The 272,942-nt window shown below is 40.6% G+C and overlaps 3 protein-coding genes across 3 annotated transcripts; 2 read left to right on the top strand and 1 right to left on the bottom strand.

The window, feature by feature from the left end:
* Positions 1-15,593: 15,593 nt before the first annotated feature.
* Positions 15,594-21,130, top strand: ARRDC5 (arrestin domain containing 5; the record flags this gene model as incomplete). Its single annotated transcript, XM_082014281.1, has 3 exons — positions 15,594-15,846; positions 19,980-20,188; positions 20,882-21,130. The coding sequence occupies 3 exons, from the start codon at positions 15,594-15,596 to the stop codon at positions 21,128-21,130; spliced, it is 711 nt and encodes a 236-aa protein (XP_081870407.1).
* A 12,547-nt stretch (positions 21,131-33,677) lies between these two features.
* TMEM117 (transmembrane protein 117) lies at positions 33,678-269,751 on the bottom strand (the record flags this gene model as incomplete). Its single annotated transcript, XM_082002533.1, has 7 exons — positions 269,274-269,751; positions 233,781-233,913; positions 162,425-162,524; positions 109,177-109,274; positions 75,876-76,035; positions 44,673-44,802; positions 33,678-34,318 (listed from the first exon to the last, which is right to left on the bottom strand). The coding sequence occupies exons 1-7, from the start codon at positions 269,548-269,550 to the stop codon at positions 33,678-33,680; spliced, it is 1,539 nt and encodes a 512-aa protein (XP_081858659.1). The 5' UTR covers positions 269,551-269,751.
* On the top strand, positions 238,764-246,385 carry LOC309408556 (P2Y purinoceptor 1-like; the record flags this gene model as incomplete). Its single annotated transcript, XM_082004429.1, has 2 exons — positions 238,764-238,833; positions 245,364-246,385. The coding sequence occupies 2 exons, from the start codon at positions 238,764-238,766 to the stop codon at positions 246,383-246,385; spliced, it is 1,092 nt and encodes a 363-aa protein (XP_081860555.1).
* Positions 269,752-272,942: the final 3,191 nt, after the last annotated feature.

Here is a 272,942-nt window from a genome sequence, read left to right as displayed (position 1 = left end):
CTAGGATGCCTAAAAGTGGGTATTTATGCAGGGAGTGCTGTAAAGCTGCCCTTCTTCAGTGCCAGCATAGGGTCTTGCCATTAACTGCTTCGGACTGTGGCAGATACACCCTGGGGCACCTCAGAGAAGCACAAGCTCGTGAGCCACAGACCCCAGATCTTGGATCCTGCTGACTTCAAATGCGGGATGCGTATGGGGCGTGTCTCCTCCTTCACGGACACGGTGACTGTCACCTTGAATGGGCCACCTGTGTCCCTGCTGTGGGGAAGTGCTCAGCTGTGGGGTAGGTTGCATGGGCCAGAGAGCACTTGTGGCTCTCCTCCAAAGTGGAGGAGACTCCCATTGCAGCACAGTGATGGTGCTGAGCTCCCACGGCCTCTCAACAGGCAGGGACTCCCTTGATGTCTCAGATAAAAATAGCAGCAGCTTTAAAGTAAGGCTCAGCTAGTTATTTTTTAATGCTGAAACTTACTTACAGGCTAATGCAGTTTAACTCATCCCCAAACCAGTTAATAATTTAAGTTAAAAATCACCAAATAGCTTTTGCCAACTATATAAAGAAAATTCAAGTAACAAGGCTAGAGCAGCTCTGGCATCTCCTGCATGGGTGGCCTCTGGAGAAGTATTTCTGCTGTCATGTCTTCTGCCCAAGTTACAGCCGTATTCGCCAAGTCACAAACCTGGCCATCTCTTCTGTTGCTATTTTAATTTCTAATTAAAAATTTTAAACTTCTTGTTGCTTTAGCATGGTGGCCAAATCTCTGTCCTGGGAGAAAAGACAAAGCATACCACTGGATTTTTGAGTAAGAAACAGTGTTTCAGAGAGGGTCTGAAAAGAAAAAGACAGTGTTGCAAACTCCAGTTCTCAGATCTCTGTGCCTTGGTAGTTCATCAGCCATGTGAATGGCCACTAACATGTCAGTGTATTTCCCTTTTTTGTTTTTGTCAGTACGGTTCTAATGCAAAATGATAAAAAAAAAATCAATTGTTAAAATCAATTACTCATCTAGGTCTGCACTAATCCGTATTTTCTTATTGCCAGAGTTTACACAGTCTGTAAAATGCCTTTGCAACCCTATATTCTACTAATCTGTTCATAGATTACTTCTATAACATGAAACTTAACTACTACAAACCATAATAATCTATTGATCACATAATATTTTATCCATAAGAGAGTCAAACTCAATTACTATGCTTCATCTTAAAATCCGTTTTTATCAGTAATCTCGTTTTACTCTTTTAGACTTCAAATGTAACTCCCAGGATGTCATTTATGTATCAGCAGTATCTCTTGGAAATGTAAAATAAAGTTGTTTAAGGGCTTATTTTAGGACTGAGTCATATTTGCAACCCAAAATAACTAGAACTGCATCACGACAGTGAAAGCATCCCCCTAAACAGAACAGCAGAAACAAAGTACTCACTCAAGTGCAATTTTGTGGTGGGGAGGGAAGGCAATTTCATTGAGGAGAGAGGGGAACAAAACAGAAAAGCAACCAGCAGTCCCACCTGTGCTAACTCAGTCCTCTCCCTGCTTTTAACAACCTCTGATCTGAGCAAGAGGAGGGATGCAGCCTTTTGCACGGCTACCTCATTTCTTATAAGAAGCTCCTCAGCTGATGCTGCTTTTGAATATTTCATTTGACTGAGCAGGCCAGAGCCCTTTCCTGTTTATTTTCTTAGCACCTTTGATAAAAATATAACAAATGTTTAGGATCATCACAACGCAAACAGTTTTTTCCCAAGGTTGGGTCTGGCCAACTTCGAAGCCAGGCAATGCATCACAGCCGGAGCATCCCACCCCAGGCAAGCGGTGGGCACCAGTCCTCTTTCAACCTTGCAAGGCAAAAACCTCCCCTTTCAGCTGCTGTACATGGATTTTGCAAGTCAAGTGGTTTGTCAGTGCAGAGGGATGCAGGGGTAGGACTGGGACCGTCCCAGGAGCTCCCATATCACCCCAGCACATGCAGCCCACAGCCCAGGAGCTAAGGTCTGCCTTCAGGTCAGGAACAAAAAGTTTTTATTGTCTGAAAAGTATTTTTCCCTGCGAAGAAGCAAGAAGCCAGGCCCTTTATTTGCTTTCAAGGCAAAAATCCTATGTTTGCCTCATTCACACCAGCCATGGATGAAACCTGAGTGCTCACAGACATCCCTCAAAGTGCAACCCTCCCACCGCTTTGGTCTTCCGTGGTCATATGGCTCTGCAGAAGTTACCCCAGCCAACTGAGACTGAGCCCCCTGCCATGGCCAGCTTTCCCTCCACAGGATCTTTTTGGGGAGATACCAATGGATGCCGCTTTGCAGATGGTGCCTGCATGGCCTGGACTGGGGAGCCCCTCTTCCCCTGCCCTGATGGGTTGGACTGGGGACAAATGGATGTCAAAGTCCAGCTAATGCACATGGTGTGAAAATTTGGCCTTGCAGACATTGCTGGTGGCAAGGTGAGGGGGTAATATTGATACTGCTTAAATGATGGTTTTTTAATTAGTTTGGTTTGGCTTTTAAAGTTTCCATTGGGTAATAATTACGTTTGATGGGCCCTGATGCTGTGAAGAACACAGCAGGTGAGGAAGAAATAATCCACTTCCCTCACTTGGTAAACTTGAGAGTCTGCTCAGCTGCTGCTGCCTTCAAAGGAAGGAGAGGTGCAACCCACAGAGCCCACAATCCCACCAAAATGAGCACAACTCAGCGGAAACACACATCACCCCTCGACCCTGTCCCTGCCTCTGCCTCAGCAGCAAGAGCTCTTGCTTTTAACATCCCTGTCACAACAAATTAACTCCTTCACCACAAAGCTATTGGGTTAGCTTCCTTTGGCTGGAATTAGAGTGGGGGAAGGACAACATTACCCCCTGCTTGGTATTTTATTCAGAAAATTATGTGCTGCTCCCACCTACGTTTCCTCTGTGGGCACCAATATCAGTACCTGGAAGATCCAGCGCTGCCTTATCTCAGCATGGCACTGATGGTTCCCACAAGAGATCATTTTATTCTGCCATGTCTTCAAACTTTCTTACACAGAATTTATCGCTCCTTGGGCTAGAGATCACTCCTGTTGCTTTAGAAGTTTCAGCCAGTGTTAGCCATCTCTTTACAAAACCTAAAATATGTACATTCCTACTGTGCATTTTATATGTTCCTAAGAAGCTGTACAATTAACGTCACTGGATTTAGATAAATTTGAAGTCACATTCTTACTTTAGTCCAAATTTTCACAGTGCAGACTCATCTGTAGTTCTTATTGCTTTGGGGCTTGAACCAGACTGAGAAAGCGGTTGCTGAAATCCTAATTATCTTTGGTTTTCTTCTGAATGAGGACTAAAGCAAACCAAGGATACAGGATGTTTTTTTATAACAGAAGTAGTTTCCAAAATCCGCAGCCCAGAAGGCCAATTTGCACCCCTGTCCTCACAGGTCTAAATTCTTGAATTACCTTACACTAAAACGTAAAATGCTTCATCAATTCACAGCAAAGTTATAGAAATTCAGACATTTACACAGCCCATTTAAGTGTTCTTTTTATTTCTTATGTAGCAAGTTTTTGTCATTTGTATAGCTTTCAAATGATTTTTGCATGCTTCATGTATTTGAATTGCTTCTTGTGCGTAATATCCTTCTGCACCTAAAGCTTCTCAGCTGTTGCATTTGGCTTACTTGAGTTATTAGCGTTTCACGTTCATAAATGAAATATATCCTTGTGTACACCTGGTCAGCAGAGGAAAATATTACAGAGAGCTGAATTTGGTGCATAACAGTGAAGCCAAACTTGTGTTTGATTTAATATTTGAAATAGTTTCTGTGTTTTATTGAGTTCTTCAACAGTGTTCCAGCAGTTTTTCATTAACCAAGTTTATAAGTATAAACCTGGATTTCTGAACAATCAGTCAGTACAAGATCCACTGCAGCCATTGCCTGCATGGTGCAACCCAAAACTTAAGAAACATGGACATTTGTAATAATATAGAGAAGCATAGATTTCACTGTAATCAAAATGCTTTTCATGTACAAAAAGAATATACAGAATGGTTTCAAGTGAATTAGGTAATACATTTTCCACAGGTTTAGTGAGAGCAAGATCAGAGGAAAGCTTAGATGTGAATTTATAGTGTATTTACTGAGTGCTGTACTGCTCTACAGCAGAAAATCCTGAGATGGCACCAAGTGAATAGTGCAGATATTGGTCAGCTGTTAGAAAACTTCCACAGGATGAAAACTTGTCCTGGACTGAAAAACATCTGGTGCTGAGCTTTAGACACATTGCACAACTCATTAAAGGCACCTGAGCAGGTGGTCAGATGATGATGGAGGAGCAGTTGAGGGATGCTGTCACCTCCTCTCTGCTGTGGTACAACTAAATCCTCCGTAGCTCTGCTTACAGCGGGTTAGGAGCACGCGTACGACAGCTACTGTGCTGTGGCTGAAGGTCTTCAGGAGGTGTTCCTGTCACTGCTTCTAGCTGTCTAGCCATACCCTTAGTACTGGTTCAGGTTAAATGCACCTAGTTTTGAAAGAAACCTCCTGTCATGGAGACCTCGCAGCAATAGGGGAGCTGGCAAAAAGGCTGCCAACCGTTAGCTTGCTGTCTTGAGAGGAGATGAACTCTGGCCAAGGAGACACCAAACAGACATCAGAGAGTGGATCCAAGGTCCAGGGTAGTCAGCAGAGATTTTCCCTCATCTTAGGACCTGGGCCATGGACTATTTATGCACATGCTAAATGAAAGAGTGCTATTAACCCATGGTTTTTGGTAGGGTTGGAGCACGCACTTACTCATCATAACTGGCACAGTGCAGACAAGCTCTTCCATCACTCTCTCTGCAGGGATGAAATTCAAAGAGGCTATAAATACATATGAACCTGAAAATTATGTTGACTAGAAATAAAGTTAGTCTATTTTGTTTGTGTGAGGCAAAAAGAAAAAAAGTCAAATCTGTTTTAAAGCTGTTCTGGTTTCTGAGAGGGAGCTGGGGTTGGTAACATCAGGAAGGCCCTGGCTGTGTCCCTTGAAGTGTCGCAAAGGAAAGGATCCATTCGATACAGGGCAGCTTTTCAAAGAGTGCAGAATTAGGGGCAGCGATGCAAAAAATTACAGACACAAAGAACCAGAAAGACTTGCAGACATGTGACTGAAACACCACAGCTGTGAAAAGAGGGGTCCGGTCTGTGCAATTGTGTGCCTTGGTGCCCCCAATTATAGATGCAACCTGTTGGCATATCTTCAATGGCTTAGCAAGAAGATTACTTTCACAGTGGTTCCCTGATAAATGTCTGCTTGCTCATTAACATAGCTGACATTTCCTAACTGTGCTCAGATTTGCAGCCTGAGCTAATCCGCATCCTATTTAGTTCATAGGCTAAAGTTCAAATGGAACAAATTTTTCATCCTATTTGTATGACTGTGTATAATTTCCCTCCCTCCTTTACGGTCAGAATAACAGCTTCAAATCCAGAAAAAAACCCAAAACCCTAAAGCAGCGGAAAGCTCATTTATATTTATTCTGGGACAAAAGTGCTTTTTAACTCTGAATACAAATTATTCTTCTTAATCACTTTCACCTTTATTTCTGCACAGTAGCGGTTCCTCAAATCTGTATTTCTTTCATACTTGGCCTATGCTATAGTTTTGCATATGTACCCCATTAAAGCAACAAACTTTTTTTGATGTATTTAATGAAAATATAGAAGTTCACTGGATAATGTGTATTGTTAGAATTGGCAATGTTTTTGATGTGGGATGATGGCATAATATGTCAAACCAAAGCCTGACTTTAAAGAACACCATTTATCATGGCCTGAATTTGTAAGGTATATATCAGAAAATGTTTAGCCTGTAGAAATGAATAGAACTTGAGAATTTTTTTGCTGAAATATTTGCTTCAACACTTTAAATTTTCAGGGAGCAGTAATGAATCCGGTGAATGTTTGATTTCAAGAGCTCCTTGGGACAAGCTAGAATTACTTGCATAAATAAAAGCTGTACGCAGCTGAGCAGTGGCACATCTCAGTGCTCTTCTGGAATGGAGAGGCCTGGAGTGTAAGTCAGTCCCTTCTCTGCTTCCTTCTTCACTTGCCCAGGAAGCAAGTGCCCAGCCATCACCCCCTGCACCCTTCCGGTCCCATCCCCACCTTTTCCTTATGTTTCTTTTTGAATGCCACTGAAAAAGCCATCTATCCTCCTAGCTGAGTGCTGTAGCCTTGAGCCTAGCCATGCTGTCTTTAGCGGGGTCTCTTTTTTGCCCAGGACACTTGCATTCCTGGATGTCCAGTTACCACAAGGCATGAGGTGGGTGAGAGGAAGGACCCACCATCAACATGCCCCCCAAGGCCTGCTCTTTGGGTTTTCAGATGTCCTTTCATGAGTGCCTCGTAGGAGACAGAAAGCTGAATGCTACAGACCAAGGGCCCAGTGATAACAGGTTGTCAGCACTCACAACCCACACAGATTTAGAGCTAATCAAATAACAGAATGACAGCTGATCATGAACTTGCCCATTTCATTTATGGACTGCTAAATCTTTTTGGAAATACTGTGATACAGGAAAATAGCTAGCATTTAATGACTGAATTTTAATAAAATAATTATCCACGTGGGATATAATTTCAGTGTAATTTTTAACTTACTAAGTAGCTTTTATTCACTGGACCGCGCAGTCTTTTGTTAACATCCAGGAAAATTCAAAAATGTCATATTAGTCACTGGAGAGCTTCCATTTTATTCCCCATCTACACTAGAAGCAAATACAGAATTACAAGGGAAGCATTAATAAAAAATTGACACTAAGAGCTGCAAGGACTGATGCAAAGTGTATTTCCTCATACGCATCAAGAACTAACAATATAAAAAATTCCATACAGTTCATGCTTAATATGCTGTGGTTTGATATTTCAAAAAGAACAACATATTTTACACTAGACCTAAAATTGTCTCCATAAATAATAAACCATTTGAAAGCATTAAAACAGTGCAGATGAGCAGAAACAGTGGCATCCTAGTGGCTTGTCTTATGGTACAGTAGGGTCCCTCCAATGTCTAGGTGGTAACAGATAGGTATGGAACCTGGTCCTCCGTTTCTGATCACAAGTAGGTGATTTACATTGACATGGGAGAATTAAAGTCACTGAACCCCGCAGAGGGCATGAACTCACACAGGCAGCACAAGTGACCAAGAAGGGAGCTGGTTCTGCACCACATTTAAACCAAAGGAACTTATTCCCTTTGCTTCTGTGTGAAGGACTTCTCGCCTTTCTTTGAGGGCCATTAGTGGGACAGAAAAACAAAACAAATGTTCAGTTTTGGCATTTTTCATCCTCCTTTTTCCTTGCTCTTGCTTTTCTGTGTTCCTGGGGTTTATCTGCTGAGGTTCCTGGCACTGTATGCACAATGACTTCACTCATTAGGCTTTCATTGCTTTCATATTCTCTGACCACTAAAACCAAACCTAACCAAACAAGACACTGAGGAATATCCAGCACGTCGGGAAAAGCCAACAGGGCTGTTAAAAGACAAATATATGGACTATGCATTGCATGAATGAGAGGCAATTTAGAAGAACAACCTCATGTCTTCATAAGCAAAAGTGGCTTGTTTTCCATGTAGTGGCATGCTTTTGGGCCTCTTTCTTGTCTCCCAATTACATGCTTGTCAAAGATAGAGCCAGAAGGTCACAACCACTTTACTCTCCTCACTATATAAATCAGCCAACGAAAACTACCAGTTCTTAGTGCCTTTCAATTATTTATGACCTCAAACCTAGTTGAACAAATACACTTCTAGGCCTGAATCTGAAAGCTAAAAGAGAAAAAACCATCATCACAAATCAATAGAAGTGGGCAACACTAGACTGGGGAATACAGCCTCCCTAAATAGCAAGAAATCTTCCTGGCACACTTTTGGTTGACCACAAGTCATGGGGGGTGTAAGGCATTTGGGTTTCTTTACATTGTTTGAAGTGTTCATTTGAAACTGTGCCATCCTGATACATTTTTTAATATGTTGTTTGGATGTACAGCTGAGACACATGCAAACACATATATACCTCCCAAACAAATAGACTGGGTTTAACTTGTGTCAGACTAGATGTGCTAGACAGCTCAGCACCTAGCTCCTGCTGAAGCCTTGATGGGACTCAAAACAAACATCTCATCAGTTATGTCTGACCTGATCTATAAGCTTGGAAAATGTTTTTGCCCAGTTCTCAAAAGCAAAGGCTGGAGTCAGTCCTCCCTGAAGTCCACAGACCCAGAGGGGAAGCCTGCTGCAGCTTCCTGCCCTGGACCATGCATCCAGGTACCCCACTCCCAGAGACAACCCCCCTTGGCCCTCAGGCCATGTGCCCCACTCGCCAGCTGTCCTAGCTTGGTGCTGGCCAGGGCCACGCACTGGCAGCACTCCCTCATCGTGCCCCGTGCTGGCACCACAGGCACATGGGACTCCCATCCCTGGTTCAGCCCTGGCACTCAGCCCCTCCATACAGACACGCACACAGCCCAGAGAGCCCTGCACCCAGGAAGATCTCTAGGCATGGAGTCGAAGCCGGGACTGACTGTATCCTGGCCAGTGCCTCTTTGCCCAGGACCAGGTCCTTTTCTCCCCTGCTCTGTGTTCCCATACTTGTTCCTCCTCAAACCACTGTGATCCCTCCCCTAAACATCCCATAATAATTCCTGTGCAGTCCCAAAATTCTCTTCCCTTGCACCCCAGAGCCAGCTCTGTACCCATGGGCAGTGCTTCCAGTTTGTGGAGTGACCCAGAGAGTCTCCCTGTTCAGTCCTGGTGGTGGGTGTCTCCCGGCCCACAGGGCTGGGAAAGCCCTGGGATGAGTGGGTTCTCCTGTTCTTTACTGGGGCATTGGAATGGATTGCATCCTCCCTGCCATCGTGCCTTCAAGGCTGTGGGGAGGAGCTCTTCATGGGCTGCTGGCTCCTGTGAGGACGAGGTGGGTAGCGGAATACTGGGGTTGCCCCAGCTGCATTGTTCTTTGGGAGGGCTGTGTGTGTGTGTGTGCAGTTTTTGTCATGTAACCCAACACTCCCTACCATCCCCTATCCAAGAGCACGCTAGGTGACTGTTGGCTCAGAGGGACTTCCAGTTGGATCTCACAGGGGCCATATGCTGCAGGGCATTTTAGAGCAAAGAGCTCTCATTGGAAGTCAATTGTAATAAACTCTATATTGGCAAGGAATGGCATTGAAAATTAGCCAGAGAAGACATTCTTATGTACCTCTCATTGATGTAATGAATATTTAAAGTGGAATGGAAATGCTTCAGTAGAAGGAAGAGGGTGTCAGGTCATGTGAAGCTTTCCATGACTGAACGGGTTGTAGCTAAACAGTTATACTCTCCTGAACAGCAAAACAGAGTAGAAGGGCTATTCATCAATGCAGCAAGTGTTTTGGACACAGTATTTCAGGTAAAAAACAGAGCAGCTCTATCCCTGTTTTCCTGGGAAAGCCCGCACTCCTCCTTGGCTTTGGCAGGAGGACCTACCTCCAAAAAAGAAAACCCAGCTGTGGAATTCAGCTAAGAGAGGTACCTCAGCATCCACGCCTGCCTGCGAACCACTGCTGAGATGAGTGGGTGTTCCCAGGGTGGTAAAGGCATGGGGAGCCCCCACCTGCCTTCATGGGGCACCAACCAAATCTGGACCTGTGGGGTCCAGCACGAAAAGGCGCTGGGTTTGAAGGGACAGCGGACTTTCTGCGACATCGCAGGGGAGGAGAGCTCTTTGCTTGATGTGCCCGGGTAGTACCAGACCCTTGATAGGCAGCATAGGCCCCCGGATGGGGTACAGAGCCCTGACCCAAAACCTTTGGGACACAGGGAAGAGGGTTGCACACACTCCACAGGCTCCAGCCTAGTGCTGGCCAGGGGCTGGACTCTGTCTTTTATGTTTTGCTCACATTAGATACCTGTAGAGATGATCAGGCTTGTTTCTTGTGCTTTTGTTACGAGGGTTGTTTATGTTAATTGCTGGGCTTGGGTTTTTCTTGCTTTGCCTCCTCCCATTACAATTGCAGAGTCAGGTTCACTCTGTGTTTCTGTTCACTTTTTTGGGGGAATACTGAGGAATGTTCCCACTTCTGAACTGGCTGACTTTGAAACAAACCCCGGAAAGATGCTCATCAGAAACAGTACCACATTCTTCTCTGTGCTCCTAACAAAGCCTCTTACAGCCTGCAGCCCTTGAGATGAAGCAGGTCTGTGGGCCTGAGGCATGGAGCTCCTCCTGCGCTCGTGCTTTTCGCTAGGGCCGTCCCACTGGTGTTTTGTCCATCTCACTGGTAACACTTTCCAAAATCAAAATAGTCCTATTTATCCCCTGGCTTATTTAAATGCAGACAGGCTAAGGCAGTGGCTATTTAAAGTAATGGCAGTCAACCGAACAGATGCTTAGGACTATCATTAAAAGACCTCCTATGGGAAACCGCAGCCCTCTGGGACTTTTTGGCTTATTAAGAAAGTTTTGAACTACTGTATCTCTCTAGCAAGGCCAAAATAAGCCAAACTTGCTGCTGATGCCAAATATTGTAGCTAGCTGCATGTCTGTCTTGTTCCCACTAACGTTTCTGGATCTTCAGACCTCTCTGTTTTGGCTCTTGTAGATAAGTGACTTTGAGTAGAAAGAATGAAATATTTTACATTGTTGTATACTGAGATCTTAATTTCTTGCAAGTACTTACAGGTACTCTTAACTTTACCTTGTCATTTATTAATTATAATATATGGCATTTTCCACTCTGATTTCCTCTTTCTTCTATTTTCTATAAAAGAGGTCATCCTGGGTGCTTACATTGATAATTTCAAGGATACAGAATGTATTTGGATGCACACATCTACTTGAAATGAGCAGCAACCAAGTTTCTAATTTAATGGAGTGGTTCTGAAAAATTGCAGATTTACAGCTTATTTTTAACAAAGGAATTATTTCCTTTTAGTGAACAAATCATCTGTAATATGGAAAGCTGCATCATGTAAGCCAGTTCCTAGATACATCAGTTCTCACCAGAAGCAAATTCTTCTATGTTTCTTTGGTTAATAATGTGAATTAAGTTGCATTTGGTAAATAGAAAGATGTGCGTCACAAAAGTTTTCCAACATCTCACTTAGAGTGTAATAAACTGCATGTTGTTTGCTAGCTTTGTGGCTCCTCTAAGTTTCTGATCGTATGGTATAAGAAAAATCAATACCTCATTTCTCACATCAGCCAGATGGATAGGCCAGGCAAAGGCTTCAGCCAAGGCTTTGTGCCATTCTGACAGGGAAAAAACATGTTTTCCCTATTTCAGGCTCTACTGTTTACAAGCAGCTATTGACAGCTTTGCAGTACTTTCTCCAGGTAAGATCTATCATGGTAGAGCTTTAAAGTCTTGCTGGCTCTGCTGTATTTCTTACACCGCCTCACTTGCCAAGTACAGTTATAAATTCTTAAAGTGGTTCTTACTTTTGCATGTGCTCACTAAATGTTGAGATTAACCAAGGAATAAAGAAGAGGTTCTAAATTTACAGTCAGCTTGACTTACGCTGATCCTCACAAAAAAAGGTGTCATGAGATTTTGGATTACAAAAACCTGGCAACAACACTTCCATGCCCTCTGATGAAATTAGTTTCCCTGTATGGCTGTATGGCACATATCTTTCTATCTGTTGCAGAACAAGTTGGTGGAGAATAAGCTGGCAGTAGAAACCATGTGTTTTTCTGCTCTGTGTACGTCATGGAACACATTAAAATAATAGGTAATTTTTAATACCAGGATTAGGGAGAATACTAATATTGGTATAAAAAAAAATCTTCAAAGTTAGAAGAGAGCTGAAAAAAGTTACATTTTGCAATGCACTCACTAATAAAAATAAAAACATTATTAGTGAAAGCATTGATTTTCTACTTGTATGCACAATATATCATAACCACATCCAAAAAAGAGTATTAAAAGATAATTGGACCTTGCGATTGCCAAGTGAATCACTCATTGTATGGGAATGCCAAATAAGAGTTATCCATTTAGCTCTGGTTGGCCATCCCACTCACAGTGCTTATTACATGTTATTTTTTTCCACGGAGAGACACTGCTTGGCAAAAAGCTACCGTATTCATTTGCCTGATTCATGCTCTCCTGTGAAACCTCTCTATTAACAGGGGCTGAGTGTACGAAGAGTCCTCGATGACAGTTTCTTCATAGCTATGTCACTGCCTATGAGATGGTTGTGAAGTTGGCTTCAAGAAAGCTAGTGCTAGCATTCAGTGCATCTAAAGCACTATCAGTACAGCCTAATTCCCCTGTAATACAAGAAATTTAAAATTCAAATGCAGGTGCTCCATTTTCCGCTTGTCACCATCAGGAGAGCTACAGAGGCAGCTCAACTCACACGGGGAATTTGTGTGCAAATGCAGGCCCCTCATATACTGGTGGAAAGCAGCAGAATACAAACGAGATCTGTGCAATATTTTTATATTAAATCCTCTTAAAGTGCAGACCAGTTCAAGTTCTGTGATGAACCCCAAAGCTCAGTCTGGGTCTTCCTTGTGCTTTGCCACACCCAGTTCCTTCAGACCTCAGCATCTCTGGGGAAGCCAGTCCTGGTGCAGACCCAGAGTGACAACAGCCACCCCTGCGCTGAGTTTGGTTACTCTGGGGCCTCATTGACACAACCCTACACAGTGTTTTATCACAGTGCAACTCTGTGAGCTCAAGGGCTTGGCTTTTCATTTCCCCTTGAGTTTTCAGGTTCAAATTTTTAAACTGAAACCAGGAGGCTCAAACCTAAGGCAACGCTCATGTGAGTCTCAGAGAATCAAACCAGGAACAAACAATGACAAAGTCTTCCCTGATGCCTGCACAAAACTATGAAACATAGTAGGAGTGCATAAAGATTCTTAAATGGCTGAGAGGAAGCTATGGAAGCCAGGTTTTGGTCTGCAAAATTAAATATAGTGAGGCATGGATCCACTTTCCTTCCATTCATAACTTCTGAAGTGTAGCTGATTCAGACAACAGGTTCTGTTTTGGCTGATATAAACTGAAAGTTCAAAATCAATGACAACACACATCGACACAGGCAAAGACAGAATATAATGTTTCCTACTGTACTTTTTGAAGCTTACTTTTCTTAAAAGTATACTGTACTGTTGTGGAAATGGAATATAAGGATCATTTTGTCACAGACATCACAAAGTGCAAAGAAACAACTCATTTTTAGCTGATCTATCTTCGTGACTGAATTTGGACTTAAGGAAAGAGCACAAACCATGACATAAAAGCAACGCTTCCTCCTTTTCTGGACAATTGCATGCTCAGATTGCACTTAAAATTCTCAGGGCATGTACAGATTGAGATGAAATATTGGTTTGGTATAATGGTAGCATGGAGATCATAGCTATAAGCTATTTTTGTAAAGCACAAATCAGTGCCTGAGCCCCAAACCATGGGAGTCTCGCATTCAATTCATATATTATCACTAATTATAATTTTTTACTTCACGATATATCATCACTCGTGCAAGTAGCTATAAGCTATTTTTTCCACCCGTAACCACACAACTTGTGTACAAGGCAATGACTGCTGAAAACTGCCAAGCATGAATAGAGATTTTTTGCTATTGGTAATTCTGTGCCCAGTCAAGAAACTGCTCCTTTTCACTACAACCTGGGGCATTGAACAGTTCTTTCCCAAAGAGTTTAATTTTTAACAAGACAAGGCAAGCAGAGGCTCAGAGAATGAGATGCAGCAGCCAAGAATTGAGACTGAGTGACAGTTTGCAGTCAGCATGTTAATTCAAGGCTTTTTTTTTCCCTTAAAAAAGAAACACCTGAAAACACTATAAGCAAGGCTGGGGTACAGAGGCTGTGAGGGAGAATCTTGACAGCCTTGGAACAAGTGACTAATTAGTATGGAGGAGGAAAAGCTTGAAGTTCAACCTGCTTCTGTGACTTGTTTCTTAAACTGTTGGACGTCTTGATCAGTTAATTCTCAGCATTTCTCAGCATGTGCCCTCATCCTCAACCTGCAGCTGAGAACATTGCCTCTGGAATTGGGTTCTGCAGAACAGGTGCCAGCGCTTTCACTCGGGGCTCACAACTCATCGGTGGCTCACAGATGTCTGCTGGCATCCGCTGCAGACGTGATCCTCACTGCAGCCCTTGCTGTAGCTGTCTTCATCGCTGCTCCCCTGGCTGAAGATGTCTTTGTAATCTCCCATGCTGCATCTTTTTTCTTCCTTTCCCACATCTATGTAGGTCAGAGCATGGCACACTCATTCGGTCTGAGTGTCCAACAGCAGATCAGCCTTACAGTGTTTTGGGTTCTTTTTTTTGGAAGGAGTATGTCTTTCTCCTTAATGTTATGATTGAGTTGCAGCAGCTCCAGCTAGCTGGAATTGCTCTGATACGACAAAGAGGAGCTCAGGAGACAAAATGGGCTGAGCTTCATCTCAGCCTCTTGCCTTTAGCCATGATCACCAAAGCCTCTAACATTACAATAAAATCTTGCCAGTCATCGTGCATTGGTGAACAAGACCCTGCTGGCTTCACCCAGACCTGCAAGACCTCGCTGCCCAGAGGGGTGGTGGGGTGGCTGCTCGCCTGCCCTGCTGTCCTCAGATCTCACTGGCACTTGCTGTAGTCTTCTGGCCACTGCTCTATGCTGGCAATATTAGCCACTGCTAGTAGTTTGGCTGTGGGGGATTTTGCACAGCTCCCTCTCGGTAACATGCCCAGATAGCAATAGCTAAAGTGGTAGTGAGGTGAGTGTGCACAGCAGGTGTGAGCACAAAACACAAAACTGTGCATTCTGGAAAGGTGATGGCCCAAAACTGGTAACACCATGAGGAATGGTGAAGTTTACTTGAGACAACCATCAGCTGAATTAAACAGTAGACAAGGGTTTACCCAGGAGATTTATGAGAGTACAAAGAGTCAGCCTGGAAAGAAATCTCAAGGAAGTGTGAGAAGTTGTGACCGGAGACAAGACCCGGGAGTGGGACAAGGGAAATTAGCAGCCACCAAAGCCAGATGGTGTGAGCTGCTGGATGGTGTGAGCAGCCTGCGTGCAGCCAGCACGCTGATGTTGATGGGGTGTAGCACTGCAGGGTGTGGGGGGGCCTGTGGGGTGCATTCTCATCGGTGGATGGAGTAGTGAGCAGGGTGCATGTACAGCACCCATGACTCTCCAAGGAGAGGTGCATGAGTTGGGGAACCAGCACCCCAGAGGAGAGGGGTGCACATAACCATGCATATGTGTGTGTGTACATGCTTAGAAGTTTTGGGGATTAGTCATGGAAGGGTGCTTAGTAATTTCTAGGTGTTTATCAACATTTGCCAAGTGTCTTGAATTGTAGTTTATCTGCTGTGTGGCAGACACTGATCTTAAATGTGTAGCTGGATGCTTGCCAGTTAGTTAGGTGCTGCTAATAATCAGATAAATGTCTCCTATCCCCTCTGACACAGCTGAAGAGCTGAGTTCTCTCCTTATAGGGCATCCTATATCTGTCCCCCATGCTGTGACCTCACAAACCTTGGAGTCATGGGGTGGGGTTGGAGAAGATGACCTCGCAATCCAACCTTCAGACCCTAGCAGCACCCAGCTCTTCCCTCATGTCCACAGTGAGAGCAATTAACCTGGTGCTGCCTGAAATTGAGGTTCATTTGGCCGGCTCCAGCATAGATGGACAACTCATTCTGAACCTCAGGACTACCCTGGTGGACCCTGTTGTGAAGGTGGAGCTTGTGGGAAGAGGCTTTCTGAGGTGGCTTGAGGAGGATAATCCTGAACTGGACTACCACAAGAGTACAGCTTGCACCAACCAGGCTATCTACATCTCCAAAGCTAAGAATTTCAACATAGAGGGTAAAACACTGGAACGAGTCACTGGTTAACTGAACAGCATCTTAGCATTGGGCTAGGGAAGGTGAAGTCAGACCTTTTCCAGTGGGGAGGAAGCCTTCCTTTTGCCAATGTCCATGTGCTCTGTTTCTGTTCCATGGCATACTCCTTTTCACTACATCGTATGGCAACCGGGGCTCTGTGATGATCAGTAGTGTTGTACATAAAGCAGTACTTGAGAGTGTGAGCAGTCTCCCATGAGTTGGTGACTGTATCTGTGAACATTTGTGGCACAGAATTCTATCACAACCTGTCTAGCAGCAGGTAGGAAACATTTAGTCACAAGCACATCACATCACTTTGGTTATCTAAAATGCTTGCCTTCAGTGTTCTTGTTGCCTTACGTGTCAGCAAGTATCCACTGGGCTTACGGGCTTTGTTATATTTGCAACTATAGTAAAGACATTATTAGAGTTACTGCTATGTCTTTACTGACAGAAGACAAGGAAAATGTGAGCCATATACTGAAAACACCTGCAAAAGTGTGGTTATTTCACTGAATCAGAGAATCACAGAATGGTGGAGGTTGGAAGGGAACTCTGGAGGTCATTTGGTCCAACTCCCCTGCTCAGGCAGGGCCACCTAGAGCCAGCTGCCCAGGATTATATCCATATGGCTTTTCAATTTCCCCAAGGAAGGAGACTCCACAACCTCCCTGGGCAACCTATTTCACAGTGAAAAAGTGTTTCCTGATGTTCAGAGAGAACCTTTTATATTTCAGTTTGTTCCTGTTGCCTCTTGTTTTGTCACTGAAAAGAGCCTGTCCCTATCTTTGTGTCTTCCTTTCAGATATTATACACCCCAACATGCACACACATAAACGCAGAGCTAACTATTAAAATGTACAGATATATTAAAAAGAGTAAAGTCGGTGGGATGTAATGACAACCTAAGACAGTGAATTATTCCAGGGGATGCTTAAAGCAAAGAGAAGCCTCCCAGGAGGTGCACTCCCCTTTCTCAGCTCCTCTTTCTTAGGGTCTGTTGGGAACCCTGAAAATTTATTCTATGGATCATAGGTGGTCACTGCATTAGATTAGTTTAGTACTGAAGTAAGACTGTGCCAATGTGTGGAAACTGTGCTTTTGAGCTACAACCTCCAGTGGTCAGGCTTCATTTCCTCTCAGACTTGAAGGCTCTACCTCACTCAAAGGTCATTTTCCCCTTACACATGTATTAGTGTCTTAGCCTTGATGTACTGCAGCATGCTGATGCTTCCTGCAGGCTACCAGATGTTACAGCTCTGACAGAAAAGAGGGAGAAAGGCTGAGTGTTGGAAAAATTATTTTTGCCATTATAAGAACAAGTACCTGTAAAGCTCCTCTATTCTGGATCTTTTTGGCTAAAGTTCAAATTGGTGTTGCTTAAAGACACACTTGAATCTGTATTCTGGCACCTACACATATATTCTTGTTTTCAAAAGAGTTGAGCACCCACATCCGTCAAGACTTGCCAGTGAGGTACAGTTTAATAATAGATTTTTATTACTGTAACTCGGTCTTTTTCCTCCTTTTCCAGCACTGATTACATCTCTGTAGAAGTGCTCTAACAAGTCCAAGAAAGCCATTTTAAGACATTAAAGAAGGTACCAACCTGACCCTTCTTAGCCGGGATGCTCTGTGCCCCCCACTGCTGTTGGCATACAAGGAATGTATGTTTGAACAGATTGCTGCCTGTGTCAGCTTTTAACACTCAGCTGCTAATATGCTCTTGATAGCATGTTACTATCTGGTATTTGATCTTACCACATGCCCTGCTTGGGTCACATCTGATGGCTCTGTAAGAAGTGTATATATATGGATGCAGGTGCCTGCTGACATATTTCTTTTTAACCCTCAGACAAGAAAATCAGTATTGTCTCTCTGTGAGATAAAGACTGCTGGAGGAACTGACTCCTGGCAGTCATTGAATATGACTGGTAACAGCTCTAGGATTATTAGATCCAGAAAAGAATGATGAGTTTCAGTGCTACCAGGGATAATCATCCTCCTCACCAGCAGAAACCTCCCAGTCAGAGCAAATCAGAGGCAGGAGCTCACAACACTACAGGCAGTTTGAAACTCTTCAAGCACTGCTGTGCACCATCTGCCACACCCCAGGAAATCCCTTGTGTCCTTCATAGACAGACCACCCCTCAAGTCACTGCTACAAGCAGCCTCTTTGCACTTTCCCCACAGCTGCAGCCATCATCTCCCTTGCTGGAAAATACAAGATGGAACTCTTTTAAAATTAGGTAACACAATAAATTATCTGAAATTGACTTAAATTTTCCAGTGTGACTGAAGTTCCAGGGTTCTGGTGAACATCAAGTGCATGGCATCCCCAGGTGCCTCTGGGGAGCTAACTGGTGGGAGCACACTCTCACCCCTGCAGTTGCTGGGAAACTTTCTACGGTGTAATTAATTCTGGTGTACGGTTTCAGGGGAATAAGGTTTTGGAACCCGTGTAGAGGGCCGGTGCCCCTGTGCAATGGGGCTCGCATCCAGCAGCTGTGGGGAGCCAGGGTAAGCAAGTGCACCTTTGCTTCCAGGGTGAATTCAGGGACACTGTTTAAGGCCACTGTCTTCTTGAGTCCAAGGGCCTGTGCAGAAAGTTAAACACAGCTTAGCAAGTAGGCACGATTCAAGTAAGTCTCCTTAGAAGTGTTGCAAAACAAGGCAGAGAAAGTGGGAGTCAAGCTGTACATAGAATGAAGTAAGTCTCTGCAAGTCTTTTTGGACCACAGGGACTACTTCAGCCCTGCACACAAAGCCAGGCTCTCAGGCCATACCTGCAGCAGGGACTTGAGAAGTTTGAACTCTTTCAGTAAATCCCCACACTGTGCTGGGGCTGCAGAACAGACCAGTCACACCAGGGTCCAGCTGCAGATCATTCCAGGAGGGGAACACTGATTTCTTTCAAGGTTAAATTGCAGATCTGCTCACAGTTCAGAGTCCTTCTTTCTACCAAAACACGAACATTGCCAAAACAACTTAAAGACTATGTTGTATGAGATAAGGCTCTGGGAATATCAGGTTTCTACAAACTTTCAGAATAGAGAACGTGATTTTCTTATATTGCAGTTATCTAAGAGGTTGATGAATTTCAGTTTCCTCCCTTTCAGATTGTTTTAGGCATTTTTTTCTTCAGAGCTACAACTCTGATTGATTGAAAATGCTGTTATACCATCTGGTAAATCTCCCATGCTGTGAGGAAACAGTATCCAGGCTCTTCTGCTAACAAGAATATCCAGTTTAGATTATTAAAACTCGAGGCATCATTGAATTCATCTACAAAAGGATGCAGTCAGCAGGACAAAACCCTAGCAGTTTTACATCCTCTAATATTGTTGTTCAAAGTAAAGTTTTGGCAAAAGCTACTAGGAGGTAGGAAAGCTTATGTCTGGATGATAAAGCTGCCAGCAGATACATGTGTTTAAAAGAAATAGGTCTTGGATGAAGAAAAGAGCCAAGAGCTGGTCGTATCTGGCCAGAAGAGGCTAAATATATCCTTGCATAGGTGGGATAGTCTTTCATTACAGGAAATGGGACCTCACCCACACAAAACTGAACTGAATTTAGAGGAAGTGGCACAGAAGCAAAGATATTTGAAGGAACAGATCATAATTTTCCTGTCTCACAGTTGTGCAGAGAAGGTGTCAAATTTTTTTTTTTGTGAGTGGGGTCTTTTGCACAGGTGAAACAAAAATTTCAGATCATATGTGTTGTAGACAATGATAAAAGAGGAGTGAGAGTTACTCCACCATTTTACTCCCAAAAAGCCTATTAGTGCTTATTTGAAGAGTTAAAAGTCAGGGGCACTCCATTTTGATAAGTGAAAATCCTAAACAGTTTGTGAGGAGCTGCAGGTTTGCTGACCTTGTGTTAAAATGAGGCAGATATTAGCAGTTCTCAAGTCTGCCAACTGGTAGGGGACAATACATCCAGCAGCTGACCTGCAGAGTCAATGCATGGTTCCCCCATACCATGCCTTTATGGCACTTTGGGTGCAAAGCCAGATGGTAAGGACACCTTGGATTCTGAAAGAAACATCAATGTTTCCATAAAGTACAAACATCCTAAAAGGCTTCTGATAGTAGCGTGTTCTTTGGCTTTCAGATGGCTGGCTGGATTCTGGGGTCCACAGCTTTGACTTCCAATTCAGCTTTCCTTCAGGTATTCCCTCCACATTCACCAGCAAAATTGGCTGCATCTCCTACTGTGTTCAAGGGACTTGCTACAGCCGCCAAATTGTCTTAGCTAAAGAGGAGAGATGTTTACTGTTGCAAGGAACTGCTGGTGACCGCAGAAAACACGTGAAAGACACGGTAAGGGGAAGAACCTATTCGAGTTGGAGGCACACAGGCCTACCCTGTTCTGATCCAGAGCTGTAACTGCTTACTACCGAGTGTCCATGACCTTTCAGCTCTGAGCTTTATCCTTTTAGTGTTCAAAGGACACCTCAGTATTTTCTGCCATCTTTGTCCCAGGGCTTGCACCAAGATGTTTCTTTTCTAGCATACAAGGTGCACTGTAAGACTTCAAGAGTGACATGTAGGGAGCGCTTTGAGATCCAGGATGAGGGAAAAGGGAGGTTATTCCCTTGCTTTGGAGTCTAAGCCTTGGGCAAGCATCACCAAAGAGGAGGTGCCTTTTTTACTGAACTCTGCCTATACTGGGACTGTCAGTCAAAGGTCATCAAGACAGCTAGAACAGGATGATTCTAATAATTTTGTGGCCTCCTTCTAAATTTGGGTACAGGTAGCTAAAGGTGACAGTGTTTACACGTGCACACATGAATTCTTTGCACAGATGCTCAGGAGGATTGTGATAATTCAGCCATGTCACATTCAATGCAGTGAGGAAGACTGTCCTCTGGGTTAACGGTGGGGCTTGTGGGGAGGGTTCAGCAGCCTCAGCTATTGCATTAGGAGTTTATGCATGTGGTGTTTGGCAATCATCCCGTATCCAGCAACAAGAGCTCACCATGCTTTGTCTTTCTACTCACCCTCTCCATGCAGGCCCCGGCGGTGGTGGAAGCTAGGAAAGATGTAGTTTACTTCTGCTGCTTCCGTCATGGCTCTGTGATCCTTCGGATTTCCCTGGAGAAAAGCGTATTTTGCCCTGGAGAAACCATTGTCTTCAAGACAGATATTGCCAACAGGACATGCAAATATGTTAGAAAGGTTGTTTTTGCTGTACACTGCATTGTCCTATATAGTGGCTTCAGCAGCAGGGGAGAACAGCGCTCCTTGGAAGACCGAAGCTAAGTGACAAGGTTGGAGTCCCGAACAGACATGGCCCCCTTTGAAGCTATGAGAGTCACCAGTGCACTGGTTCTGCCAAAACCCATGCCTGTCACCAGCAGTCTCATGGAAAATAAAATTATGGCATTCAGGTACGAGCTGGTAGGCACCTCTGAGCTTCCTTGTACCACATCCACCATCGTGGGCAGGGTTCCCATCATCATAGCAGCCACACCAGAGCATTTCTCTGTGGAGCAGAACACCATGACTCTGCATGAAAATGAAGGTGACATCTCAAAGGGGGTGAGCCTTCACAGAGATATTTCTGAGATTGACCCAGGTGCAACTGTCAGCATACCCATGGAATAAAAGATTTTTCTGCAAAATCCACGCACACCAGCTGTATGCTTTCACAGGAGGAGCCTGCTTTGCAGACATGTGCCGCTCATTCCCGAAACAAGAAGACTAAAGCTAGCCAAAGCCCAAGGTCAGGAAGGCACATAAGGGGAGCCCGCAATTCTGTTCAACTGACTCCTGATAACTGGAGAAGGAAGAGCAGGAGACTCAGCAGTAGCCTAGGCAGAGAGGGGACACTTTGCAGGCCCAGAGGATGGCCGTGCTCCCATCCATGGGAAAACAGCTCCATGTGGAGCACACCCTCAGCAAGCTGGCAGGCAGCGTGGTGCTGGAGGGAGGCCGAGACAGCAGGCGGCCATCCTGCCAAGCTGAGGGACCGGGGCAGGCTGGAGAAGCATCCGGTCCCGTGGACGTGATGTGCATGTACACGTCAGTGTGGGTGACCAGAAGGTTTTGGGGTTAGAAGGGTGTATTGGGTTTTTACTGGTGTTTATTAACACTTGCTTAGTGTCTAGTAATTCGGTTTATCTGCTGTACTGCTGACATCAAACCTGAATGTAAAGTCCACCGATGGCTGGTTAGTTAGGTGCTGTTGAATACATCACTCTCGCCTCTGTGACCTGAGCAGCCTTGCCCTGTGGCAGGCTGTCACTGTGGTTTGCCCCTGTGGGTGCCATGCAGGCAGGGCCACCCTGCCTGTGCCCCCTGCGGGCACCTGCCACATCCCCAGGCTCTCCGGGGGGCACGTGCAGGGCAGACGGGCTCCATTACCCCTTGGTACCACCTCAATCCCACAGCAGGACTCTTGGTGGGACTCAGCTACCCGCACAGCCATGGCCTCAACTAACACCCGCATGCAAGCAGCATCTCCTGTCCTGCATCCCTGCATCTCCACGTTTAGTTCCACAGGCAGGGCTGTGAGGAATGGGGAAGATAAGCTGAAGATCACTGGGTGCCCCTGATCCACCTTCCTTACCCAGAATGGGTGAAACCACCATTCACCCCTGCGGCTCAGCCCCGCTAAACACCTGCATGCATTTCAGTGCCACCCACCTCCAGCCCACCCCCTGTGCTTTTGCATCGTGGCCTTCTGCTGTGCCATCTTTGGCACCATCCAAAATCCCTTCCTGGCCTCCAGACCAAAACAGCCATCACTAGCCAGGCTGGCAGCAACAGCGCCGTGCCGGCATCCCACTCGCCCAGCACAGAGGGCCCGTGCCGGGGGACGCTGCGTCTCACCCACGCTGAAGTATGCGGACACCAGCATGAGACAGAGGTTTCACAGACGAAATGCACAGGCAAAAGAAAATTCTCGGTCTGGAGCAGCTGAGGGAACTGTTTAGTCTGGAGAAGAGGAGGCTGAGGGGAGACCTCATCGCTCTCTACAACTACCTGAAAGAGGGTCGTGGTGAGGTGGGTGTTGGTCCCTTCTCCCAAGTAACTAGGGATAGGATGAAAGGAAAAGGCCTCAAGTTGCACCAGGGGAGGTTTAGATAGGGTATTAGGAAAAATTTCTTTAGTGAGAGAGTGGTCAAACATTGGAACAGGCTGCCCAGGGAGGTGGTGGAGTCGCCATCTCTGGAAAGGTTCAAAAAATGTGTGGACGTGGCACTTCAGGACATGGTTTAGTGGGCAAGGTGGTGTTGGGTTGACGGTTGGACTTGATGATCTTAAAGGTCTTTTCCAACCTTAATGATTCTGTGATTCTGTGATCACCAGGCTGGGGCAGAGGCATGGGGTGATGCCACCTCTGCTGGTGCCGGGCGCTTACTGTAGGGAGAGATATGTCGCCGCTCCTTGACCAGGCCCTCAGCTCGCAGGGAGTCCCAGCTTTCCCCTGCCACCTCTGGAGACTGCTTAGAAATGAGATCACACCGACCAACGCTAATTTACAGCAGCAGCAGGTCTGTTAGTGGTGACTTCCCATGTGCTTTTGGCAGCAAATTGCCAGGCAGCCGCAGCCCAGGGCTTTGCACGACCGCAGCTATCTCCAACGCTTCCCAGGCGCGTGGCCGGTGTGGTGCGGCACGACATGCCGAGGGAGCGCAGCGTTTCGCCCGCTGCCTGCCGTTCCCCATTCCCTGTGTGTGCACAGATTGACCTTGATGGGCAAAACACCCCAGCATAGCACAGCACTCGTCACGTTCTGCTGCCCGCACACGCTCTCACCGGGCTAATGTCTCCCCTCATCTTCTCCCTAAAAATAGTATTTATCACACTGACACCGGCAGGGCCCTTTCACATTTCAGATGAGACTGTGTATCAGGATGCTACGTGCAGAATCCCACTACAGATAGATTGTTTTTTTACAGGTCTCCCTGTTTCATCATTCAAGCAAAAATTAAAGCACTCACAGTGTCCATGGCAGGAACATGTTACAAGAATATTTTTCACTGCTTGTCTTTTAAGCTTCCAGCATTGCTTCTCAGTGATACTTGATACAGCCGAAGGGAAAACAGAGTGCTGTATAAATTCTGAAGTTGCCATCACACATAAATACTGGTAGTTTTTGCATTTACTATGAAAAGGAATTTAACTACTTCCTTTTTGCAAAATATCATTTGCAAAGAAACAATAGGATGTCAACATTTGGGGGAATAAAAGAGCATCCTTGTAACTTCTTTTCACGTTACTTGCTGTGATATGAAGCACCATTGAAGTCTGTTTTCCAGAATCACCATGTCTGAACCCAGCCTGAGATCAGCAGACTCAGGGAGGCAGCTGAGGAAGAGGTGAGGTATTTCTACCTCTCATTACGGTCACCCTCCAGGCGTTTTCATGGCAGGAGACAATGGTGTCTGATGCTAGCAAAACTGCCTTCTGATTTCAAAAACTTCATTTCTCCAGATGGAATATATGCCAGGGTGAAATATGCCTAATACTGTTCCTGGGATGTTTCGTGCAGTGTCTGCGTGTGTGTGAATTTCATGAAGCAAATCAAACATTTGACAGCAACAAACTAGAAAGGCCAAAGTCCTAATAAAACAGACAAGCAGTGGGATGCCTGACCACTGGGAACTTAGGCAAGTGATTTCACATCTTAGCATTTTAATTTTACTTTCTACCTTTGCGTGCTTTTTGTATTGCAAATTCTTCAAGCAGTTCCTTTTCAATCTTTATAGTCTGCTTTGTCTAAGGTACTTACATGCTACTGTGGTATAAATAGTAACAAGAGCAATACGATGAGTGGGTGGTTTGAGTAAAGTACATTGTTCCAGCAGACCACGGAAGACGGAGCAGAGAGGTCTCTAGGAAAGGTCTTGTCAACTGCCTGGTTCACTTCTCCAAAGAGATGGTGGATATTTTTGTGATGTAAAGTTGGAGCGATCAAAACACCAGGAGGGACATTTGGGCTACCTGTGTTTATTCCTTCACGTGCTTTTTGCAAGGCACTAAAATACACCCAAATGAACTAGATGCCTTTGAAGTTTAGTCAGACCACTATTACACTGTGTCCTTGTAACACTCTTTAGAGGAACAAGGCTAACTGTTCAGGTGCCGTGATCTAAAATAGCCATATAGCTCACATGGACCTGAGCTTGTATCTTTGGATGGCCCTGCATGAATTTCAAGAACCTGTTAGCACAGATTGGTTGCTAACTATGGACCCACCAATATGTTCTCTTACGTGATATAGGTATTGCCTGGGCTTGAAAACTGACACTCCCCTCTTTAGGTGTAACAACACACATTTCTGTGGCGGTTTCATCAAATACTACACACTAAGCCTACCTGTAGCTGAGAATTTCGACAAATAATTGTATTGGCCCTCGTAGGCAGACTTGCTGTGAAAATGGAGCAGGGCCATCTACTTCTGCCGCATCTGCTCTAGCTGCTTTTATGTGAATAACAGACGCTTTAGACCTTGGAATCAATATTCTTTTTTCTTTTTAAATGAAAGATGCCTGAAGTCTCTCCAGGATCCCATAGGAAAGAGTTTGATCTCTGCCCACTTTGGGATTATTTCTGAGGAGTAGCTTTGCTGTGGAGCTGGTGGGATTTGTGCAGGTCAGAAATGATGGACAGGGTGGAAAGAGAGTAAAGAGATGGCACATATGAAGGGAAAATGGCTATATTGTCTGCTCCAAATTTAATTTTAACCTTGCAAAGATTTTGGAAAACATCCATTTTTGTATAGTTTCATGAAGCAAAACCAGAAATTTTTCTCTTTCCAGTAACCATAGAAACACAGAAACAATGACTACTGGAAATTATCTGTACTTGTGGGATCAGGTTTGTGCTATCGCTGGATGACACAGAAATTAAGGCACACATGTGTCCTCAGCAACGTTACTTGGCAAGGCTGCCACAGACGACTGGGAACAAACCTCACAGAGGTCCTTAAACATCTGGAACAGCTGGAGCTGCTGCAGTTCTGGAATATATTAATTCTAGTTGCTGTTGGCTCAAGCTATACTCGCTTTCAGCCAATGATTTTATGAACACTTAAATACTGAAAATGTGACCAAGTCTGAGTATATGTTTTGTAGCCCAAAAGACTTAGTAGCCACAAGCACATCAACTCCCTTTATGTCCCCTTAAATATCTCAGAGAAAAGGTCAGCAAGGCATGCAGTGTCTCAGAAGCAGTCACCATTGACATTCATCTCTATTTAAAGGGAGGGAGAGTCCGTCAATACTTTTTTTAAAAGCTGTTTTTTAATAAGATAGTCTTTTATTACCTAGTTCCTTTGCCTTTGTCTTTCCATCCTTTAAAATTACACAGGCTCTTCAGATAAGATACCGCTTTAAGACACAAATGTGGATTAAATGGTATTGATTTGTTTGATCTTTGTACATTCATCCTCTCCTTTACTGCTTTTCTGCAGAGTTGTCAGTCTCCCTTTCACATTTCTTTAGGTAATCTGCCACCTTCCTAGACAAAAACTTGAACGGGGCCAGCTTTCTTCTGATTGCCTCTGCTAGACTTGCTGGGAGGGAAAGGTTCTTCAGTGGCACTAGGAAAACCTTAATTAAAACAAAAAAAACCCCTGACCAGACCAGCCTTCAACCACATCACATACAAGCATTGGTTTCTAATCTGTTTTTACTTTTGGAAACCAGTTCTAACGCTCTTGTGTGTGCAGACGTACACAGTAATGGAAAGTCAATATGAATGGAAGTCCGAGAAGAAAGAAGTCTTTTTTTCAGTTAATCTAAATGATTTTTCAGTTAATAAAGATCACAGTATGGTTGTATAGATTAATGACTCAGGCAATGCAAAAGTTCAGTTATTCAATTTATTTCCTACTGACCACTCCAAACAGGGTTTCCAAAAATGTAATAATCTATTCTATTAATGGGTGTTACTGGTTCTTCTAGGTGAAATATAATAAAGTATGACTCTTTCATTAGTAATTTTAAACATTCACTGAGGGTAATTGATTACATGAGCCAAGGATTGCAAATTGAAGAGATAATTAAGTTCTTCAATATGCAAATACAGGCAATAAACAGATACCAGTTACATCAGTATGAAATATAATTACAATTAACTTCAGCATCACAAAGAAACTGTCTTGATTTTCTTCAATGCTTGCATGCCATTTTCTGCTTTCAGTTGTGCCTGTGTAGAATCTAGTGAGAGCTGGTGCGGATTGACTCCCACAGGGCAGAGTATACCTGAACAGAACCATGCTCACATCGATAGCTTTGGCTTCACACTGTGTCACTTGTCATGGTTAGCACATAGTTTGATCATTCCCACTTATTACTACTGAGAATCTCTTTTGGAGATTTCTACCAGTGGCAACATTTATACAGCAGTACTGAGAAGGTTTAGGAACAACTTGCTCGAGGAGGTTGTCCAGTCTCTGTCCTTGGATATTTTCAAGACCTGCAGAGATAAAGCCCTGAGCAACCTGATTTGAGGTCAGAGCTGACCTGGATTTGTGCAAGAGCTTGGCTCGAAACCCCTTCCAACCTGAATTATCCTATGAACCTATGAAAGTGAAGGTGAGGTAAGCAGAGAGGAAAGGAATAGCCCAAATGGAAACTGCAGAATGATTTTGAGGATGTTGAGAACCAAAGAGATTTAAATAGTGGGAAAAGGGAAGAAAGGATCCCATGGGAAAAAGAGGCAATGAAAAAAATTAGTTGATAGCAGAGGAAATGTTCTGATCCCTCTCAGACCACCTCTCTGAAAGATGGCAAAAAGGAGGGAACAAGCAGCCAGAACTGACTTTTTAGAAAGAAATATTGCATTCCAATTTTGACTACTATGACTCCTTTCTGCTTGTTTCTCCCATTTCACTGACAATAGGTAGGAGTTACACCATGATCAGCCACACTAACAGTACTTGTCTGTCTGAAGAGAGGAAAGGAACCTGTTCGTTCTTAAAATCCCCAGCCTTGAAGCTAGGAAAGACCCACTGGAGCTCTGTGCATGAGCAGGCTGAAAGCCCCTTTTCCCCAAGAACTGAAGAGCTAGAATGAAGGCAGTCTTGAGGAAAACATCTATTATGTTCATGTGGCTCATGTCTCCTCTGAATGTAGCTGAGAGCAAGGCAGGTTACTTGCAACAGGAGAGACAGGGATCTGGATATTTTAAAGAAGTTGCACAGTTATGTGTCTTGTTGAATACATAAATCAAATCATAAAAATAACTCTGCCTGTAAACAATCCTTCATAAAGCTCCTTGGAGGGACCTGGTTATAAGGACCCAAAACCTTTCTGGATGTACCATACAGTATTGCAATGAACCATGTTCGCACTTGGATCTGTCCCTAGATTGCGGCAGAGCCTTAGGAAAGGTACCTGTTGCTGCTTTGGCAGAATCTCCTTGGCTAGGCAGAGCCCATGCACAGATGGTACTGCATCAATAACAGCTATTATGGGCCTTTGGAGGGAGATTTGCGGTTTAGGTCACTAACAATAAAAATTTATTGGAAATAAAAACAGAAGAATGAAACAGACTTGGTGGGGGGGGGGAAGAAAAAAGGAAGCGAAGAAGGAATTCAATATGCAGAGGAGTGATCCAGATGTCACAAAGCAGCATGAGACCCAGGTCTATAACCTGCCTGCAGGAATCAGATAAGCTGCTCTTCCGCAGACCCCAATCGCTACACATCAAAGGAGAAGCATGAGAACAGAACTATCTTTGTGACTGTGCTGCTGCTGTAACATATCTTTCTGAAAGGATTTGGTGCTACTTCACTCCTCTTTGCAAAGCAGCTGGATTCATGCTTTTCCTCTCTCCAATAAGGAGTTTGCTGTGGAGAGTACCAGCCTCACGGGGTTTCTCCTTCATAAGTTTCTTCCCTACTTACCATTCAGAAAACTACCCCTTTCCCCCAAACAGTGAAAAGCCGCCATCCCCCATGCAGAGGAAGTGTTAAGAGGGAGATAAGACGGTGTTAAAACCTAGCCACCCAGAAGAGCTACTCAGCCAGAAGTCATCTTGAAGCTGAGAATTGTTTGTGAGCATTTGGGAACAGGGACTTGCTGCTTCTGGTTGAATGTCTGAAGGGGATGGAAAGGATTTCTAGTGATTATTGTCTCTCCATTTGTCTCCCTGTGTTCCTATGAAAGAGGACTTCCATTTATATTGATTTGCCTCTGAAATGGACATGTAAGCCATCCTTCTTCACCTCAAGGCTGTGGAACTCACAGACCAGACTTCCTCCTTTTACCTGTCCTTGGTTGTCCTACTTGGGAGTTTGTGTATTAGGCATTGCAATGACATGCCACAGCACATTCTGGGAGCCCAGGCTCCCCACAGGACAGTTTTGAGTGCACAGGGAAATGAACAACCCCTCATTTACGACTTAGAATGGATGGAGAGGAGAGAGACCGTATGGTAGAAGGGCTGGTCTGTCTGACGCTTGGAGTGGCATCTCTGTGATAAAGGGACTGCAACTGTTTGTTAATAAATACAGTTTGAATCTTTGCAAGTCACTGTCCATAATCCCAAGCACAGGGTCACTCTAACATCTGATAAATGTGTGTTTTGTCTATATCCTGCACCAGGCAGCTACAAGTGAATCAACTTTATGTTCTTATTCACAGTTTGGTCTAATTTTTATGGTTCTTGTAATCTGCTCAAAGTTTAAGCTGATTACTTTTAAACGCAAACTAAAAAGCTGAAACACTTCGCTTGCAGGACCATAACTACTTCAACTTTATGGCCCAAGATAAAAAGTCCTCTCCCACTGATTCCCTCCCAGGAGGTTGTTAAAATTGAGGGCAGGGTATTAAAAATCTGTTACATTTTCTACTAGTGAGTCATAACCTGTTCACTTGTGGGAAAATGAGCTTGCCAGTCTAGTATGTATCTGAATCGCTGCCTTTCCAGTCTTTGAGAGGTGTCTGCTCTTTGTTTCCAAGTGCTGTCATGATGGAAGCTGCTCACCACAGGAAAAGCAATAATCTGACACATACTGGAATACAGTGCAGTAGCCCAGAGTGTGATGACACTAGCTGGAGAGGACAGAAATCTTTTAAAACAGAACACATTTACTTTCTGCATATATCAGACAAAAAAGTAATTATGGAAGCAGATAGTGCAATTAAATGCTCTTTTTTTGGCTTTATATTTTCTAGGCAATAGAAGTGGTGGCAGACGAGATGAAGCAACCTGGCGTAACTAACTCATGGAGCAATGTAGAATAAAGAGGGCAGTAGAAATCGTCTGCTTCAGAGACTCAGCGGTTTCCCCCAGCAGAATCAACTAATCCCTAGGCTCCTAACATACATACACATGCACCTCTTATACAGCTGGATTTTAGACATACATATACACTTTCATAAGCATGAATATTATATTTAAGGTACTTTCTACAAACATTCTTACCTCCATGTCATTTCCATCTCAGCAAAGGTAATTGTTGAGGATGCTAAGGCAATTTATAGGCACCTGTGGGCTCATAAATCTTACGTGCTTAACCTAGAGATGTCTTTTCTATGTATGCTATTTTAGGCAGTATCTATCATCCATCAATGTACTGTGTATATACGGTAAAAAAAAGAACTGTTGTACCAAATCTGATCTCTGACAAAGCAGACACAGGCCAGCCCTTGTAGCGATGGCGACTGCTAGATGGTTTATTATAGAGGGCAGAATGGAGACTTGTGCACTGTGAAAAAATTGACACTTCCTCAAGTTTCTTCCCTTCTATGAATTCTTCAATTTCTTCAGGAAAAGAAAAAAATACTAAAAAATTTGTGTAATACTTAGGCTTTCAGGAAAAGCTCAACCATCCATATCAAGGTCCCAGTGATGGGTACTAGACTAGAAAGCATTTCAGAGTATTTTGAGTTAGCGAAGCATTTCAGAATATTAATAAGGAACAACAGTTGGAATCAATGAATGTGTTTAGAGGAGGAATAATTCCATTGCAGGTAACCAATTTTAGGCCTCCTACTTAGCCATCCAGTCTCCCGTGGACACTTCTACTGTTCGTGAAAGAAGACAAGTTGCTTCAGGAGAAGACCAAGGATGACTCTGCATTGGTAGCTCAGCTCAGGTATTCAGTGTAGGTTGTGCCCACTTACTCTACCCTAATTCAAATTGCATGGTCTCTGCACACGAATGAGATTCGTCCAAACTGTACTCCAGCCACTGTCATGCATTCAGTTTATAGGGACCAGACAAGAGCTAAACTGAAGTAAAACCCTGAGATGCACAAACTGTGGGCACTGGCTTCTCAGCACCAACTGTTTCCCTCCACAAACCCATTCCTGCTGAGTTGTGCTACTTACTAACACAGAGATAAAAGGCCAAGTTAGGTACTCAATCACCTTTAGGGTGTTCAGCTCCCAAGACTCTGCCTGCTTCAGATGGAGCTTAGAGTAAGCCTAGCCACCTAACTCAGGCTTCTCAAAATTAACACTGGAAGTGGAGAGTGGAAATACTCCTCTCTTCTCCCATCTGTGTCTGTGTTTACAAATGAGACTCCCACACAACTGAGGAGTCTTTCCTCCTTTAATTAAATTGATGAGTTGATCATGGTGAGTGGCTACACAGAATCTTTTAACTTCTTATGGATTCATGATATAAGCAGTCTCTCTGCTTGACCATTAATTTAAATACTCATGCAAAATCTAGGATTACTTGATGCTTTTCTCTCTTTCATGCAGGCTTGTAATGACCTTAAAAGCATTAACTCAATGTGAGGTCACGGAATTATTTTAGCTGCGCATCAGTTGCTTAATAACAGTTTTCTCAGAGTCATGTAATCATGCAGGCTGTAAGGCTCAAGTAATTATTTTATTTTATGCCTACCTATTAATGGATTTAACTACTCCTATGCACTAAAAGGAGAAATCAGGTAACAGGACATTTTCAGTACTTGGGTTTACAGTGTCCAAAGCATACAGAGAAGCATGTATCTGCAAAAGGAATCAGATATTTCTGTAACTACTTAAGAAATCAAATGCTGTTTGAAAGTCAAACATGAATATAGTCGCCTCCTATAGTACAAGCAGGACCTCACAGTGCTTTACCATTAGTAATTAATGGCTTGACTTTGACTATATCTTAAGTCAATTAAATAAGTTTATAGGCTGCGGTAGGCAAAAGCTAATAGATTTATTTTTAGTCATAATTTTTCATGGATAAAAATTTAGTCTGATTATAAAGTGAACTTTCTCCTGATGAAATATTAAATGTTCCATAAGAAAAATATTTGATTTTGACATTACTGTGATACTGCCTGTCTTTTTTAGTGTCACAAATATTTATGATTTTAAACAGGACAATGTGTGGGTAAAATGTTTAAAAAAATTGCAGAACTAACAGAATATGTTCCTGCCTCATAATAAACAATTGTTGAATGATGTTTATTAAAAGTGGCTCTCAAGTGACAGTTAATAAATGCATAGTTCTATTATGCATGCTAAATCCAGCATTCCGAAAACTTAAAAGCAGATAGATCAAAACAGCGGAGATAAAAAAGTCACAAAGACAAAATGCAGCAACACCAGTAAATGACAGGGAAATAATTCAGACTTAAAAATGACTTATTATTTAGTAACTTGTAACAACAATTTATAGAACTAAATTAGAGGCAAATCAGAGTCTTTCAGATGTTTAGTTATGCAATTTCTCTAGTGCATATAGTTTGATCATACAGCAGAGGAATTGACATTACAAAGTCCCCTTCAAAAAAGAAAAAAACCTCAGTTTCTCTGTGTTTCTGCTTCCAGGTTACACTTATTCAGGGATAATGAACGAAGGAAAAAAAAAACCAGTACAACGGAATTCAATTACTAATCTATTTTAATTAAAACCCCATACCATTTCTTCAGTATTTACAGAAGTTAGACTGTCTATATGTGGTGTGTTTTTATGTATGTTTCACATATGCCCAGACTATATTTGCATTGACCCACACAAACACTGGATTTAATGGGCTTCACGTCCTTTACTGTAATCACTCCATTGGCTCTTTGATGTTGCATAGGTTTGGTGTGATGATGGAAAGGGTTGCTTTGACCATGTATTTTCACCTCTGTTTTTAAAAGGTGAAGGGCAAAACTCTTCATCAAGGAGCAGTTTATCTTTAATTAGGAAAAATATAATTAGGCATTATCACCTAATTGCTATTACTGATGGAGAAAGTCATATTTTCACAAGTAGTGACCCATGCTGTATTATCACTCTGCTGTTTACCGCATAATGAATCTGTATTTGTGTTTGGCAGCTAGCCAGCAAAAATTAAAAGGTAATCAACATGCTTCTCTGCAGTCCGGTCATCAAAGTCACTGGCTTCACAGATGAGTAAATAACAAAGTCAAGTTGTGATGTCCTAACAGAAACCTTTTTTTAGGAATAATTATATTTATCTCCTCTGTCAAGACATCAAATGATACTTGAAATAACCATATACAAAAAGCTTTGCAAAATAGATTAGAAGAACTGTGCTATACATCTGGTGTTGAGTTAAAAAACAGTTTAATGTCTCAAGGCACCACCACGGTAGAATTTTATACCTGCAAGTAATCATCTAATACACTATTATACAGTTAAGGTAATGTATTAATAAATAGCTTGTGCAATTTTGGGAAGCAATCTATAAAGGAATGTTAGATATACAGTAGGCACGTACTATAATACAAATAAAAAACAAAATTCCTAGAAAAAAAGCATGCTGAGCACCTTTTGGTATAGGTTGAGTTTCTTATTCTAAACGCTATGTAAATCTTAACTTACAAAAGGTAAAACTGAAATCTTATAGTAACTGCTTATTTAAACTGATTTTCCTGGGTATTTGCCTCTATGTCACAGGATTACTCTTAGGGACAGAGGACTCTGGCACTGGTTGTAAAGGGCTATCTTGTTCATTCAGTTGTGCGTTCAAGTTTTCAGAAGTTAGGAGAGAAGAATTAAAAACTATTTCACTTAAGTCTGATTTTATGGATACGAGATGTGGTTCTTGAAAACTTAATGGTTCTTCTACTAACACCTGTGTATTTTCTCGTGTCATTCCCATATCTGACGGTGACTTTCGTTTCATTCTTGTGTATGATTTGTCTAAATTCTCCATGCCTTGGTCAGTTTTCTGAAATCGCCCAAAGAACCAGATGAAGAAACCAAACAAAGCAAAAGCCAGCAAACTTGGAATAAAAGCCAGGCATTTGACATCAAGGCTAGAGCCTGTGAATCTGCTGTGCAAGAACATGTCTCCTTCAGCATAGGTCCGGTTGGTCAGTGGGTTAGTGTTATTGGATCTCCACTCCCAAGACAACTTAGTTCTATTAAGGTCTTTCAAGCTTTCAGAGTCCTTCACTGTGTAGATCTTCTGTCCAGGACCGATGTATTGACCATATTCCTGAGGTTTGTAAAATATTTGGTTCTTCCACATATTCAGATCCAAGATTAAAACAAGGAAGATAATTCCATAGTTAAACCATTTGCCTGTTGGAAAAAGAAATGTCTGTCATCTGATACAACCATTTTAGAAGCAGTACAAATACATTCATATGTAAAAGCTACTCAGAGAAAAAAAAAATCCTTTTTTTATTAATCTGTAAAGCAAAGTCATAATAAAATGTCCAGCATAGTCAGATTTATGCTGAATATCCCCTAGTATTTCACAATTAGGTCTGGGCACATAATAAAATAATTTTGTAACACAAGCACAGCAGTATATCAATTGAATTCACACTGTGGTTTGCAGGTGACCTGCTGATTAGACCAATAGGTGATGAGGTACAGATCAATAAACCTAAAAAAGCATTAATTCCAGGGCTTAAAAAATATTCACACGTAAGTTTTCCATGAAAAGGCCACATTTGATAGAACTGTGCCAGGAATGACTGAAGGGACTGAAGTTTTGGGGTTGGTAACTGTGTAAATTTTAAGAATTTATACATATATTGTTTGATATACCAGCCATGGTGCACAGACATATTCAGGTGAGGGCAATCAGATAAACTGTGATTTAGAGATATTAAACCCTTGAGACACAGCAAGGGCTGACTGCAGTCTTGGGAGGCTAGTCAGCTTAGCTTTTCCTATAGTCTGTTTAGTGAGAAACTCCAAGGAGTGACTCATAGTCTAACATTAAGCTCCTGCAATACTGGAGGAAGAAACCTTTCTCCTTTTATTATTTAAAATTGCTCTTTTGCATGCTTCCTCCAAGCATCCAAAAGACATTAAAGATAAGTTTATGCAATTGCAAAGTTAGCCCTGATTAGAGTTAGGGTGTTGGAACAGATGAACTCCAGGTGTCCCTTATAACCTAAATTATTCTATGAATACGCAAAACAAAGCATACTATTTTCATAGTCAAAGCATCTCTTACATTCTAGCTGGACATATGTTAAAATCTTACCTGTGCAGTGATGACTGGCACCACCCAATAACCCAGCAAATCGACATGTCAGCATTATGTGAAAAGACATTCATGGAGGAATGTTCCTGCTGGTAAGGAATGATATTGGTCTATGCTAGAATCACACTTAAATATGTTTCAGGGTGAAAAAGAAAATGAGTATCAGAGTTATCTATCAAATGACTTATGCCATTGGCTTGTAAAGAATGAATGGATTCCAGTTCCTGAAAGTCTGTGTATTCAAATTGTATGACCAGAATGCTCCATGAGGGTGAGGAGGGTAACTCCTTGTATTTCAGCAATTGTGTTTAATAGCCCTCTTCAGTCTAGGTTATACTTAGAGTGAAAATGAACAAGAATGTTCATTCCGTTGTGTTATTGTCTCTATCCAGAAATCAAACTGCCTTGAAAAGACCCTGCAGCCAATCCTGTTCACATAATTCCTTGAATAACACCTCTATCTTTTTTCTTGGTTTTTATCAAAATTGTAATTGACCTGTTAAAGAAAATTATTGTTTTAGAAGATTATCACCACATGTTATAATAATTAAGTTTCTTAAATCAACACTAACACACTGAAAATGATACTAAAATATGAAATGCAGTAACAAGCAATACGATCTAACTTGACACTGCTTCCTGCAGATTTTTGCCCTGTATTTCACGTGTTTCTCTCCATCAGAATAACCCTAGCTTCGCCATCATGTATGAACTTTCAACAGACAGAGACAGAATATATCTTGCATAGTGTGTGTTGATGGTCTGGCTGGGACACACATATTCGCTGATAAATTGGCTGCTGTCAAACAGAATATTATGGCTGACTTCTCCCTGCTTTTTCCTCAGCTGGACACTAACTTAGATGATTCTCCTTTACCTAACCACCATTTCTCAGGACACAATGATAATGTCACTATTTTTCAGATTCCCACCCTCTGAAAAATGTTTTTGAAGCTGACTGTGAGTTCTGAGTTCTTTTGAACTGTGAGTTCAAAAGTTATTTTATGTTGAGTGTTGGATAGAGAGAGAGTGAGACCAACCCACACAGAGAACATTATCACATAATTCTCATTTCCTTAGGAAAACAGGCTAAACACAAATTCCAATGAAACAAATATTAGAGCCATTATCTGTTTATCTATGTCCAGTTTGAAAGAAAACATGATTTACTGCATTCTAAACTTCCTTTCTCTGTTATGGTTGTTCACTTGGACACTTTTTGAAATAATAATTTGTCATCAAATATTATTCTGTGTTTCAGCCAGAAAGCTGTTTCAACCAGAAAGCAACCCCTTCCTGCATTGCCCCAAAATTAATTCCTTAAGACATGTTCATTTCCCAGGAAAATGCACCATAAGCCCATCCAAAAAAAACCTTCCACTTTTGTTATTGCCTTCATCAAAATATTATCTGTGGTACTTTATTTCTGCAGAGCAAAGTCAGGTGACTTTCCAGAGGGATCTGCTAGACCTTAGGGATGGTAGGAAGGGGAAAGAACTCATGTAGGACCAGTATTGCTCTTTCCCTTCAGCTAGAAGTGGCAAGAGTGAAGATGTGTAGGGAGAAAACAGACAACTGAAAGATCAAAATCGGAAGCATAATGAAATGGGGACATTACTGAGACGGCCCTTACGAAGACCAAAATACACTGTTATGGTTTTCTTGATTTCAGGTTTCAGGTATAATGGACAAAGGAAACTTAGATACTGCAATGCTGAGCTATGACCTCCTCTTTGGTCATGATGGCACCCAGTGGATTTCACAGCAAGGACCTGTGTGACCACTTTGTCCTAAATGTCACACGTGTAGAGCAAGCCACCTAAGGAGTAAGACTTGAGATGGCAGCCTGGTGCTGGTGAAGAAGTTGATTAAGAAGCTAGCAAAAAACACTAAAAAAGCTGAAAAGAGGTAGCCAATTGCTTGATCTCAGGCTTCATGTAGCATCAAGTGGGATCGAGTGCACCCTCAGCAAATTTGCATATGACACCAAGCTGAGTGGTGCAGTTGACACGCCTGAGGGATGGGATGCCATCCAGGGGGACCTGGACAAGCTCAAGGAATGGGCCTGTGTGAACCTCATGAGGTTCAACAAAGCCAAGTGCAGAGTGCTGCACCTGGGCCGGGGCAACCCCCAGTATCAACACAGGCTGGGGGATGAAGGGATTGAGAGCAGCCCTGCCGAGAAGGACTTGGGGGTACTGGGGGATGAAAAGCTGGACGTCTTTTCCAACCTTAATAATTCTGTGACTCTGTGTGATTCTATGAGCCGGCAATGTGCACTTGCAGCCCAGAAGGCCAACCATATCCGGAGCTGCACCCAAAGCAGCGTGGCCAGCAGGTCGAGGGAAGTGATTCTGCCCCTCTACTCTGCTCTGGTGAGACCCCACCTGGAGTTCTGCGTCCAGCTCTGGAGCCCTCAGCACAGGAAAGACATGGACCTGTTGGAGAGGGTCCAGAGGAGGGACACAGAAATGATCAGAGGGATGGAACACCTCTCCTATGAGGACAGGCTGAGAGAGTTGGTGTTGTTCAGCGTGGAGAAAAGAAGCCTCTGGGGAGACATTATTGCAGCCTTCCAGTACTTCAAGGGGACTTTTAAGAAAGATGGGGACAGACTTCTAGCAGGGTCTGTCACGACAGGACAAGGGGTAATGGTTTTGAAGTAAAAGAGGGCAGATTTCAACTAGGTATAAGGAAGACATTTTTCACACTGAGGGTGGTGAAACACGGGCACAGGTTGCCCAGAGAGGTGGCAGATGCCCCATCCCTGGAAACATTCCAGGCCAGGTTGGACGGAGCTCTGAGCAACCTGATCTAGTTGGGGATGTCCCTGCTCATTGCAGAAGGAGTTGGACTAGATGGCCTTTAAAGGTCCTTTCCAACCCAAACTATTGTACGATTCTATGTTTCTATGATTCTATGGCTCTATGATTCATCTATCCTACACTGTGGTTTCATAACTGTGAATGTTTTCTAAGATGGATCTGCCTAAAAAAGGCTCCACCCTTCAGACCCTCTCTGATCTGAGATATGCATTTCAATTATTCCTATTTCATAAAAAGCATGAACTTGAAAATCCTTTCCTCAGCTCCTAGACAGAGTTAGGCAGGTGGGAACACAGCCCTAAGCTCCGCTGTTGGGATTGTTGGGTCAGTGTGGACTATAAAGTGTGCTTACACAAACAGCTTAGGTGCAGACAATCCAGTTAAGATGAATTGCAACCTGTATGTCCTAGTGGCAGCTAGTTGCCTGAGACCTGCCTCTGTGCTATACTGGATCTTCTCAAAACGCCTTAAATTTCTCATTTCTAAACAATTTTTCCATTCTCTTCATCACTGCTATGCTCTATGATTTTTCCTTTTCTTTTGAAAACTGCTCTCACCAGAACCAAACACTGTATATGCATAACAGTCTCAGTCCAACCATATATGAACACAATGACGTCTTCCTACTCCTACTCAGTATTCCCTGTAGCCAAGGGCTGTGTTAATCTCCTTAGGCACAAAATGACTGGGAGTTAGCGCTGCCTTGGTTATTTACAGAATGTATTTGCCTCTCTCTAGAATACAGTGTCCTCTGCTGTCTATCCCTCTTCCAAGACATGTACTTTACTGCTGTACTAGCAAGCGTGATAACCAAGTAAGTCCAATTTACCAAGCAATCCTTCTAGATGAGTGATAAATACGTTGAAGCAGACTGAACCAAGAGGCCTGGCAGTCGCCACTCACAAACATCTATTTGATCATAATTCCCTGTGACAAGTAATTTTTGAGACTTACACTGACCAACCTTTAACATTATACATGTGTATAATCTGTGTATATGTATATGTAGATGTATATGTATAATTTCAAATGATTGTCTATTGCAACTTAATTTTAGCATAATGCTTTTTATAGCAAATTTTAGGTCATATAGCAAGTTTATATAGGAAATAAGTTTGGTAAATCAGAAGTCACCTTGTGCATAAACAAGCTCAAGTTTGTAGTTTTTCAAATCATCAGAATAAATATATTATGAAGCTATAGATATTAATTTTCTTTAAAAATATATTTATAATTTCTTTTACAGTGCTTCCACGTTCATTTCAGATGAAAAATGGTACGGGAAAATGGAACCCCACACTATGAAGTCATTTAATTTGCTTCTTAACCCATTTCTGTAGGATCAGTACCACTATTGCTCTAGGGCTGGCTCTACTCCAGTGAGGTCTGTGTGGCCAAGAATACTGGCATACACCTGGCACCATTTAGCCCTTCTTGGAGCATGTGGATTTTTTCATAGACACTGGAAATGGAAGAATGTAGTAAAATCAGCTCTTAAGACTGAAAGGCTAGTTAATCGTTTCAGCAAACTGCAAAGAATTATAGCCAGATTCTTCAACGAAGTTACAATGAAGAAAATTAGGTGGTAAAATAGGCTGTGTCATTCAGCAATGCACTACCTAAAAAAAGACCTGGTTAATAACAGGCTTTCACAATGTTGACATCCTTACAGGCTACCCATGACGTTTGGATAGTCAGGAATATGGTTTGGTGTATTGGGAAACGTGGTGCAATATTGAAATTTGGTGCAATAAACCCCAAAAAGAAAAACTGGAGGGATGTAGAAGAGCATGCACTGGATGTCCTTGTGAGGCTACAGAGCAAAATGTGACACCCTTTTCTAGGCATTGTAGCCTACAACCACTGTTTGGCAATGAAAACTCAGTCCTTGTTTTCTGAGAAAGCGTGGCTGTTGAGGAGGATTGTATCCTCGTGGGTAGAGCACTCACCATAAGGGAAACCTTGACCCTGAACAATGACCATTTATGCCAGTTTGGACCTGCATCAGAGGACCATGCTCTGAACACCAGCCTATACAGGACTCTGCTTAGACACACTATTCCCTCCCTGCTGAAGCTGAACAACTGTGCACTGCACGTGAATGCCAGGGACCTTCTTACAGTGAGAGAGGTGTGGATTTTTCTTTTTCCAGAAAGGTACCCATTTTTACCAGCTGAACAAGATCTTTGGGCAGCGGTCATTTTTAAAGAGGCTGATAAGGTCTCTGAGAGGTTCAGTGACCAGTCCACAATCCCACAGGCAACTGATTTACTGGCCAATTGAGGCAGATCCCAAAGGTCCAAATATCCCAAACCAGCTGCTGATTCTGGAGCATTCTTATTTTTGTATGTCCACTCTGTAACAGAACAGTCATGTCCAAAAAAAGAGATCTCATGTAGAAACCAGTCCTCAGCATCCCGCCTGAGGTCAAGAGGAAATGTGAAAAGTCCACATATTAAGGCTAGACTCAAGCAGCTTCATGCTGTGCAACAGCAGCCAGAGGCTAGTGTAGGAAATGTTGACTTTAGACTCTTATCTCAACTGCAATTTGTTTTTAAAAACATTCAGGTACCTCTGTAAAACATTCAGGTATCTTTGAAATGTTCTTCATATCTTCTGTCACATTAGAGTTATTAGCTAGATACACGTACAGACCCACTCACAGCTGAACTAAGTCACAAATCCTCTGAGGTTTTTTCACATCTGTGTGCACAGACAGTTCTGGTTTTACCTATAACCTTTCTATTTTTGCCCACAGGCTCCCTCAGGCTTCCCTGTGTAGGTGATGCTTGGCCTGAATCTAGACACACATTGGTTTAACTCCACAAGCCAGCCATGCTAGCCACTTGCCAGCCATGAAGATGATGATTTCTCCTCGGGTGGAAGGGGATTCTGGCTAGATCAGCACTCAGAAACACATTTATAAACACACAGAAAAATTTCCCATCTGTTTTGATATCCAAACCTTAACATTTCCTATTTGAAACTTATCTGCATACTTGACAGCAGATGCTCTTGGATCCCCAGTGCTGCTATTAAAGGGTACCACCAGCCCCCCTAGTGCCTTTTAACCATGAAAGAATCTGAAGTAACAAAATTTACTTTTAAGTTTTACAAATTTCCCTGGGTATTATAGAAACTAGGATAGACTATGTATTTTCATAAACAGCAGCCCAAGAAGGAAAACATGCACTTTTCAAGGAACCATCTGTCAAGGGAAATCCAGATGAGTTATGAAGAAGCAGGAATTCAAGTTATTTTTTATGTTCATAGATAAAAGCAGCTATCAAAACAGGATAAAATTATTTAATACTGAGTAGATGCTTGATAGAGTTCCTAGATGCAAAGAAATTTGAGCAAAAAGAGGTATTCGGTTACCAGTAAAAATGAGATATGCTTTTGGTAGTAAATTTAAAATTACACTGAAGTGTATCAGCTACAGGCTGCCGATGTTGATTCAATATTACTGCCAACTTACAACATTCAAAAATCGCAAGTCAGGCCTAAGAAAGCATGTTACTAGTTTAAAGTAGCAAGATGGGTTAAAAATAATACACTTAGTACTGTTTTATTTATCTGCTTTTTTAGACATGGAGTTATGCAGAAACAACATTTCATTTTTTTCCCCTGCAATCATGAGCTTTATTTTATGAAAGCTGAAATTCTCATGCAGTCACTGAATTCAGGAGCTAAGACTTTAAGACAAAATAGCAAAAAAGAAAAAAAGAAAAAGAAAAGCAACTCTCTTAATGCGTGATAAAATCGGAAGAGTTGGCAACACAGAGCATGTAACTGTGAAATCCTTCATCTGTACAGAACTTGCGTGAAGCCATGAAGCACACACCGATGGAAAGGTGGTTTAAAGTCCTTTACTCCTCTGAATGTCCCTTTACTTAGAGCTGCTTCTTTGTAGGACTGTTGCTCATAAGAGCAATCCAGCACAGAATGGGGATGCTCAGGGGAGTCCTAGGGCTGCTGCTCTTATTTATATCAAACAACAGTGATCAAAACAGACTGTAAAAGAATGTATGAAGAATATTTCCAGTTTCTACAAATCAGGGCACAGGTCATAGATTCACAGCCTGACTTTATCCCTATGGCAAGTACTAAAATAAATGATATTCAGGCCTTAGTCTTCTTTTCCTGCTTGTTACTACAAAGAAGTCTTATGGTTAAATTTAACACTCTGGATCCCATGTATTAAACAGGACTTAAATACAGCAGGCTTGCTGCCAGTAGCAGTGTCCTACCCCCATGTCATCTGCTGCAGTTGCATTCATGTGCATCACTCTCTACCCTCATTTTAGATTGGATTACATTCATCTTGTGATATATATATTGAACTGGTTCTTTCTTTCTTTTATTAGCTCCTTGGTTTGAGTAGAAAATTACAAGTATCTACACATCCACACAATAACTAGAGCTTGAAAATGATCCAAGATGATACCCTAACCTAAGACAAGAACTGATGGCAAGAACAGATGGTTCAAGCAAAACTTACCCAAAGGGAGGTTCTTGTGCCATGTGTTATGGCTGTTTATTAGAACTCCTAAAGGGTGGTGTAGCACCGAGATAAAACAGGCACTCCGTAGACCGAGTACGTGACATGCAGTCAAATGGATTGATTTGTCTAGTGAATCTAATAAATGGATCTTGCTTATATTGAGACAGGAAAAATATTCCTCAGCTCCTATTAATTAGCTCATCCTTATTAAAAGAACACCTTCTCACCAGAAAATCAGAAAGGCCTCTAGTCCTCTCTGCAGAAGACTCTACAATGAATAAATATTGGTTTCTCTTGCTTGGTCTGTTTTCAAACAGCAGCACTGTTAGCAGTTGTATTTCTGATCCCTAATTTATGTTCTTTGCCATTGCTTATTTTTTGCTCTTCCCTGATTATCATCAATATCCCTGTCTCTTCTACAATGCAAAGCTGTTCTTTGCTGTTCAGTCCCTCTTCCCCCACCCACTGTTTTTCATCTACATTAATTATATCCTGAGTTTCTGTATCTGATGGCGCAGCCCACCCTATCATTCCTCGGTCACTGTACACGCTCCTCTGTGCACCCATTCCACTATTTCTCCTTATACAATGGAATAACTGCAGGGCATCTGGGAGCCTTGTGGGACTGAGCCTCTCCAAATTCATGCGCTAGTCTTGAGAAGTAGAAAAAAAATCTTTTTCACTAGCCCTGAATACCCTGCCTATACTTCAAATCAAATATTTGATGCTTATATTCTTTTTTTCTCTCTCCCTTTTTGCTCACTTGGGAGAGAAAAATGTGTTCATCATGTACACATCCCACCTTTTCTCACCCTACACCTTCTAGTCACTGATCATGAGATCATTTACTTCATCCTGTTCCATAAACCACTAGTAGCTCAAACGGTCTCACTCAGACATGCCCCAGCCCTTCTTCCCTCTTGCTGGCTGGCTGTTCTCTCTCAGTATTCCAGCAGGGCACCTACATCCAATTTTGAAAAACTTGCCATCCCTCCATCTGCACTTCATACTGGTCCACTTGCCTTCCCTCTTTCAGTAGCCAGCAGGGAACTTTTGCACTCATTTACTCTTCTTTTCTGGTTTTTAATCTGATCCCTCAGATTTCTGCCTTCTCTGCTGAAAGTGCCTTTTCTGAGGCCTCATTCAGCCTCTCTCGACTGAGTCTTGGGTTTGCCATCCTCTCCTCCTCAGCACATTTTCTTCCCTCGGCTTTTGCTGCCTGGTGAGCTTGTGACTCACCTGCTAGCTCTTGGCCTTATCTTTGTATCATCTCTGAATGCTCCTTTTGTCCCTGCTCTGCAGGAGTTTCACATGGCTGTGTCACTGGATGCCCTCATCTATCTTATTCCTGTACAGTATCATGTGCCGTGATTGTTTCTATTAGCACTTAAAGACCCCTGTTAATTCACACCTGCATTCTTCTGCTATCCATTATTATCCAATTCTTCCCAGTGTAGAGTGAGGAGCTGTGCTCCTTCTGCATAGCTTGAAGGTAAAATCAAAATATTTATCCCTATTTAACCTTCTTCTCTTTTTTGTTCCCTACTTTTATTAAAATACTGTCTCACAGTATGCAAGAATCAGATACTTTTTATCTATATGTACCACCCATTTGAATAACTGCAGTTCTATTTTATTTGAAGTTATTTAACTGTCTGCTTCTGGTTAGATGACTGATGGGAGTATGGTTATGAGTGGCCTTTGCCAGATGAGAATGACCAAAGTTATGAAAAGATATTAGCATAAATCATAGCAAAGGCATCTGAAAGCATAAGAGATTTGAAAATGAAATAAGCCACTAATTCCCCTAGAGAGTAATTTTAGATAAAAGATCTCTGAAGCTACATTAGGTATTACTTAGTGTCACAAGAAGTTGCTGAAATCCGTGGAAAAGAGCAGGTGTCTCTGATCTGTAAGATACAGATTCCTCATTTCCCTGAGAAGTTTATATATGGATGATATGGACATGGACAGATAAACAGATAGAAAAACAGTAATCTGGGACACACACACACAAAAGTATGTGGTTAAGAACATTTTAGCATACATTTATTACACAGAAGCAGTTCACTGTGTGACTATGTCAAAATCTGTAAGATTACATACCTGTTATATGGATGTGATATTCCTCTTTGAAGATCTTTTGGAAATAAGGTACTTTGAACTGCATGTGTGCAGATGGCAAGCCGGGAAGATTCACTTCAACATCACCCATAAAATGTGGAAACTCCCAGTCCTGTTAAAAAAAGAAAAGTAAGAGCCTAAATATAAGCTTTCATGGTATATTTTTGCCCTTTAAAAGGGCTGAAATTAATAGAAGGGAAATGTTCTATTTTTAAGCCTACCGTTATTGGATTTTCTTTATTTTAAAGTTTGACTGAACCACTTGAAATAGAACGCCTTGTTTATATTAGATATTACAAAATGATTTTTACTTCAACTCCGTGTGTTTAAAAGTTCACCTCAGAATGACAATATTGAAGCCACTGTACCAGCTGATAGTGCAAAATAGCCTAAGCATATGAATACCCACATAGAAACCTTGCAATACTAGTTACAACGTCTGTTACTAATTTGGCAAACAGTTTACAGGGAAGAAATTGGCAAAGAAGGCTTGACCCTTTCAAACATTTCATATATCTGATTTCTACTTGTTCAACTTACAGGGTGTTTTCTGTATTTGGTCTTAATATATTTAAATAAAGACTCCCTGCAAGTGCAGGCACTTCAGCATAATCAGTCCAAGCACAGTTTTCTCCGCTGACGTGTTCCAGCTGACCAGGTAATGCTGGAAATGTGGAACCTCTTACCTACCGTTGCGCGTATTTTGGTAGCATGTGGTAACCCAGCTGAGGAGGAGCTACATTTAAAGGAATTTTTCGCTTGGTTATCTGCACCCACCATCAGTCACTTGATATATAATAGCATGGCTCATTAGAGCCAAAACTGAAAGCCTGGCAATAGTGCTGGAATCACTGCAATTACTGTCAGAGTGGCTACTCCATGTGCTGCGGACTGCTGGTGATCTGCTGCTAAAAATGTACTGACCCTGTTCCCGTGCATACCCCTGGGTTTGTACACCACCACGGAGTGCAACAAGCCCCTGGATTACTAAAAGTAAGATAAAGGAATCTGAAAGGGGAAGAGCTCTGTGAGTGACTTGTGTTTCCTTCATATGAAAACCATTCCCGTGCAGCCACCTCCCCAAAAGGACGGTTTTTTTTCCCCAGTTTTCTAAGGCTGGAAACTTTCCTACCAGGGTAATGAAAAAAAAAATGATTCAAACCTAAAAATTATCTCTGAAAAATAAATCACTGTATATAACAACTTCCAAGAATTGCTAAGGGCTCCAACATTTTCTACAGTGGAAGGGAAACGGAAGGGTTTTATCAGCAGGGAGTAGCACGGCCCAAACACTAACAGCAGCTGATTTCTGCTAACTGCTTGTGATACTGAGTTAAATGGATTAAGAAGAGTAAAAGCAAGGAGAAAACCTGACCCTCTGCACCTGGTTCTCAATGTTCACAGCGGTACAGAAAGTGCCAACTTACAGATGCAGAAGATAAGAGAAATAAGGATGCTCTCCTTTTGCCTTATCACTAACGCAGCGCACGCACTCCTGGTCACGATGCACGGTGATGACTGCCCAGCTGCACAGCCCCTTACCCGCATCCGCAGCCATCCCCTTGCAGGCAGATAAACATTCAAAAAGATAAAAATTTGATGGGTGTACACTCTCAGTCCACAGTATCTAGTATACATCTCTGGACTGGTGTCTCATGTTAAGCAAGTGATACATACTCTCACCCAGCAATAAAAATATTACATATTCCTGAAGATAAATGAATGGAGAGCTGTGGACTCTGCATTAGAAATAAGTAAACATGGGACTATAAATCTGGCCTCCTCCTCTTACCTTGCCCCAATGCCTTTTGCCGATTTAGAGATGAAATTCCACCGTACAGAATTTTGCATTAGAGTGTGTCTTTGCATCTGAATTTTATAAAAAAGTTCATCATTTTTTCTCATCTGTATGAATATTACCTGATAATGAGTAACTAGAGTGCCAGCTCTATCAGATGTGCAATTTACTGTATTATTTGTTTCAGCAAACAGCTATTGAGACTGAAAAATATTTCATAAAACAAATCAAAACAGGGAGATCCAACCCCAACAGTGTGCTACCGTTTACATTATAACAGACAGGTGAGAGGAAAGCCCATTAGAAAAATACATATTTGACACCCCAAACCATGGCTGCCTTTCACATGTACATTATTTCACATTTTCTACATATATACCCCACACTGTATGAAGCATGCTTGAATTGTATCATGACCTCTGTTACCCCATAGCCCCGTAATATGCTACTGCCATTGCTAGAGAGACACGGGCACTGGAGACCTCACAGCTATAAACAACTCACCAGTGCTCAGCTAAAGAAATGCAGATCTGGGGCTGGGCAAAACTGCTTTTAGGGGTCACAAGGAGAACAAAAAAGCATCTAACACACGTAAAAAAAACAGCGAGGTCTGAAAGTATGTTAGCAAATGTCAGAATGCCCCCCAGTAGATCCTAGAGTGAGGAAAAAGAAACCATCCGGATGAACGTCATACCCTTCCCAGCAAAGGACTCCAGATGCCAATGACACGCTGTAATGTCCCCACCGACCCCCACAAGGCTGAAACTGCCCGTTTCAGGACCCGCAGGAGCAGGGTGAGGGTAGACGAAACACCGGGAAAAGTGGTAGAAACTCAGAAGTGTGTGTATAACAATGTTGACATTATTATTATTACCGAGACATTTTTCTGCATAGGAGTATTATTTTCTGTAATAATTAGATCTCAACTAATACTGATCCTTGGATTAGACTGTTAAAATTTAAATGATAGTAATAATAAATTCTTGGCTTTATACGGTGTTTCTTCTTTGCCCATAAATAACATTTTGAATGTAACACCTTTATCAGTATGGTTATAAAATCTGTTATTTAAGAACAGTCCCACAGGAAACACAGAAATAAAATAATAAAAAACAACAACAAAATAAAACAAAACACAATAAAATGTATTTTAAAGCAATATTAAAAGGAGGAAACTAAAATAATGAGTTAAACCTACTGACTTACATGCAAGTCACTACAGCCACAGCACTTAGGAAAATGAAGCTTCAGTTTAGGTGATTAAATAGCCTTTGGGGCTTCATTTGGCTCACAGTTTTGGTTAAAGTGTGAGCCTTTACTGTCCATGTAGTGACGTTATCACCTGTAGACACATAGCTGTAGTATTATTACTGTGCAGGAGAAGAGCAGATGACTATTAACTTTTTGGGCAAGTGCCAATATCAGGTTGTCAAATCCAAGCACAAAAATGTGGCTATTTTGCTAGCTAGATTCTAAGAAAGTGTTGTCCAAAATCTGTTGACTCTGTTACATTTTTTTTTCCTTACTGACAAGCAAAAGACAATTTAATTTCAGCAAAATCCAGAAAACCATTTTTCCAAGAAATTCAAGGTGCTAGAAGGAATAATCTACCTCATTTGTTAATAGGTACACTAATAGTGCAAGTGTACAAGCCCATACATCTAACCGCTCCCCTCGCGGGAACGCAGCTCAGGCCTGCGTCACACTTTCATACGCGGCGTTTTCTCTCCATGGTCTCCGACATCAGTCTGTGCTATTAGCCTGTGCTCCCCTCCGGGACATGAGTGACGTACGCTGTGTTCTCTAAGTCCTCAGCTCATCATTACACAAAGTTCACTTGATGAGCTTTAGTCCTTATTGCTGAGGTGCCTGTTCTCTGCCGTATCTGGGATCTCATTAGGAACTGGGACCAAAAGACCGTATTTAGAATGCATGTCTACTTGCAGAGTTTGAAAAATAAAGCCATACAACCGTACTGTTAGCTCGTATTTGTATCTCATACTATATGAACAGATTGTTTCTTCTTTAAACCCATCAGCATCAAATTTCTAATACTCATCTATGATTGTTTCTTCTTTAAACCCATCAGCATCAAATTTCTAATACTCACCTATTTCAGTGGCTTCCAAGCTGGGGAGCCTGCAGTATAATTCTATGCGGTTTATGAAGAAGAAACCAACCCAGAACCAGCAGGCTCAAATCAGCTGCACAGAGGTCTCTAACCTCACTGGCAAGTTTTGTGGGATGTGCAAATCAAATGAGGTTCTTGCCTCATTTCACTCTAGTCATGAGGAAAGGGCAGCCAGAGGATGAATTTAAGACCACCGAGGGGTTCATCCTAGTGTTCCAACGGGCAAAGGGAGCACCTCTGATTTCCATCAGCTACCTCATTAAACCCAGAAGCACAGACAAAACTGGACGCTGCAAAAGAGGCGATCATGGTATTTTGATTTTTTTCCTTTCGCTTCTAGTTCCCCACACCAAACAAATGCACACAGTCTGCTGCCGTGCCAGGTACTGATTTAAGACCCTGCAGTGGAGCTGGCAGCACTGATTTGGCACGTCTTTAAGTAAAGGTGTTTTTAGTAATGGTAACTAGATATTTTTAGTAATGGTAACTGAGCATCAAAGCCACACTTTCTGATATGATCCGGCCCTTCTCTGCAATCACATGAGGACAAGAGAAGGCGTTGCCTGGAGAAGCCCCGTCCTGACATCCGAGCCAGGATGCGCAGCTGCCCTGGGGCTCCCAGCTCCCAGCCAGGAGCTCCTTGATGGAGGTGCTCCTTGCTGCTTGGTGGTTTTCATTGCAGGCTCTGGGCCATTTCTCCCAGCCCCAGAGGACCAGGACCAGGTGCCAGCAGGATTCAGCAAGGATCTTAAGCTGTCTGGGAGGGCAACGCTAGCCCTCCGCAGACCGCATCCCACGCTTCGTGCACACACGACCCCACGTCCCTCAGCCACCAGCCCCTTTCCACCCAGGGAAAACTGCCACAGAGAAGATGGGACTGGGATTAAAAACCAGTAACAACTAATTTAAACAAATGTCCCATGCTTTCACCTCTCCTCCTGTCTGATTGTAGCTCATAGGGTGTTTGGTACACAGTAAATATGAAATAACCTTAAAAATAATATAAACACTGCTCAGATATAATCATGTAAGCAGACAAACGCACGCTGAATAGTTCTGCTTTAAGTAGTGATGATATATGCTATATTTAATGCTAGGAACACATTTGTACTTTAAACCCCTCGGAATAATAAATAAACAAAAATAGAGGGAAGGAACTGAGAAAATGCATACATGAATGTGTATACGTGTGCTTGTTCCAGAAACTGCCTATAGCAATTTTTGTTTAATTTATTAAAATTCTTTTAATTTATGAGGTAGAAGACTCTGTGTTTTCAGGTATCTTTGCACCTCTTAGGTCTGTTTCAACTCTCAGAACATGGCAGACAGGCAGACAGCTAGAGGAAATTTAATGAGAGGCAATGACTATATATTTTGGCAAGTGTTTGAAGTATAAAATGAACAGCTGGAATTAGAGACAAAGGCCTGATTCCTCTGCGGTTATCTCTAACTTCATTGCCATGCTACAACTTGCAGTGATCTCTGCAGCTGAGATTTCTGCAGCTGTGAGCTGCTAAAGTACAAACATCATTTCAATATTTCATTCAAACATACGTAAGAAGGGCAGTCAACAGCCATGACTATAACTCACTTTCATGCCTGTGAGATCAATTCTACTGCTCAGTTTCTGGCCTTCTGTTCTTTGCCAACACCTTGTTTAAATAGGAAGAAAGTTTAATAGACATTGCGGTTTTTAGCCCGCGGTAAATGAAAAATATACACCTACTCTTAACATTACCACCTGTATAATTGTATTGCTTCAGTGGGGCTACTTAGCTCCCACAGTGAAAGATGACACGTTATTCTTCAAAAGACCTCCTGCTTCATGTTGTTACTACCAGTGCTAATCTATCCATAGTTTTCAAGTCCAGAAAGTTTTATTTGATCTGCTCATCTGTTTTGGCTTCACCTGCTTGGATTGTTATCGGCAACAACGATCACAAAACCACATCAGGAACTGTGGCACAAAGTCCTTAATTGCAGACGTAGCTACACCTTTTATCTCTTAGTCTTGATTTAACGAATTCAAAATATGGACAATCCACTGTAACAGTGGAATAACTGCTTCAGCTGAGCTCCAACCTCCTGAGATAGAAGACTGATGACAGCTTCCAGGACCAGAGACGGGTATAGAAAGGCTATGCCTGCACTATATGGCAATGTAAAGCATGGACATACACACAACCTTGCTGTCGTTCTCCATCATCTTTGCACTCTTCTCCTCAGTCTTTGCTTAAGTTCTCCAAGCTCCTGGCCTTTCTCTAGAACCACCACTGCAAGTCTTGCTCATGTTCCCCCTTGAGAAACTGATGATGAGACAGCAATAGCTTCCTCCTTGAGAGTCAAAGCAGCAATACAGCCTATTTTTATGTGTGTGCTTTGCCTTGAATGACTCCTTCCATTAAAAAATCATTACAGAATCCTTTAGTCTATTATACGTTTCTGCTTATTTAAAGGCAACGATTCCCAGGCCACCCAGGTTGCAAACAAGCCCTGGGTCTCTGCACTTTGAAGTTACACATTAATGCATTTTGAGCCTAGACAAAGCTGTGTATGCACATGTCCTCAAAACAGTGATCCCGGTTACTGAAATGTCTGGATTGGTACTTAGCTTTTCCACAGCAAGCTCAAAGTAATCTCAAAATTTCAGACCAACTAAAATAAAAACACTTGCATTTCACTGAAAGACCCGTATCCATGCCTATACTCACTGGCAGATGCCTGATTTGTGATAGATGGCACTCCCTCTCTCTCCCTTGTGACTACAGCACGGGTGTTATCTTCGATCCACTCCTCACAAGCCGGTAGTGCCTTGATACTACAGATCTGTTCTGCATAATATATCACAGATATGACAATTCCTATCAATCCCCACAGCTGAAGTTTTTATCAAGGCTCCCATCATCTGCTGTTCAGTGACATCGGCATCTTTCCCTCTGGCCTTCACAAGTGCAGTTGTTCTTCACTGATACAGAAATGCTGCTGCAAAGACCATTCTCCTAGTCTGTTTCTTTGACCATGTCACCGTTCTTTGATCAAATAAAATATAGGCCACTTCTTTTCATATTCAAATCCCTTCAGATCTTTCACTACCCTAGGTACAGACTGTCTAAATGACAGCTGCTCCTTCAATCAGCCTATAAATTCAGACTATGAATCCTTTCTCTATTTAAAGAAACTTTCCCCTGTGCAGTTCCCTATCAGCTGCAGAGCCTTCTCCTTTCTCATTCTCCTTTATAATTCTGCTTTGCTATGAGAAAACATGCGGATGTCATGCATTGGGTATCCTGGACTACCTGCCATCCTGAGCAACAAAGCCACTATTGCTTATACCCACCTGACTAACCAGCCATAACTTTTGGCTTTTCTTTAGCAAAGGAATGCTCTAGGACTGGAGCGGTATTTTGGTTGTCTTTGAGCATCATCTAGCACAATACTGCCCCAGTCCTTAGTGACCATTGCTTGTTCCTTGATCGGACAAACATTGCTAGTAGTCTGAAGAATTAATGGCCATCCATTCTTTCTGTTACATTAGGAACAAATTGTGTTTGAAAACAAGCCAGTGCACAAGAAAAGACAAACTCTAGAAGGTCTCGCATCTTGAGATCTTTAGTGACCAAGAACAACAGTAATCACCATTTCCCGCTGAGGGCAAGTACTGCTCTTTCTTACAGATAGCCTTTAAGTTTTAGCTACTCATGAGAGTCAGAGAGGACCAAGGTGAAACAACTTTATCCATGCCAGAGGTGCAGCAGACATCACTAAGTACAGCCTATGTGCATACCCAGGATGTCCTAGGAGCAAATCCACCAGTTTTTCCACCAGGCAAATGTGAGGTCTCATATATCTCAGTAACACTGTGAGGTTCCTCTTTTTTGTAACTCACTCTCACCTCCTGATTAGCTATTCATAACTGCTGAAAATACAGATCAAAAGTAAATTTTCTTTGATTTTGTCTCTGTGTTTCTCCAATTTTTGTAAGCTTCTACTCTTGCTTTACTGTCTCACTCATGTCTGACCTTGGTTGAGCTAAATAGCTATCAGGTAATTCATCTGGATGAGAAACACCAGTGTGAGCTTTTCCAGTTCATTCTTGAGTCTGCTAAATAAAGTGGTAATGTTACAGTATTGCGTACCTGTAAGAGACAAAGAAATCAGCTCCTGCAAAGAAACTGCGTTTTGTTCCCTATGTGAAACTTCCCTAAACCACCAGCAAGTCAGTCGTAACGCTTTTTCTAACTACCTCTATGCCACACTTTATGAAAGCCATTTCTGTGGCGAATAGGAGAAATGAACATTCACTAATAATATGCAATACTTATATTTACAGATTTACTGAGACTACAGCTTACTGTCAAGGGAAATCACTTATGACAGAGCAGTCAATCTTTCTGGTACCCTAGAAGACCAAATATCTGACTATGATGTGGAGAATAAAAATAAATTTTAAATACATTGCTGTGTAATCATCTTCAACAATATGAGTACATACGCACTGATACACATAGCATTGCATTGTGGAAAATACACCCACATTGCAGCTGAACAGTAATATGAAATCTGGAGCATTTCAGGATTTGTAAAGACTGCTAATGCCATTTGTACCTATTTGAGATCAGTAAGCTCTACTTAGAGTTCTGAAGTCATTTTGCAATAAGGCAACTGTCTCCACCTAATTTTAGCTGCATTAAAAAGCATATTGCCTCTTTCTCTTTCCAAATACCCACATGCATGAATTTTCTTGCTGCATGTCTTGTTTTTTAGTGTTGCCTAAACCCAATAAGATAGATTTGCAGTAAAATACCTGAGCAGATATTTTCCTCGCTATGAGCTTTGTGACATAATAAAAATAGTGTTACAGAAACGAAGAGTATCTGGAGAAAGGGGATTACTGTATGTGGCTCACTGCAGATGAAAAGTAAACCAGCTGCCTCAGCGTTAGAAATGGATGACTGAGGAGCTGTTCTTTTCTGGACAAAATTCCTTCAGCTCATATGTGCTCTGAAGAGTTTTACCATCACTTGTTCTGAGAAAATTTGGGGCAGGTTACAAACAAAACTATAAACTTGCCCTTTGGTATTAAGCACAATCTGAAATGGCAGGTTTGGACCAATGGTCTCAATCTGAAACCTTCATCCAACTTGTTTTTGTTTAGCTGTAACTGTAAATTACACATGTGCTTCTGCAGGGTTCAGTTTGCTGTGATTAAGGTAGTGAAACAGTAATACTAATTTTCTGTTGAAGAAAAAAACAGGATTATATGCTGCATTTGACTGACACTGAGAAAATTAATAGACCTTAAGAAGACGACAGAAAGTAAAAACACCAGACGCATACGGAACACAAGGAGAAATGTGTCTCATAAATTTAAATGCGGGGTTTGCAAACAAGTCAGTGTAAACTTCATTTCCTTTAAGAACATCAGTAACAACTCTTTTCCAAAATTATTTTCCTCCTCATAACTTGTGCTAATTAATATACCAGTTTTAATATGCAAGGAAAGAAAAAGGAAACTGTGCGCAAATGCTGAAAGAAGAAAGGCTGGCTTCGCAAGATGTGTCTATCTGCACTTAAGTTTTTGTTTTGGGGACAACAGCAATATGGAATATATTTGGTCTTCCCAACTCCCTCTCTTGTTTTTTAGTTGAAGTAAAAATAATGTTCTGTGTCATGAGTTTCAGCCTGCTAATAGGATTAGCAGTAGCAGCAAACTGTACTTGCGAACGAGTTGCCTTCATTTCGTGAAGGCAACATATCCCATTCCTGAACTCCTCCTCCACGTTCCCCCTCTACCCCCAGTTTTATCTTCAAAAGCTGTGACGTGGACATTAGGCACATCTGTTCCAGAAGTAACAGTGGCTTCTTTGGTATCAGTTGGGGTGGCAGTAGGAAATGCATAAGTTACGTTTGCATAGTCATGATGTAAACACGTCTGGGTAGCAAAAGAGGATGGATGGAAGCACATAAAGCTTAGGAGACGTGCATGTAAAAATAAAATCAGCTTAGCTTGCGTATCAGTATCTCTTGAACATGCTTGCAAACTGTCATCACCAATCTCGGATACAAGTGAAAACAGATATATGTTATATGGGCGTTTATTTTGTCCATTTTTATTTGCATTACACATGCTGCCAAATCAGTCTCTTAACATTTATTGTGCGGGTTAGGTTGCCATTCACTGGGATGGGAACTAGCTCCCTTGTAACCACCTCCATTTAGGAGTCCTGAGCTTCAAGCTGAATCACACTTGGGGTGTTTCTGCTGAGTCCCACTCCATGAGCCTGATGAGCCACTCGCAGCTTGTCAGCACATGCTACAAAGCAAATGCCCTTTCCCACACTGAGGTTCTTCAGGATACGTGAGCCTTGACTGGCAACGACGGCTGGTCTAATGCCTTCCGAATACCTCTTCCGTGTTCGTCATGATCTACCTACTTTTTTCCGTGGATCATAATAATGTTAATAACCACATGAGACAGTTTCTCTTGACTCCCTCACCAGGTCAGGAAGTTAAACGGCAGAAGCTCACCAAGCTGCTCTGGTGAGGTGCATCCTCATCAAATGGGAGCACCTCCCTTTGCCCCCTGAAATGAAAATTCAATACAAACCATTACCTATTTCAACAGAATTTGAATGGAATGGCCCACTCACTCTGATAGAAATGGACTGGCAAAGTTCCTGGAAAGTACAAATCAATGAAAACAAAACTTCTTAACTGTGCTGGTGTGAAACACAGACTCGGTACAGTGCATGAGATACAGACTGCCAAATTCAGCAACAACGGACCCAGGAAACTACGCTTGACCACAGAACTAAAACTGCCAGCTCAGAGTACTCAGCAGCTTGTGGTGCCCGGAGGGTCTTCTGCCTCACAGTGTCCCCTCAGAGACCGAGATGCTGAACAGCCACTGGGTTTTCACCAACCATCTAGATAAGGAAAAAGGGATAGGAACACAGAGGTGCCCCCCCCCCCCGCCCAGTTTAACACAAGAGACTATAAAAGCTAAAATGAGAGGTACTCAAGGCTGGTAGCAGTCCCATCTCAGATGATTTCTGGTGAGTACAGAACTCAGCACTGGATCAAAGCCTCAAAATAATGTGCAGCGTGCTTTTATAAGTGTATTAAATTCTAACTGTATTATTGTATCGTATTAAACAGTTTCCCAATTTCTAAAAGAAGACATTCTTTAGTTACAAAACTGTTTACTGAATCAGACACCAAACATACTCAGAAGCAACACACAGAAGCAAAACGATAGGAAAAATCCAGTTGTTAAGATCCACTATATGATCTTTGTCATAAGATATCCTTATTTCATCGTATTGTATGTCATTTGACTAAAGGGACTTTGAGAAAAATAAGAAAACAATAGTCTTCCTACATAAGTACAGGTCTACTAGTTTTATTATTTTCAGTAATAATAAGAGGCTATATAAAACTAGTGTGCTGCTTGGATTATTATACTGGATCTTCCATATAGACCACAGCATTACATTAGTCATTCTCTGCCGTTCAGTGACATGAAATACGCTCTTACTACAGAGAGTGTATGTCACTTAATAGTTGCAGAAATTATTTACTTAAGCTCTCCCCTTCCCATCTGCCCTCCCTCTCCAAAAATCCATTCATTTTCTTATCCCTTGGAGAAACGCTGCCAGTACTCTCTGTATGTTATGCATACATAAATTAAATGCCTTAAAGAATGAACAAAATCATAAGCCCAAAAATATAGCCTCCAATATGAATAAAAATTAGGGAAGATAACTCTTCTCTACATCCTCCTCTCTGACCCCAATGCAAAGCTCACTTCCTGAGTGTGAGAGAGGAAAAATGCAATTTCAGCTTTTTATGCCAGCGCAATGTATCTGCCTTTGCCAAGCACATGCAGAAAACATGAACTTCATCCTAAAAGGTTTTCAATGTTTAGAAACCTCCTGGGAGAACTTGTCAAAAACACAGTGAGCCTAGTTCTAATTGCACAAACACACCCTGGTCTTGACAAACACAACAGTTTGGTTTGAATTTCAAAATTGTTCCCATCAAAATCCTTGGGAGCAGAGAGAATGTTGTTAAGGTGTCTTTTTGAATGTCAAAGACAAAATCAGAGACTGGTGGTGTGCAACAAATTAAAGTATTCTCCTAGTGAGATTGCAATCTAAATATAGCAACTATGCTGATCACAAGAAAAGGCTGAATTATAATTTAAAAAAACCCTACAGATGAGACAGGGTGGACAACCTCAAAAGGTTTGGAAATTCAGTGTAGATAAGAAACCATATATAAAGCACTTGGCAGGAGCTTATCCAAACTAACAGACCCTTCTGAAGGATGCCCTCCTGCAACCCTTCTAGTCAATCTTTACTTTTGATCTGCAAGAAAACCCTTTTCCCCCTCTCTGTCAATGCTCCTTTTGGAAGACAACTTGCTAATTTCCTTCCACAGAGAATTTTCTTTGGGGTCAATTGTAAGTGCCCCACCAGCCCCTCTTTTTGGAAGGGAAGATGGCCTCTTCCACTGCCTGTTTTTTCAGAAATTTGTCTCTCTTTCACCTACTCACATAACCTTACACATAATCTTACAACCTCTCCGTAATCTTTGCCACTAACAATAGTGCTTACGTGCTTTTCCCCTTACTGTATTTTCTTCCGTAACTGTCTCCTTAACATCTACAAGTGGTAGACTTAATTCAATAGTTCATATTTTTAATTTCAAGAACTTTCCTGACAAAAGTTTTGGGAAATGACATGTTGCCTGCTCTCAGAGACGCTCTTTTATGAGGGCAGTAAGCAGATGCAGTATGCTGCCTGTAGATAAATGCGTGGCTTTCAAACTTCCAGGTATGACTCCGAAACTTTTAATTACTGGCATCAGTGAATCAAGGGAGCTACATTACAGCAGCTGAGTGATTACTCTCTCAGTGTGATTAATAGACCAGGTGGGATTTTAAAGCAAGGTTCTGCATGCGTATATGCATGTAGAGGAGAGGTAGATGCATGTGTTTTGGGGGGGAGTTCGAGTTTAACTAGTGAAAGCCATATAATGCAGACAGTTACTGAAACTTTCTGGACAGGAAAATATAGAATTCAAGCATTATTTTCAATTGTTTAAAGAAATGCTAAATCAATTTTCTCATCAGAGGAGCTGTTTTAGAGCAATTCACCAAGTCAAGATAATGAATGAGCTGTTCTTTCACAGCATTCCTCAAGGAGGAATTATCCCAAATGATATGGTTACTTAATACGAACATTTATAAAGGGACAGTCATTATGCGAATTATGTATTTTACATAATTTATTTCAACTTCCAGTTTAGAGCAGCACTTTTATCTTTTTTCATTCAGTGATAAAAAAGGCATCAATTATAATTCTCCCAGCATGTCTACAGAACAAATGTCTGCTAGTGAAGTTGCTGTGCTCGTTCAAACATATAATTATACATCGGAGGGTCCTGGGCAATCTACATTTACCAAAATAATGAATAGATAAAAACCGCATACTTAAATGTAGCAGTTTAGGTATATGAACAATGCACTGCAAAACATATTTAGGGGTGTGCTGGTCTGTAGCAGTGCTGCCTGCCATGTGATGACTATTGGCCGGGCACTTCTGCTGTTAAATATGTAAATCCACTTAGAGCTCAGAGAGCAACATGCTTGCTGCCATATTTTTAAAAGAAAACAGAGGCTCTTGCTTTCATGTCTCCTCAGACTCAGTACATTTTTACTGAGGTTTATCCGCTTTGCATGTACAAAGCATGGCCGCAAAGCATGCAAGTATGAAAGAAATACGAGCAAACAAGATTATAACAAGTATTAGTAATAGTAATAATTAGCAATTTGAAAGAATCTGTAATCAGAGGTGAAGAGGTACAATGCAGGAAATCAATTTAGAACCACACCACAGGTTATTATTACAGCAAGGTACTATTTAGGCATTAAAGACTACTGGGCTATTGGTCTGCATCAGCATGCCTGACAGCAGAGGTTGGCCAAATGTATTGGTCTGGCCTAAAAGCCACTGCCTTATACAAGCAAAAATTCAAAAGATGAGTTATTAATAAAATAAAATTTGCTAATGTACTTTGGCAAAGACCTTGCTAGACCTTCCAGATGCTGAAAGGATCTAAGAGCTCCATCTCATAGTCTTTCTACTGCAAATCCCAGATACTCACAAAAGACAGACTCCCCTGATCTGGCTACAAAAAACACCGACCAGAACCAAAATTTTTAAAAATTATGGGTCAGATGAGCATTGTGGAAGATTAGAAGCTCCTACAGAAACACAGCATGGGGGATCCATGACGCTTGAAGACACAAAGCTCATCGTAACATTTCCCTATCTTCTTGTAATCTTGATCAATATAAAGGTTGATCAAAGTATTTACTACTCCCTAACAATTACTTCGAATGACCAAACCTTTCATAAGAAACTCACAATAACAAGTTCATGAAACAGGTAGGAATTAACTGCTCCTTCCTAAAGCATCCATGACTTTTCCCCCTCTCATTTTATCTGCATTTCTCAATTTGCCCCCCGGGTTTTCTTGCAGTCAGCTGCCAAACTTCTCACTTTAAATGCTGAGTCAAAATACAAGGATAATATCACTCTTGTCCCTCTTGTATATTTTGTAGCAACCATCTAAGAAGCAAGCAGCACTATTGCCCTCTTGATAAACATATACAAATTTCCTCACACCTAATTCTAAAGATTTAATTGTTTTCTTTGAATCCCTACTAGATACATGGAAATTCTTATGTTAATGAAAAAGAGCAAAGCCCCATGAAACAGTTTCTTTGACAGAAAACAGTTATTCAAGGCTCACTACTTAATTGTCACTAATGACAACATTCTACTTCCCTGAAAATAACATCTAAAGCTTTCACTGATTTCTGTGACATAAAGTAAATTGCTAATCACATATATGATCTCTGAGTTTCTTTTTGAATATGAGTATGATACTATGTATAATCATAATTATGAGTATGATTCTAGGATTCAAGGTTTTCTACCAGAATGTGTTACCTTTTAGAACTAGCTCACTAAGGAAAACTGAGTTCATATTCTCATTTGAACTTTAATGATATAAAATATATAATTTCCCCATAAAATATATTAAAATATATTAATAATTTTATTTAATTATCTTATACAACCTGGAGGCCCATCTAGCCTGTATGCCAGTATGGTTCTGTATGACTATGCAGACATGTTTATCCCATCCCCAAGGGAATCTGTAGTTTAACTACTATCTTTTAAGACTCACTACTTTTCTGCATTTCCAATAGCAATCTGTTTCTTATAAACTAAGAATACTGATAATTGATAGAGCAAATAACTGCATTTGATGGATCATATTGTCCTGAAGGGTAGTCCCTTCAGCAATATTCACTGAGGCATTCTTTATAGAAGAAACATCATAACTGTGTGTATTTGCCTTGGGACACACTGTGGAAATTTATGGTCCAGCTCTGTATGGGGAATGAAAACTTTATTTTACAGATCTTTTCAGTGTTCAGAGTTGCTTATACTTACAAGCACTATGTAAAGGAAAAGAAAGAGTATTACTGCTGTAAAAATGAATATGAAAATGAGGTTGAGAAATTATTACATGGAAGTGGCTATCTAACAACTGTGCTGAGATTCTGAGCATCACCAGTAAGAACCAGGCATTTTGTCTGCAAATTAATACAGTTGTGTCAAGTTGGAGCCACTGTCTGAGTGAAGGCTAAAAATGGAGCCAGGATGCTGCAGCACAGTCCTGTAGAGCTGGGAAGACCCTCACCTCTGTCAACCTGAAATTCGGCAGGTGAAGGGGGCAGAGGTTGTTCTTCCTTCCGGACCCCTCCCAACCACTGAGCGACAGAGCGAGAAAACTGTAGGGGAAACCCTGGTGATTTTCACCCTTCTCAGTCCTTAGGTCTAGTTTTATAAGTGCAAAAGAAAGAAATGCAACAAACTTTGCACTACGAGAAGAGTGCCTTTTTGGGTTTATTTTGCTGTTGAAATGGAACTAGAGGGATTCATACAACCCATACCACAAGGGCACTCAGTTACCACTGCGGCAGGTGCCATACAGAACCGACAGAAGTCACGGCACTGCTGCTTACCATTCAAGTGTGCCTGTGTACAATATATTGATTTCATTTGCTTATAACTTTTCCAAATTTAACTGCTTGGATTGAACACAGCCCACGCCAGGTGTCTGCCTCAGGCTGGTTTTTTCCTGTTTGTTTCTATGTTTCTGTTTTAGGGTTTTGACATTTTCAACTAGCACCATTCAAACACTTCTGAGAGTGAGACCAAAGAGAAAATAAGCTGCTTTGCTTTGTAGAAATGCCTCATGCTTTGAAGTAGAAACCTACAGTTTAGCAAGGGAGTAACTTTGTGTCAGAGATGTGCCTTTTGCTTCCCTGTGAATATCTGCCCCAAACTGGAAGAGTTTAGGTAACTTTGAAAAGTCAGTAATTTTCATACATGCAGGAATTTAGCTAAAGGTTCAGAAACAAGTAAATTCACAAACTGTGCATCACTCGGCATGCCAAAGTGTCTCTCAGCTCCTAAAGCCCACCAGACTATGAAACTGCCACTCTCAGAAGAGAGATGGAGCATCCTCCATTTCCCCTGTGCCTCCCACCCCCATTGCTGCTGCTGGCAGGACTCTGAGCTGCTCTCGAGCAGGGACCAAGCTGGCCCCACACAGCAGCTGAGGGACGGAGAGCCGGCTTTCCCGTAGTTCCTGAGCCCACGCACTCTGCGTGCGGATGGAGCCAGGCACCTGGAGCTGAGGGAAGACGGGGGCAGGAGGGCTCCCGGCTCTGGGTCTGAGCCCAGCAGGGATGCAGTGGCCCCAGCTCTGACCTCCTCCCTCCCACCAGCCCTCTCTAAGAGGCCGAGCAGAAGGTCTGGCATATATATCCGTATGCAGCCACATGGCTAAATGAAGGCTGTGTCCACCTGGGCCATGCTGTGAAGGGGAATGCGAGCAGAGAGAGAAAGGTTTGATGATAGGAAAAAAGGAATAGGCTACACAAAAGGAGCAGAAGGAGGGAAGAAACTTGAATCAGGGCAAGCGGGCGGAGTGCTAGAAAGGATGGTGGGGATGGGAGCAGGAGGTTGGGACTGGCTGGCTAAGGAAAAGGGACTGACCCAGGGAGAGAGGGCAAGGAAAAAAGGAGAGATTTTGGTTTGGACAGCAGGCTCAGGGTGGATGATTAAGATTCACAGGATGTAAAGGCCAGAAATGAGAAACTCAAAGATGAAAAACTGAAATTGGATAAAAGTAATGGGATATGTCACAGAACCAGGGATGGGGAAGACACAGGATGGAGGCAGAGAGGGAGACAGAGAGAGAGGGTTTTGAAGTGACAGGAAGGAAAAAGCCAAGTTTAGGGGAATGGTCAGAGTGTCAATGTCTCTTTGGCTCGGGAGTTTGGAATGGTCACCATGACTCCAATTATCGCCACCCTCTGCTATTAACAAGCAGATGTGAAACCCAGAGCAAAGTACGTGTCTCCCTTTCCTTCTGAAATGGCTCATCAGAAGAAAAAAACATGCTGCTATTAGCAGGTGGCACACAACCGTGCAGGGGAGCTAACAGTTCCAGTACTCCGAGAAGACACATTGGATTTACATGGCAGACTTTTGATATTGAGGTTGCTCTCTTTTTGTAAAAACTAAAGGATATATGCACACAGAAAGTCCTGCATTAAGGGAACTGTCTGGAGGTTTTGATGGTGAGGACTCATGAACTAAGTGTCAAGCTAAGGTTATCTGTACCGTGTGTGTATGTGTGGTACAATCCTTACTTAGCTACATGATCACACATTGTTCCAGAGGACATGACCCTTTTTCATGAAAGAGGCTCTAAACCGTGACTGTGAAGTGGGAATATATAGTGAGAGACTCCTACGTAGTGACAGAGACCCCTGTAGTTCTCCTGCATCTGCTGCACAAGATGGAAGGTGTGTGGGAAGAAGGGTGTAAATGCAAGGGACAGCAGCAGATGTGGAAACATTTACCTCTTGTTACGGGGGTCACTGCTGCCAGGAGGAACTGAATTTGGCCAACTGCCATGACACGTCTATGAGATACTAAGCAAATTTCTAAGACCAAACTATTCCCAAGCAGCTATAACTTGTTTGCCTTTTTTTTTTTTTTTTCCCCCTGTGTGATTGCCTCCACATCCCACCTAAGCTTAGGACACCCTAAGCTTTGGGTACCCGTGGACAAGTGCCCATGGCTGGTATTGAAATCAATGAGATCTGGACCTGAATATATCGCCAGTGGTGAGGAGAGCAAGGGCTGACAAAATATCTGTAGGGATAGCAACAGTCCTGTAATGCACAGCACTACGTGGACAGGACTGCCCTGCATCCCTTTAAGGACAGCGTAAAAAGTAACCAATCTTTTTTATGGAGCTAAATATATGACACAGTTATAGCCATCACTCAAAACAAGCAAAGAAACTGCTTTTACAACTGTTTGAATTCTAAAAGGGAAATAGAACTGCCAGTGTAATAATATATAAGATTACATTGAGTAAATATGTGGCTCTGTCTGCTCCTAATGAAATAATATGCTAGGCCCTTTGCCCCCAATTAGGTAACTGCTCAACTAAAAGATGGGTAATAATATAAATTTTCATAATAATGTCCTCAGACATCTGAAGTTAGGGACCCTTTGACTTTAATTTCTTTGTGCCTCAGTATAAAATGTGGACAATAATGGACAATAATACTCCTATTGTGAAGGCTATTGTGAAGATAAATACACAAATGCTTGAAAAGCCCTTAGGAAGTACAGCAATGAGTGTCACAAAAAAGACCATGAGGAAATGAACTATTTCATCTTCATATCAAGGTTTCAATAGCGTGCAGTAAGTAAGGCCTGAGGCCACATGCTGCACAGAAAGGGTAAACCAAAATATTAAATATCTTCTCATTAAGTGAACACCATCCATCCAGTGCAGCAAGTGAGACAGAGGTCCTGTGGAAAAATGGGATGTGAATAGATAATTAAAGATTATCTATTTATCTATTATTGTATCATAATGCGTACACACATTATGAAAAATGTGAAAAGTTCATATGGGTGACCTTAATTCTGGCATCTCCTAACTTCTGAATGCATGACTCTGCAGCCTCAGTAATGTTGTCTCATTTTTAACACAATTTGTTATGTGTAACTGCAATTGTGTTGCTTAAATCATCATCTGCTCATTTCTGATATTAGGTTTGTTTGTATGATGCTTTTCTTTCTCTCATCCCCTGTATTTGGAACACTTTGTCCAGATGCGCAAATCTTTGCAGCCTGACCTCGAGGAATAGTAGGAGTTTGTGTAATGTAGATTAGCACAGCAATTGTTCGGCCCAGATGCCTGAAACATCCCCAAGGGTATTTAACATTCATTCAGAAGATGTAGGTGTTGTTTCGCAACTTAAGGTCAGGAGAAAAGTACCACCTTGCACCAAGAGAACACGCTGCAGCGCTCGGCTGGGAGGCGGCCGCCGCAGGCAGCTGGTGCAGCGCGGCGCAGGCTGCCTTCGGAAATGCTACGGGGCACAGTCTGGACGGTCTGGGCAGCTGCTCCGGCACACAGCCTGCAGAAACCACGCCGAATCATGGCCATCAAAAAGTACACGTGTGGACTCGAGATGGGACCACAGTCCCTTTGGCTGCCTCTAACTCTGGCTGCCCGATAAAGCAGATCACGTGAACGCTTCTTTTCTGCCGTCTACTCCAAGAGAGATCGTGTGCTGTACGTGGGATCACTGTTGCTGTTGAGGATTGTTTGTTTCTCCACTTTGGGCACACAGATCTGAAGTGGAATGAAATCTCATTATAAACCTAATGCGTGCTGCACTTTGCATATTGCCAAGCCCAAAGACCACCTGAGACTAAAAGCAAAGAGCCATCCAAGAAGGATTATAGGATTATATCCTTAAATCCATACCGAGATGCACTAAAAAGATGTACACTGTTTTCCCATTTTCATCTACAGGCGACAAAATGGATTACCTAGCCACAAATTTCCATCATTTAATTCCTCATGTAGTACCTGATGTAGGAAACATCATAGCAGAGCTCACTGAGAACTGATGGAGAGCGACATCGAAGCTGTTTTTGCATGAATGGAAAAGCTACCATGTCTCTCCTGAAAGATGAAATAAAACCACAGCCCAAAATGGCCTGCACCAGCCAGAACAGCTACACTGCAGTCTCCTGGATTACTGTATCACGTAATTAATACTGTCTGGGGTGCAAGCCATAAATGCACTGAGAAAAGCAGTGCTCCGTAGGCTTCTACAGTTGTTGAAGAAGAGATGGCCAGGACAGAATAGAAGCTTCTTGAAGGTGCAAGCCAAATTTGGCTGGCTGCAGCAGAAAAGCTCTGCCAGGTCTGGGTCAGTGAAACCACGCAAGTGCTTCATCCGGGGAGCGGGCCTCCACCACCAGCACCTGCCTTTGCTCCGTGCCTACCTCTGTGCCACTGAGGCAGCGTTGCTGGATGGGGAGAGAGGATTTCAGGGGATGAAGCAGCTTCAAGTCCTTCTGCCTGCTGCCGTGCTGCCCTGTACGTCAGGACCGGCCGGCTACCACCATGGGTTTTCTTCAGAGACTGGGAACTGCCTGCAAATGGCTGCTTCGAGCTGGAGGTGGCCGGGCACAGAGCTGCACCCTCACGAGTGCTTCAAACAGCCCTCAGCAACCTGCTGCCTTAGGACATGGACTGCCTTGCTCAGAGCCAGTCCTGAAAGTGGCTCCTTAATTCGCCCGTCTTCGTCCGGAGGGAAACGGATTCAGTGCCTGGTGTAAGCCAGTTCAGAGGCCCCGACAGCTCCACCTTGCATTGGTTGATAATGGACAGGCCCCTCCATGCCTGTGGCTGCCCTCCCTGCTAACAAAGTGGGAGATGAAGGCATACGGAGCTAGCTGTACTCATCACATTCTACCTGAGGCTATGTCGTTCTGGCATCAGAAGTATCAAGACATGTTCAGCATTGCTGGCTCCTACAGCAACCGAGCGCGTGTTGGGGGAAGGAGGTGAAAAATACAGCTCTTTCCAAGTTTGATTAACATCGTTTTTTGTTTCTGTTCGTAGCATTTCAACAATAGCGACAATGTGTTAATGCACCTACAGCACCCGTTGGCTCATGCGGGACTCTGAGGGATCTTAATGAAAAAATTGTATTGCAAATACTATCTAGGCACTAGGAAGAGACAGAGGTTAATTATTTGGGGACCAGCCGAGACATAGTGCAGTCCAAAGTCTGCAGTGCACTACTGGGACTATTTGGGAGACTCTATAGGCATGTTGATTTAGTTGCTTTGCTGCTTTGGTGGGAAACACAGATTCACACTGTGTCATGCAGTGCTGGTCCCTGGTCTATCTGGCAGATCTGGTAGGTGTTATGCTGGGGAATCTCCTCTCACTAATGAGCATTACAGGATGGGCAGACAAACATGGTCAAATTCCAGAAAAGAGAAACTTTTTAGCTTCTGACCTGTAGGAGACTAGAAGCCTGGTTGACTTAAGACCACCCTTACACAGCACTCATGACCCACAGGGACGTGATGCCAAACACAATACAGATGAGTAATTAAATGTTAGTTCAAAATCAGAAACCACTGCAACTATAATTTCAAATCACTAAAGGCACTAGGGAATAATTCCCCTCCTCTATACATAGGAGAATGAATTACTTATTGATGGGTTCAATAAAGTCTGATTCTAACAGATGCAAAAATATCAAATGTACTCAGTATCATCTCAAGACATTCGGTGATTAACTGATTAACTACATAAGTCCCTTTTGTTATACAAAGAAAAGCAGCAGCTTTATAGCACATTAGAAGAGCTCAAAGCCAATAAAAGTAAGCATGTCTTTTTCTAAAGTCTCATATAACAGGCTTCAAACTTTCCAAGGAAGTATAAACAACTTCCATTCAACCAGCTTTGCAGAAATAATGCAGTTAGATGAACAATACCAGGCATATTCTTGTTTCTGTTCCCCTCTAAGGTTTGATTAAGAGCAACTAAGCTGGTTTTGCTCCTCCTTACTTGAATGCAGCATTGTTGCCAGGTGGATCTGTATGCCCCGGTATGACCTGTCACTAAGTCCTGTAAATTCAGTGTGCCATGTAGCTAAATGTAAGATACGGATAGGCATAAAACTGTCTTAAGGCAACACTCTATCTAGTGATGGCAAACTGAAGTTTATCTTTCTTCTTTTAACTCACATGGTTGCGTTTACAAATTGCATGCAATTCTATCACTTAGAAAACAGCTGAACCAGTTCAATCTCATCTCAGATTTTTCATTTATAGATAAAAACCTGTGTAACAATGCTCATTACAAGACAGATTTCTACAATCAAATAATACATTCCAAAGCATTGCTGTGGAGAGTTGAAATTATCTGAATGTCACCATTACTGTTATATCAACATATATCACTGCAATATAATCTTAAGCAATGCAACACTCGTCAGACATATGTCCCACAACAACAAAACCTATCACATGCTGATTATAGCAGAATCTGTGAAACTACTCTCCTTGCAACTAAAGATGAAAATAGTCCTGTGAAAGACTTGCAAACAATTCCCAGCTTTTCTTGTGGCTAGAATACCATGGGTTTTGTGCATTTGGGATGGATATGCTGGTTTCAAGGGGCAGCATGTGAAAATGTTAGGTCTGCTTTTGGAGAACTGCTTCATTATGTCAGGCAAATACCAGCACTGCCTCAGTGTCACATTATGGCATGGACCCATTGTCAGGGTAAAAGGGAATGACTGTGACAAATAAGAAGCTTTTTCAGCTAATTCATTTTGTGCGTAATCATCTCAGAGCCAACAGGCTCCCGCTGGGACGGGTGCCTGATTATGCTAGAAGCTGTACCAAGTCAGACAGCATCCTTCTCTGAGCACCTTAGGGGCTAAGCAGACAATCAGACAACTAGTGAAAGAAAAGAACTACAGTTGCTCCTTTTCAGCAAATGAGAAACTGAGCAACAGAGCTAAAAAAGGGTTCCAGCCCTCAGCCAGTATAAATTGGAACAACAGGATTCAGGTCAGCACAAATATACCAAGTTACAGCAGCTGAAGCAAATCCTGGAGTTGAACCTATAATGCTTGAGACAAAGATAATGCATCCAAGTAAGACTTAACCATCTGCGACCAGTGTAAAGGATGAAATGTACTTAAAAATACTGTACTTCACATGTCTCGTTTGACAAAATCCACAGCATAAAATGATGGTGCTGATTATCAAACTAGACAAACACGGAATGAAAACACTGCCATATAAACCAGACAGCTCATTAAAAAGGTAGGGTATATAATGTGCAGTGAGGGACAAGATACACCCACCTCTTCTCAGGGGAAAATGATTTTGTTTATCATTTTCTTAGTCCCAAAGTAACTGAAAGAAATGAAGAAATAAACTGTACTTTAGAGTGGGTTCTGGCAAGGGGGCGAAGGAATGTTTCAGGGATTTTCAAAAGGAATTTATACATCCAGCTGGATCTTGAAAATATTCCAACAGAAACTTCTGGGTTTTAATTACACTTAACAATGCTGTACTTCCCCCCCCCTCACCCTTTTACATAAACACTACACATACTTCCATCAAACTCAAAAGGTGTTTCCCTTCAAAATAAAAACAGTGGATTTCAAATGCATTATTTTACTCTCTGATCTATAAGTACAGTACATTTCCATTTTCTTTGTCTTGTCTACAGAAAACAACAACATGAAAGAGGTGTGGAGGATCCGTGCACCAGTTTTTCAGAGCCTCACTTCCTTGCCAGGAGAGGGACATTTCACTCTGTGGGATGCTGACTCGGTTTCTAGCTGCTTTTTCCTGAGCTGCCAAACGGGCCGTTTCTTGTCCCTCTCAGTACACGACAGTCAGGAAATAACCCACTCTCTTGATACCAGTCACAGCCAGAAGATACAGGAAAGCTAACAGAAAACAGGTGTCTGATGGGATGGACAAAAGTGAAGCTCAGGAGATCTACTGTTCTATGTTCAAAATAGAAAGGAGGAAGACTTGATATCCCTCAAATCAGTGACTCTCAGGGAAATGAAGCACTTTGGGACTAAGAAATTCAATACAGATATAAATCCATGAGTAGCAGCTGTAGGGTCACAGAATCACAAAATCATTAAGGTTGGAAAAGACCTTCAAGATCATCAAGTCCAACCATCAACCCAACACCACCAAGCCCACTAAACCATATCCTGAAGTGCCATGTCTACACGTTTTTTGAACACTTCCAGTGATGGTGACTCCACCACCTCCCTGGGCAGCCCGTTCCAATGTTTGACCACTCACTCAGTACAGAAATTTTTCCTAATATCTTGTCTAAACCTACCCTGGTGCAACTCCTCTCACTCTATCACTAGTTACTTGGGAGAAGAGACCAACACCCACCTCACCACAACGCCCTTTCAGGTACTTGTAGAGAGCAATAAGGTCTCCCCTCAGCCTCCTCTTCTCCAGACTGAACAATCCCAGTTCCCTCAGCCACTCCTCATAAGACTTGTGCTCCAGATCCCTCACCTTCGTTGCCCTTCTTTGGACATGCTCCAGCACCTCAGCATCCTTCTTGTAGTGAGGGCCCAAAACTGAACACAGGATTCAAGCTGCAGCCTCACCAGTGCCAAGTACAGGGGCACAATCACTTCCCTGCTCCTGCTGGCCACACTGTTGCTGATACAGGCCAGGATGCTGTTGGCCTTCTTGGCCACCTGAGCACGCTGCCGGCTTATGTTCAGCCAGCTGTCAACCAGCACCCCCAGGTCCCTTTCCGCCGGGCAGCTCTCCAGCCACTCCTCCCCAAGCCTGTAGCGTTGCATGGGGTTGTTGTGACCCAAGTGCAGGACCCGGCACTTGGCCTTGTTAAACCTCATACAGTTGACCTCTGCCCATCGATCCAGCCTGTCCAGATCCCTCTGCAGAGCCCTCCTGCCCTCCAGCAGATCAACACTCCCACCCAACTGGTGTTGTCTGCAAACTTACTGAGGGAGCACTCAATCCCCTCATCCAGATCATCAATAAAGACACCGAACAAGACCGGCTCCAGAACCGAGCGCTGGGGAACACCGCTTTCAGATTCAAGAAAAGGAACAATTCTTGGATAGGCAAGAAAGACTTGTGTCTGACCCACTAGAAAGAAATGCCATGGTGCCAATAATGGCATGAGAAACATTATAATTTTGTTGGTTAAACAGCATTTAGGAATGTACTCAGGTCTGTCACTTGAATTCATGGTAAGTACAAAGAAAGTGAAGCTGTAGATCAAGAGTTGTTCCCTCTAGTCCTTCTAATTCACTTTTATTTTTCAGGGCTATTTTTGAATGTTTTACATCAGTGCTAATAAGGAACATTTCCGTGATCCATAGAAGGATGAAGGTGTAGAAAGGACAAAAGAAGATGGGAAAGTCTTTCCTATGTGAGAGACTTTGCAGGAAGGAAAATCCATTACTTGCTACAGAAGGGTTTCTCCCCAAGTTACCTCACCTGAACTTGTCCCTTTCTCCTTCAGAGATCTGCAGCCCATGTACGGTTCTTCAGCACACATTGCACCATTAGCTCTGTACCCATTTTTGTAATACTGTTTGACAGACATGTCTAAAACCTGCTAGTGAAGAGCGATGTACTCTCAGTGGAATGAAACACTCCACATAATATCTGAAAAAAGTAGTCCAGGCTATACGGCTCCTCCTTGTAAAACCTTGCCATGTGGTAATGGCTGGGGACACCAGAAATGGAGCTGGATCTGCTGTCAGCTGTATTAACGGTGAATTCCCATCTATCCTGACTCCTCTGAAAAACCTGTCACTGGTCACCTGCCCTTATGGGTAGGTTCTCATCTTGAAAGGGCAAGTAGTACATGAATAAAAAAGCATAGTAACCCCTCACATACAGAAATCCTGAATGTCAGAGATGACACAAAAGTCATTTCCTAACTAACTTCACCAACACAGATGTTTCTCACAAGTTTTGACTTGTATTTTATTATTGTGTTTTCAAATGTTACAAAGCCCAGAAAATGTGTGATGGAAAGTACCCTGACATTCCAGTGCTCACTTCTTCAGAAATTATTGTGCTGAATGGGAGGTTTTAGAAGGACATTTTCATTCAAAGTTGGGTAACGTCCTTGGGAATAAACTATACATCGGTACTTTTTGCTGCTGTTTGCTAGGAATCAAAAAAATTTATATACCAATCTTGAATCAAATGTACAGCTGAGAGGATATACTCTGACAGGAATGACAAATATATATATTTTGTATATCCTGATTTGTCTACGAACAAAAAATCATTTCTTGCTTATCTGTTTCAGAGGAAAACTACCTGTGTATTCTACCAGAATACCTGTGTATTCTGCTTGAAGTATAAATCAGGATTCTCTTCTTGTTTGGATACATGTAAATTAATTCTATCAAATTACTAAGTGTAAAGCCAGTTAAAAGTCACAATCAAAGTACATTTGCAAAGTTTAATAGATTTTCTAAAAAAACCTCACCTCTCCCAAAATCAAGTCTTTACCCACTTGGTGTCGACAAGACCATATTTCTGCTCTATCTTTTACTTAACTACCAAGCAGATTATATCTTCTTCTATGCTCTTGATGTTGTGGGTGGTGTTTTTTAATGTGCTCACACATCATGCTAGATTTTACTCAAAAATCACCACTAGTGTAAAACTGAAAATAAATGGAACTGTCCCCGCTTTATGTGTTTGTTAACAAGACCAGAGTCTGTTCCATTTTTCTGATAACATTTCTGTGTTACTGTTTAACAATGACATATACAAAACATAATTAACATTACAAAGTAGCTAAATTAAAATTAAATTAAATTATGAAGAACTAGAAGAAAAAACACAGGACAGCCTCAATACAGATTTTCTTCAATCTGTTAACCTTCTAATTCTCTTATTAAAACTCTACCAAAGACAGAAGACCAGACTTTCTGTGAAAACAAAACAAAAAAACTAAGTGACAAGCCACCCATTAAATATGATGATTTTCAACAGCAGTGGCAAGGACTGATCTACAGTTACATGTTAGAGCAATTTGCACACAAAATACTATGAAAAATACATTTGAAAAATGGTTATTATTAAAATAATCTGTCTGCTGATATCCTAATACCTACGTAAGCAGAGACCCAGCACTAGTTTCACATACAAGAGCTTTCTCAAAGAATTTTAAGACATAAGCGCTTCCTGGATTCTCTTTATTCCACTCAGTTGCTACAGAATTTGAGTTTATTGAAGGACAAACTCTTCTTTTGGAATCAAATAGTATTTTCAGGTAGCTTTTAAACCACTTGGACATTGCATCTGATTGTGCTGTCAGATAAAATGTTGGACTCAGTCATAAGAGTTGCAAGAATTTAGACCATGGGACTTGCAAAGTTCTCAGCAAAGTAGGTACAGTGTGTAACTCCACAGTGATGCTGAAATACTCCACAGTCTTTCAGAAGTCTGGAGAAACCTGTAAACATTCACAAAAAACACTACAGAGATGAAACAATTAATCTCCCCTGGACACACAAGGACTAATAATCCAGCCACCACAGGCTCCTACCCATTAGCAAAGTCACTGAGAACATGACACCAAAAAAAAAAGAAAAAGCCATATATAGGCTAATGCATGAATTACTGTCTACTTGCTCAGAGGTATTCGGACTGTGGGATTATAGTTTCATTTTTCATATTTACTACTTTAATTAACAGCTTTTCCATTACATCTTTGAGAAAGAGAACTAAATATGTGAATCTTGCATTAAAATAGTAAGAAGTTCTATTACATAATAACAGCATTACTACGTATCCAGCTTTAACATGTGTGGTCTTGCACTCAGTTTGAAACTGAGGCTAAAAATATAATGATGCCCACGTAGAGCAGTGAACGCTATAGATGCCAGAAATGTACATATGTTGGCATCTTGCCATCACAATTATCAGGGCAGACATAATTAAACATATTGTGAAAATGACTAACTTAATCACTTCCATACTGTGGAAAAAATAACAATTTTGTACAGTTTTTACTTTCTTAGTATAAGCAAGCGCATGTTCTTTAAAATGAGCTAAGGCTCACCTGTATTGGACTGAATTTGTTCTGTTTTTTCAGTGAGAAAATATGCAATCTTTATATTTAAAAAAAATTACTGTTTGTATTTACATTGGATAAAATATCCTGACAACCAGGACTGGAATAGAGACCTCTGTGCTGCCTTTCAAACAGCCTAAGATGGGTATGGTCTCTGATACACTGTCCTAGACCCAATGAAACTTAAATTCCTTTCAAACCGTGGCCAGGCAGCAGTGGGAGAAGTGGAGATCACCCTGCCTGCAAGAGTCAGACATGCTCTAAAGAAGTTTCATTGATAAAACACTAGCAGAGAAATGCTACTTTGGCTCTTTGGCCAGCTGTGGAAATAGCTGAGCAGGATCCTTGCAGAGCTGCAGCTCTGGACTCGAGCCATACCACCCTCATAACGTTTCTTTTGAGTCTGGCTTAAGGAATGGTGCCTCTCAGCTCATCCTGTTGGGTCTGTTTATTCTCCACGGAAAGAAACGTGGACCTCTAGGGCCTGCAGCATCTCATCCTACTGTGGATGTTTAAAAGCGCCCCAACTGTACCTTGTTCTCTCCATTCACTATAAAGCCACAGTGATTAAAATCAGGTGGAGATGTATACATAGCAGCCATCTAAAACAGGCATTCAGGGTCCCGTTTCGTCACTCCAAGGAGGGTGGATGTCACAGCGAGGTTGGCAGAAGAGGTAGGAACACAGCCTGAGTCACAAGCCAGCCACACGCTCCATGAGGTCCTGTTGTAGTCCTGCAACCTTCTCCATGATCTGTTTTCTCAGATTGTCTTAGTATTTTTGCAGTCATAACTTTCACATTTACATTTCAAACACAAGTCCCTGTCTCCTACCGTCTCTCATCTGTGCTTTTCCCCCTGACCTGCCCCTCGAGCATCTGGTGAATTGCTCGGACTGGAGGAGCCTTTGCACACTAGAAGGAGTGGGGCAGGGAGGCAGCCAGGGTTTGCTGCAGGGTGGAAACCAAAGCTGAAAAGTACATGCACCCTTTAGCATCGCTCATGTATAATTGTCTGCATAAGGTTCAGCTGTCTGTGTTCTCCTCTTCACATCTCTGCCTGAGTTATGTCTAATTGAAAAAAGGTAGTTCTTCAGGGCCGGGACCTCTTAGTCCTTTATTTCTTTCTTACGCTCTACACAGGGCTTAGATAAATATTAAATTGTAATAATACTATGAAAGCAAAGCCGTCCTTTACAATTATGTGATTATTTTTCACAGCATTGAGAATGAGTTTCCAAACTCAATTGGTTTTTCTCTTGTTGCTATACACAGTATTAATGCTACCATTCAGAGGGACAGAAAATGCCTATACTCAAAAATCAGATGAGACTTCATCTGTGCTCTTAGCATCAGCCTCAAACAGAAATTTTTTAACACTGAGCGTTCTTTTCTTTTTTCTTAATTTTACCAGTTTGTTGCTAAAGCTTGTTAAGTTAGAAAAAAAATCTGTGAAACGGGCAACACTATTAAAAAGAATTTCTAGAAATATATAATTCTAAAGCAGACTTCAGTCAAAGTATCATGATCCCCATTTGTGATTTAATACTTTGCTGTCTCGACTTTATTGCTGTAGCAGAAATACACTGTAAATAAAACATGCCAACTTAAGTTGTACAGTCCAAATAAGTTTAAATAAATAAATAACTCCATTACACAAACATTAGTCAAAAATGCAATTAAAAAGAGCCTCTTGCTTTGTGTTGTAAAAATATGAAATAGTACTCAGGACAGGTTGTTTCAAATAAAATTCTTCCCTATATTCAGCAAGGTCAAAGTACTGGAACTTAATTTTTCAAAGTTGAAGGGATGATTTAATAATTATTTGATATGAAGACAACTCTGTTTCTCTACCCTACACACAATATCAAATTCAGTATAGCTTGATACACCGTGTATTTTCATTCACACTTTGATTAAAGCCCTGTGAAGTACAATCATTTATTATACATTCTCTTGAATCTTTTTGAAACAGCAAACAAAATGTAAAATGCAAGGGTAGAGCAAAGAAAGCAGCAGAAATCTTACTAGAAACATAGTATTCCCTTCCTTATCCTCCTTGTTCTAACCATGAACCCACAGTGAGCAATGAACAGTGGTGGACAGAGGAAAATAAAACTGAACTGTAGGACTTTATGCAGCTTCAATGTCCTAGTACAGCAGTGATAAATTCTGAGTGTCACCACAGTGTCACCTCTGATAATTACTCAAGCAATAGCTATCTCGTTAAAGAGAACTATGTGTCTCAGAAACGGTCTTTGCTAGTAGAGTTACTTAGTAATATATTGGAGAGAAAGAACCCATCAGTTCTCAAATTCTTTGCTAAACTTCATTTCAACAGTCTAACATGTCTAGGACTAATAGCAAAAGTCACTCAGGCCTTCGATGCTCCTTTTCCTTGCCTCAGCCCAAATGACATGATTCTTCACAGAGCATTGAGTGAGTTAGTCACCCAAGGCTCAAACCACATACAAATGCAAAGGGTAGAGCACAGCATCGCATGAAGGAGGTTTTTGGCCACATACTTGTGACCCAGATTCCTTTCTTAGCTAGATTCAAAGGAGCAGACATCAGGCAGACTGCAGGGAATCATCTCCCCAGTTAACCTTGCTGGCAAAAGATATTACAGTACAAGGACCTTATCAAAGTAAAGAAATCTTCATGTGAAAGTGGAATGTGGAATCTTAATAGCAAATACAAATTTTCATCTATGAAAATGCTGTAATGCGTGTATACCTAATATTGTAAATGCTTGAAATATGGAAGTATTTCTATCTTGTTTGCCTGAATTTCTCTCATCTTCCTAACAGAAGCTTTGAATTTATAAAACAATTACCTTCTGTTTCTTTTTCTGATGTCATTTTTGCAGAAAACACCTTCTAATTTGGAAAGTCATCCAGTTCTTACCTGGTAGTCTCAGAACAGAAATCAGCAATGTTTTCACAATAAGAGGCCAGCAGGCTTTTCGCAAAGTCACTAAGAATGGTGTTATAAAATGCCTCTACTACGTTTGCAAATGCTTCAAACTAAACATTGACCTTTACGTATGAGCTAAACGCCATTTGCTCTAGAGGAAATAGAGTGACTAGGCAGCCTCAGCAGCTTGAATGAAACATGTGGAGAGTGTACCTGCATGACAATAAGAAGGTCAAACACCAAGATGAAGGAAGCCAAGAAGGCTCTTGAGACCTCATCACTTGGCAGAAATCCACGATTCAGCTTGTCCCAGCTGATCCAGTCAGTAGTGATGACAAGCACAACCACAGAGGTCAGAGTAAACAGAACCGTCCTGCAAGGGAAAAAAAAATAGTTCAGAGAGAATATGATAGTAATGGAGATGCATCATTCTATTTTTTCTGTCTTCTAACGGTCAACTAGTGCTTTATCGGTACTTTTCCACTGATGAAAAGAGAAAATTAAGTGTACAAAAAAATCATTTAATTCAAAATAGGAAAGCAGTCAGCTGTATCCTTAGCAAAAAGAAATTTAGTAGCTGGTACTAAGCATGTTGCAAAATTAGGCTGGAGTGTATAACTCTTGTTCTTCATTCCGTATTTTTCACTGAAGATGCAAACCAATTAAGTAAAATAAGAAAGAAGTAAACTATAATAATGTACCAAGGATTGTATGATCTAGGCCAAATTAAAATGAACAATTTGAGAGAACATTCTCTAAGGCACCAAAGACATTAGAACTTTTGAAAAGTCTTTTCTCAGTTGTAGGAGCTATAGGAAACTAACTGTGAAGTCTAATTATTATATATAAACATGTCTGTATGAAAGAATTTTTCATTGCACTAAATTAACCTTTAGTAGATTCTGGGGACTGTAGAAAGATTTTGCTTTGTGCTCCTAAGAAGTCCTTTGTACAAGCTTTCAACACATCTTATGGCATTTCTGAGAAGTCAGTGAAGAGTGAATTACAAAAGTAATAAAGCCTCCGTATGAATGCTACGAGAATTCCAGAAGATACATTTGGCTAATTTATACAATTTTGCAATATGGTATTTAAGAATATATCTTTTAAAGCTATCCCCTCAAAATAGATCTGCATCATTTCCAGCAGCACTTTGGTGATATCCTTCCGAGTTGGCAGCGATGACTGATTGAATTCTTGGTTCCGTGGAAACAGGAAAATTTAGCTGCTAATTACAGGGGGAGCAAGACTTCTCCCAGTAGCCATAGCTATGCGTAAACCTGTGCTATAATAGAGGCATATCAACATCTGAATGCATGCACACAGCTAAATAATTGCAGCAGGGTGGAGTTTTTTTCTGCAGCAATAAAGTCTAATTTTCTTCAGCTACCGAGGGCTGTAAAACTATGCCAAGAATATTTCCCGTGACACTTCCAAATAGGACAAATGCTCAGAAGAGTAAAAGAAAAATCTGTATACCAGTAGTCACAGGCTACCAGTCTGTAGGCATTTCTTTTTATACATCAGCCTTGACTGTGTCTGTGTAAGAAGGGAAAACAAATATGCACATAAGTGGTAGTGTACACATTTGGACTCCTAAACATCATTCTTCTGTGGCATGATGGGCTGCATTTCTTCACAATATAATGGAACACAAAATGACTTGGTTGCTACCACCTTTACCTTTGAACATCAATTTTTATTCTTAATAAATAAATTCAATTATACTCAACACTGTGGTTGGCACCATAACAGCATCCCTTGAGTGTATTACCAGCACCTGGGCCAGAAAGAAATGAATGAGGTATAATAGACTTAATTAGACCTAAGCAATAGTCAAGCCTGCTTATCCCCAAAACATTTGTTTAGCTACCATCTCACCTGTCAGTACGTGAACCTGATGGACTTTTCTACAGGCTCCACTTTGGCACATACCCAGAATGGCTTACTTCAGAAAGGCGATTCAGTATGGTGCTTCTCTCATGCATATAGTCTCTTGAGACTCACAAAAGGTACCTATTTTGCCTTCATATCTGAAATTCACATGGAGGTAAATGTTCTCACTTTAGCTGAGAAGTTCTCCAGAAAGAACACAGTCCTCAGTGCTTGTCTGCCAGCCTATGCAGACTGCCCTGGATGTTTGGTGTACTGATTTTCCCCATCCTCATGCTGAGGAACTCACATGTCCTGGTGCACAGACAGTTTAGAAATGTAATTCAAGTCTGCGTAGTTTGCTATGGAAACCATGTACCCAGAAGTTATGCTCAACACTACTCTGCTTCAGTCCTCTTGAATTATGCATTTGCGTTTTGGAGCAAGAGTTCAAAGCATGGAAGGTCAGGCTTTGGCATGTGTGCAAGCAAAGGCAGACATATTTTTATGCATGATTCATCGGCATGCATGCAAAGACCAGCGTGTGTGCTCAAGTCCTGATTTCCTTGAGGAAAAGCATATGCACTTAAAAAACTGCTTCGTTATTCATTCTGAAATGTCAAATAGGGAGGGAAGAGAGCAGAAAATGGGCTGCTAATAGAATAAGAAAATGTGAAACCAATAAAAAAGGTTAGAAATAGACTTTTGAAACGGTTGCATTAAACGGCATAATTAGCATTCAGTTGTATTTTTGGCCGATGATATTGGAACACAGCAAGATATTCAATACATGCTTTTGGCGTTGTTATAAACTCAGTTTGTCTGGGTTAGAGTTCAGTTCACTTCTTGTGAAAGCACAGCATTGCCCCAGTGTCCTGGGGATTAAGAGAAGCATCTGAGGATTTCATTTAATTTGACATAAATTGTATCAGATGAACCAATGTGAGCTACCCTGCAATATTTAGGCCAGTGTAGTTTGTCCTTTACTCTGCAATGCACATTAGTGAGAAAGAGCTATGCCATCAAGCTATTCACAGCGTTGCAGGCAGGTCCTCTCCATCTTCTGCTTACAGAAGGTCTGTGAGGGCAAAGGCAAGAGAGGATTAACTCTTCTCTGTGCCAGACATTAAGAAATGCAACTTCTTTCTCCACTTTATAGAGGAAATACACTTTTATATTTCACTTCTAATTCTAGCTTGCTGTATTGAATGATAATGTGCCCTGGCCACGTATTAAGCTACAGTAACACAACATTTTACAACCTAGTCCATATTCTTCAAGATACAAGGTTGCAATGAAGAATAAAAATTTTCAAAATGTCTGCAAAAAACCCCACTGTCCAGGCCAACTGAATACAGAGAAGTTAAAATTACTGTGTAGGTCCAGAAAAGTCAGTATTGTGCTTATCACTGCCAGTGATGATCTAAAATCCCCAGTTCTACACCGAATGGAGAGAAAGCTTGAAGCGAGGAACTTTTTACTGCCAGGAACCTCTCAAGCAGCAGGTAGGTTTTTAGACTGTATCTCTATTATCTTTGATAGCCAGGACTGAGTTTGGTCTTGAATTTGTCAAACCAAGTCACTCATGCCAAACTGAATCCACACTGCTGGCCCTCATTTGCCAAAACAACATTCATTTTGTCCTCACAAACTTAGCAAGGGCCAAACCAGATGTCTTTGGTTTCTGCACTTTCCCACAACAGCACCTTATTGGACTATAAGCTTTGACCAAGCTTACCTACCACTTAGCATCTATCACCCAGCATATTATACACTACGAGAGGTTATGCACAACATGGGCCAGAAGCTTGAGCAGGTTTTTGTCACTGGTGGTGGCTTCAGACAATCCCTCATGGCAGACAGGATCATAACCTCAATCTTGCAGTCTCTATCATGCAGAAATGCCATTTCTGGAGAGAAAGGCCACCACACCTCATTTTCCTCTATACTACTGCAACCAGTAGTAAGTACAGGACATCTGCATGCAATGGGCCATCTTCAGCGAACTATGCCAAGTACCTGGCATTAATTTACCTACAATGTCTCCACACGGCCGTCCTAGTGTTCAAGAACACAGCTGTCATCCTCTGAAGTCTGGACAACCCAACCCTAGACAACTTGTTTGGAAAGCACTTAGAGGTGGGGAAATTCAAAGCTGGTGTGTTACATCACCAGTCACACATTTCCATCCACAGCTTTGCACTGTGTGATCTCTTGAACTTTGTAAAAGTCTGAGACGATGGTCACGTGAATCTCCCGTTTGCTCAGTGGAGGTCATAGCTGTGTGAGTAGAAAAAGGTTGTCACTGCAGCATAATGCAGAACCTGGTGGATAATAGGTTTACATGAAATGTTTAGGAAACAGGGCATCTTTGATTTGGGGTAATCCACTATACAGGTATTCACCTGCACTGTAGGCATTGCTGCATATTCCATGCTGTCTCTGGGGAATATCAGTCCACGCATTTTTTTTACATGCCCATAAATTTCACAGCACACTCATGGAGCTTGCACTAGGCTGCTTTGCTATGAGATCACAGACTTCATTTGTTCATCTAGATACAAGCTACCTAAACCCTGGGCACATTAAGCTGGCACACAGTGCACTGCATCGCTTCTGCTAAAGAAGGAACGCTGCTAACAGGAAGATCATTGGAAACAGTGGGCTTTATTTTGCTGTGAGACTCCATATATACTTACATTGCCCATACATGCAATGGCCATCATGCACGTTATCTCAGCCCTATTTCTGGCTGTTGGGCTGAAAATATCAGACCCTTCTCTTAAATGCCTCCTGCTCTTTCAAAAATCACAGAAGAATTCTCCGCAGAATTTCTGTCTCTGCCCCTTGTATACAATGCCTGAGCTGTCACTTGGCACGTGATGACCAGAGATCAGGCTGGACTTTCCTACTGATTCTTCAAATAAAAATCCTGTTGTAAAGGAAAGTAGCTCTTCATCATACCTCCTTTGGTAGTACTCTTAGAAAAGTCCTCCTCATGGGGCTTTCTGAGAAATTTCTCTGCTGGTGTCCCCAGTGCCCAGATGCCCCACATGCCACACTCTGGCACAGCCGTGGCCAAGGGGTGAACAAGAACTGAGAAAACTTAAATCAGAAACACAGGTACATTAAATAAGCAAGACATACTTACAAAGTGTAATGAAGAAAATAACCTGGACACAGACACCAAGGACACAAAGCCAATTGCAACAGCAAGGAAAAGTAACAGAAGCAAAATAGGGCCAGTTGAAGACAATACATTCCCTAGAAAATAAAATGAGAATAGTGTGTATTTGGGTGAGCAGAGGTGTGCCCTTCTTCAGCAGACAATAATAAGTTAAAGTGCCAGGGCTACCTGCCTCCATCCACTCCAAAATATTGAGGATAGGGTAGGATTTCATAAAAAGCTTTTCCAGAATTCTAAGAGAAATCCTAACTGTTCAGTGAAAGAAAGCAAAAACCACAAAACCCAGTGGAGTGAGTAATCCATCCAGTGCTGTGAGGACCTAAATTTTTTTGTAGGATTCTTTGCCAGAATCTTTCCCCAGTAGATGCTTCCATTCTTACACTCTGGGCTACTTCATGTGTGACATCACTCAACAGTGGCAAAAGTAAAGATTACTTTTCCCATTGCCTCCAAGGAAACCTGGCTTGTTTCCATTTCCAAGTGTTAGGGACAACCTGAGATACTCAGATTCCTGGGATATGAGGAGCAGGAGCTGCCACACTGCATGCTGGACATAACTGTGTTAAGTTAATTCCCAAAGGAGTTTTGTAAGCTCAGTCTGGCACTGAAGACTCTCAAGACTCTGCAGACTCCCTTACAGTTTTGCCAGTGCCCTCATCTTACTGAAGACATTGTCCTTGCCCTGGCTGACTGGTCCACAACTCTTCTCCCTTTGTCTTGCATGTGCACAACCCTCAGCTTATGAACTGCAAGTTATTTATGAATGGAATGAGCGCAAATTTGTCTGTGGAAAAAAAAACCCCACTTATTCCTGGGATCTGCAATGCAGTTGTTGTTCTCTGAACGTGTAACTGCATCCAGCTACATCAATAATTCTGTAGATCCATAACCAGCAAGAAATAAAGACCTTCTCCCATCAGAACCAACAGTTTGGAAACTCCTTTTCGAAGAGTGTGGCAGGGAATGTCACAGCTGAGCCTGCGCAGCTTAGTGTGCAGACTGCCTGCCATACTGGTGTTTGAGGTCTATCTGCCCAAAATGAAATCCTGCCACTGCCATCTGAAATGCCACTAGCGCCATCCCATGCCTCTGCAGTCCTTGCCTTGAGAGAGCACTGTGTGCCAGGGCAGCAGATGGACTTCTCTGAAACACAGAGTTGGCCTCTGGAGGAAGAGCTGTGAGACGCGAAGCCAGCAAGGGAGGAGGAAGGGAATACCCATGCTTTGCAGTCTACTACAACTGATGTCAAATGTTGACGCAAACCTAAGGCTTTCTGGCTTTATTTCACAGGGACAGAGGGCCACATCATTTAGTTTTGTTTTAATTCCAAAATGACAGCACTGCCACCAGCCCTCCTGGTGAAAGGTTTTCCTGGGTATATCTGTAAACCACCCAGGCAAGCGCACATATTCTAATCACTCAGTAATATTATGGACCATGACAAAGGCAGTTCAAACTGGAAGGCTGGCTTGCCTGTGCTGTTTCGTCAAATCAGTAGGCCAGGCATGAAGTTACTGATGTTCTCAGAAGTCCTGGCCAAAAGAAGACACAATGTACTGCAGTGACAGTACGTCCTGGCTGCTCGGAGACACCCTTTTCTGCTGTTTTGCATGTCCTACCTCCCATATCAGGAATTCTCTATGCGGAGTCCATGAGGCCCCGACTCATCCTCTTGCAGCCCCAATGCAGTACCACAAAACCATTCATAGCGCATCCCCTCCAGACCTCTTTGACTCCATCCAGCCACATCTTCAGGAAACAGTCTGTGTTATTTGTCTGTACTGAGTTGAAAACTGAACAAAACAGAATTTGACCCCGGAAAGTTAAAGACAAACTAAGAAATGTATACAAGTTCACAAAACATTTAATGTTGGAAACAAGAACTACTTCCAATATGAGTCTCCTGATTCTTCATGTCTAAATCAGCAGGGCAAAGTGTACCGAAAACAAATTCTGGTCTGTGATGTGACCTCATTTCTCAAACCGTCACATAATGACAGTGAAGTTTTTCAATGCTCAAATATCAAATACAATTCTTTGCATAACCATACATAAGGGGAAGATAATACTACCTTCAATTTGCCAGCAACTTTGAGCTGCTGATTGTTAGAGCTATTTAGAACTTCCTTGTCTTGCATGACCCTCTGCCAAATCTTTTATGAAGCTACAGCTCTGATGATCAGATAGCAAGAGTTCTGCTCAGATCAAATGAAGAGATGAAAGACAAACTTTGGCTGTTTTCCTCATCTTCATTTTGTGTTTTCCAAGAGGCAAAAAGCAGTATGTTGCCCTTTGACTACACCTTTTCCAGAAAAAAACCCTACCTGTGCTTAGTCAAAAGTAGCTCTGAGATTTGTATAACATAGCATTTTAAGAACTTTTCATCACACTTTCACACATAATTGCCACTAACCCAGGTTATCTAAAAACTGTTAAACAATACTAATAAGCATTCCAGGTATTGCTTAATATTATGTACATTTGAGACAGAAAGACACATTAATAAAGAAATAGGGTCATAAATTCTGTATGCCTATTATTGTTCATTAAGGAAATGAGCATATATACTTAATAAAACATATAATATATATGAGAACTTACTAAATAAAGAAAATTAACTAGCATATAGTCTAGGTATATTTAAACTCTAAATAAAACCACCTAGCAGTTGATCAGCCTTCATCAAAACTTTCAGCTTCAGATGGTGCTGCAGGAAACAGAAATGCAATTCTAATCAATGTCTTATAAATTACTATTTATGTTTTCACTTGCAGTGGCTTACGATGTCAATTTTTCACAAATGTGCCAAAATAGTTAAAAACACCCTGTGAAAACAGACACAGAAAGGGAGGAACAAATTTTACTGCTCTTGATATTTAAAAATGCTTTTCCAGTCCTCAGGAAAGAAAGATCATCCATCAAGTTAAATACTCTTAATAATTTTTAATCCCAGAATCAGCACTGGCCAAACATACTGTCCCACAGTGTACAATAACTATAAAGAACAATGCTACTGCAGATGTTCGTATGCAAATGCCAACGCTTTTTATTTCACCTGTTTTAATTAAGAAGGGTTCTGTTATTAAATCTGTCAAAAATAGCAACTCTAAACCCATTTAAAATAAAATACTTGGTCTGCCTGTTGCTTGGTGTCAGCACCACTTCTGCAGCGAAGCACGTGTAAGGGACAGATGCTCTGCTGGTGAGAAGCACCCGGGCTTGCTGGAGCAGCACGGATTCAAGCCTCCAGCCGGCCACTTCTCCTCTGCCCCACGGGACAAGGCTCTGAAGGGAGAGGGAGCAGGGACTCGAGAGCTCTGCCTTTATCAGCAGCTTCTGGAGGGCAACGGGGTAGTGCGGTGCTAGGGAGTGACACCGCCGGGGCCGAGGACCCCATGTTCACAGCGTTGGCGTCTTGTGGGCTGAACTGAGCCCCCCTCCATAACTGCAGCTTGGTGGGTGAGATCCCAGAGGGCAGCTTCCACTTCAGCTGCACCCAGAAGAAATGCCACTTGTGCACCCCAAGATCAGTCCCTGCAGTGCACCCAAGGGCGGGTGGAGAGATGACAGGGAGATCCACTTCAGAAGCGTGCGACTGAAGCGAGCTGCTAGTACAGACGCGCCCTAAAAGAAGTCACACGCAACAAATATCTGGGAATATTTGGAAAATTGATTACAATGGATCTCTTTTGTTAAAATACGGTGCTTGTTGCCCTGATGGGGACGAATATGTGGTAGAGACATGCAATAATACTACTGCCAAATTTCAGAGCGGCATACCCCCCATGGAATGCTCCACAGGCATGAGTAAGTGGGAGAAAGTGTATTAATGTGGATTGCCATCAAAAAGACTTAATTATCTGAAGTTAAATACCAATTAGAAGAAAAAGGGTTTTAATTCAAACTTTGAATTGCATTATCTTTTTAAACTTGCCATCACAATTGTGTATTTCTGACTTCTATCCTACAGTACGAAGTAACGGGTAATTCAGTATTTGCCAGTACGGAAATACCTGTTCTGAAATTGCAAGTTCTGAAATACGCTCTGTTTCAAGTAGGGAATAGCAAAGGGAACTGCATGTTGGTACTGGCTCATAAATGCTAATCAACAGCAGATACCACACATTTTGGGAACTTTGCATTCCCAGTTAAGTCTTCTAGTCTATGCTTGTCATCCCTCTGCCTGGTCAGCTGAAGAAACTGGACACTGCAGAGTACAAAGGATCCTATGAGTTTGGCAAAACTGGAATTGTGTATTCTGCATTTTTATACATTCATTTCACTTAGAAAAATGAAAAACATTTTTGTGAATGTAAACAGCACTAGTTTACTTTTCCAGTTGTATCAGTTTGTCAAAGAAAGGATATTACCTCTCCCACAAACCTTGCTTTACTTCTATCCTTTGATTGCGCAGTTGCAATTTTATTAGAGTGTATCAATATGATTACACAGCTATTTGGGATTTTTGCACAAAGATTTGTATAAAGTCTGAAATTACATTTACGTTAATGCACAGAGGAAACATTTTACTATGTTTCATGTAATAAAATGAGTAAGATGAGGTAATGTAATCACATGGTGAAATATTAGCATTCTAGAGAGCATCATTTTTTATTATAGGTAGAAACATCTTTGAGTTTCCTTTTGCCACACCATTAATTTGCTAAAATGAAAGTGTTATCTATTTCAAACAGCAGCTCATTTAAATTAAACTCATCAGCCATAAGCTTTAAGTTTCAAATCCCATATCCTATCTGTGACACAGAAAAGGAAAAATGCTTTAAGAAGATTCGTGGTCTTGCTTGTAAAAAACATTTTCAATCAACACCTATCATACACAAGGCAGGGTAGGACTCACATGAGTTATATCCAAGGAACTCTACTCCATGTTCATACTTCTAAAGTTAGAAGTTAATTGCCTAACTCCAGTAGAAAGCATTTTGAAAAAAACCCACAATTCTGTATAAGGTAAAGAGAAGCCATTTTTCTGGTTTACTTTCAGGTGAATACGTCACTTACTCTATCAACAGAATGGGGGGTGGAAGACAGTTGGCTTAGGAAACATCAGAAAAAAGATTTTCAAAAATGTTTTCAGAGCATCAAATGTGCCTTAGGATAGACCTGCCTGGCAATTTTTCAGTGAAAATGGTTTGTATTCAGACAAGGGCAGTTCATCAATAGATGGAATTTACCTGTGAAAGGGCTGATTTCTGTAATGTCAGGGAAGCTGTGCAAGAACTGGGCGTGATTCCTGCACCTCGCTGTGGTCGAGGAGCCAGGAGTTAGGGCAGCATCTCAGCTGCACGAGATGAGGCAAACAGACCAGGGACTAATACCTGTTCTGTGTGATTCAGACCAGGTATTTGAATATTAGTCTTAAAGAGACCAGCTGAATGCCGTAATAACCAGGCTTTTGGATGCTACACAGTACTATTTGTTCAGACTCTCTAGTTGGAGCTGCTCTACTTTGTATAAACAAGTCAATATTAGTACAACTCTCTGGACACGGATTTCCCACACCCAACTGAGTGAGTCAGTGAGTAGCTGTTAAGTCTTTATGCTATTCTCAGTCCCTGGTAAGAGTGAGGTAAAGGCTTGCTGCTCACCATAGCAGGAAGATACGGGATCATATGCCAGAACATACATAACAGGGACTTTGGCTTTCCATGTTTCCAGCACCCCCAGTAATTGTCAAAGAAACTGGTTATGAGAAGAAGACATTCTTGGCCTCCTTTTCTCAGTTATCATGAAGTACTCAATAAAGTCTTAAATTCATTGCAATGTAGAACAGGAAAAAGCTTTTGAAATGGAAAAAACATATGTCTTTACATTTAGAGGGCAAGTCCCATTTGAAATGCGTTTAGATGGTAATTGAAATGCTACTCTAAGAGCCTAAAATTAGGCTTTTCAGATCTGTAGCAGGAGCTAGAGGTATATCCCAACACCTCCTTGATTTGCCTGAGTTGAAACATGTTATTAAATTCTACTTTTAGAAACAAGCAAGAGCATTAAGTGTGGATTCAAACCTATGCTTTCAAGCCTATCTATGATCTGGGTTATTTGGATTTCTAGATAGCTGATTTAAGGCAAACTTATTTTCAGAAGACCCAATTAACAACATGTAAGTCAGAAAGGTGGTAAAAATCAATGAATTAATAAAGCAATTATTTCATTAATAAATAAATTTATCAATTATTTCCCAATTATTGAATTTACTAGCTTTGTCTGTATTCACAATTTATTTCATAATTAATGAAACTTTAGCCCTCATCAAAGTTCTATTGCATAGAGAACACTCTGAATGTTTTCTTCAGGATATTATAGACTTGTATTTCTTTTCTGCATTTAAATTATTCAATTTTTTTCCCAAATCACATGTGAAGTCCGTTACATTTTGGCTAGAGCCAAATGAACAACTGATTGTTAATTTTTTTAACACAGAGTATTTTTACATACGGTTTAGGTCAGTACAATTAAAACGTTTTATAAGGAATTCAGATTCATCCAGAAACTTAACCACAGATGTTTTATTGTAGAAATCTACATGTGAACTAACATAGATAATCTCTTATTACAGCTGACAGAGATGTAGTGTGAGATTTGGTTGCCTAAACATACATGTTCAGTGTGATTTGGGGCACTGTGGTGTGGTACTGTGGAGTACTGTGGTACTACATGCTGCAATAGAAGGTCTCCTCTGAGTTCTTTGTCATGTCTACCAGGCCTGTGCACTTTTTCAATACCCTAAAGCATTTCAAACTGTAGTCAATGCCTATGTCTGGGCATCAGAATCAAAATTATTCAGGTGACTAAATGCAAGTTTCTACTTGAGGCGAACTGAATGACCATCATCTGCATTGGTCAGAGCTCCAGTGGCTGTAGTAGGAGCTGGCATGTCGATAGCTGTAACTCAGACGTAAATATCAGGCACCTGAATCCAGAGATGAATCTCAAAATTGAAATCAGTTTTCAATGTTTTAATTTCTTTCAAGAAAATAATGAAAAGCCTCCTTGAATTGGAAAACAAATATGTTTTATATAGGAACTTTGAATAAAATAATGGAAAAGTTCTACTTAAAAACTGTCAAATGAAAAATGACACTGAAAAGTTGGGGTTTATTTGCTTTTTAATACACGTTTTAGAAAACTGAAATGACTTTGCAAAGCATTTTGATGTTGCAGAGTCTTATAATTATCCTTGAAAGTTTTGGGAAAAAACCAAGCACAAAACCCACAGAATTTCTTGCTGTCTTGGTGATCATGAGTTATAAAGCATTAAGGATAAAAACGGAGTCTGATTTTATCTATGTAGAACATATGGAACACATTGCCCTTGCCCAGATGCTGTCATGTTGTGGCTTTTAAACAAAGCTTTTGATAAGAGCAGGTGGGAGGACTGTATAGTATATGTATTATATCCACAACCAAAATTAAAAAATACAGTTCAAATTTACAATAAGCTAATCATAACAGTTTAATAGCTTTCTACGTTCTGGACTAGATTAGCTGTATATTTTAGCGATATAGTAGTTTGATGGAATAAGAAATTTCTCAGTATTTTAGGTTTCATACGTCATGGTATCTATGGGATATAACTTCTCATTCATCAAGACGTTGTGCCTTTTACAATTACATTTCTGCAAACCCTATCAAAGTAAAATATAATTACAGTTGTTTTGAACTGCTCTTTAATGTTTTTTTCCAAAGCATTTTGAATAAATGCAGGCCATTTCATTTAACAAGTTGATCATATTTTGATTAAATGTATTTCCAAAACAACTCCAACACACAAAAAAAAAATCTAAAAAGCTTTAATCTTGCCTCCTGAGCAATGCATTTTAACGTCAAAAATCTTCCAAAGAATATCAGTCTTACCTTAGTAGGAAAAGGGCATTAGTAGACAGCAAGCTGAGCATGAGCTGGGCATGTGTGCTGGCAGCAAAAAGGTCCCAACCGTGTCCGGGGCTGTACTAACAGGAGCATGGCCAGTAGATCAAGGGAAATATTATTTCCCCCTACTCCACACTTGTTAGACCATATCAAGAATATCACATCCAGTTTTTGGCTCCCCAGTACATAAAAATCTCCAATAAATTAAAGTGGAGGTCCCCAAGCTGGTTGTGGGCTGAAGCACTTGTCCTGTGAGGAGAAGCTGAGGTACCTGGGCAAGCTCAGCATGGAGAAAGGGTGGCTTTGGGAGCACCCAGCAGCTGCCCCCCAGTACCTCTGGGGAGGTTAGCAAAAAGGTGGAGCCTATCTCTTCACATCTTCAAGCCTATCTCCTGAATGACAGGAGGACAAGAGACAATGTGTATATTGAAACAAGAGAGATTCAGACTGGATATAAGGAAAAACTATTTCCGATGAGTCCCGTCAGGCTGTGGAAGAGGCTGCCCAGAGAAGCTGTGCAGTCTCCATTCCTACAGGTTTTTGAGACCCAACTGCATAAAGCTCTGAGAAACCTAGTCTCAGCTCAGAGATGAACCTGCTTTGAGTAGGAGACTAGAGACCTCCTGAGATCCTGAATTCCAGCCTGAATTATCCTGTGGTCCTATGCTCTTATGATATTTTCCCTCCAATAAAAGAATCCTAGTAGTCAAGCATTTAAGTTACACTTCATTAACGTTTATGAAGGAGACTTGATCTTACCATCCAACAAGCAATCCTATTTGCCTATAGGAAAAATGTGAACAGCAATGGCACTATCCTCAAACTAAAAAAAGTATTACAATTCCTCCTGAAAAAAATCTATGCAACCAAAACAGAAGGGATTTTTGTGTGCATAGGACTTCTGAATTTTGGCTGACTTTGTTGCTCCAACTAAGACTTTAGAAATGCAAGCACTCAAAATTTCACTTGACATTTACAGTAATTGCAACATCTAATACATTTTGCAGATGATTCAAGAAGAATTGATACCAACTCAAAAGTCGCTCAGGAAATGAAAGTCAATATGCATGTTTTTCCACAAGTTGAGCCAGCTCCAGTGTAAGACTAACACATCTTCTTAGAAGACAAACAAAAATCACATCTGAATTACTGTGATTTTGATCTCTTGGAAAGTTAAAGTTTCTAAGAATAGAGCAGGGTTAGAAAGAAGAATGAGCAAAAAGAAGCTAATAAAGAGACACACCAGAATACATACTGAAGGCCAGTGCTACTGGCCCAGTTCTGTGACAATACGAATATTGACACTTTTCCAGGGATATATGAAGATGAGAAACTTCCACGAAAGAAGGAGCACAAGAGAACTTGAGAATTGTTATGGCTGAATTCACTATGATGCCCAGATACGTATTTGGTTGAACGTTGAGCTTTTCAGGAAATGCTTATCCCCCTCAAACAAAAACCTTTCTGTATTTCAGAAAAAGCCCTGTGTTCTATCCTGAGAGTAATTTGCACTCTTTTCCAACTTGTTATAGTAAACAAAAATCAGAAAACAGATAAATCCTGGAAGAAATAGCTATATTCAGGGAATTCAGCAAAGATGCAGTAAATCCCGACTGAGGCTTCTCCCCCCCCCACCATTGAGAAGTGCAGGGGCTCAGATTAACCATTCATCCATGTGGATTTGATCACTATGGTACTGGTTACTCTGAGGAGACTGAGTTGGAGTTTTGCTTAGAAATTCCTCCCCACAGATGAGAAACATTTCTCAAGGAAAGTTTAATGCATTTCTAAATGTTTCTTTTTTCTCAAAAAATAATAATAAAAAAAGTTTTGTTGCAGGATTCCCAACAAGGTGTAAGCAAAGGTCCCTCTCCTCCTGAAATAATTCGTCATCCTTTACTTTCCAGCCTTGTTCTCTTTGACTTCTAATGTCTTAACAAGTACGACTCAGATGTGAAGATGCTGAGAATTTGCCAGCTTAGTCACACGTAACTGTAGTTTAAAAAAAAAGCAGCTTTTAGCTGACGTTCTTACTTGGCAGTTAGTACTTTTGTGGTTTGCTGTCATTTTCTGTCTCTTCCCTGTTCAGTCTTAGACCTGCGTCTTCCTCCCGACCTGTCCACTTGACCTCACTTCAGTCCTGCATGAATTTCAATGTGGTTTGTAACCTATAATATGGCCTCCCTGGCCCTAAGATTTGATGGTGTTTTGGTGATCTGGGATTCATGCAAATAGCTAAAGGTGCCTTAGGATTGAAGACAGGGGCACAGCCCAGCGCTGGATGGCACTGCAGAGTTCAGGCAGTGGGGATTGACAGCAAGTGGAAAAAGGCATCAGTTTTCATTTCTTCTGGGATATAACCAGTGGTATTTGTTGCTTCTCCCACAGTCTTCTCCTCTTGTGGATTTCCTTTAGGGTTATAACAATTTTGCAGAAAGTATTAAGGAGTAGATAATCAACATCCCACCTCTTACATCTATCCAAGAAGGTAGAACTTCCACTAGAACCAGGCTATAAGTTAGGGACAGCCCTTTTATCTTGCCCAAAGAATAGGTGGGCTGTCAGAACAAGGGGCCACATTTAGGTCAGGTTAGGCATCCGCCCAGTTTGCCTTCCAGAGATGCACATGCCACATTAATTTTTGCTTTGTTCCCACGGTTATACCCAGCGCAAAATAGTTTAGGCACTGCTAAAGAGACCCTAAATTTAATAGATAGTGTGCTGACCGAAATTTTATTAAATACATATTCTGTTAAACACTTCACCCAATACTGATTGAGTCCCCTCCAGTTTTACAGCTATATGATACTTTTCTTCCTGTGAAATACTTCAGCATATATGTTTGACAAAAGCCTATAGGCTGCCTCCCCACCACTAACATGATTGCTCATCCAGCACGCACCTATAGAGAGCAGCTAGAGGAATACTTTTGGGAGGGCTGTATTTTGCAGTCCCTCACTTTCCCTCAAAACAGGGAACCTTTGTATTGTTGATGAGACTTTGAAACAAATCAGCATTTGGAATAGATGGATGCACTTGGCTTCTTTGATCAACAGCCACTAGAGAGACCAGAATCAGACAAATTTTTAGACCTCTGCAGAGCAAGTAACTGCATCCGTTTCATAAAGACTGTGAAATAGAGGACAGCTTTTGAGACTGGATATTGTCTCTCAGAAAGCTTTATTTAGTTGTTTTGATTAACTTTGTAAGTATTGTCTTCAGTTTTCTCTTAGGTCATTCAGTCATTGTACAGAGATGACATTAAATTAATCCGGTCAGTTCTTCACTGAGTTTTTTGGCTTTATGTTCTTCCGGGAGCCTTGAAAATAACTGTCATCTCTAGCTAAGGAGGCCTTGAAAGATAAATTTGACTTACAAATGTTCCTGGGCCTTTCCAACCAGGAAATCTCCACAGAGATTTCTGGGTTGATAACCCCACCAATGTTTACTAAAAAAAGGAAATATATTTCATCTGAGGCAGTGGCTACCTTCACTAAATTAAAGGAGGTCTTTGTGGTGGGGCTATTTTAATGCTCTATTTAGGGGGGAACGGACTTTACACTTAAAACTCCTCCAGTATCGTGAAATACTATACTAGACCAGCTGTTTTGAGTTTGAAAAGTGTTCACAAACCCTGTAACAGATGACTGTTTACATATGCATATGTCATTCAACATTTAAAGGTGGCTTCAGAGATGGATTATACGGGACTGGGGTAACCACCAGCTGTGCTATGAACAGTAATTGCAGAATGCTACAACATCTCCTCTGCAGCCAGCTGCCCTCAAAGCAAAATGTCCATAGCTGCTTTCAGTGTGGGATCTTCTGTAGCCCACAAGTTCTTGAGAAAATGTTGCATCATAGAATAAATCTAAACAATGCTTCCACTGAATAATGCTGTTACTAATTTCTCTGTCAATCAAATGCTAGTTTCCCTGAATTTGCATAAATCTAAATGCTAGGCCAAGACATATTTCATTCTATTTAGATTTCTGGAATGACACTTGCATCAGATTGTTTTAAATACAGGACGTGTGGAATAGTGAATAACACTAGCAAAGGCTCTGTTGCTTTACTCAAGCGGGGAGAACTGAGCATATGAAGGTTTTTGGTTGCAAGGCATAATTCAGTTTCTTAAGGGAAAAAAAAGTTTGCATCATTCAGTTTGAAGTATCAAGACTATTTTGTAGCGGGACTTACCATGTAGACAAATGTCCTCAAATCTCTTTTAGAAAGATGGTAACAGAATAGCTCAGAATGTCAAGAAGTTTTGAATGAACTATTACCTTAACACAGGTGAAAGCTGCTTAAATTCTCAGCTCCTGCTTAACATACTGTGCTGGCAATGTGTGCCCGCTGTGTTGATAGATTGTCCCACCTTGGACCTTGCCATCAATTTCATTCAAAATAGCTCTGCCCTGGGAGCTCTTTAAAAATGAAATGTTTAAAAACATCTCCAAGAGTTTTCTACTTATATTATCGCACTTTGTATTACAGAGCAATGATTTGTTAAGCCTGTTCTCTATGTAACCCAAGGCCTGCTAATGATTGTTTAGTTTTAGTTCATTTATTTCTGAAAAATATAATAAAGTATAGCAAATTTATATGCTGCTTTAGTCTCTGGGTTGTTTTATAATATAGTCACACCTGCTGCCAAAGCAGAGTCTTATTAATGTCCTTCCAGTTTGCTAATGTTGCAAAGAGAATAATAAAACTGAGCCCTAATAGGCAGTGGATGTCCTCATGGGCACAGCTGTGTCATAAAGCCAAAAGGTTCCTGAAACAATCCAAAGCCCAGACCTTAGATGGCATCATCTATACCACGTCCACACAATCAGACATTGCAAATGGGATAATAGTAGCTTCTTTCCCTTTCCGTTCATTCAGGGAGAGACACTGAAGTTGAATGCTGCCTCTCTGAGTTCAAGGAGCTCTGGTTTTGTCCTTGTGCTGGGAATTACCTCAATCACAGCAAGTCGTCTCACTGCAGATATCCAAATAGCATGAATGGTCTTAAAAACTAAAAGGATAAAACTGAGGAGGTAAATTGAATAATGGTATTACAAAGTAGTGGTTCATGTCTCCTAAAATTGTTTAACCTGTCTCTATTTCCAAACTTACCAGAAAACACAAAAAATTAATATACTAAGATGGCTTTGCAAGATGGACAGATAGTTAAAATTCGTGAAATTTTCATATGGTCCAGGGAAAGACCTTATGATACAACTTTATCTTGTGTCTTAAGCTAGGATCCTAAATACATAGCCAGGGAAATATATTTAAATGGTCTGATTTTCTGAAGTACCGCAAGCCCCACAAATCTCTTGGAGGTCAAATTCAAGGGACATTTTTATATATTTAGATGCTTAAAATGTAAATATAGAATAGTAAATTCAGATGGTTAAGGTATGAATATTTTGGTTATGACTCACTTTCCTGGAAAAGTAAAGCATTTTTCATATGCATCACTTTCTGAGTACACATACCTAGATCTTAGTGTCTGTCACAAGACACATTACAGTTTAGAACGCCATGCTACACAAAATAAACATGCAACTTCTTCTGACGTTCATAAAACCAGATTATTTGCCAACCTACCATAAGAAATAAACCAATCAACTTTCTGATACAAAAATCATAAGGATATAAACCTTAAGAATCTTAAGAATATTATTACTCAGAATCATAAAAATAAGCCTTTAAGAAAAACAACAAGCCAACAGCAAAACTCAATAAATAGATGGAAAAAGGAGTCTGATGAAGTGGAAACAAAAGAAAAAAAAACACAGAGAGAAACATACACCCAGCACCAGAATTTTGCTTATTGAATAATGGGAAGATATGAATCAACACTGTGAAGAAATAAATGTAAAAGTTGCAAGAGGGAAATATTATCAAAGGTGAGGAAAGGAAACGTTTAAGACTTAACTAATCAAACAGCATATCTGTCATTGTATGCTTCAGAAATCTATTTGCATGGATGCCATGGTGCTTACTAAATACTGCAGAGAAAAACGTCCCCTACAACTAACTGAAAAAAAGCTGCCAATATCTGAAAGAGTATTAGAGTTTCGTTGAAGACTACCGGGCTTTTATCATTGATTTCAAGAAGATGAAGGTCAGGTCTTTATTTCAACACACTTGTGCGGATGTTCTTTTTCACTAGGAAAAGTCAATCATCTTGATTGTTGAAGTGGGTATCAAAAGCCATTGGCCACAACTGTTCACAAGCACTGAGGTTTCCTGAATTTTGTAACATCACCAAGATTGCTTACCCTATGCCTGAACTGAAGGTCCTAAATTACTTCTGCTTCTCTAGAAAATGATATGATTTGGGGGCACTCCCATGACATATTGCTGGCATCTCCAGTCATAGGGGTCATATTAACACCACACATTTTTCGTAAGCCTCGTTGATATTATTAACAGTTCTAGATTTAACTGTGGATATAAACAGGCATTTTTCTCCAGACCAGAAGAAAATCTATTGGGACCTTTGAGGCCTCACAACTCCATTGCCTTTAATAAAATAATAGCAGTGTCACTAGAAAGTAAGTTTTGTTTCAGTAAGAGCCTTGAAACTAGTTAAAGAAACCAAAGCATGTTTCTGGCTTTAGCTCCGTGTTTACACAAATGCCTTTGCTTCACCGTGCCACTATCCACCCATAGCGCATGCCATCACTGGAACACAAGCTCTCATTCCACTAACGTTATTGCTTAAAGAACGAATTAAGACACTGGTGTTTTCATATGGGAGATATCCATACATCTTCCCCAAGTAATTACACCACCAGTAATCCTTTTAAAAGGCTGTCTTTGCCAATAGCTCTAAGCTTGGTTACATGACAATCCCACTTACTCATAGTGTATGAACTATAACAGATGAACCAACCAGTATGCTGGTGCTCTCTGACCAGTAACGAATCACAGAACTGAGACCCATCAGAAGAAACAAAATCTCTTTACAGAGCCCCAAATAGTTTGGTTTTATTTAGTACTGAAAATAGTAGAGGGCGCGAAGAATTACTGACCCTGAAAATAACGTGGGTTTTTATACATTTTGCGGGGTAATTATCAGGAAGTATTACCACTAACTTTTTAAAGGGCTCTGGCATTCATGATGATATAAAAAAGCAGCCTCCAGCTATAGTACAAGCATCTTTTCCATGAAGGATAAAAGCAGTGCTATAAAGATACAGAATACAGGCCATATCATGCAATACTCTAATTTGAAGACCTAATAATGCCAGCACAATCAGGCTGAGAAGTTTTGCCAAATACTCAAGCACTGTCTGAATTAATTCTGAAGACTACTTCCCATACCGTGAATGATGTCAAATCATCAAATGAATAAAAACTGTTAACCTGAACACTGACACTGCACTTTTCTGCTATGTAGTCCGCTCCTTGCTCCTGAGATGGTGATTAAAAATAGCAACTGTCACCGTATCTGTCAGTCAGTGGATACACAGGCGATGCAGGAGGCAATGTGCAGTAGTGGTTTTGGACCATCAAGCAGCAGTACACAGAAAGGCTGTGAATAAATTAAACCAAAAATATAAGCCTCGGGCTGATGTGTTTGAACTTCACTGCAAACATTCTTCATACATATTTAATTGCTCCATTGAGACTGTGACCATTCTGGAGATGTTCCAGGCATTATTTCCATTCCATTAGTACGCTTGCAGAATGTGTGCTCCTTAACCCAAAATGATTGATTCCATAAATGTCTTCCCACTTACTGACCTGAACACTAATTGAGGTTGTGTATAGATTAAAGGAGAGTGTATGCTTCTTGAAACCAGCCAAAATATATTGTAGTCACTGAAATATCTCGTGGCACAAGAAGAAAGTGGTACTTCTAACTGAAGACACCAAAATATTGCTTCACAGAGATGTTTCAGGTAGGAAGAGCTGGAAATTATACAATGGGTTGAAAAACTCTGCTAAACAACACTTTAAACAGAAGTTTAATTCTAAGTACAAAGCCCCACCTTTCTGAAACAACGCAATCTTTCTGTGAAATGTTATTATCACATACCAGATGCTTTTGTCTATGCTTGCATCTTGTAAACTAATTTGCTTTGGGAGAAAGTATAATTTTTGTACATTCCATAAAAATAAAACTAAAGAAATTCAGATATTTTATCAGTTCAGCTGCACACAAGGGGAAAAGCTGAATGTTTTTAAGGTCTTATTCAAACATAGATAATGTTGTATAGTGTAAATTATTCCGCTATGAACCAAAACGTTTCCTGTTCAAGTTATTAAAGATAAATATGATTAAATTGCAGCAGCTCAAATCTGAAGTAAGCCACCCTGAGGAAACATTCCTGAAGATTTCCATAAGCATTGCCTGGCTTCTGGGTTAACCTGAAAACTACGAACAGTCTTAAACCCGTAGTACTTAAGACATTAAAACTAAAATCAGTCGTACCACAGTTTGAATGAAAAGTGGTTACATTCATACTACACTGCCTTATAACAGAGGTACGTTCATGCAGCTTGGTCAAGCTTGTATCAGACATTGGAAGATTCCTGGGGAAACACTTATATTCATATTGTACTTTATTTATAAAGTTTAGAAGCATGAGTGTGTTAGACTTCATGTGGCAGAATACTGCAGAGAAGCTTGGACAAAAAATCTGGGCCTGCCTTTGACAGAAGTTTCATTCTGAGAAGTAAGGCACTACGAATGACATTGCCATTGCATGTGCTGTCTTCCTCCAGATTCTCCATATGAAATTTATTCAATTTAAAGAGGATGGCTTCCCACCTAAATTCCAGCTCTTTCAACTCAATATATAATTTAAAAGTCAAATAAGATATTTCCAACTTGTTTACTGTCATTGAAAACATGCCTCTATTTCCTTGCCCAAGACCTATGCTTCCTGTGCTATGCCAACTGGCCCTGAATATTTCAATAAATGAGGTCAGATCAAAGCACACAAATAACTGGAAGCTGAGCATATGTCAAGGGCTGTTTTTTTTACCGACATGCTACTTTTGTGAGCAGCAAATATGCATTTGTAGATGAGGGATTTAGCACATTTCTGTGCATTTTTTCTTTTTAAAATTGGAATTCCAGACAGTAACATTGCTGGGGCAGAGAGTTCACTTGTGCTTGGGCTGCACAATGCCAGCACAATGAACAACCCAAATGAGTAAGTTTTTAATAGCTGTTTGTTTTGAAACAGTAGCCATGAATGGTTGCTCAGAGGAAATTAATTTACTAAAAGTTTTAAATGTATTATTTGTTTCAGTTTATAGTAGAGACACCTTAGAGCACTTCATTATGTAAAGTTCCAACAATTATCTATAAATTCACATAAAAATTAAAACAACCCATCTAAATGAAAAGTAACTAACCAACCAGAACACGAAAGAAAAGAAAAAGAAAAAAACATTCTGTGCATTTTACACGTTATGCAGTTCTCCAATGTACGAAAAGGCAGAAAGGCCCAGGAGCTTGCACTAGAGCTAACACAGTCACACAATCTCAAAGAGAATGTTTGTTCGGCACTGGCAGAAAGCTGGGTGTAGTAACTTTAAAATAAGAAATACCTTCTTCTTTCTATTTTCAGCATATCTTTGAATAAACTAAAAATTTCATATCAGGTCATGGAACTGAAATGAAAATCTTCTCCATTTTGATGTAATATTTTGACAATTTCAGGGCCTTTGTCCTCTACCTTCCCAAGAGTAAGATTTTCTTTACTTAATGAAATTAAATTCAAATTACTCTATGGCAGAACTAGTGGATTCTGGTAAGGTGTGTACAAAAGAAATGGAGAAGCAGCAAACTAGAGTATGAGGAACAAAGCTGCCAAAAATATGCGCCTTTCTCAAGGCTGAATAGATTTTTTTTCCAACTGTTGTCACTGGCTTTGCCTTACGCCTTCAGCCATTGCAGACAAGAAGGGTTGATGCCCTTTCCATTGATATCTGGAAAGATTTACTCTTTGTCTGCATGAGGAGCAGCACTGTGCTCATCAATGTACCAACACAATCAGTAATAGAAAGCAAACAACAGTAAACTGCAGTCAAGGTGTTTTTTCTTCAAGGAGAAGATCATTCATTTCAGTAGGTAAAGAATCTGAAAGGATGGAAAATGTTTAGTACCATATTAATAGTATCTTAATTTACACACTGTTTACTGAAGCTCTTGACTTTAATTAGTCAGTATGACAAATGCACTATGTCCACAACAACAACTTCCTGCTAAACAAAGTATCTCAAATACTCATGGTATCTGTTATTGTAAGGACTTTACTACTAACACGATGTTTTTGTGCTGTTAAAAAAAAAAAAAAATCCAGAAAAGATGCTAAAGTATCAACACATAGATTATGAAACCAAGAGCCCTACAGGGCACCTTTTGTGAACAACCTTTTGTTGTGATTTTATTGACCATTTAATCTACCCTTTGTTTTAGGTGTTGCTTTTGCTACTGTCACAATTATAGACAACATGCAATTACCTGAAATAAAAATATAGCCACAATATTCTCATTAAGTTATCCAGCCTAAGAAAGATATTTTAAAGTTGAATGTCTTGATTAAGATAGCTGTCAGCAAATTCTTTTAATTTTACAGCCCTACTGATTTTTTTAAAGTAGAAAAGCAAGTAGGAAACAAAAGCAATTCTCCCTACATCTAAATGGAGGTTCTATACAAGGACTAATTAATCATATGTACATTCATATCTATAGTTGTGTTAAGCACATCCTGAATCATCAGTTTTAATTAAGTTTTCATTTTTATTGAAATGGCTCTATTCTGATAGTGGCCATGGTGTATAAGAACATGAATGGGACAGAACTGGATAGGGGATGAAGTCTGGCAGAATTAAAATAATAATTTCCTGCTCCACCTTTAAGTCCAGTCTTTGCAAAAGACACAGGCTCATAATTTTTGTGTTAGCCCTAAATAACTGAATTTGGATGTAGCAAGCTATTTTTTCCTTCTTTTAAAGCATCACCAATTAGAAAATAACTCAGCAATAGTACAACCACACTCTAGTCCTGTGCAACACTTTGGATCTCAAGCTGTGATTTCACTGAAATCATTGTTAATCTGTCGATGTTTGTCTGCCTGTTTGCGCCAGCAGAACAGGAGGATAAGGTGGATAGAATTTTGCTAAATTCTATTTGCAAAATTCTGTTGATGTCCAAGACACAGCAGAAGTCAGATCATCAAGGATTATCAGGAAATCAAAAAGAATAAAACTTTAAAAATCAGACACTCAATGGATGACAACTGCTATATCCTCCTGAAACCAGTAGAAGATTTACAGCTCATCCAAAGTGTTCCCAGGGAGACAGTTCTCAGTCCCCACTGTTAAATAATCCCATTAATGTCAGCGGAACAGTTTCACTATGTTAGTGCTTCCAGCTACACATGAAATCCACAGGCCCTAAAAACTGATCGCTTCCAAAACTGATTTTCACTGGGCACAAATTGGTTTCAGAACGGCTTCTTCATGTGGATCTGAAAGCCGAAGAATACTTGATATGATCAGCATTTTTTGCAGTCTTCTCCACGATAAAAGAAGTGCGTAGTTGTGTGTATTCCTATGGGCCTTCCAGTCCAGAATGTGTAAATCCTCAATATTTATGGGAAATATGGGAATATGAGAAAGATGATGAGTCAGGAGTTCAGCTAAGTACATCAGCAAATTCTAAGGCAGATATTTAAACATGCCATTACAGAGAAATACAATTTTTAAAAAGTACTTCAGCATTCCAGGAAGGGAAATAATTTAATTGCTTTAATCATCACATTTATTTTACAAAACTGAATGGATTTTTGGAATCCAGCCATGACAAAGTCTATGAACTCTTGCTGTGAGCAAGAGCAGCTGAAGCACTCGTTTTCTGATCTCCACTGAACTCTGTGGGCTTCCAGTGTGCACATCTTGCACAAAACCACTGGCTAAGGCTGCATCTTCTCCACACAGCATGCCTTTGCATGACGGATTCTTTAAAGCTTCCCGAAAAAGACTTGAATTGGAGTCGGACTGAAAGCATTTTGGGCTACAATTTTGCCAGGTCTCTGCACACTGAAGCAAGGATGCAAGACAGTGAATTTCTGCCTTGATAATCTGAAATGTGTCCTTCTGCTGTGTGAAAAGTAGTCCACGGTGTGCATGATGATCGAATAGCAACACTTGGAACTTCTCTCTTGGGGTGGCTGCCTCGATTATCTGGTTATATATTGTTATAATTTAACTTTCAGCATTTTCTTCTGCCTACATGATCACGCATGTTATCTGACAGCTGTACTCATCCTACTTTCAGAGTGGACCTAGAAGAGGCCTAGGTTAGCTGTAAATGCTAAAGATAGAAAAGGACAGTTTTGCTAATAAGAAATGGATTTATACTGTGGAAGAGGAAGGAAGGGAAAGCATTTAAGCAGAAAGAGGGCACTGACAGAACAAGCAGCCACATCAGTGATTCTACTCTTCTCCCAGAAAATCTTCCAAGGGGCCTGAGTGTGTGTCACTCAGGAGAGGTGTCACACTCAGAGGTGTCTCCTACTCAGCAAAAACCCTGTGGGAAGTGGAGGGAAGGTGCTAAAAGAGGACTTGGTGCAACATCCCCTCTACACTGGCCCTGTGCCTGAACTGAGGATTGCATCTGCCTATTTCAAAGAAAAGAACTTTTGAAACCTGCTGAAGAAAATCTTTGCCTAAGAATTAGAGCTTTTCAGTTTTAGGCATAGAATGTGATTTTGTGAAAGTATTTTCATTCCGAAGGACCATTATTACTGAAACATTGCAGACACTGCACTTTAAGAAGTTTTATTAAAGCTACACATTGGATAAAGTATTTTTAGTAACTGTTCGTGATATACTTCTTGCTCGCTACCAGGGATAGAATAAAACTTTTTAAAAGAGGTGAAGATGGGTTGCCATATCCATCCAATTATGAGAGCTACACTTAGGGATCTAGCAATAATGTAGGACTAAAACCAAACTCTTTTTCTAACAGGCTACCAGCTATTGAATTGCAAGTAGGTGCCAAATATAACTCAAAGAGCTTAAACAGGCTGAGGAACTGAAAAGATACGCTATAAAATACATATGTACTACAGCAGTTAAAAGAATTTAAAGCCAAATCGAGGGTGAAACTCTTGCCTATGGGCCCCATCCTGAACACTGCTGTAGCTAATGGATGATCCTTTTGTCTCCTCAGTATAACTATCTTTCAGCCAGATTGCTCTAAGGATCGTTTTTTACCACCCAGGGCATGAAGAGCTTCTACGCTAGACCTCAGCAGGGGAACGGTGTTTGTGCAGGGGTGTTAGGAGCTCCCTCCCGCACCTCTATTGCTGTCTCGAGTGTGTGGTGGCGTGTGTGGATGTGGATGTGCACACGTGTCCTACTTCATATGAGAGGGAAGCTGCCACGCTGCACTCGCTCTCCCTCTCTGCCATCCCTTCTCTTATTCAGGTAAATAAAAGAAAGAAGCAACGTTTTTGTTTGATCTGTAGGACTCTCCGCCAGAAAAAAATAAATAGGATGAGACCACTTCATGTAACTTGAACAAGACAAATAACAAACCTAATCTTCATGATAAAGTGAGCTCACAATTATAGTTGTTTTTTTTTTAATTTGAGATCTCAAAGCTCCCTAAGCTTGACTTTGTCTCCCTCAAACGTCTTTCCTTCTGAGAAGAAAAGTGAGATGAGGAATGATTTGTCTCATCATTCTTCCTATCACAAATAAAGTGAGGGAAATGCATGATACAGCCTTTCCAAATATCGACTGGCATAGGCAAGATACGAATTTCTTCCTTGATAGGTGAGACAGATGGGAGACTTTCACACAGACTCCCTCACACATGGATACATTCTCTGTGCTCATATGTAAGTAACGTCACGGAAAGCATCTGCCTCTCATGCAGAGCATTACTAGCCCCTGAATAACATGCTCCGTGGGGCAATGAGCGGCCCATGGACTGACTGCACTTCCCAGATGTGTTCTGCCAGGGACTGGATTTACTGCTTGTACTGGAAATCAGTGGGGAGGCAGAAGCATCTTAGAGGAGGACTGATAGCGTTTCCAGATGAAAACAAATGCTTACTGGGGAGAGCAGATTGACAGGAGAACCCCGAGTTACTGACACTGTGGTCTTCATGCACTGAGGAGTGGAGGGAAGGCATCAAAGAATGAGGTCCCAAAAATGGGTCTGACTTACATGTTGTCACCATTCTTGTGAGACTTGACCACTGTTACTTTTCCATATTTGCTATCAAAATGGGAAAATATTCCTTAGAACATGAACCAGAGAGTTTGTATCGGATCAAACTTATGTTTGAACAAAAAACTTTTGTACGAATATTTTAGATAATACAATATTTTCAGATTATATAATATTGCATAAGAAACCTTAAACAACTACCATTTGTATGAAAGAAAGTCCAGTGGTTTGGATTGTGATGATTTATTTTCAACATTTTTTCATGTTAATTAATTGTAATCTTACAGCACAGTTTACCAACAATACCCAGCACAGAAACTAAATAAATGCTATCAAGAACATTTTAGTCATCTCTTGACAAATGGCAATCATGTGTTACTTCTTTGCTGCCAGACTAAATGAAACAATTACTATTCATGGGCAGTTTTATCCTCTCAGAATATATTTAACAATGTCTGCCCAGATTTGTAGTCAGATTACTCAGTATAAATCCTCTGTGGAGGACCTTAGTGCATATTATGTATTGAGACAAAAAGGAAATAGTAAGGAATTTATTTATTTAATTTATTGTCTTGCTTATCCAGATTCCATATTGAAGTTATTCACTTTGGCTATAGCATGAGAATAAAAGATTTACTAGAAGCAATAATATTGTCAAACATTTTTAACGTTCTTTATATTTATACTATTTATAATATTTATTTATACTATTTATCTATACTATCTACGCTATTTACACTATTTATACTATCTACCAGGAAATCTGCATCTCCTTCTAGATGATTCCAGGTTTCAGTTCCGTAGTCAGTATCTTATCCCAAGACAAATCATTTAAATATGAAAGAATTAATGGATGAACTTGAAACCCTCCAGAATAGGGAAAGAATAATGTATGTTTATCTATATGCATGTATGTTATATAAATATATAATTACCTAGTTGTTCTAGTATTTGTGGGACTGCATCACAAAAACCTCTACTCAAACTTAATGAAAGGTTTGTTTTGTTTGGGTTAATATATAATTTAGGTTGACAAAGCTATAATGTCTAATAATTTTTTCTCAGTTCAGCCTGTAATGAAAAGAATGGAGGTTTTAAGAATCTGTCATTTGAAACAAACGTGTGAACTACATTCATATATGTGAAAAGAACATAATTGTCCAGTATGCATTTATCATCTTGACTACGAAAGCACAGAATATGGAAATAAAACTTATCAAACCAAGCAAATAGAAGCAGAATAGAACACCTCTTACAGAAACTACGGTTTATTTCTGTGTGGGAGATGTGGCTAGCTATCTCATAGGGAAGCCTCCTCTACTTGCAGGGTACAAAATATTGTCCAACTAAGAATCCTACACAAACCCATGTTTAAAACAATCCTCTATTAATGTAACATATGTACATTTTGCAATTCTGAACACTTAATTTGAATGAAAGCTTTTAAACCTACATTACTAACTTGCTGAATCAAAGTACGGTGATTACTAACATACATTTCTGAGCATGTGTAGTTTTGTTTTTTATTAAAGCGAGAGAGAGCTTATGGACATACATACTAAAAGAAGATTATTTAGTTTGCAAATTCAAACACAGAAAACATAGGGAATCACAAATTTACAATTCTACGTATTACTTTATTTCTTCTCCATGTTGACACGTGCTTTGTATTATTTCAGACAAGAGTCCTACGTCACAGACACATTATTGCATCCGTGAAGACTGATCATTGCGTACGCCAGGGACACCGCGGAAACGGATTCCAGTTTGCTACTCGCATATTCAAACGTTCAGTTTGTGTATCTTACTCTGTCACCCTGCCTGCAATCAATATTCAGCTGCACAATCCACTGTTACCGCTACGTTCCCCCATTTTGATAATATACCTTTGAATATCAATTTTCCCTTCCCGGGTAACACAGATCTCAGCAGCTCTTTTCCTCTCGTTTCTTTTTGTTGGTGTTCTCTTTTTCCCTGTAGCTAAAACTTCACATGAAGAACTCCTCATGCCTCGCTCATTATAACCCTCCCCATCCTCTCTTAGGAAGGTGTTGAGGACAATTAATATTGGAACAGTTTGTCAAGAGAGGGTATGCGGGTCTGGCCTCTGTTAACCAAGCCGCACGCTCAGCCCAGAGGTGAGCTGGTGATTTTACTCTAACCGCTACGCTTGCTTCTTCACGGGACGTGGTGGGCCGCTGCGGAAGAGCGCGGTGAGGAGGAGAGAGTGATTTCAGGCACAAACTAGGCAGAGGTTAACCACAAGCCTTGGTGGCAGAGACCTGTACGTTCATACGGGCGATGACTATATAACCTGAGCGCACACCGTGGCATTAGTATGTGCTGCCTCTAGCAACGTCACCCGTGTTGTGTGTACTGCTCCCGGGAGCTGCGCAGATGCGTAAGGGCGTAACGCGCTCAGCACGCCTCGGGGTACCTACCGTCTAGAAAGCTCGGTTATCGCACAGGCTTCTTCACTTGGAGAAATACTTTAAATACAATAAAAACAGACATGCCGTAACTATTTACTAAATTAGTTTTAAGTCATTTTTCATGAACTCTCTTAACATTATTCTCTTCCATTTGTAGATCATTTTGAAGGTATTTAGTTGTCTTTCTTCTTTCTTAACAGGTGGTTTCCTTATAGAAAAAATCCCTATAAAAAGTGACCATTAGTATCGGTTAGTCTTAAGTAGAATAAAAAATTATTTGCAAAATAACCAGTCTTCTCACATTGTTCTTCCCTCTCTGCTTCCTCTAATTTCCAACATTAAAAATAGCTACTCTTCTACACTGTCCTATTTATTTAACTTACCACTAGCTACTGCTATTGGCTTGTCATCAGTCTTGTCCAAAAGCTTTATTTGGCTTAATTTAACAACCTTTTTTTCTTGTTGCTTCTTTCAAATGCCAATTCTCTCATGTCATACCTAATTTGTCTCTCCTAAAACAGCCAACTTATCAACATATCCAAAAAATATACATCGGCCTACTTCAGTTCACGACTGTAACTTCCCAACAGCGACAGCAACCACAGAGCACCGGAGACAGTTGTCTCGCTACCGCAGCCTCATCTGCCTCATAACCCACAAACAGGTCTGCTCCACCCCAGTAATTCCACCAGGGTTCCAGATACTTCACGGCTTTCTAAAAGCCACCTTGACAATACGCTTCCTTAGATCTGTAAGAAGGTTTTTATTTGCATCGTGTCCCCATGCAATACGACACAGACAGTAACAGCATTATACAAAGCGGCCTCTGGAAGTAGCCGTTTAGCAGAGCTGGAAATGACCAAAACGGAGACCTTTCTATCAGAAAAACCCCAACCAACCACTGTGAAAAAAGTAGAAAGCACTTCAATGAACTCCTTAGTGACGGGCTAGAGAAAAACAAATAGCAAATGGACATTTTTGAGCTGAGCTGTTTGTGGAAAAATTATATTGTGAAGACATTCGAAAGACAGCCAGAATCCTCAGGAGCAACCAACAACCAGTTGCTGACAATGTTTCCAGGGAATGATTTAAAACAGGAGATGATAAGCTAAATCAAAACCTTTGCTAATTAGCTGCATTGGAGAGCTGAAATAATTTCCAAATGAGAAACACAAAGCAGTCACGTGATCAACTGTTATAAACAAGTGGATGGTGCCCTCATCCCCATGACAATCCATCTGTCTTCGGTACGTTTACAGACGTTTTCTGATTTTACAAAGTAAACCTGAAAATAAAAATGACATTAACAGAAAAACAAGTCCGGTGCGTATCTAAAATTTTTGTTTCATCCATCACTTTAAACCGTGTATGACATATCTAGTATTTGAAATAATTAAAATACAGTGCACTGTATTAGACTATCTCTGCTAAACAGGTGTGCCAGTAGGAAATGTTCTGAATAAATGGATCTCGGCATACCAGTATCTGTGTAGGACATACTACTGAGGATGCTTCATTTAGGACATTTCAGAAATGAGGCTGCTCACATCACACTGCTTAAGCAACAATAAATGAAATACAAATACCCCACATCATCATGCATAACGTTATCAATACTTTAACTACCCCCTCTATTTGTCCTACTTATTAGGGGAAAAAAACCTCTACTTTTACTGATGTCTAACATGCACTGTCTAAAGAGCGTCTCTACAGAATGTAGACTGTTGCCCAGGGCTATTTTGTTTCACTGCTTAAAGCTAAAAATAACAGCATTTATGTCACCCTTCAGGTTTTGAAATCCCCATTAAGCATACTCTTTAGTATGAGAATCACGCATGAAAAGAACCATCATTTTTTACTTTATCTCCATTTTAAACTTTTGGTAGGATTTGTTACTGTGAATATTATTTGAAAGAAAATATGGATTTATAACATTTCAGACCACAAGAAGTCAAAACAACTCTCACAACAATATTTAAGTACTTTAGTAAGTATTAAGTGTTTTATTGTTCTCCCTGTCTGGCATGTAAATTTGAAATCTCCCTATTGTGACACCTTGCTTTTAACACTTTTTTCCATTCTCCCAGTCTTTTTGTGTAATTAAGTTCTTTTCTTGACTCTTAACTAATCTCGTTTCCAGTCTTTCAGACAAGGATATTCTTCAGACAAGGGTAAAAAAAATCAATGATATTCTAGACTGAACTTTTCGCTGACTTAATCAAATGACACTGTAATCACTGCTAGCCCACTTGGTACCTATGTAAACATTTTGTTATTCATCTGCTTTACCTTTTTCCCCACCGCAACACACTGAGACAGACTCTTCCTCTGCACGTCCCGCAATGATGACAAAGAGCTGTTTGAGCCCCCACCTCCATAACTCACATTTTTCAATCAATCATGTCCATTTTTTCACCAAGCTTTCTAAGACCCCTCTTCCATGCTAGCATTTGTCAAATTGTTCACTTCGTCTTTAAATTCTGTCATGGCACTAATATATATGATGTATAGAAATGTACTACTTCTAACATTAAATAATGGGACGCCTCTGTCTTATCAATGTAGCAAAAATTATTATTGTATTTATACCTTTCATTTCACATTTCTGAGATGATTCCTAAATGTTCAGCACACTCCATGGGGCTTACTAGTTTTCTTAATTGCCTTCAGTAAAGAACTTTGTCAAAAGCCTTTTGAAAGTCCAAATAAATTAGATCAAGCATTTCTTCCTCATCCATTATTTTGATGACATGTTCAAAGATCAGAGAAGGTTTTCTTTCAGCAAGCTTCCCTTGCTTCTTTTAGCAAAATTTAATCTAGAGTTTTGCTCATATTTCTATTATTGATGATGTATTCAATCCGTTTAGCTAATACTGAACTCAGACTTCAAGACCAAGATGGTAGGATAATTCTAGTTTGTTGGAAAAAAGCAACAAAACCAAAAAAATAAATAGCCAAATTTTAACATTCAGTTTTTCAATAGGAAATTAAGTACTAGTAAAATTTGGATCAGCTCAGTCCCTTCAGTTCCTTATAAACCTTGTTTGTAGCCAATCAGCCATTTGATTCTCCTTTCTTCTTAGTCTTTAACTTTCTCTTATTATTTCCTTTAATTGCCTGAATTTAATATAATATCTCATTTTTACTACCTGAAAAGTATAGCTATTTCATGGCATTTTCTGTAGCAGAATCCATGTAAATAAATCTTTCAACTTCTCTCTAACAATTCCTTCTAAGCCTACTCTTTGAAAAACAGCAGGTCTGCTAATATTTTCATGAGGTTTTCTGCTTCTGATGTCGTTGAAAAAATTGCAGTTTCTTTTATCTTCAGCTATAAGGTCTTCAGACTGCCTGTTAGACTATACATTTTCCATCTTCCATTTCTCCTGCCACAATTTGTCTTCTGTTTTAACAATGACAATTTTCCTGAAAGAGGCTACATTTGGCGTCAAATAAATGCTTAGCCCTTGCAATTTTTCCCATTGATTTTTAAATATTTTTCTTAATAATCTGAGGCTGACTCACCATTTGAAATCCCACTCGTGTTAATTCAAAGAATTGCTATAATTAATTTCAAGGTCACAAAAGGACACTCACACATCTACTTGCCTTAATTACAAGGACTGACTATAGGACATCTAAATATTATCACATACAGCAAAAAATTTGCAACTCAGTTATAAATAGCATCAAAGATATAATAAAAAAACAGTATAAATCAATTTTAAAATTATATTTTTACACCATTTTGTTTAGTAATTGTTCACTCATGTACAGCTTTTGTAATGATTAATTTTTTGTTAGACTGAGGTGTTTTTTTCCAACTATGTATTGTTTGTATTTCTTACTGCCACAGAGAGTTAGAGCATATATTTTTGAATGTTCTATAAAAGGTTCATTTGCAATACTATAATTTTACTATTTCCCTACCAGAATAAAATGATCCTAATGTTTCCTTTCTTCCAGAAAGCTCTGGCAGACTTTCCCCAGTCTGGGTAGGGTTTGTCCTGAAGCATCATATCAGTGACCTACAGGGAAAGAGGAAATAATACACAGTTAAACCGGTGTCACAAAGAAAGTCCTAACATGGACTTTACAAACATTGCTTTTATGTATGACATGAATGCTCCAGTTCTGATAATTTTAATAGACAGTAGAAAAATAGCATCTCTAGTGCTATATGCAATCAAGGTGAAGTACACTGTCCTACATATGCTGTCCCTAGAAGTGCATGGCACTCCTCGAGAAACAAGGAAACCCGTGGAGATCCAAAGGTAAGAAGAGAAGAGGAGCTAGTCTAAAAGTCACAGCGACCTACAGTACGTAAGCTACGTTACCCTGTGGCTACGAAGCTTTCCGGTCCAGCCTGGGAGAGGGGACCCACTTCCCTCGGAGCAGCATCAGCACCATTTCCACTCTTGAAATCAGAACTGCAGCCGGGGAGCGCAAGCCCGTGAATTAAGCACTATATGCCATTTATAATCTCCTCTGGCTTCCTGGTATCAGTAAGAAAAGCCCATTTGGGACTAGAGACACAAAAATCCCTTAAAACTTGCACAAAATTTAAAAAGTATGAAATATTTATCTCATTTTCATAATTCCTATCTAAAGAGACCATCTGTTTCTCTGTCCAGAGACTCATATGCATGAACTACTTCTGGGTGGAACAAAAAATACTAAAAATGACTTCAGCTAATTGAGGAAGGTGAATACCCCTCAGGCGCTTGCACCTTTGGGAAGCTGTGTTTTCATATCCGTTTACTTCAAGTGAACTGTACTAAGAGGCACCAAAAGTAACATTACAGTAAACTCATCAATTCCGTTGTGCAAAAGATCCAGAAGAGTGGAAAACCTACCCATATGTAAAGATTAAGGAATAATTGAGCAGATAAAGGAAACGGGGGTGAGCACCTGCTTCAAAATACAGGTAAGTAAAACAAATTCTTACTGTCTCTCATTGGTATCAGTACACAGTGGAAAACTACTGTTTTGATTAGTCTGAAAATAACTCTTTAATGAGATTTCAAAAGGAAATACCTTCAAATTGAAGTCAAGATTTCTTTTTATTTTCCACTGCATTTATTTTCATATACAGAGTTTTTAAAATCCAGTTTACCATCCAGAACATGAGCTACTACTTTCAATCAATGACATTAACAGTGTTTATCAAATAGAACACATGGCCCATGACTAAATTAGAATTACATATAAACTACATTCAACTTCAAAATTTTGGTTCCAAGTCAATTTGGGGTTAAAAGTGCTCAGCATATTAGCCTGAAGGGCTATGTGTCCAGAGGATAACAAATATTTTAAATAAATAGAAAAACACATCTAGGATTTTATGATTCCATTAAGCCTAGCCTGAAAAAAGATCAGATTATATCCTCTTTACCATCTTTACTAATTGTTTTATGTACATAAATCTTTTCTCAGATCAGCATGCTATGATACTTTCTTATAAGTAAAAAATACATCGCTAAATATTTAATTCTGAACAAGACCTCTGTAAAGATTTAATCCACTACTTAATACGTTTTTCTCTTACTACTACTAGTCTATGTAGTAATGAGTATTTGCAAAGAACAACAGATATTTCAAGGGGTTTTATGCAATTTTCAAAATATTTTCTCCAGATGCGTTCTGGGAAATACTTATATTTGGTAGAAGATGTGATCTGGTGCTCTGCGACCAATAATTAGAGTAGCATGTTTCATAAGAATGACATTCCAGAAGGAGACATTTTCTGAGGAAAATGGCAAGATGAGGCACGAAATGTTCTTTCTGATATCAGACAGTTGGTCTTTCATGTCCCAGCTTTGGCATTTATTTACAGTCATATCACTAGATCAATGTCAGGTCAGTTGCGGCTAAATTGGCTGAAGCAGAGACAGTCATTAAAGGTATGCATTCCATAAAGAGAAATCCAATTACCTTTTGCATTAGAGAAATCAAATTCATTTTCTGGTTTGGTCAAGGACACTCACTGTGGAAAACAGCTCACGGGAGAAAAGCACTCAACACTGCCTTAGTGCAAGTAAGTTTTAGACAGGAACATCAAAAACTTGTTGCTGCTGTTAGAATGTTGTTTTTAGAAAAAGAAAATATATACACTTTAATTTAATTCTTACAAGTTAGTATAAAGAGATGCCTGAGTGTGTATTTTTTTCTCTTTCTTTGTATTCCACAATGCAATTACTGGCCAGCAAACATTTCTCTTTTTTTTTTACTGGACTACACTTGAAAACACTGCAGATACTCAGGAGTAAAAAATAATTGATCACTTCAGTAATTCTATGGAGGCATGCATCCTACATAATCAAGATAAGACAGGGAAAGCCACTTACAAATTAATTAAGGTATTTTTTTCTTGAACTAAGAGATGTGATATACTTTAATAAATTAATTACACTGCTACAATTCAGAATGGAATGGCCCCTACAATATAATGACCGTATACTCTTCCATTTTATTTAGTGTCCCATGAGAGAAATGGTTATACCGTATTAAAGTGCACAAACAAAACTGCATAATCCATATTGTCTGACTTTTTAAGGTACACACACCCCATAGCAAAATATTTTCATAAAAATTAGTATGCCTTGTATATATTACAGAATTTTAAATTTCACTTCGCTAAATAAAAATATTACTTTATTGACTATTCATATTATTCAGTTCATATTAACTATGAAGATAACTTATAATGCTTTTAAAAAGGAATGTTACTATCATTAAACTAATAGCAAAATGTTATAGTTCACAATTTTTGTTACAGAAAATTAAATCATTCCTTTTGATCTCATATACTACAATAATTTGAAAAATTATGTCATATCATATAGAAGAACGAACCCAGGATTCAAAGACACATTCAGAGCAAGTAACTTACACAAAGAACAAGTGCAGAAAGCAGAATTCTAAGAACTCAGAAACCCCCAACAAAACAGTAAAATATGTAAGATACCTGAGATATACTAAGTGGAACAGTAAGACACCTTACGGATCATTTACTCCTTACGTGTAGTTGATCTCTGAGCATATTGCTCAGGATGCTCAGCATGTATTTTAGATCTCGCCTCCCTAGAGAGTCATGTCAACCGATGCTACGTTGTAAGTCACAGGGTCCTTCCTAGCGGAGGCAATGTCTGCAGCGGGAGCTTCCGTAAGACTAAGTATCTTTTCTATTAATAAGCTAACTGCAAGTGAAACTTTCTTTAAAAAAAAAAGGAAGAAAATGACCTAATGCTTTGGTCATGCCTCCAAAGCATCTTCCAAATTCTTCACTAGTAGAAACTATGCTGTCATCTTCAGAGTGCAAACTGATCATTCCTGGAAAACTAATGTGGCATGGGCTCCCAGCCAAGCTGTTTTCATCTGCCAAATTGCATTTTAGAAACCTAGAAGTATAAAAATACATCAAATATTTTCATAGTAGCACTTGTCCAGATAAAAAACTGCAGAAGCTGTATCTTGAAAGAGAAATGGCCTCTGGACAAGCTCTCTAGGACGCAATGTAATCCACGCTGTAACATTCATTAAGGAGAGACCAAGTCTCAGTAGAAGACTTTCATTGCTTTATTCACACTTGAATAAATCATCAAAACAGGGTAAGAGCAGCCCTCCAGAATTTAACAGAATGTACAAGTAGCCAAGATCCACAAGAAAAGCCTGGAAATACAAACAGAACGGTGAACTCTGAAATCTTTTTTATTATTTTGACACAGTAATGAGCAGTGAAAGGTCTAATGGACAGTAAGACTCCAACATCTTATACCAGTAAAGAAGTTGTTCATACACAACTACTCAGCCAGGACAACAAGACATCCTGGTGCTATTGCTGGAAAATGGAGTAGCCTGAATAACTCTGCATTTGGAAAAAATACATATATCTACTACTGTCAAGTTCATGACTCAAGTATCACAAGTGTTATTTTTTTCTATTTTTATAATTCTACAACTTCAAAATATCTTATTTTAAATCATAAACCTCTTCATAAGTAGCATTAAATTAATTTAATTTGAAACTCTGCCTTTACATAGTTCATAAGTAGTGCTTTTCCACTCTCCCCAAACTCTTTACACAAGAAATGTTATTTTCAGCCCTGCAACTGAGGAATTTAATTGATAAGAACGAGGGCAGGTCCACGCACATTGCTTGGTTTCATGCAGTACAATGTTCCTCATCAAAAGAACCCGTTGATATCTTTTGCAAAGACTCAGCATCGCTTATATTTTTCTGAAAAGTATGCATTTTTTTTCTAGAAAGTGGGGCTAAATCAGGTTAAAGTAATTATGTTTCCTGAAGTCAGAGTGTGAAGTCAATGAGAGCTAACGTATACCGCTGAGTGCATACACTCCCTTTGCTTTGTTGTTATGTGCTTTTAGGTAAGAGCTATATATAGGTGTCCCACTAGCTATTCATCAATTCTTTATCATATCTCCGTCTTCATGTACTACACTACATCATGGTGATCATATACCAAACCAGGGGAACATTTAGTATTCAGTCACTAAAAGCTCCTATCCATCATTTTTTTCTTTATCTTCTTTAATATATTTAAAAACTGCAGAGGTGTTCACTTGAAGTACAAAAGTGACCTATATGGAAAATGCTTTTATGCTTCTTTCATCTGGATGTTAGGGAGAAAACTGTCTTCTGTAGATCATATCTCAACACTACCAGGGCATACACAAAGATAATATGAAATGCCTCCTTTAATGATGAAATTGTTTTGGCGTTGAACAGAAGTGTTGAAAACTTTGTTACGCATCCTTCAGAAATAACTGTTAATTTATTTTAATCCACTCTGCTGCACTTTGGAATATACAAAATGTGTGAATGTTTGAAAACAAATGCAACAAATACTTGTACTTAGGCTTACTGATCTGTAAGGGGGATGATATTTTTCAAGCTAAATATTTAAGTCAGCTGTAAATACTCTGATAGACTTTAGAGTTCTCTGCTTTCTACATTTTTGAGCACTCCTAATGTAGTTTCATTCCTACTCTGAAAACAATCAAGCTCATGTTAGGTTTTTTCCCCTTCAATTTAATTGTAAGAAATTCTTTTTATATTTGAATTTTCAAAGCAACAACAATCACAGAGACAAAAGACGGCCCCTTCAATCTACTAATTGTTTTCTCATTTTAATCAGAGCCAGCACATTGTTCGTGTCTTATCAACACTTATTGTTTTAACAATAGGAAAATCCTGAAAAACAACTTTAATTTGCTGTCACAATTCAGTGGTCAATATGAATGATAAAGAATATTATGGTTCACTTTTGTTGCTTCCACAACAGCCCCCAGTATTATTTTGTGCGTTTGTACATTTCCCACCAATAAAATGTTTCCAGAGTGTTGCTCTTATGAGTTATTATTCTCCTGACGCACAGCATTTGCAGGCGTGCACTATCTTACACCTGAATTTCCACCAAAACCAGTTGAAGGACTTCTTTCGTACAAACACTGAGGGGGCTTATATCAATTATTGCCATTTTTACTGATCCATGCAAATTTATTTCTTCACCCATTGAGGAAGCAGAAAGTCTCTTCTTTTTTAGCCAGCAGCTCTTGACTTGGTTTTTACCATAGTCACAATCCATGCAGAGATAATAGCTCAACAACAAGACAAGAACAACTAAAAATATGTACAGTTTAGTCTCAACTTTAGCAAAGTCACCCCTTCCATCACTTCCTTTCAATTTCCAAATCGAGTTAGGACAGAATTCTCCATAAAGCCAGTGTCTAGCCCACGATCAACTTGTGGTGAAAAACTTACTTAGCTATCAAAAGGTGAGTTAGGGAGAAATCTGGTCTGCAATTATTTTAGGTCTATTCAGGTTATTCTGGAAATTATATTTTGTACTTCAATACCAGCAGAAATAATTTCTGAATAAATTTTGTTTTTAAAAAACCCCACATCTAAAACAAATAAAAAGAAGAAATAATTTCTGAATAAATTTTGTTTTTAAAAAACCCCACATCTAAAACAAATAAAAAGAAGAATTTTCTTTTGACTGGAAATTCCTTGACACTTCAAAAATATAAATAACTGTTCAGGAACAATTGTAGAATTGAAGTAGAGGTTCAGCAAAAAAATTCAAAACTGCGCAATCTCATTTCCTACCAGGTTTCAAGTCCCTACAGTGCACACAAATCACTGTACATGTGCAACAAAATATACTGGATGCCATGTGGCAAGCACTTGCTGTTTATATAACCATTGACACCATGTTTCAGAAGGCTTTTTTTTTTTCTTGCTTTACCGTTTCCTTATCAGTGTTACAAACGCAGAAGCAGAGGTCTGGGTAGTATCATGTATTACAGGCAAAGTGTGAGACATAAAACCACGTCATAATTTTTATTTAAGGCATTCAACTCAGTTCCATCTTAGGCTGACATGGCAGGAGAGCCTGTTTTACTCATCCAGGGAGCTTGGTGGTTTTAAAGGCCAGAGATGGAAGTCATGACATGTTTGGTGCGCATATGCCAATACGCATCTAGACCAATGTAGATTCTTTTTATAGTCAGTGAAAAGAAAAAGGCATTTCTGGGGTGCAATTAATTTCAAAATAGGTTCTTTTTTAAAGATGTACCTATTTGTCTTCACGCTAAAACAGGACCTGCTCAGATGCTCACACTGCTGATACTGGCAGTCTGGTAAGATGAATCCCAAACTAGTTTCCTACAATTTCTTAGTGTTTCTCATCAAAGTGTTATTAATCCTCTGATGAGTTAATGAAATAAGTGATGGCTCATGAGGGATGAGGGTTTGTCACAGGCAAAGGGCCATATTCACACAACCTATGCCTAAAAAGTACGGTTTTGCCCTCATCGGGCTGATTCAGACAAACAAACTTAGAGAATCCAAGTTCCTTGGGCATGTCCTGGAGGGGAGCAAGCAAAGGACTGTAGAGAATGGATGAGTCAGATCACAAAAGGCTGATCCAGTCCAGTGAGCAGAGTCAGCCAATGCCAATACTGGACACGGAGGTACTTGCCTAGTGCTTGATTCAGGTTTTCTGTATTTTTGAGATTAAAAATGCAGAAGTCTAGGGAACAATGCCAAAGATACATTGTTTTACTTTTGCACAGTAGACTATTGCTTAAAGCAATCAAACGGGAGTGACCATTTTTAGACTCAGATCTACCAGTGCTTTAAGTTTAACCAGTGTTATAGGCTTTACCCATTGACTTTAATCCAAAAGGGACACCAAGCGACTGGCCTAAGAATCAGCCTTCAGGACACCCCACCTCCTGTAGCTACAGAATCAGCCTTTTCTGCAATTTATCCTTTCTTTCAGCCTATGAATCTTGTACACCTAGCTACAAAGCAAAGCACTGAAGCAACAATTGAGCCAGCATCTGATTAGCATATAGGTAGTCTCTGCTACCTTGATGGAAAGGACAGAAGGTTCAAAATGTGTTCACGTTGAAAGGCAATTTTTATGCAAAATGCAAGTAGTAGTTTTTAAGTTAGGGTGGAATCCATAATATCTTGGAATATTACAGGAATGTGAGCATTTCCCCATTTACCTCCAAACTACAGCCAGGTACAGGTTCCAGGCTTCCAGCTGTATAGTCACATCACATAAACATAGGAATCTTTGTTTTAGCATATATGATACTCTACACCAAATGGTGGAACATAGTAATTAAGGTGTGATTCATTCTCTGAGACTGTCTTAACCTAAGCAAAATTTTGATGTCTGAATGCACCTGCAAGTCACAGACAACAAGTTCAATTGACTGATCTCTTAAAGGACATAGGGCTCAGGAAGGTCACTATCAGCAGGAATGAGAAACTGGGAAAAAATCTGGTTTGATTTGGCTTAATACAACACAGATGCTGAGCTGTTCTGGATATATCAACAAGGAGTACTTACATCTCTAAGGACAGTTCTTTTGCACTTTGCAAGCAGGAAGCTTTCCAGAGTACCTGCTGTGGAGCATGCTGCCAGCTGAGGCATGTATATAAAGAAAGTCAAATGTCAATTCCCAAGACACAAAGGAGTCCCATGCAAGGCATGTCCACAGGACAAAGGTTTCTACTGATCGAATTAAATTTCAGGCCTGTCTTCTTTCAACATCTCCATCTAACAATTTTCTCAGTAAGACTTGCATGTATTCATGTAAGTATATCATATATCATATATCTTATAACAGATGGAGATGGCATTCTGCATGGGCCATTAACTATTACTCTTGGGCAGCAGAATCATTTTTATTTGTATCATGACACCCTCAGAGACTCACAGGTAGACTTGTAAACTGTCAATGCAACATCTTCTGTGTAGCCTATGTAGTCTATGTTTTGATGCGCCAGAAGGGCATCATTTGCTGTTCCAACAGTTGTAGCTTTTGAAGTTCTTGCTCTTCAAAAAAAAGTTGGTGTTCATAAATGACAACACTTATGCCACTGGTGCCTTTTCACCTGCCTTTCCTTTTCCCACTAATACTTTTTAATTACATTTGGTGAGCTAATGGATGACAAAAGTCCAACAAATGTATAGGCAACACTTGCAGTGAGGACACATTGTCAGGGTGATTCGATGGCAGGTGAGGGAGTGAAAGAAGAAGAAACATTTGTGACAATAATTTGTGACAATAGCATATTACTAATGAATCGTTTGGGAGGTTGCAGTTTTCTTCTCTATTTAACTTCCACTTAGTGACTATTGAGTAAGTATTTTCTTACGGAGAAGATACAAGAGTGAATGTGAGATATAATGGGTGCGTTTTGCCACTTGATTGTTAGGAATTGTTTTCACTTTACCCAATGTGTTCTAGATCAACAGCAAACATTAACTAGAGTAAATATAAGTAGCATAAGCACATCAAAAATCTCTGTTGCTGTCTACATCATTCAGAACCTGGTCAAAATGAATTAAGCGATCCAAATAAAAATGAAGGACATGATTTCAAGCATTGATATTTACCCTCTGTCTTCCACCCTTCTCTAACACCCAGGCATGTAAGCCACAGGAAAACCGTCTGAACACTGGGAGGTCCGCAGCGATGTGCGGGAGGCACGCAGGCCACTCTGCTGAGACACCCACATGCTTCCTCTTGCCAGAATGAAGAGCCTAATTAAATGAAAATCCATCTCCATGCTGCTGACACCGTGCTGCTTTTCCAGGTGATTCAGAGCTGTGATTTACTGACAGCTCAGAGTGGCACAGAGAAGCTGTAGCTTCAGAATAAGTAAATGGGAACTTGAAACCCTTTACGTGGCCTTTTCTGTTCTGCACTCATAGCAAACACAGCTACTATATGACCGTATTTTCACTCTATGTAGAGAATGAGAACAATTCTGCACAAAACAAGTTTCTCATAGTTTCTAGAAATACTAACTTGAAAATAAAAACTGTTAACAGAAAACAAACTGCAAAAATTCATGAAGCACTTCTGAAAAACCTTCCCATGGCTCTTTACAGCATTTTGTTTATCATACTGCAGGGGATTATACAACTAAAAGAACTTTCTGCTCAGCTCTTGGTCCTTTGCCAGATTTATGGGCAACACCATTAATTGTTTTTAATTACCCTTTTATACTGAAGCTACAAGCACATTGAGAACATAATCCATCAACAATTTAGAAAACCTTCTATTTGTCCACATTTTCTGTGCAATTCTGCACTCAAGGTACAAGCATGGTCACAGCTTTGTCCAATTCTCTTTGAAAAAAAATTACTGTGATTTTAATTCCAGAATAAAAAGTGTACATGGGAGGTAGTCAGCGGAAGTGGTTAGTACTAGTTCCACTTCAACAGAGGAAAATCTCCAAACTCTATTGCAAAGTCACTTGCTATTCTGAATAACAAATATTTTGTGTCAGGTTGAATTCTTTAAGAACATTCAGTCAGTCAATTTTTTAACACTTCAAATGATAATCGAAATGTAAAAATACCCAGCAAAAATCACAAAAGTAATGTAGTATCTTTTCAGAAAACAGAGAAATAATGATTACTCTTAAACTTTATTGGGATTGTTCAAGGTATTGTCAATGCTGAAAGAGGAATACAAAATGAAGTATGTCCCTATTCCCTGAATAGGGAACTTTTGGGATTAGTTACTCAGAAAATTGAGATCATCACTTAAGTTGTCTCCATTAAAGACACTGGAGGCCTTTAGGGTTTCAAGTGTACTGATATTGCTAATCACTTAATAGTGTGATTGGCTCAACTCAGATATACCAAATTAAGAAAAATAATATCATTAAGCTTCCTTTTATTTGCATTCAGGTTTTAAGGTTTGTGTTTTTGAAGGCTTCCCACCAAATATCATGCCTTGAAATGAAGTATAGGATAAGACACTCTTATAGTCACACAAAACTCCAAATTTAGACTTTTTGATAAAATTCCTGCTACTGCAGAGTGAAGACAAAATCTTATAATCTTTAAGAACTGAAAATATTGATACCTTTTTGTATAATAAACACCAAATGGGAAAGCTGGTTATTAAACATTAATGGATATAACTGAAAATGTTTGGGAAGAATATTGAAGACACACAGGGGATAATGGTTTGTGAAGAATTCTTAAGTACTAGTTGGGTTGCTAAAGGGTATTTTGGCAAAGAAAGTACAGCAAGATGAGAGCTGAGAGAAATTGCTGTAACTCTGGGGACAGGATTTTATACTCCCTTCTGGACTTGCGCTGAAATATGTTCCACAGACAATTTGACAGTAAGTGGATACCAGGTTCTGCAGGCTGGGAAGTCCAGGATGGCTAGAAATGATTGTTAGTAACATTGCTTTCTTGGATATAGAAAATAACAGTCTTTAACCAAAATGCTTAGTTACCTGAGCACAGGCAGAACTTTGTATTTTTGTTGCTTTAGTTAAATAAGGAGTGAAAGAATGCCAGGACCCCTGGGCAAACAGAACAGTCAAAAAGAATGGAAGGAAATTTGTTCCACTTTTAAGCACACTTGAGAACATAGTCCTTAATATACAGTTGCTATTCAGCCTTCCATATTATAAAGTCTGTGTCCATGCTATACTTTCATGTGAAATTGAGTCTCTCATATATAAACAAAGAATCAAAATTTTTTCAGGTCTTCTTTCCTGCCTTTATATGCATCACTATCCGTCTGCAAACATTCATCCCATGGGGAAGCAGGATTAATTTCATTTAGAAGAAAGCAAACAATGTTTGATCATGGTTGCACAGTTATTTGCCATTTTGTTTGACATGTTTATTCTTCATCTACTGTCTACACACAAAGCCATATGAAGTCAGCTAATGGTCACTCATTAAAACATACTTTTAACTTATACATATTCATAAGACACACTGTAGAGAAAACCAATATATTCTTTAAAAAAGAACAAAGGAGAAAAATCTCAAGGAGACCAACTTTACATGAAAGGCAAAGTTGGTTTTCTTTAAAAGTTTAGATGTTACATAAGAAATGCTGCCTTATCAACATGGTGTAAAGCAGATTTTTTTATCAGATTCTCTTTTGAACAACACTTTTTTGGTCAATTATTACTTCTCATGTGGACATTTCTCAAGGCTGAGCCATACTGTGTGCACAGCTGATATGGTACAATCTTTGCTCTACAGCTGGTCTTGTTTGTCATCTCGGCTTACTTGATTAAGCATTTTAATCAGTGTTTTGCATAAGATTGTGCACCTTCTGTTGAAAATTGTCTGGCTGGTATTTAGTTGAAAACCAGCTGACTTCTCCACCTTAGGCTTTGGCCGCTTCTCATTCCATAACTTTTGAAGGGTTTATAATCAATATCTTAAATTCTTTTTTTCTTTACAAAGCAATAATGGATGTTCTCCAACAACTGTGAAATTCTGTACTAATAATGTTGGTAAGCAGCTTCCAATGAAGCTGGTAAGCTGTTTTACATTTAGCATAATGCCACTGAGAATATATAATGAGACTGCCTTATTTTGCCCTAAGCTTTGACCTTTTAGCCTCTAAAAAATAAAATACTAGTTTTAGTATTGTATTTATCCCTTCTCTTCTGACTGTTTTGTTAGGCCACCCCTTTTCTTCAGCCAGTTCAGGTGTTTGGTGGGGTTTTTTTACAAAGTAATTCTGCTTTTTCCCCCCCAGTTCTCAGAAAATTGAATGCAGATTATATATACGTGCTTGAATTAGCTATAATGTACAATTTAAAATCACCTTTATTTAGTACATCCTGTCTATGTTTATATATGCTTCCCTTGTGATATTAACGCAACCCAGGAGCATTATCATTTGGGCTTTTCTGAGTAGACCATTTGGCTGAGATCCAGCTCTTTGCCTTGCTCTTTTAGCACAAGGAAGGAAACACCATATTTTGGAAAAATGTAAGTCCTCCCTCCAGAGCCCAGATCACATTGTCTTAATATCTTCTAGAAATTTTTATTGATAAATGAGAAACAAAAAGCTCTCCAATGACTAAGCATAAACAGAAGGACTTAAAAAAAAGTACACCTTTGCCTTGTAATTGTAAAGAGAAGGCAAAAATTCAGTTAGATTATTAGTGCGCTCAAAAAATAACTGCATTTTCTCAAGGGGTATAAGACAACAAAATTCACTTTATCAGGGAAAAGATAAAGATACTATCTTTACTGGATATTCACTATTGCAATAGGTAAAGTAAATAAATATTTACCGTCAATTTACTTTAAGTTATATCACCACTATATCAAAGATATACTCTCTTCTTTACTAAACTCTCATCCTCCCTGCCTTGATTATGATAGGTCGTCTTTGACCCAGTCCCTATACTCCAGTTTCAATGCATCTGAATTCTCATTTTTCATCATAAATCCTTGCTCTGAAAAACGAATTTTAAAATTACTCAGCCCAGGACTGAGTAGCCTGATTGTATGAGAGCTACATTGTACCTACAACTCCATTCCACCTCCAGCTTGAAAGACAGTCTGTGGAAAACTAAGCTAGTGCTGATGCACTTGCATTTTCACCTAGGTACATATTAACCTAGGAGGCATACTGCTGGCTTAACCACTGTCTAGCAGAGATAATGTGGTAAAACTTCAAGCATAAATGACAAATATAAGTGGTGATGCTCAGTATACATATAATGCGTAAGCCTGGAATATAGATTCCCTGATTTATCTTTTCACATCAATAGGAATCTTAAGAAAATGTCCATTTCAGTTGGATGAAAAATTGGAACACAATTTTTTAGGTTTATTTCTATAAGCATATAAACATAAACCAATACATGTTTGAAAACCAGTAATATCTGTAAACACTTTTATTAAAATTGCAGCTCCTCTGTGTATATTGGCAAAAATGTTTTATAACAGATGAAGAACGAAATATGATTAAAGCTCTAGATTAGCTAAAATTGGTATGACCTTAGGTCTAGTATGAAGTATTTCACATGTAAAAATAAAGTATATAGAGGCAGACGGAGATCAGTGACAAGTGGTGTCCCTCACAGGTCCGTATTGGGACCAGTACTTTTAATATCTTCATCAGTGACATAGACAGTGGGATCGACTGCACCCTCAGCAAGTTTGCAGATGACACCAAGCTGAATGAATCAGTTGACCCTGAGGGACAGGATGCCAGCCAGAGGGACCTGGATAAGCTCAAGAAGTGGGCCTGGATGAACCTCATGAGGTTCAACAAGGCCAAGTGCAGGGCCCTGCACCTGGGTCAGGGCAAGCCCCGGTATCGATACGGGCTGGGGGATGAAGGGGCTGAGAGCAGCCCTGCCGAGAAGGACTTGGGGGTACTGGTGGATGAAAAGCTGGACATGAGCCAGCAATGTGTGCTCGCAGCCCAGAAGGCCAACATCCAAAGAATCCTGGGCTGCATCCAAAGCAGTGTGGCCAGCAGGTCAAGGAAGGCAATTCTGCCCCTCTGCTCTGCTCTGGTGAGACCCCACCTGGAGTCCTGCGTCCAGCTCTGGAGCCCTCAGCACAGGAAAGACATGGACCTGTCGAAGCAGGTCCAGAGGAGGTCCACCAAAATGATCAGAGGGATGGAACACCTCTCCTAGGAAGAAAGTCTGAGAGAGTTGGGGTTGTTCAGCCTGGAGAAGAGAAGGCTCCAGGGAGACCTTATTGTCCGACAGGACAAGGGGTAATGGTTTTAAACTAAAAGAGGGTAGATGTAGACTACATACAAGGAAGATATTTTTCACCGTGAGGGTGGTGAAACACTGGCACAGGTTGCCCAGAGACGTGGCAGATGCCCCATCCCTGGAAACGTTTCAGGTCAGGTTGGATGGGGCTCTGAGTAACCTGATCCAGTTGAAGATGTCCCTGCTCACTGCAGGGGGCATGGACTAGCTGACCTTAAAAGGTCCCTTTCAACCCAAACTATTCTATGATGCTATGATTCTATGATTTTTCATTTGTAACAGGACCTCTGGAATCCTGTGCACAGAAAACCAAAGTTTAGTAAAGACCCTTATCAGTTTTGAAAGATCTGCTCATTTTTGATGGGAAAATGAAACAAGAAAATAGACAGTCAGAGATGACTGAAACAATTTCTAGAAAGAGAGTGACCTTGATGGAAGACAGGTAGGGAGAAATGTGGAAATGATAAAATATTAAAAATGTGTGCATGAAGTTGAAATAAGCTTAGTAAGTGGACATAGTTACAAAAGAATGGAGATCCAGTTCAGAGCTTAAGAGTACTTGTTTACACTTCTGTCAAGAGAAATGAAGGTTGACAGTGACAGATAGATTATCCCTAGATTAGAGAAAGCTACAGCTATAAACTAGGTATTAGAATACTTCCTAGGACATCTCAGATTGACCATTCGTTCCTCAAGTGTTCAAAAGAGAATCCAAACAGCTGTTCAAGTAATACAGAAGATGAACGCACAAGACAAGAACCAAGCCAAGACAGACTAAGGACACAGCTTCTGGGAAAAGAAAATTCAGGTCTAAGACCCCAGTGTTATCATGTCCTTGAGAGAGAGGCAGAAAATAGATACTATCTAAAGTTCCTAATTATGAAAGTACTTGTAATTAGAACAGTCTCTAGATTTTCCACTTTCATGAGTAATTCAGATATCTTAAAAATACAAAGAATCCAGAGCTGTCATGTGAATCTCTTTTATGTCTGCTAGAGAAACAATGGAATAATTGCTTATTAATTTGATAAAAATGTGAGGAGACTTTGTATTTGAGCACCTTTGGTCCACAATGCAGCGATGTTGGAATACAGCACAGAAAGCTTTAAACTGTCATCAATACAAGCTAGTGTGTCTTCTCAGTGGACCATGATGCCACCTGCATGTACTTAACTTTGCTTCACAGAAAGCTGATCTAAAATGCCTTGGCCTCCTGCGAGGCAGGCATATTAACTTTGATGTAGTACCACAAAACACAGTTTTCCTTCTTACAACCCAGGCCTGACATCTATCCATTGCACATCCTTGTGCTTGTTATGCTGGGGTTTGCACGTATGGATTTGGAATTAGGCTGGACACTTGCTGTTTTTTTCCAATTGACAAATGAAATGTAATGAAGTTAAACTGATTCATGATGTGAATTTTTCAGTACAGCTAATAGGCCAACAGGTTAAACTATGTTGTAATCCTGTATTCAGCAGACAGCAATTAAAATTAGTTTAGCATGAGAAGACTCTTGACTTTCTCTGTGCTCTGATTGATGATCTACCAAATGTTGGTTCATTGGAGATTCTTTTGTACTAGGAGTACAAACAGGAAGGTGATTAGCACCTCCAACGTTGTATCTTCAGCAAGCCCAGACCCATCCCAGCAACCATGGAAGTTTTGGGTTCCAATAATGTAGGACATAAATTTGAACAGCTCTTGAATCCTGTATTGTAAAGCTATCTATCCCTGGCTTTCCACACACATGTGTCTGCTGTCAATAATTTCCACTACAAAAATAAGGCTGTGAAAGACCTGGGACAATCCTGCAAACAATTTACACACAGAATTTGCAGGCAAGTTAGTTAGTGATCAGGCAATGGAAGGACTGACTGCAGAATCACATTCTTCAGTCTCAGTTCTTTAACCACAGCACAATACTCACAGTCAGTATTGGAAAGTAATATTTCTGCCATTTTTAGTAAAACTGTTTTTTCCATTTCTGACTACACAATTACCAAAAATACACTGGCAATTACCCATGATGGTAAACAGGATGTACTCGAAGCTGTTACTTGCAATCTGGTGCAGAGAATTGATGGAAATGATCACAAAAATTACAATTTGCTAGCTGTTTCAGTATAACAACTAATGTAGCATAAAACCAGCAAATGAGTGTTTGATTTACTGTGTCACAGAGATACTTATATTCAGCCCTCTTACAAGTAGAAAAATGGGGATGTAGGCTTTTGCAAAAATAAACTACTTGAGGGATTAAAATTTGTAAAATGACACCAGTGATTATTTTTAATGGTGAATTTTTTAATGGCACACTAAAAAGTGATAATCACAAGTCTCATGCTAGTATGAGAAAATAAGTTTATACACAAATGACAGGTGTACTTGCATTTTTTGTTTTGCATTTTTATATGCATTTTTTTCTATGCATGTATCCTATGCATACACATAGGATTAAATAATTCATACACATATGCCTTTCTGGCCTGCACAGAGTGCTCTTAAGATCAGACTGGCAGAGACTAACAGCCTGAAAAACAAACTAAGGTCTCAGTTCCACAAAGACTTTTCTATGAGCAGCAGTTTACAGACTGCAAAGTCAAATACGGTTAACAATGCCAGGCTCAAGCTCTTACCCCAGTCTCTAAGGTAGGGAAGTCTATCATACTGGACTATCACAGAATCACAGAATCATTAAGGTTGGAAAAGACCTTTAAGGTCATCAAGTCCAACCATCAACCCAATACCACCAAGCCCCCTAAACCTTACCCTGAAGTGCCACATCTACATGTTTTTTGAACACTTCCAGAGATAGTGACTCCACCACGTCCCTGGGCAGCCTGTTGCAATGCTTGACCATTCTCTCAGTAAGGAAATTTTTCCTAATATCTCATCTAAACCTTCCCTGGTGCAACTTGAGGCCATTTCCTCTCATCCTATCGCTAGTTATGTGGGAGAAGAGACCAACACCCGCCTCGCCACAACCCCCTTTCAAGTAGTTGTAGAGAGCCACTCTCTCACTGAATGACCATCCTGCTTGCCACCTGCCTCCCAATAGCATGCCATCCCCTAGTCTCACTGGGTATCTTCCCTTCCTATCATGATATAATATTATCTAATAAATGAACAGATGATCTCACGGCTCAAGACTTTTTTTTGTACAAGCTTAGGGTTTAATTTTGTCCTCCATCACTACAGAGGGATTTTCTCCACTGATTCTTCTGGTTACACAGAATGATCTAAAACTGTTCTTTGGGAGTCAATGAGAAAGCTCAAATTATACCAACTTTCTGGCAATCTGCATTTGCCTCTACACTGTCACATCTCCACTGCAATTCTCAGTAACAAAATAATTTCAAAATGCTAGGGAACAAAAATGGGCAGTGAGAAAGAGCTTCTAGAAAGGAGAATGAAGCAGAGCTCAAGATGCTATGTTGCCACAGAAGTTACAAAAGCAAAGAATGAACTACTTCAGACAGAAGAATTAATATCAAGTACACACCCAAGCAAAACAAGTGAGACATATTTACACGTGTGGTTTTAGCTATAGCATCACAAAAGTTCTCATTTGACCACTGAAAAGAATATTTCTGAAGGGTGTTATTTGTGAAGGGCATTTATGTGCCAGATTCTTATATGACATCCTAAATATATGGTATGTACACATCCATACAATTTTACAGCAGAATGCGCAATCAGCATAGACAGCATATGTATGGTTGGTCTTACTAAATTCTTTTACAATACTCATTCTGCTGTGTGAACGTACTGAAATAGAGTTAAAATAGATTTTGCCTCTGCTCATTCCTGGTTTTGTAGCTGTCGCTTAACTGTTTGATTAGTCTGAGTGTGAGATTTTTTAACCTAAATTTTTGGGTGAGAAATCCTGTATTACTGTGAATGAACCTACAAATGTCCTTTCTTTCGGCCTCTGTCTTCTTTCACATTCTAGGTTCTTTATGTTTTTCTGATCCAAGAAGTTTTTGGTTTTTTAATTTTTTTAATTATTAGCATACATTGTAGAAATATGTTCCACTTCAGAGAAAATCCATTAAATTAGTAATTATTGTAACAGTTTTTTAGAACTTTTATAGACAAGTAACTCGCAATGATTTTTTTCTTTCTTGTTAGCAGTGTGATAGCAACAAAATTCCAGCTTGAAAGTAAGTCCTATGGTTTCTGACTACACTCCTTTCTCATTAATTGCACCATAAATTGGAAACCCACCAATTAATATTATGGCACAATGATTAGGAATAAAGTTGTCAATTGGAACACAACTAGCAGCAGATTCCTATGGTTTTATTGTTTTGTGACCCTTTCCACTTATGAATAAAATTGTGGATTTTAAAATCTGTAGTTAACTTTCTCATACCAAAATAATGAAGCTTTTGGCAGCATTTTAAGTCCACTAACTTTGCACTGAAGTGCATGGAGAGGGTTCATGTGAGCCATTCTGCTGACTTGTGTGTGTGGTCGTAATATCCAGTTGAAGGATGGTAGAAAAAGACTGAAGAGTTGACTTAAGAAAGTTCTGCATGGCCATGGCCACTTTCATTTCCACACTTTTGTCTGACCCCAACATTGTCATGGCAATAAGAACACGCCGCTTTGTAGCTTCTGTAGGAGAAAAACCCAGAAAAATGCTACCAGCCACACAGAACTGTTAAGGAAGGCAAATGAACAAAACCCATTTAACTTCAGCTATTGAAGTTCAAATAAACTTGCTCAGACAGCTGTGCCTGTTGCTATACTGGAAATTTCAGCATTTTTTCATCACAGTAAATATCAAGTTATGGGCACATTTTGGACATGCTTTATTTTTTCTGGAGTTGTCTTTGCAGACACATGACACGTCTTCCAAGTGAAAAACAGTCTAATGTGATTTGCATTTTAAATAAGTTTCTAAGATAACAGTACTTCTTGGCCCAGATCCCTAGTCTGAGACTTGCGCATGAGAGGACAGTAAAAGCTTCAAAGCATGTTTGTATCTTTCTGCTCCTAAAGCTCTTCAAGCTCTGACTCAGCTCTGAGTGTTCAGACTGTAAAATGCCAGTGTCGTTTGCCCACCTCCTCAAGCCATCATCATTGCTCCAATCTCCCATCCATCAGCCAGGCAAAGGGTGTGACTTGCTACACCTGTAGCTCCAGCTATAAACATGCAGACTTCATTGTAGACACCTCACTCCTCTAGAAGCAGTGAAGTTCACACACCTGGACAGATGAGGTGTAGTTATGGTTTGCCAAGGATGACTTCTTTCCTTCTGTTTGTTGGGATTTTAATAACAAGATGCTGTAAATACAGTACATAATGGAAGTATGGCTTGGGACCATCCAGATACCTACTAGAGGGTAAGCTGGCATGAGACACTTCACAAAAAAAAACCAAGAGGCTGCCCATGAATGAAAAGTATAATATATTTCTGTGGAACTGCTCTTTGCAAAGTTAACCTTGTGATGTTTGACGTGGAAGAAAAACCTCAGCTGTTCTCTACACATGGCAATAGCAATGGGTTTGCCAAACCAAAACAAAGATGGAGGAGTTTATGATTCACAAGGGATCCCAAAATACCTTCTGCTAATTTCTGAGGGTTAACATCAGTTCTGACTCAGGATCTTTGTCTTGCCAAAATCAGTGGAAGCTTACTATGAAAAAGGATGAAAGGGCTAAATTCTGCTCTCCATTACACAGCTGTAAACTTTAGGACAAGCCTGTTGTGATGGTTTGACCTCAGCTAGATGCCCAGTGCACACCAAAGCCACTCTATCACTGCCCTCAGATGCACAGGAGAGAGAAAATATGAGAAGCTTGTGGGTCAGGATAAGGACGGGGAGAGATCACTCACCAATTACCACCACAGGCAAAACAGACCCCACCTGGGGAAATTAGTTTAATTTATTACCAATCAAAATCAAAGTAGAATAATGAGAACCAAAACCAAATCTTAAAACACCTTCCCCCCACCCCTCCCTTCTTCCCAGACTCAACTTCACTCCCGATTTCTCTCCCTCCTCCCCCTGAGCGGCGCAGGGGGTCGGGGAATGAGGGTTGTGGTCAGTTCATCACACGCTGTCTCTGCCGCTCCTTCCTCCTCAGGGACAGGACTCCTCACCCTCTGCCCTGCTCCAACATGGGGTCCCTCCCACGGGAGACAGACCTCCAGGAACTTCTCCAACATGAGTCCTTCCCACGGGCTGCAGTTCTTCACGAACTGCTCCAGCCTGGGTCCCCCGCGGGGTCACAAGTCCTGCCAGCAACCCTGCTCCAGCCTGGGCTCCTCTCCCCATGGGGCCACAGGTCCTGCCAGGAGCCTGCTCCAGCGTGGGCTTCCCACGGGGTCACGGCCTCCTTCGGGCATCCCCCTGCTCCGGTGTGGGGCCCTCCCCGGGTGCGGGTGGAGATCTGCTCCCCCGTGGAGCTCCATGGCTGCAGGGGCACAGCCGGCCTCCCCATGGGCTTCCCCAGGGGCTGCCGGGGAACCTCTGCTCCGGCGCCTGGAGCCCCTCCTGCCCCTCCTGGTGCTCTGACCTGGGGTCTGCAGGGCTGCTCCTCTCACATCTTCTCACCCCTCTCTCCCCCTGCAGTTGTGCGGTCTTCTTTTCCCCCTTCTTAACTCTGCCCTCCCAGAGGCACTGCCATCATCGCTGATGGGCTCGGCCTTGGCTAGCAGCGGGTCCATCTTGGAGTCGGCTGCACTGGCTCTGTCGGACATGGGGGAGGCTTCCAGCAACTTCTCACAGAAGCCACCGCTACCAAAACATTGCCACACAAACCCAACACACCCATCAATGTGAATGTATGGCAAGAAGGATCATTGTTTTATATTCACCTAAAGGAGAACAGAGTTTAGCCTGAAGACTTTCCTGTTCTTGCATTCTGGTGCTCCACAAGGCAGTCAGACTTTCTGTCACAGTTTATTACACTCTCACCAAAACTGTTTGACATAAATTACAGATCTGACACTCTTGGTGTCTGTCACTTGTTCCTCATGAACAACGTGTAATGCATATAGCACAATTAGCACCAGTGCGGATGGTATGGTCAGTTTAGGAACAGGTATGCTATAAGGTTGCTGGAAAATACACATGAAATACAGAACTTAAAATGACAAAAATTCTGCATTCACTGAATAAAATTAAGAAAATTATTCAATTCTAATTATGGCACATATTTTAAGAAATTAGATAAACAGTTTTAGAAATTATACCAACTGCAAAATAGTTTCTAAATATTAATTAAGGCTTCCATTTAGAAATATTTCACACACGATTTCCTTACCATCTGTATTTGTAAAACTTGAAAAGAAGAAAAATGTATCAAAATCTGGTTTAAATTATTTGATGGTACTAATGTTACACTGCTGGAATCTAAATTCAATAAAAGTATTCACCCTCTTAAAAACATATTCTTTTATAGCTGAAAAGAATACCAATATATTCTTTGTGTAGACTTGTCATATGTCTACAAGAAGTGTCAAACTATGTTTTTAGCTATGGAGTTTACTTAATCCCACAAGACTTTATCTTCCCTTTATGTTGACAAATGAACAAGGCTGAAATATATGGGAACTGAGCTTCTGTCAAGATACACCCTGTTTCAAAAGTCATTGCTCTTGCACAGCTGTTTCCTTTAAGCTATTGACTTAAACACAATTTTATTATTCTTCTGGGCTTAACTCCTCAGTTGTTGTGGTTAATTGTCTCCAAGCTTTACTTTTCTAGACAAACCAAGAGAATGCAGCAGAAATACCAAGATGCAATGAGATGACTTTGATAACTCTCATTCAACACACACAGCTGTGTTCTGGCTAGGTTTTACTTCCATGTTCCTGTTTTTCAAAATATACTTGTGGCATATTACCAGATTAAAGGGGAAAATGTTACCTGCATTACTTGTAACACCTTTTAGTTAGTGACACAGGCGGTAATTATTATTAGTATTAAAATAATGTTTTGGTTCACATCTCAGACTTAATTCTTATGTGTCTATATTGAACAATGAAAAAAGACTCTACCAGCTGCCTGTTTTTTATGCACTAATAAACAGTACATCTCACAGTTTCTAAAGAAATATTAATAACTTCTAGCAGATTAAGTATGATCTTTTTATTCTAGGATTTATAATAGCTTTTTTTTCCCCCAAACTCTTACATGCAGCTATTTTTTTCCCCAAACTCTTAAATTCTTGGACTAAATTGGGACTATCTTGGACCTGGGAGCAGCCCTAGAAGCTTCCCTGTCAGGCTAACAATTTTTTGAGACACTTTTCATACAATCAAAATTCTGTGCATTTCTCTATTTTAAGACCAACATAGACAACCTCTGCTAGACCTAGAAATACTTTCTCTGAGAAGGTTGACTGCACAGATCTGTAAATTGAGTAAAATTATATGTACCGCAATTATGTTCATCTTATCAACACAAGCCAAATCTCAGACTCCTTTCTAAGTTTTCATTTATGTTAAATTAGAAACTTATAACTGAACTTAGAGAACTGGGAAATAAAAATGCCCAATATTGCTCTATCACCAGAGAACTAACAGAAGTTTTTTCACTGTTGGAAGACTTGCTCTGGACAACCCCACTGCACAATCAGGACAAAAGGCTTTCCTTCATCTTGCAGAGAGACTTGATCATGGATCCAGTTTGCCAGCGTGATGTCCCCTGGGGAACCAGAGCAATCTCCTTTGCTTTGCATAGGTTCAGGTAGTTGGTTGCCCATTCCGCTCCTCAGTAGGCTATGGGAATATCACGGGACTCTGACTTGCTTAGAGCTACCTTGCTACTGGTGAAGGGACAAGTAGCCAGCGTGATTCCTTGTACTAGCTCTGGAAGAAGACAAGAGAGGAACAAGGAAGGTAGGCACCTACTACTGTAACAGACGTGTATCTACTCTCAAACAGTCAGGGTTTTCCTTAGTCACCTCAAGGCAGATTACTAAACTAGAATTATGCTGGTTTTAACAAAAAAGATTATAATTCTGGGAGGGATGATGGCATTGTTTCCACTCAGTAGAAGGGATGAAAGAACTATTTGGATCAATGATAAAAGATTTTCTTTTTTAAGTGGGGTCTGGCTAGTGCAGAAAATCAGCCTGTGAAAACTGAGCATTCCTTAATTCTACCAACACATGGAGATGTCCTAATAAACTACAACACCTGTACAGCACAAAGGGGATTTAAGCTCTCAAATAATTTAATAACAACCAGTATAAGTACAAGGAATACATGATGTGAAAAAGAGTAATGTTTCTCTTCAGTACATGCATTTAAGTTACATTCTGACAGATTAACCTCAGAAGCAAAACAGAGTGCAATGACTCAGATTAATATCAGAAGAAAAGCAAAAAGTACAAACCACCTATTTCTTTTTCTGGGTTCAGCCCTGTCCTGTAGTACCTAGTGTCCTTGGCAGATAGTGTCAGGCATGTGAGAGTCTCATTCTCCTCTTGGGCATGCTCAGCATTCTCTTCTGTTAGAAAGAAAATGATAGACTGGTATGTCTTGAATGTTTTCTTACTTACCAATAATGGACGCAAGAAGCTTGATACCTCTTGCATAACTTTGTAAGTTTAACTCACGTGTTTGACGACTCTGTAACCAAGACGGAAAGGCAGACACCTTCAGAGGACTCTCGACTCTTGGAAAAACTGGACTGCCCTCCGAACAGAGACTGGTAGCAGTGTCTCCCCACTGCTTAGAGAGTGGCACAAATGTGACACTTTGCACACAGGTGCTGCAGTTTAGTGCTTCAGTTAGCAGGGTGGCTTGCTGAATACAGCAGCAGGAGATGGACTCCTTGTTTCCAATTTCCAAGCCCCTCCTGACCAGCATTCTTCACAAAAAGTTCTCTCTCCTGGTTTTTAACATGTATGATGAATAAAGGGCTGCTAGGCTGCCTATAGAAGTCAGTAAGGTGCACAAATACTTAAAAATAAGTGATTTGCTTATTGCCACCAACATAAGTCAGTGCAGGAACACGCACAAAATACTACAGTAATGTTAGTGGTGATAGTAGTGGGTTTTCTTCCTTTTTCTCAGTGCCTGTGTGTGGCAATGCATGCTCAAAAGAAACACATTTTTGAGTAATCCTTCAAGGTCTTGTTAGCAGCTCTATGTAAAAATATTTCAAGAGTATGACATGAAAACTGTTTGTACTGAGTAGTTAGTCTAGCTGTCAGACACACTTGTGAGCACCAAGTCTCCTCTTTTTACATTTAGGAAAGGGATATACACATTTTTTTCTTAAAGCACCAACTAGTTCCATGTAAATACTTTTTGATTGTTATTTTCAAGCAAATTAAAAGCTGAAGAGAACACTGGAGAAGCAAGGAAAGCGATCAGACTACAGTCAGGCTGTTGTTCCTTAGTTATGGGGAACTTACTAATTAGGGGCGGTTTACACAGCACCGGGCCTCCTGGCAGCAGATGGAGTGCAACTCTCTCCAAGGGGCAAAAGATTCTAGCTTACGAGCTGGCAGGCCTCATCGAGAGGGCTTTAAACTAGATTTGAAGGGGGAAGGGGATAAAACCAGGCTCACTAGAGATAAGCCTAGGGGTGGCATGCCGGAGTTGGGGGTGAAATCGATAGCCCAACTCAAGTGCATCTACACCAATCCACATGGGCACCAAACAGGAGGAGCTGGAAGCCATTGTGTAGCGGGACAGCTATTATGTAGCTGCCATCACAGAAACATGGTAGGGTGCTTCTCATGACTGGAATGCTGCAATGGATGGCTGTAAGCTCTTCCAAAGGATAGGCAAGGAAGGAGAGGTGGTGAGGTGCCTCTGTATGTTAGGGAGAGTTTTGATTGTATACAAATCAACAATTGTGAAGACCAAGTAGAGTGCTTATGGGTAAGGATGAGAGAGAAGGCCAATGAGGCAGATATCCTGCTGGGAGTCTGTTACAGGCCACCCAACCAGGATGAAGAGGCAGATGAGACATTCTATAAGCGACTGGCAGAAGTCTCGCATTCGCTGGCCCTTGTTCTTGTGGGGGACTTCAACCTACCGGACATCTGCTGGAAGTATAACACGGCAGAGAGGAAACAGTCTAGGAGGTTCCTGGAGTGTGTGGAGGATAACTTCCTGACACAGCTGGTGAGTGAGCCCACCCAGGGTGGTGCCTTACTGGACCTGCTGTTTACAAACAGAGAAGGACTGGTGAGAGATGTGGTGGTCGGAGGCCATCTTGGGCTTAGCGACCATGACATGATAGAATTCTCAATTCTGAGTGAAGTAAGGAGAGGGGTCAGCAAAACTGCTATCATGGACTTCCGGAGGGCAAACTTTGGCCTGTTCAGGTCACTGGTTGAGAGAGTCCCTTGGGAGACAGTCCTGAAGGACAAAGGAGTCCAGGAAGGCTGGACAGCTGTCAAGAAGGAAATCTTAAAGGTGCAGGAGCAGGCGGTCCCCATGTGCCGTAAGAAGTGCTGGCAGGGAAGGAGACTGGCCTGGCTGAACAGGGAGCTTTATCACCTTTGGAAGAAGGGGCAGGCAACTCACGAAGAGTACAAGGATCTCGTTAGGTCAAGCAGGGACAAAATTAGAAAGGCAAAAGCCCAGCTAGAGCTCAATCTGGCCACAGTTGTAAAGGATAACAAAAAATGCTTCTACAAATACATTAACAACAAAAAGAGGCACGGAGAATCTCCGTCCCCTACTGGATATGTCAGGGAATATTGTCTCCAAGGATGAGGACAAGGCTGAGGTACTTAATGCCGCCTTTGCCTCAGTCTTTAATAGCCAGTCCAGGTATCCACAGGGTATTCAGCCCCCTGAGCTGGAAAACAGGGATGGAGAGCACAATATACTCCTCATAATCCAGGAGGAAGCAGTTAAGGACACGTTAAACCACCTGGACACCCACAAGTCTATGGGGCCTGATGGGATCCACCCGAGAGTACTGAGAGAGCTGACGAAGGAGCTTGCCAAGCCACTCTCCATTGTTTATGAGCAGTCCTGGTTAACAGGGGAGGTCCCAGAAGACTGGAGGCTTGCCAATGTGACGCCCATTTACAACAAAGGCCGGAAGGAGGATCCCGGGAACTACAGACCTGTCAGCCTGACCTCCGTACCCGGCAAGATCATGGAGCAGTTCGTCCTGAGAGTGCTCATGGGGCATATGAAGGACAGCCAAGGGATCAGGCCCAGCCAGCATGGGTTCATGAAAGGCAGGTCCTGCTTGACCAACCTGATCTCCTTCTATGACCAGGTGACACGCCTAGTGGATGAGGGAAAGGCTGTGGATGTTGTCTCCCTGAACTTTAGTAAAGCCTTTGACAGTGTACCCCACAGCACTGTTCTGGAGAAACTGGTGGCTCGTGGCTTAGACAGGTTTACTCTTCACTGGGTAAAGAACTGGATGGATGGCCGAGCTCAGAGTCGCGGTGAATGGCGTTAAATCCGGCTGGCGGCCGGTCACAAGTGGTGTTCCCCAGGGCTCGGTTCTGGGGCCGGTCTTGTTCAATATCTTTATTGATGATTGGGATGAGGGGATCGAGAGCTCCCTCAGTAAGTTTTCAGATGACACCAAGCTGGGTGGGAGTATTGATCTGCTGGAGGGTAGGAGGGCTCTGCAGAGGGATCTGGACAGACTGGATCGATGGGCAAAGGCCAACTGTATGAGGTTTAATACGGCCAAGTGCTGGGTCCTGCACTTGGGTCACAACAACCCCATGCAACGCTACAGGCTTGGGGAGGAGTGGCTGGAGAGCTGCCTGGCGGAAAGAGACCTGGGGGTGTTGGTTGACAGCTGACTGAACATGAGCCAGCCGTGTGCCCTTGTGGCCAAAAAGGCCAACAGCATCCTGGCCTGTATCACAAATAGTGTGGCCAGCAGGAGTAGGGAAGGGATCGTGCCCCTATACTCGGCACTGGTGAGGCCGCAGCTTGAATACTGTGTTCAGTTTTGGGTCCCTCACTACAAGAAGGATGCTGAGGTGCTGGAGCGTGTTTAAAGAAAAGCAATGAAGCTGGTGAAGTGTCTGGAGAACAAGTCTTATGAGGAGTGGCTGAGGGAACTGGAGTTGTTCAGTCTGGAGAAGAGGAGGCTGAGGGGAGACCTTATCGCTCTCTACAACTACCTGAAAGGGGGTTGTGGCAACGTGGGTGTTGGTCTCTTCTCCCAAGTAACCAGCGATAGGACAAGAGGAAATGGCCTCAAGTTGTGCCAGGGGAGGTTTAGATTAGATATTAGGAAAAATTTCTTCACCGAGAGAGTGGTCAAGCATTGCAACAGGCTGCCCAGGGACGTGGTGGAGTCACCATCTCTGGAAGTAGTCAAAGAATGTGTGGATGTGGCACTTTGGGACATGGTTTAGGGGGCATGGTGGCATTGGGTTAACGGTTGGACTTGATGATCTTGAAGGTCCTTTCCAACCTTAGTAATTCTGTGATTCGGTGATTCTGATTATGCAGACATGAATACAGAGCTAAATTTGAACCGTAGTTCTTAACAGAACATTCTTAATCATCTAGGCAACAACTGCCACCCTATGAGCAAACTGGGCAACACGTAAACCTCAGACTGTATGCATGGAGACTGTATATCCTGAGGATGTATGGGATGCACAGGGTGCAAGAACTATTCCTACATCCTGTCAAACCACTACTTTCTCCTCTGCACTCACAATGAAGAGAACAAAGAAATGCAGAAAACCTGCCACCTTACTTAACATCCACATTTTGTTGGATGAAGCACTGAAAAACATACTTCTCTCAAGCATCTATCAGACACAGACTTGGCAGTAAGGATCCATATGTGTATGACCTCCAGGCTTGATTACTGCACCTCATTGCATCCAAGAATGAAAAACATATATTGTGAAAAAAGTCCTGCTGCTACAAACAACAGCTGCCAGTCTGCTTAGCAACACAAGCCACTATGAACACATCGTCCTGGCATGCTGGTCTCCATGCAAACTCCCCCATGATTTCAGAGTCCGGGTGAAGGTCATTGCCATGGTTCTCAAAACTCACTGTGGGACTGGCCTTAGGTACTTGAGAGGCTGCCTTTCCCTCTGCAGTGATGACCTTCTCTGACAGCTATGCTCCCTTGGAACAATGAAACTGTCAGCCAAGGGAAGAAGCTCAGCAATGCAGAAGACCTAACTTTACAGAAGCTAAATCTCGGTGAGAGCACTACCACTCAGAAGAGAGGGAAATGACTAAATCTCACCAGCTGCAATTCTCACACCTTTAGCTTAGCTTCCCCAATAAGTTTCCTCCCCATCCACCCAAACTCTGCAAAATGGGTGGATGCAATGGATACCAGCCATCAGGGTATAATCATTGCCAGATGTAAATACAAAATAGACATAAATAGTAAGATGAGTAATATACTTTCATAATTGCTCTTATTGTGTTGCTCCTAGACTAGGAAAAAAACCTAGAAGACTGCCTATTTACTCCATTCCAAATGTATTTTATATTGAGATCAATGAAAATCATTGAAAACCGAGTTTCAAGTGATTCTTCCCAATTCCCTGTTCACTGAATTCTTTCCCTAGAAAAACAATGGTCCTTACCACCAGTGAAGACACTTCTCTCTCCTTCTCCCATAAAGTGCTTATTCTTATACATTGGAGAACTGCTCAACAGCAACAGGAAATTCAAAGCACTCTGCTTAAAAGTGCTGTGTTTTAAACAGTATAGTGCTTGAGATGGACGGAAAAATTTCCTCGAGTATTTTTCTAAAAGGAAGGAAGATTCAGCCTCAGAGAAATTATACCCATTTTAACAAGAGTTGTTAGCATCTGAAAGAAAAAGGGCATAGCCTGTCATAAACTTTTATTAGGACCACATAGAACAGGACTGAACTTTTAACACTCTTCTCATACTATCATGACGTCACACTTAAGGCCTGGGACTTTACCCTTACCTGAGATATGGGTGCTACTGAAGAAAAGTGCTGACCAGACTTTAAAAACCTGTCAGCTGGTGAAACCAATCAGGCTGTCGTATAAACCTTAGGGTAATAAGATGACCTGGCATGAATACAAATATATATAATTCACTCGAGGGATTACACTTCTGACATCATAAACTACAAGAACATTGCCTGAATGCTTTATGGACAGCAGCAGAGCCCCAAGAGCAAAATCAACATTGCTCTCTGAAGTCATTCAGTATTTTATATAGAATAGACTGTGAACTCTTCAACATTTGAAGTTCAAAAACTTTTAAAAACACAATGAATAATTCAATTTTTCTCTCAAGTGACCTCAGTGAAATGATGGTGGGGGCTGGATTCAACGTTTATAAGTGAACTGAACCTGGACAAGCAGCTAGTAGTGCTACAGCCTAGAAAAATTTAAGGGGCTCCTCCTCATTCCCTGGTGTGTGTTTGATCTATACACTGCTTTTTATATCAATACAACTGTATCAGTTAGGGGATGATCATTCTCATGTAGTCAAACCAATTTTGATAAGGGTAGAGTTGTATTAGTATAAAGGTGTGTGTTGATTCAGACTTCTTTTAAAAATATCTTGGCTCTAACTTCATCGGTACTTTTAATCTGTGGATACAATAAAAGGGTTTTTCTGACTTTGTCAGTACTGCTGCTGGTAGTTAGGGCACTTTGCACAGATGTTTGCAAGCTATAGCCACATGGATGGCACTAAGTGCTTCTGTAAGGGAGCCATGTTGTTTCACTGCCTGGTAATGTCATTTGTGAATTGTACACAAGCTAATGCAGTGAAGCGAGTGCATTTTTCCTGTGCTACTACTGTGTTTTAGAATTTGGTTTTATTTAAATACAAGTGATTCAATCTGCTCCTCTTCCAAAAATGAACTGATCATTTGCAGCAATTGTGCACTTAATTCTGAAATGCGTTATATTTTTAGCAATCAATTTTATTTCATGAATCACAGTATCTAATGCTAATCTTGTGTTTTCTTTGACAAGTCTGCCTTACATTAGAGTGTTACATTAGAGGGAGGGCAGGGGAGGGGAGGGGAGGGAAGGGGGGGGGAAAGGAGGGAGGGGAGGGGACAGGGCAGGACAGGACTGAAATACAATGCAATGTATTTCAATCAGCATCTGTGCATTGTTGCTAATAGCAGGTGTAAAAATGTAGTTTGATTGCAAAGAAAGGATGATATTCACCAAATCCCACCTCGTACAATTCTGTAAAAGACAACAGTTACAGACAGGGTTAATTCAGACCACTGTGTCTTCTGTAATTTCCTTTAATAGTGTTGTGAAATTACAGCCATTATAACTGGGTAGTGCATTGCTGTGGTCTTGCCCCTGCTGTATTCCTGTCAATCCCCCAGTTTCAGTTACTTTTATACAGTCTTGTGGGCCACTTTGATTAAAATCCAATAAAAGGTATTCAAGCATTTACATTTTATTGACACATTTGAGAGAGAGGTCTCTCCTGGGCTAAGAGAAGCACATGGATATCAGAGAATATGCATCAGTACTGCACAGCAAGCACGGTCCTCAGTGCCAGTGAGAGCTGTAAGCTTGTACACTATCCCCTCTGAGCCTCAAAACAAACTACATCATTGCAGCAGAGACAACAACGTGCATGGAGGTGCAGGACTTACTCCATTGCCCATGATACAAGAGGAGAGCGAAGAAATTGTGCTAATGCTAAAAAATTGAACCAGGACTAATGTTTACAATTATTATTACAGCATATCCTTAGCATTGTACAGCTTGCAAAAAAAACACAACCAGCCAGTGAAAGACACAGTCAGTGTCCTTTTTACAACACAGAAAGAAACGAGTGTCAGAGAAAATGAAACACAGAAGATAGAAGTACAATAGATTAAGTCATCATAAATTAAGTGGGAAGATTTTTAATTCCATGTGAAAGAGCTGGAATTCAATGTGTACTGAGAGGCTGTTCAGTCTAAAAATACCAGGCAAGAGACTTGGAATGAACAAATAGCGAAGGCAGAAAGAAATCTGAAGTTTAGGATATCGCTGTATGGTGCACAGAAAGGAGGACAGCAGGAAGGGAGACAAGTAGAACTTGAAATAAAAGATATTTGGGAACCACTAGGAATATCCCAGAATACTGTCACACAGAAATAGGAGTAGAAAAACGCAATCTTTCTTGCAGCTACGGTTTGAACTGAATGAAAGGGGATGAGTTCAAAAAAAGGCAACGTAAGAGGAGAAAGCTAATTTCTGAGGTAACAGATTACGACAGCATCGTTCAATGGCTAGATTTCACAGCTTTCAATACAAAACCCACATTACAGTAAACTTCTCAGTACCACCCTTGTCATCCCTTCCTATCAAATAACTGGAATTTTTTAATACTTGCTAGTAATTTGGATTTCATTCTAGCAATACAATGATTCATTCCACTGAGTACCAAACAAGCTTCCAAGAACACAACAGAGCAGCGGCACTTAACCTTCAACGTTGGAGTGGCATGCAGCTCTCACCATACCAGATCTTCATCTCCCAGATCTCTGTGCCTTTCCAAAGGTGAAAGAAAATGTACAGCTGACCTGACAAGAAGCCAGAGGTATGCTCTCACAGAGGAATAATCAAACATTGTTGGCATCTGTTCTGAAATCATTCCCAAATAACTGGCTTGGAGCATCACGTGGCTCATTCAGGCCTTTTGTGCTCCCTCAACTCATTTAATACTCCTTAGTCTAACAAATAGCATAAGATAAGATAACCTTGGAAATAGATTAAATCAATGTAAATAGTAGGTTAGCAAAGCATAAATAAACACTGTAGATCATAGAGGTCCAGTCTGTCTTTGGTCATGCCAATAAGAAGATGCCTGGAAATCACCACAGGATAGGAGATTCAGGTGAAATCAATGAGCTGAAGCTTTCTGTGGTCACAGGTCAGCTTATTGATACATAAGGTGTATTTGTTTGCCTTATATGCATTAGGATACTTTGGTATTAATAATATTCACTTGCCTCATAAAGATTAAGGCTGGTTTGTATTCATAATAAAAGAACACAAAAAAAGGCTGTCTCTCAGAAACAGTGCTGAATCTGTGCACATACACACATGTTTTTACCTATAAATGCCCGGAGACCTTCTTTGAAATGAGTCTCGAAATTCAGACAACTTAAATAGCATTTCTTCATAACAGTTTTTCTAACTTCAAGGTAAAATTTAAAGTTCTGGAGGACACACGGTCATGTTTGTTCTCATTACTGTCCATACAATCCTTGATTTCACACTGCTCTTGTATGTGAATTGTTTATGTTTTATTTGTGTTATGGTTTAATTTATTCACTGCTGCATGAGCCTCAGACCTTATGAGAAGTTCTTTTTATGTTTCACCAGGAAAGCCTTGCAAGTCTGAAATGATCCTTTTGGCTTCCTTAGCTCCCAAGGGATGTTTGACAGTAAACCTTGCCATGCTTTAACTTTGCTAGTTTGTGGGACAACTTCTGGCACTTCTGTATCCCCTGTATCCAGACACATAACTTTAATATCTCAAATGTTAACATTTAAATCTGAGTCACCCTACAATTCCTTTATTATCAGTGGAGAGAAAGAAGTGGTTTTATAATGTGATTCATTTGCATCATTTCAGATGTCAACTATACTCCAATGACTTAGCAGGCTTTTTTCTCTCTATTGATGATTAAGATACCCCAGAAGTGGGCCTGCCTAATACAACACTTAAGTGTTGTAACTTGAGCTATACCTTGCACTAGTGCTGGATCTTTGCTAGTGGTACTCTGATATAATCAGACCTACATGATTTGTCCTCATTCCGATAATCCTTCTGACAGCACTCTGTCCATTATGAAGTAGTTTATGTTGCCTAGTAACTCTACTTAAGTTGTTTCTTTACTATAAAATTGGGAAGTTGGGTGGTAAAACTAATTTTTGTGGCATCATATGATGACCCAAAAATTTAAGCAAAGTCCCACATAATTTCAAGTTAAAAGAACAGGAACACACACCCCAATTCTCCACAACATTAGTATAAACTCCATCACTTTGGTAGAGTTACACAAGCATAAAAGGAATGCAAAGCAGAAGAGAAGACAGGCCAAAGGTGTCCAGAAATGGGCACAGAACAAACCTTCATAGAAAAATGCATGTATTCTGTGGTTCATACATAGCTGAAGCCAGGAGAAAGGGAAGAACAGTCCAGGGCATCGACCACTTGGAAGCATCCCTTCACCTACATATAGGTGAGGAGAAACCTTATAGTATGCTTTAAACACCTTACCTTTATGTATTCCCAGTGCACATACATGCCATTTCATTTTTCCATAAGAGAAATTATTCAGTATGTTTGTGGAGACAGATACCTTTTTGATACACTGGAATGCTGCCATCAATGGAGATAGAGAAAACAATTTCACTTCAAGATTTGAGAAAAACACTGATGGGTTGAATACAAAGTTGAGAGCAGGCTCTTGTCTCAGCTCCATCACCGATTCCCTATATGACCCAGACAAGCATCAAAGCACTTTCAACTGCAAGATATAAGGCCTGAGAATCTGCTGTCCAAAATAAATCCTTTTGTCATCATTTACATTAATATAAAGGTCAGTGTAACTTTTTTGGAAGCTGTGGGTAACGCCTGATTAATTTGGCCTCAAAAAGCTTAATCTCTTCCCTTTTCCTTTGCTTCAGTTCTTCAGCATATTAGCATACCTATCTCCATGAGTTGCCATAAAGATCAATCCCTAATGTCTGCAAAATGCAAAACCTTTTTTATTACTGCCAGTGTAGGAGGCAGTGATTTCTTTTGTGATTTGGAGAAGCGTAGTACTGTAAGAAATTACAAAAATAGCTTTTTAATGGAGGTTTTAAAAGTACTTACAAAAGTTTAAGTGAAACTCTACAATCTTTCTATCCATTTCAAAAAGTACTTCAAGTTCCCATTGCAAGTAATGTAAAATAACAATAAAAAGAGACCATCAAGATTAGACTCATCTTACCGAGTGCCTTTTATTAAATAAAGTTTTATAATTAATTTTATTTCAAATCCATTGAAACTTTTTATTTTAATATCTCAGTTTTTAAGAAGCAACTGTGTATTTTAAGTCCGCTGCAGTCAACAGAATTGCAACAAAGTTAGACTTGAGTTTTGGCAAAAAAGAGCTTTTGGAAACCAACCTATCTGACTTTTTTCTGTAGAAACTCTGTTTGAAAATGTTGAATTTTCAGTGTTTCTTGAGCACAATCACAAGTATGGATATTGAAAAACTGACTTTCTTGCCAGAGTATCATAAGTGTGACAGCTTCTAAGATTTCTCAATTTTAGGCTCAGCTTTACTGTTATCTTCTGTACATACAGGGTAGAGTTTGAGATTTCACTTACAAGTCAGGAATCCTCACTCAATTTGATGCAGGGTTCTTAGCAGGGTGCATTAGGAGAAGACTTCTCACACCATATTACAACAAATTCATATATAATGCAGTACCACAGAGGAAAATTAATTCTGTGCTATATTTACACAAGCACTGCTTAATTGCTCTTCTGAAATATGGTACCGATCTTCAGAATGTGTGGGTTGAGTTGACCTATGGCAACACGGGATACCATTTTTAAGGTACTGTAGCTGTTGTCAGAATAACCTTCTTTTATTTTTAGGCATAATTAAACACAAAATGAATGGTATTCTGGTAACCTGGGCACTTAAACAATTTCTTTCTGGCCACAGTCTAAATATATTTTCTCTACAAAACAGCATCAGAGATAAAATCCAGACAATAGGAATTTATCATTGATTGAAGTTATGATGATTAAACTTTAGGGAATGTGAAATGAAAAGCATAAAAAGAGAAGACAAGTCTATAGAGAAGGGAAATAGACGCCAGATGCACCTGCAGCTTCTTCCAACCTTCTAAGAACCAACTTCTAATAAAGTTTCTCAGTTGAACACCCATCCCTCAAAATAATGCAGTTTAAGACTAGCAATAGCTTTTTCTTTCTTAGTTTACCAGTTTCAACCATGCTCTCCATTGTAGAGAAGTACAGACTTTATACATGATTTCGTTAGGCAAGAGCACTGTGATATGCTTTTTCATAATAAAACATCCTTCTTCCCTCTTTTCCCTTTACAGAGTTTCTAATAGTTCATCCGACAGACCCTGAAGGAATTCCGAATTAAAGAAATGCTTTGCTGTGTACCACTGCCATCTGCTGCTAATCTCTCCCTGTGGATACAGAAGATCTTATTTCACCATATATTTAATCCACTAAAGATTTTCAGCTGAATTTGAACGGTCAGTTCAATATTCCTTTTATAATACTTTTCAAACAACCTCTTCCCATTCCGTTATGGAGCTTCTCATTGCACATCTTGGCAGATTTATTGAGGTAATGGCTTCAGTTTCAGTTCCAGCAAGAAAATTCTTTCCTTCTGCCAGTCAGTGAAAAAGGTTTCTGCTTACAATCTCGTACAGAATCAGACTGTTCCAGAGAGGAAGTGTCCATCTTAGAGATTCCAACAGTTTACACATTTGCCATCTGTACTCAAAGATCTTCAGTAAGAACATGTTATTTCTAGAGTCCCACTTCTGCAGCACTTCTGACACCCACTCATTCACACCATTTCTAAGGAGTACATCATGTCAGAATGCAGAATTGCTGCATAGTTACTTGAATTTATATGGTACTCTGAGTTGAGTTTCTAAACACATGTAACCAGGATATATCAAGATCTGCTGCATAAATACCGTCAAGAAGCAAATACAGTTTTACATGAAAAAAAGCAAAGGAGAGTAAGATATAGAGGAACAGAAAATATAGGACCTTGAGTGTCACTGATTTATAACCATATGCCTAATTGAAGCTACAAAACAAATCAGCTGGACAAGATTTGAGTCGCAGGAAAACGTATCTTCTACCTTACAATTTGTCTTTTGAAAAAGATGCAGCCATAACTTTCATCTACAACATCTGGAGAACAGAATAGCTCCCATTAATATTTCACGTGATCCTTCATGCATTTTTAAAGCGCCTCAGAACACCGGAGATTTCAGAACAGATATCATCATTGTTCTGGAATTAAAAGAAACTTTATTGTCAGAATAAAATGCACAGATAAGTCTGAGATAAAAAGGAAGCAAGTATCAGGCCTCAGTTTCATGTTCATCACAGTCAGAAGACAAGTCACCTGAACTTCTGAGCACACCACTATACCATTGCCTCGGTGGATAGTTCTCGGCTTGCTGGCTCACATTCCCCCTCTGTCTGGAATAGTCCAGCTCCTCACGCCCTGCACACAAGCATATGTGTAACACGGAAAAAGCCGTCACAGAACCACCACTGGCTAGAGAAATCAGTGGGGCGTGCTGTGCCCACACAGGCTCCCTGGGCAAAGTGCCATGGATTTTTGGACCACTTCTGCAGAATTCTCATCTGCCTGACGAATCTACTTTTTGCATTATTTAGTTTTTAAGGGTTTTGGGGTGGTGTAAGGGAGCACTATGATAATTAACTAAGAAATAAGCTTTCTGTGTTTTAATAATGAAATTAACTACAATGCATTAAGAAACACAGAATCTTATCATGCACTAAGAGTTATCTCAGAAGTCCTCATAAGAGATAGCACTGGTTTCAATTTTATAATACCAGAAATGTCACCAAAAAAAGAAAAAAATTTCACTTCACTTTTCCAATCTGACAAGAGTTCCAAATTCTCGGTAGGAATGCAGTGTGTGTCAGGGCATTCAACACAAAACCTATAGCATCCAAATAGTAAACATCTGTTTCACTTTCCTGCACCTCCTGAGCCTCCTCTATTCTGCCTGTGCTTCCATTTACTTCACCCCAGTGAAGAACAGATACACCTTGTTCTTACCTGATTTACCTTTTGCCTCTGTCCCTTCCCAGAAGGAAACTTTTTCCTTGCTTTGATCATGAAAAGCTCAGCTAGGCAGCTGGAGCAAACAAGCTCTGCAGTGGCCCCACTGACAGTAGCTGGGCTCTAGCTGTTTGGACGCTTCACGGAAAACGTACATCTCTATCCTCTTTTACTTCCTGTCCTTTTCACCCTCACAGAGAGACTATGAGGGCATCTCATTAACTTTCACTGTGAGCATCTCACACTGACCAATGCAGGACGCAGGACCGTAGATAGGATGAATGAGTGGTATTCTCCAACACTGAATTCCTGAATTTGTTTGAACGGTGTACTTAGCTGGATTTTTTCCATGACCCTACACCCAGAACTATGGAAGAACAGTGTGCATACAGGTAACACGTATACATTGTCTTTAATTTAGGCTAATTAGAAAACTAGTGCTGAAAATGTATCTCTTCCTCTTTTCCAACAACCAGGAAACTAATGCAAAATTATTTCCATTTCTGGAGGATAACTACAATCCTCTCTACTTACTAACATATCTGGCCTTCTATTAAGTCCTCCTTAGAACACGTAAATCTTCTTGGACTAAGTGTTGTTTTTATACAAATAACTGCAGCTTCTGAAGAGTAAAAACAAGTTAATAACCAGCCACATAACTATTCAAAAAATTGAGTTTCATATCTGAACTTATACTATTGCTACATGAGTGTGGCAGTGCAAAAGAGCAGATACTTCTGAAGGGGCACACTGCTGTTCATTGCAGCTCCACTTACATTCTCTTTGCCTGCAGGACACCAAAAAAATAGGTGTTGTTTAAATAACTTCTATATCATCTGCAAACACAAGATGAAACAGTTCTAGGACAGGTAAGAATAAGAGTGGAAAATGAATGAACACAACACCCACATGTCTTAAAGATCTCCAGTTGCCAGACGATCTCTTTTTACCCTCAGTTGTTTGTTTACTTGGACTGTGGTTGAGGCTGGGCAGTAAAGTAGCACATACAGAAAAAACAGTGATATGGCATACAGCTCTTCATGGTCATTTGGCCAATGCTAGGAGCAGAGGCAATTGCCAGCTATTATGTAGCTTGAGTTGTAGCTGAAATGTGCTCCAATGATGGAAAGAAGCTCCACAGCAATCTCATAAGGGGCGGTTTGCTGTCACTATGGTCAGTTACCATGGTCAGTCTCAGCAAGCAGGGTCTAACTTTTTGGATTTGTCAACTCTTCAAAACGTGAGGATTTCTGGCATTGTCAACGTAAAAAAAGAGACATCCATCTTGCCACGTTGATGGCTCAGCCCAAAGGTATGAGATGAGAGGGAGAATAATAAGTGTGTTAATTTCTTTGACTGTGGTAGAATTTGGAAACTGAAAGTGCAAAGAATTTAAGATTGTTATGTAGAGGTATCGTATCCAGGAAGAATAGCCCTACTGGAGAAGAGAAACATCCATGTATATTGGTATCTCGTATACTTTGCTGAAGAAGTATCCAAGAAAGATACTTCCATCAAAAGTTGCAGCAGTGAACAAGTCACAAGGCTGAAACACTGGGCCCACAGGAGACTTCAGCACCCAGTTCAAGTCACTCTGAGAACTAGATCCTTCCAATGGAGAGCATTTTAATTAGTTCCACTAGAACACTAAGTACAGTAGGGTAGAAGAAACTCATTGATCACCCACTAAAGATTATTGGATCAGGATTGTTACCAGGTGAACCTTGACTGATCATCTGAACGCTTTTGGCTCCAGTACAAAATCCCCCATCATCAGGACTAAAATCTGAAAATGAGGTGAAGAACCTGACTGAGAACAGAACTGAGAACAGAGCTGAGAACCTGGACTGCTTTTCTGATAATGAGCAGAATCTCTCTAGCCAGCATGAAACAGCTCTGTTCTCGTGGTAAGACCATTCATCACCAACCATGCTGCTTGGTCCAGAAGCAGAAGATCTGACATTACGTTTTGAGATAGGGATCCGGACAGTACAGAAATGCATGTACAAGGTCACAAAAATGTGTTTCTGAGTTCACAATACTTAAAAAAAAATTGGTGGGGGGAATTTCCCACCTATTTGAAAGAACTCCTAGAACTATTTTGGCTTACCACAGAAAGCTGTCAGCAGCTGCTTTGGAGAAACTCTAGGGTAAATTCTGGGGCCCAACTTTGGGGCTTCCAATTCATACTTTTGAACTCTGAGGCAGACCTGGCTGTGGCCTTCCTCAAAAGAAAATCCTGAGGTTTTTACTGCTAGATATACCAAGCACATGTTTTAAAGCCCAGAAAATGGTTACCAACAAGATATCTGATGTGACGGTGAGTTGAAGGAACTCACCAGCTGGGAAACAGACAGGGATGAAATAACACCTCCGGCAATGCCCAGTCAGAATTCAAATGACAAGGTAACAGGGGAATACAAAAAAAAGATCAAGCTTGAAAAGGCAGATAATTATAATCTAGAGTATATGAACAGATGGCTATACCATCTATCAATGAATAAATAATAGTGCAATCTGATTTGATGGGATGATTGGATGAACTCAGATGACACCAAGCACACTCCACCTTATATAAGTAAGTACCAGCCATGAAGCAGAGCAGGATGTCAGCACATTCATGCCCTACAAAACCGAAAACACAAAATTAGCAGGTCTCATATGACTGGATCTATGAACAGCCATTGTGTCAATTAATTTACATGTGGGTTGTCACCTGGAGATAGAACCACTAGCTACAGAATGACTCTGAAACTGGACAGGCCCTTAAGAAGAAGAAAGAAAAATAAAACAAGAAACAGATGAACAAAAAGGGCCTGCTTCTCTGAATGGAAGGAAACACGTTGCCACCAATGTTATTAGTCACATTCCTGTGTAGTCCTGGCAAGTGAGTTTAGTAACATGTGTCATCCACCTTGCTCCTTCCACTTCATGCTTCATAGTTTAATTTCGTTTCCACTATGGAAGTACAGCAGAGTTGTTAGCTATACAGTATTTCAGATGTCACTGCAAATTCAGTTACAGTTTTATTTTGTCATTTGGTATGTCAGTGGAATAGAAACAGTCAAGAAGATTGACACTGATCATAATCTGAATTGTCATGCCCAATCCTTGACAGAGGCATGAGTTAGAAAAGGTGTCAGTCATTCAAGACTCCTGACTCTCCAAACTACCTTGGAATGTGCATCAAAATGGTGGATTCTTCACTGCCTGCAAATAAAACAATATACTAAGCTTTGCTGAATAGAATTTCCTGTACAGAAGAATTACTTTTTAAGACCCACATAAATTTAAGAGTGAACATTTGTGGCTATTCTTTCAGTTAAAAAGTTACATAAAAAATCCCAGAAACTGTATTATCTTTAATGATAATGTTATGCTTTCTTGCAGCATATTTTTATTACTGGTGTCCTTCCCTTTAGTAAAGAAGATTTCATTTTTTAGTCACATTAGCATTTTATTTTCTATTTGCACTGCAATAGTTTAGTATGCCTGCTATTTTCAGTAACATGATAGTATTTGCAGCATCAAGGTTGCTCACTTTGTTTGAACACATCCTAGCAACACATACACATCATGAGATAAAATAAAAATAAAGAGGTAAATCAACCTGGTTTCTGCACAGTGGCAATGAATCCTTAATTCCTCTAGGATGTTGACATCTAGTTATGTCTCAGAGCAAATGAGGACAAGAATAATCTTCTCTCTTAATGGACACAAAGGAAGCACTTCAAAATAATTCAATAGCTTGTTCTCTTATTCTACAAATAAATGTCATTTTTCAGGATCACAATGGCAACAGTCAAAAGTAATTATCTCCAAATACTGTTAAAACTCTTGCCAATAGCTTGCATTCCATCAAAAATATTTTAATGGCAATAAGTAAACATCTATTCTTATTATAAAAATGAATAAAGAAGAAAGCAGACAGACCATAATCTACAGGTACCAAGTATCTACGAGAAGGTATCATGAAGTGATGGGTTTATTAAAGTGTAACGCATGTGCTACATTACCTCACCCTACACTGTACAGTAAATTAGACCATTATGTTTCAAATTCATAAAGAAAGATCACATCAGCATTTACAAGGTCAAAATGAAGACCTAAGCAAGTATATATTTGGGGCAGTTGAACACTTCTATCCCAAACTACAGCAATTAGTTTTTATCCACTGCCTGTACAGCAGGGAAGGAAAAAAAGGGCGTTTCTGAGCAAGAAGGGATTAAGACGGGCCCAGATTCAAAGAATGACTTTTGCAGACACAGGTTCCTGTGTCCGAAATTATGATTAAAAAATTCCACCTACAAAAATAACAAAAACTTGTTAAGACCCTCCCTATTCAGCCCAACAGGTCCATAGAATATGTAAGTTTTCAGGAATGAGAGGTTATGTATCTATGGTTGATGTCCTCTGAAACATGTAATCCATGCACATATTCAGAATATAGGTATTACCACAAGCAGAGATGTTTCTGTCTTCAGGATAACAGGAACAGCCATGTTCAGGCTCTGTTGACCCTTCTGCTGTGTGCAAAAACACACAAAACAAAATATTCCTACCTTAATTTTTGTTCACCTGCAAAATGGTGCCCAGGCCACAAAACAAAGGGATGTTGAGGGAAAAGGGCAGAGTAAATTAATGAAAATGAGGTAAAATAAATATACAAAGTTTAACTGCAAGGAAATAAGTTCACTGTCTTTCACCGATAAGCCACATAAAGATGGCTCCGTGATGCTCCTGAGATGGGACGTTTTGTCTTCCATGCAAACAGCACTTTCAGGGCCACCCAACATTGTCTGAATACCTCTTTAATGGCAGCAGGAAACACTGAGGCTGTGAAAGGAGTCCTGAGTGGCTGGTTCTGTAAATATCAGGGATGGGGATATTTCAGAACAGGATTACTGAATGAGGTCAACAAAGCACATGGATGAAGGAGATGTGGTTGATATAGCCTAACCTGAATTTTCTAAAAGGCTTTTGAAAAATCCCTCATCAAAGGCTTCTATGGAAACCCAGTAGTCAGAGCTTTAGGGAAGGTCTTTATGTTGATAAATAACTAGTTAAAAGACAGGGAACAGAAGGTAAGTAGGTTAGCCAGACAGCTCGTGCAATGCAGGGAGGTCATTAGCAGAGTTCCACAGGGATTTGTGCAGGAGATGCAGTCATTCATCATATTCCTAAGCAACCTGGTAAAATGGGTGAGCAGTGAGGTGAGAAGGCTGTGTAATGATATTAAGTTACGCACAGTAATAAGGATGATGGCTTGCTGACTGTGAAGAATTGAGAAAAGTCCTTACGGAAATAAGTCCCTAGGCAATAAAATGGCAGATGAAATTCTTTGTAGATGAATGCAGAGTGATGCACAGAGGGCAAAACAATCCTAGGATCATTTATGAACCGATTGACCCTCAGCTGACCATTATAGCTCAGGAGCAAGATCTTGAGGTTATGATAATATAGTATCATGAAAACATGCTCTTAGTGCCCCGTATTGTCAACACCTGCCCACCATGAATGTTGGGAACAATTAGGAAAGAAATAGAAAATAAGGGAATGTCAATATATCACTGTAAACCCCATGGTTGATTCACACCTTGAATACTGTGGGCAGTTGTGATCTCCCCATGAAGAAGAACATAGCAAAACTGGGGAAACTGCAAAAAATGGCAATAAAGATCACAGAATCACAGAATCACAGAATCACTAGGTTGGAAAGGACCTTTAAGATCATCAAGTCCAACCATTAATCCAGAACCACTATGTCCCCTAAACCATGTACTGAAGCGCCACATCCACACGTTTTTTGAACACTTCCAGGGATGGCGACTCCACCACCTCCCTGGGCAGCCTGTTCCAATGCCTGACCACCCTCTCAGTGAAGAAATTTTTCCTAATATCCAATCTAAACCGCCCCTGGCGCAACTTGAGGCCATTTCCTCTTGTCCTATCACTAGTTACTTGGGAGAAGAGACCAACACCCTCGTCGCCACAACCCCCTTTCAGGTAGTTGTAGAGAGCGATAAGGTCTCCCCTCAGCCTCCTCTTCTCCAGACTAAACAACCCCAGTTCCCTCAGCCGCTCCTCATAAGACTTGTGCTCCAGACCCCTCACCAGCTTCGTTGCCCTTCTCTGGACACGCTCCAGCACCTCAACATCCTTCTTGTAGTGAGGGGCCCAAAACTGAACACAGTATTCAAGGTGCGGCCTCACCAGTGCCGAGTACAGGGGCACAATCACCTCCCTACTCCTGCTGGCCACACTATTCCTGATACAGGCCAGGACGCTGTTGGCCTTCTTGGCCACCTGGGCACACTGCCGGCTCATATTCAGCCGGCTGTCAACCAGCACCCCCAGGTCCCTTTCCGCCGGGCTGCTCTCCAGCCACTCCTCCCCAAGCCTGTAGCATTGCATGGGGTTGTTGTGGCCAAAGTGCAGGACCCGGCACTTGGCCTTATTAAACCTCATACAGTTGGCCTCTGCCCATCGATCCAGCCTGTCCAGATCCCTCTGCAGAGCCCTCCTACCCTCCAGCAGATCAACACTCCCACCCAGCTTGGTGTCATCTGCAAACTTACTGAGGGAGCACTCAATTCCCTCATCCAGATCATCTATAAAGATATTGAACAAGACTGGTCCCAGAACCGAGCCCTGGGGAACACCACTCGTGACCGGCCGCCAGCCGGATTTAACGCCATTCACCACAACTCTCTGGGCTCGGCCATCCAGCCAGTTCCTCACCCAGCGAAGAGTAAACCCGTCTAAGCCACGAGCCGCCAGTTTCTCCAGGAGAATGCTGTGGGAGACGCTGTCAAAGGCTTTACTAAAGTCCAGGTAGACAACGTCCATTGCCTTTCCCTCATCCACTAGGCAGGTCACCTGGTCATAGAAGGAGATCAGGTTGGTCAAGCAGGACCTGCCTTTCATGAACCCATGCTGGCTGGGCCTGATCCTTTGGCTGTTCTGCAGATGCCCTGTGAGCACTCTCAAAACCAACCGCTCCATAATCTTCCCTGGAACAGAGGTCAGGCTGACAGGCCTGTAGTTCCCAGGATCCTCCTTCCGGCCTTTCTTGTAGACGGGCGTCACATTGGCAAGCCTCCAGTCTTCTGGGACCTCCCCTGTTAACCAGGACTGCTCATAAACAATGGAGAGTGGCTTGGCAAGCTCCTCCGCCAGCTCTCTCAGTACTCTCGGGTGGATCCCATCAGGCCCCATAGACTTGTGGGTGTCCAGGTGGTTTAACACGTCCTTGACTGCTTCCTCCTGGATTATGAGGAGTACATTGTGCTCTCCATCCCCGTCTTCCAGCTCAGGGGGCTGAATATCCTGTGGATACCTGGAGTGGCTATTAAAGACTGAGGCGAAGAAGGCATTAAGTACCTCAGCCTTGTCCTCGTCCTTGGAGACAATGTTCCCTGCCATATCCAGTAGGGCATGGAGATTCTCCTTGCCTCTCTTTTTGTTGTTAATATATTTGTAAAAACATTTTTTATTATCCTTTACGACTGTGGCCAGACTGAGCTCTAGCTGGGCTTTTGCCTTTCTAATTTTGTCCCTGCTTGACCTAACGAGATCCTTGTACTCTTCATGAGTTGCCTTCCCCTTCTTCCAGAGGTGATAAACTCTCCTCTTTTCCCTGAGTCCCAGCAAAATCTCCCTGTTCAGCCAGGCCGGTCGCCTTCCCCGCCAGCTCTTCTTACGGCACATGGGGACCGCCTGCTCCTGCACCTTTAAGATTTCCTTCTTGACAGCTGTCCAGCCTTCCTGGACCCCTTTGTCCTTCAGGACTGTCTCCCAAGGGACTCTCTCAACCAGTGACCTGAACAGGCCAAAGTCTGCCCTCCGGAAGTCCATGATAGCAGTTTTGCTGACCCCTCTCCTTACTTCACTCACAACTGAGAATTCTATCATGTCATGGTCGCTAAGCCCAAGACGGCCTCCGACCACCACATCTCTCACCAGTCCTTCTCTGTTTGTAAACAGCAGGTCCAGTAAGGCACCACCCTGGGTGGGCTCACTCACCAGCTGTGTCAGGTAGTTATCCTCCACACACTCCAGGAACCTCCTAGACTGTTTCCTCTCTGCCATGTTATACTTCCAGCAGATGTCCGGTAGGTTGAAGTCCCCCACAAGAACAAGGGCCAGCGAATGCGAGACCTCCGCCAGTCGCTTATAGAATGTCTCATCCGTCTCTTCATCCTGGTTGGGTGGCCTGTAACAGACTCCCAGCAGGATGTCTGCCTCATTGGCCTTCCCCCTCATCCTTACCCACAAGCACTCTACTTGGTCTTCACAATCTTCGATTTCTATGCAATCAAAACACTCCCTAACATACAGAGCCACCCCACCGCCTCTCCTTCCCATTCTATCCCTTCGGAAGAGCTTATAGCCATCCATTGCAGCACTCCAGTCATGAGAAGCATCCCATCATGTTTCTGTGATGGCAACTACGTCATAGCTGTCGCGCTGCACAATGGCTTCCAGCTACTCCTGTTTGGTGCCCATGCTGCGTGCATTGGTGTAGATGCACCTGAGCCGGGCTATAGATTTCAACTCTGGCACGTTGAAACTACCCCTAGGTTCAACTCTAGTGAGCCCCGTTTTATCCCCTCCCCTCTCCAATTCTAGTTTAAAGCCCTCTCAATGAGGCCTGCCAGCTCATGAGCAAGAATCCTTTTGCCCCTCGGCGTCAGTTGCACTCCATCATTTGCGAGGAGACCTGGTGCCGTGTAAACCGCCCCGTGGTCAAAGAACCCAAAATTCTGACGACGGCACCAGCCCCTGAGCCATGTGTTGATCAGGTGTGCTTTCCTGTTCCTGTCAGCGTTCTTCCCCGTCACTGAAGGGATTGATGAAAACACTACCTGTGCTCCCGCTCCATTGACCAGTCGCCCCAGCGCTCTCAAGTCCTTTTTGACTGCCTTCGGGCTTCTTAGCGCAACCTCATCGTTGCCAACCTGCATGACCAACAGCGGGTAGTAATCAGTGGGCCGAACCAGACCAGAGAGTTTTCTGGTGATGTCTCTCACCCAGGCCCCAGGGAGGCAGCAGACTTCCCTGTGAGTTGGGTCTGGTCGACATATTGTATCCCTCTGTACCCCTTAGGAGGGAGTCACCTACAACAATCACCCTCCTCTTTTTCTTAACTAAGGACATCTTGATGCATGGGGCTCGTTGACTCACCCTAGGCACCCCCTCGGACGGACCTTCGTCAGGGTCCTCATGTTCCTGTCCCTCGTGTTCCAGAGCCCCATACCTGTTGTGTAAGGGCAGCTGGGATGGTGAGGGAGGCCGGGAGGGAATTCGCCGACCTCTCCGAGGAGGGACCTGCTTCCATTTCCCCTCATCTCTTAGGTCCTCTCCTTCTGCCCGGCAGCAAGAGGACAGGGGATCTCCTGCTGCTTGTGGAGCCTCCACCAGCTGCCCCTGCCTCAGGGCCGCCAGGGAGTGGCTCCACCAATCTATCTCCCTCTCACACTCCCTGCTGCTCCTCAGCCTCTCCACTTCCTCTTTCAGCTCTGCCACCAGGCTGAGCAGGTCGCTGACCTGGTCGCACCGCACGCAGGTAGCGTCCCCATCGGTCACTGGGACAACCGACAGGCTCAGGCACTCTTTGCTTGGATACTTGGACAGCCGCGTGCCTGAGCGGGAGCTCCGTCTGTGTCGCCACAGTCTTTCTGGCCCCGGTTTTCAGCCGAGTGGCGACCATGGCTGCGCCTCCTCTGGGAGGACGATGGCCACTTGTACTGTACCCCGCCCACACGCCTCCCCTGCACGCCCTGCCCGCGCAAACTGACGCGCTACGCCCTCCTGACGTGCCACGCCCTGTTTGCCCGCCCTGTTCGCCGCGCTCCGGGTCGCTCGCGCTCCCGGGGGCTGCTCTTGTAGGCGAGGGGTTTTGGCCGCCGCCGCCCTGGGCCCCGCCCACGCTGAGTCAGAGCTGCCGCTCGTTAGGTTCCCGCTCCGCCGGCCGGGGGTCGGGGGGGGAAGCTGGGGCACTCTCTCGCTCCCTGTGCTGCCGCCTTCGCGGTTTGGCCGCCTCGGGAAGGCTCCCCCGGCGCGATCCTTCGCTCCGTAGCCCTTCGCCTCGGTGGCTTCGATAATGAAATACATGGAACAACTTGTGTATGAGAAACAACTTACTAGGCTAGAAATCATGAGCCTGAAGAAGAGATAAATTTAGAGTACGATATATGTCTACAAAATCATAAACATTAGGGAGAAAGCATACAGGGATGAAGTGGTTTTTGTCTCGTCAGTAATGAACTAAAGGCATCAAATTATGTTAGTAGGAAACAAAACAAAAAAAAAAGGAGGTCATTCCTTATATAGTGACCTCTGGAACTTTTTGCTGAATAATTCTGCAGATTCTAAAAAAAGTACTAGGGCTAAAGGTGAAATTGGGCAAATACAGCGAAGAGACTTCCATCAAGATTTATTATACACACAAAACTGCATGCAGTTGGAGAGAGTATTAGAAGACGCTACCATATATGATTGGCTTGTTCTTACCCTCCTAGTAGGTTTCTGCTCATAGTCACAGTTTGAGGCAGGTACTAGGTTGGATGGATTTTTGGTCTGACTGGGTGTGCTGGTTTTGGCTGGGATAGAGTTAATTTTCTTCATAGTAGCTAGTATGGGGCTATGTTTTGGATTTGTGATGCAAACTGTTGATAACACAGAGATGTTTTAGTTATCGCTGAGCAGTGCTTACGCAGAGTCAAGGCCTTTTCTTCTTCCCACACCACTCCGCCAGCAAGTAGACTGGGGGTCCACAAAAAGCTGGGAGGAGACACAGCCAGGACAGGTGACCCCAACTGACCAAAGGGATATTCCATACCCTATGGCGTTATGCTTGGCATAAAAAGATGGAGGAAGAGGAAGGAAAGGTTGAATGTTAGGAGTTATGGCATTTGTCTTCCCAAGTCACAGCTATGTGTGATGGAGCCCTGCTTTCCTGGAGATGGCTGAATGCTGCCTGCCCATGGGAAGTGGTGAATGAATTCCTTGTTTTGCTTTGCTCGTGTGTGTGGGATTTTTGCTTTACTTATTAAACTGTCTTTATCTCAACCCACGCATTTTCTCACTTTTACCCTTCCAATTCTCTCTCCCATCGCACCGGGGGGAGTGAGCGAGCGGCTGCGTGGTGCTCAGTTGCCAGCTGGGGTTAAACCATGACACCGGGTATGACTGTTATGTTCTTACGGATGTGGCCTGAGTTCTAACATGGTGCACGTGACAGAAAGAAGTCCTGGTTTAGGAGTCTACAGATTTACTGTGGCAGTAACCATTCACTTCAACCTGTCAGCTATTGACATTAATAGCATGAAGGACCACATGGACAGGCTTCAGCCCTCTAAAGTGTTCTTTATGAATCAGCCACAGGCCCCTCTACTAACTACACTGTGACCAGCCATGTAAGACATGTTAGTCTCATAAAATGGGAAAATACTTCACCAGAGGAGGAAGATTAAAAATGCCTAATAGAGAAATGCAAAGGAAAAGAACAGAAAAAAATCTATTTCTTTCACAAGTAGCAAAGCCAGAACACATAACTGTGTGAGATTTGTCCTCTGGAACTATAAGACTGAAAACCTGGCCCATTTGGCCAGATAAGTACATATCCTGGAGCTTTTTCGGCTAGCACTGAAAATCTCAGAGAACAGAAAATCCCTCTCACAGAAGAACAGAAAAGCTTTATCAAGGGGAGCAGCATTGCACCACAAGTTGTATGTCATGATGTGCAGGCATGATGTGACTCTTTTGCCTGAGAAACTTCAGAGAAGCCCAGGCAACCTGTGTATATGGGGGTCATTATCCAGTTCCTATATACCACACCACAGGTAGGTGTGGATTCATCACTCAGTAATAACCTTTTGAAAACCCAATACCATGTCCTAACAGCAAGCCTTAGGTAGAAGGTGTCTACCTCCCCATCCATCAATCCATTCATTCAAGTGGATAGGATGTGTCCATGTCAGTCCTGGATAATGTGTCAGTGGAACAAGTGGTGACCTATTACCCTTCCATCCAGACTACGCTGGAAGTGCTACTTCCTAACTGCCTACTAATTCATCCAAAACAATGAAAGATAGAAATGGTCCTGGGAGTCTCCTCCATGGTCCCAAGTGAGGGAAGAGTCAAACTGAAGCCAACTGAAGGTGCCAGAAAGAACAGCCAGGAATTATGACAATGATTCAGTTTACACACTAAGACATTGTGCCAAGTACTGTGCTAAAGCAGAGTGCTGAGAGAAGTCTTGGCTTCTCCTTGTTAAAAATAACATGCTGGTACAGATTTGGTAAATACTAGTTTCATGAATAATAAACTCAACCAACCCTTGGGTTTATCATTGTTTCTGATGATGTGAGCCAGCAGTCTCTCTGCTGCTCAGTGATCTCTCAAACATTCTCAGTTCCCTCTAGTAATTAATGAGAGAAAAGAGAATCTCAATTAAAATACCTTTCAGAAGGAAGATAAATGGGAATAGTATCCCTTGTCAAGAGGATCAGCCGCTGATACATTAATAGAGATCAGCACCAGCCTATGGCTGAAGTTGACTGCTTCAGTTTCTCATAATCCTAGCAAGCAAGATCTAAGGAAGATGTAAGAAACTTCTACTGTTTAGACTCTTTCACATGTGTGTAGGGCTTGTAGACAGGGATATGTCTTTAATGTAAATGGCAATGGCAGTTGGTAAGCAAATCTGTTAATGTAGTACCAGCATCATTCATAGCGCAGGGCCAATATGCAATCTTTGGAGAGCCCAAAAAGCCATCACCCAACATGGAGAACAACAGTTTTGACAGTCTAAAAGCCTGTTCGAAAGAAGGAGAAAAGGAGGCTGTTCCTCCTCATCAGGAAGCTGTAAAAAACAGAAGAGGCTCTGGTTGTACTCTGCCCTGTGTTTCGAAGTTCAGTGCCATCCCCTCCTGTAGGCATACTCTGAGCATGCCTTACCACACAGGCTCAGGACGGCGTCCCTCACAAAATCATAGTGGAGTAGGTTGTTCATTTTCACAGAGAGGCTCAGGAGGCCACCTGACTCTAATCATCAGAGGTTCTGCCCTGGAATCAGCTCCTTCTTCAGCCTGCTCACACACTCCCAGAAGGCAGCCATAATTGCTAGTTTATAGGCTTGTCTGGGTAGAATCCAACCTTTTTTTCAAAGCTATCCTACTGTGCCAAATCCTGTGTCTTCCTCAAAAGCACCCTCCAGGAGAACAGAATGCACATTTTGCGAGAGCAGGAGAGCATGTGAAAGCAGGTGCAGAATATACTTCTGTGGTTTCAAAAAGGAAAAAGTGCAGAGAGACGATCAGTGTATTGAACCCATTTCCCTCTTCACAGTCTTATTTAGAACATCTAACAGTTATTACAGATTTCAGCAAAGATGATTATTAGTAGCAGAAGTTCCTGTCCAGAGGTATGAAGGAGTAGCTCCTGTGCACCTGTAGCTGGCCCCATGCTCATTAAACACAATGGAAATTGCTGACTTCATTAGGAATTGAGTCAGACTCTGTCACCAAACTAGTCAGTGAGCTAGGAAGTGTTGAGGGGGAAGGCTCACTTTTGCCTTTTAAATCCAAATCAAAGAGCAATTCAAAACATATTTTCCCATTTAAATCACTTTCCTGATTTAATACGTGTCTCCTTGATGTACTAGGGCTATATTATTATTTATTGATTACTCATTTTTAAAATGGAATCCCATCTGTTCTTCTTTATTCCCGCTTGTTTCCAAGTTTCCGATTAATTAGGGAATAAGATCTTAATTCCAGTACGGCTCAAATACACGGAAGTGAAGGCTCCATCTGCTTTTTTGTCTACTCCTTTGTAGTCTAAGGATGGGTGGTTTCTTAACAGAAACTTCTTAAACATTAGAAAATATAAGCACTGCTGTGAATAGGAAGATGTGCAGAGGTTCCTTTACAGGTTTGTTTTTTCTTTTGTTTCCAAACGGGACTGATAACATATAATAATCCCACAGAAGACTCATATCACTTAGCTATCAATTCCATGCTGGGCTTGACATGCAGAAAGTCAAGTAAATTCAAGTATTGAACATGATAATTTCTGTTCATATAGAATAAGATTGATGAAGTTAGGCTGTGCGGGAGGTTGTACATGCACGTGCACCAACGTCCATGTCCACTCGCCCTGTTACTAACACCTCTCTACCTGACATTGCATTTTTTGGGGAATTTCCTAGGCTTGGCTGCCCTTAAGCACTGTAATTTCCATTGACTGAGTCATACACTTTGCCTAGAGATTTGCATTGCAGAAGCAATCTCGCTATGCTTTTCTGCTCTGAAGATTGAAACACCAATCACCACACCTCTTAATTGTCCTTGTGGAATCAAATCATGTCCTAAAACACACTGACCCTCCAATCTCACGCTTTCTGCTCTTCCTGAAAGCTAACAGAACCAGCCCAGTTTACAAACAGTCTCCCCATTCCAAACCGCCTCTGCAGACTCTCCCAGTCTCTCTCCCATTCTTCAGTGATAACTCCATCCACCACTGGAATCTGCTGTGGCACAACCCATTTGTGCCTCCATTGCTGAAAAGACCTGAAAGGGCTTTCAGTACACAGAAAAGGATCAGGATTCTCATGCCTCTTGAATCCAGCCATTTCTATCCTTTATATAGTGCTGCATGTAACAGGTTTTTTCAATGAAACGAGAGAAGAGGGACCGAAAAAATTGAACATTACTTGAAGTAGTGCAACTTGTATGTAATCTATCACTGGAGCTTGAAATCACATATGTATGATGAACATGACCCCTCTCAATTCATCTTAGCTTATGCATCATCTTTCCTTCCATAGTGGGATAAAGCCCGTTAAAAAAAAGGGTCAAGAGAAAGGTATTCAGAAATAGCCATGAATTTTATTACTTATTCACAAGAAATCCACAGGAATTGTCAACATCAGTCAGTGCACCAATTCTGCAATGTCCTTACAGTAATGTATGTACAGATGATTTGCTCCATACTTGCTTTTCATGGCCACCATTTCACAGAGCATAATTTGTCTCAGACAAATCACTGACACATACTGAACAATATGCTGAAAAAATCCTTGATGCTTTTTTTCTTATCTGTTGTACAGTATGTTCCAAATATGTGGAGGATAGAAGACAAATTGACAGAAACTTGGATGACCCTTCTTAGCGTATTTCTACAGCTTTATAGACTATAGTCTTAGCATCTTACAGTCATTCCTGCTTGAAACTATTCCTATGGTGTTTTATCCTAAACACATACCACAGTCCTAAAATTTATTCACCTTGCCTTGATTCTTTGCTTATGTCAGAGATTATTGCAGTCACTAGCTACATACAGTGCTGAGATCTTTTCCATGCATGTTTATAAGATACGCGATAAACATTCACCATGAGGCAATGGTCCTTGTGTTAATGAATTCTAAAATTATGTTGATTCTTTTGAGTAAACAAACAGAAGTACCAACAAATCATTAGGAAAAAAATAATAAGATTAATTAAAACCAATTCTGCAAGCTTAAAAATCATAGACTTCTTTCCCCAATTTAAATTAATGTCACAGTTATAATTGTTAAAATTCTTACCAACATTAATCATAAAAATCTAATCTTAATTTAAAAAAAATCACTTTTTATCACTTTGTGTTTAAGAAATGCCTTTTCTGAACAATAAGAACATATGCACATGCTTCACTTTGTTCCCAGTTAGCTGTCGTTTTCTGGCTCTTTTTCACAAGCTGACCTTTGTGCTGCCCGTATTTCAGGAGAGGACCTTTATAATAATTATAATCCAAGTGATAATTTTACTCTTCTAAATCCTAAATAGAGGCAAACTTAATCTGATAGTTTTGCATCAGACAGGCTACCTTCAAATTCTGGGATATAGCTGGCTTGCTTGCTTTCTCTCATCTCCATCATTCTTTGTCACATCTTCCAGTTAATTTATATTCTTTTTTAATCCTTTTCATTAGACTTGTTTATCTCTAGCCATTACTCACTGTTTCACCAGATAGCAAGTCATGATGTTATTTAATGTCAAAGAAGGGCCACCGTACTGTCCTCGCAGAAGTCAATGGCAAAATTCCCACTCACAGCAGAAGAAATGAAATATTGCTCTGATACATTTTAACCGAAACTCTTCTAGACTCACAGCTAATTAAATACTTGCCATTATGTTACTTTGCCTTTGTTAACTTTCTACTTGTCTGGGTTCAAATACTCAAATGTGGCACGAAATTGAAATTTTCTCTCTTCTCCTCTCCTCTTTCCTTTGAAACCAAGCAACAGATTCATTTTATTTTAAAAAGTAGTATTATGTTCCTTACCATCCATGCTGTGACAAAATCTCCCATCCAAGTCCCAACTGCAGCTACCTTCATAAAATTTTCATTCCTGATGCCCATGAAGTCTGTTATAATGTATGCACTGTGGAAACAAGAACACAGACTGTAATCTATACACGTTTGCTTAATGCAGTTATAAAGAGCTTGCTTTAGTGACAAAACATATGATTAGCTGTGAAAGATTTCCCATTTCTTTCATAATCACTTCTTCTGCTAGATCTGAGCCTTAACACAGAACTGAACGAGGATGGGTCAATTCCAATTAGAAATGGATATGTGAATCAGATTTTACAGCCCATGTCTCTTTTGAAGGTGCTAAAATAATGAAAGGCAAAGGCTTTAGGATTATGTAAGGCTACTGGAAATGTAAACTATTCTACACTTTTTACTTCTTCCTTTGTACAAATGGAATTGCAACATTCTCATAATCTGTGACTTGGAAAAAGTTTTATAAAGAAAAATGAAAATCTTTAAGTTGTCTTTAAAAAGATAATTGAGCCACTTGATTTTTCACTGTACCGGTTATACAACCATGTTTTTTTAACACAACAGTGCAAGCAAACTTTACAGAATTTCAGTGAGATGTCACTGTTTCTTGATTTACACAAGGTATTTTGACAGATATATTTTACCTAAATTGAAAAGAAGCATTTCCATTCTGCTTAAATAATGCAACAGATAGGGTTTAAAACCTCATGCAACAATTTGACCTCTACTTTCAAGTTCATCAAGATGCTATAAGGACAGTCAAGAAGCTAAAAGTTACTTGTGCTGGATTAAAACCTTTGTGAAAAAACCATAGCTTTTAATACGCTCATATCCTTTGCTAAAATACTTTCATAGTGTTTAAGAAGAGATGACTCTCCTCAAGAGTTAACACCTTGAATAACGAAAGCAATTGTATTTTGACTTCCCAAGTGATACCTTTGTTTTCAAGATACCTGTAAAATGTGCACACAAGTGACCTCGTTGCATGTAACAACTTCCTTGAACATTGCATTATCCATTATTCAAATCTTATCATCATTATATACCAAATGTTGTAATGTCTAGGAGCTAATGGACCATATCCCTGCAACTGGGGCAGTCCTGTTACAATCTAAATATTTGATCAGGATAGAGGATCTTGCTAGCACAAATACAGGCACAGCACTGTATCACTTCTTAGGTACAAGTTAGTATGTTCTAGAGTAGAAATATTAATGTCCTTGAACAGTTTCATGACACATGTAAAATGGCATACCCTAATGGCTCTTTTCATTATACACATCATGACCTTTCAGCTAATATGTCACTAACAAAAATACCATCCGTTTTTTTCATCTGTTGAACAGCATATAAACGCTGGCGCAGATTTTCTGCTGGAATTAAAAAAAACCCAAACACAATTTTTCCAAGCTATTTTTAATTACGTTCCATGTAGTTAATAAGATCATCAATATTCTAAATTCACCATGTTGTAAATAAGGATGTAAGAACACAACAGCTACACTGAGTCAGCCTAAAGTCTCCCTGTTCCAATGCCCTGTCTCCAAGGGAGGGCAACAGCAGATACCTAGGGAAGACTGTGAGAACAGGCAAGCATACCCCTCCCAGATATATTCTCCCAGTCTCTTTATAAATGGGAAACATTTGCAATTCCTTTTTTTTTTTCATCTTGGATATGCCACTCTTGTAGCATCTGTGAAGGCAAAAAATTATCAAGTCTGTATGCCTTAAGAAGGTGTCTCATTAACAACGAAGGCATGACAATAAATGTCAGCTGTAAGGACTGGACCCCAAAAGCAAACTATAACTTTATCTTTTTCATCAGAGTGAAACACATACAAAAGCCCCACGGTTCTCACCTTTTTTATTTCCATTCCTTATACGTGTTATACATTCTCATATGCATTATACACGATTACAGCTGTAGAGAAACTAAATGAACCCTTGCACAACACTCCTGAAAAACAGGCCACCTGGGTACCTCCTATAGCCCTGGCACATATGGTGTGCTGGCCACAGCCACTCATGTCAGGCCAATGTAGACAAGACGGGTTATCTAAAAAGGCTGAGAGGTATTAAAAAAGAGGCTGTAGGGATTAAATATAGAAGAGAGATCAAGCCAGACATAAGCTATTTTTTAAACGGAAATTGAAATTCTCCATGTAGTCACTTGTTTTTATGAATGTTAAAAGTACCTGAAGGCTTATAATAAGGTTGGATGAGCTGGGTACAATACTTAAATACATAGAAAGGCCTTGAAAGAACCAGATCATCCTAACAGTCCTTTTTGTAATTTGAAACATGAAAGTATCCAAGAAGCCTAGTATAAATTGTGCATGGTAGTCTACAAGTAATTAATGGCTAAATTAAATATGCAAATTGATAGTCCTTCAGTTAGCGTTAAAATAGAATATTATTATACAGAAACTCTTAAGAACATAATCTGTGCATATTTTAAGTGCATTTGCTGGTGAAAATACAGCTACATTTTTTTATGGAATAGGGAAAATATTTTTAGCGCTGTCATTATCTTATTAGAAATAGTAATGAAATACACTGCTATTTTATTAACTAATTCATTAACTATTAGCATTACATCCTGTGTCTTTTATGCTCTCTGCAGTATTATTTTCATTTAAAAATCCAAAGAGAAACCGACTTTTTAAAAATAAGGATTTTTGGCTGCTAAAAATGAAAAAAACCCTCCTTTTTTAATGTTCAGGTTTTAGTCTAATTATAAACGAGAGTAGCTGACATTTTCAAAAAAGCGATACTTCCCTGATGATGTTACCAGGTTATATATTTTAACTGTACCAAAAGTAAAAATAATTCTATTGTGGAAAAATCCCCACTTTTTTGTAGCTTTAGCCAGTGATTATAATTGGTTATTCTGCTTCCTGTCTAGGACCCACGTCATGCAGGCGGGCTAATAGCTGTTGGGTTCCAGTTAGCTGTCATGGTCAGTCCAGATTTTCTATAGCTTGTCAAAAGGCTTCTGTTTGCTTTGCCATACTTGTATTCTGTAGCGGGGTACATTCATATTGCATGAATAGCACCATCTAAGAAAACACTGAGTGGAAAGCCACAGCAGTTAAAGCTCGTAACAGAGTAAAAAGCTCTTCAGCAATGGACAGGATAAGTGTAAATAATTAAAGGCTGAGGAGCCAATATTTGTGAATGTTCCAGATGAAGGACAAGTTTGCAACTGGGATTTGGGACAAACTCACTATTAACCTTTGACAGTAAAACTGGAAGCTGCAAAGCCAGGGAAATTGCTCTTTGCAGGACAAAGCCTATGGAAGGTAAACCACAATTTTGACAGAATGGGACAAAACAGAGGAACTAAGACACAAAAGAGACTTGAGACACATAGTTCTAAAACAGAGCCCAAAAACCCCTGTCATAAGGTGCTGCCTACATCCCTGTTGTTGCAAAAGGTAAATTAATAACAGTGAGTCAGTAAAAAGATGTACAAATCCAATGTATTTGATCACTTCTGGAGTTAGCAACAGAGTGTGCACAGAACAGACGAAGATCGAAACAATAGCACTGGCCCAGAGAAACCGCTCAAAGGAAGATACCAGAGCATTTTTTCAAAGGAGGATGACACCTTAGCAGCTGCCAAAGTGACAAACAGTCTGAAAGGAAACAGAATGTTTTTAATTTTAAGTTGGATAAAGATGTGTGGGGCTATCAACATTGTTTTAGGCACTGGAATACAAGTAACGGCTGAAACTCAGTGCTGAGATGGTGTTTTCTTGACCACCACAGGAATCTAAAACTGGGATATAGCTTGAATTTAGACACTTAGATTTAAGTGTAAGCCAGGGATCCAAACTCTCAATGGAGCTTAATTAGAACAGTAAATACAGATTAGAGCATGATTGGTCCTTACGCTCCCGCAGACATGCTGGGTGACTTGTTTGCCTTATGTTACTGCAGGATTGCTAGCATGTCAAAACAGTATGTTTACATATCAAAAGGCATTGCTAAACCTATATGACTAAATACTTCCAGGTGCTGTGACATATCCTGGTCTCCAGACGACAATCCAAAGAGATCTGGATCTCTTGTAAGGCCTGTGACACATCTAACCCATACGTGCCTGAACTGAACCCTAGGTCTCCATGGACTGCAATGAGAGCATAGACAGCTGGGGGAGGTTTTAGTTGCCTTTTAATGACATTTTAGTGACCTTGATGTATCTTAACTACAGTTCAGCTGGCTCTTTATACACTCTGAAGTATCTGAAGCAGTAGCCTGGCACATAGAACGTAGGGCATGTTCTGTACAGAGTCTACAGGAACTGAACCCATAGAAAATGGTAACTAAAGGCTCTTCAAAAAGGAGAGGAGGCCTAGATATCTTTTATGTTGAGTGCTAAAAAATCTGTACATGTTCACAGTCTGATACGTGCTTTTCTGAGGCAGCTTTATTATCTGGCATTCCCCCTAAGTAGCTGATTATCTATATGGAACTCGTCCTCCTTGGTGCACCTGACAAAGTGAAATGCCTTGACAATGGCCAACAAGTGACAGCATGGGGGTTCACACAGGCTGCAAAGGAGTATGCGTTTAGATGTGGCACTACAAGCTTCCATTACTCTTAATTTAGCAGAGGCAAAGAGTGTCAGAATAACTGAAAACATACATAAAAGACTGCAGATACAGTTCCTGATCCATATTCGTCACTCTAAAATGACATAATGGCAAATGAGACACTTGGTAGCACTTTGCTCAGCTGAAAAGCGCTCTCTCTACTGCTAGGAACTGAAGTCAGAGCCACAGGGAACGGGAAGATGCACAGAGACGACGAGACCTGCTGTCCTATAAATTGGCATACCATAATGAGAATGGCATTATGCACAGCTACCTACAAACAGTACAGAGAGCGCAACAGCTAGTCGTACAGTCCCTAACCACCCTTAGTGCGCACTTTAGAGGTACAGATTAAACTTTTTGTATGGCACCAAAACAGAGAGAATTAAGAGGCACTGAACCAGGGATTTTGCTTGACAAAGACATCGAAGAGGTAACAGCCACACAAGGCTCAGCAGACTAACCTCCAAGACACAACAAAACTAGGATGTAAAAATGGCTGGGCCATAGTGAGACAGATCCATAGCCTAGTGCAGAACACCTGAGACTGATGGACAGATGTTCTAACTGAGCATTGCCGGTTGGTAATTTACTTACTAACTTTTTTTGGAATCAGGGAACAGAACTGTGATTCTGAAAACCTCTGCTCATCAGTCTACAGGCCTGAGGGCTGCCTAACTTACTCTGGGGACTTGGCTTTTAAAGCTCCCAAGCCATTTGAAGTTCTGCTAGGCATGTACAGGAGCTGCTCACCCTCCACAGGAATAAGCCTTTTGGCTTCCAGCTCACATCCTATATTGATTGTTACCCATAAAGTGGTTATTCCTCCGCTTGGTTTGCCTGCAGAGCTCCATCTGTGAAGTGTTTTGCAAGCCTGCTGGCAAGACAAAGCCCATTGAAAAATGCAGCAATTGCACTTCTCTCTGTTAGCGCAGAAGAGGTGTATGCACGCAACTTAAATGGTAGGGAACACGAGATCCAATCCCTGTTCCAAGGGACAGCGATTGAACGCTTTTCCAAGTTAGAGAATTGCATCTCACTGCCACTTTCAATAAGAAAAGAAAAGGTGATGACCAACTCCTATTAGGACAGTGGGGTTTTTGCACATGGCACTCTCCAAGAGGATGAGAAATATGTGTTTCAGCCTCCTTTTGCTGAGGAGTAGCTGAAGCTGTATATTCCATGTCCTGTACAGGGACCATCTTTCACATGTAAGACAGACATTCCCTTTCCTCTGCTTTTAGCGAAGTGGAGTGGATGCCACTGGTCAGGATAGGAGTTTGGATTAGATCGCAAGTAAAGGATGAATTAAGGTGCTTCAAGCAAGTGGGGACAGGATTTAAAATATATTCCTCTCCTTAATATAGCTTCTTTATTGCAAATTGTAGGAGTTTCTTATTCCCTGCGTGGGTTTTTGTGTATCCTATGCTAACAACCCTCAAGCACTTGATGCCCAATAGAACCCGGACATCTGTTTAGGGACCAGGTGGTATTCATACAGATTAACTTTTGCCTATTGACACTAGTCTTTCTAGGCTGTCTCCATAACAGATTTCACAGCAATTCAGAGCCGGACGTTAATTTAGATGATTTTCACATATGGCATCACTAAGGGCCCACAGCTTACTTCTAAAGGATTTGCAAAAGGTAACTCATAATGGCAGAACTACTGCCAGGGAATGTGAGAGTCTGCATCTCTACTGAGAAAATCTTAGGGATCTGCAAATTCAAAAGTGTTAAGGACCTCCGCTACGGGGGAATGCAGCCTCCCCGGGCTGAAGGGAAACTTCAGTGAGTGCTGGCACATACTCCCAGCGAGTTTAAATGACAGAATTTGCTACATCTGCATTTTTTAAATGTCAAAACTTAAATGACATAAATAAAATCAGAGATGACCATTGGCTGAGTTGGGAATTGAACCCGATTTCTCCCCTTTCAGATGACCAACTTTCTCCGTCATTATGTAAGCACTTGGATGAAAATGCTGTACTACCCCTACAGACTCCACTACAAAGCACTTCCTATGGACAGGATAATCCAGGAAAAAGCATAAAAGGTGCCTGACAAAAGAATTCAACAAATTGATTTTTCCAATTTATTATATCCATGAGAGATCTTTTCCAAATTTTCCAGGATTTTTGCTATCCTTGTGCAATGTGTGTTGTCAGACAAAAGAGAACGACGGGCTGCAGAGTGCATTTAGCATGCTTCTGCAGCAAATAAAGCTTACACTACTCGGCCAAGGACAGGTTGCCTGAAACACTTCTGATGCTACTGAATTAATGAATGCTCACTTAAATATCCAGCCCCCCCCACATTCACACAGACACAAGCACTGCAGCTGCTTATATGTAGCTGTTGATGCTTCCACTTGAGCTCTATAACCACCGTATAAGTTGTTTTTACTGAAGCAATGAAATAAAGGGTTGCATCTTACATGTCTGTTTGATACTACAGGACAGGATTAAGATATTTACTTCCTGCTAAGAAAATTGTTTATTGAAAATGGTTTTAGTGGACAAACAAGTTTAAGAGAACTGTGACAAGTTAAGAGAACAGTGTCACTTTTTAGTATCTCTTTTAATAGGCTAGTAAAATTCTGCAACTAATCCACAACACTGTAGTATGAGCTGGTACATTATATGCCTTATTTGATTCTCTCCACTTGCCTATATACTATGATATCAAAATAGTTTTACAGTAAAAAGTCCGAAATACTAGCATAGGTACCCAAGGACACAAATAGGACAAGTGGCCTTGGACATACACATTTTGAGGGTTTAAAGAGGATCTTGTCTTATCACACTGTAACACACTCTGCAGACATACAAGTTTGCAATCTCAGTCCTTGCCGTACGCATCCTGAGAAGGATAACGAGTGCAGATTTTCAACAAGTTGCTACACAGCAAGTGAAGTTATATACATGTACATCGAAGAAAAATGTATGCTCAGAGTTTCTAAAATTTAGAAAAGTGTTGCAAACTGTTTTGGTGGCTGTTTTTTTTCTTTTTACATTTAACACTGTTAAATGTAGGTTTGCTTATCTTAAAATGCAGATCATTTGTTTGGCAAGTGACATTTAAAAAATAGCTACTAAAATTTCAAAATAACATTAACAGAAACTACGGAATATAACAGGCAATCTGTTTGGGAAGGTTAAGTTAGGTCAGTAATTTAGCAAGAGAGATGCAGTAAAACATTTTCTTTGAAATAAGTACTTGCTTTGTTTTTAAACTTGGTGAGATACTGGTAAGAATGGCTTCGAACGATGCTGCACTGGCGGAACTCTTCAGAATGGGACATGGCTTACACACATACATTCCTGGTGTTGACATTTCAGTACAGCTAAAAAGGGATAAGGACAGATGTGCAGCAATATTCTCAGAACTGGCAGTTGCAAGGAAAAAAATTATACACTTTTAAAAAAAAGAGAACTGCTCATCTCATTGTCAGAATATAAACAAAATTAAATTATGTAGTTGGAACTTTACCACTTCGACCAAGTGCTTTGATAACATTTAAAACTTCTGTGAATTCCAGCAAAAACTTTCTATCCATTTCAGTTTTAGGGATGGCAGAGAAGTTTAAACGCATTACTATAATGTTGAATAAACTAGTAACTGCAGTATTATTGCTATTCAGAAAGGGGAAATTAGAACAACTTGCAGTTGGTACAAATCACTGAATGAACTCTGCTTGTAAGCAGCAGCCCAGCTGGGAAAGCAAATGCAGAAATATATTTTAGCAAATTTTAGTAGAAACTTGTAAGTATTAGCAGATGATGCAACTTGTCGTGGTTTAGCCCCAGCCAGCAACTACGCACCACGCAGCCGCTCGCTCACTCCCCCACGGTGGCACGGGGGAGAGAATCGGAAGAGTAAAAGTGAGGAAACTCATGGTTTGAGATAAAGACAGTTTAATAAGTAAAGCAAAAGCCGTGCACGCAAGCAAAGCAAACCAAGGAATTTGTTCACCACTCCCCATGGGCAGGCAGGTGTTCAGCCATCTCCAGGGAAGCAGGGCTCCGTCACGCGTAATGGTTTCTTGGGAAGACAGACGCCATAACTCCGAACGTCCCTCCACCCCTTCCTTCTTCTTTGTCCCAGCTTTATATACTGAGCATGACGCTATATGGTATGGAATATCTCTTTGGCCAGCCTGGGTCAGCTGTCCCAGCTGTGTCCCCTCCCAGCTTCCCGTGCACCCCCAGCCTGCTCGCTGCAGGCCAGCACGAGAAGCTGGACTGTCCTTGACTACTTAGCAACAACTCAAAACATCAGCACCTTATCAACATTTTCTCATCCCAAATCCAAAACATAGCCTCATGCTAGCTTCTATGAAGAAAATTAACTCTACCCTAGCTGAAACCAGGACATTATCCACCCCTTATTCCATACCATTTACGTTATGCTCAGGTACCACACTATCCAATATAACCTCATTAACCACCCCCCCCCTTCCCATCCTTTAATATAATACACAGATTATCATCCCCTTAGTCTATAGACTTCCCTCCAAAATGTCCCTGAAAAGTCTGCTGAGTTCATTTAGTCCATGACTTTGGGCTCCATCCCTTATGGTGGTCACTCAGGACAGGCGAGGTGGGGTGTTGCGTGGAGTTACTGGGTACCAGCTCAGGTCAGGTCACCGCTGCACTGGCACTGCTTCTTGTAAGGCTTGTCCTCCATTCATTCAGGTGGTTCCTGCTATAGTAGTTCCTATAACATGCAACTCAAATCATGGGTTACAACAGTTTAAAGGTACTTCCATTACAATCTCCACCCCTGGGCCCTTTGTACTGGACCATAGGGTGTAACATTGCAATGAACTCCTCCCCTTGCCCCTGCTCCAGCTTGGACTTATCCACAGACTGCAGTCCCTTCCGTGAGCCACAGTCTCTCCAGGGGTATATCTGCTGTGGCATAGACTTATCCACAGTTGCAGTCACTTCGAGGTGCACCTGCTCCAAAACGGCCGTCTCCACAGGCCACACTACCTCCAGAGATAAATCTGCTCCAACGTGGCCTTACCCATAGTTCCAGTTCCTCCAGGGCTTCTCCATGGCCACACACTTTGAGGTGCTCCAAGCATGACCTCATGCACAACCAATAATGCTTCAAGGTGCACCTGCTGCAACATAGACTTATCCACAGCCACAGACGCTTCGAGATGTACCTTCTCCAGCGTGGACTTATCCTTGTGCCACAATCCCATCAGAGGTATACCTGCTGCGGCACAGACATAACCATGGCCACAGATGCTTCGAGATATACCTGCTTCTGTCATGGGCTTATGCACAGCCACAGACGCTTCGGGGTGTCCTGCTCCCACATGGACTCACCCACAGGTCACAGTCCCTTCGACTCGAGTTCACAGTGGAGTTCCAACCTATTCAGTACAGCAGCACAGGAGAAAACCCAGCAATACCCCGGCCATCTGCCAGCCCAGGTGCAAGGCCATTGCTGTTATTTTGTTGATCACATCCGTTGGCTCTCCAGCCGACGAATCAGCTCATGGATGGGGATCAGGGAGTCTCTGTTGGTGCGATATTGCCGCCGGTGCACTGTTGTGGTAGCGATCGGCACCTGTTGTTCTTCGACCCTGAGCAACCCCACCACAGAAGGGTCCTCTGAGAGACCAGGCAAGGTGGACAGCTGTTTAATTTCTTCCGTCTCCAAGGCAGCTATACCAAAAGCCCACCGGTACCCTTTTGGGTCCTTGAAATACCCTCTCCTGAGATAGTCTATGCCCAGGATGCACGGAGCCTCCGGGCCAGTCACAATGGGGTGCTTCTGCCACTCATTCCCAGTTAGGCTCACTTCGGCCTCCAGCACAGTCAGCTGTTGGGATCCCCCTGTCACTCCAGAAATACAGATGGGTTCTGCCCCTATATGGCTTGATGGCATTAAGGTACATTGTGCACCAGTATCCACTAAAGCCTTATATTCCTGTGTGGATTCCCCCGTGCCCCACGTTGGGCGCCAAAAAGGACTGTCGTGGTTTAGCCCCAGCCAGCAACTACGCACCACGCAGCCGCTCGCTCACTCCCCCACGGTGGCATGGGGGAGAGAATCGGAAGAGTAAAAGTGAGGAAACTCATGGTTTGAGATAAAGACAGTTTAATAAGTAAAGCAAAAGCCGTGCACGCAAGCAAAGCAAAACAAGGAATTTGTTCACCACTCCCCATGGGCAGGCAGGTGTTCAGCCATCTCCAGGGAAGCAGGGCTCCGTCACGCGTAATGGTTTCTTGGGAAGACAGACGCCATAACTCCGAACGTCCCTCCACCCCTTCCTTCTTCTTTGTCCCAGCTTTATATACTGAGCATGACGCTATATGGTATGGAATATCTCTTTGGCCAGCCTGGGTCAGCTGTCCCAGCTGTGTCCCCTCCCAGCTTCCCGTGCACCCCCAGCCTGCTCGCTGCAGGCCAGCACGAGAAGCTGGACTGTCCTTGACTACTTAGCAACAACTCAAAACATCAGCACCTTATCAACATTTTCTCATCCCAAATCCAAAACATAGCCTCATGCTAGCTTCTATGAAGAAAATTAACTCTACCCTAGCTGAAACCAGGACACAACTTTACGTAGTAATCATTCTTTAACTTATTAAACTTCCCTGAATCATTGATAAACAGATTTTTTTAATAAATTAAAATAATTAAATGCCAGAAGACTGCAAACAACATGTCGTAAGTTAATGAATTGGAACTGAGGGAACAAAGAAATGCTGGCACAGAATCTCTGCAGACAGATTCTCAGCAATCATAACCGAAAAGAATTGTAGCTGTCTCTGAAAAAAAGTGTAAGCCCATAACGTAACATAAACGTGAAAAATAACGTAAAATAAATGTGAAAATTTCTTACAAGTATACTTTTAAAAATAATTTATTATAAACAAAGGAGATCTTTTTTCCTTATTTAATTATAATATTTTAAGGCTTTATCAAAACTAATATCAGTTTGAATTTAAAGGATCTACTGTAGTGACTGGGTGAAGCAAGGACCATGTGATTTCTTTCAACACTTTATTTTCAGGAACTACTGATACCTTGCAGCTGAACGACAAGTGGTTAAAGGACTGTCCTTTCAGCATGGACCGGGGGACTTCTAGTGTGTTACTGAACACTGGAAGACACTGCAGGAACCTACATATTTGTGACTGGAACAAGGAGAGATGCTTTGCTACAGCAAATGTTGGACCAGTATTTGAACCTCCTGGATGGAATCTGAATTTGAGAAGTAATAGGAAATATAGATGAATGCAAGCTGCGTATGGATGCCCATTTTTAAAGCAGTGGAGACTGACATACGACTCACAATTTGCACCAAAGTATGTAAATGTGTGGTCAAGGAGTGCAATTGCCACTAAATAGGCTAAAATGACTTTTTTTTTTTTTACTAGATCAGTAGAGTGTGGTAAGTTTTAATTTTGACATTTTTGTTTCCAGAGTTTTGTTGCAGGGACATATCAGAGTACCTGAAGCAGAGAAGACATCCTTTATAGGCTAGAAGGTGATTTCCCTGACACACAGGCTTTAAAACACAATTTCAAATCCATCCACATTACCTTTTACATAAGGTATGAAGATATTTGATTTGGCTTGTGTGCTCGTAGTGACAGTGCTGCTGGAACATCTGTCACTTTCTTCAAAGTTATCAGGAGTCAAAAATGATCAGGAGCATTTTACTATAATTATAAAATAGTAGGTCATGCAGAGTCTACAATCACTTGAAGGAACATATTGCTTTTAATTGATTGGGGGAAAAAATAAAAATCTGAAATTGCAAGCATATTTACAAAATGCAAAAATCTTGCCAGTTCTCAAATGGAAAATAAACTTGTGGCTTGATTTAAAAATTAAGTTATATATACACTTAGAAATAATTAGCTTTATTTTTTAGCTTGTTTCTATGATCACTCCAGCTTTCTTTCCAAATCTGCGTATCATTCGCATTTTCACTATTTTAATTTCTTTTGCTGGTTTGGGACAGGAAATTCTTCTAATCTGCAAAAATTACTGGGTGACCGAAAAATGTTTCATGTCCAAATAACTTTGGATTAGCATTTATTGTCCAAGTTTTTTCTTCCAGAAAAATGTATTTCTACCTCAAACTACAATACAGAATAAGGTCAGAAATTCCTTTAGAGGATTCAAAGATTAACTACAGATATGAAAACGTTCATCTTTCAACAGTAAGGCTTAATTACATCAATATAAGGCTTAATTACATCTGAAGAGTATCAAAATCGATTTACCAATTTTCCGTTTTCTATTTGAATATTATTATTTCACAAGAAACGTCTCATGTTTCCTTATAAAACAAGTCCACAGTATGTAAGCAAAGTTGTGAGAGAATCAGTAAAATAGACTGTGTAGGTCCTGTAATGACTATTTTAAATTATCCAAACCAACCTGGGACTTTGTACCACGACTGTTAAAATCATAAAAAATGCTACAGAAGTGTCAAGGTTGTAGAACAGGTGATTCAACTAAACTGATTTTTTAAAAAGTATTTCTTTGAATTATCCTCTGTAAAGATACGAAATATTTGAAATGAAAGAATCGGGAACAAGACCAGTTGGTGATAACATCTGAGACTGAATGGTGAGGCAGAGTCCTGCTACTTTGCATTGCAGAAGTATAAATTTACTGAAAAAGGAAGAGTAATACCTGCCTTGGAGCCTGCGGGATGTTTGCTGAATGAGTAGAAAAGAGATTGGATTTCATGGGCGTTTGATGATAAGATGAAGATTTCTTAAGTATTAGATTATTGACAGATCGATCAAATAAACAATTAGAAATAAATAAAGCAGGTAAAATCACAGAAAAAAAATAAGTTGAAAGTATACTCAAGGGATGAAGTCGTCCAACCCCTCACACTAAACAGGACTAACTGGCATTAGATAAGATTGCTCAAGGCCTTATTTATGCTTAAAGATTGTTTAATTTACATTTATTTAAACTTATTTATTTAAAGCTAAATCCTTTATCAAAACAAAGCTAATATTACTTAAACATCTGAATAAAATGTAAAAGGGCACTAGGGAATGAGTGAAGTTTACAATTGACTTGTCAGGATTTCTAGTTCAAGTGGTTTCTTTTGACTATGCCAAGACCTCTCCCATTTCACACAGTGCTAAAGAAGCTGAGGATTTGGCACAGAATACTTCCATGCAAACAGCCAAGATTTTCCTCTTCCTGTCCTTGTCATTAGAGTTCAATAAAATAAAGTATATGCTGCTATACATCACCCTGAAGAGTCTGACGAAGGAAGATAGCACTTCATTTTTAACTCCATGTCATTACATGGTTTAGTATTTGTTAAATATCCTCCAGAAAATAAGAGAAATATAAGTATTTTATATAAATATAAATAAAAGTTAACCATACACATGGGCATATATTGCTTATGCAGAATGTAAGTTAACTTTTTTGACATTGAGAGACAGAGCAAGTCAAAATGCTAAGAGCAAAGTTAAATTAAAATATGAACTGTTTCCTATAGGATCTTTGTGCTGTATATAGGTAAAGCCTAAAAAAAAGGGAGCAAAGTCCCTTGGAGAATCTCTGCTCAGTTGCTTCTTCATGAACATTAATGGCTCCCACACCTACTCCATGGATTCCACCTGCGGGTGCTGGGATCCCTCGGCATGCCAAGTTATTGAATGCTCAATTTGACATGGGTCACAGGGAGACCATCAATTAGCCCAAACCAGAGAAAATCATATGCAATAGGGGAAGCAGAATATTAAAAAATACTTAAAAGAAGGAAGAAAGGTAGGAGAGCCGGGAAACTGGACTGACAAAGTTGATGGAAAGGATATGATGAGTATACACAGAAATGCAGAAATACATTTCAAGTACAAATTGTTTGAAAAGGAAGATCAGAGGCCAGAATGGAACGGATGAGGTCACAATCCTCAAAGTTTTTAGGAAAAGTGTTTAGATTCAGCTGTATTTTGCCACTCCTCTTGTAAAGATTCAACTGTAGAGCAAGTCTTACTGCAAGAGGAAAAATAGAGAGATGCTTTCTTCCTTGAAAAGCACTCAGTTAAAATCTTAATTTCAAACAAAGGAATAGGTCTCTATAGCTTTATAGATCTTTTTAGAGACCTATAGCTTTATTTGACCTCTATAGTCAAAGGAATAGCTTTCTAGAATGCTATTTTAGTGCTCATAGCTGCTTACAGATGCTTTGCTGTATTACAGTGTGTGCAGATAAAAGGAGACTGAAACTGCAGTTTGTTCGAGGAATGGAGAGCATATACCAGCCCGGAACATCAGTATTGCAATGGCACAAATTACTGTACAGGGCTCTTATGAAGACTGAAAAGGGCATTAGCACGTCAGCCTTACCAGGCTTTTCAAAGAACCATGTCAGCAGAAACAATAATGCAGCAAAAAACCCCAAGAATCCATTCAGATTGAAGATGGATACTACAACTTGATACAACCACAAATGAACCCTAAGTAAGAACCTTCTGAACACTTTCTCTGCAAATGTTTTCTTCTAAAATATTATCCAAGTTCTACAGTCTGTATGCATACAGCCAATACTCTGTCAATAAATCAAAATGAATTAGGAAACTCTCATATGAGAAAAAGTTATTCTTTAAAGCTACTTACAGTTACAAAAGAACAGAAAATATCTTTCTGTTATGTATGTTCGGGTTCGTATCTGTTGAAGATGACTTGTATATCAGTCTTGCTGCAGTCTATAAAACCCGACTGAGATACAGAAACTGTTGGAGCTGTAAAGAAATAATGATTTGCCATGTTCACAGGTATCTTTAAGAAAAAACGGAAGGAAAATGTGGCATGACAAATCAGGACCTGGTCTGAGGATATGGTTGGCTTCTTTCATAATATAATAGCAACAGCAGATTGCAGAGCAGATGGAAAAGAGCTAGACTTCAAGCAATGTACAAATTAGCAAATTGAGGGGATTGCTTCTTTACTACATGACTTGAAAACGGTATATAAAGAACAACTGGGTCTAGGGCCAGTCATCTGACAAGAGCTGGCATATAATCATGGCAGAGAATTTCACATGGAAAATGCAGGGAAGAAGACAGCCTGTTCTTCCACTCCCTGGGTGACAAAGCAAACACCTTTGCCATGACTACTTGACCGCCCAATGGCTGACATAATCTGACAGAATCCAATACTGAATCTGCTTTAAATTTGCTCTGTATTGTACTGGCTGCTGTATTTTCTTGTCCTTACACTACTCAGCATTTTTAAATAAAATTATCATTGCAATAAAGGGGGAAAATTGTCAGAGGTTGTTTGAGGATTTTATCCTCAAATCAACATAACTATATTGCAGATGGACAATTCTACAATACAGTCATCTTTTAATGACTTGAAAATGAGTTATCAGAAGACAGACATGTCAGAACCACACACCGCAAGTGTCTGCTTAGGCACAATCACTTGTAGTACAACTTTAAGACATGCAAATGGAGAAAAGAGCAAATTGTAGTGTGAACTTCATCCTCAGAAAGAATATTCTCTTCATTTTTCCCAAGTAAAGGCTAGCACGTCATCAAACAATGGAGAGAGAGATGTATGCAAGTGCATTTTTTATACTAAGACACTAAACTTGATGGTTTTAGCTATATTTTGAAGGTCAGTTACAAACACTGGATTTAATCTCATCTAACTACAGACTTAAAAAAAAGTCTCAATTTCAGGTAGTAATTTCAGGATCCCCTAGAAGAGTCCATTTCTCTCCACAGTCAGTGGAGAAAAATAAGCACTTTACAGATGTAATTCATCATCAGATGGAGTTAATTTTCTTTATAGCAGCTCGTATGGTGTTTTTTTTAGATTTGTGACCAAAACAGTATCGATAACACACTAATGCTACCTACTGAGGTTAACCAGCAAGAACATCTCCAAATCAGATGAATCATCTGGAGATGTCAGTTCAGTTAAATGTAAAAGTAGTTGGTTAACTTTAAACTCATCTTTGTTGGATTCTTAAACTATCAGATACGATAAAATATGGATTTTTATGTTCTAGATTATTAGACTTAAGGTCTAACATCGATAAAATGTCCTTGCAAGTCTACACACATCCCAAACTACAACTAAAACCACTGAGATACAAAAGATAAAATATGCAGTTTGGGAAAATACCATTCTAACTATAAAAAGCTTACCTTTTATTTAGACATAAGGTTGAAAAAGGCATTTCCAAATAGTGTAAAAGATTACATGATACAACATTGTCAGGAAGAGACTTTTACAAGAATGAGTAAACTGCAATTAAGATTTCATTAAAATAGTAAGTTAAATCTAAAACTGAACAGATGGTTGGACAGATATAACCAGAATTAAATAAACTATGGAGTAAATATTCTATCTTTGTCTGATGCTCATTGTGGAAAACATTTCAAAGTGCTACTGTTCAATGATAATCCGATCCAGAAGTAGTTTTATACTATCTGAAAGTTATCATCCACATGTTACTAGCTGAAGCAAACAGTGTCATTTATAAGAATACCTTGAGATCTTTATATTGGATGCAAGCAAAGCTTCAGGAGTAATGCCAATGTATTTTACAATAAGCATTTCCTTAGCTTAGTTATTCATTGGGAGATTTTGTAATTAATCTGATATTCTACACTGATGAATGGAAGAAAAAGAGGGTTGCTGGATGTCTCTGCAGAGCAATTATAAATCCTTCTCTCTGCTAAGGAACAACCACTGCAAAAATTCTCTCTGCATTCTGAAACCAGTTGTGGACGTGAGAACGGTTAGAAGTGCCTGCTCTGAAGCAGACAAGACAGAAGATAATTCTTCAATTAAAAACATATGTTTTAAGCCTTGTAGAACATTATTTTTTTTTTAAAGAAGAAAATAAAGGTAATAAACATCTCACTTTCAAGCAGTAATGGACACGCCACGATAAAGGTAGAAGGCACTAAAAAACTGTGAGACCTAATCAGTAGAAACTACTAGCTACACGTGGAGTATGATTAAATTATTATATTTCAGGACTCTTAAATCCCAGTTGTAATTAAAATTTAAATACATCTTTCTTTAAACTTTTATTATTTTTCAAGATAAATATTTCACTAACTATATGTCAGATATAATGCCCACTTTGTGTTTTTTTCAAATGCCTCTCTCAAATGCTCACATGGAACAAAAAAGATATTTGTATCTAAAGACAGTTCACAGCATTAAATCAGACATAATACTGCACATCTTCTTTTGATATATATATATTGGGTCTGGCTGGGATGGACTTAACTTTCTTTATAGCAGCCCATATAGTGCTTTCCTTTGCATTTGTAGCTACAATGGTGTTGGTAACACAGCAATGTTTTGGATATTGCTGAGCAGCGCTCGCACAGCATCAAGGCTGTCTCCAACCCACCACTCCCAAGGCCTGTAGGCTGGAGACCGGCAAGAGGTTGGGAGGGGACACCTGATCTAACCCAAGGGATATTCCATACTATATGGTGTCATACTCAGCAAGAAAAGGTGGGGGGGAAGGAGGAGGGAGGGACATTCATGGTTAGAGCATTTGTCTTCTAAAGCAACTGCTATACATACTGAGGTCCTGCTTCCCAGGAAGCTGATGGACATACGCCTGCTGGTGGGAAGTAGTGAATAAATTTCCTTTTTTTTGCTTCCCTTCCATGCGTGGCTTTCGCTTTTCTTATTAAACTGCCTTTACCTCAACCCACAAGCTTGTCCATCTTATTTTCTTCCCCCATCCTGCGGAGGAGGGGGAGTGAGAGAGTGACTGGGTGGGGGTCTGGCAGCCAGCCAAGGTCAACTCTCCACAATGTGTGACGTTCATGATGACTTTCTAGTAGCAAAAAGATTAAGTAGTACACAACTGATGAAGTAGTACTCGGATTTCATTTTAATATTACTTTAAATATTACTAAAGCAACATTTCAAATATGAACCATAATGCGAAACTTGTGGTAGGATTTTCAGAGATGCCCAGCACCTATATTCATTACATTTAGCTCTCAATAACATACTGTTAAAATAAATAAATTAGAGATTTTTAAAAAAATACATGATCTTCATTTGCTAACAACACTTATTTACAAAACCAATACCAACAGCTCTGTAAAATTCCGCATTTTCTTCAACTCATCTTAATCTAGGTAGAAGTACTGCATTTCTATTTGTAGATCAACCTTATGTCATCCACCTTTGGCCACTGCCTGACACATTTACAACATTTAGGTCTTCAGTTCAAAATTTATGAACCAGAAACATTCACAATATCTTATATTTATGATAAATGTATCAACTTAGTGAGAAACCTCAACATTAACAGGACAATGCAGATGACCTACGAAGAACCTAAAAAAGAAGTATCACCATGTTTGTGAGTTTATCTCCTGTAATGTTTAAAGAACTTTTTCCTGTCTTCGTTTGAAGCCTGTTCAGTTAGTAGTCTGACACATTTGTGAACTGAAATTCCATTTCTTGTTCTGTACTGCAAATGAAAACAAAATCTCTGCTAGATAAGAGAAAAAACGAATGGACTGTGACCCTGTCTCTTTTGATTTACTGGTTTTACAGGCACACTGTGCATTACACTGAGTCATCTTTTTAATTTCCCCAAAGGTTGTATCTCAGAGCTGGTGGAAGATCTGCTGCTTGCAGGAATCCAGTTCTACTTTTTCACATCCCGTTTTCGCATTTCCCATTATACTACGGTGGTCATTTGCAGCACTTAAAGCTGATGTCTTTTTACTCTTCTGTACCAATGAGAAATCAAATGTTCTATGGGTGATTCTTTATTTCAATCAAAACACAGGCAAGTAACAGTCCAAAGAATGAATTTTACATATTTTCATACTTTTATACTTCTCATGACAACATAGAATAATTTAAGTTGGAAGGAACCTCCAGAGATTACCTAATCCAATCTCCTGCTCAAGGCAGGGCTGATTTCATCCTGATCAGCTTGAGGGAAATCAGATCTTCCCTCAAAAGTAGAGCACAGCCCAGACTGATGCTGAAGTTTCAGGACTCCACAACTGCCGCAGAGTCAGAGGTGAGGAGCAGCACAAAGGCTAGTTAACCTCTGCGCTGAAGATGCCACTTGGGAAACTGCTTGGGGTTTTATTAAGATAACAGTGTGAATATCCCCACCCTCTTTTGCAGCGTGGATGACCCATTTCAGGAAGACTGACAGCAACAAGCACTCCAATAGAAAAGTTTACTCCGTGCTCTGCTGATTTAATTACTTGAAATACATTTAAACTGATCAGATTTGGAAAAATGAAGATAAACACTCTGCTCATCTAAACCTGAAGTGAAAGTTGTCTCTTTTTTTTTTGCCAGAAATGAATCATTTTGCTCGGTTTTAAGGTTTTTTTTGTGATAAGCATTCTGAACTGATGAAAAAGTGCACTCAATTTTCTAAAATTTTGGATGAACTACATTCATCTTCGTAGTAATCATGTTGTTACATAAAGAAAAACATCATTGAAAGTAAAAACAAATGTGTTAACTGGCTTTGGACTGAAAAGTCTACAAAGATTTCTTGTTAAACAAGGATTTACAAATAGCATGATAAAGAAACAGCTATACATTTGGATAGTTAAAGAGGCATCTTCACTGGGCTGGCTTTAGCAATTTTTTTTAGTATTTTTTTCTATTTCCTTAAAGGAAAACAGGACTTTGGCATTAATTTATCACACTGTCAGGAAGCTTTTCTAAGGCTAAGAGAACTCTTACAAGCAGACCACCCAGGAGTGAAAGAAACCATGCCACAGATGAGGAACATACGGGTCTCCTCCACAGGACAGTTGGATTCTTAATGTGCTGTGGATATGACACATTTCCATACTTTTCCCACACACTGTTTAACCTCATGTTCTCTCTAATCTGTTGCAGGCTTGACGATGTCTGGCACAGCTCCACATCCATACTGTAACCAGTATGGCTGGCTGTGACAGCAAGTATAGTGGTGCCCTGTTATGCAAAGGTACCTGTGGGAAGACAGCACTAGCCACATGGCTTTTTCCAGATAGAGGAGTAAGTTAGGGTTTGGAAAGTAAGTGCGTGAACTCCACTGATATCATGCCTTCAGTCTGCAAGAGAAACAGCCTCACCAACAGAAGTTTTCTGAGGGTTTTTTATCCCTTTTCTCATTGCCCTTTGTTTACCGCAGTCCTAACAGTCAGCTTATCATTACATGCCTCTCTCTGTATGTCTCTCAGGTAAGATTTAGTTATCACCTATCTTCCATTTCTCACAAAATGTTATATGACTACCATGAGATAAAGCTGAAACCTCAAATGAAAACTTATTTATAGAAAATATAGAAATAGAGCCTTTTTGCCTGCAAAATAGATGTTCATTAAACTTGAGCTATGTAGCAGCACACTGCTTTATTTTTTTCTATTACCTTTTAATTGCTGACTCTTTTAGGTATATAGAATCTAGTTTTAAAAGCTTTTCATGTGCTTAGCATGAGGACCAAATCTTTTTCCATTGAAATCAGTGATTCAATAATTACTATTTACAGGGATGATATTAAACTAGATATATGAGTAGAAAGATTTTATCTAGTCGCAACATAGATTATTGTTCTTTGAGTCAATGTGGAAGTAAGGAAACCCCAATTGATTTGACCAGACAGGCAAGGTACAATCCAGTTATGCTTTCGATGCACTCCCTTATCAGGGATTTGTTTTCATTAAAAAAGATCATGTGTCCCTTATGAAAATTTTGTAGCAAGAGTGTCTCCTCATTAAAGAAAAGCAAGCAGTTTACTTCAAAACAATGAAGGTAAAAAAGATTGCTTTTCGAATGGGACTAAGAAGTTGATTCTATTTCTCTACAAGCTGAATGGACTGTAGACACACTCAGTATTTTAACTCCTTCAACAAAGAAAGTAATCAAGAGAGTACTGTTTTCTTGATGCCACCACCAGTACCAGTCTGGAAAAAATATTAGCTATCAATATTCTCAGTTGACCTCCAGGGCAGAGAGATACTAGAAAGTGGAATGGCTTTTATATCACTGGGAGCATTTGTTCCACAGATAGTCTGGGGGTAAATTCCCTAAAAGATGAGAAAAGGAAGTAATACATGATGACACATGTTTGACAGGCCAAATTTGGAATGCTGACACTTTGCATTCTTAATGTTGTAGCAGAAAAGCTCATTGATTTGTTAAGAATTCTTGAATACTTTTTCTGAGACATTTTCAAATTATTATAAGCACTATGGTCAGCTTGAATAAAACATACATATGAAGTATAAGGTAAAAGTAGGGTTCATATTCAACATGCTTTATCCTGAAGTTCTTCTGACCAGGGTTGCAATAAAGCAAAAGAGTCCGACCTGATACAGAAGACATAAGCAGTAAGAAAAAAAGGGTAATGAAAAAGTGTGTCATCACTTTCTTTTCTCTTGGGCAAGCGAGCTTTCTTACTGGAAAGAGATTTTTGCCACAACAGAGACCTTCATTATTAATAGGTAGTTCTTTCAAGAGCTGATGCCCATGGCTGCAGAAAGAAATTTATGTTTAAGGCATGCTGAGTAAGTGACTACTGTTTACTGGAATGAGAGCCATGAAACACTAGCGTGGCAAGTGCCAAAAAGAGACATGATATTGAGAGAGGAATTCTTGTGTATTTGTAATTTCAGACTTTGTGTGGCCTCTACTCTCACTCATCAGTGTTTTCTTAATGGAGTGAAACTACTTACAGTTGGAAGGTTGTAACTGGAGAAAAAGGGAATGGTCCTTGAGTTTTTCAGTACATTTTCAGGCTCTGACTACTACTTCCTTGCAGATCCTGCTTACATAGTGAATATCTTTCATATTTCAACTTTTAAATTATTTGCTTATAATGTTTTGACTAAATATTTGATTTTCAATTTAAAAATAAGGCATGTGATGGTTAACAGAGTAGTTACTTGTGAATTCACAGATTTAAAGTCCGTAAAGTGTAAAACACTCTGATCTGCATAATCCAGGTCATAAAATTCCATAGAACAATTCTTAGCAGATATGCACTCCTTCTAGATGAGGTTAAGTCCATCAGAAAGTCTCAATTTCAGTACCCTAAGCATACATACAGAGAATGTACACATCACCTAATCTTTTCAATAGTTAATCTCACTGTGAAATACCTGCACTTTATTCCTACTCTGAATTTGTCCAGACTTTGCTTTCAGCTACTGCAACTTTTACAACTTTGCTAGATTAAAAGCTCTATTACCAGAAATCTTATCTTCCATCTCAGTCATTAAAGGCTTCATTCAAGTTCCTCATGGCCTACTCTTGTATAAACCAAATAGTCTCAAACCACAAAGGCTTTTTGTGCTTCAAGTTATTCTTAAGGTTTTGTGTTTTTTTTAAATCCTCAGGAATTTTCATATGGAACCTGTATGATGTTACATTCACATCTCCTTATTTCAGGAAAGAAATTCCTTTTTGTACATCCAAATTCCAACACTAACTCATCTGGTCAAAGTTTAAAAAAAATCGTGTGAAATTCATTGTAGTGTATATCATAATGTTACACTTGCCATGCACGAAATAAAAGCCAGCATTGCTCTATCAGGAGCCGTGCAGAAGAGTTTTTTGCTGGTACAAGTACTCATTTTTGAATGGGATGATTCTGTTGAAACCATCTACAGTGTTATTCAGGTACTGTGCACATACCTGTGCAAGCACTTGCACCTTTGTAACACAGAGAAGAGCTGAACATAAATAGAGGTTTGTGTTTGGATGAATCTCTGAGATACAAGGATTCGTTTTTCTTCTTAATGAGCAAAATTAAAGCTCTCCTACTTAAAGTTTTGCTTTTGGTTAATTCTTACGATGATTAATTAATTTCTTCCATCAGAGGAGGAAGGCGAGTTTATGTGGTTTTTGTTATTAAAATTGGCTGCTCCTTTATAGGATGAAGGAAAAAGCTGTTACCTATCTCACTTCTAAAACTGTGAAGAAAGTGAAGCACTTCCCTCTTTGCATTTTGTCTACTTTCCTCCTTCTTCAAAGTCAGCAAAGAAAAATGATTATTATAGCTGAGCTACATCCCACCAAAATTGTTTCTGAGGTATGAAAAGCTTTATGGTAATTGCTGCAATTTGGATGAAAACATTAAGAAACCACCTGACTTCCCTGAAACAATTGGTTCTACAGCCCTTGCAAACTTAGTCCCTGGACAAAATCAAATCTTACAAAGGAAACAAGCGGCAAGGACAGATCAAAGTCACAGAATGATCTGGGATGCGACTCTTCTGAACACATTTACAAGTTCACTACACACATATGTCTAACAAACATTATCAAAGAATTTTCCCCCTTTTTGCACTGATTTTTAGAGGCATTTTTAAGAGAGACATAATGTGGATGTTTCTCTGCTTTCTGCAACCAGAAACCTCAAATATCCTCACTCAGTGATTCTGATTTATGGTTAAAAAGTCTCTCGATTACAGTCATGAATCCATTAAACAGGAAAAGGGGGCTGAGAACTTGAAAAATTGAAGTTTTGGGGAACAAAGTGGAAAAATTTCTTAAAGGTCAGTGCTGGGATAACAGACCAAAACTAAAAAAGGTTAGCATAACAGGTTCCTTATTTCCCACATCAAATTGCCATTTCAGTCAAGAGAAGGAATATGGGCTCTGCAGGTGGGGGCAATAGTTTCACCACAGTGGAACATCAATCATCTGCTACACTTCTAGCCCTCACCACAGAATTTGTGAAAAACTAAGATCTTGAAGGTAAAAGTGTGAAGAAGAGAAGTGAAGCTCCCTCTGAGAATGTAGGTGGTGTAAGCCAATGTGCTTCGGTTTAAAATAAATGCTTCTTACTAAAGTGGATGAGGATTCAACTTTTGATTGGCGAAGAGCTTCCTAGAACAAAGTTCTTCTGACCGGAGGAGAGACTCACAATAGTAACAAAAAAATTAATGGGAAAGAATATTTAGAGCAGGATAAAATAGATTCACCAGAGTCCAAGCAACAAATGCAAATACTAGTAGCAGATATCATTATCACTGGTTTTCAGAGCCTTGACTTTTTACCTTGTTTGTTTACACATTCCAGAAACAAACATGCTTAAGATTTGCTGTTCATTAACTTCTCTCCTGAGGTCCAACTCTTTCTGTCTTAGTATTCTCAGGGTCTTGAGCAATATAAAGACGACCCACATGGTAATCTAAAGAGACTCCACAGTAAGGATGGATTTATAAAGTTAAACCAAAAATGGGGCAAGCACACATTTAGATGCCTGAATAATGTTCACACTTACGTTCAAACATCAGTGTGTGAGGCATTGCGAGCCTGATTTTATTTCAGTTCTTTCTGGAAACAAAACCAAGTCGCTCCTGTTCAATAGCATTGGTCCCTCCCATCTTCCTGACATATTTTTAACAATCTTCTTTAATGATGTTGACCAGAGTGCATTTTCATTCCTTTCACAATTCTAAATGTAAAATTGTATTAATAAACACAAATTAGTATGGGTATAGATACAGAAATGATGCATTGCTGCACAGAGGCATTTAAGTTCATTTCAGACTGATATAACCCACATAGGCTTTTGTTACAACATTCGTGGACAGAAAGGCTATTATGAATCAAAATGAATGTCTCTCAAAATCTCAAATCAAAATACAATTTCCTTTAAGCCAATCTTGTACAGCACTCACACTGTTTGTGTGCTAGTAGAACTGCACCCTTAGTCACATACAGCCAAGTTTATCGGAAAAGAGTGTTGTAAATTCTGCTTTTCACCAAATCAATACTACTGTTAAAATAAAAGATTGAGTAAGGTAGTAACTGCATGGGTTACTATTTAACATCAACAACACTTAAAATGGTCTGCACAATGAGTTCTTAAACAATATCCGTATGTTATTCATTAATTTATTCTGACAGAATTTCATTAATGGGATTGCAAGGCATCATGTTACTAATCTGCTAGGTTTCCCTAAAATAACCTGCTCGATGAGATTAGGGATTTATGTGTATACTCTGTCAGAGGGCTTGTATCTTGGATCCATTCCAGCCTCAAAATAGGTCCCATTGGGAATCACTTACTTTCAAACTGGTAACAGTCAATAATTTTAGAAGTTCAATGTAACAGCTTCAAATCAATATAATCATACAAATAAATTCAAAGTTTAAGATGCTTTTTTAGAAGTATCAAGTTGCAGGATTCAATAATATTTAAGATTCAGTTCCCTCCACAACAGAATATACATTCAAGAATTAAGTCTTACTGTCCCCTACAATCACAAATTGCTTAGAAGAATATCTAAAGTTTTCAGGGAGTTCAAAATCTCAGATATGTTTTAAAATTTGGAAATTCTCAACTAACCGTCTTTTGAACTGTGTTTTAACCTGCATGTTTTAGAAACTACACTCAATACCTTAATAAAACCATAAGATATCTGAAAAAACAATATCCCAGGAACTACGGTATTTCCATTGGTTGATTAACTACAATTAACAACAAGTATTGAGACAAAATGATGCAGCAGGGATGCAACGAAATTATACGTCCGAGTACAGGATACAACATGTAAGGAGTGAAACACATGACTGGCCCCCAAATTCATGTGGCTACCAGAGAGCAAAAGGGACAATTTACGTATTTTACTAGCAATTAGGTACTGAAATATCTTTTTTGTTTTGGTAATAAATTCTGCTGCATGCTGGCTGCTGTAGTCTGGTACATCAGAACACTTACCTTCAGGCATATTATTAAAGCTACTGATGTCAGAAAGCGTGCGCTTAAATTAACCATGTTGCTAAGTGGTTTGCTGAACCAGAGTACCCTGGTAAAACTGAGTCCTTTGGAAGCAACATAATAATTCTGGGAAAACTGATCTTTTCTTATCAGTCACTACACAGCAGATGTTTCTCACGTGGTTCAGGTGAGAAAACCAGTCTGCAGAGTGTCTTCAACATTCATATAGGAAAAGTGAATCAAAACAAAAGGGAACATACAGACAATCAGAAAGATTTTTAAATTACTGTTATAAAACTACAAGCATTGCAGACCAAGTTCTACACTATTTTGTGTGATATATGCAGCGCTTCCCGTAAAGTGAATATAAGGTTACTAAGGCAAATGGTATATAATTGCTTTGGCAGATGACTGGGCTACTATCAGGAAACTGGACAGTAATGCCGTATAGACATAGCTAAACAATACAAGCCAAGACCAAGTCACAATATATAACCATGTTAGGAACATATAAAATGAGAAATAATCTATAATTAGATGTAATTAATTGTAACGAAGTAGAATGTAACGTCACATCCTCATGTCAAGATTTCCACGTAGAGACTTGCTTGAAGAAAAGACAAATGTAACTAGAAGTTACAAACACCAGATCAGATAGTCAGCTAAGGAAAGCAGCATAGTTCCTTGGATTCACAAATTTAAACAATTCATGGTTTCACCTCAGCTGGCCCTCCTTTAAGTGGATTCCCTACATTTTCAGAGTCATGTAAGTTGAAAATAAACAGCAAAGCCAGTTTGCACAAAAAGGGCTAAGGCTGAATACAGGCTTCTAAATTCACAAGTACAATTCTAAAAGCTTCCACCTAATCAATCAGATATTAAACTACCTATTTCTGGACCACCACAAAGAGTAAAATAAAAAATTGCAAAATTGCAAAATTCAGAATCAGTGCAAGTTTATCACAAGTTCAGTAATTACTTTCAAAAGTAATTCATGAAGTAGACCAGTAAGTAAATGCAAGAGATCACTATGAAACAGTATCTGTTCCTGGTTGATGTCAAATAAATTATTAAATAAACAGTTAGGTACAGCTGTAGTTTTGTTTGGAATTGCCAGTTTCGAAATAAAACTTCACTTTATTCATCGATGTACAAATGTATTTTGCACTTATTAACTGAACTACAGCTACATGTTAGCTTTATGAGTAAAACTTAAGAGCAAAAAGAGCATCAAGTATTTAACTCTAATTCTGAAACTCTGCATAAGGTTATGGAATGCCGTAAATAGGTGTGAGCTCATAGGTATCCATTGGACTGCACTGATTTACATTCACTGATGAGCTGACCTTACCTTTCACATTTATCTCATTTCATTAAGATACATTAATGATAGGGATCATCCAGAAAGGAAATAAAGTAAGAATCTCAAGATGAGATAGATGATGGTCATTAAGAGAGCATATTACCTTGTTGTTAAATGACATACAGATTGATCTCACCAAATACTACCATTAGCATATAATAGAATGCTCAAATAATAGTACTTAAGAAAAATGCTGTAAAATGAAGAATGAAGTATCTACAAATTTGTGCCTATTGCATGTTTGAATTTGCTCTGCTGAAAACAGCATCATCAGCAAAGTACTGAAGGGCACATTTAACTTATGGTAATTCCTCACAGTTCAGAATTAAACACATATACTTGTGAGCTTTTTTAACTCAGAGCTAAAAACAGCAGACACATTACTGCATTTTTATTTCCCCCCTTTTATAGCATTTTACAGTAATTGGCACTGTGTACAGATTTCTGTCTAATACGTAAGTGTGGGGGAAATTATCTGATTCCCTTACTCACATTACCATACCTGAATCTTTATCTATACCTTATATTTTCTTGCTTAGTTCTGTCATCTCAGTCTTTTGTTTTTCTATTATTTCTCCTTACACCATCATTCATCTTGCCTGCTTAGATTGTGGATTACAGTGCTAGATTGTGAACTAGGAGATGCTGACATCGCAAATCTGCCTGGCTGAGGCGGAAATAATTCTGTTAAGAATTAATATCCCAGATATAGACCAAGGAAACCACCTGGAGCTGACATGAGATAAATAACATTATGATGCTAGAATCACTTGCCTTGCTCAAGAGAATGCCAAAATCAGAAGGGTTGACATTCCCACTAACATTTCAAGGTTACAAACTTAAATAGAAGTAATTTACTTTAACTCCTAGTAGACAGACATTAACTCTCACAAAAGCATTGAATGTAACTGAGTAACTTAACAGATGTCATTTCAAATGAATGCCATCAGAAAAAAAGGGTTACAGAAAAAAGGAAGAGGTTGGATCCGTACAGAGGAGCACAAAGGTGCAGTTCTAATCAAACTCTACATTGGAATGGGATGTAGAATTTGATGTGTTTATCTCAGCACAGTTCAGGTTGTTGCTTACTTTTGTATCAATTCGAAACTAACTCTGATGAAAGGAAAGAATTTATGTATCTTTGGCATAATACTTTTTTTAGCTTCCAATAAATGACTGCCACGGGTTTCTCCATCCAAAAAGAAAGAGCAAAACTAAACTAAAAGTCAGATGTAACTGGGCATTTCACTTCAGAGAATAACAGAACTATGGAATGGCTTGGGTTGGAAGAGACCTTTAAAAATCATCTAGTCCAGCCTCCCTGCCATGGACAAGGACATCTTTCACCAGATCAGGTTGCTCAAAGCCCCATCCAACCCGACCTTCAACTCTTCCAACGATGGAGCAACCACAGCTTCTCTGGGCAACCTGTTCCAGTGCCTCACCTCTCATCATAACACATTTCTTGTTTGTATCTCATCTCTTTTAGTTTAAAATTGTTGACCTTTGTCCTGTCACTACAGGCCTTGGTAAAAAGTCTCTCTCAGTCCTTCTTATGAGTCCTCTTTATATATTGAAAGGTTGCAATAAGGTCTCCCCGGAGCCTTCTCTTCTCGACGCTGAACAACCCCAACTGTCTCAGCCTGTCCTCATAGGAGAGATGCTCCATCCCTCTGATCATTTTTGTGACTCTCCTCTGGACCCGCTCCAACAGGTCCATGTCTTTGCTTCGCTGAGGGCTCCAGAGCTGGATGCAGGACTCCAGGTAAGGTCTCACCAGAGCAGAGTAGAGGGGCAGAATCACTTCCCTTGACCTGCTGGCCACGCTGCTTTTTATGCAGCCCAGGATAAGACGGGCTTTCTGGGTTGCAAGCACATCGCCAGATCATGTTCAATTTTTTTGGCAATGTGAAAAAGGTAACCCAGAGATCTTTCCCACATTTTTTTACATAAATGTCTAGCTTCAGAGCCACTGGTAGTAAAAAACTTAATAAAGAACAAAATACGGACAAGCCGCATATAAGCGACTGTGTTAATGGACTGTTTGCATTGCTTGCAGCAGGATAAGAATATTAAGCCTCTGTTCCTGCCACGTATGGCAGATACTTTCTATTTGTTATCTCCCTAGGAACTTTCCATAGTGTCTCATGGTAAGGTTGTTTTTGCATTCTGTAGTTATTGGTTAGTAGGTAAAAAGTATCTGCTTGAGGTCACTGAGAGATTATATATGTCACCTAGATGACAGATCTGACAGCACTTTAAAAGTCTGGTTTTATAAATGGTCTGTAGCTTAAAGATGACTAGTCCTCCTGCTGAAGTGTTTAAGGGGCTGACCTTGACCCTGATTTCCTGGTTGTGTCTGCTTTTAACAAGCCAGTGGATGCGCTGCTATATCTTCCTACAGCCGCTTTGACATTATTTTTGCCTACAAAAGGCCTGTTCTCACTATTTCAAAGGGTACAGACCCTGTGTATTCTTTTGTACAACCTGAATTACTAATGGGGAGTACATCAATGTTTATAATTGTTAAACCTGGAAAACTTAAAAGAATTCAGCATCAATCGTAGCGTCATACTGTATTTGCAGTTATATATACTTAATTAATTTGAAATACCTGCTGTAAGATGTTAAAGATTTTTCATTCCTGTATAATTATTCCTTATAATTATTCCTTTCCATACAATCACATCGCAAACTGAATGCATTCTAATTACTAACATACAAAGCATGCGTTTTGCAAAAAAGTTTTTACAGGTGCTACATCCTATTATTGTACGATTCCTAGTGCATATGATATAGGCCAAATATGTAAAATACTCTGTACTTTATTCCAAGGTTCCCAAGGATATATTTTTTGTCTTCTGTTTAAATTAAGAACAAGTAGGTAGCTGAAAAAAATCCTGAATTAATTGGAAAAGATTAATTTTATATGCGTATTTAAGCCGACAAAAAAAAGAACTTTCAATTTTCAGCTTATTTAATTGTTTCAATACTTATTTTTCTCTGAAATTGGGGCAAAAAGTTAATACAGGAAAACTTTCTGAGGGGAGATGAATCTGAAAACTTTAAGTTTCAAAATGTAGTTTTGCAGACACATCTCCTACGCTGTGTTGTGAACTATCCCTCTGCCAGAGAAGATACAGTACATCACAAGAGGTGCAGTCTGGCTGTTGAGCATTGGCAACAGGGAAGTATGAAGACACAGTTATCCAAACCGTGCCTCCTATAATGCTGTAAACCACAACAGTGATTTAGAGTCATGCAAGGAGTAATGGAAAACTTTTAAAAGCCAACATTTTACACTACCTTTCCTTAAAAGTGAAAAATGTAAAGTAAACACTGTCCTGTTGAAAATTTTAATTTGGCAGAAAACACATTTTCTATAGAAAATTCTGAATTAAAAGTTTTATCCAGTTGTAATACAAATTTATGAGGGTTGATTGTTTGTGTTTTTCCCCCTGCTGTGTCTTTCTGTAGTGCCAGTCTTTGGTCAAGCAGCACACTTGAAGAGCCAGAGCATTTTCCACCTAGGTCTAGTAACAGTTATCTTGACAGCAGATGTCAAGAAAAATCTGCCACAGGGAAATCAGAAACATATGCAGAACAAATTTGGGCAAAGATTTCAGGAATGGCAATGTGGAAACATTTTTAATAACATGCTGTAGGAGTGCTGAAAACTAGTAGTTCAAGAGCTTCAACCCACCAATGAAACCAGTAACTTCTGTAAATACAGACATGTCACAAGTCCTCTGCCATGTTTTCTCCAGTAGAGTTAGTGGCTGATAGAAGATATAAATACATAATGAATGCAAATCTCCTTATAGATTAAAGAAATTACATAAGTGCTACAGAGCATTATTGTTATTACAACAGAGACAGTTCATTTATTAAGGGGTTAGAATTATATTAAGACACTGTTAAGGTCTCATTATTAAGGTACCGGTAAGAAACCATAAGCAGAGCTGACTTCATTCTTATTCTGCTGCAATGGTCAAAATGGAAGAAATTAAAGGCAGAAAATGAGGTATTTTGTACATGTATTTCCACGTGTATCTAGAAGGACTTATGAGGAAGTTCTACGACACGAAAACCCATTTGGAAATATTTATATTTTGCTATTTCCATTTCTCCTCTCTTCGCTCTTGGCCTCGCCCAGTTATCACTCTCATAGTTCTCAGTGTCTGAAGTGTCTGAAGTTCTCCAGAAGCTTTCTAGCTTCACTCCGGTTTTGCAACTGCTGATGCCAAAACTGTATGTACATAAAACATGAGTAAGAGTCTCAACAATGTCCAGAAATAGAAATAAATGTACCTTCCCTTCTTCTGTTCTCTCTCCTGAATTTATAGACCCACAGACAGATACCGTCTCCTATCCCAACTTCACCATGCTGTTTCTTTTCTCTTTCTCAGTGGTTCACAGGCAGGTAGATATCCTTGGAATGGCAGCTATTTCAGTCAGTCTGTCCCTTTCAAAGCCTTCATTACTGACCAGTAGATAGAATAAAGCTCTTCAAGTCACACGCTTCTGAAGAGAGGACATACCATTCAAAATTAATGCTTTGTTATGAAACTCAGTCATCTGATGTGCTTGCACAGAGCAACCACTGACCTCAGCAGAACTCATCACCAACCTAATAAACGACAATGGTGTAGTTTTACCCACCACACTCTGAACTCTTTCAGCTTATTTCAGTTTCAAAATGGTAACAGCAGCACATGAATTTCACAGCCTTGTACTGCAGTTCAAGTCATTTATTCATCAACATAGATGAATAATAGACTAATTAGAAATTAAACAGCTGTCCACCTTGCCTGGTCTCTCAGAGGACCCTTCTGTGGTGGGGTTGCTCAGGGTCAAAGAACAACAGGTGCCGATCGCTACCACAACAGTGCACCGGCGGCAATATCGCACCAACAGAGACTCCCTGATCCCCATCCATGAGCTGATTCGTCGGCTGGAGAGCCAAGGAGTGATCAGCAAGACTCACTCACCCTTCAACAGCCCCATATGGCCAGTGCGAAAGTCTAATGGAGAGTGGAGACTGACAGTAGACTATCGTGGCCTGAATGAAGTCACGCCGCCACTGAGCGCTGCTGTGCCGGACATGCTAGAACTTCAATATGAACTGGAGTCAAAGGCAGCCAAGTGGTACGCCACCATTGATATTGCTAACGCGTTTTTCTCGATCCCTTTGGCGGCAGAGTGCAGGCCACAGTTTGCTTTCACTTGGAGAGGTGTCCAATACACCTGGAATCGACTTCCCCAGGGGTGGAAACACAGCCCTACCATTTGCCATGGGCTGATACAAACTGCACTGGAACAGGGTGAAGCTCCAGAGCATCTGCAATACATTGATGACATCATCGTATGGGGCAACACAGCAGAAGAAGTTTTCGAGAAAGGGAAGAAAATAATTCAAGTCCTTCTGAAAGCTGGTTTTGCTATAAAGCAAAGTAAAGTCAAGGGACCTGCACAAGAGATCCAGTTTTTAGGAATAAAATGGCAAGATGGACGTCGACAGATCCCAACGGATGTGATCAACAAAATAACAGCTATGTCTCCACCAACTAGCAAAAAAGAAACACAAGCATTTCTGGGTGTTGTGGGTTTCTGGAGAATGCATATTCCAAATTACAGTCTGATTGTAAGCCCTCTTTATCAAGTGACCCGGAAGAAGAACGATTTTAAATGGGGCCCTGAGCAACGACAAGCCTTCGAACAAATCAAACAGGAGATAGTTCATGCCGTAGCCCTCGGGCCAGTACGGGCAGGACAAGATGTTAAAAATGTGCTCTACACGGCAGCCGGGGAGAATGGCCCTACCTGGAGTCTCTGGCAGAAGGCACCAGGAGAGACTCGAGGTCGACCTCTAGGGTTTTGGAGTCGAGGATATAGGGGATCTGAGTCCCGCTATACTCCAACTGAAAAGGAGATATTGGCAGCATATGAAGGAGTTCGAGCTGCCTCAGAAGTGGTCGGTACTGAAGCACAGCTCCTCCTGGCACCCCGACTGCCGGTGCTGGGCTGGATGTTCAAAGGGAGGGTCCCCTCTACACATCATGCGACTGATGCTACGTGGAGTAAGTGGGTCGCGCTTATTACACAGCGGGCTCGAATAGGAAATCTTAATCGCCCGGGAATCTTGGAAGTGATCATGGACTGGCCAGAAGGCAAAGATTTTGGAATATCACCGGAAGAGGAGGTGGCGCGTGCTGAAGAGGCTCCACCATATAATGAACTGCCAGAGAACGAAAGGCAATATGCCCTGTTTACTGATGGGTCCTGTCGTATTGTAGGCAAACATCGAAGGTGGAAAGCTGCTGTATGGAGCCCTATACGACGAGTTGCAGAAGTGGCTGAAGGACAAGGTGAATCAAGTCAGTTTGCGGAGGTGAAAGCCATCCAGCTGGCTTTAGATATTGCTGAACGAGAAAAATGGCCAGTACTCTATCTTTATACTGACTCATGGATGGTAGCAAATGCTCTATGGGGGTGGCTGCAGCAATGGAAGCAGAGCAACTGGCAACGCAGAGGCAAGCCCATCTGGGCTGCTGAATTGTGGCAAGATATTGCTGCCCGACTAGAGAATCTCGTCATAAAAGTACGTCACGTAGATGCTCACGTACCCAAGAGTCGGGCCACCGAAGAACATCAAAACAACCATCAGGTGGATCAGGCTGCTAAGATTGAAGTGGCTCAGGTGGATCTGGACTGGCAACATAAGGGTGAATTATTTATAGCTCGGTGGGCCCATGACACCTCAGGCCATCAGGGAAGAGATGCAACATATAGATGGGCTCGGGATCGAGGGGTGGACCTGACCATGGATGCTATTGCACAGGTTATCCATGAATGTGAAACGTGTGCTGCGATCAAACAAGCCAAGCGGTTAAAGCCTCTCTGGTATGAAGGACGATGGTTGAAATATAAATATGGGGAGGCCTGGCAGATTGACTATATCACACTTCCACAAACTCGCCAAGGCAAGCGCTATGTGCTTACCATGGTGGAAGCAACCACCGGATGGCTGGAAACATACCCTGTGCCCCATGCCACCGCCCGGAACACTATCCTGGGCCTTGAAAAGCAAGTCTTATGGTGACATGGCACCCCCGAAAGAATTGAGTCAGACAATGGGACTCATTTCCGAAACAACCTCATAGACACCTGGGCCAAAGAGCACGGCATTGAGTGGGTGTATCATATCCCCTATCATGCACCAGCTTCTGGAAAAATTGAACGATACAACGGACTGTTAAAGACTACACTGAGAGCAATGGGTGATGGGACATTCAAAAATTGGGATAAACATTTAGCCAAAGCCACCTGGTTAGTCAACACTAGGGGATCTACTAATAGAGCCGGCCCTGCCCAATCAAAACTTCTACGTACTGTAGAAGGGGATAAAGTCCCTGTGGTGCATGTGAGAAACATGCTGGGGAAGACAGTCTGGGTTACTCCTGCATTAGGAAAAGGCAAACCCATTCGTGGGATTGCCTTTGCCCAGGGACCTGGGTGCACTTGGTGGGTAATGCGGAAGGATGGGGAAGTCCGATGTGTACCTCAAGGAGACTTGATTTTGGGTGAAAACAGTCAATGATTTGAATTGTATTATGTTAATTGTTCAGAATGACATTACTACTATGGCTGCTATCTACCATATCAATGGTATTATAGTAAGAATCACCCAGACTGATGAAGAATGAGCTTCACTGAAACCAAGCAACGTGCAGCAGTGATGAAACCAGAACTGGCTTCAGCAGCTTGCGCCCAACAAATCCCTCGAGATCGACACCTTCGACCTGCAGATCATGGACATGGACCGTGCCAGATGACAATCCAACACCACATACCATCTCCCCTGCCCTGAGAGACTGCTATGATGGATGAAGCCCAGAGTCATGGACTGACTGAACTCCATAGACATTTTAAGTGATGGCCCATGGACTAAGAGAGTGATATCTGTGTGTATATATTAAAGGACAGGAAGAGTAATAATGAATAATTGGAATGTATTGAAAAGTATAGGACCTGGGCATGACGTAAATGGTATGGAATAAGGGGTGGATACTGTCCTGGTTTCAGCCAGGATAGAGCTGGTTTTCCTCACAGAAGCTAGTGTGAGACTGTGTTTTGGATTTGGGATGAGGAACTGTTGATAATGTGCTGATGTTTTGGGTTGTTGCTGAGCCGTCAAGGACAGTCCAGCTTCTTGTGCTGGCCTGCCAGCGAGCAGGCTGGGGGTGCACGGGGAGCTGGGAGGGGACACAGCCGGGACAGCTGACCCAGACTGGCCAAAGAGATATTCCCTACCATACGACGTCATGCCCAGTACATAAACTGGAGTTGGCCGGGGGGGCGGAAATCGCTGCTCGGGGACGGGCTGTCGATCACGGGGTGGTGAGCAATTGCTGTATTGGGCATCACTTGTTCTTATACATTCCTTTGTTGGTATTATCATTATTGTTCCCTTCTTTCTTTCTGTCCTATTAAACCGTGTTTATCTCAACCCACGAGGTTTTTCCTAATTCTCTCCCCCGTCCCGCTGTGGGAGGGAGAGTGAGCGAGCGGCTGCGTGGTGCTTAGCTGCCGGCTGGGGCTAAACCACGACATTGTCTTAACTGGTTTCACCTGCAGACAGCAAGATCGAATTCTTTAAAATTAATGCTCTGTGATGACATAAGCAGGTGGGGAAAAGTTTTCAGTGTAGATACTTCGACTATGCAAACCATAAGAAATAGGTCAAATTTTGGTCCCAGAGCCCTAATAACAACTTTTCTATTGACAAACAGATAAAAAAAATTTTTAAGTGTTTTGAAAAGAAGTAACAATCCTAAGTATATGTCACCTTTGTATAGTAAGAAATACTGGTACAATAGATGAAAAGCAGATAAAGTATTCTTTGAAGCACTGTTTTCAATAGGAGCATTTCTTCTTGAGCCAAAACAGCACTGTCGTCCACCAGATAGAATAATGCCATTTTAGTCATGATGAAACAAGGGCTGAATATACGAGATATTAAGCAAAACAAATCATTCTCTCTGCTCCACTTCGCTACTCTCAGGGTATAATAACAATCCTTTTTTCAGTGGCAACAAGCAGAAAGTTAGCTTTCTCTTACAAGGTGTCTGGCACCAGCTACACTGCTGCACTAATGCATAAGGAGCAATAAAAAATTCTAAGGGAGTTACCTGCATGCGGACATAACAAAGGGAAGGAAAATGCAGTGCATGACAATTTAGGGCATTCATCATCTACCTCAAGTCTATGATTTCCCTTTATGGTGGTTTTGGGGTTTTTTGTATATCTCAGAAAGTAAATTCCATTCTATCTGCATTTTCTCATGTGATTCTTCCTTCTCTGTAAACTGAAATTTCACCTGGTGATGCCCCTGATGAACAATAATATCATTAATTCAAGATGGCCTTTGTCCTCCCCCCGCTTTTTTTTTAAAACAAATTAGTCCCCACTTCTGTTTGCTGGCTACCACTGAAGATAATGCCATTTCTGAAGCTTAAATTGGGCATTTCAGGGAAAAGAAAGTAAAGAACAGCAGAAGACATACACAGGACCCAATTATAAAAGGAGAAACAATATGAACAGAGAATATTATTCATTCTGTCCCCTAACACAAAAACTAGGAAATAGCCAATGAAATTAACAGGATCTTAAAAAAAGCAAGTATTTTCCACAGAGCGCATAATGTAAGCCTAGAGTTCTTCTTGCTAGGTACTGTAGTAGCAAAAAAATGTACGTAATTTGAAAAAGTGGTATTATAAATTCATGTAAGGAAGCCCATTAAGAGCTCCTACTATACAGATGTATCATCCAGGTCAGAAAACTTCTAAGCACTGCACTGGTGGAAAATGTGAGGGTACACTGGAAGAAACATCACTGCATCCTTCTGTGCTCCGTTCCCAGGTGTCTGACCGCTGCCAGAAATAGGATGTCTCTAAAAGTTAGACGAACAATCTGACACGTTATGGTCTTTCTTATATTCTTATGAGATGATAGATACTTTCAGGTCATAACACTAAACAAAAAATAACTTCTATGTGTGTAAACAGCTATAAGAAATATGTTGGCATGTTACTTTCAGAAGATCTTCTACATAGGTTTAAACTGAGGTGTCAAAAAAAAGTATCACCAGAGAAGCATTTGTTGATGCTGGTCCCAGTGAAAACGGACATACAGCAACAGTGTTTTCTTTACGTATATGCTGGCAACACCACCAACAAATAATTTATTTGCGTCTTAATGTTCCTCTTGGTAGAACACAATTTCATCCAAGGACACTTTGGAAAACTTCATAGAGCAACTAACCACTGTTTGTCTGAACTGCAGGCCGCTCCACAACTTTTTTTTAATACTCTCTAGTACCACTGTGCATGTTTTAACCATAGCAAACCTCACCAGCAACTCTCCTTTCTAAAACTATTTCTTCCCAAAAGAACAGCAGCACAAGACAGTCCCTCTGAAGTTGTGTATATCCAATACCAATAGGCAATCATAACTTGGTGCATCTATTGAGCAAAAGATACATTGATAAAAAATACACACTGTAAGTACACAGGAATTAAAATTCAGTTATTCCAGTTTAGCCCATACTTCTCCTTTACAGTATTGCATCCAGAGAATCATTGGTTTCTGGACGTCACATTTTAGTGATGACCAGAACTTCAGAGAAATCACACAAAAGGAAATTATTACAACCAGCCTAGTGGCCTGGAAGAAATGTGCTTCCCTATTTATCCTGAGACAGAACAAAACTGGAGCTTTCATTGCACCTGGTCAGATGCTGTTCCACATCTTTCTACAAAGCATCTGTTTCTCCACAACACAAACCATTTTCAAGGCTGCTTTGCAGAATAGTGCTGTTTTGGACTCTGAATGTAAGCTGCCTTCCAGTGGTGAGGAATACGGAAAGCAAAATGAAAAACATGAAACTGAAAGGGAAGGCTGCACACTACTGAGATCCCGGCTTCCTACTCAGCTCTCATCTTCTATGCTGCTGCAGTCACCCCGGTGCTCCCACCAGGACCAGACTAGAGCTAGGCCCACGTTGCAGAGAGTGAGGACGCTGAGCCCTCAGCACCTTTTTTTTTTCGCTTTACAGATCCACTCCTCTTTTGAAGTTTTGAAGTTTTGAACACTCCGTGCCTTTTCCTTTTCCATGCAAGGGCAAATTTTGACCTGACAAGATAAACTGGGCAAAGCTATTTTAGAATAGATGTAAGCTCTCAACAGAAAAAGGTTTTGATATCCAAGCTCGCAAATTATATACCATATCAGAAGGTAAGTTTTCATAGTAGGTGTCACAAATAAGAGCCAGTTCTTCAGGAGTGATAGGGCTTACCCATGCTATGTTGAGCCCACGATGTATAAGCACAGCAGGACAGGGAACCAGACTAAAAGCTCGTCTTCTGGGAGATGCAAACAGATTTGGGGAAGCAGAAAGAGGGACTCCATCAAATAAGTAACAATAAGGAGCAAGACTAACCAGGGTACTTCTTGACTATGTCAATTAAAGTCATCCCCTGAAGATAACACAGGCCAGAGCAGATCAATTAATTAGGTTGTTCATGTGCAAGACATATAGGTGGTAACAGATGTTTCCTTTTTGCTGCAACATTGACAACAAGGAGACTAACTGGTGGCCTAGAGGTGGCCCCAAAAGAGAAGTCAGACCACGGGAAGAAAGTCCATCATTCCCATGTTTAAGAAATTAGCTAGATTTAATGCATGCCAAATGAGTCATATGAAGTCCTTTACTATTTAAGTAGGTAAGAAACATCTTAAATCTCCTCCTCTCTTGAGGTGGTAAGCAAATTGATCCGTCTGAAGAATTTGTGCCTTGTCTCATCCTAAGACATGCAGCTCTCTAGTCCGGCTACTTCCATTCAACTTTCCTGCCTAACTGTTAGGAAGTGGTGGCAGAGGGCTCTGCCTCTCAGACTCTGCTCCTTCCCCTCTTTGAGTCTCTTTTTCCATTTTCCAGGCTGGAAAACTCACCTCTAGACAGGAATGAAAAAAATGTTTCCTGAATTAACCAAGATATCAAGTAACAGTGTCTAGCCTGTCCCTGCTCCTTCCCCGAATCCTCCCGCAAGCGCCTGCCTCCCTGAAAGGCAGGGCAGTGGCCAAACCAAATGCTCATCAGTCTGAAGGAGATTTCCAAATACAAAATGGCAACTCATGCACAAATGAAGTCAGACCCCAAGGTGGAATTTACAAAGCAAAAACAGATTTAATAAACAGGTACAGGCACATTCTTCTGTAGCAAATGGTTTATTAATACTGCTGAAAAAAATCTATGGCCTGGAGACTTGAACTACTCTTGCTGGCCTCCCACAGATGTTTTCACTGTCCTGCTATCTATGCTCATTGTTCCTGCAGTACTTTCATTTCTATCTAATCAATTAATTGCTTCCAGTTAATTGACAGCAGTTTCATAGTGTATTACCAAAGGATTACAAATTAAATTTTAATTATGGTTCATTGTACAGGAGAAATCAACTATAAACATAATCATACTCCATTATAAAGTAAGTACACTAGACATTTTCCAGAACAGATGCACACTGTCCAAACTATAATCAATTCTGATATATTGTAAACAAGCTAAGACTCATTTATTAAACCAAAAGTATCACACCTCCCACACATAAATGCATGAGACAAATGTTTAAAGCTTCAAATTTTCACAGATGGTAGGAAGAAAACACTCTTATAAGACAAGTATTTCATGCCTGAAGCCTTCAGCAGTCACTCGTGTTCCACTGAAAGGAAAACAAAATTCCCAATATAGTTTTTCCTGCACGACGGTAGCAGTAAAATCACTTAATTGTCACTGTGAATTCAGCCTGACACCATGCAGAACTTGGTCCCTAACAACAGGTTGCCAGGTGCCCAACTCCAAATTGTTAAAATACACGTCTGAAAACAAAATTAATGGTTGTTCAGGGCAGAAAATATTCTTTGCAGTAAAGGCATCTGAGTTTGAAAAAAACAGACGGGGAGAAGAGAGATTAGAGAAGTGGAGCATACCGCTCAGAAAAAGGGTATCTTCATCAGCGCCAGTGCCTAGGAGAGGACAGCTCTGTTCTCCTAATGTTCTGTGAAACCTCACCCACTCTGGGAGAGCAAGTGGACTATTTTTGGAGTAGTTGGGAGGAAGAAGGATAAAGCAGAGACAGATATGTCCAGAGCAACAATTTCTTTTTTTTTCTCGAAAGATTCACTTCAAAACATCTGATTGTCAACATAGCCAGTGAATTCAAAGCTTACGACATAAGCTAAGCCAGATCCTTAGCTGATAAAAATTTACTTAGCTCCATTGATCCCAGTAATGGGAGAGGTGAGTTTTTGAGAAGCAAAGACAGCACCTTTCCCAACCAACCTGCAAAGATACTGCCTATAGGATTTGATTATCTTTTAAAAAGTTACTTTATACAAAAATAGCTGGGTAAAGTTTTTAACAAAAGAAATAGGATCCATATTTTGAAATGGCTGACAAAGACTTTTCACGCATCATTATTTCACTCCACTGATTATCACTAACAACCTGAAAAGTACTATTTCAGAAAATTATAGACTTCATGTAGGTGAGTCTTCTCAAAAATTCTGATTCAAAAGTCCCACCAACTACAGGCCATCTTTCAAACACACAGAGCATGTGTAGCAGCAACAGAATACAACCCTTCCAAACCATCATGTTGTCTGAATGCAAAACCAAACCAATTTTTCAAATCTGAGATCTAAAAGAATAGGCAGTGAATTCCTCTGTGCTATAAGATGCAGTCCTGTACATATTTGTCCTGGGGTCCTACAAGATCAGATGCCACTGATCTGAAAACACTACAAGTTTACTGTTAATAAATTGCAGATGACACAGAGGTATACCACAAATCATAGGCACAATTATGTCATCTGGATCATTTATTACATTGTGTTCATACAAATAACAATTTAATATTAAAAAAATAGTGCTAATCTGTAAAACAAGAGGGATATAATCTGAGAAAGCACACTATGAGCATCATTACAGCTAAAAAAACACAAAGTCCCCATGCAGTACTACAGCTAATGGATAACAACATCCCTGGGAATATAAGCAGAGGAATACCTATCAAGACTGCAGTGATGCTATTACTTACTCCTAGGTATGGAGGTATTTTTGGACAGCATGCATATTTTCACAGTGCTGTTTCGGGTTCTGATGGTCTGAAGGAAAACTATAAAAAAAGAAAAGTACTTATACAGGAACCATTAGATAATCAGAGGACTGTAAATCCTGCCTTACAATGACAGACTTAAGAACCTGTGTCTATCTGATCAAAGTGAAGATTAAGAGGGGACTTGATTACACTATGCAGATACCTACAGAGGTGATTATTGATGGTAGAGAGCTCTTTAATCCAGCCAGAAAGCAAGTAAAAACATTAAATGATGGAAAATTAAGTTAAACAACACAAAGTAGAAACAAAGTAGAAATGTCTAACTGTTAAAATAATTAACCTCAGAAATGCCCTGACTTTAAAAGTCTATGAACTATACATGACGTAACCCAGTAGAATTTATGACGGTAAAGAGAGATGCCACCCATACACCTCAGTTCTAAAACCTGCGTTTTTTTAAGAAAAGTATCATGCAAAATCTTCCTGACGTTCTGGTATAAGTGAACAAAAATCAACACCACATTAATTTCATCTGCACTGCTGTAACATTTTACTAATACTCTGTGTTTATATTATATGAGTGTAGCTCATAATTTAATTATATAATTTAACTTATTTTACTGCATCCTATTCCTGCACAGGAAATCCTTGAGACTCAGCAATGAATACACAGGTACACATTACTAGTGATACTGAAATAATGCCTTTCAAGACCATCAATTTTTTTACACGTACTACAGAAGAAGCAGAACTATTGATATTCTCTCTGTGAACTAATATCATTTAGTTAAGTAAAAGGCTGGGCCACTAACTGGAGTTCATAATACTGTCACTGATCTTCAGTGGAAGATTTACACTGACAGGCATATAGGCATGCCAAACCGAAATACATGCACACATCACAATCAAATGATTGCTGGCAATTTTTCAGGGTATGCTGCTGCAACTTTAAATGTATTCATTATAAGTTCTCACATGGGACCTGCAGTCTATTGCAAGATGCTGCTTTATGCACACTGCAGTCACTTCACTGTCATTTAGCAGTCTGCTGACAAAAACAAAATTATACTAGTGACATGCAACAAAAATGTGTTATCTACATGATTTGTAAAAAGGAAACCATAATATGTGTACACTTCTGGTGATAAACAATATGAAAATTGCAAATATGCGGACACATACTGAACTAAATTAAGGGCTTGAATGTTTAATATGTTGCATGACACATGTAAATGTGTATGTGTGGGTGTCAGAGAGACTGAGAGGAGCTGATTTATCCTGTCAAGCTTTCAAATGTTTCCTTTTTTGGATATTCATAACAACATGTCACTCTTTAGGGTCAGGCTGCTGATGGCTTATTTAGCTAATATTTTAGGACTGTAGGGAAAATGTTTGATGGAATATATTCATTCCAGTGTCTAAATGGTGCTGTATGAAATGAATGAATGAACTGGAGACTGAATGAATGAAATAGGCAGTTTCTCTCTAGTCTAGTTTTGTTAACAGAAGGGTTTGGACAGAACTAGAACACACAGTGTATCCCAAGGAATTTATAATGTTATCTCTGCTGTACTACAAAAGGTTTTCAAAATACCTTTCCATTTTCATTTTCTCATGTCCATGTTTCGCATGTTTCTTTCATCCGCAGTCTCTTTTAAAGGAAAGGACAATATTTTATAATGAAAGACTAGTAAACCATCTGATAGACATCAACTCATAAGCTTGCTGGTAGAACTTAACTATGTTTATGTAGCATTCACCAATCTTTCATTTAGTTCACACAAAACACTTTAGTAATTCAGAACCTCACTTACTCTTTTGCAACATTGTTAGATTTTGCATTATAAACCTTCCCATGCGTTTAGCAGCATTTTGAGAATGAGAAAATATTCATTCTCCGATAGATATTTAGTTAAGTTTGATACAAAGGCCCTGTACTTCTGCAACTCTTAAGTAATATATACTGAATCAAATGCTACTATTCCAAATAGAATAGTACACAAACAGAATTCCAAAGAGAATTAGACACAAGACCGGATCTCAGATGGGTAAATAAACACAGGCCAGTATTTCCAACTAACCTTCCCATTTGTAAGTCTATATACCTGAGTCATCAAAGAGGAAACTTCACTTTTTTTCACTTTTCACTTTTTTCACCACTTTTTTGCTAAATTTCCTTTCAGCACTGAAGCATCTCCAGATTTCTAAGGTCATCACTCAGGACCTTATCAGCAATTCATGTATCTGGAAGATAATTTCTATCTTTCATGAGATTACTTAGAGGAAGCCTCAAAAAGCATGAATTTTCTGTTCAGAGAATGATAGAATGGGCATGTTGGGGATGTGATCCTCTTCAGTATGTATTTCATATGGCTTAATATGAACATGACAGTTTTTGAAATATCTCTGTTATTATGCTCCAACATTTAACAAACATATGCAACCAGAACAACAGGAATATAACAATGGCTGTACCATTAATGGACCAAACATCTGTCTGTCCCAATACTTCACTTCTGACAGATGACCAAGGAAAGTATTAGAACAGGGAAATGCTATAGGTGATACCTCCCCATCACAGACTCCCCCAGCTGTCAGCAACCTGAGGCTCAAGGTCTTTCTCAGCCCAAGGTGATATCATTGTGTGTAAAACTCCAACATACTTTTGTTCCATGAGTTTATGAATCAATTTTGCATCCACATGGACATCTGCAGTATTCTGTGGCATGTGTTTCACAGCATGTGTTACGTAAGAAAGTATGTCCTTTTGTTTTCATCCTACCATTTGATATTATCTGATAATTCCTAAATTTTATATCATAAGAAACAGTGAAAAATTGTTCTTAGTTCATTTTCTCTGTGCCACTCATGATTTTATAGACCTTTTCATAGACTCTAGTCTACTTAACAGCTTCTTAAGTGGAAGATGTTCCTTTGATTATCCTTGTTGCCCTTTTTTATGTATTCTTGAGTGCTTCATATTATTTTCTGAAAGGAGAACAGAATTGTGTATATTATTCAAGATGCAGGAGCATTACAGGTATGGTCAGTGACACAATGATTTCTGTTCCTTGTTCTAAACTCAGTTCATTGTTCTCTGCTCTTTTCCTAATAATTCCTTACATTCTCTCCTTTGCCCTCTGCTCACCTTTGCACTGACATTTTTATAGAACTACGTATATTAACTCCAAGCCCTTTTCCTTGAGAGGCAATAGCTTGTCCTCTGCCACGTCATCAGCTAACTTGGTGCTGTGAAATCCTTCTGTAGCTCTTTGCAGTGGGTTTTCCTTTTTGCTACGGTGAATAATGCAGTACTATCAAAAACTCTGCCATTCTTCTCCTTACCCTCCTTTCCAGTATACTTCTACAAATACCAAGTAGTACTAATTATCTATTATTACTAATAATCTCCCTTTATTCTTAAAACCAATGCTTTATTTCTACCCTTTACCTCCTGGCTTTTAACAAGCTGTTCACCTCTGAACACATCTTCACTCTAATCCTGACCAAGATTCTTGAAAGATTTAGATGAGAAACATGTTGAAAGACTTGAAAATTCAAGTGAGTTATACCAGCTGGATTTATTAGTCTACATATTCAGTGTTGCCTTAAGGACTCTAACAGATTTTTGTAAGGCATGATCTCCCCCAGCAGAAGGATTCTTTCAGAATCATCTTTAATACAGCGTATTTGTTTACAGTTCATTAATCCTACCAGCTTGTCCAATAGAGATACCAGACTTCTGCATCTACAGTTTCCCAGTTTCTCCCAAGCACATTATAAAGGAGTAACTGTAAAAGTGCACAAAAGTTTATGTTTATATTAAAAGATATAATGGTAAATTGTCATATTTTGCACCTATCTCATCATATTTCTGGTGTCAGGATATCTCATCATTTCACTGAAGCTGCCCACACAGGATGCGGGAAGCTGTTCTGGAGCAATGTAGTTGATTATCAATGTGGCAATTGCCTTAGATGCCACCAACATAATCTTCAGTATAAGCTCTAAGAGGTAGGTTGTCCTGTGTAGTCCAAGTGCAGCACTGTACTCAAAAATGTCTAAAGGAATAATCAGCAACAGCTACTAGACACCATAGGGTCAATTGCCTCTATAGGGACAGCAGTTCAGAAATGAAACATGAAGCATGACCATTAGTAGCAACTGGTCTTTTTATTAAAAAAATCTGTGTAAAGCAATATTTATCAGGGCTCTTCTCAGGGCTTTTCCCAGAGCTTTTCCAAATATCCACAGGTAGTGAGAGAAAAATCAAAGTGTGTATTAGAATGGTCTACTGCTTACACCAGGAGCAATGTTAGCTAATTGAGGGGTGGATGTGAATGACAGAATTCACTAGAGGAGGAATGCAGACCAAAATATTTAGGAAAATGTGCAGATAATTTGCATCAATAACAGAAGCACTATGCAGAACAACAGAAACCATTTTACCTTTATATACTACATTGGTAAGACTGATACCAGACTGCTGCATACAGTTCTGGAGACCATATTTTTAAAGTATGTTGAAAAACTGTGTCAAAAAAAGACTGGAGAAAAGACATACAGTGAATTCTAAAACTTATCTGTTTAACTGATTAAAATAGGACAGAGAGATGATCTGGTCACAGAATACACTTATCTTCATGGGGAAAAAAAGAAAGCAAGAAAGAACTGAGGACAGAAAGACTCTTTAATCTATTACAGAAAGGTATAAAACCATCAGGAGTCAGAGCTGGAAACTTTCATACCAAAAAAGCAGCACAACAGTTCTCAGAACAGCTTTCCAAAGAAAGCAGCAGATTCACTGTCCACTGACATATTTAGTTCTTCAGATCGAGAAGATTTTAGAGCTGCAGATTCTCTTCCATGAGATGGCAGAGTGTGTATATCCTAGTGTGTGTTACTGACAGAGGGCAGGAGCCTCTGGGGTAGTACATCTGAGCCCTGTCAAACTCATTGATGTTCAAAAGTAGGTGATATTTAATGGCCCCCAATGCACAGGCAGGAAGATTAGATGAAGGGTAAATAACACTGTCACAGACAAAGCTCAGAGGACTGTGAAGTGAGGTTGTTCCCAAGAGCAGGTTAAGGGAGGGGTTTCACCTGAATCACAGGCTGCAATATAGTGATAACTCTGTGTACCCACTTGTACCCACATAAATGCCAGGTATACGAGAAGCAGAGAACTGGATATACACCATCCTTTTCTAACATTTCATTAGTAAAAATACAACCTAAGACTTAATCAATCCCTGCCAATCCTCATTTCTCTCAGTGTTGTGGTTTAACCCCAGCCAGCAACCAAGCACCACCCAGCCACTCACTTGCTCCCCCCGAGTGGGATGGGGAGAGAATCATAAGGGTAAAAGGGAAAACTCGTGGGTTGAGACAAAGACAGTTTAATAAGTAAAGCAAAAGCCATGTGCACAAGCAGAGCAAAACAAGGAATTCATTCACCACTTCCCACCAGCAGGCAGGTGTTCAGCCATCTCCAGGAAAGTAGGGCTCCATCACATGTAGCGGTTACTTGGGAAGACAAAGGCCATCACTCCAAACATTCCCCCTTTCCTTCTTCTTCCCCCAGCTTTATATGCTGAGCATGACATCATATGGTATGGAATATCCTTTTGGTCAACCTAGGTCAGCTGTTCCAGCTGTGTCCCCTCACAACTTCTTGTGCACCCCCAGCCTCCGTGCTGGTGGGGTGGTGTGAGAAGCAGAAAAGGCCTTGACTCTGTGTAAGCCCTGCTCAGCAATAACAATAACATCTCTGTGTTGTCAACACTGTTTTCACCACAAATCCAAAACATAGCCCCATACTAGCTACCATGAGGAAAATTAACTCTATCCCAGCCAAAACCCCCACACTGGGAAAGACATTCCATCCTGCCTTTCTAACCATCTATTTGGCTATGACGCATGAACAAGGAAAGAACAAGTGCCAACAGAAGATAGTTCTCTATGTTTGGTCTTATAATACCTGGATGTACAGTACATAACCAACAATGACAAAGAATTATTATGGGAACTGAAACTGCTCATTGGGTTTAAAGGATTATCAACCAATCAGAATAAAAGCAGTTTTCAGGTTTCATTACCTGTACATGAAATCACAGTTTAAATAGTCACAAAACATTGGTGCAGAGCAATACTTCTCAGGTTTACATTCATTTACCTAAATAATAAAGGAAAACCAGTTCTCCGTGGACTCCTGGGATTATCCAAAATTACACTTATAGGTGTTTTGCAAAATGAACTGCTAGGAGGACTTCTATTTAAAATATGCATTGTACTGAGCCCCTGAGTTACTCTAGTTTTGATCGCTATACCACAAGACAGAAAGGACTCAAGTCTCTTGTTGGACAGAGGAAAGGAAAAGAGAGAGAAAGAGTCCATTGTATGCTCTGAATCTCAGGGAGAGGAATCAATTATCCTGGTTAGTTTCCCTGTAATCTAAGGATTTTAGCAGGTCAGTTTGATTCTTTTCATACCTACCCCAATAAACGTTCATCTCTTTTTGGTGGTTTATTATAGCAATTTTCTCCTTGAAAGTAAAGAACAACCAAACTGAAGACAATCAGTAGCCTTTAATTAAAAGTACTGAAAGTTAAGTTGGTAACAAATCTTACAAATAATGAATTTAATACACTTAGCACATCCATTTGTTTAAGTCAGCACAACAGGTTCCAATTAACATTTTTAAAAGTATACTTTGTGCAGTATGCACAGAAGTAGAATTGGGAGGGTGACAAAAATTCAATATCTATATTCACTGTTTGCTGAGCGTGCTGCAAATTCGGATGTTCTACAGGATATACTTAGTGCTGCTGCAGAGATACAGACACATATTTTTCAATGACACTGGAAAATAACAAGGCAAAAAATCAGGAATTGGCTCAATCATAAGCAGCCCGAAAAGGAAAAATCCCACTCCCTAAGGACAGAAATAATTTTATCTTTGCGTTGAGCATGCACTCAATCCACCAATAAATTCCAGACTGATAACTGTCTCAGCTGTTACCTATGTTGTCACCTTCCTGAATAAAACAGAGACAAAAGAGAGGAGTTGAGTCATGGTGCAGCTGCAACATGCAGCATGAAACTAATCCCAGCTGAACTGCACAATTGTGAACAGTTACCAGCACACACCAAATTAGGTGGGATTAATCAATTATTCCATCAAACAGATGGTGTAATTAAATAACAGCAGTTAATTGGTATGTGATTTATGTAGATAGAAGCATTCAGACTTGCCAGATGTAAACTTTGCATTAAAGAACAGTATACATATATACATAAACAATGTATACATGTTGCATCCTGATGAAATATTAATCCAAGAACTCTGGAACAGTGAAAAATAATGTAATACTTAATTTGATTATCACCATTTTTATACAGGAAACAAAAGCTAGCACTCTGAATCACTTATTTTAAATTGCACCATAGCCCTAAGTATCTCAATATTCTTTTCTGTGTTCATTTAAAGACAGATTTTGTAAAGCCTATCTATTTTCCCCATTAGCTATGCATGTATCACATATCCAGGAAAGATTACCTTGTGATTTAGAGTGGGTTATCTGGCACCTGACTTATTAATTCATAGTAGTTTACTTATGGACAGACTGGGTGTACTTTGCTCACATGAGTACCAATTCACAATAGGTTGTTCTACTGGTTTAAATGAGGTCACAGGAAGGCTAAGGTATTCCTTGTGGAAATCTATGCAACAAAATCTGGCTTTAAATCCAACCTTGTGTTTCAGAAGCTGCCATTCTCAGTAAGTCAAAGTCTGGAATCTTTCTTCAGTAAAATTTCCATGAAATATATTTCACAGATGAAATATTGCTAGTCATGTGTGAAGGAACTGATCAGGTTACAGAAAACAATTATTCAGTTTCCCAAACATTCAGAATAAAGACCAAACAAACTCACAAAGTAATATTTCATGCACTGCACTGAATCTCTGATCAGAGAAGCAACTTTTGACATACATAGGAATATCTCGTCTGTCACTTATCTACATACATAAAGATCCTAGTAAAACATATGGATAACAACTTCCCTTAATAATTATTTATTAATTAGACAAATGTGAGTAATGAATAGAATATTTCAACATCTGAAAATGTACAGATGGCACTGTAAATATGTATATAGTTTATAGTCAATATATTCTTTAGTGGGAATTAATAATATCCTGTTCTGTATATTTTTGGCTCTTCATTCAAAGGCTCACGAAAGATAGAAACAGCATATCTTTCAATTTTGATGCATTCTAGAAATGCCAAAAGAAATGAGGTGTAACTTTAAAGTTATTGTTAATTCCAAGTTATAACTTATGTCTGGCAAGTAAATCAGGTCTTGTTAAAAGACAGATTACAAATATTTAGCCACAGTGCCCTCTAGCTGCCTTAATTTCAATATAGTTTTCCATATGCCGAAGCAAAAAATCCCTGGATGAACGACCAGCTTTATAGCAGTACAAAATGAATCCACATCTCTGCTAGAGAGACTACAGGCATCACTACCTGTCACCCATCTACTTGGTTTTCCTTATCATGATGACCCACCCACCCCACCCCCAAAACAGCATTTCTCAAACATCCAATGAACAAAATGTATTTTTCTTATTGAATTTCCCAGCCTGAAAAGTAGAGATCAGGAAAGCTGTCTGAAGAAAGTAAAAACTGATTCAACATATTTATTAGGACCCAAACAACCTCAAAAGCAAGATGGATTTATACCTTTCACTACTTTTTACTTTTGTGTGCAATTTACACTGTCTGTCTTGAATCAGAAAGCACCAGTAAACAGCAGCAGATCTGGGCTGATCTGAAAAGGTGGGCTTTTAGATAAAATATGAAGTCCAGGCTCTCTTCTCACAGAATCACAGAATCACAGAATCACTAGGTTGGAAAGGACCTTCAAGATCATCAAGTCCAACCATTAATCCAGCGCCACCATGTTCCTTAAACCATGTCCTGAAGTGCCACATCCACACATTTTTTGAACACTTCCAGAGATGGTGACTCCACCACCTCCCTGGGCAGCCTGTTCCAATGCCTGACCACCCTCTCAGTGAAGAAATTTTTCCTAATATCCAATCTAAACCTCCTGTGGCGCAACGTGAGGGCATTTCCTCTTGTCCTATCACTAGTTACTTGGGAAAAGAGACCAACACCCTCGTCATCACAACCCCCTTTCAGGTAGTTGTAGAGAGCGATAAGGTCTCCCCTCAGCCTCCTCTTCTCCAGACTAAACAATCCCAGTTCCCTCAGCCGCTCCTCATAAGACTTGTTCTCCACACCCCTCGCCAGCTTCGTTGCCCTTCTTTGGACACGCTCCATCACCTCAATGTCCTTCTTGTAGTGAGGGGCCCAAAACTGAACACAGTATTCAAGCTGCGGCCTCACCAGTGCCGAGTATAGGGGCACGATCCCTTCCCTACTACTGCTGGCCATGCTATTTCTGATACAGGCCAGGACGTTGTTGGCCTTCTTGGCCACCTGGGCACACTGCCGGCTCATGTTCAGCCGGCTGTCAACCAGCACCCCCAGGACCCTTTCCACCGGGCAGCTCTCCAGCCACTCCTCCCCAAGCCTGTAGCATTGCATGGGGTTGTTGTGACCCAAGTGCAGGACCAGGCACTTGGCCTTATTAAACCTCATACAGTTGACCTCTGCCCATCGATCCAGCCTGTCCAGATCCCTCTGCAGAGCCTTCCTACCCTCCAGCAGATCAACACTCCCACCCAACTTGGTGTCATCTGCAAACTTACTGAGGGAGCACTCGATTCCCTCATCCAGGTCGTCAATAAAGATATTGAACAAGACCGGTCCCAGAACAGAGCCCTGGGGAACACCGCTTGTGACCGGCCGCCAGCCGGATTTAACGCCGTTCACCACAACTCTCTGGGCTCGGCCATCCAGCCAGTTCCTCACCCAGCGAAGAGTAAACCTGTCTAAGCCACGAGCCGCCAGTTTCTCCAGGAGAATGTTGTGGGAGACGCTGTCAAAGGCTTTACTAAAGTCCAGGTAGACAACATCCACAGCCTTTCCCTCATCCACTAGGCGGGTCACCTGGTCATAGAAGGAGATCAGGTTGGTCAAGCAGGATCTGCCTTTCATGAACCCATGCTGGCTGGGCCTGATCCCTTGGTTGTCCTGCACATGCCCTGTGAGCACTCTCAAGACCAACCGCTCCATAATCTTCCCCGGGACGGAGGTCAGGCTGACAGGCCTGTAGTTCCCAGGATCCTCCTTCCGGCCTTTCTTGTAGATGGGCATCACATTGGTAAGCCTCCAGTCTTCTGAGACCTCCCCTGTTAACCACGACTGCTGATAAATGATGGAGAGTGGCTTAGCAAGCTCCTTCGTCAGCTCTCTCAGTACTCTCGGGTGGATCCCATCAGGCCCCATAGACTTGTGGGTGTTCAGGTGGTTTAACATGTCCTTAACTGCTTCCTCCTGGATTATGAGGAGTACATTGTGCTCTCCATCCCCGTCTTCCAGCTCAGGGGGCTGAATACCCTGCAGATACCTGGACTGGCTATTAAAGACTGAGGCAAAGGCGGCATTAAGTACCTCAGCCTTGTCCTCGTCCTTGGAGACAATGTTCCCCGCCATATCCAGCAGGGCATGGAGATTCTCCTTGCCTCTCTTTTTGTTGTTAATATATTTGGAAAAACATTTTTTGTTATCCTTTACGACTGTGGCCAGACTGAGTTCTAGCTGGGCTTTTGCCTTTCTAATTTTGTCCCTGCTTGACCTAACGAGATCCTTGTACTCTTCGTGAGTTGCCTGCCCCTTCTTCCAGAGGTGATAAACTCTCCTCTTTTCCCTGAGGCCCAGCAAAATCTCCCTGTGCAGCCAGGCCGTTCGCCTTCCCCACCAGCTCTTCTTACAGCACATGGGGACCACTTGCTCCTGCGCCTTTAAGATTTCCTTCTTGACGGCTGTCCAGCCTTCCTGGACTCCTTTGTCCTTCAGGACTGTCTCCCAAGGGACTCTCTCAGCCAGTGACCTGAACAGGCCAAAGTCTGCCCTCCGGAAGTCCATGATAGCAGTTTTGCTGACCCCTCTCCTTACTTCGCTCACAACTGAGAATTCTATCATGTCGTGGTCGCTAAGCCCAAGACGGCCTCCGACCACCACATCTCCCACCAGTCCTTCTCTGTTTGTAAACAGCAGGTCAAGCAAGGCACCTCCCCGGGTGGGCTCACTCACCAGCTGTGTCAGGAAGTTATCCTCCACACACTCCAGGAACTTCCCAGACTGTTTCCTCTCTGCCATGTTATACTTCCAGCAGATGTCTGGTAGGTTGAAGTCCCCCACAAGAACAAGGGCCAGCGAATGCGAGACCTCCACCAGTCGCTTATAGAATGTCTCATCCGTCTCTTCATCCTGGTTGGGTGGTCTGCAACAGACTCCCAGCAGGATATCTGCCTCATTGGCCTTCCCCCTCATCCTTACCCATAAGCACTCTACTTGGTCTTCACAATCATTGATTTCTATGCAATCAAAACACTCCCTAACATACAGAGCCACCCCACCACCTCTCCTTCCCTGCCTATCTCTTCGGAAGAGCTTACAGCCATCCATTGCAGCACTCCAGTCATGAGAAGCACCCCACCATATTTCTGTGATGGCAGCTACATAATAGCTGTCCCGCTGCACAATGGCTTCCAGCTCCTCCTGTTTGGTGCCCATGCTGCGTGCATTGGTGTAGACGCACCTGAGCTGGGCTATCGATTTCAACTCTGGCACGCCACCCCTAGGCTCAACTCTAGTGAGCCTGGTTTTATCCCCTCCCCCCTCCAAATCTAGTTTAAAGCCCTCTCGATGAGGCCTGCCAGCTCATGAGCAAGAATCCTTTTGCCCCTTGGAGTCAGTTGCACTCCATCTGCTGCAAGGAGGCCCGGTGCCGTGTAAACCGCCCCGTGGTCAAAAAACCCAAAATTCTGACGACGGCACCAGCCCCTGAGCCATGTGTTGATCAGGTGTGCTTTCCTGTTCCTTTCAGCGATCTTCCCTGTCACTGAAGGGATTGATGAAAACACTACTCAGATGACACCAGTCAGTTGCAAACAGATGCAAGTAGTTTATCATGTATTTTCCTTACCCAACTGGCCTAGGGAAGTGCTGGGTCACTTTTCAAAGTCTGTGTGTCTTTCAGCAACATTGTCTGATGGACATTTGCATTTCTCTTACTCCTCCCTTCTCTTCAGACCTACATTTTCAGGCTTAAGAGCTCTTAAACCATAGCCTCCAAAAACCTACTAAAACCTGATGTACTTGGTGTGTTACTTAAATACTCCTTCACAACTGCATTCTCTGTAACAAGATGCATTTAGCTTCTTTGTTAACCGTTAATGGACAAGATGACTTATTACAAGGAATTTTTTGACCACAGTCACTTTTGTTTCTAAAAAAACCCAGACAATTGCAGATCTTTACAAAATAAGGATCTGTTTAAACTATTCTGCAATGAATCATCTTCAGCAGTGTGCCCTTACTCCTTCTGTAAGTCTGAAGTCTGACCAGTGCTTTGGACACAGCAAAGTCCCTTCCCCGCCTTTCTTTTCCCAGCCTAGTCTTCCTCTAACATGTGATAGAGGATAGTCTCTCTTCACAGCATGCACTGTTCTTTCAAAGTCACTCAGTCTCTTCAGAAAAAAACCCACAGCTGAGAAAACTCCAATCTTTGCCTCTAAATAGGGCTTTGTTTAAAGTCCCTATCTCTTGGCATAAGGCAATAGATAAGAGATGTTCACAGTTGATACTACACTGTTCTTCACTGGCTTCACAGGTATCTATGTTCAACTGAACATCAAGTTTCCATTCACAACAAAGATGCTTATGTTATAATGATACAAAGGTTAATTAAGAATAAAGGTTAAAATTAAGAACTGAACAGGGAAATCAAAATGTTAGCAAGGTATAATTTGTGATTTAATGCAAATTTAAATTAGTATTAAATATAAATAATATAATAATATAAAATATAAGAAATAATAAAAATTAGATTAATGGGGAACTATACTGATGTTAATCCAGCAAAGGAGGGTGACAGGCAGTAACCTCTACAGAGGAAGCCTGTTACTATTAAAGTTAATAGTAAAACCCTGAATAGCCCTGACAACTACACAGTTTTGCCTGTAAGTGTCACAAGGCAACAAGAAACATCACTAATATGGGCCAACTGCCCGAAGTCTGAGCATCACTCTCACAGTTTCTTTGCCTCAAGAAATTTTCTTTGGATAAACATTCTTCTGTTGAGCACCCTAAACCATGCCCTGTAAAGACATGCAGGACTGCTGCTAGCATTACTTATTTTCTCAACCTCCTTTTGATAAAAAGCGGTGGGATTCGCTGCTCACTATGGAAAGCAAGGAGCTCTGTTAAGGTACCATTTACTTTTTCCTGGTCTTATGGTATTCTGAGACTGTTTTCAGCTCCTACATAGAGCCAGAAGAATGACATACTGGCAAGAGCATCCAAGCCTTTAAATAAAAAAAAAAAATCCTCCTTTTGATTTATTATTTGATTCCATAATTTGCATATTTTTGAATTTTACTTCCAGGACTTTTCCTTTTTCTTGATTGTTAGGGTCATTTTAGGACACAAATCTTCATCACTTCAGCAGAAACACTCAGGATTTATCACAGTATTAGAGACATTCATGCAATTCTCAGATCAGTCTGTAACCTCTAGAATGGAAGGTAGCAACCATAATATAGGCTGGTTTAAATGCCATGGAATATGCTTTAAAATGAACAACCACTCTGGTGATCTCAAGCCTCCAACTGGGACTTAGGGATCTCCAACCAGATCCTTAGACATTCCCAGGGCACACTCAAGAGACATGAAGCCTGTCCATTCCTCAACCACTGTGTTTTTCTTTGAAACAGTAAAAAAGAGGAAAGGTGGCATTGGAAAACCTAGGTTAAGAATCGCAGAGGTCTAGCAGCATTTTAAATTTTCTATCCCAGCCTACTGTAATTTTTAATGTATAAATCCTGAGCGTAAGTTTGTAGTAAACAAAATAATTTATTTATTTACAGCCATTTTCACTCTGTTCTCATTTTAAAATGAAAAGCAGCTGGAACCAGTAATACCAGATGGGCACATGCAATCATATGCAATGTTCATCGCTACAGAATTCAAACAATCTGACACTGTGTGCACTCTGCTTATTTACTGCCTGTGAATCACTTCATTTGTGCAGCTGCAACATAAGGCAAAGCAGAACAGGAAGAACCTGGATCTTAATAGGCACTGTGTGGAAATATCCTGGGGTATGGCCTGTCCCCTGGACACAGCATGCTTTCAGCAGTAGATTAAAAACAAGGTTTTCCTCCTCAACCCTGCCAATATAAGAACTGAGCATTTACTCTCAATTTCTTGGAGGAGGCAGACAATTTTTACTTAAAAAAACACCAAAACCAAAACTGCAATATCTAAAAAAATGAATGGAGTAACAACAACTGATCATAGGCTGATTGGTTGTGGTGGTGTTATGCTCTAGTTTATTGAATTTTCATTTCAACTTACTGGCAGGAATTTTTTGCTGCATTTTTTCCATCCTAACTTACATTCGCCTTTTTGTATGCATATATGAAAACCATTTCCGCATGGAATGCTTCTAGTGGGAAAATTTTGTGAGAAAGCCGTTTTTAATTATCAACAATTACACTCTGAAAAAGACTAAAAGATGCCTTTGCAACCTCAAGTGCTACATATTGCTGTGTATGACCAGAGACTAAGAGGAATATTTTCAGCCCTGGAAACTTCCAGGCTCTTGTGACACATGTTTATCAAGTCTATAATGTAAGGTTTCTTTTTTTCTGTCCCTGAGCCAGTCTTGCAAGCCTCAGTACTAAACCCAAGAAGAACAGTACACACAGGTCACTAGTAATTAGTGTCACAGAATCAAAACCGTAGGTTTCTGCTGCTGCTGCCATACTGCTCAGAAGCGGACCTGCTGTACGGGGAGGGATCGGGGAGCTTGCACGGTACTGGCCTTCACTCCTCTAAGACAAAAACAAAAGCTCTTTGCAAGTTCCCCCACTGTGCTTTATACAGAGCAGGATGTCATCCTCCTGTTACTTCACATAGCCAAGTGCTAAAGGAATATTCCCTTTCTTAGCCTTACAAGCATTTTAAGGCTAGAAAAAGGTTCTTTTGATTCTATTATCATTTATTCATCACTGGAGAACTAATTGTAGATGTTAAATGCTGCTGTTACCTGGTATCAATTTATGTCCTCAGTTACCATTATGTGTTAGATAGACTGGAGGTATTACAATGGGTCGCCTGAAAGAAGCAGAACCTATTGTGTATCTTTACTTTCCAGAGCATGTGTCACTGAAAGCCATTTTTTAACAATTCTTTTTACAGGTTGCTTCCATTTAGATAGGTTCTAACCATGTCATTTTCAATGTTTCATTATAATTTTTACAACCAGCAGTGCTCGCCATCACAGTCATGCTGATTCTTTTACAGTTAAAATGTCTCTAAAAATAAATTTCCAATCTACACTTTGCTAGATGAGCATTGGTAAGTGGCAAAATATTTCTAACCTATCTGCAGAGCAATGAAGAATTTTCTGTAAGAAATCTTTGCATAGGAAATTTTTGCATTGAAATGTTCGTATCCTAACTTATATTTACCTTTTTGCATGCATATATGTATACCAGTTCAGCTATTTTCAAGCTCGTTCACTGCTAAATTGGTGAATTGTATTAAAAGTTTTACTTACTTAAAAAAAAAGAGGGAAAAAATCTTTAAATAATTGACCCCAGATAATGCAAAAGTATACACCTTAAGAATAAAAAGGAGCTTTTTCATTTTTTCAGAAATAGCCATATATCACTAGAATTCCTCTGCCTCTACATATATATGCATAAATACTGATTCACAAACAAACACAATGAAGACACTCTAAAGTATACTGCCAATTCCTCCTTTCACAGAATATCCCTACAGAATAGATAAGGTAAATATCTCAGTGGATGTAATTGCATTTTATCTGAATAACACTGAAAATTTAATACTAATTATAATGCGTTAACACTAAATTTAATGGAACAATGGTAACATGGGGAAAGCTGTGGGTACATTGATTATAAAAAGTTCATTAATTTAGCAATTTTTTCTGCCATCTGGTACAGCCATAAGTGGTTTTCTGTACCTTATTCAAAATGATCTTTCAATTCTTTAAGAATTTTGGACTGATAGTTAACTTTTTACAGCAAGCATTCAGTATTTTATTCAAAATAATAACTGTGTCAATTTTTCTGCAACTGATGTTTTGGCTACTTATTTGAGCACGAAGTTCCTTTGGGTGCTGAAACGATGTAATACACAGTCTTGGCACAAATACAAAAAAGTCTAAAAACTGTCAAATGACAAGACTGTAAGTCCTGTCAAAACTTTTCATACTGTTGCTGCATAGCGAATAAAAGCATTCACTTGAAAACCTGTAGATTAGTGTAGAGGGAAAAAGGCCAAAAAAGTATTTCTGTGAAGAAGACTGAAAAAATTCCAAGAAGCTATTTGTTGTTTACCAGTAAAAGAAAGTAGGGTGTTGCAGCTATTACCAAGCAAAACTCCTGGATCATCCAGTGGGTGTTCTGACTAAAAAACTCAAGATTTGGCATGAAGACTCACAGAGAGAAGAAACAGCAAATGTATTTGAGTAATCAACCAAAACAGGAAATGAAATAAAGCAAGAAAGCCTTTAATCTCCTCAGTACTTTTTGTAGACTAAGTTACCTTTATCAAATCTTGAAAATTTCTCCTCCCTCCCCAAATTTACTGGTTTTTAACCTGTTGGGGGACTAGAAGTGAAAGTTTCTCCATATTATGAGAATTGCTTAGAAAAGACTAAGGATTCAAGTCCATAGTAACAATATAGCTAGTTTCATTTTAGGTTGACTCAGGTAAGGATCAGTTAAAATAATGCAAGTAACAGGAATGAGATGCGCTATTCCTCTACCATGTTAATTTGTGCCCTTTACTGTCTGGTAAACTGAGTGTTTCCAACCTCTCCATGACATCCAAGAAGATCAAAAGGTTTGTATCAAACAAGTAGATTTTCAACCATTTTTATTTTACTGGGTTCATGAAAGGCAGGTCCTGCTTAACCAACCTGATCTCTTTCTATGACCAGGTGACCTGCCTAGTGGATGAGGGAAAGGCTGTGGATGTTGTCTACCTGGACTTTAGTAAAGCCTTTGACACTGTGTCCCATAGCATTCTCCGGGAGAAGCTGGCAGCTCGTGGTTTAGACAGGTTTACTCTTTGCTGGGTAAAGAACTGGCTGGATGGCCGAGCTCAGAGAGTCATGGTGAATGGAGTTAAATCCAGTTGGCGGCCGGTCACAAGCGGTGTTCCCCAGGGCTCGGTTCTGGGACCGGTCTTGTTCAATAACTTTATCGACGATCTGGATGAGGAGATCGAGTGCTCCCTCAGTAAGTTTGCAGATGACACCAAGTTGGGTGGGAGTGTTGATCTGCTGGAGGGTAGGAAGGCTCTGCAGAGGGATCTGGACAGGCTGGATTGTCGGGCAGAGGTCAAGTGGATGACGTTTAACAAGGCCAAGTGCCTGGTCCTGCACTTTGGCCATAACAACCCCATGCAATGCTACAGGCTTGGGGAGGAGTGGCTGGAAAGCTGCCTGGCAAAAATGACCTGGGGGTGTTGGTTGACAGCAGTGTGCCCAGGAGGCCAACAGCATCCTGGCCTGTATCAGAAATAGCGTGGCCAGCAGGAGTAGGGAAGTGATTGTACCCCTGTACTTGGCACTGGTGAGGCTGCAGCTCGAATACTGTGTTCAGTTTTGGGCCCCTCATCACAAGAAGGACATTGAGGTGATGGAGCGTGTCCAAAGAAGGGCAACGAAGCTGGTGAGGGGGCTGGAGAACAAGTCTTATGAGAAGCAGCTGAGGGAACTGGGGTTGTTTAGTCTGGAGAAGAGGAGGCTGAGGGGAGACCTTATCGCTCTCTACAACTACCTGAAAGGGGGTTGTGGCGACGTGGGTGTTGGTCTCTTCTCCCAAGTAACTAGCGATAGGATGAGTAGAAATGGTCTCAAGTTGCACCAGGGAAGGTTTAGATTGGATATTAGGAAAGATTTCTTTACTGAAAGAGTGGTCAAGCATTGGAACAGGCTGCCCAGGGAAGTGGTGGAGTCACCATCACTGGAGGTATTCAAAAAACATGCAGACATATCACTTCAGGACATGGCTTAGTGGGCATGGTGGTGTTGAGTTGACAGTTGGACTTTATGATCTTAGAGGTCCTTTCCAACCTTAATGATTCTATGATTCTATGATTCTATGAATATACTTGTTTGTTCTAAAAACTCAAAAAATGTTCACAGCTTCCATTTCACAGCCAAAACGTTAAAACTCTCTAGTTTAGGTGAAAAAATCATATAATTTTGACCAAAAATACAAAATTTCTAGATTAGAAAAAAAGTCAATTTTTAAATTGAATGAAACATTTAAAATTTCATATGTACAAGCACATCTCTTAATCCACTGATTTGTAGAGGTATGAACATATTAATGAACAGGTGTCACCTACAAGTCAGATATCCTAATTTAAAAAGCTGCAGTAATCCTGTAGGTTAATCATTAATGCACAGTTCTATTTACATCACTCTTACAGATTCTCTTTAAACAGGCCTGGAACACATACAATTGCTGAAAAATGCAAGTAAATATTTTTTAAATGGACAACTTATTTTTGTTATAGTTGTAGTTTTAGAGTGATTAGTGGTTATAACATTGGATAAAGCAATCTTGTTTTCAAGATGACAATAAAATGTGTTTTACAAATGTATGTACTTTTGGCGTGGACTGCAATCATGAATGGTTAAATAAACTCAAGTCATATTTTCTCTGAAAGTAAGCCTAGTCTTTCATTTTCTTCAATTTTCTTTTGTACTACAAATGATGAAGAAAAGAGATAATTTAGATTGCTCTCCCTAGCAAAAGCAGTTTAACCACCAGCATTGGGGCCATAACCTGGCATGGACTACCTCAGATGCTCAGTTTCGTTCAGTCAAGTAGTCACATTCAAATGTGAGGCATTAAATGCACCCAGGGCCATCAGAAGAGCACTATAAGAGACTATTATCTCAAGTGTTACCCTGTGGGAGCTGAAAGCATGACATGGGCCAAATTTGCCTGAGTCATCTCAGCTGCTGCTACTGCTGCTGCCAGCGGAAAGTGAGCGCCTACAAAATTTCTTCCAGCACTTTCCAATTCTTTCTCTTCTCTGCCACGGCTTTCATGTTCAGCAGTCTCAATCACAACTGCATCCTCCACTCCAAGCAGCCTAACAAGGCTGGGGAATAGGCTGCCTACCCATCTGCTGCTACCACCTACCTCGTTACTGGCAGAAATGCTAGGGACAGGTGGGCTCTCTGCTCCCCAGTTTTATATGGATGATAAAAAAAGCAAATACAGCAGCAGTACCTAGAGCAAGCAAATGCCTTGCTAGGGTGGCAGCTGTGCTACATGTTTTTCCATTCCAGGTACTTGATAACTTCAGGGTTTTCAGCCAAAATGAAGAAGGATGAAAAGCACCAGGAAGCATCTTCCTTCTTAAAAAAATGCTTTTTATGGAATACTCATTATTAAATTCCTATTTATTAAAGCTTTATTTGTGTTTATCTGAATGTCTTCTTTCAACCTAAAAGGAAATGAGAGAAAGAGACAGCAATGGACTAGCTCCTCGGCTAGTGGCAACTGGCAGTAGTTCCACTCAGACTGCTCTGCAGAAGATCCAGCCCGATTCCAGTTTCAACCATGGTAAAGGAAGAAACCTCTTAACAGTCCAGATTACAGCTTTACAGATTTCCTAGTTTATGGTGAGAAAAGGTGACCTGAGGACCTGGTTCCCCACAAAAGAAGACACTACACTTTACCCAGATCATCCTGACAGGCCTATATCCTAACAGGCCTCAGGAGGTATCTTCGGACTTCCAGCCTCCTACATCAACATTAGATTGTCAAAGACATATGGCTCCACATTCTGAGCTGCAAACACAAGGTAACCCACTAACTTTAGCCCATGTTATTTTTCCCTTTGGAACTCAGCAATCTGGGTTAGAGCAAAACATTTTTCAGTCTTCAGGAGACTCAACTCCTGTGTCATGGGCAAGACACATAGGCAGCAGCAACACTATGGTTCCTGAACTGGCAAGGGAGCTGACAAAGCAGAGTATTTTCACGTAATCCTAACAGGCAATGCCACAGTGACAACGTCATAGTGTGATGAAGGAAAAACAGTCTCAGTTGTCTCCATGTCAATTCAATCCAGAGTGGTATGAAATAAAAAAAAGTACTGTTGTAGTCATTACCTATGCCTTCAAAAAGAAAAAAAGATGTCAGTGAGTGCCCACACGACGGGCAGAGGAAAAATCTGCCTTGTTAGTGTATTTGTGATGTGAACAAAAACACTTTAAAAATGGCCAACTTTACTATCAAAAAATGAACAATTTCCTTTCTGAACTCTTTTATATACAATTTCATATTAATACAAACATATTAACTGACATCTTGAAAATTTTAAATTGTTATTTTTTTCACTTTAAACAAGCATAATCTTTCAAAAAAAGCATAAAAGTAAATAGAAAATACATAACAGCACCATAAATTAACTTTTGCATAAGATTTAACCACATTATGCCACGATAAATTTATCTAGTTTGTTAACTCTAGCACTGGAAAGGATACTTATTTGAAAGAGGAAAGGGGAATCAGTCTATACAGCCCTAAGACACTCCCAAAGTCACATCAGTGTCACCATGGCAATGCAACAGGGCAGCTGTTTCACAGCCACAGGGCTACTTGCCACAGGGCTACTTATGCAACCCAGGGCTTGAGTGTGACCCCTTTGGTGCTGGACATGCCTTTGTTTCTCACATGCTTTTCCCACCACAGCCTCCAGCATCCTTTATGTTTGCTGTTCTTAGCTAACAGGTCTGGCTGTGTTCAGCACTTACAGTTCTTCCCTCTGGCATCACTGATCTGTGAAAACCTTCTTAATACCAGAGTCATTAATTTTAGCAATAGGAAAAAGCTTTTAGAGAAAGGGGATTTTACAAGAGTGCTACAACTGTAGTTCTTACTTAAACACTTAGAAGTACCTGAGAGTAATTCAGGCAGTACACATGACAAGTACCTAACTCCCAAGCTGGGTCCTCTGCCTGTGTCTTGACAAAGAACTCCTTCCAGAACTGATTTGTGTCAGTTGAATCTCTTTGGTTTGACCTTTGGTCCTAAGCTACCTAAAAGAGTTTACAGGAAAATGGTTTGGCTTGGATAATTATTTTCTTTTCCTTGCAGTTTGGTTTTCTACATAAAGTCCTATTAACTGCAGTTGTTCTATCAAAGTGATTAACATTGCTCTCAAACTGATTAACCTGTATTATGGATACTTCATGATAACAGAGCTCCAACTGTGCCACAGTTTTTTTGGGCAGCCTTTGATCCTGCTGACCACAAGGTACTCCTGAGCTGTCTTTATGGATAAGGAAGCTCTTCGGTATCCTGTCTACACCCATCCACCCTGGGATCTATGGCAATTCTACACTGGTTGTTATGTGATGTGCAAGATCTACTTTGTCCTCTCTCTGCACAGAGTGTGGTTTGGGGAATGACTTTCTTAGTCTAAAGGTTTGGTGTTTCAGAATTGTCATCTTTTAATTACATCCAAACTAACTATTTTCTTTGCTTTGGCATTTCCTGGCTTAAAAGAAGGTTTTAAAAGAAGAAGTTAAATTTAATAAATTAAGAAATTTAATAAATTTTTAATTTTAAAAGAAGATTGCTAAAGTCTACTTTACAGAAGACAGAAGCAATATGGCAGATTGACCACATGGAACCAAGAGGTACTTTTTCACCAGGTGATATAATTGAGAGTATGTTTAGCTATAAAGGTTGAAACACCTTGAACTACCTTGGAAATTTTTAAGTAAACTTTAATTTTCAAGTACTAATGCTGGCTCAAGAGACTTTTCAATCACAGTGACTTGGAAAACATGGTTTCTTTTGGTGATGTGCTCTCACTAGACACCTGTGCCTTAGGTTCCCAGCTAGGATGACAACCTGCAATAAAAAGCCTCACTTGAAGACCACTTAAAGACTGAGCCTTGTGCATTCTTGGAGCAATATTTACATCCATAATTCTTATAACTGTATTCAACTTTGTGCCTTCTATATCCATTACATAGTGTAAGCCTGTGATGGCCTATGCTGTTTAGAACCTACACGTATTCTAAAAGAGTCCCTGTTCTCCACATACTGTTTGGGAAAGACTCATGATCGCCCTAAAGGATTAGTCTCTGAGAATGTCATGGAGGACTTATGGATTTCAAACCTTTCCTTCCAGCAGGTCACAAAAGCTTGAACTTTCTGAAGCTCACAGTGTAACACAATTATCTTTGCCAACTGAGTAGTGACAAATATTAAGCCCTTCTTTCTAGCTGAGAGCTTGAACTGAAAAAAAAAGAAAACAACTTAGGATTTTTCTTATGGCATGACTAGGGTACAAATATATAACTAAAACAGATATATACAAAGGATACCTCAACATAAAGCTCATGAAACATACGGCTGGCTTGACACAGCTATGAAGGTGGTCTGGAGGGCTAATACAGAGCCACTGTGGACCTTGCAGTTCTGCAGAACAGTGGTTAGGAAAACACGTTCCTGTTTGTTCCTAAAACTTGCTCTAAAAATTATGCTAATGATGACTAATCCTTGACTCATTAAAAAGCAAGCAAACTAAAACATAAAAATATGTATATTTTATAAATATAAAGTATAAAGTCTCCAGTAAGTATAAAGTCTCCAGTAAACACATATTTGCAGGGACACAATAACTGGGGAAAAAGGAAAAGGAACAGTAACTAATTTGGCTAAAGGCAAGGTATACAATAGAAAGCTATTATTGTGGCTTTTAAAAATTTATATAGCTGTTGCCTTGTTTCAGCTTGTTAAACAAAATGCAAATCCACTTTATATGCATTTGTCAACTGCAGATTGATTGTAATTGAGTCCCAATTCATTAAATCACTTAAAGTCCTCTTCAAAATGAGCCTGAATTAAAATTAATTAAAGGAATATTTTTTATTCCTAAGGAATTTCCTCTATGAATGTAACCTGTGTTATAATTTCACGCTTTTTCTGTGGAAGTAATGAGCAATAAAAGAAGACAAAAGTACACCAAAAAGAGGTACTCTCTCCTAGTGCTTTATAAGAATAACTGAAACCCTTTGACAGCACAGGTAACAAACTCACTCCAAACCCTCTCCTGACACATTCAGCACTCAAAGACAACAATCCTGACAACTTGTATTATTGCTAAAGTAATGTGACAATTAGCATCAAAAGATAAAATGGTTTGTGTCTAAGAAAATGGTTTGTGTCTACAATTTTAATGACACTTTATAATGTTGAATAACAATGCACCTGAACATCCTTTGGTCAACTGAAAATCGCTTCATCTAAGACAACACAGAAGACATTTATGAGACAAGCAGTCACAACTCTGATTTTTTTATATCATATGAAAAGTACATCACTGTGTTGTAATTTTAAATATCAAAGCGTTATTTACTAACACAGGCTCCCAAAGGAGAGAATGGGTTTCCTTTAGGCAATATATTCTTCACTTAAAAGGAATACAACTGGAAAAACGTCAATACATGTAGGTACTGATTTAAGATTATCTTAGTATGTTAAGCATACAAAAGTCACATATAAATGACAAAAATATGGGACAGCCCCTGGACAGTTCAAGCCCCAGAATTCCTTTAAAGAACGATACGATAAATTAAAGACTGTGAATTTGCTTGTGGCACAGAAAAATATAGAGAAAAAGTTTGACAGAAAGGTTCCCTATATACTGCCACTTGATTTAGCTTTTCTACCGTTAAAATGCGCCCTTTGCTGCCACCACGTGGGCCTTCCCGCAATGCACCAGTAATACTTTTTCCATCCCTCTGCAATCCTCTTCTCTTCCACTTGATTAAAAACAGTTTCCTCCTTTCTTTTATGTTTCAAATACAGCCTTAAATAGATACGCTCTGTTCCTTATCTGTTAGGTGTTAGCTCAAAATCACTGCTGAAGTTCAAGAATCTAAATTACTTTAGTTAACAAATAAACAAACAAGTCCCTCACATTTTGAAAAACTATTCAATGTTACTTTGATAAAAAAAACACTACACCTGCACTTCACCCTATCTGTTCAGATACCACAAAGTTAATCATTGTTCCAAGAGTTCACTGGGTCAGGAGCTAGATGAGACTTCAAGCAGTGGCCAGCGTTACTTGATAACTGTGAGGACAGTACGTTAGTATATAAGGTCTGAACTGCATGTGTATAGGTAATGTTTATGATTAAAATAGATGGTGCTCTGATAGAAGATGGCTCTCAGCTGCTGGGCAGGTGACATGGGCATTACAAATTAAATACATGCCCTTGATCTGAAAAGTGTTGAGATGTGCCACAACTCCAGGCCCTGGACACAACAGAGGCACTTTTCTAACTGCGAAACTTTCCATCTGCACCTGCACAGCGCATTTGTACTAAGCACATTTACGTGAACCTTTAAGATGCAGACAAAAGCCTCTCTTCCTGTGAAACCACACTGCAACTGCACACCAGCATGCCTTGTAGCATGCAGGATGCCACTGGTAATGGGGACATACGGTACTGAAACATGGAGGAGGTCACAATGATGTTAATCAGTCCTCCAGCAGTGGCTGTGTCCATGTGCAGGAAGAGGACACTGGACACATCTACAGGTTTGGCCACTCTATCACACAAGAGATAATAAAAAGTTGGGGAGGGAACTACTCAGTCAAAAAGCTTTTGGCTTTTTGACTGAGAGATATCTGCATGTTCTTTGAAAGCCAAGACCATTCTACAGTCATCATTTTCAAAATCTTAACAACTCTCACCAGCACAGTACAACCCTTAATTTTTAATGAAATCCAGACCTACTTTTTTCAACTCAATCTCCAAAATAGCAATCAGAAATGTCCAAATATAGGAGACAAAGTGCAGAACAAGTACCTCGTTGTCTGCTGGGACTGTACGAACAAGACCACACTGTATTGAACAACCAAATGTTCAGGAGTGGGTGGGGGGACCTCAGGCACGGCCAGTGGCAAGAAATGCTCCCAGAGTAGTTGTGCAGTAACCTCCCTAGACAGACACATGGACAGACAGCCACCTGGCCACACTGCAGAAGCCTGGACCCCATGGTGCATTCATAGCCCTAAGTGTGTGACCGGGTGCAGCCACTGTTCATCATCACATCTCCCGATCACACCACTCAGCCTCATTCGGTGATCCCTGGAAATGTTCTGGTTCAGCTTCCAAGCAAACTTGTTTTCCCCTCTTCAGAGCACTGGTCAAAGAAAATGTTACAATGATGTGACAGGAGTTGATAGACACTTCTGCATAAGGGAAATGATCAAAGCAGAAGCAGAGTACCATAAGAGAGCAGCCACTATCTTCTTACTCCCTATAACCATAGACAAAAACTTCTATTTACTATATGCAGGGCTGTGTTCATGGAAATAGCGCCGAATATGAATTAAGACCTCCAAACAGGCTCCCACAGCTGTTGTAAGGTGGACAAAGGAAGGCGAGATTTTTTTCAGATGTGTGAGGGCAAAAAAGAGCGTGGAGCAAGCAAAGTAACAGGACAGATTTGACACAGAGGGCCACTTTAAATGGCCGCTAGCCTCTTCCCGAGGCTGCCTGGGCTCGCTGTGCAGCAGACCGTTGCGTGGGATGGACTGTTGTGCACAAGCGTGCTGGACTGCACTGTGACAGACATTTTACACCTGCTTATGTGCACAAAACCACCACAAGACTTGAAACGTGAACAGCAGATCCCTGGGCCAACGCGCATCACATCGTGTCATATCAGAGCCCCTCTCGCAATGTACTGTATCACCGTAGACACACACTCATTGAGAAGATGTAATCAGCAGTGCCTTTCTCGCTATGTCAAAAACTTAAAATTCTGGAGATTCAGAAGGTATTCAGAGGAAATTCAATGGCCTCCTTCCCACTGCACCGTTCAGCCCCTGGCATCACACAATGTAATATCTTTTCTGATCCTCTACAACTGTTTTTTCTGTTCCCCAAGTATTAAAACTATTCCAAAATAAAACTTGTCTCCTCATTTGAGCATAAAGCACTACTTAAGGCTAATTTGAGTTTTGCAGGAACAGTTTTTTCTGCCTTATTCTTACAGCAGCCTTGCCCAGGCCTGCTCTTGAGGCGGCTGCTGCTCTGTTCTGACTGACTCGTCCTGCTACACTCTCCAGGCCTCTAAACCTAAACCTGAAAAACGGCTGAACCTTTCCTACCTCTGGATCATTTTCACATTTACCCTCTCTATTCCACACCTTTCTTGCAGAGAAGGACCCAACAGACCAAACACTTTGTTCCTGAAGCCTGTGCCTCAACCCGGCTGGGCCTTCAGATGGTTACACACATTTCGGCTGGTGTGGGCCCTGTGCCCCGCTCGGCTTCTGCTTACTGTTTTCAGGGATGAAAAGCAGTAAGAAATAATAGCTGCAGATCATTCTCCAACAGCTTTTCAGACATGCTTCCTCGCCAGGTGTTCAGGTCGGACTGCAAAAGCAGTGACCTAATGTACAGTGGGTCAGTGCCATAAACTGTGACGTCCCTGAAAGGAAATGTCACTAAAAAAAGAAGAGAGACTTAAAATTTAGAAAGATACATTCCAATTTGTCACAAAATTTTCAGTTCAAATAGCCACGCTTTCACCCAGCAAACACCTCTATAATATGTATTCAAACACCAGCAATTTGTTCAGCTTTTGCACTTCCCAGCAAACTACAGTCCCTACTGTTACCTTTGTTTTAAGGGATACAGTCACACTTTTTAGGTTTGCCACACTAAGACACATGTGAAGTGTCTTTAAAAATACTTTAAAAAAAAAAAAAAACAAATCTTGGCAACTGTAAAATATGCCTCCTTAGAGATGGTAACATGACAAAACTCCTGGCACAGGTTTCTCGAGCCCTCATCAGGATATGGCTTCTGCTGTGACCATCCATGCTGGCATGCACATGCAAGACGTGCGATTCTCCTGCTCGTGAGCCACCAAGGGGTTTTCATTGATGAGACCGAACATCTGACATACATAAAGAAACTTGTCAGAATCACTCCTCTGCCAGCACACAGGCCAAGCTGAATCAGAGACAGGGCAAAGGGCAAACACATGCAAAAAAAAAGAATATTTTTCACTCAGTCTTGTAGACAGTATTTGTAAGGCTTTCGTAGTCCTTGTATTGGAAAGTTGTGTATTCTAGATGCTTGTGTTTCACAGCAGTCCCTAGGCACAAAGGTCAGCTTGTCTCTGCAAAGACTGCAACCTCCCTGCAGGCAGACTCTGACCCTCATCCTGGAAGCCAGTCTCTCTGGTGTCAGCCATTTCAGTAAGGCACTGTGGCAAAAGGCGTAGCCAGAGGTGTTCTTTTGCACAAAGGTACAAACCACGAAGCAAATACATTTCATTCAGATTATATTTACTCAGGAAAAAGTAATCCGCTCCTTTAAACACTTTATGATGACAGCATGAAGTAGTTGACTTTGATGATGCTTGTTGTAGAAGCCCTCTTTTCAAAAGTATTACATATTGTTCTACTTTGAGAGGACAGATCCAAGGGCTCTGTTTGACTCATGGCTTACATTGTGCAGTTTGAGACGGAAACTGTATCTGCTTGCTGCCTTATTGCTGGAATGGACACCCAAAACAGCTTTAACAAGCCTTCAGTCCACTTCGAAAAAGGTAGTGTGATTCTTTGAGCACAGCATGGTCAGCTTCCCAAAACGACTGCAACAAATCTAGGGCTGGGGCGTAAGCTCCAGGAAACGAGAGGCTTCACCCCGCAGAAAGCAAGAGGGCAGATTGACTGACACCAGCTATTCTGGTACTAGGCTGTGCCTATTTCCCTGAACATGGATGCTGATTGCCACACAATCTCTGCAGTGCAGGTAATAGAAGCTTGTAACAGATATGGGGAGCAGGAACGTTGAGAAGGACAAATGAACTCTGATTTGCAGACATGAGTCAAGCTTTCAAAATCGTTAATGCTTTGGTCTAACAGCTGGTTATAGTTTATGGTGCATTAGAAATACCAAATTTAAATCTTAACATACCACCAATAATAGGATGACTATGTAAATAAGGAAGCCAGAAGCCTACAGTGCTCCCACTCTCCTCATTTCAGGGATGATTATTCTGCCTCTTACTGGGCATCTATTACTTTACCTCACCATTACCATGATTGTTTCCTAAAACACTCAGTGATTCTGCTGCTTTACCTGACTTGCTCAAATCAATATATTTAGTCTTTATGTCACAATCTCATGATTAGCCCAGCTGGTCGGCCTTTACATTCGTTCAGTGACACCCAGTCTGCCTCCTACTCACCTTGTGTTTTATGTCACAATGTTAACAGGACTTTATACACTGCATATTTTTGTTGACACACTTCAGGTCTGTAACACACCGCACAAGGGCTCATTAAATAACTCTTCATCAGGCTCTGATATTCTGAGAAGTCATTCAATTATTTGCCCTTTTCTTCAACTCATACATACATTGGGTTTCTTATTCCTTGCTAGAAACTCTTCAGATGCTATCTTGCCTTTCAGAAACAACATGACTGTGTATTTTTGTCCAATGAAGTCATTTTGTATGTATTAGATAACTAATAATGTAGGTTTTCTTAGGAAAATCAACACATGAAAGTGGTGTTAATTGTGAGAAAATAGGAGAAAGCAAGTCTTCTTTAGCCAGAAAATTAATATTAAAAGCTCCATTTAAAATACAGACATCATAAAAAGATAGCTGTTCATCCCTCAGCCAACCATAACTTTGTCCTGTCATAGCACATTATGGGGAAAAAAAAAAGATTTTTAAGAATATTTTTAACAAAGTGGATCAGCAAATATTATTGTACATAACCAAAATAGCATTATACTACACATTTAATGTTTGTGTTTTGAGTGTGAGCTTCCTCAAGTTTGGATGTTTCAACTTCCTTTAACTCTGAGTTTCCTGAGTATGCACAATAGTAATGCTTATACTTTTAAACTATTCAACCCTAACTTTAAATCAAATTTATTGAGCTGTAATTTTTTAAAAAATACATATAATATTCACTAGTACCCTGATGTAATCATAATGCTATCATTAGTCTAGGACCCCACTTTTTATAACTGATACTTTAAACCTCTTGGCTAATTAACCAATTAAATTAGTATTCTACCTAAATTCAGAAAGCAGAGGAATAAAAAAAGATAGTGAACACTAGTATGTTTACATTTGGTAAGCTCTTGTTCACTGTAAAGCAGCATGATATTAAAAGTTTCCAGCTGAATATGTTCTAGAGCAAAAGAGACAAAAAGAAACTCTGTAACCCACCTCATATTCCCTGCCATAATAAGGAACAGATTATAAATGTGAGAAAAAATGAAGAGGAAGAGGATGGTACTGAAGAACATCGTCATCCAAGACCCATGGTCCTCTCGAAACATTTTCAGACGGAGCAACTGACCTGTGGTATGAATATTATGAGAAAGCATATTTTAGTCAGTCAGTAAATACATGTTCACATGATAAAAAAACCAAAACAGAGTACTAAACTGTATCTCTCCTTATATCAAATTATTCCACTGTGTTAATGGGGAGGGCAGATTTAGTACCATGCAGCCAAACTACTCTTCCAATTATTCCTACAAAATTACAAGGTAATTATACAAACTGATGAAAAACTGATTTGGGCTCTTAGAATCACTGAGGTGGAGGTCTGGAGGAGTCCACATCATGTCTGTGGTACCTGATCGAAATGTAGCTGTGGTTTTACGTACACTACATGTGATTTTACATGCTGGGCAAGCAGCTTTCGATGTTTCCCCATTTCAGCCATTAATATCTCTACCCACTCTGCTCTCATGCTGATGCAGCAAGTTGAGCAGCCATGCACATGTGAACAAGACTGGAGAACAGACCCATCCAGAAAAAAAGAAAATTTACCTGTTTTGTTTTTTTTTTTTTTTTCATTTGAGTTAGTTCCATCAATCTGCTGACCTTGAAGCTCAACGAACAGTAGTGATGCACATCTGTGCAAAAATGGGAAGGACTGATGGATTGGAAGGGCAACTGCCTAAACCATCCCATTTTCTAGAAACTGTTACAGCCCAATGCTCTAAAACAAATGCCACAGCAGGGAAAATCTCATGGAATTAGTCTAAGCCTCAAGGCAAGCGGCACTTTTTAGTGGCATTTGAGAAATGTTTTGAGAAACAAGTCTATTTATAAATTTTCAAGTGTCATAGGTACCTCAGGCTGTGTGAGAACCATTATTTGCTGCCAGTTATTTCTTGATCCAAAACAAGAGAGTCACTAAATCTTGATGGTTGCCTCTCTTTCCACTGATAATAGACAGCATCAGGTCAAATATTATGACATGATAATAGTGATCTCATCATATGTGCTTACCTAGCTTGTGAAAAACAGAAACGTGGAATAGAATTGGGGACTCAGGACATTTGGGTTCATGAGAAAAAGAGATGATGTGCTCTTCTTGAGAAGGTAACTGCAGCACCAGTTGAGGATGAAAGAAATTGCCTGGACTAGAGGTAAACTCCATGTATCAGAGGAAAAAGCCATCCCTTGAGTCAAAGATGACTCTTGCTTAAGCCCAAAAGTACACACAAATACATGGCTAGTAGTAAGTAAATAATCACCCCTCCTCTCAGTAAAATTGAGAAAACAATACTGTACAATCTCATTGCTCCTCTATTTTGTGAGGTAGTACAAGGCTGCCACATGTTCTTGTCTGCCAGTCATTTAATGTCAACATAGGAAACACTGAAAAAGTCTTAGACTCCAGTACTACTGAACTGTTCAGCTAGGATGACCTCACCCAACAGCATGATATGCACTGGGCAAGTGCCAGGACCCTACAAACAGTTTCAAATTCTACCGGAGACCTCCTGTGACATTATGGACAAATCATTTACACTCTACGCTCAAGTCCTGGATCCACAAAGGTGAAGAATAGTATTATTCTCTTTCGTACGATGCAGACTTTTGCTGCATTATACCACAACAAGACCACAAACTGAATAAGCCTGTAAGTGGTAACATAAAAAAATCGTATCACAAAAGAGAACAGAGCTTACAGCCATACTTATGACGTAACTACTACCCATTTCCTAGTCAGATATGTACACCAAATGTTGTCACTGCGTCACAGAGAACTAAACATTCCCCGGAGTATTTGAGCTATGATTGTTTCTCATGGTAATGTTCTTGCCAATTCACAAATGTGACAGTACAAGTTTGCCAGAGCAAGATTGATTTTCCTGTCCTACCCTTAAAAGTCTTACTGCAATACAGCACTCTCCCCACCTTGCTTTTCATCGCTTATACTTGCTTTTAATGCTCCCTGCTTTTTCAAAGGCCATTTATTTGCTGTGATTAATGATCTAAGTAAGAGTGGGTGAATGATGGTGGAAAGGCATAAAAATATTTTTTTCAGTGCTTGACTCCCAGCAAGAACACCACCTAACATCCCAGATGGGATTTCAAAAGGGCTTTGTACCAACAGATAATATTTAACAAGTTTAAGAGCAATATAGTTGCTATAGTGGTCATGTTTACTAATAAGATAATATCAGAAAGACTGATCAACTACCAAGCAGTTTATTAAACTAAAATTTGTCAAATGCTGAATTATAATGCCTCACTGCAGTATTACACAATAAGCTCCTACAGTCTTAATATTTTTTCACCATTCATACATAAAGAAAAATGTCAGTTCCTTATGCACATTTTTATCCTGCCTTCAGATGTTACACATTGACTATGAAGTCGAAAGGAAAAAAAAAAAGCAACAATAACTTACTAATAACAGTATTTTTAAGAGATGCTGAGAAAGATTACAGACCATGACAATGCATTTCAAATGCTAAAAAATGGTTACTGACTCATGCATCATTTTCCTTTTCATATCTAAGAAAGCTTTTCTCATGTGAAATATTTGAAGTAGGAGTATGTTCCCTGAACATACATTATGTGCTTCCCTAATTTAATTAGGAAATCAAATTATGAGTCTGTGTAGAATCTTGTACTGTGTGTTTTTCTTAGACCTAAGCACTTTAATCATGTCAGGTGTTATACTTTATTTTGCAGGGAATGCCTTTTTCAAAGCATACTGGTATGTCTGGCATTTGAAAAGAAGCCCTGCTTACTCTCACTATTGGTGACAGATGAAACTTTTGTTTGTTTTGTCATGTTTCCTTCAGGAGCGTATTTTTCCTGGACTAGCTTTCCTTTTCTGTCTTCTCCTCTTACCTTTTCCTCTTTATTCTTCATTATCATAAACACAGGAGTTCCTCACCTCTTTTTTTCCTGTAGCCCTTTCCTCTTTTCACCTGCCCATAGAATTTCATTCTATCCAATTTCCAGATCTTCTTTATGTCTACTCTCATCCTTCTCCTCTTCTGAATCTGTGTCTCGTCCAGCCCTCTCCTTTCCTAAACCAAACATATCTACTAGTTTTTAGCATCATAATAGCCTCTATACTTGCTTCTGCAAGAATACCCTATCACCTTTTTGTCTTTTCATCTCTAAATTGTTTAGGCACACTGTTTATTCACTGTCTGGAGGTTTTTTCCTCCTGGACCTATACAAGTCTGGTACAGCCCCTTGAGCTGTTCTTACCAGAATTTCTAATGACCACTTTCTTATTAAAGCTCAGCCATACCAGTTCGTCCTCACCTGGGTGAGTGTCACGCACCTCAACCCAGTTGTTCATACTCTTCTTGACATCCTGATCTCCTTTTGTGTTCATATCTCTGTCCTCTAGCAGCTCTCCTTTAACCTCTATGGATTTTAGTAGATAGTTAATGTAGCTCACTCTCTCTCACTTGCATGCCCCTATAACTAGCAGCATATCTTTGTTTTATCAGGGGTTACCATAGTCTTATCTTTTTTCCAGATAGAATTTTTCTTTTCTAAAACTAGGCGGATTTTTTAACGTGTTCTTCAATTGTTTGGAGTATTGAAAACCTCACCAGTGCAAGGGATGGGAATTTGCTTTTGCAAGGCAGAGTGCCACAGCAGAAGCCAAGAGGGGTAAGGAAGACAACCAGTAACTCAAGCAGTAAGGTGAAAAACATCTAATGAGGAGATAGTGCAAATACTAGAAGATGACAAAATAGGGAAAACAGAAGGAAGATGAGGAGCTGGACAGGAAGTATGAAGAGAGGTGATATAGAAGAGTGAGAAGTGGAATGCTCTGGGATGGAGGCAGTTTCTGTGAGCTGTTGTTGAACTGCAAAATCTAGGGTAGAAACCTTGAGGGAACTGAGGTGCCAAGCTTCCAGTATTGGTTGGTGAGAAGGTGGTAACAGTGAGACTGCAGAGGGTTGGGAAAAGTAATATCTTAATTAGAAAGCCAGAGCTCTTGAATGGACCTGGATGGACTTGAGGGCATATAGCCTTAGGTAATTGTAGGATGGAGAAACGGCACCCTAGGCTGGAAGAAGGGAAACAGACCCTCTGATGCTCTGGCACAGGTTAGTGAGGAGATGGGATTAGATTGGGAGCACTCAGGAGAGTGGCTGGGGAATGGGGACCTGTGGGATGAAAAGTCCAGTTTCAGCATGGATTAGGACTGGACACATGGTGAAGCTGTAACATGGGGGAAATTAGTATGAAATATGAGGTGTTCATTCAGGGAATGAAACAGGAAGATCCCAGGACTGGTGTGTGCTGCTGAAGACTGGAGCTGCAGGTTTGGGGCAGGAAGACTGGAGGACATGGATCAGACCTGGGCTATGGGCTGAAGTGGTAGGTAGGATCTGAGCTGTGGAGTAAGCAGACTTGAAGGATGAGAGTTATCTGACGGCTAGGATTTTGCAACGAGGTGGGAACTGTGGGGCAGAACAAGTGATAGGTAGGTAGGTGGGATGAACCAAGCTCTGCGATGGGGCAACAGCAGCATAGGTCCATGGACCGGTCCAGTAGTAGGGCAACAATAACAAGGATTCTGGCAGTGAAGAAGGGAGAAGAAAGGGAAAGTGCAAAAATGCATATACATGCCCAAAGCCCCTGTACTCTTTTCTTTCACTGCTGGAAACAATGAAAGCCCCAGGCCTTGCTGGACTGGGGATGTGCAATAAGTCTGTCCTTCCCTAAAAAGCAAACAGAGGCTGCTATGGCAATAGCCATTTACCCAGACTTACTGAGAGGAGGGGCTTAATGAAAAAAGATACCTCCTTTGCAGTTTGACACTTGCTCTCTGAAGAGCTACCATTGCATATGGAGTGTTGCCGAAACCTTGGATTAGAAACAGTACTCACAAAATAGAGTTGTGATTTTAGAAGGTCCAGATTAATGGAGAGGAAAAGCACAGCCTGGAATCTAGACTTCTGTAAAATAGATAATTCCAACCTTTCTAAAACAGGTAAGAGAAAGATTTATTAACTGTACCTGAACTCTCCAAAGCAATATAATTTTCCCTATTCAGCTATTACACACTGATTGATACATACATATACATATAAATTTCATATTTTTTAAAGTACTTTTTCACAAATATTATCTTTGGTAGGCAAATTCTTATACCTTAACTATCCTTCTACTGTAGCTTATGTTTGCCATATAGGACTTCATTAACTCTCAAGTAAGTACATGAACATCATTTTCTAATGAAAGAAACAGTAGCTTAATCACAATACAAATTGAGTCATTAAGGAGAAAGGAATAGGATATTAGCACAATCTACTTACCTAATTGCATGCAAATACTGCTATATATTACTTATTGTTCCCATTTACTAGTATGTGTGATATGTTAAATGCAGTTGAACTAAAATATGTGAAATACTCCACTTAATACTCACATTGAATTATATCCTTTCATATCAATTCAGTTAAACATAAAAAGGGAATGCATGAAATGATTACCTAACAGGTAAGATGTTAAACTAAAAATTGCAAATAATGCTTGCTATTTTTATATGAAAACCTAGGATTCCCTGTAAAATGATGTATTAATTTAATAAGATGAGCTAAAAGGGCACACTTTGAGAGCACACATTACAGAAATATATTGGTGTATGAATAGTCAGAAATGCAGAAAACCTATCTGGTAACTGGAGTAGATTTGTACTAGATTCAAATACAGTTGCAAACAGGCAAACAAAATTCTCAGAGTAATCGCAACAAATAAAACAGTTCATGTAAAATCAGGACTTCTGCTATAAAGAATAACAAGTAAAAAGGAGCAAGGGGGAAAGAGAATAGATAAGGAATAAAACTACATAAAATAAGCTGTTAAATCAGCTTAATCTTTTTTTTTACTTCAGGCCAAATTAATCACTTATTATGACCTTGTTAAAAATGTCAAAAAAACCCATAGGTATGACAGGGAAGAATAGTTCCTAGGATATATTTACACATACAAAATTAGATATTTTTTTAAATAGACAAATGCGCTAAACCTAATGGCGCTTTGCAAATACAAGTTAAACGCCATATGCATGACTATCAACGATCAACGGTGAGCTACAACTAGCTCTATACGTGAATCAAGATTCGTTTAAGAGACAAAATGTTGCTTAGCTACAGAAGAAGTTTCCTCAAGAAGTGAGGTCTTCTATTTACTACAAGACTCTGGAGGCCACATCACAGGTACAAGGGGGACACATGGAAGTAGAGACTTCAGGATTTAGGGCTCTGCAACAAACCGGGCAGTAAATCAGCTCATCAGCTGAAACCCTCTTGACTTTCTATAGGAGTGTGCAGACGCTGCCAGGGACAATGACAGAGGAGCTTGTAGATAATCAGAGAGTCACAGATCTAAGCCATATTTCTTTCAGGTCCAGGAGAAGAGACAACACAATAAGCAGGCACAAAAACTGTCAATCAAACAGGTCACTTTTTTAAACATTAAAACTTTTCTAGCATCTTTAGATCCACAGCCCGTAACACGGTTGATTCATTAGACTGCTTCTTACAGAAGAAACATAAAAATCTTACCCATGAATTTAGCATGCTTTCTTGTCTTAATTAGGAGTGATGGAGCCCACAAACTTCAACCATTTCCTGAGCATATGTGTAGTATTCTAGTATCAAGCCCTTCATCAAATCAGAGGTATTCCTTTAATTTTGTATTAATCATGTGATTGCTCTTTCTGTCCATTTAATGTTCATGGCCATCTTCGTCAATGGCTGAAACTGTTCAGCTGAAAAGTTAATCTCAATAAATTAGAAGTATTTTTTAGCCTTGAAAGCCCAGTCCTACTTTCATCAAAGTCTGGCAAGTCTGTTCTTAGTTAGCACTGACACCATATGCAACTCCTCATCTGTCACAGTATAATGCCACAGTGCTGTTGCTCATTCTGTCACTGCTAAGATGTGTGTACGTGTGTTGGCTGGCTTTATTTAAGAATACATGGACTTAGCAGTGAACACAGCATTGTTCAGAAAGTTTTCTTAAACTACAGATGCAAAATTCTGGACTTGAACTGTGAGGATGATCTAGTCACATCCTGTAGCTCGAGTTATTCTGTTGGTATAAGAATTATTAAGATGGTAGACAGAAAACTTGCTGTTGTCTCATATAAAAAACATGTCACTTCTGAAAGTTATTACAGCACATATGCAGATCTACTGGACATTGGGGTAGCTCCAGTGGCCTCGGGATATAGCAGGGCATGCTGACTATGTCCAATCCCATGCGGTGAAACTGGGTCCTGATTGTAGAAAAGTCTTCAAATTCTTCTGACGGAAGACCAGGAGTTGTTGTTATAGCACCAAGCTGGGGGTCAAACCCCTTGTGTTCTTCTCTTGCTTATTATGTTAACTCAGGAAAGGTTCTTTTTCTCTCTGCACCAATTTCCCTCTGTTTACCCTGTAAGTCACTCACACCAATTGCAAAGCACCCTGATCCAAAACTCTAGTCTTGGTTATGGCCTCTAAGCTCTACTATAAAACAAAAAAATAATAGGAGACAATAAGAATATTTTAGAAATTCCAGATATGAATCTCGAGGTAGACACGAATGCCTATGCAAACACAGACATATTTTCTAATGACTCATCTCCAAATGCACCCTACCCAGCTGTGCAGTTGTAGACCCCCAGCTACATAACTAACTTCATATAGCTCAACTCTGGGTGCAGTCCAGTGAACCAAAGGTGATGAAGGGAATAAAGAATTTATTAGTTCAGGTCTGTAATTGCCCTAATTCAGGTACCAGGCTACACATCCAGGCTTTATCCAGCCAACTTACAGCAAAGTGGAGCTGGTGGCTGGTCTGCCTCCCTCTATTTAGACCTACCTATAGTCCTTTTCCAGGAGCTTGATGAGATCAGGGAACCTGGCATTACAATTCCCTCATGCAGCTATGGCCGAGCTGTTTGTAGCCAGTTTAGGGTTCATTTATACTGCCAACATGACTTGGAATCAAGTGCTTAGTGCCTTCATTTGTAATTATTGAAAAGGAAGGCTGAGGGATTGGAAATATAATTCAATTCAAATCACATATGTCATCTAACCAAGATAATTTTAGGAAGATATAACTTTCCTATACATATTCAAACCCCTTTTCATTGAACACACTGTAAGTATTAATTATCTGTATTGTAGCTGTTAAAGAGGCTACATTTTAAACAATTTACAGGGATATCTTATGAACTTCAGCTGAAGAAAAAAATTACACAAAGTTTAATTTCACAAAGGCGATGGAGAAAAGTAGGGAAAAAGAGTACAGCTACCTCAGGTTAAAGTACAGTGCTTCAATACTAAACAAAATACATTTCAAGAGCAAACATTCCCCACCTGTAAAGCACACTGGGAGTAGCACAGATGGCCTTCTATCCATATTCACTTTCTAGAAAGTCATTTGACTGCTTCTGTTGCTGAGCTTCTAGAAAAACAACTTTCCTTCTTAATTTAAATCCATAGTCCAAACTAGCTTTTTGTCAGTTCGCTGTCTGGGTGAAACATAAATTTGCAAACCACAATAATGCAGTCTCTATTTAGCAGGTCTTCACTCTAGCTCGTGTTCGTTATATTCTGGCCTGTGTCTGTGAACATACCTTTGGAAAAGTCATATTGCATTAAGGTAGACATGAAAGCAAAACATTAGGTTCAAAAAAAAACGCTACTATCAACTTAATGATTGGAACTGTTTGAACATTTTCAAGGAATCAATTAACATTTTGAAAAATCTTTTCTTCCATTCAAAGTGTGCTTTGTACTGCATAAAATTTTATCCTGGCATCCTACCAAGCACTGTAGTGGACTCTGATCTATAAATGACGTCTTGGATGACCCTCATACAAAGCTCCTACTTGGACAGACCTTGCAGTTTGGCATCCACTGCATTGTCTGGAGAGAGGTTCTAGAAACATGACACACTGCAATTGGTGACAGCTCATTTTGGCAGAATATTCCAGCCTTTATTTTGTTTTTATTAGGACTACAAAATCATTTGGATTAAATGTAAAACTTTATAAGCATAAAAATCTTGCTTTGAAAAATGAAGTGAAGGTCAAAGAAAGCGTATTCCCCCTGAAAAAGGTAAAAGAAAACATACCCCCATTGACGAGCAAGACTGGCAAACTGGTGACAACGGACAAGGAGAAGGCTGAGGTACTCAAGAAACTCTTTGCCTCAATCTTCACTGGCAGTCTCTCTTCCCACACCTCTCGAGTGGATGGACTGCAATACAGGAACTGGAGGAGCAATGTCCCTCACACTGTAAGAGAAGATCAGGTTTGTGACCACCTGAGGAACCTGAACATGCACAAGTCTATGGAACCTGATGAGATGCATCTCAGAGTCCTGAGGGCATTGGCTGATGTAGTTGCCAAGCCACTCTCATTGATATTTGAAGAGTCCTGGCAGTCAGGTGAAGTCCCTGGAGACTGAAAAAGGGAAACATTGCACCCATTTTTAAAACGGGTAGCAAGGAGGACCCTGGGAACTACTGACCTGTCAGCCTCACCTCTGTGCCTGGGAAGATCATGGAACAGACCCTCCTAGAAGCTGTGCTAAGGCACAAGGAGGACAGGGAGGTGATTTGAGACATGACTTCACCAAGGGCAAGTGCTGCCTGACCAACTTAGTGGCCTTCTGTGATGTGAGTGACTGCCTATCTAGACTTCTGTAATGCCTTTGACACAGTCCCCTACAACATCCTTCCCTCTAAATTGGAGAGAGATGGATTTGATGGGTGGACTGTTGAGTGGATGAGGAATAATTGGTTGGATGGTTGCACCCAGAGAATAGTGGTCAATGGCTCAATGTCCAGATGGAGATCGATGATGAGTGGTGTCCCTCAGGTTCCCAATTCAGACCAATACTGTTTAGTATCTTCATCAATGACATAGACAGTGGGATTGAGTGCACCCTCAGCAAGTACCACACCAAACTGAGTGGTACGGTTGACACGCATGAGGGACGGGATGACATCCAGAGGGACCAAGACAAGCTCAAGGAATGGGCCTTTGTGAACCTCGTAAGGTTGAACAAGGCCAAGTGCAGGGTCCTGCACCTGGGTCGGGGCAACCCCCAGTATCAAAACAGGCTGGGGAATGAAGGGACTGAGAGCAGCCCTGCTGAGAAGGACTTGGGGGTTCTGGAGGACGAAAAGCTGGCCATGAGCTGGCAACGTGCACTCACAGCCCAGAAGGCCAACTGTATCCTGGGCTGCATCCAAAAAAGTGTGGCCAGCAGGTCGAGGGAGGGGATTCTGCCCCTCTGCTTTACTGAGACCACACCTGGAGTCCTGCATCCAGCTCTGGAGCCCTCAGCACAGGAAAGACATGGATCTGTTGGAGCAGGTCCAGAGGAGGGCCACCAAAATGATCAGGGGGATGGAACACCTCTCCTATAAGGACTGGCTGGGAAAGTTGTGGTTATTCAGCCTGGAGAAGAGAAGGCTCTGAGGAGATCTTATTGTGGCCTCTCAGTACTTGAAGGGGGCTTATAAGAATGATGGGGACAGACTTTTTAGCACTACCTGTTCTAACAGGACAAGGGGTGATAGTTTTAAACTAAAAGAGGGTAGATTCAGACTACATCTGAGGAAGAAATTGTTTACAATGAGGATGGTGAAACTGGCACAGGTTGCTCAGAGAGGTGGGCAACCTGATTTAGTTGAAGACATCCTTGCTCATTGCAGGGAGGTTGGACTAGATGACCTTTAAAGGTCTCTTCCAACCCAAACTATTTAATGATTCTATGAAAAAGACACTGCATATATATATTCCAGATATTCCATAACAGGCATTGATATAAACTAGGCCATAAAGAGCACGACAAAATGAATTCTAAGTCTACCTTAAGCACAATGTCATTAATTTATAGAAGAATGTTAAAAAAATTTAAAAAGAAGAAAAAATTTAGTTTGCTCAGCACTTTAGATGGAAAGCTTGCTGTGGCCTTCAGCACAAGAAGGATTTTAGCCTGATTTGCTTTGATGCTGACTTCTGGATCTCAGTCACAGCCCACTCACAGCTGCCCACAGAACACATGCCTCTAGGCCCAGTATGGATACTCAAGGCAATCAAAACAAGGATGGAACAAACATGGGCAAGTACTGTCCTCTCCTCTGCTTCTTCCAAAGCTGGGCACAGGTACATTAGTGGCCAAGGGGATGCTGTTGTTACTGAGGGTGCATGATTTTTTTCTCTTATCTTATCGTACGGTACACTAAATATTAGAGAGTAATTAATATAGAGGTTTGTATAAAAGTTCATAAAGATCTGCCTGTGTTGGTGTTGCTGTAGAGTAAGCTCTAAGTGTTACCTACTTGGAATTTACACTTTTTTCAGATAGGGGAGAGCTTGTACATCATACCACATTCTGAATTATTTTGCCAGTTCAAACATACCCAATTTAACTTAAAAGTTTTGAATTTTAAATTCAGTACATCTAACTCAATTTTTATTTTAAAAGCTGTTGTTGTCTCTTTTCCCTTCAGGCATACTCCATGGAGAGATGATGAATGGTACATGCACTATTTTAATTTGCCACAGAAATCCTAAGCTGGAGTGGTACTGTTATTTGCTGATTCTGCTTTGCCTTTTCACCTTATTAGGAGGATTTCTTGGCAATATACTTGCACTACGACATTATGTGTACTGCATGAAGACATGGACTACCAATACTATATTTCTATTTAATTTGGCACTGTGTGACTTTACTTGGACTCTCGTGGCACCTTTTTCAGTATATTATAATCTCCGGAAGTTAGCTGTCTATTCCAGTCAAGCATTTTATCAAATCATAGGACTATTTTTTAGTATTAATATCTATGGAAGTGTCTATTTCCTGACACTCATCAGTTTTGACAGATATGTAGGTGCTGTCCATCCTATTGCTTCATTAACATGGTGGGACAAAGGAAAGGCTGTGTTTTGTACCATCGCAGTATGGATCTTCATAGTGATTGCATCGACGCCAGAGATCTACTACACAGTTGCAGCTAGAAGACAACATGGCATCATAGATTCCCTGGACAGCACTGAAGGACCTTTACAATTGGCAGTGCCATTCACACTCTCCAAGATCGTACTGAGATTCCTAATTCCAGTCACAGTCATCTTTACATGCTATATGTTGACTCTCAAAGCATTACTACAACTCAGTAAACGTCAGCAAAGAAGGAACAGATTTGTTAGGCCTCTGCTACTGATTTCAGCTGCTATGATTGTATTTGCTGTTTCTTTCACACCTTATCATGTTATGATGATAGTCATACTAATTTATAGAATGAATTGCCAACCACCCTGTGGGAACATAAGCACATTAAGTGCCATTTATAAAGTCACAGAGATCATCTGCAGCATCAATAGTTGCCTTGACCCAATCATTTTTACGGTAGCAAATAAGACATTCTATCAAAGAATTAAAACTATAAAATGTCATCCCAAATGCCAGTGTTGCTGTTGTCTGACAGGAAGGGTAAGGGACATTATTCTGTCCCCAAGAGCAATGACTTAAACACCAGTTTACAAAGACATGCATCTCTCCCTGCCTGTCTGGCTTTGTGTCAGATCCATTTAAAATTTAGTATCCTGTGTTGTATAGCAATCTCTTGAGTAAGCAAGAATACACAGCAATGCAGAGTAAAACAATGTGCACATCAACTAGAAAAGAAACACTAGCAACTCCTAGCTTTACAGAACCAGCATTTTAAATATTCTTGTCATAAACATAACTTAATTGATTATGAAACAGCACTCCTTGCCTGTATGTATGTGCAACATGGAATGAACAATGAAGAAAAGTTCTAAGTAGCTACTTCAATTCTTGGTCAGAAAAATACAGAAAGATTAAGAGCACACAGTGTTGAGGAGCCTTCTTATAGTTTCTGTTAATTGCTTTTTCATCTATTTGTAAGTGCTGCTGGGATTGGACTGTGCAATTAATAACAATCACGATGCTCACAGTTGAACTTCTCAAGCACTTGCAGAGAAGCTTTTTACAAGTACTTCATTTTAATGCTGCTTGCACTAGAGTTCCACTGACACTGCCAGTGGAACCTCAGTAACCCGGCTAAGTGCAGCACATTTCCCAAACCAAACTAACAAAACCCAAATAGTTAGATAAAGTCCCTGAGGACAGTCAGGGCCAGTGCGAATCTGCTCATGAAGCAAATGAGCGTGGATTGAAGAGCTCTGTTAAGTCTTCCCCCAGGCAGCAGTGGTTCCATACCGATAGGCAGGACACACTCGTGGTGTCCCCCACACCCTGTGCAACTACGGCTGCTTCTCATAAATGTTCTTCTTCAGGGGAGTGTGTTGTTCTGCCATGAACTCTAAACTCATCAACAGGGAGACGCGTGCACAGGAAAAGTTCTGAAATATAGAGGTGGCTCAGCTGTGAGAAGAGTAAGAGATGCTAGCACACAGGAGTGCTGCTTCTCCTGTTCATTTAGGGTCTTAGCATCACAGTTTCAGGACAGTCTAAGGTAATTAGTCTACAGTGCACTTTAATAAACAGCACGATGTACAGTCATTAAAGAACATCCACCTTCAAGAGTTGTTAAATATGTGTTCTCTCAAGACATTGTATGGGCAAGATAATCATCTTCCAAAATCAACCACCTGCTGACCTGCTTTCTTGCCAAGTCTCACATAGTACATTGTTAATTATAAAAGCCCATATAACGGTGAGCACATTATTTTCAGAAGTTACTATGACAAAGTACTTTTTAATATACTTTGTATAGTGTCTTAATTTTTTAATTTCCATAGTTTTAATATAATTTTGTCCTCACGTGTCTCTATGTAAAATTAATTCTATTCTACATCAATATTAAATCTCTCTTATTGTACATTTCAACTGTATTGAGTAAATGTATAGGTATATGTAAAACCTAGAACAATGTTTTTTTTAATTCTCTGTTACTGTGACATGAAATGAAGAACCATGTCCTGATAATCTGAAACACTTTACATGTGTTTGGATGTACTAGCAATCTCACAGGATCTCACAGCAAAATTGAATGTCTGTATTCCGTTTAGGGGAGTTATGTATTCATCTCACTGTAAGTCCTGCTTTTTTCCTTTGATGACTTTTTAATCCTTAATTTTCTCTTATTTTAAAAGGAAAATATTTACCTTTTTTTAACGTGTGAATTGTCTACTGGAAAGATGACAGCGTTATTAACAATACATTGGCTTCCTTAAGAAAGCAAGCTTGTTAATCGGCAATTACCTGCTATAATATACACTTACATCTCAGACTTATACAGAAACAATGCCAAAGCCATTTAGTGACAAAGATGCTTTTGGCATGAAAAAGGATAGAACAGGAGAGGTAAGTGTGATGCTCTGGGCTAAATGAGTTTATTGCCCACACCAGATTGCTTCCAAGATTGTAAACAGGAACCTATTTCCAAAATCAAACACTTGCCATTTTTATATTTCAGTCTATCTTTAAAGGTACAGACACACTGTTTCATTCTCCTTTCTCCACCTCAGTATTGCTTTTCAGCAAGTTTGTTTGTCTGTGTTCAGGCTGAGTAAAATTCAACATGAAATCAAAATACGCTTTTCTGTACACAGAATTAAACATAAAAATTCACTGCAGTCCTGGGCTAGAAAACATAACTGCACACCTCTGGGAAGCTGAGATTCTCACGTTTTACCGGCCCAGATTTCTAATATGTGAGCTTTTTCAGGAGAGGAAACAATGACTTAGACTAGTACTAAATTTTGTAGTGATTTTTAATAGCAAAACAGTTTTTTTCAGATCATCTTATTCTCATTGCATGTTTACTATATCACTGTTAATGTTACTGTTACATATTAAGCAAGTATTGTTAGCACGGTCTTTTGTTGTTAATGAGGAAAGAAGCATTCAGTTCAGAAGAAACTGTGAAAAACATTACCAAAGTCAATTCTTGATTTTGGAAAACATTGGAATTGTTTCCTCTTGAAGAGCTGCCTTTATAACAGCTATAAATGCAGTGACTGTGCTCACAAGTACTCAAAGTTAGCAAGATTAAAATTTCAAATTTCAACTAAAGATTGGATTTAAAGCCTCCAATGAGCTTAAGATGAATACAATTTAAAAGTTTCACAGATAACCCTTCCACAACACATATGCAATGTCTTTTCCAAGCAGCATTAATGTGGATTGCAGATATTCTCAAGCAAAGTCTAGGGTTCCTCTGCCTGTGTTTCAGCATGTGAAAAAGAAAAACTAAGACAGCAGTAAGCAAATGCTTTAAAGTCAATGTGAGAGTCTGACAAAAAAAATCGAGGGAGAAATTTCATTCTGGTCAGGTAATCAGAACATAAAATGCATTTAACTGAACAAGAATGACCTTTATATTCTCAGTGTGACTGAACTAAGCAGTATACTCACATAGAAAGATGCAAAATGAGATATTTTTTACTTTCTGTCAGCATCACCCTAACAAACTGCTGCATGGTCCAGGGCACAGGTGATGGAGCAATGACAGCAACTGCCATCATGGGCCTGGGGGAGTATCAAAGAGCACTTACTGCGCTGCACCAGCGAGCAGGGAAGGACCGGAGAAGCAAACAGGCAGGGACCTGCTTTTCCATGGGAGAATCCAGATCTCAGCCAATCCAGAAGATAAAAATTGCCATGAAATAGTATGTATCAAGACAATACTGATCTCTGCTGCATACCCCTTGATCCTCCCTGACGCCCAAGAATATGAGCAAGAGATACAGGCAGCACGGATGGTAGCCCTGCTCTAAACTATTGGCTGGGGACAAGCAGGAACAAACTGGAGACTCCTCCAGTTCACTTATGTAGGACTGAGTAAGGTGGGTGCCCTCGCTCCTCAGTTCACTGTTCTGGGCTCACCTGCAGAGCAAGGGACAAACTGTTCAGACTCTGAAACTCTAGTAAAACCCGTTTTTCTGCATTGCTCCTTTTTGTGTCCCACTGAAAGAAAAATATGGAATAAACTGTGTTGCAAAAGTAAATCCTTGTCTCCATGCCTGTTTCTGTAGCCGGATGCAATCCTACACAGTCCACACAATCCCATAAAGCTCATTAATTTTCTAGCAGTAAAGGCATCTATAACAGAGGTCCCAAGGTACTCGCACACATAAAAGGGGAACGAAAAGCAAAGAAACCACCTTATGTTTCTGAAAAGATTATGCCCAACCAACCCCGAATAATAAAAAATAGAAGGGAAAAAAGAAGATGGGGGCATTCCTACAAGAACTATCTGTGTCACAGTGCCTCTGTCATCTGTCCTCCCAGCCTGGGCATCTCTCACAACAGGCCTTGTGCTGGGCTGAGTCTAAAGGCACTGGGTAATCTTTAAAAATCATCTTCAGGACACAAAATTAATGAAAAATCCTTCCCTCTCTTACCCTCAGCTATGCATGTTCCTCCTGATACTCAGCTGTGAATACATCCCAGTAGCTGACAAGGCTTTGTTGGCCTGTTCATAAGTGATTCTATAATCAATTAAACACACTTTTTAAAGTGTTTTTGTTCAACTAGCCTGAACTAATGGGAATGTTGTCCTGACTCAAATCAAAGGTTTTCTACAAAGTAAGAGTTAAAAGGCACAAAACATCTGTTCATATTTACTCGGTCATATTTTTATTTGGAAATACATGCTCCTAAAATGTTTTATTACAATATTCCCCAGATAGAATGACATAAACAAATAAAATTAAATGTCTGCTCCCGTTTTGCTACAATAAGCGAACAACAAACTAAACAGCTAAAAGCCAAAGTCAACACCTTCTACTATGACAAGTATGTTGCAATACTGGTTTCTCACAGGTCTTTGTTTGGATTAAATCTGAGGACATGGTATCCAATTAAATGCCCAACTGTTATAATGAGTTTGGATACATGACTGAATGTTTAAACAATGTATTAGCCTACAAAACTGACAGCAAGGTATGGGTAGCTTTCATGCACTGCACCTAGATTCTGCAATATTACAGTGATGGACACCTTTGTTATATATTAGATGAATACAAAATAGACCATGGCCTGAAAGATTTGACTGTTTATATATGTGCTCAGCTGTGGTCAGAGAAACAACTTTCCAATTTACTATTGTAAATTCAGCATTGTTTTGTAAGCAAAAATTCTTAATACAAAAACCTCTAAGTTGAAGAGGTAAATTTTGCTACAGATGTCCCAAATCTGCTTTCTAAGGAAAGCCATCTTTCTGCATCCACCATTCTCCATTTGTCTTTGTAATACTTTTCTCTCAGAAACTACCTGAAATTTTCACATGTACTATGACATGAGCTTACCTTTTTTAAATAAAAATGTTCAAATGTCCCTTAAAGTTTGGTTTCCTCTTTAATACATGTAAATGAATGTATTCAGGTATCAAAGTTTTTCTTGTCCATGCCTCAGAAACACCTCACTTGGCAAAAAGCTATGACAAACAGTACCACAAGCAGTTAAAATAATTCACCTTTGTACACTGCTTTCACCAGTGGAAGCCAAAGCTCTTTAGGCAGAAGAAAAAACATGCCTAGACTAATTCTACAGCTGGAGAAGCCAGGGCAGAGAAGGTAATGTGGCTAAGCCACCATCTGCCTTGCAGGGAAACGTAGCTTCTCTGCTCCTGCCTTAGAGGAGCATCAGAGTCTCAGGGTTGCCAAGTCTCCCCACGCTGTGCCTGGAGCCCGCAGCCAGAGGTGATGGGATGTGCTGGCCCCCATGGCGGGACCTAGCACCTCTATAGCCCCTCCAAGCTCTCTTTTCAGGACTTCTCCCAACTTACCGCTTACCAGCTCGGTCCCTTCCTCTTCACATGACTCAGGATGGATGGGGCTTCCTCCAGCTTAGAAAGGTGAACCTTAACCAGGGAACACTGCAGTTCTCAGCTTTTGCAGTCTAAGGTAAAATGCTGCCTAATGTCCCAAAACATCATAGTCAAGGTCTCAGCTACTGACCTAGCTAGAAAAGTGATGTCCTCACAAAGTACGTCGTGTGCTAGGGCAACGGGAACCTAGGATCTCCGGTTTCCCACCAGTCCTGCCAATACTGGTCAGAAGACTGACATTAGTAGGCAGACATCTTTCCATCAGGCTGCTTCTGTCTTATCTGATTTTGGTGGTCTCATGGGCCTGGTCAGAGCTAGAAACCGCAGGTGAGCAAACGCAGGTGAAATGCATAGCACGTGTCTTCCTCTAAAATGCCACATAGCCTTTAAAGATTGCTTGCTATTGCTCAAAGAAAAAAGAATAGAGATACAAATGTTCATAACTATGCACATTCATCTTTTAATACAAAAACAAGAACAGGAAGATGGACTTTTGCTGCTGCAAGGAAAGGGCTGACATTTTCTTTTCTTAATGGATTACTCAAAGGCAACTGAGAGCAGGGTGGCAATGGGCAGTGCCATCTGCTGCACTGAACGTTGCAGGGGATTCATAAAGGCACCACATCTTCCTCTTTGCTTTACATTAACGTCTTCACTATTACCTAGATGCAATACCTCGAGCTGCTGTTGTGAAAAAGCTGTAAAATGCAGATAATGTGGGAAGACTTAAAGCTATGCCAGAATTACAGTGTGTAGGCGGATCAATTCTGAATTCTTCCGCATCTGTCAATGTCCATTATACAAATTTAACATATAATTTTAATTATAGACTTTACTTTTACAGATGCTATTACTTCAGGTTTAGACGATTGTGCTGATGCAGTTAAAAGGAAACCTGTAAAAATAGCTATTGATTTCCTATAATGTTTTAGAACATTTTTTAGTAGGGAAGCAACAGAAAACCCTGCGTTAGCAATAGAAAATGCTAACGCATTTGTTCCTGAGTGGAGATATTTTATGTGACTGTATCCCATGTTATAAAATGAGTGTGAAAAAAAATTCCTCTCTTTAGATGTCCTCACTGTACAATAAAAAAGTTGGTTAGAGGGCACGTAAGTATTAATTATATTTTTGCACTCTTTATCCTTTAAGAATTTTTAGCTTTAAGAAACCTGCTTTAACTACCAGACCTATATAAGTAATTTCATGATCATCCTCCTTTTTCTAATTTTAGAGCTACAATGTTTCATCATCTTATATGTAGTGCCTACAGAAACTACATTTTCCTTCTTTGAATTCACTGGAATCCAAATATCACAGTAGGTGAAAGTAACATAGCAGTATTTATATCCCATATAATGCTGATGGATAAACTCTGAAGGGCAGTGCTGTAACCTCTGTTTTTCAATACCGGTTTAGCAATACTCTGCAATGACTTGTCAAGATAATTATTTCCTTGTTTTTTCTATACTCTTTGTTCTTTTCCCCTGAAACTGCACCGAAACTGATTCACAAGCTTATTTTTAACAGTAAATAGAGTTGCTTACAATCTGTCTACCACACAGCCTTTTAAAATAAACATTTATAAAGCATTTTTGAGTCCGAAAACAAAGCGGATTTTGTCACCGTCCATCTAGGAGCATCCACAGGCTTACAAATGGACATTCCAGCAAGTGGTCCAAAATGCAGTATTGTGGCACAGTAAATTGCAAATCCAATTGTAATATAAACATATAAAAATACGTTTAGTTGCATATGTTTATATGTAAATAGTTTAGTATGTTTAAATAGTAGCAAATATGCATGATAAACCTTTAACCTGACTTGAATGAGCAATGCCCCTTTCTAGCAAACACATGAAGTGGAGGTTGACAGAAAACAGCTACCCACAACTAACCCCAGTGCTGAACTGGAACTGAAAAGAGATTTAGATTTGACCATGAGCTTTGCCAGAGATTTTCTACAGAACTAAGGCAAGCAATGCTGTCTCTGGGACCCAGTGCAGGGAATGTAAGGTTTGCTACTAAGCGTGCATGCTGAGCCATCAAAGACTGGCAGAGAGCAAGACAGAGAAGAGATTTACATGTTCTCAAGGCAAAAAAGTAGTCACTCGGTCAGTCAAATACAGGAGGTAGCAGGTATTCTAACAAAAAGAATTTGTGTCTCAAAGGAATTGCAACAATGCGCATTTTAATTAAAAAAAAAAAAGGGCTAGACTCTTTCCTGATCAAGAACAGAGTACGCTATTTTTTGTCTAGACCCCCCTCAGCGGATGAGTGCTCCCATGCAGGAGGTTCCCTCCTTCTAGTTCTAATCAAAGGCATAAAGTATGCAAAAAAAAAGAAAACCTGACCAGAGACAACTTTCTGATTTAATCTCAGTATGGTCAAGCATGGGTTTTGTTTTATTTCTCGTCTTCAATAAATATTTGCAACTATGCTGATTGTTTTGGACACTGTGACTAAATCTCACAGTGCAGAAACAGGAGCCCCAGGTGTTACAGAGCGCGTTTGTGTTTCAGATGCACAGGACAAGTGGAGAATTGATGTTGTGGGACCAAGAAGCAGCATATTCCAGTGACAAGCAAGACGGCTCTCTAGCCTGCAGTGAAACACGGGCTACGCACTTAGAGCTGAGCATTTTCAGACTTGGTGAAAACTATTGTTTCATAAGATATATACCTCTCAACTAGCATCTGTATATGCATCCGTACAGACATTTGTCTGAGCACCAAAAAGGGATACAATCGGTTAATCAAGTCCTGTATCAGTATTAGGAATGGGCCTGTTTCAACCTCATGAGGTTGAACGGGGCCAAGTGCAGGGTCCTGCAACAGGGTCGGGTCAACTAAATCAATACAGGCTGGGGGATGAAGGGATGGAGAGCAGCCTTGCTGAGAAGGACTTGGGGGTTCCGGGGGACGAAAAGCTGGCCATGAGCTGGCAACGTGCACTCACAGCCCAGAAGGCCAACTGTATCCTGGGCTGCATCCAAAGCAGTGGGGCCAGCAGGGCAAGGGAGGGGATTCTGCTCCTCTGCTTTACTGAGACCCCACCTGGAGTCCTGTGTCCAGCTCTGGAGCCCTCAGCACAGCAAAGACATGGACCTGTTGGAGTGGGTCCAGAGGAGGCCACGAAAATGATCAGCGGGATGGAACACCTCTCCTATGAAGACAGGCTGAGAGAGTTGGGGTGGTTCAGCGTGGACAAGAGAAGGCTCCAGGGAGACCTTACTGCAGCCTTTCAATATTTAAAGGGGGCTTATAAGAAAGATGGGGACAGACGTTTTAGTAGGGCCTGAAGCAATAGGACAAGGGGTAATGGTTTTAAACTAAAAGAGGGTAGATTCAGACTAAGATCTAAGGAAGAAATTTTTCACACTGAGGGTGGTGAAACACTGGCACAGGTTGCCCAGAGAGGTGGTAGATGCCCCATGCCTGGAAACATTCCAGATCAGGTTGGACGGGGCTCTGAGTGACCTGATCTAGTTGAAGATGTCCCTGCTCATTGCAGGACGGTCGAACTAGATGGCCTTTAAAGGTCCCTTCCAACCCAAAGGTTCCATGATTCTATGATTCATATGTGCTGCAAGCTGCATAGATCTTACACAGGAAAGCTGATTATTATTCTACCAGACTCAAAACAGCCTTAGGGTTAGGCAGTCATACTTCTAACAAAAGACTGTGTGGCACTTGCAATATTTTGCATAATGTTGTGCCCACTTTTACAGAAACAGTTGACAAAACCCCAAATCCATTGACTTTGCCCCAGGTTCCCAGTTGTCTTACCACCCTGTCCAGGTTTCAGTTGCTGGCTGGGGCTAAATCACAAAACACCCCTTTGCCCTCCTACCTGGGATGGAGGATGCAAAAGTATCAGCTATTTCAACAGATCTATTTCATAATGGCACAACCAGACCAAGTAACATGGAATGAGCTTTCAGTGGTTACAACTTTTGCAAGACCTATTTCAACTTTGGGCTGAAGTTTCCAGGTGCTGAAAAATTTCTTCAGGAGAAAAAGGTCAGGTTTCCTACTTGGATAACAGAGGATTATGTTTACAGAATTAAAAAGCGGGACTATAGTTATATCTACTTTTAACCACCTGCAAATCGGACTTTTCGTATTTGCCATTTTTCCACATAGTTGCAAAATTCAGAGTAATGCATGAAAGTCCAGGTATGAATACTTGCTTCATACAGATAGCATCCACTAATGCACAAATCTCCTGCAATGACATAATATTAAGCATTGCTTGTTAATCCGAATTTGCCTTTCTAGAAATAGCACATCATTCATTTGTATTATGTACAGTATGTAATAGTATCCCAAAAGGATTATTTACTACATACAAATTGAAAGAGTAGAAATCCACAATATTAGCTAAACTATCGTATCCACCGTATTTAGTAGCGACTTTGGAAAAATTGAATTTTAAATCATTTGATACTACATTATTTGCAAAAGTAACCATGGCAAATGCTATATTGAGAAATATATCTTCACTAGAAACACGCTGGATGGAGAAATGTGTTAACAATCAGTGAAACTTTGGACAAAATAACAGTTCCATAGCAATTTGCCTTTGGAGCTAAATCAGATATATAATGAACCCAAATTTTCATTACTAACAAAAGCCAGAGGGTGAGTAGGTTCCACAGGAGAACACATAAAAATATTATTTCATGGTTAAGTGCATAAAAAGCTAGTAAGCTACTAGGTTGGCCAGGCAAGGAAAATACTATAATTGAAAAATGTTTTAATTTTTCCTATATATATGCTTTCTGTACTCAAGTTTTTTTTTTCCTTTGTATTTAAATGAATTATTAATTTAATTATAAAAATAGTGTACGGAAATATTCATTATTATTCTTCATCTAGCATATTTACATCTCTTTATTTAGAGAAAATAACTGTTTAACTAGCTGCCATATTCATTCAATACCACTAGAAGGTGCTCCTCTGTTGAAAGATAATGATTTCTGTCTGAATTTCTTCTGAAAGCCAATTTTCCTCTGATATCTGTGGTTCTGGCCAGCTATTTACACAGACTGTAACTGCAACAACCGCCCCTGCTATACAACAGCAGGACCTCATATGCCATAACCATTACCACAGCGTAACAGTTCTGTTACCGCTCATTTTCTTGATAAATCTGAATCCCAGCTGAGCAGGACTCCAGTTAGTTTTGCGGCAAGGTGGAAACCGTGGTGGAGCTGACACATTGTAAAGAGCCACAGTTTCTGTAAGGTTAGGAATCACAGAATCATTTAGGTCGGAAAAGACCTTTAAGATCATCAAGTCCAACTGTAAACCAAACACTGCCCAGTCCACCAAACCCATTCCTGGAGTAACTGAGGGCAGACTGCACCCCTAGAGAGACATTTGCATGCTTGTCTGAAGTCTGAAGGCAGAAAGAGAGTCCAATGTAAAAAAAAGCTGTGAGACAACCATACAAACATAAGCATATGATCTACACGAATTCCACACCAACAGTATCAGGTCATCAAACCTCATTTGGAAATCCAAGGATCAGTAATTCGTATTTCATACGCAACCTTATATGAGCCTCAACCACGTTAAGATTTGATTTGGTACCCAGAAAGCCATTCTGATACCCTCTGGGTACACATCGACTGCCTCTGTAAGCTCTTCGCATATACAATAAAAACCTTAACTGAGAGCTGAAATAATTGCAGTTTTTCTAATAAAAAACTTCAGCCTGCGCAATGTCAGAAGAGTTTTAAGTTTTGTGTCATCTGTGGTTGAGTAAGATTTTGGTGAGAAATGGGAAAGAAAAGGGGAAATGAGGATGGACTGACCAGCTAAGGCAGGATTCTGACTCTTTTAGCTGTAAACTTTGAACAAAGTCTAAAAGTGACCATTAAAGAAGGCGGCGTTTGGGCTTATTTTGAATGTCTGGATTTCATCTGCTCTTTTAGCTCAAACAGTTACTAGAAAGGACATTTTTCACTGGGAAAGGCTAAAGGAAGAAAGTCACCATGCAGTTCCAACAGTTTAAACCATTAAAAACTAAGGTCAGGGCCCAGGGAGAAGCTTCCTACTGGTAAGGAGACATGCACGTGGCCGTTCCCAAATTTCAGTATCCCAAGGGAAGCAAGCACAGCATAATCCTCCAGTGGAGCACTTCACAGAGGCTGTTGCAAGAGGCAAGCTAACTAAGGTTAGAGGCTACTCAAATGGAGTTTGATTCAGCTAGCAGGTCTGAATGACTAAAACTGAAATAATCAAAGGAGAAAGGAGCTCGTGAACCGTTCAGGATGAAAGCTTCCTACCCGCCTCTATACGTTAATATGGCAAAAAGCTGTTCCCTGGGAAGTCTGATGTTACTACAGAAAAGCACTCCGCCTCTAAATGTGCATCTGTGCAACTTTTAGATGGATGATAATTTACATAGTTCAGGATCTAAGAGAAAGAAATAATAAAGACATGTCAATGATGCAGCTTTCAGGTCCAGAACGCTTTATGCGCAGCATGACACTGCACAGCATCTTAATCTTCAGATAGCCAAAGAGCTCTCCATCTTGAGATTCTAGTGTCTTAACAAGGAACAGAGACAGAAAACAGTACATGGAACTTGTTTCCTTGAGGCTATAGGGGACTTTCTCAGTTTTGCTGCTGAACGTTTCCAGCTCTTTCAGAGAAAGGTCCCTTCCTTCTCAGAGTAAGGAATTCAAACCTCTTCAATGGAGTCTAAAATGTCTTCACTCATTTTGAAGTTGCATTTATTTTAGGAATATCTTGTTAGACTACATTCAGTACATCTTGTATGTATTGAAAAATAATGATAAATTTTGTCTTGAGGCATTTACAATAGTCCCAAAATATCCACTGAGGCTCCTCAAGAGGTCTAGTTATAAAGGAGTTCAATTTCAAATAATACGAATTATTCAGTCACAAAATGAATAGTGCCTTTCATAGTGCCAAAGACACCTAAGTGATGCTGACATACTTAGGAATACACACGCTCTTCCTTCTCTGAGGAAGCAGTATGTGAAGGACTTCACCTTTCCATAATACGTCACACCAAGGAAATGGTTAGAATAGGCTTAACTTGCTTCCCTCATCAAGAAAAAATGATGCAAGATGGCTTTATGGCACGTCTCTTGAGGGATAAGGTTTGTAACTATAAAAAAGAACAAGAGGGACCGAATACATACTTACATTGAATATACCTCAGTGTAAGTAACGTGCAAATTCCTGTTCTCAGTTTTGGTCTTCCTATGTAATTGTATCAGGTGTCAATCTGATTTCCAGGGCACTACCCACAGGAGAAGGTGAGTGAAGAATCTGTGCTCTGCAGCAAATAGAGTAACTGCTCCAGGGGAAAAGTCTTGTCTGGAGTAGCTAATCTACAAGGAGGAACTTGCACAGTTATCAGTGGAAACAGAAGAAATAAAAATTTATGAATAACCACCTGAGGACACAATACCAAATGAGAGTTTTGCAGCAAACGTATCACAATACTGTAACATTTAAGACAAAAAGGATTTGGGCTCTCTAGAATTCACGCGTGCTGGCAGAGTGCTTGAGGGCAAGACTTTTTCAGGTACGCTCTGTGCCAACCCGGTGCAGGCAGCAGTGCCGCACTGTAGCCCCTTTGACTCTGAAGACACCACTGATGCCTGTGTTCATTCTGGTATGTGCCACTAGCACATACAGAAACACAGTCTCAAGAGAAGTTTGCTATTTTACCTGCAGCCTAAGAGATGGAAATCTATAGCTATCCCCAGGAGAGTAGTACTTCTGTTTTACTCTTTGAATTTAGAAAGGTCGTACAGCAGTGACCTCTAATTTAGATAAAAAATGCTCCACCTTTGGCTGCCCCAGAGAGGAGGGATATAATCATGGCCCCAAACCACTTCAAAGTAATCTAAGCTGGTATGTATCAAGAAGAGCATCAAGTCAAGTGGGAGGCATGGAGAAAACTATTTGCAAAGACTTCACATTTTCATTTGCTATATGAAAGTGATACAGAATTGAATGCTGTGCTAAGCCCTGAATACCCCAGGGCAGGAACGCCACAGAACCTCCACATGAAATATTAGTTTTCAGTTTCTCCTTCACTTTCTATACTTCCAGCAGATTACACTGCCAAGAGTGAATTAAGATCTGTATTTTTGGTCACTTACATCTATGACCAGAGATTAGCAAGAAAGCTAGGAAATTTATGAGGTTTTGTTAAAGAAAGCTGGGATCTCTCAATTTTAGGCCTTGTTCCCTTTTTCTCATGTAAATTAGAATTAAATATTGTTGCTGCTGTGAGTCTCCAGGATCATTTTCCTTGATTCTGCCTCATCTCTTTATGCCCTCCCTGCCATAATTCTCATTTTCATTATTTTTTTAGCATGTTTGACTTTGGCTGAATCTCATACAGATTTAGTCTCTTCTTTGCTTCAGTATTAAATAAAAGAAACAGAAGACATTATTTAGCATGTGCATAAGTGAGCCTACAAAGCCCTAAGCAGCTGTCCACTTTGAAGGCTCATACCCCCATGTGCAGATGAAAGATGAATTCAAGGCATTTTAAAGGACACGAAAACCTCAGCAGAAGAATCTGCCTCTCTTCAACCAACAGGGGTTTTTTCAACATTTTATTTTTTTCTCGACTTCAGGCAAATGGCCAAAACCAACAAATTTCCCAATGTCTTAACAGCAGGATGAAGGAATCAGTGAATTTGGGGGTTTATGAGGCCTTATGAGAAGGATTTGCTTCTTAGTAACAGGTAGGCAGGAACAAAGACTACTGCTAACTACTACCTTTATTATTTGTCTTCAGAATAACTGTCAAAGGCATCTAAAAATAGACATATTTTTGTTTGACTTCTGAACAAATTGTTGAGGGCTGGGAAACTATTCTGGGAGTTATCAGTACAGTCTTTCCTATTCCTATATCTTTATCTCAGCATCCACGATGGACTACTGTCAGATACTGAGCCAGAAGCATCACTGGTTTTACCCATAAAATTTGTAATATTTTATCATCTTCTAAATCATAATAATAAATAGCTGATAATCACATCTAAATCAGGTACTTCGCTATAACTGGTCAATTTGAGTATCCCAAAGATAGTAACTTTTTTATCATTCCAGGCGATTAATTGAGAGATGCATCTATCAGTGCAGATAAGGCAATGTGCAAACATGAAAACAGGGTTGTAGCTTGCAATTTTAACTTGTGTCTTAACACATGATTTTTCTGCCTCTTTATTTGATATATAATCTAAGAAATCTTAAATTCGTGCTCTACAGAGCTTAAGGGAGGGACACCACTTCAAACATGTTAAATGTTTTTGGATATTTATATCAAATAGGAAAACACTCAGTGTTTTTCTAACTATCTTGTCATCATTAAAATACCATCATAACTATCATTAAATTACCATCAGCATTTTTACTTGAAAATTTCAAAAGAAGAGTCTTGCTCCCAAACACCTATGTAGTCATCTGCTCCCAGGCTGTGCTGCAGCGACGGAGCTGCTGCATAACTACGCAAAGTGAAAGTTCCAGGAACAGAACCATAATGGCACCAAGGAACCATAACGTGCTGGTGCTTGGGCAATAACCAGGGAGGGCTATTGGTGGATTAAGTGTTAAAGCATTCCTAAAAGGTAGGTATGTGTTACACGGTGGAATTGACCCTGCTCAGGACTAAAATGCAGCTGTCTCTGGAGTGAGACATGGTAGATGGGTAAGAACATCTCACCTGACTTAGAAAACAAAGGAAAGTATTATGCTTTATCTGAACCAAGCTTTGAGAAAATTTGGATGAAAAGTCCTTTGTTTGTGAAAGCTTCACATGATAATTGCTTGTTACGATGAGTTACTTACTGTTCATGTCTCAGTTCACCTTGCCCTGAGGCTCTGCTGCTACCTCTACCCAGATGCCCAGTCTGCCCCGGGAGACTCCCTTCCCACCTGCAGGCACCAGGGAGAGCGTGAGTCCTCAAAGCAGAAAAGCCTCTGCAGTTCCTGCCACCCTGGCAGGGGCTACCCAGTGGGGAATGGGGTACTGTCCCTTCTGATGAAGAGAGAGAAAGAAGAAAGCAGAAAACTCCGTTTTCCAGCACCTGAAATGCGGTTATGTGCCTCATCTGTCTCAGGAATCACATTTAGGAATATTGTGTTACTGCCCTGCCTGTCTTGTATGGAACAATCACTGATTCTCCCTCCTCAAAAGTCACTCTGGTTAATGAGTACATTTACCATTTTTTTTTTACTTTTGTCATATGCAGAATATCTGTAAGAAATTTATAAACCACACTATTTGCTAAATAGTTCTTAAATTCTGAGAATGTATTAAAAGTTTTTTAAAGCCCAGAATGTTGAGGGGTTTTTTAATTTTAGAGTTTTTTTTAAAAAAAAGAAATATCTAACTGTATAAGGCAGATGCACAGGCTGACTTGGAGTCCCAGCAGAATCACACAAAGAAAAATGTTGTCTGGTACGTGACGGACCTTCAAGCCACTCTGACAGCCTACGGGGACCTTTGAAAGGACACAGCATGACCAAGGAGATCATGTTCTCCTTGGGGCTCTCCACCGGACACATGATGAGGTGATGTTCCACACCCACACCCTCTCCATCTACGTCGCTGTATGGAGTAAGGACAGAAGAAATTTGCCCCTGCACTAGGTTGCACCTGCACTATGCCCATCAGGCTGCTTCTGCTAGGAATAAGCTCACTTCTATTTCTGGAAATCGGGGAACAGAGACATATTATTCCTGTAAGTGGCATTCCAAACTCCCTCCCAGTCTCAAATGGAAAGAAAAATCTGAAAGCCATGTCAAAAAGATCAAAACACAGAGTTGACACATCAATATTAAGCAGCAATGAACCTATTTTTAGTTTTCAGTCACTGGGTGCTAAATATTCTCTAGAACCTTCCCATTACAGATAATTTGACACATGCAGCTCTTCTCGCAGTCTCATGCTGCTGCTTGGGGAATGGGATACGCACCTCCAGTAGAATCGGAGCTTTCACTGAAAAGAGAATAATCTTTCTGTAGCTACTGCCTGTACCTCTCCAATTAAACTCTATAATTTACTACCCAGAGGTAATACGGTGTGAGACTGATTCCACAACTAACACTAAGAGCAGACGACGGCAGCCTTCTCACTGAGCCTGAAGGGAGGAAGCAGTAAGGTGTTGCAGCTCTTCTAATAATACAAGAGTAAAAGAAGAAATTAGGAGGTCACTTGCTTGCTTTTCATTTAAATTTGAAAGGTCACTTGTGGTGTCCCTCATGAATGACGTGAAGTTTATTTCAGACTGACATCTTAACTACTGGCAATGTGCCAGAGCTGGAATCCGATGAGCCTGCACTCATTCGGTGGCTGGCTGCGAGCTTCTCCCTTTTGATGGGGTTTGTTTGGTTTTTTTTTTTTGAGGATTCTGGCTCTCAGAAATGCTTGCTCACAGTCATTTGTGCATTATTATTAGCAAACTGTTAGACTGGCCCCTTGGCACACATTTTGTAGGACCAAAATAACCTTACTGTATTGCTTCAACATTTTACTGGAAACAAAAGAGGTAAATTGACTGTGAAGCTATCACAGTAGACCTCAAATGCCTTCAACAGCATTAACTTGATCATTGTTATTGAAATTCATACTGAACAGGCTCTTGAAGACAGTATTTTTTTATAAACTATCACATCAGTTGCTTTCTATTAGGCTGAAATCATCAATGGAAAAGAAAAAGCAGGAACAAAGTTGCTGGGTATTAAGTGACAGATCTTATTGTAATGTAAGATACAGAGCTGACACCAGAAAAGAATATACTCTACCAATCAGGTTAGAATTTTATGCAAGTATCGCCCTACACCCATCACTTGTTCCTACAGACGGTGGCACAACTGTTCATGTAACTACTATCAAACAAGAACAGGAAACAATCTGGCTGAAAAACAACCATGCAAAATCTTATCACATCTCTCTTTTTTTTTTTTTCCAAAACGGATCACATTTGGCTCATTAGCTATTGCACAAGCACCACTATGAAAGTGATACGCCACAGCAATACTAGCAGCAATACCACAGCCCAGATTTTACACTAAGATGACCCCTAATATATCAGGATACTAATTAATTATATATGTACTATTGTACGAATTTATCCTATGTCTGTTAGCTGCCTAACAGATTCACTCTTCTCATGCAGTGCACTATCATTCTGCCTAAATCCCATTCTGCCTAATTTCCTCTTGCAGTCCGCAGACATTCATTGCTTCAGTTGATACACACTTCAAGTTTCAGCATAAAAGCAGACAGCGAAGTGTCTGTTTGCAGTATCTTTTAGAGCCTTCCAGATAAGATGTTTGACAAAAAGATTAATGCTTTCAGACAACAGGTCCTCAGTGGGTGTTTTGTTCAAAACTGTCTATCGTGAAATTGCTCCCAGCATGACACTACTGTCCATTAAAAAATTTACAACATTAGTGTGTACACACAGCTCAGTGCAATTCCTGTAATGACTGCTTTACTCACTCCAATGGCTATGAAGCTCAGATTATCATTTAATTCTAAACAAACTGTATACTGTGAACATTTGTAAGAGAGCAACCCATTAAATTCAACACTTACTCAACTGCTCTGATTTGCTTGAAGTATTGTGGTTCCCCTATTTTAAGAAATATGGCTTTAGTTCTATATACCTTGTTTTCCATAATTTGTTATAACATATTAAGTATTTAGTTTCCATCCACATCGTTTAGAAAGGAGCTTACAAATATAAATCCAGGGACACTTACTGATAATTGAATAAAATCCAGTCTCTGTAATCACAGGCTTTTAATCAGACTTTAATAATCACAGAATCGCAGAATCATTAAGGTTGGAAAAGACCTTTAAGGTCTTTATAATCACTTAGAATCAGGAAAATGGGCAGGTAGACACAAGAAATATGTGCAATATGCAGCATAAACTAAGGATTACTACACATAGAAAACAGTCAAAGCAATGTGAGACTGAGAAAATGAAGAAATTATTTTTCCAAGCACACTGCCCATTTATCCATACTGCTAAAAGTCTATTCAAATGAAAGATGATTTTAAATTTACATGCTAGATCATATTTATATACATTGATGCAAAATATACAGCCTGAACCTTGGGCTAAAAAAAACCCCACTGAACTCAGAATTTGGGCCTGAGCTTGGAGTACAGAACTGCAGCTGTGCATCCACTGGGAAGGTGGATGCTCCAGGAAGACCTTATTGCAGCCTTCCAGAACTTAAAGGGGGCTTATAGGAAAGATGGGGACAGACTTTTTAGCAGGACCTGTTGCAATTGGACAAGGGGTAATGGTTTTAAACTAAAAGCGGGTAGATTCAGGCTAGACATAAGGAAGAAATTTTTCACCATGAGAGTGGTGAAACACTGGCACAGGTTGCCCAGAGAGGTGGTAGATGCCCCATCCCTGGAAACATTCCAGGTCAGGTTGGACGGGGCTCTGAGCAACCTGCTCTAGTTGAAGATGTCCCTGCTCATTGCAGGGGGGTTGGACTGGATGACCTTTAAAGGTCCCTTCCAACCCAAACTATTCTATGATTCTATAAGGTGCCAATTAAAACATACACTTTCTACACAGTAAATACTGTGTTATTTTCCAGACAGTACCCCAGGGCCATGTGAAAAATGTGCAAGAGCTTATTTGGGAATTTCTTTTAAGTCAGGATTTAAGATTTGAATGCAGTTTCAGAATGCATAGTGTCATCAAATGGGGTCAGTTTGTAAGCTCTTTCTGCTTTTAATAAAGCAGAAAATAAATCAAGAAATCTCTAAGTGCATGCAAAGAAGATACCACTTTTCCCTGCCTCAAGTAACTTTCTCATGCAGAACAAAAAATAACAGGGGTATATAACTTTATTTTTTATTCCCTCAAACTTCCAATATTCATCTATGACCTTTCATTTTCCATTGCAAAATAAAAAGCATGGCAGAACACAATACCTAACCAAATAGAAGACACACTCAGTGATGAATCAAAAAAATATAGTGGATAACAGCCAAAAGGCAATTTTAAAATTCTATTTGTTCTGACCATATGCCATAAAAATATAAAGAATGTACTAGATGAAGGCTGTTTTCCTTGGAAATATTTATCACGGGAGATGTTTATCAAATGAAGTAAGTTATTTTTTGACTGAAGAGCAAGAAATGTAATTGTTTTCTAATCTTGTTTTAAGTCATGAGCAGTGTCTTGAAGAAGTCCCTGAAGAGGTTAGTGTTCAAAGGTTGTAATGAATATTAGCAACAGAAAACATCCCACCATGTCCTCTAGTCAAGATCTCTACTACTCAAGAATATAATTGAGATACTGTATTGTTGATATCTATAAACTCAGAGAGATGAAGCTTAAATGATGTTTCCAGCACTTCTTCTTCCACTTTTAGAAACATAACATGCTTGAACTTAATTCTATTATTTTTATAGTTCATGACAGTCGTGCCTATCAGATAGTGTCTATCACAGATGGTAAACTGTATTACAATGTAGTTCTAGCAACACTATTTTCCTAGTTCTTATGCAAACTCAGCAGCAAGAAATACAGAAGACAAGAGACAAAAGAGCAGGAAGGGCATAGAGAAAGAAAATCCTTTCCACTCCCTTTCATCTAAAGTGAAATGTGCAGACTAATCCTTCTCAATTTCAATTTGCAGCATACACTGTGAGCCATGATCTGACGGGGGAAGATTGACTGGTGCTATTTGGTTTCCTGACTCCAGCAAGTTATACACAAGCCACAAGAAACAACCAGGCACAATTTCCTCTGCAAACAGAATTTAGCAGAGAAATAGAAATAAATTAACAAGGATTACAAAATACAATGGTTCCAAACAGTTATATATGAAGAAAAAGGATGAAGTAAAAGGACAGAATCAACAGCTACTTTTTAACTATATACTTATATAAATATATACTTTTAAAGACTATGGAAATTAAAAACAATCAAGGAGTGAATTCATAAAGTGCTTGATGCCAGAAGATCCAGAGGGCATACTCAATAAAAGGAGGGATTTCTAGGCAGTAAAGACATTAAAATAGTGGCAAATAACTGGCAGGAAAGATTTCAGCACGGGCTGTACAAATCTTCTGCAGACCCAGAGATACGCTCAAGCTGTAAACCCACATCATCTCATCAATGCAATCGTTACACACACTAGCTAGTTTACAGCCAGTGTGGCCACATCCATCAGCAACACAGTCAGATCTGCAGTCACCCAGGCTGCCATCTGCTCACGCTGTATCACAAGCAACAGCACATTTCCACTGACACACTGCGTGGGTGCAGCCCCGCAGCACTCGAGCCGACACAAGGCAGGGCTGCCGTGGCCCCCGGCTACCTTGGCTGCGCCGCCCTTGGCCGCTGCATCAGCACCGGCACCCAAGCGATCGCATCAGTCCAAGGAGCTGCCATAGACAACAGCAGAAGCAACCGGTTTTCCACGGGATCAGCTGCCTGAGCTGGCTCACAGCTCCATTACATTAACAGCAGCGCTGGCTCGAGGGAGGCACCGAAACGATGAGGCTGGGGTTAGGAGAGTGGAACTGTGGCAAATCTACATTGGCATAAATTGCCATGAAACTCAACATGCGGCAACTAGCCTCAAATCAGATTGTATCTACACCCATACTGGTTACCCAGACCATAACCATAAATATCCATAAGCCGGCACTGCCATCAGGGGTAGGAATCTCCTGCTTGTTAGTTTCCTCCCAAAGCTGATCCCTTTTTTGTGCGGCCACAAATATCAGTATGATCAGAGATATGATCTTCACAGAAATAAAAGATGGGTACTGCTCATGTGGGTAAATTCCCTATCCTGTTTCACTGAGCGACTGCACAAAAGCACAAAGCAGCAGACACTGAGGGCTGGGCAGACCTTCTCCTTTTGGCAGTAACGCTGATTCAAGACACTTTAAAATGTATGTTAAGCTACATCCTACCTATGATATACACTTACAAATCCAGAAGGAATTATCATAATAACCTACCTAAGTAGAAGGTAGAGAAATACTCTGTAGTCAGAGTAGAACATATTCCCCAAAAGAAACTCACATGTCTTGATGAAGCCGCATCCTATAACAACTTGTTCCACTGATCATCTACCCTTTCAGGTAAAAAAAACCAAAGTGCTGGCTATTTGCCACTTCCAAGCACTGGACCTTGCAATACATTGGCTGGACTGAAGGTTTTGTCCTTCAAGTCAAATTTGAGGAAGTCATCTTCCAATCTTGCCTTTATCCTCTCAATGCTCTCACTATAGGGCTTTTCCAATTTTATCATCAGTTTTATTACTTTTTCCTAATCATCTCCAATTTAACAAAATCATTCCTCAATTGTGGAAGCCAGAATTGAAAACATTATTGTGATAATGCTTGTTCCAGAGCCCAGGAATTAAGGTAAAATGTCCTCTTTAAGGAGACATTTTACATTTACCATTACATTAAGGTAAAAAGTCCACCGAATAGCCATTAAGATACTCAACTATATGTCAGAATAAGTGCTTCAAGAGAAGTCTGTATTAAGAGAAGTCTCTTAACGTGGCTTTGCTTGTTCGTTCCTTGACATAACAGCTTTGCATGTGATTTATTGAAACAATAGTGGCTCTCTCTCTATCCTAATAGAACAAGACAGACTACAGAAATGGCCTATCGCTCATGTGCTTCGAGGTGTTCCAGTAACCATCCATCCTGCAGTCCTACCATTATAAGGATATAGGACTAGTCCATCAGGACCAGCAATGACACACTTAGAATCAGATGGTTCAAAGAACGGTGCAGCTGGCAGGCATGAAGTAAACTTTTCCATGATTTCTACTTATCAATAAAACTTAGAGACAGTCTCAGATGCAAGATTTTCTAGGACTCAGTTACAACAATGATAGATATTTTTGAATCTCTATATATTTACATCTGAGTTCTCGGTCTCAGAATTTAATCCAGGGCCATTCCATTCCTTTCAATCAGTCCATGTGCAGTAAGTTCCCCAGTTTAGTCATAGCTTGTGTATGAAACCATTTACTGTCATGGTTTTTTCCATTTCTTACCTTTCCTTTTCACTAACTTGCTCTTGTACTAGGAGACAGATCCTGCTTCTCTAGAGTTCCTGTTTTCACATGGGAGCTCTTCAGCACAGCTCTGCTAATACTAACAACAGTCTCTGCTTCCACTTGTGTGACTTTTGACAAGACATGTAGCCTTGCCACCCAAGGAACAATGCCTTTTCTGCAAATTGCTGAGAAAATAACATAATAAGATCTAAAAATCGTTCTGAAGATGCAAAGGAATATTTTTATAACACTGAAAATAACTGGCCTCTCAAGTATTCCAAACATGTCAGCTTTCACTACTTTTAGCCTTCTTTGACTGAAATAATTGTGAATTATGCTCACATAAGTAGACATGGCATTAATTTCCACAATGATGTAAGCTTTGATGGTCTGAGTTCTATGCAGCTCTAAACAGTTGAAGCGATTAATAGCAACGCTTACAAAATTGCAATGAGTAGAAAGCTAAAAGAAGTCAGAAAGCCATTATCAGGCAGTCGGTAGGTACTACATCACGCAACTTACCAAACAGGCGCTGATGGAAGAGAAATTTTCCAGCTATCAGTCCTGTGAGAATGGCAAGCAGCCACAGAAGCACCTTCAAAAACCTCCAGCCTCCTCCTTCAGGGTATTTATTTGTTACAAAGGAGAAGCAATTTCCAACAACAATAACATTGGCTTCTGTCTGACTGTGAGATACTGGGTCCTCAGCAAATATTAAGAAGTTAAAGAAGATCACTAGGTAAGCCACAACTAGGCGAGACCACGGGTGCTGGAAGTAGTAGCGGAAGTCTTTATCCATCCTCAGATACTTCAGAACTGTTCTTTGCCTGTATGTAAAGACACAAATGCACAATGTTTTATATATATATATATACCCAGAATTCTTGGATCATAGGAGATACCTGTACATTCCAAAAAATCAAATCACTGTGATCTTGTCATCAGTCATTTTTAAGACTTCAGACTTGACTAGCAATGGAAGTTTCAATCAAAAGATACTGTTAGATCCAGGCAGAGAAAAACTTACGTTTCTGCCCATTCCAATGTAAAAACAGCAAATATATATACATTACAACAGAGGATTTTCAGTCTTAACCATTTCTGTATTATCTCTTTAAAAGTACAGCTCCATATGAGGCATGAAAATAGAGCATGTAAGAACATGACCAACTACAGGAAATTCAGAGTGCCTCTCCAGCCACATTCCAAAAAATTACAACACAGATTTCACAAACGTTCATGCTAAGCCTAAACTGAATCTTTCTCCTTATAGGAGAAGGATGGAACCAGCCCCTAAGTCCACTGAGGTCTTCTACCGCCTCACCTCCTGAAAGTTTACAAGCATATACCCCAGCAAGGTCAGAAACTTGTGTTTATATGAAGGAATTACATGATGGAAAAGTTGCTAGGATCAATCCTTGCAGCTCAGGCAAGTTTGTGGAAACCTTTTCATTGACTTCAGGGAGTACACCTATAATAAAGTATATTTTCAAAACCAGAAAATAAGAGTGCCCTGAGCACAGACTGTTTTGTACGAATACAAACATTGTATCTTGAAATTTGCCTACTTATGAAGTACAGCTATGGAAAAAATGCAGCTAAGCATGGTTAACGTTTCAGTTGTTTGCCATTTGATTTCTTTTTCTTTTCTTCACAACAAATTAGTTGTTTCATTCTGTTGAACCAATTTGTATGCACAAAGATACAAGGCCTTTGTGTTGTGGAACACCGCAATTATTCAAGGGACACAGAGTGTAGGAAGAAAAGAGGGGGGAAAAAAAGAGTATCTAATAATACTGCTTGTTTATTACAGTATGATCCTTGAAGGATACAGTGTGCTTAACTGAAGAGTACAGATTTTTACAAATGTCATATGCCCTGCAGGAAAAAAAACCCCACCAACCAACAAACCCAATTCGCAAGCAAAAGACCTAAAAATAACCCAAATCAATTACTCATCCCTTCTTGGACTTCTGACTAAGTATCACTTTGCAAGCCTACAAACGGCTTGAATTACAATGTCTCGCTTTAGGTAGTCCCTTCAAAATTATTTAACTCCATAATCCAATTTCTTTTTGTAAAACGACAGGGAATCCTGTACCCATTAAACGAAAAGGCTAAAAGAACTCTTAGCTGATTCAGACAAGGCATTCAGTAAATAATCAAAATTAATAATGTCCCATTATGCATAAATTACATATAAAAAAAAAGAAAAAAAACCATGCAACAGTTAAAAAGTTGGCACCAGGAGGTGTCAGCCCTTTGAAAACTTTATGAATAAAGTGATATAAAGCAAGTGTCATTGGCCCCGTAGCCTAAGAAGACACTACTGTGGGGAGATTAAACCGCCTTTAGAGACATAAGGATGCCCACAGCTATTTTATGTTCTCCTTTCTTTCTGCTAAGGGGAAGAAAAGTTTTGATATTTCCTTACGTGTATGAACCATCTTAAAGCCCGAATGGGGCTGGAGATAAACAACTCTGTGCTGATATTTCTGGCAGCAGCCGGATGGATACCCGAGAGTTACCAGACACCCAACTGCAGAGGCAGCTTCCTAGGAAGCGTTTTAGAGCACAAGCAGCCAATATTTGACACAGCAGCAACGCTACATCGCTGACAAAAAGGCTGCTCTTGACTACCCCAACGCCAAGAACGCGGGTGCCGGCAGTGCCGCGCACCGCACGCCCATCGCAACCTGTTCAATCGACCCATCTCCCCCTGCCCCCGGCGCAGACCTGGGGACCCGCGGCCGCGTTACCCCGCGCAGCCGCGGCCCCCGCCGCCGCCGCCCCGCCGGGACACAGGGCCACGGGCCCCGCTGCGCCGCCGCGCCGGGGCCGCCCGCTGCCCGCCGCCCGCCCGCTGCCCGCCGCCCGCCTCACTCACCGCGAGGTGCGATCCGGCGCCGCGGGCGCGGTGCTGCTGCGGCGCGGCTCCGCGCCTGGCGCGCTGAGGCTCTGGGCAGCCGGCGGCCCAGCTCCGCGCCGCTCCGCAGCTGCCCGCGGCCGGCAGGGCCCCCCCAGCCCCTCGGGGCGCTGACAGCGGCGCTGGCGCTGCCGCGGCGTCCCGCCCCCCCGGCCGCCGCGGGAAGGGAGCGGCTGCGGCGGCGGCGGCGGCGGCGGTTGAGCCCCTCCTCTCCGCTCCGCTCCGCTCCGCTCCGCTGCCAGGCGCGGGCCGCAGCCGCTGCGGCAGGGTCCCGGCGCCGCCGGCGCCCCTGCCTGTCCCTCCCCCGGCGCCTGCCGGCGAGGACCCGAAACGCGGGCGTTATCCCCGCGGGTGTCTCTATTCAGCCGGGGAAAGGGTGGCCTGGGAGCCGCGGGGGCTCGATCCAGCGGAGGTGAACGAAACAGGAGCGACACTCACTTCCCAGCGGTCAGCATGAAGTAAATTTAAATTAGTAAATTAGTAATTAGAAAATTACAAATATGGGAAATAGGGGGTCAGATCTGGAGAGGTGTTACCCCAAAGGAAAAGCACAGGGTTGGCAATAACAGCCAAATCACTCAGGAAGGTTTAGGAAAACCCTCATGTTTGGGAGGGGAGGGAGGTCCATGCCCATTTTGCTTGCATGGGAAGGGGCTGCCGTGAGGCCAGGCCAGTGCCCAGGGTGCACACGCAGTCGGTGTTGACACCGTGTCGGGCAAAACGCCTCTGTTCAGCCTGACAAAGAGTTGTTGATGTTGCACTTCAGCCGAATTGTCAACCAAAGCCTTTTTTATGTGGGATGTGGTCCCTAGTGTCAGTGTGCTGGTATTGCTGACGTCCCAGGAAAACGTCTACGGGATGCTCTGAGCATTGCATTATGACTGGGTCTCAGTGCAATATGCGCTAGTTCTGGTCATTGCTGAAGACAGGTAAAACCAACTTGAAGTAGCTAGGCACAGCCTCAATGTATTGTCATGAAATGTCAGGTAACTCCACAGGAGCAGGTACCTGAAGTATGACATCAAACTTAAAAATATAGGTATACATCTGGCTGCCTCAGGCCAAGGAATGTGGCCGAGATCCACTGAGGAATGTGGAAGGGTCTTCAGGTAAATCATGTTGTGAAAGACCAGCACAACCAGAACAAGCAGCAGATGAGGACTTGTGAATCCATTCTGTACTTACAGCAATATAGTTGTATATATTTTTGTAAATAAACCTAACTGTATTGAAGGCATCTGACATAATCACCACGTTATCTTCCT

Source organism: Phaethon aethereus (genome assembly GCF_964289735.1).
Source record: "Phaethon aethereus genome assembly, chromosome: 1".
Classification (NCBI taxonomy): Eukaryota; Metazoa; Chordata; class Aves; order Phaethontiformes; family Phaethontidae; genus Phaethon; species Phaethon aethereus.
The sequence above is the reverse complement of the archived record's forward strand: the minus strand, read 5'-3'. Positions and strand labels throughout refer to the sequence as shown.